The 288,358-nt window shown below is 44.3% G+C and overlaps 2 protein-coding genes and 1 pseudogene across 2 annotated transcripts; 1 reads left to right on the forward strand and 2 right to left on the reverse strand.

The window, feature by feature from the left end:
• Positions 1–9,612: 9,612 nt before the first annotated feature.
• LOC121283332 (growth arrest-specific protein 2) lies at positions 9,613–222,667 on the reverse strand. The gene is made up of 8 exons (XM_041197796.1): positions 222,596–222,667; positions 222,011–222,175; positions 179,696–179,817; positions 141,910–142,051; positions 130,301–130,364; positions 110,087–110,231; positions 70,362–70,469; positions 9,613–10,869 (listed from the first exon to the last, which is right to left on the reverse strand). The coding sequence occupies exons 2-8, from the start codon at positions 222,150–222,152 to the stop codon at positions 10,621–10,623; spliced, it is 972 nt and encodes a 323-aa protein (XP_041053730.1). The 5' UTR covers positions 222,153–222,175; positions 222,596–222,667; the 3' UTR covers positions 9,613–10,620.
• LOC121283717 lies at positions 133,220–133,435 on the reverse strand (annotated as a pseudogene).
• Positions 222,668–258,473: 35,806 nt separating the features above from the next.
• On the forward strand, positions 258,474–261,516 carry fancf (FA complementation group F). The gene has a single exon (XM_041196814.1). It carries the CDS (start codon positions 258,510–258,512, stop codon positions 259,545–259,547), a length of 1,038 nt encoding a protein of 345 aa, XP_041052748.1. The 5' UTR covers positions 258,474–258,509; the 3' UTR covers positions 259,548–261,516.
• Positions 261,517–288,358: the final 26,842 nt, after the last annotated feature.

A 288,358-nucleotide genomic window follows, 5' to 3' on the forward strand; every position in this document is an offset into this window, starting at 1 on the left:
GTCAGGCTGTTGCTTGACTATTCTGTGAGACAGCTCTCCCAATTTTGGTACTTGCCCAAGTGATGGAATGATTAAAATCAGGGGAGTGCAAGATGCCAGAACTAGAGGAGAGTAAGGACCACCGATTGTTATGGGACTGGAGTAATTTACAGCGATGGGGAAGAGCGAGGCTAAGGAGAGGTTTGTAGAGAGCATGAGAATTTAAAATAGAAACGTTGCTGGACCAAGAGCCAAAATAGGTCATCAAGTACAGAGTGTGATCGGTTAAACAGGACAGGCAGCAGAGTTTTGCATATTTTAAAATACAAGGATATGGTTAATGTGAAGTTCTTCCAACTTCTCTTACTTGCACTAATTTACCAGAATTGCTTGCAATGTGTAGTGTTGTGATTATATATGCTGACAATGATCATTTTTGAAGACTTGCACCCAAGCTATAATGTGCCTTTTTTCTTGCATATAGAATATTCTTTTAACGTATTCATGTTGATTTTTGTTGCCACATCAGCTAAGTTAATATTCAACAGTTAAACTGAAAGGGAGACATTTATGTAGATGCAGTTTGACAGGCCCGCCACATGAGGGCAATATTTACATTGTGACATTGTGGTTTTCAACTAGAATTAATACTTCGCTCCGTTATGCATTTTCAAAGCACACATGAAACATGTACCAAGGAAACATTTTATTAGTGTTCTAAAATAAAGCATTTCAGCAACATGAGGGAAAAAGTTGTCCAGTCATATTCCCTGTGAAGTAGTTGGAACTTCTTAACCTCTGTATTAACATGTTACATCATTTGAATTGCAAAAACATAATCCATGTTCTCTCATCATGACATAACACCTGACTTTAACAAAGCTAAGCATTCCTTCTCTTTCTGAACCCCTTCCCCCATAACAAGGCTACATTGGGCCTATAAAGTCTGCCCAGCATCCAAGTTCCTTTATTTCTTTCACACCACTAATGCATAAAAATAAAATTCCTTAAATGCAATTTGATGAGTACTTAGACGTTAATCTGCCAATCTATGACAGCTAATACTTTAAGGTACTTGCATAATTGTCCTCTCAGCAAATGATTAGAGTAGAAGTTGACTCGCACAATACTCTTGTTACTTGCTGAATGGAAATGACAGCATATGGTTAGAGCACTGTCCATTTATTTTCATTTAATAACTATCTGGAATTTATAGTAAAATAAGACACAATAACTTTAGATTTCTATTCAAAGTGTTGTCTGCAATTCAGAAAGTATCTAAATTTCCTCATGAACATACAAAAGATCTGTTGAACGTTAACAAATTTAGAATAATCTCTTGAAAGATTATGGTGCTTTTAAAGATGCAAGGGACATAATTCTTATAATGTCCTGAAAAATAGTATGTCAAGATACTTCAGATCCTTACAGTAGCAACTCATTAAGTCATAGAATATTAAAGCATAGAAAGGGGTGGTGTGGCTGGTCCTTTCAGCCACTGATTCTAATTGCACTCTCCTTATTACCCATACTAGTTTTAATATCTTTCAAGCAATGGATTGTCTTTCTAAGAATTTATGGATTGCTTAAAGAAGTTTGTTTAGTAAAGCATTGGCAAAGATTGTGCAAGCTTACGGGGATAAGGCAAGGGAGTGGGACCAGGCAGAATGCTCTTTCAGAGAACCACTGCAGAATCGATGGGTCGAATGACTCCTTCTGCACTGTAAAGATTCTGTGATTCCTAACTAGCTTCCCTTTTAATTTTTTTTGTTATCTTGAATTTGTGCCCCCTCATATCTTGGCCAGTGAAAATAATCTATCACTATTTAATCTATTAATTGCTTGTACAATCTTTTATAACAGAGTGCCCAAAACTGTCTACAATTTTCCAAAGCTACAATACCTTCTTGCTTTTCTCAAAAGCAAGCATTTTTTTAGGCCTCTAAATAATAAAAAATATCCTCATGTTTATTATTTCACTGCATATTATAGACTTATAGATTACCAACAGCTGAAGTAAGAGTAACTGGTCAAAATTTTCTGGTGTATTACTGTATTTTAAAGAAGGGAGTCAGGTCTTCCATCCTCCAGTCCTTTGGTTTTGTGGTTAGTAATCCAGCATTTACTTCTGATGCTGGATAACCCCTTTATTGTTGAGGGAGGGCTACATAAGGAAACTGTTATTACACAGTGATAATACATACCAAAGTCTATCTAACACCAGGAATTTTCAGGCATAAACTCAGCATGTCAAGGTGTTGTCACCTGTCATGTAGGCCTCTTTGGCATGATAAATGTAACTACGATTGTCAGTGTTTAGTGCATTGCTATTACCTATCTTACTGCTTACATTTTACAATACTATTTGAACATTACTATTTAGATAGGTTTGCCTTAAAATGTTATAGACACCTCTTTTATAAGAAGTACTGCATAGTACTTAGCAAAGTTTAAAATTATAGCCAATATCTGACCTTTGTATTTATAGAAAATATGGCACAGCTCTGTACAGATTATTGCACAGCAGAATATTGACACTTTCAAACAAAGGACAACAGGTGAGAAATTGCATAGGAGCATTATGTACAATGCAGATGCATAGCAAAGATCGAAAGCTTTAAAACAAACCTGCTTAGGCATATAAGAATCTGTTATACGAACTGAGGGATTATCATTATGAAGATGATTAAATTCGACCAGCAGTTCATGGCTGGATGTTGGTTAGGGCTATGTTATGACTTATTACCTGACAATAAAGGCACAACATGGAATGCAGAGAAAGCATTTATAGTTTAAACCCTTTAAACAAATGAACATAGGCATTTAAACACCTTTAATGTCTTTCTACTTTTGGGAATGCATTTGCGACAGGACAGGGCAATACAAAGCATAATGAATTATGAATACTGAATTATGCGAGGTGCCAGATTCTCCACACCAACCCTGCCCAGTTATAGCCAGTTCTGTGCTGTGGTGATAGATCTGCTGAGAACTTATATGAATGTCTTAATTGGATACCTTTTTTAAAAATTGCAAAACAGTGCATTTATATAAAACAGCATATAGAAAGGAGTCAGGAGTGAATCTGACCTATCTTTCATATCTATCCATTGTACGTTGGGGAAAAACAAACCAAAATCAGAATTAATTGATAATTAGCAAGTTTTCACTGATTTTACTTTCATTTTTATCCTGTGCTTTAGTTGGACAAAATAAAAATTTTTTGTTTAAAAATAAAATGACCATATCCCCTGTGTCAATGAATGAAATTGTCATTTGTTTCTTCTGTGTTCTGAGTGAATACTTGCACCATCCAAAAAATCATTGTAACCTGTGGGAAAAGTTCCTGAAGTGTTCTTCTACTCCCTCCAGGTACTCCTTTCCCAGTGTATTAGTATTTTAGATGATGAACACAGTGTTCAAGAGCTGTTGCTACTCAAAGCGCACTATAAAAACAAATTACCACTTCAAATTAATTATGTTTAGTCTACTTTCTCAAATTAAAATTTAAATACTTACTCGCCACAACATTTGAATAAAAATGTTGCTATAAAATTTTGAAATGGTCTTCAACAGTACCAGCAGCAGTTTGGTGTTTGGGATTATACTGTCTAATTCTAAAGTTGAACAGTGTGCTATGTAAGCAATTTCGCTAAGGTAGAATAAATTATTTTATCTCAGCTACAATTTCTTGTTGCTTGTTATGATTTTTAGCTCACCGCAGCCTAGTCCTTATCCTCGAATAACATTATATTAGCCTGCAGTTGTGCGGTATCTGTCAAGTCTATTTGACAGGACATTTTCCAGTCTTCTATTCCTTATACACGGTAGCTGGGAATTCACAGTTGATTATAGATACATATTCGTAGCTATTCACTATCAAACACAATCATTCAAATGGTTCAGAGAAAAATGGCTCTTTTGTCTTTCTCTTCCATGGTGAAGTCATGCTTACTCCACTTATTCCTGTCATTAAAAACGAACTTAAAATGTTTTGTTTGCCATTATAGATTTTTGTGAATTTAGATAATTTTGAGTAAACAAAAGCAAGGTACACTGCTGCCACGTGGAGAGATCTGTGGACTCCACAATCGTAGAGCAACTCCAGATTGGAGCAAAGTACCTTTTAAAGTGATTTATTTCCACAGTTGCTGCCTGATCTGTTGAATGTTTTCCAGTATTTTCAGATTTTTGTTTCTTATTTTCAGCATCTGCAGTATTTTATTTCTAATTTGTTTTGGGTTGTGGCAATAAACATAGTCTGGGAAGGTGTGGGGGAAGGGGGTGGGGGTGGGTAATGCATGTAATCCTGTGAATAAATCAAAGACTTTTAACCTAATTACATTGCATTTTTACATTTTAAATATCAAAGAAATTGCATTTTGGTTTCATGTGTGTTACATTGTTGGACAGGGGCTTGTGAAGGGGTTATAATCACAGTAACCTGTGAAACGAAAACATTTTATAATTGGATTAATTACATTCTGCATGATGCAGCTGATGCATGCAATTTAAATGAAATTAAACCTCTGAGGGCTAAAGAGATAATGTATTAATAGCTGCTCAGCCAGCAGCATTGGTTGTCTGCACTATGTTCATGACACCTGCTGCATAACATTGACTTATTTGGGAATTGAGCTTATTGATGAGGGAAATATTGATAAACTTTTATTTTAAAAGGTTAGAAATAGTTCTGCATCTAATGATTTGCTGCTATTCCTGCACCGTTATAATTGGAACGTTTAAATATATATCTGTGTAAGAGTAAGAGAAGCCTCCCTTGTTCTTAAGTTCAATACATGGGGCAGAATTTTACCCCTGACATGCAGGCTCGGCGGGGGTGGTGGGGAAACTGACCGCTGCCTGCAATTGGCAGCGCACCGCGATTTTACGCGGGCGGGCCAATTAAGGCCTGGCTAGCGTGAGACGTGGCCTTTCAATGAGCGCGATGGGGCAGGCAGGAGCTTAAGGTCCATCGAGTCCAATGGTGACCCGGCAGCCGTTTCAAACGCCGCCTCAGTAGCCCCTGGAAGGCTGCCACCGAAGGACACAGAAGTCGACGGCATAGATGCCGCAGCAGGTGGACATAGCAGGCAGGAGGGCAAGTCGGCAGGGCAGTCGGCACTGCGTTTTTCGGACCTCGGTGCCCTCCTGGAAGAGGTGGCAGCCAGGAGAGAAACCCCTGTCCCCAGGGATCAGAGGAGGAGCCCCCCCCCACACCTCCCCATCTCACCAAAAAGGCCTGAGAGGAGGTGGCATCCAGGGTTAGCAGCCACGACATGGTGAGGTGCACATGGGTCCAGTGCCGGAAGTGCTTTAATGACCTCCCACAATCGGGGAGTACCATGTTGGCATAGGTCACTTTGCAGAACAGGTAATAGCTGCCCAACCCCCCCACCGTATACCTCAGCTGTGTTACAGTGTGAGCGGCAAATGTCAATGAGGCAGCAGCTGGCCAAGGGAGCGTGCCCTGGCTACTTGGACTGAGTGCCTTGCGGCTCCACGGTCATGAATGGGCTGAGCCCTATGAGGTGTTCCTCAGGTGGGATGGGCCAGGCTATATTGGCGCTGCAGGTAGAGGGTACACTAATCAATGCTCCTCTAGCCTTTCAGGAGAAAGCATCCCATAACAACGCAAAGAGGTCACGGACTGGCAGGGAACCCCCACACCACCTGATCCTCAGTAGATACGGGTAGGAGGCCCTGGAGCTGAAGAGGCGCCATGCACCTCGGTCAAGTGGCCGGGGTGAGGTTGGGGTGCCAGAGGGAGGTAAGAGTGCAGTGCACTGAGGTGAGAATGTGCCTTTTTGCAACCATTGCAGTGTAGTCTGTATATTGATGTGAGCCTCGAACCTGGAATGTGCATTGATAATGGAAAGACGAGGGCACCATGATGCAGATCTCTGTCTCATCAGGGTGCAGGCATGCACAGTGACACTGTAATGAGTTAAACTAATGACATGTTCTTCTTCTCCCTTTTAGGCTCACCAGCAGCCCCTCGTTGTGAGAAGCCTAAAGGCCCACCCCGATCCCTGAGGACCAACATGCTGCCCATGCACCAGCATTACACCTTCTCTGTCAAGTAGGCACCAGCACAGATACCAGCACCCTGGTGGGCACAAGATCGGCACCTAGTATCTCGGTGCAAATTGGTGAGGGCACTTCACACTCGCTTGAGGTTCAAGCGGAGGCAGAGAGTCCAGGGCTCCAGCAGTCAGAGGACTGCTGGGGAACAGGACAATGCTCAGTTGATGGCTGATAATGGGCCTCTGGAGTGTTCCCTGAGGCAGCAGCTGTAGAATGTCCAGCAGGGTGTGCGGGAGGATGTGGCAGAGATACATAAGGCTTTGCGTGCCAAGGTATCTGTTGTGGAGGAGTCTGTGCGGAGCGTAAGCACTGCGCTGACCCTCATGGCCGAGTGCAATGCCTCCTCCATGGGGAGAGTGGCGACTCTCATGGAGAGGTTCCTCCTGGGACTCAATCAGGGGTTCCTGGGGATGCGCTCGGACCTGCAACCTTTCACACCGGCAATGACCTCAGCTGGTCAGTGTCAGTGTGGGAGATGCATTGGGCACCCAGTATCCCAGCTAGGTGACCGTCCATCAAAGGTGAGCAGGGAGGTCCAGAGCAACCTGACGGTGCACGAGCTGCCTGTTTTCTCTGTGGGCTCCTCTGAGGGTGCTCTGGATGATGGCGGCAGCTTCTCCGCCCCTCTGCCAGTGACCGTGGCATCTGATAGGCTGCGGTGACTGGGGAAATGCCACTCGTGGCACTGGCCACTCCCTCCCATGTGCCAGAGGATGCACGCCAAGGTCATCCAAGGGCAAAATGATAGCAGAATGAGCAGGCTGTCTCCAATGCCGGCGCCAGCGAGGGGGAGCACCAAATAGGGCACTCGCAAGCAAAAACTTAAAACACCTTAAGCACAACGTGGCCTGATCACGGGTGATATTTGTTTCCCCCATTTTTGTTTTTTTTAATGGTGTAATGTAAAACACCGGTGAATGTTATTTTCTGCTATGTTTGTCACTTAGAAGTAAATGAGATTTTTTTTTTTTGCAATTGACCTCTGGATGTTTCATTTGCTCTGTAGGTGCGGGGTAAGCCATATTATGATGGACATGTGACTCCTTACACTGTATGCCACTGCAATAAAGTTTGTGTTGTTGACCAAGGAACTGGCCCTGTCAGGGATTGAATAAAGAGCCTGCAGCCCTGGCATGTGGTGATGGTTGTTATTTGGTAGGCTAGCTGAAGGAGTGTTGGATCAAAGCTTCCCGGGTGTCCCTGCCACATTACTAGATTCATCGTCTGTTGCCTGTGCAGCTGCGTCAAGATCTTCTTCCTCCACTGCGTCTCCCCTTTCCAGTGCCAGATTGTGTAGAGACTACACCTGGTGTATTACGTGCAGTTTTGGTCTCCTTACCTAAGAAAGGATATACTTGCCATAGAGGGAGTGCAGCGAAGGTTCACTAGGCTGATACCGGGGATGGCAAGACTGTCGTATGAGGAGAGATTGGGTTGACTGGGCCTGTATTCACTGGAGTTTAGAAGAATGAGGGGGGATCTGATTGAAACATATAAAATTCTAACTGGGCTAGACAGACTGAATACAGGGAGGATGATTCCCCTGGCTGGGGAGTCTAGAACCAGGGGCCACAGTCTCTGGATACGGGGCAGGCCATTTAGGACTGAGTTGAGGAAAACTTTCTTCACTCAGGGTGGTCAACCTGTGGAATTCCCTCCCACAAAAGGCTGTGGAAGCCGGGTCACTGAGTATATTCAAGAAAGAAATTGATAAATTTTTGGATATTAGGAGCATGAAGGGGTATGGAGAGAAAGCAGGAATATGGCGCTGAGATAGAGGATCAGCCATGATCATTTGAATGGTGGAGCAGGCTTGAAAGGCTGAATGACCTACTCCTGCTCCTAGTTTCTATGTTTCTAGAGCACAGCATACAACCGCTATCAGTGACACACAATCTTGGGAGTATTGCAGTGCACCCCCTGAACGGTTGAAGTATTGGAAGTGCATCTTGAGCAGATCCGTGGTTCTCTATCACCGCCCTTGTGGAGGCGTGGCTCCTATTGTACCACCACTTGGCCTCTGTTCTTGGGTGGCGGAGAGGTGTCATGGGCCACCTCTTCAACGGATAGCCCTGGTCACCCAGCAGCCATCCATCCAGTCGGGCTGGAGCATTGAAGAGCCTCAGCACCTGGGAGTGTCTCAGGATGTAAGTGTCATGGGAGCTGCCAGGGTACCTTGCACAGATTTGCCGAATCTGCATCCTGTGGTCACACACTATCTGCATCTTCAGGAAGTGGAATCCCTTCCTGTTGTTGAAGGCTCCTGGATCATCCACTGGTGCCTTGATGGCCATATGTGTGCAGTCGATTGCACTCTGGATACAGGTGAACCCCCAGCAATCACTGCAAAGTCTCTGGCTCATTCTGCCTGACTGACCTCGTCCATGAACGAAAGTCAATGCACGCCTGAACAGAGTGTCTGTTACCAGTTTGACGCAACTGTGGACAGCTCTGCACAGAGCCCCCACGAAGTCCTGGAAAGAGCCGGAGAAATAGACATTTAGGGCCACTGGTAGGGTGTGTCCACCCACGCACTCAGAGCTGATCTCAGGACCGATCCTTTGACAGACGGAGGTCACCGTCTCCCTTGGGAGAAGGAGCCTCCTTCAGCATTGCACCTCAGACACGTTGAGCTGTATTTCTGCCTATAAACCCTGGCAGCAGGATAATGGCATCTTCTGTGGCCCTGCGCCCCTTGTGCCTGCGCCTCTCCTCCCACAGGTCATTCCCCTGGAAACTAAATAAGGACACCTGGCCTCCTCCCCATTCTGGTCCTCTCTTCCTCCTCAGGAGGTGCCTCCAGCAGAGAGCACAATCCTCTTTACCAGGGTAATGGAAGGCTGTCTGATACCTGGTAGACCCTGTGCGGTGAATCCTCCGGGGACCTGGAAGACAACACTGAGTCCTGAACTGAAGCCTCTAAATGCTCTGAAAGCAGCGCTGAAGTGAAATGAAGCTGTTCTGTTCACAGAAGCAAGCAGCAGCAAGTGATATCCAAAACTATTCTCTATTCGCTTTGTGAAGCCCATTGACCCCCTCTTATCCCGCCCGTGGATGAGGTTTTGCAAGTTGTGGCCTGCCCGTTTTGCCCGTGCGACGGCCTGAAAATCGCATGGGCCACATAAAGCTGGAGACAATTGGTCTCTCAAGGGCCTTTACTGGCCAGTTAATTCATGGTGGGTGCGCCTCTGTCTTCATCGTGTGCACATTGATGTCGGGACGCTCGTCTGACATCAACATGCTTTATTTCACACACGGGCGTATCGGGTGTGTGCCCACATGCCCATGGTGCATTAGATCAAATGTGTCTTTGCAGGTGCATGTGTTTGGAGCAAGAGATTTGATACTCTAGCAGCAAATCTGAGCAGTGATTACAGGCCCAAGGGTTTATATTTTTTCTGTTTGGTGTAGCTACAGGAAATGGAAAAAGCAGAGGCTCATTGAGCAATAATTCAATATTTGGAATCCTGAACAGGGGAAAATATTGCAGCTTTTGTTTCTACTCTCCCCTGGCTTCATAGTTGTGGTAATTTTTTTTAAAAAATCTGTAGAAATAATTATTTAGATTGACAGCTATGCAACAATTGTGGCATTGATTTGAGAATGTTTGTTCAAGTAAATTCTGGTAAAAATATGAGCTACCAAAAAACACTTAGAGCCAACTGTTAATTGTTCTAATTGGTTACAAATGGTTCCTTCTGCATTGCTGTTGTTTGCAAAGCAGCATGATGTTAGGAGAAATAGGAATGATTCTGTAGTGCACAGAATTTTATGATTTCACTATTGAATTGATGGGAAGGAGAGGAAACCTGATCTAGGTGTTATGGTAATGTTAAAACCACCAGACAGCCTGATATAATCAAATTGTGCCAAGCATCAAGTTCAGCTACTTGGCGGAAAAGGTCAGTCAACTGAGTTTAGAATGCTCAAAATTGGGAGGCAGTCCAAACTCAAATGGTATAATCATATGGATGACAGAACATAGTGTAGTTCAGTCTCCTTGGTACTTTGTAAATATTCATACCACTATACGTCAACAATTTGCACTGTATTTAGTCCTTCCTGTTTGGTATATTGTCACTGTTGCACCAACAATATTATTTTTAACACTCGGCCACTGAACAGCAAGAATACAAGAGAAGCAGAATGTGGGAGAGCCAAGCAATGTGGAGAACATGGAGCACATCTGTAACCAAAATAGGCACTGCTACAATGTTACCAGCTTCCAATCAAGGAATTTTCCTAAAGTGAGACTTAAATAGGTGAAGCTATATGCTAATTTGTGAGCATTACTATCCCAATCACTTTCTTTAAAGTCTACTTACGGCACTGCCATTACCTCTTTCCTCAGTCTGGTAATAGCCTACAGTTTTTTTCTGGCCCCTTTTTGGATTCACTAAGACTTGCACAAAAATCCCAAAGATCCTAGTGTGATTGAATTAGGTTATGATTGGCCAGCTTCGTTTGAAAAGGTTGAAGTAGTTACTTTTTGGTATATTGGATCGCTACTCAAAATAATAGAGTGAGCACAGTTACATAGTAAATACTGTGCAATCACTTTGTTCCCCAGTTACCACCATTATTACTTGCACTTTCTCGTCTACTTCTGTAATGGGCAGCTACCACAAGGTAACTATCAGGGCTCAGGTCTTTGATAGTCCTGGACTTGCTAGGGACTGGTGAAGTCTTGCCATCCACTCTGGAAATCTGCAGCATCCGGCAGGGGTCATGCTTCAGCAGGTAGCCTTCAAATGTCTCCCATCCCCCTCCTACACGCACCATCACATGTTTGTTGTGCAGCATCTGCAATGCAGAATAATTGTTTAGCAAAATCAATGGAAGGTTATAGAATGGGTTGTACAACAGAAGAGAATTCAATAACGATTAAAAAGCCGTGACGAATTTCTGTTTAGATGTGGAAGAATGAGACACAAACATAATGAACATATTAAGAATAAAAACACAAATATCCTTGCTAATTTTGCCACAGCAATCAACACTATGGTGATGATTTGACATTTTATTGTCAGCTGCTATATACACTCAAAAGCTATTAGCTGTATTTATTGATTTCATATTACAGTCCCAATAGGGCATGCCAATGTAGCTGTTACAAGGAAGTTAAAGCAAAATGAACTGCCAATACCAGTTCTCAAATATAAGAAATATTTAATTTCTATTAGTGGTATATCCAATTAAACTTGTCCAAGATCGCTACAAAGCAATTGTTAACTTGTCAAATTAAATGTTTTTTTTAAATTCCACACAACTTGGCCATCCAATATTAGATAATATTGCAGAATTTTAATATTGCTTAGTCCTTTTAAATACCCAGTGTTCAGCCTTTCTTAGATAACGAAATAAAATAAGCAGAAAATTACATAATGTCATAAGCTTTTGGGAACCCCATGGATTTTCTGTAAATGTTATGCATTTTACCAGAAACAGCTAAAGAAATAAAAGGAAATGTTTTGAGTATTATTTAATGATACATTGAGAGTAGACCTGATCTATGTCTTAATAGCCTATCAATGCATATATATTTAATGTCTGATGCATTAAATCTAGAAGGCAGCACAACACCTTTTTAAAAAGTTAAAATTTATATGTGCAAGCTAAAATTCTTAATTGAAGCTAAACTAAAATTATGAAAGATTTAAAAATAGTCAAAAAACAAAGTCTGTGCATTTAGAAATTTTATTTTCAGCAGGCTTAAGTGAGGGACCGAACTGGACTTCAACTTTCAACACAACTATTCCACAAATAATTCATCTTTAATCTGATCAAATCAATTGCACATACATTCTAGTGAAGTGTCCACAATATTCACCATCATTGGATCTCAATTCAACAATTTCTGAAGTGACTGCCGCTCCACTTGATTTTGGCAATTTAACTTGAACTCCATTAACCAAATGTACTCCTTTAATATCGTCCTTTCCAAGTTAACCTAATCCAATGATATGAGTATGGAAACTATCTCGAGGACAATGGACCAGTCTCCTAAAGTGATTTTAAAAGCAGTACTATATCATGAGATATATTTGTTATTTTCATACATAAAATAATAAACTAAGCTGTGGAAATCAATAGGAACTTCATATAAAAGAAACAATGAAGAATCAGAGTATATTGAAATGAAACTCTATTTTCAAAGTTCAACCTCCAGAGTGAGTATTTGAGCATAAAATAATTGGTGGACCAGATTAACTGAAATATTCTCCATAAACCCACACAGAGTTATGCCACTCGTTTGATTATGCATTAGCTTTAGAAGCCATCAGGTTCAGAAAATTGATGCACATGGGCTATTGCAAATTGTTATTGGATATTCTGTAGAAAGATTCAAGTGTCAATAGGTCACAAATCTATCTCTCAGTACAGCTGGCACTTACTACAAATTATTACTTATATTTGGGTTACTTTCAGAGGAAAGTGCTGTTATCAGCATGTTAATTATGCAAAATAATACTCATCTTTATGTAATGTGTATTTAACTACTGTGGTTTAAAAACATTTGACTAATTTTCCTGAACTGATTAATATTAATCAACTAATGGACTAATCCCAGTCAATGAAAGAATTTTCGTTTGAAGAAGCAAGGTTAGTTCAGTATTGAAAGGGTAGTGAAAATTAATTAGGAGTAGTTTGTTTAAGTAGATGAGTTATATTTGGTGTTTTCATACATAGGTAAAATAATAAATCAAGGCCATTCATTTATGACTTTCAACGAATAATAGTTGTAGAATTCAATCCCTCAAATATCAAAGTAAAATCTTGCAAAAACACAAAATTATAAACACCCTATTTTTGAAAGGGATAGGCATCTTTAAGAAGCCTCCTTCTCCCAGTAAAACCAGTGTATATACCATCATTAATTTTTTTTGTGGACAAAGTACATGCTTGGGATAGAGTTAGAAAACATTAAATTTGCTTTGGAACCAATTTATATCAGGTAATTTTTATATCTCTAACAAGCCTTGTGTTCCTGTCAGTGCAATCTCTTAAATGTTTATCAGTGTCTTTCCCACAAAACATACACAATGTTTCTTGTGCACTGATCTTCATGGTCAAATTGACAATCTATAATGATGGGGAAAAAAAATCTATGACAGTGAAGATTCTCAAATTCCCAGCTGTCTTTTATCACATAGCTCCATTCCTGCAAACTCTTGCCTTTGCTTTTATATTGCCTTCCTCTATCCCCATGATTTTTTTAATATTCATTCATGGGATGTGGGCCTCACAGTCTAGGCCAGCATTTATTGCCCGTCCCTTATTGTCCTTGAGAAGATGGTGGTGAGCTGCCTTCTTGAACAGCTGCAGTCCATGTGGTGTAAGTACACCCACATGCTGTTAAGGAAGGAGTTCCAGGATTTTGACCCAGCGACAGTGAAGGAATGGTGATATATTTCCAAGTCACCATGGTGAGTGGCCTGGAGGGGAACTTTCAGGTTGTGGTGTTCCCATCTGTCTGTTGCACTTGCCCTTCTAGATGATAGTTGTCGTGGGTTTAGAAGGTGGTGTCAAAGGAGCCTTGGTGAATTCCTGCAGTGCATTTTGTAGATGGTACACACTGCTGCCACTGAGAGTCAGTGGTGGAGGGAGTGAATGCTGAAGATTGTGGATTGGGTGCCAATCAAGTGGACTGATGGTGTTGAAGCTCCTTGAGTGTTGTTAGAGCTGCACTTGTTCAGGCAAGTGGAGAGTATTTCATCACAGCCATGACTTGGGCCTTGTAGATGGTGGACAGGCTTTGGGGAGCCAGGAAGTGAGTTACTCGCTGCATGATTCCTAGTCTCTGACCTTCCTTGTAGCCACAGTATTTATATGGCTAGTCCAGTTCAGTTCCTGGTCAGTAGTAACCCCAGGATGTTGATAGTGGGGGATTCAGCGATGGTAATGCCATTGAATGTCATGAAGTGATGGTTAGATTGTCTCTTGTTGGAGATGGTCATTACCTGGCACTTGTGTGGCACGAATGTTATGTGCCACTTGTCAGCCCAAGCCTGGATATTGTCCAGATCTTTTTGCATTTGGACATGGATTACTTCAGTATCTGAGCAGTCGCGAATGGTGCTAACAATGTGCAATTATCAGCGAACATCTCCACTTCTAAGCTTATAATGGAAGCTGATGAAGCAGCTGAAAATGGTTGGGCCTAGGACACTACCTTGAGCTCTGCAGTGATGTCTTGGAACTGAGATGATTGACCTCCAACTGCCACAATCATCTTCCTTTATGCTCAATATGACTCCAACCAGCAGAGAGTTTTCCTCCTGATTCCCACTGACTCCAGTTTTGCTAGGGTGCCCTGATGCCATCCTCGGTTAAATGCAGCCTTGATGTCAAGAGTGGTTACTCCCACCTCACAATTCCATGCTTCCTATCAGTGACCTAATCCCTGAAATCTCCAGTTTCTGTCTTGACACTTGTTCTGTCTCTTCTTGTTGCCTGCTGTACCCTTGTGATTTCGTAATTTTGTTCTGACAATTACCTAGTTCTTTCTCTAACTCTTTGTTCTGTCACTGCTTTGTAATCTCCTGGGCCAGGTAATATTCATGAATGCATGCAAGTTGTTGCCATTACTATAACAATTATTCTCTTTTAACTGCCAATAAAATACATTCAAATTTTTAATTAAAATCACTGAGTATTTGGCATTCTTCCTTGGCATTAGCTATACCCCCATTCGGTATCATTTGCAAATTTTGCTATTACTTATTTTGAATGCAGGTCATTATTGCCATCCTCATCTAGCCATAGTCCCAAAGGACCACAGGAATCTCTGCCTTAGAGTCAATTTTTGGCAACTCATAGCTTGAGGGGAGCCACTCCACAAGTACGGGGCAAGGCAAGGAGGCAAAGCCTCCATTAAATACCACAGCCAGTAGGGGGATTGAAACCACTCTGGTGTTATTCTGCATCACACTCTAGCCACTTAGCTAACTGAGCTAATCGACCCCCTCCCCAGATCATTAATGTAAATAAGGAATGATAGTGGTCCGAGCATTGATCTCTGTAGCAAACTGCTTTCTATCTTTCTCCACTCCTTTACTCTACTCTCTGCTTTCTATTTTGAAAGCTAATTCGCTATCCATTCAGTTATTGGTTCCCTCACACTACATGCCCTAATCTTTGTCATGAGCCTACTGTGTGGTACCTTATCAATGGCTTTTTGAGCATCTAAGTATATGACATCTATTACATTACACATATCAACTCTGTTACCTCTTCAGAGAACTCTTATCAGGTTCATTAAACATGACCTAGTCTTTCAGAATCCCTGCCTTTTTTGTTTTCTTTTGTGTCTCAATGCACTTCTATCACTTATTTTGATATAGACTTCCACTACCTTTTCCATCACAGATGTTCAGCTAACAGGTCTATAGTTCCCAAGTTTTGTACCATTTTTTAAAATATATGAACAATATTAGTTGTTCACCAGTCCATTGACACTACTTCCCTTTCTATGGAACTCTGGTATATATAAACTAGTACTTCTGCTATCTCCTCAGTGTCCTTGAGCATGCATGAGTGTACAGCATCTGGACCTGGGGTTTTATCCTTTAATATAGTTTGCTAATTGGTTTCTCCCTTTCTATGCCAGCTGCATTAAAGATCTTTTTTAAGTTCATCCACTTGTGAAGTTTCATTTCCTTTAGCAAAAACTGAGGTGAAGTAGTTATTCAATATCTCAATCGTTTCTCTCCTATCTGTGCAGTAACCGTCAATGATTCTATGATTGCAGGGTGCAGCAGTGATGCTTTTCTTGTTGGACTTCTTACGTATTGAGTGAGAGGGGACACCTGTATATAGTATAAAAACTCAATTCCCTTTACCTCATCGCTACTTCTTCCAGCCGCTTTATTTGGGCGTAGTTGAAATCACCCAGATTTTTTTTCTCTATCCACTAGGCAACATATATATTTGCATACATATTTTTCTTCCTCCAATTCCCTTCCGCAATTTGGTCAATAGTATACCCCCATTATGGTGATGAATCCCTTCCTAACTTTTAATTCAATTCATATGGATTCAATTCTACTGCTAATCACATCTTTTTTTCCCTATTGCCATTGTTACCTTTAACTAGTAAAATAATCTATCCCTCCTTCTCTTTCCTTCTTAAATGTGTTATATGCAGCATTATTTAGTTACCAATCCTTCTCTGTGTAGCCATGATTCAGTCATCTGTAGTATATCTGGATTCTCTCTACAAATAATTGTCTCTGGTTCATCCATTTTGTTCTGAATGGTGTGTACATTGCTGTATTGATAGTTGAAATTGTCTTCATTTATTATTCCTCTTTCTGGTTTTGGTTATTTTAAATTTATGCTCTATGACTTCATCAAGTCTTTGGACATTATGTCATCCTCATTTCTTTCTTTAGTTTGTCTTTTACTTGCTTTTCCTAATTCTGTTATTGTTAGGTTTCTGTCAGTCCCTAGTCCCTGCTCCCCGCCCCCCTCCACCACCCCCCTCCCCACCCCATGTTATAAAATCTTATGCAGCCCTGGTTCTCATGTTTCACTAGAATCTTGGTCCCAGCTTGCTTCAGGTGTAGCCTGTCCCAACCATACACATCTTTCCTGTATCAGTTGGAGGCAGTGAACCAGGTTCTCCAAGTGCAATGTGGAAGACGACATCTTCTGTCAGATATGACTGAGTTAGCTCTCATGCCTAGAATTTCTATTTTCGTCTATGAAAATGGTAGTGGTCCAAAATCATGCTTTACAGTGGATTCCCTAATTGCTAAATTTATCCTGTAGAATTTATTTTTAAAAAGTTTCTTTTAAAGTAGTCAAGAAATCAAAATATAAATGTGCCTTCTTTTCATATGTTACTCCCCTTCCCAGACTCCCCTTCCCATATTTGACCAGCCCAGATATTATAACTCCATCAGCGACTCTGCATACATTAATAAATTCAAACATGTTTTGCACTCATCAATGAGTATTTTTTAGCTGTTATCATTTCTGTAAATTATCTTCCATTTTATGGCTTGGTAAGGAGATAGCAAACTCTGTTTTGAACCTAGCTATTTTAAAATCATTTGAAAGGAAAACAGAAAATATTGTTTTGTTTTAATACAGGGCTAAGATTTCAAATAAATAAATTATTAAAAGAAAGCCTGGTGTATTTAAGTAAAATGCCCATTTCAATTATGATCATGTGTGTTTCCAATCTCGAGAGATTTATTGTCATGGAAACAAAACATCGTCCTGTATATCATTATGAAGATTAACATTACCACAGCCTCCAGGTAACAAATAAAAATTCATTTCTTTCGTTCTGAACCATAAGGAACTCAAGACTGTAAAAATGACTTAATAATCAGTTATAGACCTGGATCAATTTAAAAGCACTATAAATATAGCATACTGCACTCAACTCAGGAAAATTGATTAGAGTGGGTAAATTTGTAAAATACCGTTATTTTGATTCTTTATCAATGATTTTTTTAAGGCATAAAAATCTTGCTGTGCTGCAATATTAGATGATACTAGTGTTGCATGGAGTTGTTGCCATGACAACACATTAAAATGATGCTTGTATTTTATTCTTTACAGCCCCAGTAGGCCTTGGGTTCTGAGAGATGGTGGGTCAGCCATCACTTTCTTTGACTGCATGTCCTCCAGCTCAATTTCCCCACACTAAATCATTTATTGTGATGGCATGAAGCCAGTATTAATATAATTTGCTTTATAATACCATTAATGATAATGACCCAGCAAATGTTAGTGTGACTATTTACTATATGTTTTTTTGTCAACGACAAAAGAGCTATGTATTTCTAACTATAGGGAGTTCTTCAGTGATAAATGGAGTATGCCAAAGTCATGTTAACCACAGTTTTGATCTAAGAATATTTTGCTTGCATATATTTTTCTTCATCTCATGTGCACGAGGGTAGCAGCTGAAAACTCTTGGTGATGTGGTTTTTAATCTGCAGGCTGCTTAATATTTCATGGCTGCTGAACTGTGAAGGAGCACTATTTCAGCGAATATTTGCATTGCTATAGTAATTTAATGTAGGAAACACTGCATGGTACTTCACATGCAGTATAAATGTATTTTTAAATTACACAGAAACTCGCCAGAAATAGGGTTTGTCCAGTTAGTTGTGACTAAAGAATGATGGGGCCTTGTGTACTCAGGGTCACTTGAATCACCAGCAATTTATCGTTTTGTTTCAAATTATAGCATAACAGTAACCTGATGGCATAAAAAAAAACCAACCTGCGCACAATAGGATATATTTTTTAAACCTTTGATATCAAGAAACTTGTAGGAATTGCATTCAGTAATTATTTTCTCTGCATTCCCTACACACTCTGTCATTCAGTTAATTATTTCATAGGTTTTCACTAATATCCTTGGGTATCAGAGGCCCAGGATTAATACCTCGAGGATGATGCCAGGGGCATTATCTTCTTAAAATAATCAGAAGTAGCAGTTAGTGAAAATATAATGTGATTAGTAGAAGGATATATCAATTTTCAAAGTTGAGTTTGTGAAACAAACTAAAAATATTGAAACTAAATTCATCAGAATATATAGCAACTTTAAAACTAAAATTTACTGGTCATTGTTGTGCACATGAAAGTTTGATTGTGATCCACTGAGATACTACATGGCATGCAGTGCTTGTGAAGCACTTGTCACTAACAGATATGGAGTCAATGCTATAGATAATCTCACTTTACTATCTTTCCTGTTTTACTGTTTTCGGTTTCCATTCTGTGACATTCAAACTGTCTCGTGCTTAACATTTATGAATATTTTTTTACTATCCCTTCAAATTCCCTTCCTAACAGCACTGAGGACGTACCTGCACCAGATGGACTGGAGTGGTTTAGAATGTAGCTCACCACCAGCTCCTCAAGTGCAATTAGGGATGGGAAACAAATGCTGGCCTTACCAACAACATGCACATTCCGTGATTGAATAAAAATAAATATCTGTTCAGTAAGCTACAATATCGTTGCATGATATGAAAAGTCCTAATGTGGAAATGTGTGTGGTGGCTGGCCGCTTTAGTCCACACTAATCATTGCACCATTACTGCATAGGTCAGGAGAGTTGCTTAAACTAGTACTGAAATTCTATTTTGGGAAAACACAATCTTCAAATTATACATATGTCAGAGTTCAGTATTAACTCCTGCTGCTATTCTACAACTACAAGCAGGGGGCTCAGGGAGCTTAGTGTATCCAAGAAAATTTCCAGAGGAACATATCAGCTGAAATTTTCCGCCAGGTTGGAGTGGGCGTCATGCAGACGTGAATGGGCAATATGGCAAGAAGGCTAAAAATCGATTTTACGCTGTCGCGAAACCAGTTTGCGATCGTCCGCTCCACCTGTCAATGGTGGGCTGCCTTTCTCGCCATCTAACATCAGGGGCAGAATTTTGCTGTCGGCGAGCAGGGGGCAGGGCCCACTCACCGATGCGGGATGATGTCGGGCGGAACCTCCGACGTCACCCTGTCCCATTTAAATTTTCAGGAAGGCGGGGGCGCAGCAAAATCAGCTGTGAGCCCGCCAACCTGTCAATGGCCACTTGAGGCCACTGACAGGATCATTTAACCAATTAAAGGACCTGCCTGTCGAACCTTAAGGTTGGCCAGGAGCCCCCAGTGGCAAATAGAGAAAACGTGAAACCTCATCCAGCGGCGGGATGAGGTTTCACGCATGGTTTTAAAAATTGTAATAAAGTTGTTCTGTAATTTATGAACATGTCCCAACTCATGTGACATTGTCACATGAGGGGACATGTAAGGGATTTTTCTTTTCTCTATTTTAAATAGTTTTAAAAGTCGAAGCAATCTCCCTGAGGCTGCACTTAGCCTCAGGTAGATGTGCGCTTTTTCGTGTGCACGTGCAAAAGAGCACACTCTCGATTTAAGGGATTCCCCCCCGCCCCCACCCCCCGGCATCTGCACAGGGAACGTATAGCGCTTCCCATCGGATGTCACGCTGGGCGGGCCTTAATTGGCCTGCCCACATAAAATGGCGGTGCAGCCCGCTTCGCTGGAGGCGATTGGTTCGGGCCCACCCGCCTGACAGGCAGAAAATTCTGCCCCAGGAACCTAATTTCAATGTATTTGCATCTCATCTTGCCTGGTTGCTGGAATCATTCCACCCCCCCCAACCCCCACCCCCCCACCCCACTGCCCCCCATGCACACCAACGTATTTCACAACTGAATATAAGTTACTTTTATCTGGCGAGCTGCATTTTTTTCGGGGCTTTGAGACTTATTTGCCTACCTTGCTTCAGGCAGCACTCGTGGTCATCAGTGCCAGGCTTCATAGGCAGCACCATATCACTTTTTGGGGGGGCTCACAGGCAGGTCTCTACTTATGAGACCAGCTGTAAGGTGGGGGTGGCCTTTCAATGGCTGTAGGCCAAGGGCTTGCTTGGGGAAAGGGGAGAAGTGGCCTCAGGGAAGAGAAGAGGCTGCAGGGCTAGGGCATTACTGGGGAAGGGTGTGCGTGGGGGCACATGTTGATCTGTGCAAGTGGCCTCAAGAGGGTTAAGGCTGGGGAGGCAGTTTCCAGAGGATCTGAGGCCAGATGGAGATGTGAGTGTGTGTGAGAGAGAGAGTGAGTGGTGATGTCCCTTGAGCTGGCAGTCACTGAGATGCCAGTGAATGTGTGATAGACTTGTGAGTGTGTTAGTTTAAAGTGATGAGATGGCTCCTTATCCTAATGGCACAGATGAGAACAATCATCCTCTTTCTGCACTGGACAACAAACCTCTTCTGTGCAGCAATGGCGCTAACCACCACTGCCACCGCCTCCCAAGCCAGAGTGGTGACACTGATGGGCCTCCTGCGGCTAGAGTGGGTGTAGAAAAGATTGTGGCGGCCCTCCACAGTGACCAAAAAGGCGTTTCAGGGACACGTAAGTAAAACAGTGGGCTGCAATCTTCTTGCCTTTCAGGGCCGTGTTTTCTGTATAGCAGTCCTGGGCTGCAAGCATAGAGAACCATGCGAGCGGCTGCAGTTCAAATATGGCGCCCAGTGTGAGGAAGTACGAGGTGATGGTGTGGCAGGCGAATCAGAGGAAGCCTGCCAGCGAAATGGCGTGTTTCCTGTGACTGCATAAATAGTAAGGCGGGAAGAGGATGATATGGTGTGAAAACCTGCCATTGTAGCCAATGGGTAAAACTTTGTTTTACATGCCCGCTACCTCACTTAGTGCAATTCTGGGACTATTCTGCCCATCGTATTTGGTGCCTCTCGCTACCATTTTTTTTTACTAAAGAGAGAAAAGTGTGGATTAATCACTCCACAATTCAGGTTTAAGAATAATTGCTGTAGGTTTTATGGTACCTGGATGTCAGACCCATTGTCACAAAATAAATAAATGGTTACATTATAAAAGAGTTAAGCATAGTGATCTATGGGCAATCATCATGTTTGGATAGCTTCCAACTATTCCAGTAGAAAAACCCAAATGAGGACTACCAATTTATTTCCATCAAATGGATCAGAGACATAGCAAATATATAGTTAAAACAATGCTAGCCAGTAAGTCTGCTTTCTACCTTCCTCTATATATTGTAATGGAACCCAAAGATAATGTGCAGAATCTTACGCTCGGCGTGTGGGCGTGTGCCCGATATACCCGAGTGTAAAATGATGTGCGATTACGTCGGGCATGCATCCTGACATCATCACGCACTCACACAATATTTCATTCAGTGGGCGCACACCAGAGTTGGCTGTGTGCCTGTTGATAAGTTAAAGGCCTATTAAGGCCATTAACAAGCTAATTAAATTAGCCCCTGGTGGCATTCCGTAGGGATCGTTCCCTCCAGAACACCCTGGTCCACTCCTCCATCTCCCCCTACTCCTCAACCCCCTCCTATGGCACCTCCCCATACCCATGCAAAAGATGTAACACCTGCCCCTTCACTTCCTCTCTCCTCACCGTCCAAGGGCCCAAACACTCCTTTCAAGTGAAGCAGCATTTCACTTGCATTTCATCCAACTTAGTCTTCTGCATTCGCTGCTCCCAATGCGGTCTCCTCTATATTGGAGAGACCAAATGCAGACTTGGTGACTGCTTTGAAGAACACCTGTGGTCTGTCTGCAAGAATGACCCAAACCTCCCTGTCACTTGCTATTTTAACACTCTACCCTGCTCTCTTGCCCACATGTCTGTCCTTGGCCTGCTGCATTGTTCCAGTGAAGCCCAACACAAACTGGAGGAACAGCACCTCACCTTCCGACTAGGCACTTTACAGCCTTCCGGACTGAATATTGAATTCAACAACTTTGGATCTTGAACTCCCTCCTCCATCCCCAACCCCTTTCCATTTCTTCTCCCTTCCTTTTGTTTTTTCCAATAATTTATATAGATTTTTCTTTTCCCACCTATTTCCATTATTTTTAAATCTTTTATGCCCTGCTAGTCTTTCCACCCCACCCCCACTAGAGCTGTACCTTGAGTGCCCTACCATCCATTCTTAATTAGCACATTCGTTTAGATAATATCACAACCTTCAACACCTATTTGTTCTTTTGTCTGTGACATCTTGTGATTATCTGCTCCTATCACTGCTTGCTTGTCCCTACAACCACACCACCCCCCCCCACCACTTCTCTCCCCCCGCCCCTCCTTAAACCAGCTTATATTTCACCCCTCTCCTAATATTCACTCAGTTCTGTTGAAGGGTCATGAGGACTCAAAACGTCAACTCTTTTCTTCTCCGCCGATGCTGCCAGACCTGCTGAGTTTTTCCAGGTAATTCTGTTTTTGTTTTGGATTTCCAGAATCCGCAGTGTTTTAGTTTTAAATTAAATTCAAATTTTTGCTGCCAGTCCAATCTTTTCGTGGGCAGGCAGAAAGGCCAAGCGGCCTTTACGTTTTTTAGGAAACCTCGTCCACGAGCGGGATGAGGTTTCCTAAAGCAAAGAAAAATTGAATAAAAACTTTATTTTGGTATTAAAAACAGGGACACATGAGATGGGACATGTTTTATTAAATTTTTACTGACTTTATTAATTTTATTAAAAAGCGCTGCAATCTTCGCGAGGCAGCTCCGTGCCTCAGGGAGATTGAAGCACTCTTTCGCGTGCATGTGCGAAATACACGCTAGGCCCGGCTCTCATTCCTCCCCCCGCCCGCACAGGTAGTGCTCAGGGCTGCAGCTGGCAATCCACGCAGTGTGGGCCTTAATTGGCCCATCCGCATGAAATCGCGGAGCAGAGCCGACCGCAAGCAGTGGTCAACTGCCCCTGCCGAGCACCCCCGCCAAGGGCAAAATCCTGCCCAATGGCATGACTCAACTCATAGTACAAAGGAAAATAAAAAGGAAGACTTGCATTTATATAGCACTTTTCATGATCACCGAACAGCTTGATTTTTTTACAGCCAATGAAGTACTTTTGAAATATAGTCACTGTTGCAATGTATGAAACACAACAGCCAATTTCCGCACAACGTAGCGCATTGAGAATTACATTGTGCATTTTGTCCACTTAAGGTTACTTAAAGGAATCCATGGGAAGAATTCTCCCATCTGCGAGCAAGGGCGGGCCCTGCTCACCGACGCGTAAATTGATGCGGGATGACACTGGGTGGAACTCCCAACGTCACCCCGCATCATTTCCATTTTCAGGTCGGCAGAGGCACAGCCGTGTCAGCTACGCACCTGCCAACCTACTGAGGCCATTGAGAAGCTAATTAAAATCATTAATGGACCTGCCTGTCCGACCTTAAGGTCGGTGGGCAGGCCGGGAGCCCTGGCAGGCTTCAGAAAAAGCATGAAACCTCATCCACGGGCGGGATGAGGTTTCATGAGGGTATTTAAGTTTTTAATAAAGGTTTCAAAAAAAGCTATGGACATGTCCCAAATCATGTGACAGTGTCACATGAGGAGACACGTCAGGAAATTTTTCTATCACTCGTATTACAATTTTTAATTCAGAGCCGATCTCCCTGAGGCAGCACTTAGCCCAGCTGAGGGAATCGCCCCCCCCGCCCCCCCCCGCCCCCCCCGCCCCCCCACACATAGCGCTTCCTGGCGGACGTCACGCTGGGCGGGTCTTAATTGGCTCGCCTATGTGAAACGGTGGCGTGCCTGCTCCTGCACCTCCCCCCCTTCAATGGGGGAAAATTTTTCCCTATATTTTAATAGCGTCTGCAATTCTGATTCTGAATGCATCTTGTCCAATCTTAATGTTTCTCCCCAAGAACTTCACAAACAGCAATGTGATAATGACCCGATTGTTTTTTATTGTGATGTTGATTGAAGGAGAAATATTGGTCAGGATACTGGGGAGAATTCCCCTGCTCTTCTTTGAAATAGTGCCATGAATCTTTCATGTTTACCAGGCTGAGTTTAACATCTTATATAAAAGACAGCACCTCCAGCAATCGCTCAGTAGTTTATTGGGCTGGTAACTTAATTTTTGTACTCAAGTCCAGGAGGAGAACTGAACCTGAAATCTTCTGCATGAGAAGCAAGAGCGCTAGCAACTAAGCTACAGCAAAAATTAACAACCTGAACAATTCATGCAACTGTTATTTCAGATGTTCCAGCCAGAGAGAGAGGCAAACCTATGGGAGGAACTCAAAAAGCCTGAGGACTGAGGCCTAGAGCATTTACCTTCGGGACAGAGGCAGAGACAAGCAGGAGAGCCCAGAGCTTGAAAAGAAAAGTGAATAGTGACATCACAGGTGAGTATTGCTGGTTAGGGACTGAGTCTAAACAACTGGAGTGTAAAAAACCATTAAAAAATAAATGTCAGTAACAATTAAGTAGCTGGCGAGTTTTATCTTTCATTCTTGAGCAAGGTTTATTACTGCTAGTAAGGGTGTAAGGTTTATCAGTATAAGTTAGGTTTATTAATATTACTAAGTTTTATTAGTATTGGTAAAGCTTTATTAGTATTGGTAAGATTTGTTACCAGTAGTGAGGTTTATCTTCAGTAACAAGGTTATCAGTTAATAAAGAGAGAAATGGCAAGGTTGCTCCAACCTTGAGAGTGCACATCCTGTGCGATGTGGGAACTCCAGTATGTTTCCCATATCCTGGATAACCATTTGTGCAGGAAGTATTGTCAGTTGCAGCAGCTTGAACTCCGGGTTTTGGAACTTGAGCAGCAACTGCTGTCACTGCGATGCATCTGAGAGGTTGAGATTACATGGATAGCACATTTATGGATATGGTCATCCTGCAGTGTAGGAATATGCAGGGAGAGAGGGGATATGTGACCACCAGATAGTCGAAAAGAAACAGGCAGGTAATGCAAGAGTCCCCTGAGTGCACCCAACTCTCGACCCAGAATTCAGTTCTGATTACTGATGAGAGTGATCAGTTCATCTGGGAGTGCAGCCAGAGCCAAGTCCATAGCACTGCGGTGGCTGAACTGTACAGAGGGATGCAAGAAAGACTGGGAGAGCCATAGGGATAGGTTACTCGACAGTTAGGGGACTAGACAGACATTTCTGTGGCTGCAGACATGAATCCAGGATGGTGTGTTGCCTACAGCAAAAACAAAAATACATGGAAAAACTCAGCAAGTCTGACAGTATCTGCAGAGAGAGATACAGTTGACGTTTCGATTCCGTATGACCCTCCATCAGAACTAAGACATAAAGAAATGTGATGAAATATAAGCTGATAGAAGGGGGTGGGACAGGAGAGCTCAATAGGGGGCCAGTGATAGGTGGAGGCCAAGAAGAGACTGCCAAAGTTGTCATAGACAAAAGGACAAAGGGGTGTTGACTTCCTGGTGCCAGGTCAAGAATGTCACTGACCGGCTGCAGAGCATCCTGAGGGGAAAGGGTGAACAACCAGCAGTCGCGTTCCACATTGGTGCAAACAACATAGAAAGAGGGATGTAGTCTTGCAGTTAGAATTTATGGTAGTAGGTAGGGAATTAAGCAGCACCTCAAAAGTAGTAATCTATGGATTACTCCCAGTACCACGTGCTAGTAAGCATAAAAATAGAATGTTAGAGCAGATGAATGAATGACTGGAGAGATGGTGCAGACGAGGGAGGGCTTGAGATTCCTGGGACATTGGGAAGGCTCTGGGCATGGTGGGACCTGTACAAGCAGACAATTTGCACCTCAACAGGGCGGGGACAAATATATTTGTGGTGAGGTTTGCTTCTGCTGTTGGACAGGGTTTAAACTAGTTTGGCAGGAGGATGGGAACCGGATGGTGAATTCAGATCGGACAAAATCAGAAATGGAAATGGAAGGCAGAAGGATAATGAATGAGTCTAGAAGGCAGAGGAAGAGGGTTAGAAAAATTTTTAAAAAGAGTTTGGCAGTGCTCAAGGGTATATACTTCAGTACGGCAAATAAAGCAGACGAGCTGAGGGCATAGATTGAAATGTGGCAGTATACTATCATAGCTATTACAGAACCATGTCTTAAAGAGGGTCAGGAATGGCAGCTCAACAATCCTGGTTGCAGGATTTTAAGACGAGATAGAGAGGGGCATAAAAAAGGAGGTTGGGGCTGACAATTTTTGTCAAAGAAACAATTACAGCTTTGAGGAGGGTTATATGTTAGAAGGATCATTAAATGAGACCATATGGATTGAGCTAAGGAACAAAAAGGGGTGGTCACAGTACTGGGAATGTAATATAGACCTCCAAACAGTCAGAGGGAGATAGAAGAGCAAATATGTAGACAAGTCTCTGAGAAGTGCAAAGACAATAGGTCAGTAAAAGTAGGCGATTTTAATTACCCCAATATTAATTGGGATGGTTTTCATATGACAGGGATGGAGGGAACAGAATTCTTGAGGTGCATTCAGGAGAACTTTTTTGGCCAGTATGTTGCAAGTGCAACAAGAGAGGGTGCTGTTCTGGACTGTGAAATGAAGGTTACCAGGTGGAAGAAGTGACAGTGGGAGAACATTTTAGTGGTAGTGTTCATAATTCAGTTAGTTTTAACATAATTAAGGAAAAGGACAGAAGTTAAAGTTCTAAATTGGGGTAAGACCAATTTTACTAAGCTGAGGAGTGATTCAGCAAAGGTGAACTGGAAACAGCCACTAGGAAGTAAATCAATGTCAGAGCAGTGGGAGACATTCAAAGGGAAGATTCAAGCAGTTCGGAGTAAACATGTTCCCACAAAGCAAAACAGTGGGATGGCCAAATCTAGAGCCCCCTGGATGTCAAGGAGCATACAGACTAAGATAAGGCAGAAAAGGAAAACTTTCGTCAGAAGCCGAGAACTCAATGCTACAGAAAGCCAAGAGGTGTATAAAAAATGCAGGGGTGAAATCAAAAAGGAAATTAGGAAAGCAAAGAGATGGCATGAACGAATATTGGCAAGTAAAATCAAGGAGAACCCAAAGATGTTTTATCAATACATTAAGATAAGAGAATAATTAAGGAAACAGTAGGGCCCATAAAAGACCAAAAAGGTACTCCATGTATTGAGGTGGAAGATGTGGGTATGGTTCTTAATGAATACTTCGTGTTTGTCTTCAGTAAAGAGGGAGACAATACAGTACTCCTCCTCCTGTAATTAAGGAGGAGTGTGGAATATTGGATGTGATAAACATAGGGAGAGAGGAAGTTTTAAGGTGATTAGCATCCTTGAAAGTGGATTAATCACCAGGGCTGGATGAAATGTGCCCAGGCTATTAAAAGAAGCCAGGGAGGAAATAGCAGATCCTCTGACCATAATTTTTGAATCTTCACTGGATGCAGGTGCGGTACCAGAGGATTGGAGAACTGCTATCATTGTACCTTCGTTTAAAAATGGAGTACAAAATAGAATGGATAATTACAGGCCAGGAAGTCCTGCCTCATATTAATTAAAGAGCTATCAACCCAAAAATTAAAGTGGTGTGAGTCGCCCAAGCGGAAGCAAGCTTGTTCCCAAGCTTGAGTGCAGGAAGCCTGCCTTCAGTGTGTAATACAAGCTGATGTGTTTACATAAATATGAATAATCTGATGAGCTGAAGTGAAATGCGATAATAATAAAAGATCAGTCATTCTAGAGCTGCCAAACTTCCAGCAGTTTAAGAACTGCTACATACCCTAAAATAAAGATAAAAGCAAATATGACAAGTGTTTAATGAGAGGCAGAGAATGGGGAGGAAATCCCTGTGTTTATTTTGTCTGTGAACGGACAGGGTGGCTGTGGCTGTGGGGAAATCTCCCTTTTGGGTAATGCTTTTTATGTGCACAAGAGTTTTTATTTTTGCGTGTATTATGTCTTGAGTTTGTGTCCTTGCAAGGTTCCTTTTTTAGTATATGGGATTTCACTTTTTTATGAGGCCTTGCATTCTTGTGTAACAAAAGCAGAGACTGTCAATTAATGTCTAAAGCTAGCTATAGGTTTGCACTATCCAATCTCAGTGACTTCCAAAAGCAAGCTTCTTACAATCAGCAAGAAAATTTCCACTCTTGTCCAACAACCTAGACTAGAATAGAATTCAGCCCTCACAGGAGAAAACAGTATGTGTGCACTTCTCCAAATGTGTTACCCAGCCACCATTTACACCACATTTTAAACCTGCATTATTTTCCCTCTAGGAAAGAACAGAACGGAAGACCCTGTTTATAATACAACCCAAATTGGACAATAATGATTTTGTTTATCTTGTTCTCAAATTTGCATTCTTATTATTCATTGCCAATATTTTTAATTTAATAGGAAATAGGTTCCTAGAAGGTTATGGTTTATGCTGAATGAGCACTTTATTTCAAACTAAGAGTTATGTGCTGTCACATGCAGAAGGGAAAAAGATTAAGCAATAACTCCATTGCTGAAGTATGATACAATGTAAGATTCATTAACCTGCTGGAGGAAAATCCATTAAAAAAAACCTTACAGGTCACTGTTCTGCCAGGGGACCAATCCCTTGGCTTCTGAATGATGAAATGATTGTATCTGTTGGCGATACTTTTTTTCAATCAAGTCACTCGCAATGAAACACTGGCAATTTTCAATAACTTCAGAGAAGAGTTAAAGAATAGGTGTTGCTTAAAAAAAGTGAGGTACAAAGAAGTATTGTCCATAGCAAGCAATTACTTTTTCCAAAACAACAATAATTATTTAATATTTTACTTTATTACAGAAAGCTAATCTTTAAAAAATCCTTGTTGGTGACTGGCAAAGTTAACTTTTTTTCCCAATTGTCAAACTGATCACATTCAGTAAGTATGAAAATGGTAAAAGAAAAATCTGCTTTAAATTATATGTTTAATAAGATGTTAATTAAATTCCAGTTAAAATACTTCAAATCCATGCACTGTTTCAGGTAAAAAAAAAATTGAGGAACGTTATGGGCAAAGAAGCAGCTGCCAGATTTCTCATAATTTCCAAAAGCTACACACAGCACAGCAGCCAAGCCTAGTGGCCAACAAACCCGTACCAGGAGCTGAGTAGGTTGTAAATACAGTACAGGCTGGATTTTCAGAGTTGAGGAGACTCTGTGGAGCTTTAAAAATAGCAGCCAGGACCCAATTCCAGGGTTCCTGCCCCCATTCCCTGTACCCCAACCTTTCGTCAACACAGGATAAGGGTGGGGGCTGATGTGGGGCATGAGACTGCACCCTGCACTCCCAACCTGGCTGGCTCCATTTTGTGGGGATAGGCATCTCCTAGCCCTCCGCAATATTTGTGGAGTCAGGCTAGTTTTTCAGTGAGTTGTGGTCCACAGCCCTTCAGGGGTGTCTTGAACCATAGTCTGGATGAGGGAATCTTTTGAAAGGTAAGTTCAAAAGGTCTTACCCATGGCCTTTGTATCAACCTATTACTCTCCACCCAATCCCAATGGCCACTCGTAACCTCCATGCCAGCTTATGCCTCTCCACCCACCCCCAATGGCCACTCATACCCTCCATGTCAACCTAAAGCATTTCAATCCCCATTTACCCAGTTTACATTTTGTACAGAACCAATGAACCCTATGATAACAAAGTCATAGGTGGAAAAGATTTTTAAAAAGTTATTCATTCATAACTTTCTTATTAAAAGCTGCTTTTACTCCAAGCCTATAAAATTGTCGATCAACCAGCCCTTTAAAGCATCAAAAGCAGAAAATGGAAAAACTTGAACCTCTTTATCTTGTGCAAATAAACATTCAGCAATTGAGAAATAAATCTTAAAGAGAAAGCTATCAATCAAGCAAAGCGCAGACATGATGGGCTGAATGGCCTCCTTCTGAGCTGTAGGTGCAGCTGTTTCAACATACTAATGGATGTCTGGGCTCTCAGCCAAGAATGCATAACGAGGCCCACAATGAGTAATGTGGCAGTTTTTCAAGCTATCTGCCCCTTGACAAATTTTTCAACACATTACAGCTAAGCGGTTTTGGATATATAGTACTTGCAGTCTCTTTTGCTGATTCCACAACTAGGCAATGTCTTTTCCTCAGAAACGAAGTTCTGGACAAAGGGGCAAAGGCCTAATTTCATCCTAACCTGGATTAATTACTGTGGATGAAGCAGATGAAGAAGAAGAAATGTCTGGAAACCAGATTCCTGAAAATAAATCTGAAACCAAGAACCAAACTTGAGAAAGAGCTAAGCCAGAAGCAACAAAGGCAGAGACAATGCAGGAGGTCAAGGAACAAGAGCCTGTTCCAGGTGATGCACCAAAGAAGGTGGTGGCGACGACTGAGATGAAATCTAAATGTTCATGTCAACCCAAGCCCGAATCCTAACTCAAGCCCCCAGCCCAGCCCAAGACCGAACCCCAGCCTCAGCCCGGACCCCAGCCTCAGCCCGGACCCCAGCTTCAGCCCGAACACCAGCCTCAGATTGGATCCCAGCCTCAGCCCGGACCCCAGCCTCAGATTGGATCCCAGCGTCAGCCCGAACACCAGCCTCAGCCCAGACCCCAGCCTCAGATTGGATCCCAGCCTCAGCCCAGACCCCAGCCTCAGCCCGAATCCCAGCCTCAGATTGGATCCCAGCCTCAGCCCAGACCCCAGCCTCAGCCCAGACCCCAGCCTCAGATTGGATCCCAGCCTCAGATTGGATCCCAGCCTCAGCCCGGAGCCCAGCCTGAGCCCGAATCCCAGCCTTAGCCTGAACACCAGCCTCAGCCCAGATCCCAGCCTCAGCCCGATCACCAGCCTCAGCCCGAATCCCAGCCTCAGATTGGATCCCAGCCTCAGCCCAGACCCCAGTCTCAGCCCAGACCCCAGCCTCAGCCTGAACCCAAGCCTCAGACCGGACCCGAGCCTCAGACCAAGGCAGCTATGAAGGATGACCGATGGAGGCAGATTCAGAGGCAAGCCAGGTGCAGCTGAAGCCCCTGCACTGGAGCCCAGTAAAGCTCACCCTGTTGCAGACTCAAAACAAGAGGCAGCAGGAACCTTCGTTTTCTGTTGTCTCGTGATTTCTTGAGGTTTCTCTTGGGGGTGTTTTAGAGCTGGATGAGGCAGGAGGGATCAAAGTATTGGGCATGTGCTTGGTGTTGTTATTGGTATAAGGCAAAATCAGGACAATTAATTACATAAGAGAAATTCACCACGTAGCAAGTATGGCAAGGCTTATTGCCCACATGCAACAAGACCTGGAAAACATTAAGGTTTGAGTTGAGAAATTACAAGTAACATTTGCGGCACACAAGTGTTAGACAATGACCATCTTCAACAAGGGAGAATTTAACTGTCTCCCCCTAACATTCAACAGCCTAACCATCACTGAATCTCCCAGCATCAACATCCTTGAGATTATCATTGACCAGAAACTTAACTGGACCAGCCACATGAATGCTGTGGCTAAAAGTGCAGATCAGAGGCTGGAAATTCTGCAGTGAGTAATTCGTTTCCTGAGTTCCCCAAAGCCTGTCTATCATATACAAGGCACAAGTCAGGAGAGTAATGGATGCCCAAATAAACACAGCTCCAACAACGCTCAGGAAGTTCGACACCATTCAAGACAAAGAAGACTGCTTGATCGGCACCACCTTAAACATTGACTCCCTCTACCACTAGTGCATCATGATAGCAGTGTGTACCAACTAAAAGATGCACTGTAGCAATTCACCTCTTCAATTGCACCTTCCAAACCTGCAACTTCTACCTCCTAAAAGGAAAAGAGCAATAGATGCACGGCGACACCGCTACCTCCATGCCACACACCATCCTGACTTGGAACTATATCACCGTTCCTTCACTGTTGCTGTGTCAAAATCCTGGAATGCTGTCCTTAACTTCAGTGTGGGTGCACCTAAATCACATTAGCTACAGCATTCAAGAAGGCAGCTTAGAGATGGGCAACTCGTACTAGCCAAAATTCAAATCCTATGAACAAATAATTTTTTAAAATTCTCAAAATAGCATAGAAAGCGATGATTTAGCCCATTGTGCATGTGTCAGCTCCTTAGTAAAGCTATCCAATAGGAAGGTAGGAGCAGGAGTCCCACTGCCCTGTTCTTATACCGTACTCCTATTGATTTTTACTCTTCAAGTATTCATCTGATTCCCCATTGGAAGTTACTATTGAATCTATTTCCTCTATCCAAATGTTTCTTTAGTTCCTAATGATTAGGTATTTACAGGAATTCCTCCTGGGCGGTGAGAGGATGGGCAAACAGATTGAGGGGAAAATACACATGCAAATGAGAGAAAGTAAGATGAAAGTCATAAGAGAAGTCACTGACATGGGAAGAGGAGTAGTTGGAGAGCACATAGGTTAGAATAGAAAAAAAAGATGCAAAGAGAAATGAATAAACTCCAAAGAAAGGAGTGAGAACTATTCTCACAAAAACTTTCTCAAATGTATTTCGCTGCAACAAATGAGTACTGAAATTTAAAATCAAACAGTATCAGTGCAAAATGTACATACAGAAGTGAAGAATAAAATCATAATCTACAGTGAGGGATGAATTAATAAAAGATAGATCAATAGAAATGAATCCTTTATGTCTAGACAGTTCAGCTGAGTCTAATGACAAAAATAGATCTTTGAAATAAACTCCAAATTCAATGGGCAAATTTAAACTTTCACCATGTATTGGTCGTTTGTGACAGTAGAAATATAGTTAGAATCAATAATTAGCTCCCTGAGAGCTACATTAGCATGTCTGACTTGTGTTGACTCTTTATTACAAATATTGAGTAGGCAGTTTATTCTTAATAATTTTACAAAGCCCAGATATGTATTAATATTGTTCCTCTAAAAATTACTTTAACTTGTTCCTTTGTTGATACTGGCATTTGGCATAGCTTTGATATCACTGCTGAATTGCACCACTCCCCCCACCCCTCCACCCTAACCCCACAACTATCAACATGCTAGGAGTTACTATTGATCAGAAACTGAATAGGACTAGTCATATAAATACTTTGGCTACAAGAGTAGGTCAGAGTATAGGAATTCTGTGGAGAGAAACCCACCTCCTGGCTCCCCAAAGTTTGTCCACCACAAGACACAAGTCAGGAGCGTGATGGAATACTCTCCACTTCCCTGGATAAGTGCAGTTACATAGAAACAAAACTAGGAGCAGGGATAGACCATTCGTCCCTTCGAGCCTGCTCCACCATTCAATTTGATCATGGCTGGTCCTCTATTTCAACACCATATTCCCGCTTACTCTCCATACGCTTGATTCCCCTAATATCCAAATATTTATCAATTTCTTTCTTGAGTGACCCAGCTTCCACAGCCTTCTGTGGGAGAGAATTCCACAGGTTGACCACCCTCTGAGTGAAGAAATCTTTCCTCATCTCAGTCCTAAATGACCTGCCCCGTATCCTGAGACTGTGGCCCCTGGTTCTAGATTACTCAACCAGGGAAATATCCTCCTTGTATCCAGTCTGTGTGGCCCTGTTAGAATTTTATACTTTTCAATCGGATCCCATCTCATTCTTCTAAACTCTGGTGAATACAGACCCAGTTGAACAAATCTCTCATCATACAACAGTCTTGCTATCCCTGGTATCAGCCTAGTGAACCTTTGCTGCACTCCCTCTGTGGCAAATATATCCTTTCTTAGGTAGGGAGACCAAAATTGCATGCAATACTCCAGGTGTGGTCTCACCAAGGCCCTGTATAACTGCAGTAAGATATCCCTACTTCTGAACGCAAATCCTCTTGCAATGAAGGCCAACATACCATTTGTCTTCCTAACTGCTTGCTGCAGCTGCCTACTTACTTTAATTGACTGGTGTACAAGGACATCCAGATCCCTCAGTACATCCACATTTCCCAATATATCACCACTTAAATAATACTCTGCCTTTCTGTTTTTTATACCGAAGCATATAACTTCACATTTATCCATGTAATATAGCATCTGCCATGTTTGCCCACACATACAATTTGCCTAAATTGCCCTGAAGCCTCCTTGCATCCTCCTCACAACTCAACCCTGCCCAGTTTTGTGTTGTACACAAACTTGGAAATATTGCATTTGGCTCCCTCACCCAAGTCATTTATATATATCGTGAATAACTGAAACCCAAGCACTGATCCCTGCGGTACACCATTAGTCACCTGGAAAAAGACCCATTTATTCCCACTCTCTGTTTCCGGTCTATCAACCAATTCTCAATCCTTGCAAGTATATTACCCCAATCCCATGTGCTTTAATTTTGCCCACTAGCCTCTTATGTGAGACCTTATCAAAAGCCTACTTGAAATCCAAATACACCACATTCACTGGTTCTCCCTTATCTATTCTACTAGTTACATCCTCAAAAAACTCCAATAGATTAGCTGAGCATGACTTCCCTTTCATTAACCCATGTTGACTTTGTCTAATCCCGCTAATGCGTTCCAAGTGTTCTGTTACCATGTCTTTTATAATAGACTCTAGTATTTTCCCCACGACTGATGTTAGACTAACTGGTCTGTAATTCACATTTTTTCTCTCCCTCTTTCTTTAAATAGCAGAGTTACATTTGCCACCCTTTAATCTGTAGGAACCACTCCAGAGTCCATAGCATTTTGGAAGATGACCACCAATGTATCCAATATTTCCAGGGCTATTTCCTTTAGTACACTGGGGTGTAGGTATCAGGCCCTGGGGATTTTCAGCCTTTAACCCCATGAATTTCTCTAGCCATCATTTTATTTCTACTAATATTGATTTTCTTCAACTCCTTCCTCTCAATAGACCCTTGGTTCCCTAACATTTCTGGGAAATTATTTATGTCTTCTTTTGTGAAGACAGAACCAAAATATGTGTTCAATTCTTCTGCCATTTCTTTGTTCCCCATTATAATTTCCCCCGTTTCTGACTGTAAGGGATCTACGTTTGTCTTCGCTAATCTTTTTCTCTTCACATATTTATAGAAGCTTTTACAGTCAGTTATGTTCCTTGCAAGTTTACTCTCATACTCCATTTTCCTCTTTTTGATTAATCTTTTTGTCCATCTTTGCTGAATTCTAAACTGCTCCAAATCCTCAGGCTTGCTACTTTTGCTGGCAATTTTATATGTCTCCTCTTTGGATCTAATACTATCTTAATTTCCTTCATAAGCCATGGTTGAGCCACCTTTCCTGTTATACTTTTGCACCAGACAGGAATGAATAATTGTTGAATTCATGCATACGTTCCTTAAATAATAGCCATTGCCTATTCACTGTCAACCCTTTTAGTAAGGTCCCCCAATCCATCATCACCAAATTGTGCCTCATACCCTCGTAGTTTTCTTTATTTAGATTCAGGACCCTAGTTTCGGATTCAACTTCTTTACTCTCCATCCTAATAAACAATTCTATCATTTTATGGTCGCACTTCCCCAAGGGACTCCGAAAAACAAGATTGTTAATTAATCCTTTCTTATTGCACAATACCCAGTCTAGGATAGCCTGCTATCCAGTTGGTTCTTCAACACATTGGTCTAAAAAATCATCACGTACACAATCCAGGGAATCTTCCTCAACAGTATTATTGCTAGTTTGGTTTGTCCAATCTATATGTAGATTAAAGTCACCCACAATTACTGTTGTACCCTTATTGCATGCGTCTCTTAATTTCCTGCTTAATGCCTTCCCTTACATCTCCATTACTGTTTGGGGGCCGATAGACAACATCCACCAATGTTTTCTGCCCCTTGCTGTTTCTTATCTCCACATCATGATTTTCCGAGCCAATATCCTTCCTCGCTATTAGATTGATTTCCTCCTTTACTAACAGTGCTACCCCAGCTCCTTTCCTTATTTGTCTGTCCTTCCTAAATATTGAATACCTAAGGATGTTCAGTTCCCATCCTTGGTCACCCTGTAGCTATATCTCCATAACTGCAACTATATCATAACCGTTTGTATCTATTTGTACTGTTAATTCATCTACATAATTGCGAAAGCTCTACCCATTAATATACAATGCCTTTAGACTTGACCTTTTAACCTTGTTAGTCATCTTAGCTTTATTTTACACTATGATCCCATTTGTTTTTCGCCCTTGTTTTTCCTGCCCTCCACTTTTGCTTCTTCCTTTTCTGTCTTTTGTTTCTATCCTTGTTTCCCCCTCCTCTGTTTCCCCCTCCTCTGTCTCCCTGCTCAGGTTCCGATCACCCTGCCATTCTAGTTTAAACCTTCCCCAACTGCACTAGCAAACACTCACCCCGAGGACATTGGTCCCGGTCCTGCCCAGATGCAACCAGTCCTGTAAGTACTGGTCCCACCTTCCCCAGAACCGATCCCAATGTCCCAGGAATCTGAATCCCTTCCCCTATACACCATTTCTTCAACTGCATATTCATCTGATATATCCCATGGTTTCTACTCTCGCTAGCAGGTGACACTTGTAGTAATACTGAGATTACCACCTTAGATGTCCTACTTTTTAATTTATGTCCTAAATTCATTGTAGGACCTCATCTCTTTTTTTACCTATGTCGTTGGTACCAATATGTACCATGCCCACTGGCTGTTCACCCTCCTCCTTCAGAATGTTCTGCAGCCTCTCCAAGACATCCTTGACCCTGGCACCAGGGAGGCAACATAGCATCCTGCAGTCTCTTTTGCAGCCACAGAAACACCTGTCTGTTCCCCTTACTATTGAACCCCCTATCACTATAGCCCTGTCACTCTTCTTCCTCCCATCTTGTGCAGCAGAGCTATTTGTGGTGCCTTGGACTTAGCTCCTGCTGCTTTCCCTTGAGAAGTCATCTCCCCCAACAGTATCCAGAACGTTATATCTGTTAGAAAGGGGGACAGCCATAGGGGACTCCTGTACTGCCTGCCTTCCTTTACTCTGCCTGGTGGTCACCCATCCCGCTTCTGCCTGTTCAGTCTTTGCCTGTGGTGTGACCACCTTACTGAATGTGCTGTCCATGATAATCTCAGCATCTCAGATGCTTCGCAGTGAATCCACCCAAAGCTCAAGCTCTGAAATGCGGTTAGCCAGTAGCTGTAGCTGGACACACTTCCTGCACACATGGTCGCCAGGGAGACTGGAAGTGTCCATGACTTCCCACATAGCGCAGGAGGAGCACATCACGGGTGCAAGCTCTGCTGCCATGACTTCCCTTTAAATTAAGCTTGTTAGTTACTCCCTGTAAAGAATACTAATTACACTAGGGGCCTTATTCCAAACACTCCTACTACAGTCCAAAGTCCTCATGTTATTTTGTCTAAGCTAATGGACTACAGCAGTTTAATTAGTAGACAAAGTAGAAATATTCACCTGACCCTAATTACCAATCAGCTGCTTCCCCTGCATCATGTCAATTTTTGAAGTCCTCGATGTCCTCACGCCGCTTTCAGCCTCGAATCCAGCTCGTGCTCTTTTTAAATCTCCGCTCTGACTCTCAGCTCCCATTCTTTTTAAATCTGTGCTCTGACTTACAGCTTCGGCTACTTTTAAATCTCACTAAGGCTGCTGCTCCTCTTGCATTACCTCCCAGTCCCACTCTGGGGGGGCCACCAGTTATTTTACCTGCTCCCTCCTCTTGCGCTGTTTTAAATGCTCCCTCCTCTTGCACTGTTTTATTCACTCTGCTGCTCTCATGCTGTTTTATCTGCTCCCTCCTCTCTCACTGTTTTATCTGCTCTGCCACTCTTGCGCTGTTTTATCTGCTCCCTCCTCTCGCACAATCTCGTGGAATCTTATGCACAAACTGATTATTGTGTGATCTACATAACAAAACTGGCTACATTTTAACGCAAGATGTTGTATACAAAGTGTCTTATTTCTTTTTTTAATGATGCACACAGGCCATCGACATTGTAGCTGAGCTAACTTTATTAATAACACATTTTCCTAACATGTACACATATTTGCAGTATCTGAACTTTATCAAGACTGGCTCCATCATATGCTATCTGACCTTCAACCCTCAGGTCAGGTGACCTCATATATATAGTACTGAGTACCATATAGTATCTAATACTGGAGTCCACAACTACAATCAGCTATTATCATGACATAAAATACTCTAAAGTTTTCTGGCACTGTGATGAGGAAAGTGTTCCTTTCTAACGTAAAATAGGAATAGCCTTATCAATAGCACACATTCAAAGATAAAGGGTGGAATTTTACAGCCTCTCCCGCCGGCAGGATTTTCTGGTCCTGCTGAAGTTAATGGATGTTTGATTGCTGCATTTTATGCACACCCCCCCCCCACCCCACTGCAATGTGGCCGTAAAATTCCAACCAAAGTATGCAAATGACATTGAAAAAGACAATGGGCAGAATTTTCTGTGCCTACTGGTGTTGGGCGTGTTCAGTGGTGTGAGCAGACAATATGGTGAGAAGGCCAAAAATCGGTTTCACGACATCGTAAAACCAGTTTGCAATCGTCTGCACACCCATCAATGGCGAGCCGTTTCTCCTACCATCGGATGTCAGGAACCACATTGTAATACATCTGCATATCATTATAAGGCCAACCCACTGGAATTATCCCCTCACGCTGGATCATCCAACCATGTCAGCGGGAAAACATGCCAGTGGAGAACACGTCTTGACAAGTGTGATGTGCAGAATTCGGGACTTACCCCAGGGCCTTGCTCAAATCACAAACATTGAGGAGCAAAAAATGCTGGAGCCCAACAGCAATGGGATCCTGGAGGAACATCCATGGCATGCTGAGTGGATTCTCATGGATATGGCTTCATCGTGAAGTAGATCATGAAAGGTGGAAAGTTTCAGGGGGGAGGAAGGAGTCAGGAGAGGGGAAGGAGTAAGGCTGACAGAAGAAGTAAGGGTCTGAAGAGTCAGGAAGGGGAAAGGACTAAGCGGGGGAAGTCTGGTTGGTGGGGAGGGTGGAAGATCTAAGGCGGGGGGGGGGGGGCGGCAATCTGGGGAGTGGGGAGGAGCAGGAGTTCTGACAGGGGGAAGGAGTTTCAAGGTGGAAGCAGTTACAAGGAGGGAAGGAGTCTGGAGGAGGGAAGGAGTCCGGTGGGGGGCGGGGGGTGGGATGTGGTGGTGGTGGCAGGGACGTCCAGGTGAATGTGCAAGGGAGGGCTCTGATGAGTCCATGATTTCTTCATAGGGAGTGAACTGAGGGTGGGTGTGGTACGGGAGAATGGTGAGAATGACCGAGGGCAGAGTGAGGCAGTAGGGTGGGAGGGTGAGAGTTCGACTTTATTGGCATAAGAGATGGCGAGGGTAGTTGGTGGGGTCTTGGAGACAGACACAGACCCTAGAGATGGGAAGGAGGAGGTCGGCGAGCTGAATTGGATGGGGGTGGAATTTTCAGTAAGGAAGGGAGCACGCACGTTTACCTGGACATCCCCGAAAGAAATGGTTGTGGCTGGTAGGTCATGGAGGGAGGTAGAAGGGGATGCCAAGAGGGTCGACAGTAGTGGGGGAAAGGAAATGGGTGTCTGGGGGAGGGGAAAGGACCGGAGAGTGAAAGAAAAACTGTAGCACTATCATAAACTGTTAGTGGTTTGGGGGGAGAGGGGGGGGGTGGGGGGGTGGAGAATGCAGTGGGGGGGACTCACCAAGCCTGGCAATGAAGCTGAAAGACACCATTACATATTATTCAGTGAAAGTGAATATATTTCCGGATTGTAAAGTGATTAAATGTGTTCACCCATGCAACCAAGTGTGATCAGAATTTCTTAACTTTTGAATGCCTTAGACTTCTAGTTGCTGCTCTGACATTGCAGGGTGGAGACAGCCTGTGCTTTGGCTGGCCTCTGATGCCTTCGGCGAGGGTCCTCTGGAGAGCCGAGGCCTTAGAGGTGTCCTCCTATGGGCCAGCTGCTCCCTCTACGGTGAGAGAGGACGAGGTTGAGGGGGTCACAGGCAAAGGGGACTCAGAGGGAGCAAGACAGCCTCTGAGATTCCTGAATGGATGACCCGGGGCATCCAGCTGCCACCCCTCCTCCCTTCAGGTGCCCAAGGGCCATGGCCTGACTCCTTGAGGGGAAGGAGCACCTGCGGGGAGGTCGGGGCGCCCCGTTTCCCCCTCACGTCACCAGTGCAGGAACTCACCCATGGCTATTGCAATGGAGTGCAGGTCTGCACACATCTCCGCATTCTTCTGGACCAGGGTCTCCATGCCACCTGCCACCCTCCCCATGGAGACTTCCATATGCACACATTTGCACCACTTCATCAGAGATCAGGCGGACGCACTCCTCTGACTCGTGTGCCAGTCTGTTGAGGGCTTCCAACAGCTCTGTGTTATGCTCTCTTGTCTTCTGCTGACTCTCCAGGATGATTTGGAAGGCCAAAGCTAGAGGCTCTTCTCACTCGGACTGGACAGATGCCTCTTCCCCAGCAGTCTGGGGAGCTCGGCTGAACCTGCCTCCTCCTGCAGATGTGTGTCTGTGCGGTAACCACCAGATTGTGAACCTGAGCCTGGTTAGATCTAGGTCCCACTGAGATGTGTGTCTCTGCGCTGGTGGAGGGTGTGGGTAAGCACTGTGACGGGTCTTCGAGACTGTTTATTTCCAGCTCTTCAATGGAGGAGGAGTTCTCTTGGCTGGAGGTGAGGACGTGAATGGAACTGAGGGACTGGCTGGCTGAGGGAGTCAGTCGTTTGGCAGAGCTCCCTGCAAACCAAAGTAGAGATAAGTAGTGCATGGTAACACAGTAAAAAGCAGGAGAGAGAGAGCACTCACATTTGCGTTGAAAGAGGGATGATGTGGTGCAGGATCCTCACCAGGGTGTTCACCACCAACCTCACCGTCACCATAGGCATGGTCCACATCCTCACCAGTCAGCACAATGGCACGCTCCTTAAAATGAGTGAGGGGCCTAATGTGGGCTGCTCCACCCCCAGCCTGGGGCTTCTCCCTGCTGTTGTCAGCAGGCATCTCCTGCATGAAAACAGATGGAGAGAGTGGGCAGAATTTTCTGTGCCCGCTGGTGTCGGGCGTGTTTGGCAGCATGAGTGGACAATATGGCGAGAAGGCCAAGAATTGGTTTCACAACATGTGAAACCTGTTTGCAATCATTCGCTCTGCCTGTCAATGGCGGGCCACATTCCCACCATCGGATGTCGGAAAACTCATTGTAATACTTCTGCATATCATTATAAGCCCAGCCTGCTGGATTCATCCCCCATGCTGCATCGTGTGAAGAATCAAGCCAACACGTTTCACAACAGCATATATAAGACCTGCTTTTCACAGGCTGCGTTTCACTCAAGACTTAAAGGTTTGTTTGCCTACCTACCTTGGGCAGCATTCGCAATCATCAGCACCTGAGTTCGCTGGCAACACCTCATCGCTTTTAGGGGGGCTCACGGGCAAGTCTCTAACTCCCAGGCCAACCATAAGGCGTGGGTGGATTTTCAATGGCTGCAGGGCTAGGGCTCGCTTGGGGGAGGGAGAGAAGTGGCCTCAGACAAGGGAAGAGGCTGTAGGGTGATGGCAGTGCTGGGGAAGGAGGGTGTCCCAGGGAGCACATGTTGATCTGTGGCCTCAAGATGGTGAGGGCTGAGAAGCCAGTGTCCAGAGGAGATGAGGCCTGTTGGACATGTGAGGGTATGTGTGCGAGAATGGGTGGTGATGTCCTTTGAGCTGGCAGTGAGTGAGATGCCAGTGAACGTGTGATGGACTTGAGTGTGCGAGTTTAGAGTGATAAGATGGTTGCCTTACCATGCCGGCATGGATGAAGTCATAAATCCTCTATCTGCATTGGATGGTCAACGTCTTATGTGCAGCATTTGCCAATACCGCTGACATCCCCTACCAAGCTGAAGTGGTAATGTTGCTGCCCCTCTTGTGGTCAGAGCGGGTATAGAGGACATCACAACGGGCCTTCACAGTGTCCAAAAGGCACTCGATGGATGCATAACTAAACTTGGGGGCTGCAATCTTCTTGCCTTTCAGAGTGTGTTTCCTGAGAATGAATAATTAATATGGCGGGAGTGGGATGATATGGCATTGCTGCTGGTGGGTGAAACGTCATTTTTGCCACCCACTACTGCATTTAGTGCAAATCTGGGAAGATTCCACCCAGTGTAAGCAGGATACATGGCACATCATGGAATGTTAGTGTGGTGAGCGTGAAGTGTGAGATCCCTGCGGATGTGTGATGGGTTTGTGAGTGTGTCAGTTGAGATTGATGAGAAAAGTGACTTACCCTGGCGGAATGGATGAGACCATTTATCCTATTGTGACACTGGGTGGCTGTCCTCTTTTACAAGGCATTGGCGCTGACCACTGCTGCTGCCGCCTCCCGTGCTGGATTAGTGTTGCTGCTGCCCATCCTGTGGCCAGAGCAAGGGTAGAAAACATCACGGCAGGCCTCCACGGCATCCAAAAGTTGCTCGAGGGACGCAACATTAAACCTTGGGGCTGCAGTCTTCTTGCCTTTCGGGGCCACGTCTTCTGTGCAGCAGTCCTGGCCTGGAAGCACTGAGAGGTCTGTGCATGGCTGCACTTTAAATATGGTGCCCGGCATGGTGAATCGGCGGGTTATGGTGTGATGGGTGAATGAGAGCACACCCGCCATCGAAACAGTGCATTTCCTGGGAAATTCCTTTACTGGCATCATGAATATCGACAAAAGTTTGGGATTCTCTATTCCAGCCTAAGTACCCTTTTAACTTAATTACTGCCATACAACTTCACTGGTACTGAAAACTAACTTTTATAAGTATTGTTGGGTGTGTAAAACAAAATTAATGACTGTTTTTCATTTACTTTTTGTCTCTTTTATCTCTCTCTTAATCCAATATTTCTTTCCCTGTCTTTATTATACATTGTGCCTGATTTAACCATTCTAACTTATTCTTCCCGGTTCACATTCTGCACTGCTCATTAATGATTCTTCAATCTAATTGGTTAAGGAGCTGTTTTGACCACAGTCACTGTTAATTGCTGCACAAACCAGCAGTAAAACTTGGCTTATGGGCCACAACCTTTTTTTTTTGTATTTTGTTAATGAGAAGAAGATATACCCATCTCAGCAGTAAGAGGTCCAGCAACACTTTTGTGTTTTTTAAAATTAAAAGTAAAAGTTCTAATCACAAAACAAAATAAAAGAGTAATTAAAAACACAAGATTACAGTTATACAATTAAAGTTAGTCTTACAAAACATTCCCCCAAAACTCTCTACTTTTTCATGTTTCCATCCTGTCTTTGCTTTTGGGTCAATAAAAACATAATATCCTCACTACTATTTACCTATGGACTCCTGCAAGACGCAAATATTTTCCTTTGCACCTCTGATTCCCCATTGAAATTCAAACAATCTCTCAACTTATCTAAAAATGCTAATTTTAGATTTAACCTATTTACTTTGGTACTGCAAATTTAACACCTTTAACAATGTCATGAGCAGAATCTTGACCTTGTTGGGTGGGCTCAGCAGGGGCAGTTGGGAAGCCAACCGCCACCTGCAATCGGGGCCAGAAGGTGATTTCACTTTGGTGGGCCAATTAAGGCCCTCCCAGCGTGAAACACAAGTGGCAGCACTCAGCGCTGCCTGCGTGGGCGGGGGGAGGAGTGTGAGCAAGGCGAGTACGCACTTCATAATCTCCCTGAGGCACAGGACTGCCTCAAGGAGATGAAGAGTTATTAAAAAAATAAAGAAAATAAAATATAATGAAACATGACCCCTCATGTGATTCTGTCACATGAGCAAGGACATGTTATTAATTAAGTTTTAAAATTTTTATATTATTTTTTATTTTTATTTGCTTTAGGAAACCTATCCCACCTGTGGATGAGACTTCCTAAAAAGTTCAAAGGCCGCTTGGCCTTTTCACCTGCCCGCCAACCGTAAGGTTGAATGGGCAGCAAAAAATTCAACTTAATTGATAATTTAATGGCCTTAGCAGGCCTTTCAATTGTTGGCGGGCAAGTTGCCAACTCCGGCGCATGCCTGCCAAACGAAATATCGGGCGACTGTGTGTTGACGTTGGGCCAATCAACGCGCGTAATTTTATGCTCGGGCAGGCCAGGTGTGCGCCTACCTGCCAAGCTAAAAATTTTGCTCCATGTTCCCAACATTCAGACAGCCTGACTCCTATCAATCTCTTGCCCAGCTTAATTAAATCTCTCACACACATACGCCCAGCTTTCTTTACAGTATAACACAATATTCCCCAAAATATAAAAAAAGAACATCCATTCTCATACTACGCAGTTGCTTTCCCTGTTCACACAGGTCCCGGATGTCTTGTAAAGATCACTGATTAGTTGGATGTTTAGCTGATGGAAGTTTGCTATACAAAAGCCTATAGAAAGCCTATGGCCAAGTGCAAGTCTATGAACTGACAATGATGTGGCCCATTATACTTTGGCTCCGAATGCACTCACCATTTCTGGCATAAAATCAGCATACATGGGAAAGCAGATTTTGCCACATCTAAATACCATTTTATTCAATTCCAATACAATGATCATTTGGAGATGAAGATGGGACTGCCAGGAAGAAGGAGAAGAGGAAGGCCTATAAGACCAGATGAAAAGCTGCGGTGGTGAGAGATTTAGATGCAGCAGGATTGGAAGAGGAATGGGTGACTGACAGAAGGAGATGGAGAATAATGATCACTTAACATCTGTAACTTTTTAAATGATACTAATTCAATCCATAATATGCTTGAACATTACCGTGTATTTAATAATTACATGTGCTACTTAGTATCTCTTCATTAATTATGACATTACCTGAAATAGGTTTAGACTATCTTGATCATGTTTGTGTACCAAACAGATATGGAAAATGATCATTATCAATATTGCTACTGCTTCTTCCCCTACACTGATCAAGGACTGGACAACTATTTCTGTGCTTCCATGTTTCATTTGGTTTGACAGGAGAAGGACTGGAAACATAAAATTATACAATCCATCTTGGTAGTCAAGGATACATCTATCACTGATTCACTTAGCTGCACATGTATATACATAAGAATCAGTCTATAAAGGTCAAAAATAAAATGAAAATTCATTGACTTGAGGGGTTGTGTTTCACCTTGTGTTTCAGTTCCCTTTTCCTTGTCCTAATCAGAGTCTGCACTTGGTATAAATTATTATAAGAACATTTTAATATTGTAGGATATAATATGAACACAATGGAAAATATCAATGCCTTTATGAATCACAGGATCACAGAATTGTTAGTGTAGAAGGAGGCCATTTAGCCCATTGTGTCTGCACTGGCTCTCTGAGCTTTCAAGGGAATAGCAATGTCTATACTTTTCTATACTAAGTCAATACTAAGCTGCTCCTAAATATGATGTTGAAGGATAACTTCAAACAAGAACACTGGGTAAAATATGGTTGAATGCTGCATCTCAACTTTCTTAGAAAGAAAAATTATCCATCTAAAATTCTAGTTTAAGAATTGCACAGATGAGCAGTGTTCAATATTGTAAGGACTTAGAAAATAACTGAGAGCACTCAACTCTCCCTGATAATGATCAGAATAATATTTGTGGGCTAGGTCCTCTCCAAGTGAGGTGGACACATGTGGCAAGCAATTAGTATTAAGAGTTGAGAAAAAAAACAAGAAAATATTTTCTTTTAAAAAGCTATCAGATATCATTATTTCATTGGAATAGGGCAGCCACAGTTTTATGTACAAGTTGTAAGTTATTTGGCTGCAATTTATTAAATCTAATAAACTTTATCTTGATTATTTGGGATTGACAATCTTTTCTTTAGCTCTGGCATCAAAGATAGGTTTAAAGGATAATTCAGCTGGGAAGCATTGTAATTGGTATGATGTTCAATGCTATCAACTGATGTTTAGTCTAGTCACCATTTTCCATCAGTAATGTATCCCAGACCTAAAGTTAACTGAAGGGCAATTGGAACTGAATGATACAGCATAGAAAGAAGCCATTTGATTTCTTGCGCCTGTGCTTGTTCTTTGAAATAGCTACCCAATTAGTCCCAACCCCTTCTCACAGCTTCAAATGTAACTGGTGTAACACAAATGTAACTCAGCAATGAAGAGTATTTATATTCTTTTCATTTTTCAGTCTGTTTTCTAAATGGGCCATTAAAGGAAAGGACATTTATCACAAAGGAACATAGTCTCCTCTCACCTTGGAGAAAGCTTTCCTGTCATTCTAGGGTAAGCAATTGTCAACTGAGCCTCAAAGGCAATAACAATAACATTTAACAAAGCAGGTGCTATTAAAATAACCTTGGAGAGTTAGAAACATAGAATAATGCAGCACAGGAGGAAACTATTTGGCCCATCGTTCCTCTGCCGATTCTTTGAAAGAATTATCCAATTGGTCCCAATCCCCTGCTCCCCCACGCCCAACCACTTCTGCCACCCCCCCCACTCCCCCCCAATTTCTCTTTCACCATAGCTCTGTAATGTTTTTGTCTTGACTGGAAATATATTGTATTCTAAATATGGTCACCTTGGACATTTTTAAAATGGCCTTAGAAGTTTAGCTCATCATTTCTGCTAACTTACTTGCAATTCAAGTTACATTTCATAAGTTAGCCTAGGAGGAGGAATCCTGCTGTTCCTGGAGATACAGAAAAAAATTTCCTGCCCCTTCTTTTGAGCAGTTTCCAGTGATCACTTATAGTTCGCTTGGTAGCGCACTCCATAACTGGTAATAAGGCAGATCATCGGCAGCACCAATTCTATCACATGCACCTGAACTTTGCATTGCTATCCTACAATTTGTGTAGGACACTAATTGTGTATTAAAAAGCCCAATACTTGTATTAGGCAGGTGCTCTGGGGGAATTAAAGTCATCCAAACATATGATGTTTGGTGTAATTCACAATTCTGACACGGAATTCGGAAGCTGAATTCAATGTTACACAGGAAAATAAGTACTTGTGAGTTGAATTTCTCCCTCATTGTGTTTGTGAGGAAATTCAGAGGTCACAGTAATACACTCAGATTTTAATGACACCAAATACGACTACAACATTATTAAATTAGATGTAGATCTAAGGGGTAGCAGAGCCTTTATGAAAATCAATAGGTTTACTATTTATATTAACTAGAACAGACTTACAATTTTAAATACTCAAAGTAGTTTACATTTAAATTAGGAATATCAATTGTCATTTTCTAAACCGTAGACCTATAGATTAACCACTGCTGGGTTCATTTGGTCAAAGCAGCATAATAGCACAATATATGATGTCCAAAGCATGAGCTACTATGTGAGGAAATGTTGAAAAGCTCACTGCAGCCCCATTTCTCCTGGGTATCTTCCTTATCTGTCCTCCATGCAGCAGTATTGTTCTGTTGATACACTGAATATATTGAAACAGATCAGCTAAGACATGAACTGATTAAGTGCTCTTGTTTCTTCACCTGCTACATTTTCTCACATGCTCTATCTATCTGACCCGCGTGAAATCATTCTGAGTGCAATTTCACAAATCCTAAATTGTGCTGAGTTTTGAATATTTATTTATGCATTACAAGTGTAGGTTAGACCTAGCTCATGTTGTCTTAATCAATTATTTTATGAAAAGAAAAATTGGAATTCCTAGGCTTTTCACATCATCCTCACTCGCTGATCCCAGACTGAGCCTCAGTATTGTTGCCATAGCAATGGTCTTACACGATTTACTCTTGACAATTGTGTTAACCAGGAAATATGACTGGTGTGAAAATCAAATGCTAGGAACATGATACAAGACAATCTACCATAATACCACAGCTCTGATCTTACCACTACAATGAGATTTACTTCATTAAGCCCATTGCTGTTGAAAGGATTTTGAGATGCAATCACAAGGTCAAGGTGTAGCATTTTTCAAAATGTTACTATTTGTCAAAGCTTTTGTGTATCATGATTGCCAATAAAGATTAAAAGACCATGTGCATTAATATTGTAAATAAAATGTATGGAATAAGGTATTTTATGTTTCAGGAATCTCAGTATTAAGATCTTATAGCCTATTCCAAATGTAACCCCTTTTTGCAATTCATTCTTCTTAACAAAGCAACTTTTGTAACTAGAAACCAATTAGAAAATAAGCAATGAAGTGCTGTTTCTTCTGTTTTTAAAAAAAATCACTCAGTTGGATGTGTCATAGATTTTTGTAAATTATTTTGAAACAATATCCTTGAAAAATTGCAAGATACTCTAAACTGGATCTTCAGCATGGAAAGCGACCAAAACATTCTGAGGACAATTTAAGTAAGAACAAGAAAACTAATCAAGACACTGATCAGATTAATTATTGAATATCAATTCTATAATCCAACAAAGCTGATACCTCAGAGACTGGAATTTAGTTAATTTCTGATGGATTCGAATCATTCAGAATTAAGATGTGCTTCTGACAATACGTATTTTTCAGTTTAACACATTGCTCTGAAAATAGGTGTGAGAATCCTGGCAGCCTCTCAAGGCAAAATCTGACAGGCTAGAATTGGATAACCTGTATTCTGAAAGGTTTGCATTTAATTCTAAATTTATCGAACAAATAAGATCATTGTTGTTATCCAGTAGGTGTAATTGGCCATTTCTTTGGCCAGGGAACTGTTATTTCATAGAAGGGAAAATTAATATTCCCAGAATTAATGATTAATAGCAACATGTCAGCATTCCAGAATTAGCTTTTAAGTTTAAGATTATATCAGAAGCCCTGCTTCCTTAGGATAAATCTAAAGTTTAATCAGGTTAACTGAGTTTCAATCATTATGTATATCTTATAATATTTATGAGAACACACATTAAGTCCATAATGCATGAAATTTCTAAGTACTGGGGACAGAAGCAAATTAAATGTACCGTGTAGTGAGCTTTGTTTTGACTCAACTATATAAATGGTTAATTAGTAATCAAATCAGAATTGATAACTTCTAATATAAGTAATATGTATAATCAACTGTCCCAGAGCAACCTGTCATTCAAGCTGACTGAGTGAGTTTTGACATGTCTTGGCTGGGCCTCTGTGTTAACTCCATCCTAACAGGAGCAGATGTCGATTTAGACAAGAGTGAACTCTTAGAATCATGCCTACTTTTTTCTACTCATGATCATCATTGATGGAGACTCGGAGATGTGTAAAAGAGAACAATACTGCCAGAAAGACAAATGACAGAGGAATAAATATGGCAAAAATATGCATTTGGAATGACTCAAATATTTTTACTTATCTTCACAGAGTTTTTGCATATTGTCACAAGGCTATGCCCCTTTATTTTTTGAAAATATGATGTGTTGACTTTCAATAGACTGGAAATTTTGCAATTTGAACTGAGACAGAGCAAACAGCTTAAAAATGCAAGGCCACATTCCAAGCTAGTGAGAAACAAACAAATCACCCTCAAGGGAGTGTGAAGAGATATAATCCAGACACCTATCGAAACTCCTAACCATCTAAGGAAGAGACACGAAAAATGCAACATACTGGATATTGAAACAATGGCTGCCATTGACAGACACATCCAAAACCTCTTGGAAATACACAATGAGAAAAGTATTTCAAGGTAAGGCTGCCCAGCCACTTGAGAGATTGCAAGTGACATAGGGGTATCAAGAAAGTCTTCGGCAGAGGAAATAGTGCTGAAGGCTACTCTTTCTCCCTCTTTCTGTTTTGGAAAAATTATGTCGCCTGGTTCGAAACGCCAACTCTACCAGAAACCTACCAACAAACTGAGATCTCGTAATAATTGCAATATCTTCTACATCTGACCACATCCAAGAAACCAGCTAACCCAAATCGGCTGCAGTGTTTTAAAATCTATGCATCAAAGACAATCAAAGACAATCAAAGGACACTTAACCAGAGGGTCGAATGTTTGACACCGGATTTTTATTATTTTTCTCATGTTTAGCGGTTGATAAATTTACTCTTTCTTTGACCAAAGAAAACCTTGGCCGGGATTTTCCACTCTTGCCCACCACCAGGATTGTCCAGTCCCATTGAAAGACAATGGGCTTTAGGCTGGGCCGTTGTATCTCCCACGACGGGGCCGGAAAATCCCAGCCCTTGTTTGGTTGGCTCCTTATTGCTCACAGCTTAAATAGTTAAATGCATTCTGATTTGGAAAAGGCACGTCCTTGTGAAGAAGAAACTTAAACCTTTATTGTGGCCAACCAAGAAAGTTGAATAGAGGGGAGCCAATTCATGCCTTCTACCTGATCGTAACAAATTGTAACAAGAAAACATAGAAAATAAAAATAATACTTTATCTGACTTAAGGGCAGAGAGTTTTAACCCTGAAAAATGGGCTGCTTTGGATCAGCTGGAAGCTAAAGTATTAAAAATGTGACTCATGACCCCAAATCATCTCCAACACACCCACTTTTAGTTTTAACAAAAATGGCATGGAGCAGGCAGGAAATTGGTTCCCAGGAGGCAGGTTGACATTTCAAATATTATAATGAAGCTGAAAGCTTAATTTTTATTCACCATTCTGAATCTAAATCTGGATGGCTGGGATTCTTGAACCTCAGGAAACCCGTCAACTAAGTCTAGGTGAAGAGTATCAGATCCAGAAGGTAAACATCTTTCCACTTACTTGCTGCATTCAATAAGCGTGACTGGAAAACACCACCCTCCTGCAATTGGACATCATCCCACCCCTCAACAACCCCACCCCACAACCCTTCCAAGCTCTCAACGACCCTCCCCACGAGGCTTTCGACTGGTCCCAGAGGCCTCTGGCCTTCCCATCTCCTCTGCAGATCTCCAATATTCTGTGCATACCTGCCCCCACCCCAGAAGCTTCTGCTCCCCAAAACTGTCCTGCCTCCTCCACCAAGACTTCCAACTCCTCCATCCCAGACAAGTGCTTTGAGGATTCATATGCCAACAGTCAGAGCTAATCAATCCCCACAGCCAATGGATCATATTTAAGCTCTGTAGTCCTGCCATATAGTTGTGGATGGTGGTGGACAATTAAACAACTCACCGGAGGAGGAGGCCAAACAAATATCCCCAACCTCAATGATGGAGGAGCTCAGCACATCAGTCCAAAAGAAAAGGACTGATTTTCAAAGGATTTTCAGGCAGCTGTGCCATCTCAGCCTCCTCCGAAGGTCCCCAGCATCACAGACATCCATTTTCTGCCAATTCAATTCAAGATATCAAGATATCAAGAAACAGCTGAAGGCAATGGATACTGCAAAGGCTCGTGGCCCTGATAATATTCCAGCAATACACTGAATATACTGGAGATCTAGCCTCGCCCATAGCCAAGCTGATCCAGTACAGCTACAACACTGGCATCTACCCGACAAAGTGGAAAATTGCCCAGGTATGTCCTGTACATAAAAAGGAGGAAAAATTCTACCCAGCTAATTACTACCCCATCAGTAAAGTGATGGAAAGTGTTGTCAACAGTGCTATCAAGCGGCACTTACTCAACAATAACCTGCTCACTGACACTCAGTTTGGATTCTGCCAGGGCCGCTCAGCTACTGACCTCATTACAGCCTTAGTCCAAACATAGCCAGAAGAGCTGAACTGCCGAGGTGAGGTGAGAGTGACTGCGCTTGACATCAAGGCCACATTTCACCAAGTAGAGCATCAAGGAAACCTAGCAAAACTGGAGTCAATGGGAATCAGGGGGAAAGCTGGTTGGAGTCATACATAGCACAAAGGAAGATGGCTGTAGTTGCTGGAGGTCAATTATCTCAGTCATGGGACATCTCTGCAAGAGCTCCTCAGGGTGGTGTCCTAAGCCCAGCCATCTTCAGCTGTTTCATCAATAACATTTCCTCCATCATAAGGTCCGAAATGGGGATATTGTGAACGATTGCATAACACTCAGCACCATTTATGACTCCTCAGATGCTAAAGCAATCCGTGTCCATATGTAGCAAGACCTGGACAATAGTCAGGCATGGGCTGATAAGTGACAAGAAACATTTACACCACACAAGTGCCAGACAATGACCATGTCCAACAAGAAAGAATCTAACCATTTCCCCTTGACATTCAATGGCATTACCATCACTGAATCCCCCACTATCAACATCCTGGGATTACCATTGATAAGAAACTGAACTGGACTAGTCATATAAATACTGTGACCACAAAAGCAGTTAAAGGCTGGGAATTCTGCAGAGAGTAACTCACCTACTAATTCCCCAAAGTTTGTCCACCATCTACAAGACACAAGTCAGGAGCGCGATGGAATAATTTTCACTTGCCTGGATGAGTGCAACTCCAACAACACTCAAGAAGCTTGACACCATCCAGAAAAAAGCAGTCACTTGATTGGCACCCCATCCACCACCTTCAACATTCACTGCCTCCACCACCAATGTATAGTGGCAGCAGTGTGTACCATCTATAAGATGCACTGCAGCAACTCACCAAGGCTCCTTCAACAGCACCTTCCAAACCCACAACCTCTGCCACCTAGACGGACAAGGGCAGTAAATGTATAATAGCACCACCACCTGCAAATTCCCCTCCAAGTCACGCACCATCCTGACTTGAAACTATATTGCCGTTCCTTCACTGTCGCTGGGTTAAAATCCTGGAACTCCCTTCCTAACAACTCTGTGGGTGTTCCCACAACACAAGAACGACAGCAGTTCAAAAAGGCAGCTCACCACCACCTTCTCACAGGCAATTGGGGATGAGCAATAAATGCTGGTCTACCCAGCGACGCTCACATCCCATGAACAAATTTTAAAAATGCTACAGTGTAATTTTCAGGTCTACATTCCTGGTAAGTAACATTAATTCACAAAATACAGACATGGATGACATCTTACGATACTTAACCATTTAAAATTATGAAAGGGTTTTGCAAGATACATAGAACAAAGGATTTGAATTTTTGCTTCCGCTGGGACCATGAGCAGAAGGGGGTCAACGTTAGTAATAGCAGCACCAGCCGCAGTACCAATTGCCTGGCTCCATCCTGCCCCTGGGCTATTTTTGTGGAGGTGGGATGGGGGGAGGGCAGCAGGGCCACCACCTGCACGCCAATTGGTCTTGTTCAGGTCCTATCATGGGAAAGGGATTTTCCAGTCAGCCTCCAGGTTCCTGGAGGCAGCAACAATCATTTTAGCTGCAATGGCCTCACAGTAGCAGACTGGGAAGTGTGGGGAGCTGGCTGGGCTCCAGCAGGCTTAGAGGCTTTGCCTGCTCAGAAGGAAAAAACTGTTTGGACCAGTACTCTTATTTCCCAGATTTTACTGGTGTTCCATTTTAAAGTATACAAGTATTCTTATTTCCCGGTTTGTACTGTTTTTTCCTTCTGAGTGCTTGCCTGGGGACAGCAGCAGTAGCTATAGGCTGCAATGTAAGGGTGCTCCCACACCTCCACACTGGTACCCTAGCTTCAAAAGCTATTTTTTGTTCAAACTTTAAAAAAATTGGAGAGGGCACCTCCATTTTGCAGCAAATTTTGTCACTTACCTACCAGTTCATCCTGCTGCTGCTTTCAAGCTGTGAGGTCACTGATTGACCCCCGCAGCCCCCCACACCCCCCCCCCCCCCCCCCCCCAGCCCCCAGCAGCAAGAGCATGCCTGCTGTCCTTAATTGGATGGCCAGCCCACTTTCTGGCCATTAGCTGCACCAGGCAAAATCATATTGAGTGACTGTTTTCCACACGGTAGGGGCTTCTGACTCCCATTTGACCCTAACGGTAGGGTTCAGAATCCCACAGGAAAAATCCTGCTCTCAGAATTTTTCTCGTAGTTGAGGGAGCTAGAACCAGGGACAATAGCTACAACTGTAAATGCAAGAGATTTGGAACAATGGACAAGAGAATTTCTTTACACAGAGAGTCAAGAACCTAATTCGCCTCCCGGTTACTGGTTAAGGCAGAAACTGTACAAGCCCTGATTTGTAACTGGGGTCAAAAATCATACCGGTGGAGGCCGAGGCAGGAGGTATAATGTTTGACATTAGCACCATAAGGCACTGGAGATTTTAACTCACAGGTTTCACTGGCTGTGGCTGACTGCTTTCCCAACTGAAAGCATCAGGAATTGATAGCAGGAACACAATGTTGGGTGGCAAGAGGCCACTGCCATGGATCAAAATCACAGCCCTAATCATTCAGGTAAGGAGCTGCAAGTGAGTTTGGGAGGATTGCATGGTCAGGTGAGAGGGGAGAGGTAATTGAGTGGAAGCTGGCAGGGGAGGTCTAAACTTTACTTGTGGGACCACAAGGAAAATAAGAAAAAAATATAAAGACTTCCCTTTATGGACCTTTTCTAGCCCCGAACTCCTGTTCCTACTAGGACAGCACTGGGATATTCTGCTAGGGTAGCCACAATTGCTATGCACTCAAGCATGTTAATATAGCTATCAGAGCCCAATCTGAATATTTAAAGATGAACTGGCTAGTTTCCAGCAGTTGTCTTTCACGTGTACTCAGAAGAATAGCTTAAAACTGTAGGATGCAGTATCTATGGGGAATGGTGACAAGTTAGTTTCAAAGGCGATTTTAACCATCTGCCCAGTTTCTCCAGGGTTAAATTTGCTCCTTATGCCATCATTAAAGGTTAAATTGGACAGGTGCAGGAGGAAAGCAAAGAGATATAGGGAATTGGGGCGACGGGTCGCCATTGCTTCTTTTGCCAATCATCATAAATCAGTGACCTCTGGTTCCCAATCCTTCCGCCGAGGGCAACAGTTTCTCCTTATCTACTCTGTCCAGACCCCTCATGATTTTGAACATGTCATATGCAGCAAGACCTGGACAGCATTCAGGGTTGGACTGATAAGTGGCTAGTAACATTCATGCCACACAAGTGCCAAACAATGACTATCTCCAACACAAGGAAATCTGACCATCTCCCCTTGATATTCAATGGCATTCTCATCACTGAGACCCCCACCATCAACATCCTGGGGGTGACCATGGGCCAGAAACTGAACTGGACTGGCCATGTAAATACTGTGGCTACAAGAACAGGTTACAGGTTAGGAATCTTACGGTGAGTAATGCACCTCTGACTCCCTGAAGCCTGTCCACCACCTACAAGGTATAACTCAGGAGTGTGATGGAACACTCTCCACTTGCCAGAATGACTGTAGATCCAACAATGCGCAAGCAGCTTGACACCAACTAGGACAAAGAAGCATGCTTGATTAGTACCACATCCCCCACATTCACTTCCTCCACCACCAATGTGCAGTAGCAGCAGTGTGTACCATCTACAAAATGCACTGCAACAACTCACCAAGGCTCCTTCGACAGCACCTGCCAAATTCGTGATCTCCACCACCCAGAAGGATGAGGGCAGCAGATGCATGGGAACGCTTCCACCTGCAAGTTCTTCATAACTTCCTTGCTTTTGTACTCTATGCTCATTTTTATAAAGCCCAGGATCCTGTATGCTTTATTAACTGCTTTTTCAACATGCCCTGCCATCTTCAATGATTTGTACACATATATCTCCAGGTCCCTCTGCTCCTGCACCCCCTTTAGAATTGTACTCTTTATGTTATATTGCTTTTCTTGTTAAACATAAATGACCAATTGTAAGTACAAATAGATGTAGAGAGTACAATTCTGAAGCTTGTGTATGATGCAAAACTTGGGAATATAGCACCTGGTGAGCAAAGTCTTCAACAGGACAAACTGGTGAAATAGTGGGTGCAAGTTAATGCAGTTAAATGTGAAATGATGAACTTTGGGAGAAACAACATGGAGAGGCAGTATGATGAACTTGTCATCAACTTGTGTATTGTATCCAATTCTGGGCACCACACTTTAGGAAAGATGTGAAGGCATTAGTGAGGGTGCAGAATTTGGGGATGAGGAACTTCAGTTACATGGATTGATTGGAGAAGCTAGGGCCATTTTTCTTGGTGAAGAAATATGATAGAAGTTTTTTCTTTATTCTTTCACAGTGTGTGGACATCGCTGGCTAGGCCACTCCTAATTGCCCCTGAGAAGACGATGGTGAACTGCTTTCTTCAACCACTGCAGTCCATGTGGTATAACTACACCCACAGTGCTTTTAGGAAGGGAGTTCCAGGATTTTGACCCAGCAATAGTGAAGGAACTGTTGTTCCAAGTCAGTTTGGTGTGTGGCTATTTTTAGGGGGTGCATTTCCACAAATTTTTTAAGGCGGCAAGGAATATTAATAAGGCAGTTCAAGTGTGTGGGGTTCTTGGTTTTCTAAATATGGCATTGAATACAAAAACAAGTAAGTTATTCTAAACCATTGCAAGTCTCTGGTTAGGCCTCAGCTGAAGTATGTATACAATTTTTGACACTCTGCTTTTAAGAATTATGTCAAAGATGCTTAGAAAGGATACAGAGGAGTTTTAACAGGCTGACACTAGGGATGAAGGAGTTCATTAACATGGAGAGATTGGAGAATGTGCGATTGTTCATCTTAGAGCAGAGAAGGTTAAGGGGAGATCTAATAGATACATCCAAAATTCGGAGGAATTTTGATAAAGCAAGGAGGAAGAAACCGTGGACAGAATTTTTCTGATGGCAGGGTTCCGGCCCCAGGAGAAGTCAGTGAGAAATGCATTCTTGCCGATCAGGGATGCCCCGCAACTTCAATGAGTGTTAATTGGCTGGAGGCAGGCTCTCCGCCCCTCATTCAGATGGAGTCCCAACTCAGAGAGCTGCTGGCCGATCTGATTAGCCAGCAGCTCTGTAGTCTCAGCAGCACCACCAGAGTGGTGGCGGCCAATGGGTCTACACCAGTCAAAATGTTGGAGTCCCAGGATGGAGGCTGCGGGGTCTCACAGCAGGAGGAGAAGGGAGGCTTAAGGGGGTGGGGGAGCTGGATGGAGGATTGTGCTTTGAAAGCCAGAAGGGGAAGGAGCACCTTTGGCCCAGACTTTGGAGGGGGCTGCCGATTTTGAAAGGGGCCAGCAATGGAGGCGCCCCCCCCACCCCTAACCTCACCTGAAGCCAAAGCAGGATAACCTGCCAGGCTTCCCTCTATCCCTGAGCCCATCGCAATGGCATCAAAATTGATGCCGTGGTGGGTAGCAACTCTTAAGTGGCCATTAATTGGCCACTTAAGGGCCTCAATTGGAGCGAGGGTGTGCTGGCCACTCTCGGCCTCACCCGTCCCTTGTAAAATTGTGCACAGTTTGGAAAGGCCGCCTGGTGAAATTTACGGGTCCCCCACTGCCTGCAAATCTGCTGGCAGGAGCTGTAAAACTTTGCCCTTGTTTCTTTGGGCAAGTGGGTTGATAAGCAGAGGTCATAAATTTAAAATAACTGTCAAAGGAATTAGAGGAGAAATGAGAGGGCATTTTTTTCACACAGAGGGTTGCTATTTGGAAGGGTGGTACAATCTGATTCCATAGGAACTTTTAAAAGGCAATTAGGTATGTACTTGAAGAGAACTAATTCACAGAGTTGTGGGGATTAAATTAGATAGTTCTTTTAAAGTACAATGAGCTGATTAGTCTCCTCCTGTGCTGTAAGGTTGTATGATTTTATTTTTCTTATATTGCCTTCTGCCAATTACTAGTTAACAAAGATGATAAATGATGTGGAGACGATGTGGAGTACAAATCTGTAGCTTGACTAGGAAAGCAGATGTCTTGTTCTAGTGTAAGTCATGAAGCATCTTGTTTTTGATACTGAATTATTATGACTCCACATTTGAACAGATTTCATTCATTGTATAAAGTACATAAAGTTATAGAAAGTCAGAAACAATCTGTGATTTTGTCAATGGCTACTAATAATCAACGTGGATAGAGTAAATTAAAGTTAATTAATGAATTTCACAGGTTCTCCCTCACTTCAAGGACCCTGTGTAATAAATGTGCCCTATGAAAAATGTGCAGTCTACAAATGAGCTACTAGTCGGCACAGAGTGACAAAGGTTAAATGTTAAGAAGGAATACTCTCCACTTATCTGGATGGGACCAGTTGTAACAACACTCAAGAAGCTTGACACCATCTTGGACAAAGTAATCCACCTGACTGACAATACCACCCATCAACCTAAGCATTCACTCCCTCCACAGTGTGCTGCAGTTACATTTTGTAGTCTATTGGATGCACTTCAGCAGGTTGCCAAAGCTTCTTCAGCAGCACCTTCCAAACCTGTGATTTTTACCACCAAGGAAGACTTGAGCAGCATGTGCATGGGAACACCATTGCCTCCAATTTGCCCTCCAAATCAAACATTATCCTGATTTCAACATATATTACCGTTTCTTCATTGATACTGAGTGAAAATCCTGGAACTCACGACCTAACAGCACTGTGGGAGTAACTCACTACAAATACTGCACCAGTTCATGGAGGTGGTCCAACACCACGTTCTGAAGGAAATTAGGAATGAAAACAAATTGTGACCTTGTGAACAATCCTGAAAATGAATATTAAAAACTGGGGTAGAACCCAAAACTGGAAATGCAGTTTTGCAGAGATGAATCTCTAAATTCCTATTTTTCTGAAATGTCTCTGAATTTCATATTCAAGCCATAATCTACAACTTCTGTGCATTGGGCAGTCAACAATACATAAACCATTACTATGGATAAATTTAATTCAACTTGGAAAGAAACAAAATCAGATTAAAGCAATCTGAGAAATTCAGAAATAGCTAATGTATTTTTATTTTTATTGAAATAATATAGTATCAAAACAATTAGTCAATTCTTTTATGACTTATCCAAGTGTTGGCAGCTGTCTTCAGAAGGACAATGAAACATTATTTGTCTGGGGCTCCAAACTGGACTTCGTAACAAGAAAAACAGTTTTAGCAAAGTTATGCTATATCAGAGTGAATGTTACATACATTAACTTTTGATAGTTTTACCATTCCTTTAAGCACCCTGTTGGTCTTTGCACTGCTGACTCATCATGAGTCATGTCTGTGTTATCCCAGACACTAAACGAATCTGGAAACCAAGATTAAAAGATGTTGCTATCTTATTAAATAAGTTGAAAATGCTTCAATCCCTTCTGTTTTAAATTATGAACAGGGTGTTTAGGTTTGATATTGATATGATCAAGATTGGCAGAATTGTGCTACTTCCCACAGGGAAAAGTTTTTTTTTGCATTTAGCTGGATTTCGGTTGTTGCCAGGTTATTAAATCATCAGGTTCTTCTTACTGTCAAAATTAATGACAAATTCAGCTGCTTCTTATGGATCAGTACTTGTAAAACTAATAGAAACAATTAATCTGATTCAAATTTACCAGAATGCAACCCATCATATCTTAACATTTCTACAACGTTGCAGAAAGTTTCAATTTTTTTTTAACTTTAATTAATTTCATTGTGAATGTGTACTCCAAAAAACCACAAAGGATGCAGCTAAGAACTGGATGTCTTGGCTCTTCCTCTTCTTGTCTCCACCCAACTCAAAGTGCTTGCACCTCTTGATGGCCAACATTCTCTTTGATTGACAACTGGGATCCACACACTCTAGTCTCAGCACAATGTTCTTTGTGGTCTCAGCCTTTTTCCGAAATATAGGCTTTGTCTGTCCACTGTAACCACTCTGCTTTCTGTCAAAACACCTCTTACTCTGTGCATATAAGGAATCCTTTCCCTTCTTGTACTGGGTAACCTTGTGGGGCTGGTGCCTATGACATTTCTTGCAGTATCCTCCAGGTCTTTTGTACATTGACCATCTTGTCGACCCAGCAATGAGTGCATTGTCTTGCATCGGCCAGGAAATGAACCTGGGCCTCTTGTGTGGCAGGTGAGAACTCTACCACTGTACAAATCAGTTTTATTTACTAAACTGCTAATTAAGGAGAATGCAAGTTAGGATCAACTGTGACCAATTAGTGTTGCTGAAATTCAGATCTGTAGAACCATAGAACCATAGAAAAGTTACAGTACAGAAGGAGGCCATTCGGCCCATCTTGTCCATGCCAGCCCAAGGTCACCCAGCACCCTTTCTAATTCCACCTTCCTGCACCCGGCCCATAGCCCTGCAACTTACAGCACTTTAGGTGCAGATCCAGGTACTTTTTAAAAGAGTTTAAAGTTTCTGCCTCTACCACCAACTTGGGCAGCGAATTCCAGGCACCCACTATCCTCTGCTTAAAAAAGTTCTTCCTCATGTCCCCCCTACACCTTCTGCTACTTATCTTGAATCAAAGTCCCCTGGTTCCAGAATTCTCCATCATGGGAAACACAACATTCTTGTAAACCTCCTCTGCACTGTCTCCAGAGCTATTACGTCCTTTCTGTAAGGTGGTGGCCAGAACTGCACACAATACTCCAGCTGTGGCCTCACCAGTGTTTTATACAATTCCAATATTATATCCTTACTTTTATATTCTATATCTCTGCCAGTGAAGGAGAGCATTCCATAAGCCTTCTTTACCACCTTGTCTACTTGAACTGCTGCCTTCAGGGACCTGTGTACTTGTATGCCAAGATCTCTCACTTCATCTACCCCTCTTAGTATATTCCCATTTATTTTGTAATCCCTGTAACTGTTGAGCTCCCTAAATTTATGACCTCACACTTCCCTATGTTAAAATCCATCTGCCACTTTACCGTCCACTCCACCAACTCATCTATATCGTTCTGGAGATTATGGCTATCCTCTACACTATCCACTACTCGGCCAATCTTTGTGTCATCTGCAAATTTCCCAATCGTGCCCCCCACGTTCACGTCTAAATCGTTAATATCTAACACAAACAGCAAGGGTCCCAACACCGAGCCCTGTAGATCACCTCTTGAGACAACTTTCCATTTGCAAGGGCATCTATCGACCATTACCCTTTGTTTCCTGTTACAAAGCCAACCTTTTATCCAGTTTGCCACATTACCCTGAATCCCATGGGTTTTTACTTTCCTGACCAATCTGCCATGTGGGACCTTGTCAAATGCCTTGCTAAAATCCATGTACGCAACATCCACTGCACTATCTTCATCAACCTTTCTTGTCACTTCCTCAAAGAATTCAATCAAATTTGTGAGGCAAGACCTTCCTTTAACAAATCCATGCTGACCATCCCTGACTAGTCCATGCCTTTCCACATGACAGTTAATCCTATCTCTCAGGATTGATTCTGCTAATTTGCTCACCACAGATGTAAGACTAACTGGCCTATAATTGTTTGGCATTTCCTTTGATCCCTTTTTTAAACAATGGAACTACATTTGCATTTCTCCAGTCCTCTGGTAACTCCCCTGTATCTAGTGAAGATTGGAAAATCATCCTCAGAGTGTCTGCTATCTCCTCCCTGACTTCCTTCAGCAGCCTCGGAAACAATCCATCTGGCCCTGGTAACCTATCAACTTTCAAGGATTGCAACCCTTCGAGTACTTCCTCTCTCTTTATAACTATCCCATCCAATATCTCACAGTGTTCCTCCTGAACTACGATATCTACATCCTCGCTTTCCTTTGTAAACATGGAGACAAAATATTCATTCAAAACCCTTCCCACAGCCTCTGCATTTACACACACGTTTCCATCTTCATCTCTGATAGGTCCCACTTTTTCCTTAACTAACCTTTTAGCATTAATGTATTGGTAAAACATCCTTGGGTTATCTTTAACTTTACTTGCAAATCTTTTTTCATGCCCTCTCTTTGATTTCCTTATTTCCTTTTTTACTTCGTCCCTGCACTTCCTATATTTGTCAAGGCTATCTGAAGTGCTTAGTTCTTTGTGCCTATTGTACACTTTCTTTTTCTGTTTGATCTTCTCCTGTATTCCTCTAGACAACCAGGGAGGTCTAGGTTTGGCAGTACCACTCTTATTTTTGTAGAGGACATGTCTACTTTGTGCAATTTACATGTTTAGTTTAAAACAAAAAATACATTAAAAATATATACCGTCATGTGTATTCAAAGCTGGCCACTGGTTGCTATGAAGATAGTTTGAATAATTACATTTGCTAGTATTTTACTTAAAGGTCTTTCCTTCTTGCACATTTGCAAGAAGTGTAACAAAATCAAATGAAAAACTAATTGATGTGCGAATATTAAAAAAAAATATTAATGCTTGCCTCTTCTGTTTGAAGCCAATGACAGAGATTTTCAATCCCCAAGGGAACGTCAAACTAAAAATTTACGTAACGTAATGCTTTTCTGTCAAAAAAAAAATGTTAATGATTTTTTTGGATACCTGTCTCATCATGTGCAGATAGGCATCTAAGCCTCTTTCAGTCTTTTCTCAATCTTGGTGAGGTTTATGTCAGCATCATCATCTACTTTTGGGGTCTTTTTTATACCACTACCTAACCTACTGTGACAATATTACTGCATTTGAAAAAAAGGTCTCAATCTTAACTCCTGTCAATGGCCAGTAAAGTGTTGGGAGAGGGGGTAAAATATAAAATAAATCTAGAACAACCCGCTTTCAAGCCATCGTACTGTCCTGGCCAAAAATATTGCAGCCTAAATTGGATAGTCCTGAAAAGGGCTACAGGGTTGCGATGTGTGATTACCCTGTGTTTATTCAATATAATGCAGGCAGCATGTCATCTTCATGCTGCTTGATCATTGCAATGATTGCTGCATGCAGTCAGCACCAGCTACATTGTTCATTAGCTGCATGCATCAGCAGGGAGCCCAAAATCTTTAACTTCTAATCTGCATTGCTTAAAACTACCCTCTGAAAGAGAAAAATACATTGTGGTGCTGGAGGTGCTGAGATCAATCAGAATAGTGTTGTTCAACAAACAATAATGGCTGATCATGCACCAAGGTTTTCTGACACTGCGCTGGAGGACTTGGTGGACAAGGTGGAAAGGATCAGGAGAGATATCCAGCAATCCTGGGGGACAGCAGAGGCCAAGAGTCCTTTCAGACAAAAGGCATTCGTAGTAAATGAAGAGATGAATGAAAATGGAGATAAATGTCAAAAGTTTAGCTGAGGAACTGGATGCAAGCCACAAGAAGCTTCATGACCTTATGCGAGTTATCAAGATCAGTAAATGCTTTTCAGAAGCCTATTCCTACCAACTATATCACTAACCTCACACACTGATCAATGCAACACATCCAATTCACTCAGCAATCAACCCCTTTCAATCAAGACTCACACCTAATATTCATACGTTTCGCTTCACCTACACACACTTAGCACTGTTGCAAGTGCCACCCACATCTCACAACTTGCACACATGGCCAGTTATTCAACCATGCTAGATATATCATCTAAACATATTGCACAATGCTCAGTGACACACTTCCCCTCTCTTGCAGAAGAAGATGGCAAATAACCGGAGGGAGGAGCACCTAAAAGGAGGGGAGAGGAATGCCTCGAGGATCTAACCCTCATGGAGGATATGGTATTGACCATAATGAAAAAGGACACTAATGAGGCCATGACCAGTGGCATGGTTAGATCTATTGAGATAGAGGATCATATTCTATGGCTGAGCAGGCATGAAGGGCCAAATGACCCATTCCTGCCAAGGACTTAATCGAGGTGGAAGTAGGAAGGCACCACCCACCGCCCTCCTACCTGATTAAACATCACCCCGGACACCAAACTCACCATGGGGGAGGGCACAAGATTCCGTCTTTATTATGTGGATGTTGCACATTGTGCATGGGTTATTAACTGGGCTCATGAGTCATTTAGTCAATGTATAGCCCTTGTTGCCAAGTAGCCACCCTCTGGATTGCTGTGGTGGTTGAGTTACAGTTGGCTCAGTGAACTAAAGCAGAATGATTGCTGCCTATATACTGGATATGAATCTGCATGATGTATTCCCATGCTCATGCAGCAGCTGCACATTTAGGCATTGAATTCCTTTTGGTTACGATACATGGTAAATTTGACATATGACACCAGCTAAGCAACGTGCATGCAGTCAATAAATAAAATGAAGTTATCTTTGAACAGGGAGCCTCAGCAACTGCCACTCTCCACCCCCACCACCTTGCACACCACCCCCCACTCCCAGCCACCTGACAGCTTATGCAAGTAGTGAGATGTTGCTAATATCTCCAGCATTAGCCGGGCAGGGACCTGTCATGAAAGTATAACTTTCATAATATTTTTCTGGTTTATTGTGAAGTAGGTTTATGGGGGTAAGTATAATTGTGTCTGCCTGTGTGATTTAATTACATTTGGAGTCAAGTAGACTGCAAGGTTAAATCATCAAAAAAGCTAGGTGCTTGACATGCTAATGAGTAAACATGGATGCTGGTCTAGCATGTAAGGTGTGAAGACAATTTGCATTTTTAGATAAACGAAGGGAGATTTGGATTTCAAAGGGATCTCAGTCTGTTTACGACTAGCCAGATAAGCAAGGCTAAGGAATGTGTTTATTTTTCCCAAAGATTGCTGACAATATGTAGTGACAACCTGAAAGTTTTTTACTATGAGGGAGAAACAGTTTCAAAGACATACAGAACAATAGAATTTACATATTAGAAAGAGAGAAGCATATATAAAGGAGAATGATAGGTGATGTGTGAGGACAAGGCCATGTAAGGCCTAACAGAAGTATGTGAAATAGCCTTAATGAAGCCTCCAACATCTGTGCATAAGTCTGCTATGCAAAAAAAACTGAAGCTGGAGAAGAGCCATTTGGAATTCCACTGTCCAGGGTATGGTATTAACTTGCTGAGTTTGTTTTAAATCTAAAATCTATTTCTGAACCATTGCCTTAAAAGGAGTGCAACTGGGACTCGGGTTAATTCAGAATTTTAGGAGTTATTATAGTAGTGATTGTAGTCTTATGTATGTGCTTGAAATGTTTTATTTTGTTACTAAATATTTCAATATAATTTTTAAAAATCTGTAAAGGTCTTGATGGACCTATTACTTCTGAATTCAGTACATGCATCTCATAATAAATACAAATTGCAAAACCGTTGTGATAGTGCAACCAAGTCTCCCTTATCAATTTGGTCTACCTGGCACACATCATCTGCCATGTGATAACAGGCCAAGCACACAAAAGTTCATACTCATGGGGCGGAATCATCCCAGATTTGCACAAAGTACGGGAGCGGGCAGAAAAAAGAATGTTTTACCCGTCGGCTGTAACGGCGGCTTTTAACATGGTATCGTCCCAATCCCACCTCATTAGCCATACATTCTCAGGAAACACGCCGGGTCCCTGGCAGGGCATTCTCTTATTCGCCCACCCCACCATCACAACAAGCCTTCAGTAAACCAGGCACTACACTTAAAGGCTGCAACTACAAAGAGATAGTACTCTTCAAAGGATAGGAAGCTGCTGCAAAGTCAAGGCTGCCAAAGGGAGGAAATGTGCTGCCCCAGATTCAGTGATGCCACCTTGAGCACCTACTGGAGATGCCCACCGTGAAGTCCTCTACCCCCTCACTCTGGGCAAAGGCCAGCAAGCAAGGTCACCAATCCAGCATGGGAGGTGGTAGCAGCGATGGTCAGCGCCAGTGCCCTGGAAAAGAGGAAAGCCACCCAGTGCCAAAAGAGGATGAATTGTTCTCATCCATTCCACCAGGGTAACTCACTCTACTCATGACTCTCAACTCACACAGTCACAAACCTATCACAAATCCAGAGGGATCTCACCCACAGTAGCAACACCACTAGCTCTGACATACACCCTCATATCTCCATCAGGCTCAAATCCTCTCAAGTCCATGTCCTCATCCTGTCCATGGCTCTGCTCACTACACAAGCATTCCATGCAGTGCCAAGAGTTCTGCACTCTCTACACTCTTTCCATCTGTTTTCATGCAAGACAACAGGAGGGAGAGGACCCAAACAGAGGTTTGAGTGGCCAACATTAGGCACCGCACTCACTTTGAGAAGCGCGCCATTGCACTGGCTGGTGAGGACGTGGACCATGCCTGTGGCGATGGTGAAGTCAGGGGCTAGCATCCATGTGAATGCACCACGTCACTGCTCTCACAACACAACTGTAAGTGCTCTCTCTCCTGCATTTGACTCTGCTGCCATGCATTAATTATCTCTATTTTGGTTCACAGGGAGCTCTGCCAAACGACTGACATCCTCAGCTAGCCAGTCCCTCAGCTCCATCCATGTACTCACCTCCAGCCAAGAGGACGCCTCCTCCATTGAAGAGTTGGTAATAAGCAGGCTGGAAGATCTGTCACAGCGCTTACCCACACACTCCACCAGCGCAGAGACACATAACTTGGTGGGACCTAGATCCAGAGCAGGTTCAGGTTCACAAGCTGGCCCACAGGAGGACAGCCAAAGCAAGCCGGGACCCTAAAAGCCTCGGCTCTCCAGAGGGCGCATACTGAAGTCATCAGAAGCAAGAGGGCCAACCATTGCACAGGCTGTCTCCGCCCCTCCTGCAGATGTCAGGGCAGCACCCAAAAGTGTTAGACCAAGAAATGCTAAGAAATTCTGATCACAAATGGTTGCATGGATGAACACATTTTGTCACTTTATAATGTGAAAATACATTCACTTTCACTGAATAATGTGTAATGGTGCCCCTCAGCTTCATTGACAGGCTTTGCGAGTCCTTCCACTGCATCCCCCCGCAACCCCCCACTAGCAGTTCAGCTTTATGCACCAGCCCACAAGTGATTCTGCAGGGAGAAGTGTGTGTGTGTGGCAGGGCCTTTTGGAGCCTCGTGCAAACATTCTCCCATGCATGCGGATCAATGTTCTGAGCATTTTCAGTGCTGCCTTCTGGGGTTCTCTTTCAGTTGTCCATCTGAGCTGATTTGCATCTCTGCCCAGCCACTGATCAAACTCCCATGCATCACCTGTTCCCAGCCAACAATGGGTTTCCTTTCACTTTCGGTTTTAAAAGGTGCTGGTAAAATTTGTTTTCAGCTCCCCCGTCCTTTCTCCTCCTCCAGTCACCCATTTCCTTTCCCCCATCATTGTCGACACCCCTGACATCACCTTCCACCTCCCCACCATCTATCAGCCACAACCCTTTTCTTTCGGATTTGTCCAGGTGAAGGTGCATGTTCCCTACCTTCCTGACAATCCCACCCCATCCACATTGACCTCCCCAACCTCCTCCTTCCCACCCCCAGGGTCTGTGTCTGCCTCCAAGTCCCCAACATCAAGTTTTATCGTCCCTTCTGCCGCTACCATGGCACCCTCACTCTCCCACCCTACCGGCTCACTCTGCCCTCTCTCATTCTCACCATTCCCTCCCACCTTGCCCCCCCCTCATTTCGCTGCCCAGGAGTCAGCCATCGACTCTACTTACCTCTCTCTTGCATGTTCACTTGGACATCTCCCTCTTACTCCTTCCTCCCCCTGGACTCCTTTCCTCCTGCAGACTGCTTCTCCCCTCCAGATTCCTTCCCCCTTTCAAACTCCTTTCCCCTCTGGACTCCTTCCTCCCCCTGGACTCCTTCCCCCCCGGAACTACTTCCTCCACCCGAAATCCTGCCCCTCTCCATCGTGTTGTGTGGCACAACCACCATGCTAAATGGGATAGATTTCGAACAGATCTAGCAACTCAAGATAGGGCAACCATCAGCATCCACAGAAATATATACAACCACAATCTGTAACCATCAAGCCAGGGGATCAATCCTGATTCAGTGAAGAGTGCAGGAGGGCATGCCAGGAGTAGCACCAGGCATACCTAAAAATGAGATGTCAATCTGGTGAAGCTAAAACACAGGACTACTTGCATGTCAAACAGCAGAAGTAGCATGCAATAGGCAGCGCTAATTGATCCCAAACTAACAGATCAGATAAAGCTCTGCAGTCCTGCCACATCCAGTCATGAACGGTGGTGGACAATTAAACAACTAACTGGAGGAGGAGGCTCCAAACATATCCCCATCCTCAATGATGGGGAAGCCCAGCACATCAGTGCTAAAGGAAAGGTTGAATCATTTGCAGCCATCTTCAGCCAGAATTGCTGAGTGGATGATCCATCTTGGCCTCCTCCTGAGGTCCCCAGCATTACAAATGGCAGTCTTCAGCCAATTCATGATATCAAGAAATGACTGAAAGCCTGGATACTGCAAAGGCTATAGGTCCTGAGAACATTGCGCCAATAGTAATGAAGACTTATGCTCCAGAACTAGCCACGCCCCTAGCCAAGCTGTTCTAGTACAGCCACAACACTGGTGTCTAACCAGTAGTGTGGAAAACTGCCCAGGTATGTCCTCTCCACAAAAAGCAGAACAAATCCACCCCAGCCAATTACCACCCCATCAGTCTACTTTTGACCATCAGCAAAGTGATGGAAGGTATCATTGACAGTGCTATCAAGCAGCACTTACTCAGCAATAACCTGCTCACTCATGCTCAAATTGCATTCTGCCAGGGCCACTCAGCTTTTGACCTCACTGTAGCCTTGCTCCAAAGATGAGCAAAAGAGCTGAACTCAAGAGGTGAGGTAAGGGTTGATATCATGGTAGCATTTGACTGAGTGTGGCATCAAGGAGCCCTATCAAAACTGAAGTCAATGGGAATCAGGGGGAAAACTCTCCGCTGGTTGGAGTCATACCTACCACAAAGGAAGATAGTTGTGGTTGTTAGAGGTCAATCAATCATCTCAGTCCTGGGACATCACTGCAGGAGTTCCTCAAGATAGTGTCCTAGGCCCAACCATTCTCAGCTGTTTCATCAATGACTTTCCCTCCGTCAAAGGTCAGAAATGGGGATGTTCACTGATAATTGCACATTGCTCCGCACCATTCACAACTCCTCAGATACTGAAGCAGTCTGTGTCCATAGGCATTAAGACCTGGACAATATTCAGGCAAGTAACATTCAGGCCCCATAAGTGCCAGGCAATGACCATCTCCAACAAGAGAGAATCTAATCATCTCCCCTTGACATTCAATGGTATTATCATTGCTGAGCCCCCACTTTCAACATGCTGGGGGTTCCCGTTGAACAGAAACTGAACTGGACCAGCCATATAAATACTGTGGATACAAGAGCTGGTCAGAGGCTGGGAATTCTGTAGAGAGTAACTCACCTCCTGACTCTTGTCTGTCCACCATCTATAATGCACCAAGTTAGGAGTGTGATGCCTGGCTGAATACAGTTCCAACAACACGCTAGAAGCTTGACAACACCTAAGAATATGCAGCCCACTTAATTAGTATCCCATCCGCCACCTTAAACATTCACTCCCTCCATCACTGATGCACAGTGGCAGCAGTGTGTACCATCTACAAGATGCACTGCAGCAACTCACCAAGGTTCCTTCGCCAGCACCTTCCAAACACCTGACTTCTACTGCCGAGAAGGACAAGAGCAGCAGATGCATGGGAGCACCACCACCTGCAAGTTCCCCTCCAAGTGACACACTATCCTGACTTGGAACTATATCACCACTCCTTCAAAAACCTGGAATTCCCTTCCTACAGTACTATGGGTGCTACACCACATTGTCTGCAGCAGTTCAAGAAGGCAGCACTCCATCACCTTCTCAACAGCAATTAAGGATTGGCAATAAATGCTAACCTAGCCAGCGACGCCCGTATCCCATAAATCATTATAAGGGAAAAGGTGAGTGTGGAAGAAAAAGGGGAGAGGGTTCTTAGTAGATGATTTTCAGGACAATTTCTATTTCAGACACCTACAATGTACATCAAGCACTCCCAGATTATGTATTGCATTGTCAGATGGAAAGTAAAATTCTCTGTAATCAAAGCAAAATTTTAAAACCCAACTTCAGAAGAACACATCTTATTGCATCCTTCACTATTTTACAAATCTATTATCCAGTGACTTTATTAAGTAAGATAGAAAACTAAGGGCAGTTTGCACTAAGAACTGATTTGAAAATGGCAATAGTTATTTCATACATAGTCCTTGACAACCAACAAAGAAGATTTGAATCCTTCAAGCCTGGGATGAATCAGAACCAAGATCCCAGAGGTAAAAAATCAGTACCAAACATATTGCATCAACCAGTCCTTTGCATTGTTCTATTTTAATACGTAAGTCCTCATTAGACCATATAATAGGCAATTTGTAAAACAGAGTTTATGCTGCTACAATGTAAAACATTTCCCTTTCATGTTCAGAGGTTCGATAGATTGTCAAACTAGTGTAGCAAATATTTAGCCCTAAGTGCAACTCATCTATATTTGATGTACAATTAATTCTGGCCATCATTCTTTGCAAACTGAAAATACATTGCTTTCCTTTACACCTTCTGTCTTTACCTCACAAATACATACCAAGATATTACAGTAAATGTACGAAAATCTTTCAAAATCTTTTACCCGAATGAATAGGATCTTTTCTCCAACACGATATCGTCCTTGGGAGAGGCGTTCCACAGAAAACTTATTTGGACATTTGCAGGGAGGGTCTTCTGAAATTTGTTTCACCTAACAAGGAACATAGAAAATGTTAAAATTCATATCTTAAAGAGTAGAAATCTTAATAAGGAGGCAATAACTGCTCCAATAATGAATCATAAAGAAACCCAAGTATCTTCTTGTCCCCGACAAATAAATATATTAGAAAACTGTTCCTGAATATTCTATTACAAATATCAGTAATTGGCCTGTAATTCACTGATCAATGTTTAGTCCTTATTTAGCATTTCCATCCTCTGCCCCCTCCCAAATACATACAGCCTGCTGGTTCTTTTAAAGTTGCAAAATATTAATCAGATCTTGACTGTTGCTTTATTTATCTTCTTGAGAATTCTGAGATAAAACATACCTGGCCCAAGTACCCTGAGATATATGGAGTGATTCTAATTATCTATAATTAACAAATTGCAAACAAAATTCCATTCCCAAGAATCACATGTTTCAAACATATACATTCCTGTACTAGTTACAGAGGTAAAACAGATTCTCCCAATTTGGTTAGAAAGGAATTTCACCAGAAAAAGATCTGAGTTTATGCATACCACATGTTCTACTGATGCTTTTTTAAAATGAGGTTTCTTGACCAGTTTGATTGTTGTCACCCAACACTCGTAAATTTGTGTATCTCATAGAAAGTCACACAACAGCAAACAAACAAATAAATATTGGTCAGTTTTTTTTCCCCCAAAATTTAGTTCAGGACTCTGACCAGCCAAAGAGCTTCCACCCCTTCCTGCCTGAGATCAACTAACACAATGCAAACCATATGAAGCATTTAACCACTGACCAACTGAGGATCTTGATTCTGGCCATTTTACAAGGAAAAGCCTGCAAGTTATCTGTCATATTGGAGTCATTTTCAAGAGGTTGCCAGCATTCCAATCCAATTGTTTTTTTAAGGGATTTTAGCATCCAATACTAATCTCAAAGTAAACTTTCTGCACATGCCAACTATTTTGCAGTATTTTTTTTATTTTATTGCACTATATATGTTGACTGATCCTGAACTATGAGCTAATTTCAAACATTCCAACATCAGCATGAAGCTCTGGATTTTGACATCCAATTTGATTTCAGACTAAGCAATATGGATGCAAATGAATTTTGAGCCTGTAAGTCGATAAAAGAGGAAGCAATGCATTCCAAAAATCACACAGCTCAGTCATCAATTTCTGGTATTTGATTCTGTCACATAATTAAGCATTTAATTGTAAAGCAATGTTGAGTTACATCATCTAATTTTCCAGTTCTAGTGGGAAGTGAATAATCCAACCAGTACAAGATAATTTTGCAAGCCACATGCTAAAATCAGACAATTAGGTGACAACTTAGCTCCTGGAGAATTAGTCATTCTTCATTGGTTTTGTGTACAAGGTTTCAAAAGCATTTATGCAATTTGTAGGCCTTTGGTATATGGTTGTTTTTTGCTTGTGCCAGGAAGATAAAAGATTTCCATAAAATGAACCCTAGCTCTTGAAGTACATGCAGATACGAGCATACGGACATGAAGCAGAAATAGGCCATTCAGCCCCTTGAGCCTGCACCACCATTTAATAAGATCATGGCTGATTTGATAGTAACCTCAAATCTGCATCCTGCCTACACCTGATAACCTGTCAACCCCTTGCTTACCAAGAATCTATCCGCTTCTGCGTTAAAAATATTCAAAGACTCTGCTTCCACCACCTTTTCAGGAAGAGAGTTCCAAAGACTGATGACCCTCTGAGAGAAAAAAAATCATCTCATCTGTTTTAAATGAGTGACCCCTTATTTTTAAACAGTGACCCTTAGTTTTAGATTCTCCCACAAAGGGAAACATCCTCTCCACAACCACGTTGTCAAGACCCCTCAGGATCTTATACTTTTCAATCAAGTCACCTCTTACTCTTCTAAACTCCAGCGGATACAAGCCTAGCCTGTCCAACCTTTCCTCATAAGAAAACCAGTCCATTCCAGGTATTCATCTGGTCCAACACATTTACATCCTTCCTTAAATAAAGTGACCAATACTATACACAGTACTCCAGATGTGGTCTCACCAGTGCGCTTATAACTGAAGCATAAACTCTCTACTTTTGTATTCAATTCCCCTCGCAATAAACGATAACATTCTATTAGTTTTCCTAATTACTTGCTGTACCTGCATACTAGCCTTTTGGCATTCAAGCACTAAGACACCCAGATCGCTCTTCAACTCAGAGCTCTACAATCTCTCAGCATTTAGATAATATGCTTCTCTTTTATTCTTCCTATCAAAACAATAGCAGAGGAGTCTCGGACTTTCCAATTGTCAAACAGGTTTGAGGTGCTCACAGCCTGTGTGGATGAAAGCGGTCTACAAGGTGGATGAGCTGGCTGGCCATGGCACTGTGGTACAGGAAGCTGTTCAAGCAGGTGGAGCAAAAAGGAATGTAGTGGCAGTAGGGGATGGTATAGTGAGGAGGTTTGACACTGTTCTCTGCAGCAAAGAGCAAAAGTCCGGATGGCTATGTTGCCTGCCTGGTGCCAGGGTTCAGGACATCTGCTCAGAGCTGGAGAGGAACTTGCAATGGGAGGGGGAAGATCCAGTTGTCGTGGTCCATGTAGGTACCAATGACATGAGTGATAATTTCTGAATTATTACCTGAACCACGTGCAATTTGGCATAGTGCAAATAAGATTAGGGAGATGAATGTGTGGCTCAAAGACTAGTGTGGGAGAAGTGGGTTCTGGTTTGTGGGGCACTGGCATCAGTACTGGGGAAAGCGGGAGCTGTACCGTTGGGATGGTTTACATCTGAATGGTGAGTGTCCTCGCAAATCGCATAACTAGGAAAGTAAAGAGGGCTTTGAACTAAACAAGAGGGGTGAGGGATCAAGCTTATGCAGAAGTAGCAATTCAAGGTGTAGAGTCAAGACAGGAGAGCAAAATAGTAAATGAGAAATGAGGGTAAGAGAAAGGCAGGAAGGGACAGAGAGAAAAAGCCTAAGAATTCATAAACAGTCAAGTCTAAACGTTACAAAGGTAACAAAAAGACAAAACTGAAGACTGTCTATCTGAATGCACGTAGCATTCATAACAAAGTAAATGAATTGATGGCCCAGATTGAAGTAAATAAATATGACCTGATAGCAATTATGGAGAATTGGCTGCAGGATGACAAAGTCTGGGTCCTTAATATTGAAGGGTACATGCCATTCAAGAAGAATAGAAAGCTGGGTAAAGGTGGAGGAGTAGCACTGTTAATCAAAGAGGGCATTGGTGCAATAGTTAGAGATGACTTTGCTTCAGGAGATCAGGATATAGAATTGGTTTGGGTGGAGATGAGGAATAGTAGGGGAAAAAAGTCATTTGTATGAGTGGTCTACAAGCCCCCTAACAGTAGCCGCAGTATAGAACAAAGCATTCAAAAGAAAATATTGTGTGCTTGTGATAAAGGGATGGCAATAACCATGGGTGATTTTAATCTACACATAAACTGGAAAAATCAAATTGGCAGTAGTAACCTGGATGAGGAGTTCTTAGAATGGTTTCGAGATAGTTTCTTAGAGCAGCATCTTCTGGAACCAACCAGAGAGGATGTTATATTAGACTCAAAGAATACTCAAAACTTTACTCTGTCTTTCTCTGCACAGATGTTGTCAGACCAGCTGAGTTTTTCCAGCATGACTTGGTATTGTGTAACATGACAGGATTAATTAATGACCTCAGAGTAAAGGCACCCATAGGCAATATGATTGAGTTTTATATCCAGTTTGAAAGGGAGGAGAGTGCATCTAAGACTAGTATCTAAAACCTAAATAAGGGCAACTATGTGAGGATGAAAGCTGAGCTAGCTGAAATTAACTGGGAAACTAGGCTAGAGGATAGAACAATAGAGAAGCAGTGTCAGACATTTAAGGGGATATTTCAGAGTATTCAGAATAAGTACATTCCTACTATAAAGAAAAATTCTAAGGAGAGGACTGTGATTTACTGAAGAAGTTAAGGAAAGCATCAAAGTTAAGGAAAAAGTATACAACTCTGCAAAGATGAGTGGCAGGACAAATGATTGGACAGAATATAAGGAATGGCAGAGAATAACTGAAAGGTTAATAACTGAAAGGAAAAGGAATTAAAGTATGACAGGAAGCTAGTTAGGAATGTAAAAATGGATAGCAAGAGCTTCTACAGGTACTTAAAAAGGTAAAGAGTAAGTAAAGTGAGTGTTGGTCCTCTAGAGAGTGTCAGTGGGGAGTTAGTAGTAGATAGTAAGGGAATGGCAGAAGAGATGAATAAATATTTTGTGTCTGTATTCACTAAAGAGGATTCAAAAAACATTCCAATAATAGCTGCAAATCAGGATGAGCAGGGAGAAAGGAACTTGGTGAAATTGAAATCACCAGGGAAACAGTACTGAGCAAACTGATGGAGCTGTGAGCTGGCAAGTCTCTGGGTCCTGATGGACTGCATCCTAGGGTCTTAAAAGAGGTGGCTAATGCGCTGGTATTAATTTTCTAAAATTCGCTAGATTCTGGAAAGGTTCCATCAGATTAGGAAGTAGCAAATATAACCCTCTATTCAAGAAGGGAGTGAAGCAGAAAACAAGAAACTATAGGCTAGTTAGTTTGACATCTGTTGTGGGGAAGGTATTAGAATTGATCATTAAGGAGGATATAGCTAGGCACTTAGAAGAGCTCAAGGCAACTGGGAAGAGTAAGTATGGTTTTGTGAAAGGAAAATCATGTTTAAGCAATTTATTGGAGCTTTTTGAAAGAGTAACATGTGCAGTGGATAAAGGGGAGCCTGTAGACATACTTGGATTTCTAGAAGGCATTTGATAAGGTGCCACATCAAAGATTATTATGGAAAATAAAAGCGCATGATGTAGGGGGTGACATATTAGCATGGGTAGAAGATTGGCAAGCTGGCAGAAAACAGAGAGTATGCATAAATGTGTCTTTTTCAGAATGGCAGGGTGTGACCAGTGGAATCCCACAGGGGTCTGTACTGGGGCCTCAACTTTTCACGATTTACATCAATGACTTAGATGAGGAAAGTGAAGACACGGTAGCTATATTTGCAGATGGCACAAAGATAGGTCGGAAATAATGTTGTGAAGAAGAGATGCAGAGGTTGCAGATGGAGACAGATATGTTGAGTGAGTGGGCAAAGGTCCAGCAAATGGAGTTTAATGTGGGAAAATGTGAAGTTGTTCCCTTTGGCAGGAAGAACAAAAGAGTAGTGTGACTTAAATGGAGAACGGCTGCATAATTCTGAGGTGCAGAGGGATGTGAGGTTTTCTAGTACATGAGTCACAAAAAGTTAGTATGCAGGTACAGCAAGTAATTAAGAAGGCTAATGGAATGCTATCCTTTATTACAACAGGGACTGAACATACAAGTAAGGATGTTATGTTTCAGTTATACAAGGCATTGGTGAATACTGTGTGCAGTTTTGGTCTCCTTATTTAAGGAAGGATGTAAATGCATTGGAAGTGGTTGAAAGGATGTTTATTAGATTGATACCTGGAATGAGTGGGTTTTCTTATGAGGAAAGTTGGACAGACTGGGCTTGTTTCCACTGGAGTATAGAAGAGTGAGGGATGATTTGACTGAAGTATACAAGATCCTGAACGGCCTTGACAAGGTGGACATCGAAAGGATGTTTCCTCTTGTGGGTGAATCCAGAACTAGGGGGCACTGTTTTAAAATTAGGGGTTGCCGTTTTAGGACAAAGATGAGGAGGAAATATTTCTCTCAGAGAGTTGTGCGACTTTAGAACTCTGTGCCTCAGAAGGTGGTAGAAGCGGGATCATTGAATATTTTTAAAGCAGAAGTAGATAGATTCTTGTTAGACAAGGGAATCAAAGGTTATCGGGGTTAGATGGGAATGTGGAAATCGAAACACAAGATGATCAGCCATGATCTTATTGAATGGCAGAGTGGGCTCGAGGGGCCAAATGGTCAACTTCTGTTCCTATTTCTTATGTTCTCATGTTCTTAAATTGACAATTTCCCACATTATACTCCATTTGCCAGATCTTTGCCCACTCACTTAACCTATCTATATCTTTTTGCCTTATGTCCTCTTCATAACTTACATTCCTACCTAGCTTTGTGTCATCAGCAAATTTGGCAAATCCACCCCTTATCCAAGTTATTTATATAAATTGTAAACTATTGAGGTCGCAGCACTGATCCCTGTGGCACATCACTTGTTACATCTTGCCAACCTGAAAAAGGCCCATCTCTGCCTATTCTCTGCTTCCTATTAGCCAGCGAATCTTCGATCCATGCTAATATGTTACCCGCTATAACATGAGCTTTCATTTTCCACAATAACCTTTGATGTGGCACTTTATCAAATGCCTTCTGGAAATCTAAGTACAATACATCCACCTGTTCCCCTTGATCCACAGCACATATTATTTCCTCAAAGAACTCCAAGAAGTTGGTTAAACATGATTTCCTTTTCACAAAACCATGTTAACTCTGCCCAATTACCTTGAATTTAACCAAGTGCCCTGCAATAGCTTATTTGATAATAGTTTCTAACATTTTCCCTATGTCAGATGTTAGCTATCTGGCCTGTAGTTTCCCGCTTTCTGTCTCCCTTCCTTTTTGAATAATGGAGTTACATTTGCTATCTTCCAACTTAATAGGACCTTCCCCGAATCTCCATTTCTCTGGCGATTGAAATTTTGCTGAGTTCCTCCCTCCCTTCCACTTCCTGATTTATAGCTGCTTCTGGGATATAGTGGAGACTGATGCAAAATACCTTTTCAATTCACCGGCCACTTTCTTGTTTTCCATTATCAATTCTCCAGACTCACTTTCTAAAGGATCAATGCTCACTTTGTTAACTCGTTTATTTTTAAAATATTTATAGAAGCCCTTACAATCTGTTTTTCTATTTCTGGCTAGCTCTCCCTCATTCTCTAATTCATCGCCCCTTATTAATCCTTTAGTCATCCTTTGCTGTTGCTTATATTGTCCAATCTTCTGGCCTTCCACCTTTCTTTGCACAATTATATGCTTTTTCTTTAAGTTTGATATTATCTTTAACCTTTCTAGTTAACCAAGGATGGTGTGTCCGTCCCTTGCATTTTTTCCTAATTGTTGGAATGTATCTATTCTGTGTATTCTGAAATATCCCCTTAAGTGTTTGCCACTGCATCTCTATTGAGCTATCCCTTAACCTTTTAGCCAGCTCTGCTTTCATGCCCTCATAATTGTCCTTATTTAAGTTTGAAAACATAAGGCAGAATCATCCCAGGTTTACACTAAGTACAGTAGCAGGTGGGTAAAACAATGTTTTACCCACCATCTGCAATGACGGCTTTTTACACCGTATCATCCCAAACCCACCGCATTAATTATGCATTCCCAGGAAACACGCCGTTTCCATGACGGGTGGGCTCTCATTTATCTGCCATGCCATCACCTCACCGTTTCATTACACTGGGTGCCGTATTTAAAGTACAGTGTGCGCACACCTCTCAGTGCTTCCAGCCCAACACCGCTGCAAAGAAGACATAGTCCTGAAAGGCAAAAAGACTGCAGCCCTCAGGTTCAATGATGCGTCCCTCAAGCGCCTTGTGGACACAATGGAGGCTCGCTGTCATGTCCCCTACCCAACTCTGACCGCAGGGGCAACAACCTCATTAATCTGGCTTGGGGAGGCGGTAGGAGTGTTGGTCAGTGCCAGCGCCCTGTATGAGAGGACAGCCATCCAGTGCCACAAGAGGATGAATGATCTCTTCGGTTCCACCAAAGTAAATCACTCTTCTTGTCACTGTCAACTCACACACTCACAAACACATCACACATCATAGGGCCCTCAATCACTGCCAGTTCAAGGGGTATCACCATTCGCTCTCTCAGGCACACCTTCATTGTCCTCATCCCGTCCATGGGACCACTCACCACCCAAACTTGCCAGGCATACTTATCATATGGCCTGGCAGGCATCCTGCTTACACTCTCTCCATCTCTATTTATGCAGGACATGCTGGAACACAAGAGGAAGAGGTCGGTTACTGGTGGAGGAATGGCTGAAATCTAGGTCCTCACCGACTTTGAAACAGAGTCAGCCAGGTGGCCGGCAAAGTTCTGAAGAGGAATTTGAAGGCACCCTCCATGAAGTCCTGTCACAGCTTTCACCTACACCCTCCACCAGTGCAGAGACACACGCCTCATTGGGACCTAGCCTTAGAGTAGCCTCGGGATCACAAGCTGGTGAGCACATCACACTTTCTGATCCACAGGCGGTGGCAGGGACTACCCAGGGTTCCAGCACTTGGAGGACTGCTGGAGGCCTGAAATTTGCTGAGTCCGAGTCAAATGATGAGCCTCTGGACTTGGCCATGTCACAGTTGCTGCAGCTGCAAAAGCAAGCTCGGGAACATCAGGAAGATCTGTCTGCTGTACTCCCCTGATTCTAGGCGCAATGGAGGAGTCCAGCTGCTTTCACTCTAAGGTGGTAGTGCCAGCATGCCAACGCACTGAGGTCAACACTGGCAGATGGCGGCTGCCATGGAAACCTTAGTCCAGGACATTGGTCCTGTACTGCTCCGTGGATTTAACTCCATCGCTGACGCCACAGTTGGCCTCCAACAGTGTGTATGCAAGAGGGGTGTGGGGCAGCTTGATCTCACACCAGCTGCCCCTTCTCCTCAAGGAGTCAGCCAGGGGCCATTGAGCACCCACGAGGAGGATCAGCAAGTGCACACCCCGGGGACATCCAGAATTACAGGATCACAGAATCACACAGTGCAGAAGAGGCCCTTCGGCCCATCGAGTCTGCACCGACATGTGGAAAACACCTAACCTACCTACCTAAGCCCACTTACCAGCACTTGGCCCACATCCACTCAGATGGCCCATCCAAATACCCTCTCCCTGTGATCCCAGTAGCTCCAGGTCCACAGTTTGAGGAGGGTGCCACTTCCACACAGCAGGTCCCCAAAAGCAGGCCATGGCCCTCCAGGTCTCGGTCCTCCAAAGGACGCCCATCAAGGTCATCATAGACAGGGCGTAGCAGTTAGCAAGCTGCCTCCACCTCCGCTGTGGATGTCCAGGGAGCATCAAGACGTAGCGGCAGGATTAGGAAGTTTAAGAAGATGTGGTTGCACAGCCAGGACATGGGTGTTAATCGCTTGTACATAATGTTCACTATGGTCAATAAACTCCCAAGAATGTCTCCCTGCCTATGGTTCCTTGTTCTGATGAGCAGTGTTCAGGTCACTCAGATGTGAAAGTTTTCTGCACAAGATAAAGGCAAGTGTCTCAGTCCAGGGCCTCTTCCCTGTGCTTTGTGCAGTCTTCAGATGAAAGTGATGGTCTGGCCTCACAGTCTCTGGACACATTATTGATGCCTGAACCTCAGTGGTGCTTGTCACTGCTGCCAGAATATCGTGTGCAGGCATCTGTCATGAAAGTATAATAATCTTCATAATATTATTGTGATTTATTGTAAAAGTAGGTTAACAGTGGGGTTTGGGTAGTTTCTGTGTGTGTGTGTGTGTGTGTGGAGACAGCTGGTCTGGAGGCTTTGACTCATCAAAAGAAGCTAGGTTTGAAATGCTAACTACATAAACATGGCTGAAGTCTTAGAATGTAAGGTGAGCAGAATTTGCATTTTTGATAAATCAGGGCAGTTTAAATTTTAAAGGGATGATAGGATGTTTATACCTAGCCAGAGAAGCTAGACCAAGCAGTGTGTTTATTTTTCCCAAAGGTTACTGACAATACTAGCATCATGAAAAGATTTATATTATGAGAAAGATAAAGTTCCAAAGACATATGGAAGCAATGGAATTAACATTAAAAGGGAGAAACATGTATAATGGAGAATGCGGATATGTGTTAGAGAAGGCATTGTAAGATCTACCAGGAGTGTGAAAAGCCTCCAGTGTTTGTGTATTAAGCCTGCTGTCCTCAGAACCTGAAGCTGGGAAAATCAATTTTGAATGCTACTGTCCAGGGTATTGTGTTAACTTCCTGGCATCTGTTTAAAATCTATTTTTTTTAACCATTGCCTTAACAGAGGTGTAACTGGGATTCAGATTAATTAGGGGTTTTAGCAGTTATTATAAGAGTCAGTTGCAGACCTATGTATGTGCTTTTATTTTGTTAATAAATGTTTAATTTAGTTTTTTTAAAAAATCTCTTAAGTATTGGTGGATTTCTTATCCCTGAATTCAGGGCACACATATCAAAATAAATACAAATTGCAAAAATGTTATGATAGTGTAATCAAGCTTCCCATGTGGATTTGATCCATGTGGCACATATCATCTGCCATGTCATAACAGCATCAGAGAGTTCTGTCATTCTCTCAGTGTGGTCTCAGCATCTTTAAGGTGGGGCTAGCCTCCATCTCTTCAGCATCTGTGACGAGTGGTGATGTGTTCCTGAAGGGCTCAGGTGCTGAAGGCCAACAAACGGTCAGATGATTTTAAAGTTTCTTGGCTGCATGTATGACCTTGATCACAGAGCACAAGCAAACTGCCCTCGGCCAGAGAGGAGTCAGACTTTCTCAGAGGGTGTGTGAAGATCTATGGAGTGTCCTCACTGTATGTTGTCATCATCACCATGCAATTGAGCGACTATTAGGGCCTCCATTGTGTCTCCATGACAGGAGCATTATCACAGAGGGTAGGTGCGCTGCCATAAGCCAGACTGGAGTCAACCGTGGCACAGTGAGGATCTTTGGCGTCTCCTCAATGCATGCCATCATCATCCTCCATAAATCTAGCAGCTGCACCGAGTGCACCTGCCTTGTCAGGCCCTTGTGTGAGGGCCTCATCACCGTCATCATCGCCTTTGAAGACCTCACCCTCATCACCATCGACGTCCTCCTCATTGGAGGAGACCTCCAGCTCCTGCAACTCTTCTTCAGCCAGCTCCTGCCCCGTTGGAATGCAAGGTTGTAAAGGGTGCAGCAGGCAACGTCGATGCATGGCACCCTTTGTGGACTATATTGCAGCACTCCACCAGACTGGTCCAGGCACCAGAAACTCATTTTCAGCATCCCAATTGTTTGCTCCCCTAGGTTGCGACTTGAAGCATGAGCCTCATTATACCTTCGCTCTGCTGCAGTCTGAGACTGCTGCACAGGTGTAATCAACCACATCCTCTACTTGTCCCTGAGCAGCCATCCCTGCAGCCTCTATGGACCGTGGAAGATGTCAGGGATGTGCGGCCGACTGAGAATGTAGGAGTCATGGGCACTCTCTGGAAACTGTGCACAGATATGTAGGATGGATTTGTGGTGGTCGCACACCAGCTGCACATTCAGTGAATGGAATTCCTTGCGAATAGTTGACTGTGTGTTGCGATGGAGATCTCAGCGCCACTTGAGTGCAGTCGATTGCACTCTGCACCTATAGGAAACCTGAGATCTGGGTAGATCTAATTGCTCTTCATCCTGGCTCTCCTGGTCTAGGGCAAAATGCACAAAGTTGTGTGCCCTCGCGAAGATGGCATCCGTGACCTCATGGATGCATTTGTGGCTGGAGACTTGTGATATCCCAGAGTTCATCTGTGAAGCCCTGAAATGAACCACTGCATTGAAATTGAGCGCCGCTGTCACTTTCACAGCCACTGGCAGTGGATGCCCTCCACGTCCATGTGGTGCCATATCCTGCAGTAGCTGGCATATGTGACCAATCAGTTCCCTAGACATGCGCAGTCTTCGGCGACACTGGTTCTCGGTCACCTGCAGGAATGAAAGGTGGCGTCTGTAGACCCTGGGTCTAGCTAGGCACCAACCAGCACCGACTCGCTGTGGCTCTTTGCCGGAATGTGTGAGTGCCCCATCTGCCTCTTCATCCAGAGGATGCTGCTCCCCCGTCTGCGCAGCCAAATGCCTCAGTCGCTCTCTTCTCTGTCATCTTCGCTCTCTAGCATACAGCTAGTTCACCAGGCTTCATGATGTACTCATGTACTGATGTACTCCTCCTGCAGGATGAAAGAAAGATGCGTGGGTTAGCATGGGTGTACGAAGAACCTATCTTGGTTAAGTCTGGAGACCCTTTAATGCATCCTGGAGAGTGCTGGCCACCACTTGGATGGCCAGAGATTAGTGTGATGCATGGCTGCCTGAAACACCACTTTCCTCTGCCCTACGTCACCAGACTAATTGACGGCAGCTTGGCCCATTGAACTGCATGCTGTGTTCTCAGTTCAGGCACAGGCATTCTCCTAACCCGTGCTGCAAAGCTGCACTGCTAGCTTGAACCATGAGGGGAGACTGGTCCAAACCAGGGTGATGAAATTGCAAGGGGCCGTGAGTGCCTGCATCAGTGATAGCTCCATGGCCAGCTTTAGCAAGGAAATTGTACAACATGCCCAGTCATCCAACTGCTCTGCAGACCCCTAAAACCCTCATTAGTTTGCAGTCTGCACCCAAGGGATGGAAATCTCTGGATTCCTTGGTGGCACTTGTATGCCTCTGTGTTGCTTGAATGGGCAGATAAGCTAGAGGCCTGACTCCAATCATATCAATGTGGCTGCACCTGAAATGTCTCAGCTGCAGAGGGATGGTCACTTTATACAAGGTGTCCCTAATGCATGGGCACATCCTTGCCCACCACCCCACATGTGCTTGTGCATTACCTTCAACTGCAGGGCAGCCTTTGTCTGTCTCTCCCAGAGTCGCCTCAGCCGCAGAGCAGCCTTTGCCGCCCCAACCCCCCCAAAGTTGCCTTAACTGCAGGGCATCCTTTGCCCCCCTGGCTAAAGTCACCTCAACATCAGGGCAACCTTTGACCCTCTCCCAAAGTAACCTTAAATGCAGGGCAGCTTTTGCCCACCCCCAATGTGCCTCAACCTTGAAGTTCAACAGGCATCCCTCGTGAGTGCCCCACAATCTTACTGTGCACTCACCTCCAAGTTCTTCTCGAAGTGCAGCCTGCCGAGCGCACGTCTTTTATATGCTGTTGCAAAATACACCAGTATCATCCAGTAGGTGGGTGGGGGGGGAGGAGTCCAGTGAGCTAGTCTTATAATGATATGTAGATGTATTACAATGAGGTTCCCAAAGTATAATGGTGGGAAAAGCAGGCCGCCATTGACGGGTGGAGCAGGCGATCACAAACTGGTTTGATGTTGTGAAACTGATTTTTGGCCTTCTAGCCAAATTGTCCGCTCACGCCACCGAGCATGCCCGATGCCAGCGGGCATGAACGATTCCACTCATAGTCTCGGACCCACTCCTCTCTCTCTCAAACTGAATGTAAAATTCAATCATATTATGGTCATGTGTAAATCAAATACCGGAGGCTGAAAAAGAATAGAAGATAAAAAAAAGCACCTCCTCCTCCCTGCCCTTCAATGGACTCAAATCAAATACTGGAGGCTGAAAAAGAGTAGAAGAAAAAAAGCACCTCTTCCTCGCGCTTCAGTGGACTCCCCACTGAACACACTTTAATTCTCTGAGTAAACCTTACCCAAAGTACTTCTTTCCTCCTTTGCACTGATTTCCCACTTTGAACCAAATTCCCAAATATACTCACATGGTCTCTATCTCACTCAGGCCGAAGTCTCCCTCACCCATTGTGCACCTCAACCGTGCGCCTCTTGCTCATGGGGTGCTTTAAAAATCCCTTTCTCTCCAGAGCTGTGATGAGTCATTCTCTAGCTTAGTCCACATAAACACAAAAATACACCGGAACCAATGAAGTTTTGTCTGACACTAAGGTTCAGGTATTAACAGGGGCAGGTTACATAGGTGGGAGAGGGGGGCATAATTTTGGATGGACAACTGGTTCCCCCATATGTGGTCAAGTTTTAACTCAATAGGGCACATCTTTCGACCCTGACAGGTTTCCTTCTAGAAGTCAACCTGATTTATTGGCTTAGCTTCCAGACAGTGGGAGCATGCCACCGGCCCAGGGAGGTCTGATCCATGATCCTGGGTGGGGGGAGGAGAAAATGATCAGTGGGGCAGGGGGTGGTGGGGGGAAGGTCCGATTCCCAATCCTGGTGAGGGTGTTCCATCCTGGAATGTGTCTCATCCCTGATTGCAGGGGGTGGTTTCAACCCCCAAACTCGGGGGGCCTTTGTATAAGCGGTCTGCTGGGGTAGGTGTGGTGTTCAGGGCAGGGAGGGGTGGTGGTGGTGGCAGGAGGGGAACACTTCTGCTCCTCCTGGCCAAAATGCAGTGCTGTAAGGGCACTTACCTTCACCCCAAAGCAGCCCTCATCTTACCTCAGCTAGCAGTTTTCCCAAAGAAACCCAGCTGACTACTATGAAATCTGCAAAGCTGGATAAGTCAGAGGCTGCCAGCCTCATTAAAATATTTAAGTGGATAACCCACTTCCTGAGAACAGGTCAGCTGCCTGTCCCTTGTCCAGCTGCCATTAAATCTGGAAGTGGGCAGGTTTTTAAAATCTTAACATCTAATTTGAATCCAGCTCACCCATATGTGTGTGCTAAAAATCCTGCCAAAGTTTTGACCAGGAACTAGTTCCCTTTGACATATACCTGTGGAAGGGAATGGTGCAAAAATATTCCACAAAGCATGCACAGGTCACATGCACACAGCTTAAAGCTCACGTGCATGGTATAGGCCTAAGGTTACTAGTTTAATGGATAGCTCTTTCTGAGTCATGTTATATTGCAAAGGGAATCTGCGTGACCCCTATATGATGTGACCCCTGAATTCTTATTTCAATGAACTCCATTCACATTCCCACTTTGTTCTACTTTTTTGATATTTCACGCTAAATTTACTGCATTGTCAGTCAAAAATTCAGAGTTTCAATTACTTTAACGGCTTGAACATCGTGCCTGACATTTCCCCAATCATTCCTGACACTTCCCTAATTTTTAAACCTTCGATAAACAATTTTATGTCAAATTTGTATATTAAATGTCAAAGCAGTAAAATCAGGTACCGTAAACATTTCCACTCAGCAAATAATATTTTCTTGCTTTTCATCATAGTTTTAATTTTTAAAAAGTCTAGACAAGTAATATTTGTTCAGTGAACAGGAAATAAAAAGCATGTGACCTAGCATGTGATAGTTAAACTGAAGGCATTTCATTCATAGCCTACCTGGAGAATTCTCATGGTGCTAGCAACTATATGATACCTGAACTGTGTCAATTTTCCAATTTTATTTTAAAAACAAAAGAATGAAAGAGGTTGAAAGACAGACCAAAATATTTTGTCAACTATTCACCTAGCAATAGTCCATATTAGTTATAAGTGTAAGTTCATTTGTCATTCAGATAAATTTCTCTTTCTGTCTGGTTGGTAGTTAATGCTGTATAGAATTCCTCTATTCTGTTTAAGCCAAGTCAAAAGATTATAGAACTTGAATATTACAGAAAAGAGAGTCATGTTGACAATGTTTTTCATCTTGCACTCATCGGGAACAATTGCAAGATTATCAAATTTCAAACAATCACAACAATTTATACTACAGGAGAAAAGGGTGATGTTTGGTTGGCAAGCTGATTCTGATCAACCGAGGCATTTTCATGGAGAAAGCACAGGGAACAAAGGGTCCCCGTGCTTCTGGGTAATTCAAAAAAGGCGCAAGACTTGAATATATTCCTTATGTTTGCAAAGAACAGGTCCCTGCGCATGAATGTATGCCACTTCTAGCAAGTGTAAATGAGCTGCATTATGAGCTCAACTGATTATCTTAAATTACTTGTTAGTGTAGCTATTAGTGCATGTTGTTCAGCAAGTGCTGTGGGCTGGTTGAGTATGGTCTGTAATCTGCCTATTATGAACAGCCATAAAAATATATTGTTTGACTTTATTAGCCAATTGTTGGGATGTACAGCTTATGTATCTGGCATTGCACCGGCACTGAAATTCATATATGACATTGCTCAATTGTGTGGTTGGCAGGACACCTTTTTGGACTGACAGTAGCATCCTATTAGTGGAAGATACCATTCACATCACCACTGCTGCTCAAAGGCTTTTTTGTGCGCGTTTCAGTGGAAGCTTATTTAGAGTCAGGTATCTGAGCCAGCATGATAGCATCCAAAGGGAAGCTGGAGCCTCTGCAAACTGGGTAAGTAACAACTGGCTAGAATTTACGGGAGAAGGCATACTGCTCGCCCCTCTCACATCCCCCATGAAGGAAAGTCAGTTCCAAACTGATTGGTTTTCATTAAGGCCACCCCACAGCAATAACACACTGGGGGTGGCTTAACAGGCTGAGGGTCGGGCTTCCAACCCTCAGTAGGAGGTCCCATCCTCGAGAGCTGCTGGCTAATCTGATTGGTTGGTGGCTCTAGCAGACCCAGCAATGCCAGAACTCAGTAGTGGGTGTTACTGGGGCTGTAAGGAGGCCCAGGGTCAAAGAGGCATGGCCATTGGACACAGGTAAGTCTGGGGCTTTGGACAGGGAGGGATCAGGGAGCATAGGGAGGGAAAGGGGGGTGGGGGGGGGTGAGTTTTGAAGACCAGGTGTGGAGAAACAAAGGTGGGGGAGGGCGCAATTTAAGTGCATACAGAACCCCTTGTGTGGTGTGCCCCCTCCTTCCTTCCCGCCTTTTCAACAAAGTTATTTAAAAAATGATCTTCTCGCTCTAGCCCGCTTGCCATTGCCCAGGTTTTTATGGCAGTGGTGGAGGACTGGGGCCCTTACCTGGGAAATCATTGGCCACTTAAGGCCTTCAATGGACCTAAGAGTGGGTGGGTCTGTGGACGCAGGACCCACAGCCACATATTACAGGGAATGGGGAAGGGGTGGGTGGGAAGGCAGTAAGCTAGCCATCTGATATATTTTATGTGCCCCCCCACCACCGAAAATAAGCCCAGCAGGGGGACATAAAATCCAGCCCGTGTCTTTTCAACCAATAAGACCATATAGTCCTTAATGAGACATGCAAAGTCTAAACAATGAAGTATAGATCAGAATATTTTATTCAAAGTAAAATTATGAACAGAATGTGAAATAAATAAAGGAAAAATGGGATTGAAAGAGAATGAGAAAGTGTGATAAAAGAGGCAGAAAATAGAAGTAAAACAAAGTGCTTTATTTTTTTTAAACTCTCCAATAATAATGAAATCTGAAGAAATGAAACTTTACACTTGTAAAAGCCAATTTTTCATACTTAAAAAGGTTGTTTGGTAGTAGTGAAGACTAACCACACTGTTAAAAATTCACTTGCACTTGAATGGGAAAGCCCTAACTTTTATGCTGTATTTGATGGCTAATTAATGGGTAAGTACAACAACTTAATGTCCTTACATATATTTGAAAGTTGAGTCTACCAGTGGTGTAGTGAAGCACATGGAGGAACAGGGCATGTTGGACAGAAACTTCTGGATTTCCAGGTTTTACTATGCATGTGCGGACACCAGATGCTGCTGTCTGATTTAAGCATTCCTGGCCTCACCAGTTATTCTTACTGCAAAATGTGGAGAAATATCTCAGATTGCAACAGGTGGTTCTCTGGTTAAGATGGTTAATATGCTTTAATGCTATTGAATCCTTCTGATTTTTTTTCATTTTAACTGCTTCATTATCAAAGAAAGGTTACTAAGTTTCAAAGGATCCTCAGTGATGGTATTATTTGGTTCATTCTGTAAAATGAGCAATTTGGAGAATTCAGTGCACTAGAAGGTAAAGACAGCTCAAAAATACTCACAGAGGCAGGGTATTGTGTTCCTTATCCTTTAGTTGATGTGCCAAATATAATCTTTAGTCATTAACTGGCAGCAATATCAAATGAATCAGAATTTGTGGATTCGTGAGAAATTGTATGACCTGAGTTTATAATCTGGGTTGACATTCGAGAGCAGTTTTGAGGTAATGTTTCATTGTTGGAGATGCCATCCTTCCTTCATGAAACATTAAGCCACAACCTTATCTGTACATGTATTCAGATGGTTGCGGTGGCTGTTTAGCAACCCATGATGCTATTCAAAGAAAAGCAAGGGGCTCCATCAGTTTCCTGTATAACATTCCTTGCTCCAAATATCATAAGTAAAAATATATTAATTGGATATTAATGTTATTGCTGTTGATGGATTTTGCTGCATGCAGAACTGCTGCCAAATTTGCTTATGTTACTGAGCTTCCAAATAAATCTTTATACATGGAAGACTAAAGTCATTTCTAAGAAATCTGGAAGAGTTCAAAGAGAGAAGTGTTGGTAAAATATATTAACGGGTTAACATGTTTGATTCCAGTGAGACAGGTGGTCAAGGGTATTTGAATTCACAAGCTGCTTTTAAAGAATTGACAAAAGTGAGCGCTGCCTTTCATGCTTGTCGCAGGCAGCCAGCTGAAATTTTCAAGAACCTCATCCATGGACTGCTCAGGGGTGAGCAGCATTGCTAGTGTCAGTAATGGGGAGTTTGGTACATGGTTTGCTGCTGGAGACTTATTGGTACTTGGCAGCTTCATCTCTGTTCGTGGCTTCTAGCTTAGCATTTCCAGGCTTCATTTAAGGACTCCTTGGTGCCTCCAAAGCCACAGAGGATTCAGACCATGTGGACCCTTCCAGGTATCAGACTTCTGTTACCCTGGTATTGGGGATTGTGTTCTCCGTTGGGGGCACCTTCTCCTCTGAGGAAGAGAGGGGCAGAAGGGAGAGGAGGCCAGTGACCCAATGCCGATTCCAGGGGAGCCACCTTTGGGAGAAGGGGCACAAGCACAAGGGGCGCAGGGCCAGGTGGAAGTCCAAGGCGGAAGGGGCCACCGAAGATGCCATTATCCTGCTGCCAGGGCTCACAGGCGCTGAAGCAGCTACCACAATATGTCTGAGGCGCAATGCCAAAGGGGGCTCCGCCTCTTAAGACAGACAATGACCTCCATTTGTTAGATAATTGGGTCTGAGATTAGCTCCGACTATGTGGGTAGACACCCTACACCACTGGCTCTGAAGGCCACAGCGGCCCTCAAATTCTATGCCTCCGAGTCTCCCAATCAGGTGTCCATTGCTGCATCAAGCTGGTGACAGAAGCTCTGTTCAGATGGATGCTGACCTTTATTCTTTACTGTGCGGATAAGGCCAGCACGGCTGAGAAAGCAAGAGGCTTTGCAGCGATTGCTGGGTTCTCCCATGTGCAGGGTGCAATAGACTGCACACATGTGGCCATCAAGATGCCAGAAGGTGAGCTGGGTGCCTTCATCAATAGGAAGGGATTCCAGTCCATGAACGTGCAGATAGCGTGTGACCACAGGATGCAGATTCTGCAAGTCTGTGCAAGGTACCCTGGCAGCTCCCATGACACTTCTATCCTGAGACGCTCCCAGGTGCCCAAGCTCTTCAGTGTTCCAGCCCGACTGGATGGATGGCTGCTGGGTGAGAAGGGCTATCCCTTGAAGAGGTGGCTCATGGCACCTCTCCGCCACCCAAGAACAGAACCAGAGCAGCGGTGTAACAGGAGCTATGCCTCCACAAGGGCAGTCATAGAGATGACCATAGGTCATCTGATGCCTGGACTGTTCAGGGTTGCACTACAATACCTGCCAGAGTGGGTGTCACTGACAGTGATTGCATGCTGCGCGCTCCACAATCTGACAATGGCAAGGGGGGACCCATGGGAGGGAGACGATTTTGATGCAGCTGCAGAGGCCATAGATGATGAGTCCATTAGTGAGTCAGAAGAGAAGCAGAGTAAGGAGAATGCTGAAGGCATGGAGGAATACCTTGGTAACCTCCATGGAGGCAGGGGCAGCAGGGATGCCTTGATCCAATGCTCGTTCAGCTAGGCTAACAAAGATCAGCTTCAACCACATGCCAGGGCTGCCACCTTCATCCCGGATTCTTAAATGACCCTTTCCTTTGAACCCAAAGTCCACTCAGTGCCTGTGCAATAAAGTTTAGAGCCACTCACGTCCTGGATTACAAACTGGCGTACCCTGCACCAAGAAAATAAAAAGGTGAAGCATACTCAGGCCATTATGACAAAAACAAAATTGATCTCATTTTGACAATCCAAAAAAATTTACATAATCTCTGGTCTTCATTCCCAGGCCAGTAAAGGTGAACCAAGCATAAATAAACAGAAAATCACCTATGAACTATCACTCTTGTGCTCATGGTGCTTTGAACTTACGTTTCTGAGCGCTATGTCTTTATGGCCCCTCCCAACCCTCTCAGTGGCACCAGCATTGGAGACAGCCTGCTGACTTGTTGGCCTTGATGACTTGGCGGTCGTCCTCTGGCCAGCGGAGCCTGTGCTGGCCCAGCCTGGGAGGGAGGGGCCATTGCCACCCCTGGCATCTCTCCAGTCATTGAAGCTTCATCAGATGCGACCATCACTGGCGGAGGGGCGGAGGAGCTGCTGCCATCATCCAGAATGCCCTGAGAGGAACCCGCAGAGGCGACAAGCAGCTCACGTGCCAACGTGAGTTCACTCTGGACCTCTCTGCTCATCATTGATGGACAGGCACCTAGCTGGGGTACTGGGTGCCTCATCCATCTCCCACACTGACACTGATCACCTGAGGTCAGTGCCTGGGTGAGGGCTTGCAGGTCTGAGAGCAACCCCAGGAACCCCTCATTCTGTCCCTGAAGCTGTCTCTTCTTGAGAGTCGTCACTCTCAATGGAGGAGGCAGCATGCTCAGCCGTGAGGGTCAACACAGTACTCACACTCTGCGTGGACTCCTCCACAATGCAGGGCATGGCACGCATACCCTCATGGATCTCCGCCGGATCCTCCCGCACATCTCTCTGGACAGCCAGCATCTGCCACCTAATGGATGACTCCAGAGGCTTATCAACTGCCTTCGACTGAGCATCGTCCTCGTCCCCAGCAGTCCTCTGACTGCTGGCATCATGGGCACTTTCTGCCTCTGCCTACACTTCAAGCAAATGTGAAATGCCCTCACCAATCTGCACTGACATTCAAGCTGCCAATCTGGACTCATAGATGGTCCATCGTGTCCGTGCCAGTCAACAATGATCTGACAACACTAATCCCATTTTCCAGCACTTGGCCCATAGCCCTGGAGGCTCTGGCAATGCGAATGAATATCTAAATACCTTTAAATTTATGAGAGCTTCTGACTCAACCACCCTTTCAGGCAATGAATTCCAGGCACACATCACCCTCTGGGTGAAAAAATTTCTCCTCAACACCCCTTTTAGCCTTCTACCTCTTAACTTAAATATATACTCCTCTAGGGGCTCTGCCGTATTTAGCCCTCGGTATCTGCCATAAGCTTCTCTTTTTTCCTTAATCCTAACCTTTATGTCTCTTGACATTCAAGGTTCTCCAGACCTGGTCCCCCCTTTGTCTTTACGGGAACATATTTGCCCTGTACCCTTGCTATTTCCTCCTCGAATGCCTCCCACTGCTCTCACACAGTTTTATCTGCAAGTAGCTACTCCCAGTCTACTTGGGCCAAATCGTATCTCATCTTAGTAAAATTAGCTTTTCCCCAGTATAGGGCCAGGATTTCCCCAGGGCGATTAGTAGGTGGAGCTCGGTCGCCGAGGGGAAAATGACGCGGGATGACACCGGGAGGAATCCCCGACATCATCCCGGTCCATATTTTTAGGAAGGCGGGCAGACAGCAAAATCATCTGTCTGCCCGCCGACCTGTCAATGGCTAATTGAGGCTATTGATAGGCTACTTAAAGTAATTAAAGACCTGCCCGTCCAACCTTAAGGCTGGCGGGCAGGCCAGGAGCCCGAGCGGGCTCCAGATTATTGATGAAACTTCATCCACTAGCGGGATGAAGTTTCATTTCCGTATTTTAAAAAATTAATTAACAGCACTTTGTCTCAGGGAGAAGTGCGCTCTATCGCGCACATGTGCAAAAGAGTGCACTTTGACATCTGGGGATTCCCTCCCCCGCCACACAGGAAGCGCATAGCGCTTCCCGTCGGGGATGCCACTGGGCGGGCCTTAATTGGCCTGCCCACGCAAAACGGTGGAGGGCCCTGTTTCAGTGGCGGGGTTGGCTGCCCGCCCACCACCGGGGACCCGCCCACCATCCAAGGGCAAAATTTTGCCCGAGAACTTTTATTCCCAGCCCAACTTTATCCTTTTTCATAACTATCCTAAATCTAACTGAGTTATGATCACTTTCTCCTACTGATACCCCATCTACTTGCCCGGACTCATTTCCAAATATTAGGTCCAGAAATGCCCCCTCCCTTGTTGGACTTTCTATGTACAAGCTAAAAAAGTTCTCCTGGATGCAACTTAAGAATTTTGCTCCCTCCCTACCTTGTACACTAAAACTATCCCAGTTAATACTTGAGTTAAAATCCCGCACTATTACTGCCTTATTATTCTTACACTTCTCTGAAATTTGATTACATATTTGATCCTCTCTCTCCTGACTGTTTGGGGACCTATAGTACACACCCAACAGTGTGTTTTCCCCTTTTGTGTTTTTCACTTCTACCCATATGGCCTCATTTGATGATCCTTCCAGGATATCATCCCTCCTCACTGCTACAATTAATTCCTTGATCAATATTGCGCCCCGCCACCACACCTCCTTTTCTATCCCCCTCTCTATCTCATCTGAATACCCTATAAACAGGAATGCTGAGCTGCCAATCCTGCCCTTCTTTTAGCTTTTAGCCAAGTCTCGGCCATTGCTATAATATCATACGCCCACGTGCCTAACTGTGCCTTCAGCTCGTCTGTCTTATTCCTCAAGCTCCTTGCGTTAAAATACATTCCATTTGGCCTTGCTAAACTCACTTCTTTCTTATCCAGCCTATATTTGCTCTGCCTTCCATACTCACATACTAGCATTTTAACTTCTAATTCCATCTCAGCTTCTCTCCCCTCTGAACTACTTTTCAGGATCCACTTCCCCTGCCAATTTAGTTTAAATCCGCCCCAACAACATTAGCAAACTTCCCCGTGAGGATGTTGGTCCCATTTCTGTTCAGATGGAACCCGTCCAACTAGTACAGGTCTCACCTCCCCAGAAACAGTCCCAATGCCCCAGGAATCTAAAGCCCTCTCTCCTACACCGTCTCTCCAGCCACGCATTTATCTGCTCTATCCTTCTGTTCGTATACTCACTGCTGCGTGGCACCGGGATTAATCTGGAGATTACTACCTTTGAAGTCCTGCTTTTCAATTTCCTACCTAACTCCCTAAAGTCTATTTGCGGGACCTCATTTCTCTTTCTTCCTATGTCATTGGTCCCAACATGGACCACGACCTCCAGCTGAACACCCTCCCCCTTCAGAATGCCCTGCAGCCATTCTATGACATCCTTGACCCTGGCACCCGGGAGGCGACATACCATCCTGGAGTCATGTCTACGGCTGCAGAAGCGCCTGTCTAGTCCCCTCACTAACGAATCCTCTACCACTACTGTCCTTCCACACGTCTTCCTCCCTGCCTGAACAGCTGGACCACTCACAGTGCCATGGCCTTGGCTCTGGTTGGCCTCTACAGAAGAACCATCACTCTCACCATTTTCCAAGGCTGAAAAATGGTTTGCGGGCGAGATGCACTCAGGGGATTCCCTCACTATTTGCCTGGTCCCCTTCTTCTGTCTGGCTGTTACCCATTCTCTCTCTGCTTGCACTTCCTTAAGCTACAAGGTGACCATGTCCTGAAACATGCTCTGCACAAACCTTCCAGCCTCATGAATGCACCGTAGTGCCCCCAGACGCCACTCAAGCTCCAAAACCCAGAGCTCGGGTTGCTCTAGTTGGAGGCATCTCCTATACGCATGGTCATCCAGACTGCCAGGAGCGTCTAGGGTTTCCCACATAGCACAGGATGTGCAAATCACAGGACTGAGCTCCCCGGTCATATCTTAACTAAATAGAATATGGACCATTGCTCTTATTTTACCCTTACTCCTACTTGAATGTAGACGAGATGCTAAATCCTCTAGATAGACTAGGTTCTCTAGGCACTGCTGACTGTCTGACCCAGGGTCCTCCTCTCGCACTCTCCTCTAGGTGCTGCTGACTGCCCATCCCATGGTTCTCCACTTGTACTCTTCTCTAATGCCCACCAAGCTGCTAGTATCTGCGCTGGTGCGTGCTTCAGAGAGCAGGTGTGGCGCAGGCGCAAGTGAAGCCCAGTGGTCCGCCGGTGTCAGAGGTGGCACTTCGGGGTCCACAGAGCGATTGTGAGCAGGCAAACCTAAAAGGAAGAACAAGAACATGTCATTAGCTAAAGTCACCACACTGTCACTGTGCATGTTAGGCATCCTGGTGAGACAATAGAGACCTGCGTTATGGTGCCATCATCTTTCAATTATCAATGTGGACTCCAGGTTCGAGGCTCCCACCAATGAAGAGACTACACTAGAAAGGTTACACAATCCAAAACTCTCACCTCTGTGCACTGTGCCCTTACCTTAATCTGGCATCCCTGCCTCTCCACGCCTGGTTTCATGGGGAGCCCGAGGGTGTCCTGCTCAAACTTGCTGTGCAGCAGGAGGTTGGGCGGGCCTTCGCCGGTACATGCCCCCTCTGCTTGGTTATGGCTCATCTTCTCCTGAAAGGACAGAGGAGCATTGATTAGTCCACTCTCTACCTGGAGTGCCATTGCAGCCTGGCCAACCCCAGCTGAGGAGCACCTTGCAAGGCATATCCAAGTCATGGTCCATGAGCCACAACGCACTCACTCCAAGCAGCCAGGGTTCACGCCTTTGGCCAGCTCCGGTGTCATTCACAGTTGGCACTCAGACTCTAACACCCCTGAGGTCCATGGGGAATGGCCACACCTTAACACTTCTGCATACTGACCCATGCCAACATGGTACTCATCCTTCCTGAGCAGAGCAGGTCTTTGAACCTCTTCCACCACTGCCCCCATGTGCGCCGCACCACGTCGTGGCTGCTCATCAGCACGGCCAATGCCTCCCATGCCCTCAGTGGTCTCCTCCTCCCATCTCTGGGGACAAGGGTGTCCCTCCTGGCAGCCACTTCCTCCAGCAGGACAGCGAGGCACTCAGCCAAAAAGCGGGGCGGCTGAGTGCCCACCCGGCCTGCTCCGTCTCCAGCCGCGCTCGACTCCATCACTTGAGATTGCTAACGCACAATAGACATTCTTCTGTGGCAACTTTCCAGGGGCTGCTCGCAGGCGGCTGACTGTTTCCCAGCTGCTCCTGGGCCTGCCCACCATGTCCGCCCGATGACCTCAAAATCCTGCCCCATGATTTTTTTTTTAAAAATGGAGAGAATGTGCTGTTAGAATTAGAATTTGGGTATTGGTAGAGCTAGAACAGGACTTTTAAATAGCCACATAGGTCGGATCCTTCTAGAATTGTTCATTTCCTAAGCAGACATCCTACCATGCAACTTTTTTAGTTTACGGATGTTTACTTTTTAGTCTACAACTTCAGCAAGACAACTGCAACTTTGTCAAGCCTCTCAGGTGGTCCAGCATTCAGGAAATTAGTTGCAGCGAGATTTTGGGTCAGTGTTGGAAAGATGTCTGTCAGTCACATATGGCCTGTCAGATGAGAAGTTGGATTGTAATTTTTCAATGTTCCTTTGGCCTAATCTGTCATTTTTCATCAAATTTTCCAGTGACAAATCACAACTTCATTGTTGATTGCTAAGAGTTAATGTTCAGAGACAATGAGATATGTACTTTACCGTGCTCCTCTTCCCATCAACATCCCCAACCCTGCCTCCGCTACCATCATTTCAGTTTAAAAGGTTTCATAATTCTCCTTGCACCTTTCATCCCTAAGAAGTTTGAAAATTTTCCTATCTCAACATATGTAAAAGTTTTTCCAGTCGTTGTAAGTGAAACACATGGTTTTACTAATGCCTTTTTCTCTGGAGCTAAGAAACCTCAACTATTAGGTTAGTAAAAGGAACAGAATGTTAGCCTCCTTAGCAGCTGGAAACTCTATATAAAACATTGGTGAAATTCTGAAGTACAATGGTGTAAAAAAGACACTGGAATTTTTTTATTATTAAATCTCAATGTAGACATAACAAAATATCCGTTACATGTGAGATGGCAAATCGAATATAGCTGATGAGGTGTTGGTAACTGACAATTTAATAGTAGCAAATTAAGTTACAAAACTTTCTATTTTAATCCAAAAAGTAATCTCAGACTCAGTATTCCAAAGGAGTGACCATATTCTCTTCCCTCTGGCTCCTACCAGCCTTGAAACTAATAGCAAGATTTTCAAAATTACTGTAATCCTAAAACTGAGTAGCACCCCTTCCCCCTCCCAAAGGTATCAACTCCTCGATGGAACACAGTACCATGGTAATTGGTTGCTTAAACATACTTCATCATTATTTGTGAATAGTCCTTGACAATGAGTGTCAACAGGCAACTTAACAGCCTCAGAGCTGCGTCTATCTTGTTCTGATCTGACATTCATGCATGCACGCTTCAAGCAGAGATTGCTGGATAGCATTCAGGAGAAGAAACCTATGGGAGAATTTTCTCCCCATTGGGGGAGGGGGTTGGGCAGGAGCGGGTGTGAAGCTGATCGCCACCTGTGATCGGCTGCACGCCACCATTTTACGAGGGTGGGCCAATTAATGGGGTGGGGGTGGGGGGAGTAGGCTGAGTCAGGGCATGCGCTCTTTCGCACATGCACGTGAAAGAGCGCAGAAATCTCCCTGAGGCACAGAGCTGCCTCAGGGAGATCAATTTGATATGTAAAAATGTAATTAAAGGGAAAAAAAGTTAAGACATGTCAACTTAAGACATGAATTTTTTTGAAAAATTTTATAAAAGCTGAGGTTTCCTGTTAAATGCAAAGGCCGCCCGAGCTCTCCGCCTGGGCAGCTCAGTTAATTTTTTCAGTTGGAATTTAAATGGCCTTAATAGGCTTTTGACAGTTCGGCGGGTGTGCAGCCGACTCTGGTGCTCGCTCATCCAACTCAAGATCTGAATGGCACACACGGTGACATTAGGACGCACGCCCGGCATCACCGCATGTCATTTTACGTGTGGGGGATTGGGCCCCGCCCCCACTTGCCAACCCGAAGATTTTGGCCATAAGGTTCAGAAGGGATGTGAAAAAGCAAATACAAGAGGCAAAGAAGGATTGTGAAAAAACACTGGCAGCTAACATAAAAGGAAATCCCAAAGTATTCTATAAGCACATCACTAATAAAAGGGAGGGAAAAGGAGGAGTAGAGCCGATTGGGGACCAAAAAGGGGATTTACACAGAGGCAAGGCATGGCTGAGGTGTTAAATGTATACTCTGCATCTGTCTTTACCTACAAAGTAGATGCTGCCCAGGCCATGGTGACAGAGGAAGAAACTCAGTCACTAGAGGGGCTCAAAATTGATAAGGAGGAGGAATTGGATAAGTTGTTGGTACTTAAAGTTGATAAGGCAACAGGACTGGACAAGATGCATCCAAAGATATTACAGGAAGTGGGAGTCCAAATTGCAGAGGCACTGGCAATAATCTTTCAATGTTCCTTGCATTGTGGGGAGGGGCCGGAATACTGGAGAATTGCAAACATTACATCCTCGTTCAAAAAAAGTTGTAAAGATTGGCCCTGCAATTACAGACCAGTCAGTTTAACTTCAGTGGTGGGGAAACTTCTAGAAACAAATATCCAGGATAGAATTAATAGTCACATGGTAAAATGTGAATTGATTCGGAAGAGTCAGCATGGGTTTGTTAAAGGATAAGTATGCCTCACTAACCTGCAGGAGTTTTTTGAAGAGGTAACAGAGATGGTTGATGAGGGCAAGGCCATTGATGTGGTGTATATGGACCTTCAAAAGGCGTTCGATACAGTGCCACACAACAGACTTGTGAGAAAAGTTATAAGTCATGGAATAAAAAGGACAGTAGCAATGTGGATACAAAATTGGCTGAGGGATAGGAAACAGAGATTAAAAGTTAATGGGTACTTTTTGGGCTGGAAGGTTCGTAATGGAGTTCCCCAGAGGTCGGTATCGGAATCCTTGTTCTTCCTGATATATATAAATAATCTAGATCTTGGTGTGCAGGGGACAGTTTCAAAGTTCGCAGATGACACAAAACTTGGGAGAATTGTAAACTGAGGAGGACAATGTAGAACTTCAAAAGGACATTGACACAGTGGTGGAGTGGGCAGATAGGTGGCAGATGAAGTTCAATGTGGAGAAATGTGAGGTACAAAGAACATGGAGAGACAGTATAAAATAAAGGATACTATTCTAAAGGGTGTGCAGGAAGAGAGAGACCTGGGTCTATAAGTAAATAAATCATTAAAGGTGGCAGGATAGGTAGAGAGAGCTATTTCTAAAGCATACAATATTCTAGGCTTCATTCATAGGGGTATAGAGTACAAGATCAGGGAGGTTATGATTAACTTATAAAAGACACTGGTCAGACTTAAGCTGGAGTATTCTGTACAATTCTGGGCGCCACATTATAGGAAGGATGTTAACACATTGGAGAGAGTGCAGAAGAGGTTTATGAGAATGGTTCCAGGGATGAGACACTTCAGTTATGAGAAAAGATTGGAGAAGTTGGGACTGTTTTCCTTGATGAGGAGAAGGCTGAGAGGAGACTTGATAGAAGTTTTCAAAATCACGAGGAGTCTAGACAGAGTAGATAGGGAGAAACTATTCCCACTCATAAACTGATCGAGAACCAGAGGGCACAGTTTTAAAGTGCTTTGCAAAAGAAGTAAATACGAGGTGAGAAAAAACTTTTTCACACAGCGAGTAATTAGGGTTTGGAATAAACTGCCTGGAAATGTGGTGAAGGCAACTGAGGCAATCAAGAGGGCATTGGATAATTATTTAAATAGAAACAATGTGCAGGGCTACAGGGAAAAGGCACTAAGTTAAAATGCTCAGAGAGCCAGTGCAGACGTGATGGGCCAAATGGCTTCCTTCTACACCGTAACAATTCTGTGATTCTGTGACATCCATCCATATTGTTCTTCAAAGCTCCAACGGCCATATTTCTCTGCGCTTTTACAAAGCTGTACACTGAAATAGACCCATACTGTTTCATTGACTTGTTCCAACCATTTCCTCTCCTCAGTAGCAGGACAGTTCTAAGGCTGACCCACAACCCTATAAGTGCTGCTAATTCTCCATAATTCACAGTGAGCCCAGTGCATGTCCAGCATGTCATACGATTGAAAGCAGGACTGCTGCAATGTCATGCAAATAAGCTGGACTTGTTTTATAGTGTGAGGTTATTTTACAGTCCTGAAGCTGTGTGTAGTCCCTAAACATCAGATATCCAACCACAATCAAGGACCACGTTATTTGTCTTTATGAGAATGGCCAAAGTTGAAAAAGAAAAAGTACATAGATGGAATGGTGGCTTCTCTTTGAGTTGTATTTGAGGCATGTTGTTGCATGTCTTAGGGTACTTTGTCTATTAAAGAAATTTCCCATTCTGACTGCACTGGCATTCTTTACTTTGATAAATAGGGAAGCAAAAACAACAAGGGAGGAGAGTGCATACCTCTGCCACGCTGTGTTAACTCAACATTATTAAAGGTCCCATCTCACTGAGGAGGCTTCAGGCCAATCCACATCCAACAACCTAGGTTGAAACCTCAGCTCACATGTGACAAATTCCACCACAGCAGCTGAGACAATCCTCAACATTCTAAAGCAATCAACAACATTCTAAATAAAACAACTTACAATATTCTAAAAAAAACATTTTGCCCTATCTCCCAATGTTAATAGATGCTTTAAAAAATTCCAGGATCTGAATCCAGATCTGCATTCTTGCCAAAAATTAACAAGTTCTTTTTTGGGCCACATCCTATCTATATACAAATTTTCATTGAAATCCATTTATTAGTTTTTGAGATATTTTGTTTACAGATGAACAGACTAATAAACAGGGGTGAAAGCATTACGGTGAGCTCAGTTGAGTGGACAGCTGGTTTGTGATGCAGAGTGACGCCAGCAGCATGGGTTCAATTCCTGTACTGGCTGAGGTCATCCATGAAGGCTCTGCCTTCTCAATCTCGCATGAGGTGTGGTGACCCTCAGGCTAAGCTCACCAACAGTTGTCTCTCTCTCTAATGAGAGAGCAGCCTATGATCTTCTAGGACCACAGCATCTTTCTTCCTCTTCCACCCATCTTTGGTGGTGGAGATAATAATTAAAATATATAGCTATGATACATTTATTTTAACACAGAAATCTACCTTCTTTAAATTAATTTGTTGGATATGGGCATCACTGCCAGGGGTGGCATGTATTGCCCTTCCCTCGATCTAAGAAAGATATTCCCTACATGGAGCCCTTCTTTTTACAATTGTTTCTCACAAATGAGTGGCTTACGAGGTCACCATAAAAAGCAGATGAGAGTAACTGCATTAGTGTGGGACTGGAGCCACATATAGGCCAAACTGGTAAGAATAGTAGGTTTCTTTCCCAAAGAACAATTGTGAGTCAGTTACAACAATAACACAATTTCACGGTGTGGTGATATCACTTTTATTTTGTTTTTAAACTTTATTCATATTCTCAAACTGTCATATGTAATAACGACTTGACTGAAGAAGTAATGAGTTGCATATTTAAGTTTGCAGATGACGCTAAGGAGACATATTCAGTAGTGTGGATGGGAGTAGGAAGTTGCAAAGAGACAGAGGCAGATTAAGTGAATGATCAAAACTATTGCAGATGGAGTTCAACCTGGGAAAATGAGATTATTTATTTTAGATTTGGGAATAGAGAAATTGTTGTAGAGGTACAGAGATTTGGTATCCATGTACATATATCACTAAAAGCAAGTAAAAAAAAGCAATGAAAATGATGGGGTTCAAAAATGAGGAAGATTTGCTTCAATTGTACAGAGTCTTGCTCAGGCAACATCTGGAGTGCTGCATACAGTTTTTTGGCACCAAACCTCAGGAAAGCGTATTGGTCATGGATGGGGTACGGTGCAGATTCATCAGAATAATATCGGGGTGGGTTTTACAGGAGGACGGATTACCTGCTCCTCCGACCTAAAGTCAATTGGAACTTCGCTGACGTGAAATCTGGCTGCCTCACAGTAATAATATAGTGGGGGCAGCCTTAATTAGTGCAGAATGGGACTTCTGCCCCTAAAGGACAGGACGTCCTGCTCTACAGAGCTGTCAGCCAATCTGACTGGCCGGCAGCTCTGTAGTCCCAGCAGTACCAGAAGACAGTAGTCACTGCTAGGACTATAATCAGTCCTCACGAAGAAGTGAAGAAGTCTCCCAGACTTCAGGGAAGTCTGGGGATTTTAGCTGGGCATGGCTGGCACGCCCAAGCAAGGGGAGGAAGGGGCTGTGAGTTGGGTTAGAGAGGCCAGGGGAGGTACAAAATGGAGTACCATCTTGGTGTGGGTAACCCCAATGGGCACCGGGGACGCCCTAAAGGAGATATACCCCATTTCCTGCCCAACAGCAGCCTGCAATGTCAATGTTGCCTTCTTCTGCTTTTTCCTGCAGACCAAAAAACTGCAGCGGAGGTGGAATGAGGCCCTTAAGTGGCAGCTAATTGTCCACTTAAGAGCCTCAATAGACCTAAGGGTGGGCAGGCTGCCTGACGTCTTAGATGCCCCCTGTAATATGGGGGAGGGGTCTTGGGTGGGCAGGAAGGTGGTGGGCTGGCCACCTACTTTATTTTATGTGCACCCCCCCACCCTGCCACTTTGAAATACGCTGGCAGACAGCCGTAAAATACACCCCTGAGGTCTTAAAGTGTTAAATTATGAGAATAGGTTGTATAACTGTGGCTTGCATTCCCAATGAGTTTAGAAAATTGAGGATGAACTAACCTGGGGGCAGGATTTTACATCCCACGGGCGGGCGCGTGCTCCCGAACCGATTGGGTGTAAAATAGTGTGCGATGACGTTGGGCGAGCATCCCGACATGATGTCTTGCACTCGCACGATATTCCGGTCGGCAGGCGCGGGGGTGGGATGAGGTTTTTACAATTAAATAAAAAATAAATATAAATTTTTGGGCTGAATTTTTATTCTGCTTATGTTATTGTGAGTTACTCCCATGTCGGGACAAATTTTTCTGATTTAAAAAATCTTTACTTTTGATTTTAAAACTGTTCAGCTCCCTGAGGCAGCTCCGTGCCTTCAGGGAGCTTTCAGTGTGCACTCCCCCATGCATGCGCAGACTTTTGTGCTTGCACTCCTCCCGCCCCCCCCCACAACAGCGCTAAGCCTGTCAGAGTGCCTTTCACGCTGGCTGGCCGTTAATTGGCCGTATCCCATCCGCTCCCAGGCCCACCTGCCACGACTGCCTGACAACCCAAAAATCCTGCCCTAGGTGTTTCAAATGATTGTTTCTCTTTATTGATTATATCTCCCCTGGTGGAGGAGTCCAAACTATGTAAGCATAATTTTAAAATTAGAGCTAGGCCAATTAAGAACAAAATTAAAACTCTTTTTTTTTATACAAACAGTAGTGAAAATCTAGAACTCACTCTTCCAAAAGACTGATGATGTTGGATCAATTGAAATCAAGACTGAGCTCAATAGATTTTGTTAGGTAAGGGTATCAAGGGATAAGTGGAGGTCTTGTGGCACAGTGCCAGAAGCTCTGGGTTCAAGATCCACTCCAGGATTATATGGCACGGAAAGTGTGTTCATAATGTGGCTAAACAGGTTGACTATCAGCCTGTAAATCCTTCCAATATGCCTGACTGCAGATGGTAAGAGTTGGAGAGTTTCTTGGTCAGCCATACTGCAGAAGGCAATGGCAAATCATTACAGTACAAAATCATGGACCAATCCAATGCAAGTCCGTGGTCCTTCCTAGGGCATGGTAGCTACAGGAGGAGAATCAAGGGATATGAATTATAGGGCCAGGATTTTTATCTTGTCGGGTGGGTACAGCAGGCAGGCCTGGGGGCAGTCACAAAGCCGACCGCAGCCTGCGATCGGGCCCCGACACTGATCTCACGCTGGCTGGCCAATTAACGACCAGCCAGCATGAAATGCGCTTTGCAGCACTCAGTGCTACTGGGGTGAGCGTGGGAGGAGGAGGAGCGGGGAAGTGCGCGCATGCACGTGAGTGCGTGCATTGAAAGCTCCCTGAGGCACAGAGCTGGCTTAGGGAGCTGAAAATTTATAACATTAAAAATAAAAAAGTTAGCAATGTTAAAAACATGTCCCCTCACATGACTCTGTGACATCAGCAGAGACGTGTTATGAATGAATTTTAAAAATGTTTATTTAATTTTTAATTGCTGTTGGAAACCTCAACCTGCCTGCGGATGAGGTTTCCTAAAAAATCCAAAGGTCGCTTGGCTTTTTCACCTGCCCATGAACCGTAAGGTTGGATCAGCAGCGATACATTTCATTCAATTGTTACTTTAATGGCCTTAATAGGTCTGTTAATCGTCAGTGGGAAAGATGCCGACTCCCGTGCAGGCACCGTCGACCGAAATATCGCGCAAGTGCACGGTGATGTCAGGACGCTCACCCAACGTTATCAAGCGTCATTTTACACTCGAGCAGGTCAGGCACGCACCTGCCCAGTCAGCGCAAATTTCTGCCCTAGATGTGTTAATGACATTAAGGTACAGAACAAACTGAATGACAGATAAGGCCTAAAGGCCCTATTCCTGTTCCTGGATTCCATTGTTTGGTTGGAATTTACGTTCTCTGGATTACCAATCCAGTAATTTTCTGAGTACCTCCAATCTGAAGTGTTCAATTTCCAAGTTAAACCAGCTTGAATCAGATACACACCTGAGATTCTAACAGCGACCATTTTGTTAGTGGTAATAACTTCCAGGCTTTAGTGATCCATTTTATTCCAGGAATAAAACATTTGGATTCACTTTCTTTTCTGAGAACATCAACAAGAACCTAATTATAGATAACAAGCTCCAGTACTTATTGCTGATTTATCTGAACCAGACTTGGTGTAAGTACTTACAGGTAAAACTTATTAAAATTCTGAATCCAAATGCCAAACTTCAAAAGATTTCAGAAATTAGTTTCTGGCTTCACTGAGGTCTGAACTTGGTGCAACTGAAGGATTCAGGTTTGAAACCTGGAGATAACATTAGCAGGATTTTGTCCAGACAACTTATGGGATCAGAGCTGAAAGTGAAGACCTAAAGGCAGTTTTCACTGCAGATACAATTTCCAAACATCTGGATTCATGCTAATCTTTATAATTGAAGGACATTTTTATATAGAATCGGGAAGTTGGAGATTAATTCTTTACAGAAAATACTGGAAAAAGACAGCAATTCAGAAATTTGCACCATGCCTATTTTTCAGATGAAAACTGGCACTAAAGGAAGTTCTACTTCAATTGTGCAGAGTCTTGCAGTACATGTGTACTCAATCCATGATGGAAGTGCATTGTACACATTATTGGTTAAGGTGTCATGTACTCAATCAGGGAAGGTACCTGAAACTGTTGTTAGGCCCATTTCTTATGAAAATCTGTATCCTAACTTCTGTTTCAGGCCCGTTTCTGAAAATGCTTTGTGACTAACACAGCATGTGCTGTGCATACTGTGGTCAGTTGCGTCAGGTGCACAGCAGTCAAAACAGCAGTCTCCAAAGGGTACTATTGAAAGCTACCAACATCATCCCTGTACATATCAATTCACAATGGCTCCCAGTTAAGCAATGCCTTGAATTTAAGATTATCATAACAGTTTTCAAACCCATCCAGGGCCTCACCCCTTACTAACTCTGACATTTCCTCCAGCTCTATAACCCTGCAATTTTGTCCTCTTCAGCATCCCCAATTTTAATCGCACCATGATTGGTGATTGTGCAAATTATGTTTGGCCAACTTGATTGAGCTTTTTGATAGAGAGGGCTGTTGAGGGTTATGCAGTTGACGTGGTTTATATGGACTTCCAAAACATGTTCTACAAGGTACCACTTAATAGACTTGCCAGTAATATTGAAGTCCACAGAATGGAAGGGACAGTGGTAGCATGGATACAAAGTTGGCTAAGTGAAGGAAACAGAGAGTAGAGGTGAATGGTTGTTTTTCAGATTGGAGGACAACTCAGCGAACACCACCTCATTTTTCGATTAGGCACTTTACAGTATTGAACATTGAGTTCAACCAATTCAGACCATCATCTCTGCCCCCACACTACCCACCCATTTTGTTTCCTTTTCCTGGCAGGTTTCAGTGTTAACTTTGTTTTTCTCATTTTTGCTTTCGGACAGCAGTTGTTCATTGTTCTGCCATTCACATCTACTCTGGATCCATCTTTTTTTCTTTACTTATCCTATTATCAGCCCCATTTGGCTTTTCCCATCAACTCTTTTGTAACTTAATTTCTCCAGTCTTCTGCCCTATCAGAGACCTTCTCTTTAGATTTTTTTTCCCAGCTTCCCCCATTTTACCTCCTTAAAAGCTGTAAAATTTCTAAACTTTCCCAGTTCTGATGAAAGGTCACAACCTGAAATGTTAATTCTGTTTCTCTCTCCACAGATGCTACCAGGCCTGCTGAATATTTTCAGCATTTCCTGTTTGATCTCATATTTCAAGCATCTGTAGTATTTTGCTTTTGTATCCAGAGCTAGGTACACTGCTTTGCTTTATCTATAGTAATGACCTAGACTTGGGAGAGGAGGGTAGAATTTCAAAATTTGGAGATGTTCAAAGTAATGAGGGGTCTAGACAGGGTAGATAGAGAGTTCTTCCCATTAGTGAAAGGTTGAGAAGCAAAGGACAGAGATTTAAGGTGAATGGCAAAAGAACCAAAGATAACATGAGGAAAAACCTATTTACGCAGTGAGCGTTTAGGATCTAGAATGTATCTGCCTGAGAGAGTGGTGGAGACAGATTCAAATGCAGCTTTCAAAAGGGAATTAGATAAGCAGCTGAAGGCAAAAAATTTGAAGAGCTACGGTGAAAGACTGGTGGGATAGGTGGGTAGGACTGGCTAAATTACTATTGCAGAAAGTGACATGTACACAACAGGCTGAATGGCAGCCTCCTGTCTCCTCCTGACTTCACATAATACACATTACAACTGTGGGCTATTGACAATGACCACTCACACCCCTCACTGATTTCCTTCCATCTTCTCCCGACTTATCTTCTACCCTTGGCTGGTATCCCAGCAGCCAATCTCACTCCCTTACCCCTACTGACAAGCTGCTTTCAGGGCTACAAATAAAACTCACGATATGGCAATGCCGGAGGACCATTTCCCCATGGTCCTGCCACTGGCCTCTTTACCTGTGCGCAGCATGCATTGCACATGGATCACATCCAAATCAGGACATAATCCACATGCAGCATGGCTAGCACTATCTGTAAAGAGAAATCAAAATAGAAAAGGTTCATTGGATTGGAAAAATGGTAATATAATGCCCTTATTCAAAAAGGGGGAAGCAGAAAGTAGGAAACTATAGACCAGTTAGTTTAACATCTGTTGTTGGGAAATTGTTGAATCCATTATTAAGGAAGTAGTAATGGGGCATTTGGAAAGCGAAAATGCAATCCATCAGAGTCAGCATAGAGTTATGAAGAGTAAACTGTGTTTGACTAATTTGCTAGAGTTCTTTGAAGATGTGACAAGCAAAGTGGACAATGGGGATCCTGTAGATACAGTATATCTGGACTTCCAGAAGGCCTTTGATAAGGTGCTGCACAAAAGATTAATACACTAGATAAGATCACATGGAGTTAGGGGTAATATATTAGCTGGGATAGAGGAGATCTAATTGAGGTATATAAGATGCTAAAGGGGATATACAAAGTAGACGTGGAGCAGATGTTTCCCCTTGTGGGGCATTCTAGAACGAGAGGCCATTGTTTTAGGCTAAGGGGTGATAGATTTAAATCAGAGATGAGGAGCAATTACTTTTCTCAAAGGATCATGAATCTGAGGAATTCATTACCTCACAGTGCAGTAAATGTCAGGACGCTGAATAAATTTAAGGAGGAGATAGAAAGATTTTTAATTAGTAATGGGTTGAAAGGTTATGGGGAGAGGGCGAGAAATTGGAGTTGAGGCCGAAATGAGATCAGCCATGATCGTAATGAATGGCAGGGCAGGTTCGAGGGGCTGAATTGCCTACTCCTGCTCCTGGTTCTTATGTTCTAAAACGCTGGAAACCACCTATCAGCTCAGGCAGTACCCTAGAAACAGAAACAAGAGTTAATGTTTCAGGTAAATGACCTTTCATCAGATTTCCAACCATCCTCACCTGTTGAGTGTTTTTTTAGCATTTTCTGTTTTTCACAAAGAACTTAAAGTACAATAACAGGCCATTCAGCCCAATTGGTTGATGCCACAAGCTTCTTCCCACTCTACTTCATCTAAGCCAATCATCATATCCTTCTTTTCCTTTCTCCTTCCTTAATCTAGCTTTCCCTTAAATACATTCACCAAGACTCCTTAGGTAGCACCTTCCAAACCCACAACCACTACCATCTAGAAGATCAAAGGCAGCAGATAGATGGGAACACCACCACCTGGAAATTCTAAGTCACTTACCACCCTGACTTGGAAATATATCGCCGTTCCTTCACTGTCACTGGGTCAAAATCCTGAAGCTCCCTAACGGCACTGTGATTGCACCTACACTAGATGGACTGCAGCGGTTCAAGAAGGCAGCTCACCACCACCTTCTCAAGGGCAACCAGGGATGAGCAATAAATGCTGGCCCAGCCAGCAAAGTCCACATCCCATGAATGAACTAAAAAAAGACATGGAATGCATTTTCTTCCAGATTTTCAGCATCTGTATTATTTGCTCCTGTAAAGAAAAGACGGCTTAATACTTCAGAGGTGAATCCTTCATCGGAAATAAAAACAGAAAATGCAGGAAATACTCAGCAGCTCAGGCAGCATCTGTGAAAGAAACAGAGTTAACATTTCAGGTCAATGACCGTTCATCAAAATGAAGGAAAGAGAAATGTAATCGGTTTTGAGCAAATGAAGGGCAGGGAGGGGAAGGAAGAAAAAAAGAAAGCTCTGTGGTAGGGTGGAAACAGGAAATATTAAATGACAAAGAGTTTCATGTTATAAAAACCAAAGGGAGTGGTAAGGGGTATAGTAAAGGATCAAAAGATGTGTCCATTATCATGAGCAGCAAATACAGTTTACTATTGCTGGTTCACTTGGAAGGAGTGTTTAGGGCCTTGGACAGTGAGAAGGGAAGAGGTAAAAGGGCATCTCCTGTGCTCGCGTGGGAAGGTGCTTAAGGTAATGGAGGGATTGTTGGCCTTCAATGCAAGGGGAATGGAGTATACTAGTAGGAAAGTCTTGCTACAACTGTACAAGGCATTTGCGAGACCGCATCTAGAATACTGAGCACAGTTTTGTTCTCTTTACTTAAGGAGCAATATAGTAGCATTGGATTCCTCTGATCTGATTCCTGGAATGAAGGGGTTGTCTTATGAGAAAAGGTTCAGCAGGTTGGGCCCATACTCATTGGAGTTTAGAAGAATAAGCAGTGTTTTTAATTGAAACATCTGGGAAGGCTTGACAAGGTAGATGTTGAGAGAGGATGTTTCCCCTTATGGGGGAATCTAGAACTAAGGGGCACAGTTTAAAAATAAGGGTCTCCCATTTAAGACAAAGATGAGGAATTTCTTCTCTCAGAGGGTTGTCAGTCTTTGGAATTCTCTTCCACAGAGAGCAGTGGAAATGGGTCATTGAATATATTCAAGTTTGAGTTAGACAGATTTTTGACTGACATAGGAGTCAAGGATTATGGAGGACTGACAGGAAAATGGAATCCAGGCCACAATTAGATGAGACATGATCTTATTGATGGCGGAGCAGCTCAATGAACTGACTGCCTAATCCTGCTCCTATTTCTTGTGATCTCATGTGTTAAGAGTTACTTCATCAGAACTTTGTTTCTGCATTTTAGGTTTTTTCTTCAGATATCCAGCATTTGCAGTTGTTTTTTAATCTCCTTGGCCACAGATGCTCTCAGTTTTATCAATCCAAAAGCAGTCTCAAGAAACATAAAGACTTGCATGTATAAAGATCTGGGAAGTCCATCTCTAGTTAGCTGGCATTAGGTTGAGCTTTAAATCAATATATGTTGTGGTCTTGGATAGCGCATCCATATTCAAGCCCAACTCTAGGACCAGAATTTTATGCACTCCCACCATTGGTTTTTAGGCAGGGGAGAACATGAAATTGAAGCAATGGGATTCCCTCCAGGTTCCCGCCCGCCGTGACCACACAGCGATATTATGCTGGGGCGGGTAATGCCTCAGAAGGGAAGGCCTCCCTTGCCTCAGCTGAGGCTCTTAAGTGGCCAATTAGAAGCCCCCTTAAGGTCTGGTGGCCTCTAGACCAACTCCCCCCCCAGCCTCTCCCCCAAGGTCCCGATCGCTTCCCTCCCCCACCACAACCCCTACCTTCAGGCCTTCCCTGCCCCCCACCCCCGTGCCCCACCCCCACCTCCCACTATACCTGGGATCCTGTCAACTTACCTGGACCTCCAGTTCCTGGACTTAATCTCTGACGTCTTGAACTTCCTCTTCTGCCCACTGCAGCGCTGTTGCTGCAGGGATTGGAAAGCTGCTGTCCAATCAGATTGGCCGGCAGCTCTCTAATTGGGGCTTTCACCCAGATGAGGGGTGTACACCTCACTTCCAGCCAATTCATGCTCATTGGAACATAAATTGGCTGTGGGGCAGTTGGCATCTCCACCGACTCTTCAGATGGTGAGAAACAAGATCCCGCCATCCAAAAAATTCAAGCCTCGAGCTTGCAGAATGAATATTGAAACCAGAGAGGATGTCAATTATAGTTTGAATTAAACTAGGGAAGATATTTCTGCCTAATTGTTACTTTGGTTGATACTTTTGCTTTGTTTTACTTACTGCATCATCCAGCAACTTTCCTGCACTCTTCTTTCCAGGAGATTTAGTTGGAGATGGAGATGGAGATGTAGCAGGTGCTGAATGGGACTCTTCCTGTTCTATTTCTTTTTCTAATTTGACCAATCCTGATGGTTCTACTCCAAACCTGGATTTCAAAGGAAAGCAGTTCAGATGTCATGTATTGTTAAATGAATCGATATGCACAAACCCAAACTTTCATTCCCAAGAAAGCTAGCTCAATCTTGATTTGATTATGTGGATTGGTGTAAGTTGTCTGTGTTAAAGTGTACAATTTTAATTTAATTGTTTCCATTCATGTACAATGCTTGGCAAAATTAGCATTACCTTTTGAAACATCAATGATATTGACATGAAAGACATTACAAGGGATGGAAGCAATTATACAAAAATGTGCATGCTGGGGAAAAAAATATAGTTCACATATTTTAATCCTCATTGCCAGATTAGTGATGTTTGCACCAAAGTTGTTTCAAGTCATAAATTCAGGGCGCATCCTACACTACACCATATATAACAATATAGCAGTGATTACATCAAACTGCAGCACAGAAAAAATTCAAATCACACTATAGTTTGGGGCTGATAATGAGCTATTTGGCAGCTATAGCCTTAGCTATATGCTTGATATTATTAAGCTCTGAGGTGAGATTTCTACTCAGCATTGTGTTTAATAATGCACTTTGGAAAATCTGCTCTGCTTTAGGCTTATTAGTGCCACTGAAAAGATGAAATAACAATATATAGCTCAATATATTCTGCACAGGGGCCAGTTAGCTCAGTTGACTAGATGGCAAGCATGTGGTTCAGAATCACACCAACAGCACGGATTTGTTTCCCGCTCTGACTGATGTAGACTTGGGACCTGTCTCCTCGTTCTACACCTGAAAGTGGAAGGCAGTGGCAAACCACCACTGACAGAAATAAACTACCAAGAAAATGGTTCAAGATGAAGCATTAGCAGACAAGGAGCCAAGGACCTGCCTTCAGGCAGAGCACAGGTGAATAAATGAATGCTCAGCACCCACATTAAATATTTGCTGCGCTGCCGAAGGTGGCTCTCTGGTAGGTCCTGGGAGAGGAGGGAACTGAGTGATTAAACTGGAGTGGGATGATCCTGATATGGAGGTAGGTAATTATGAGGGAGGGCTGCTATCAGGAGCTGGAGGGCAGGGGGAGGGTATATGCTCAGGAAGAAGAGCTGAACAGGGGCCAGCAACTGTCTTTAGCACTACAGTGGGGCCAGAGGGGAGCATTCCTGCTCCAAGTAGCTCTTCAATTAGGTGTATTTTTTTTAAGAAAAACTTACCTTTTGCATGGAAAGCTGCAGCAGGCTCCTTAAGGTCTGTTGGTTATGTAGTATATAGACCCCGTTTTCCTGTTTGGTGTCTGAAAATTGAATACTGTGCCAATGAATTCCTCGGCCAGTCTGTTTTTGCTGAGTTTTGAGAATGATGGGAGAAACACCTGCCATCCCCTTTGGTATGCCACTATAACAATTTAAATATTAAACCTAAATTCTGCTGGATTATAGGAAAATCTTTAGTGGAATAAATCTAGCAATTTTTAATTCATGTGAATGCAATGCCATTAGTTGTTGAATGGATGTAACGGACCTGAAAAAAATATTCATTGTTTGTATAATATTAGGAAACAATTTATTGCACCCCCTGTTCAGCATTTCTCCAGTTTGAATAAATGATTATTCAACCCATTTCTGAAGTGAACTTTAACATGTGTCTGATGACTCACTCCATTACTGATTGCAAACAAAAATGGGCTTTGACACGTGGCGCTGACTCAACTATTTCAATACTTTTACTACTTTTACAGCAGCTGAAGTTTAGAACAGATTTTTTTATCCATTACAATGGAAGTATCAGGACAGCACAGCAGATTGGTACTTCATGCATTGAGCTCGGCAATTCCTTGTTGCTTAATTTCCAATTTCAGCCATGCCTCTAGGTAGAGTGGTACCAGGCTTTCCAGAAAAAATGGCAATAAAAAATGAGGAGATAAGACATGCTCTTAAAAGTTATCTGCTATGTTGTGCTGCCACCTTCATTATCTTTTACTCTCTTTCAGGTCAGGGAGAATAAATGGACATTGGTTGTTGATTTATGCCACATTATAATAATTGTAAATACCACTTATCATCACTGAATGTGTGAATAACATTGTCTGGTATTCTGTAAAGAAAATAAGAATTAGGAGCAGGAGTAGGTCATTCGGTCCCTGGAGTCTGTTCTATTTAACAAGATTGTGGTTGATCTGATTGTGGCCTTGACTCTACTTTCCTACCTGCCCCCAATAACCCTTGACTCCCTTGTCAATCAAAATTCTGACTAGCTTGAATAGATTTAATACCTCCAGAGCTCTCTGTGGAAGAAAATTCCATAACACTACAGCCGTCTGAGAGAAGGAATTCCTCCTTATCTCCGTCTTAAATCAGAGACCCCTTATTTTGAAACTATCCCCGAATTACATCTTCTAGGGATGAGGACATGGTGGGTTTGTCTCAGTCAGTAAACCCTAATATACTTTTGTTTTTGTATTTAATATGTGGTGGAACCACAGCTTGCAGTATATGAAATAGATTTTTTATAGCTGCATCCTACATAGGATCGATTCTCCACCCACCCCTGCCCTGATGGGTCCAAATCAGATACAGTCACTCAAATGCTTGCTGCCCTACCTGACATCAATCCACCCACATTTATTGATTCAGGTCATTACCCCAAGCCCAATGCTTAGCCCAAGGTTTGGAAGTCCACAGATCTGGAGCCCCATGCAGATCTTTAATGTCTCATACTTAATATGACCTTTCTTGTTTACAATATAGCTGATACAATAAATTATTCTGAATGTACTATTGGGATTTTTTAATACATGAGAATCAATAATTGAAAATATTGTCTTAATTCTACAGATTTCAGGTTAAAGTTTGTTTTGAAGATGACTTCACTAACAAAATGACAGTAAAATAATCCACTTATTACTAGATCTGTTATAAAAACACAAAGACTAAAAGCATTAATTCAGTTTTAAATGTCAATATCTTTTTAATTCAATGTGGAAATATGCTGTTTTACATTAATTTAATATGCTTCACTATTTTTATATTTTCTTTTTGAATATGCATGCACAAAATTCATGCAAATTGATGCATAAAACCTGAACCTGCACAGACTAGAGGTATAAAGAAACAATAAAAATCAAAAAAGACCCAACAAAGTAAAAAAAGGCAAAAATTTAGTTAGATCTATGTTACCATTTTTCTATTGATACATAAATTAAATACATGTATTTTATTTTATATTTATTATGTATAAAAATCATGCATTCTACCAGAGACACTAGGCAATTTTCCATGTATTTGATTTAGAAACACTGGATTTTCATCTTGCGGCTCTCAATAGTTTTTATTTTAGGTAAAGGTTTTTAAAAATGATCTTCAGGTAAAAAGGTCGCCAACCCCTGACTTAGCCCATAGAGGGGAGGTGCATTGTAAACCTAACCTAGGAAAGATTGAGGAATGGAAATAGGGAAGAGGGCAGCTAGGCTCTAAGGTTTCTATCATTGCACTGGAGGTCTTGTGGAGAATGTGGAAAGGAGGAGAGATGCCTCGTTTCTGCAGGAGGAAGGGGCCTTCCAGGGATATAGTCAAAATGCAGTAGAAGATAGCTGTGAAGATCAGTGCCAGGAGTCAAGTACTGAGGTACTGGATGTAGCGCCACAAGAAGTTCAATAACTTCACATGACTGCTCAAGGTCAATGAATGCATCTTCAAATGCCATATCCTACCAACTGCACCATTAGCCTCAGCCAATGCTCAATTCACTATAGCCCCATTACTCATCTCCCAACAATCTGCGTTAATCAGGACTCATAACTAACATTCAAATTCTTCACTTCACTCTCACACACTTCCCACTGCTGCAAGCCTCACATCCACATCTTACAGCTTGCACATACTACCAGGTATTCAACGATGACAACCATATCACCTAAACAGATTGCACAACAGTCATAACACACTTCCCTCCCTCTTGCAGGAAAAGGTGGTACACAACCAGAGGCAGCAGGTGCAAACCAGAAGGTAATAGGCACACTTGTGTGTCCAAACTCCCACGGTATTGCTGAGACTAAACCAGTGTGGTGGTGGAAACAATTGAAGATGATAGCATATTCAAACTTAGTCCTCCTTCTCACATTCCAGTTCCCCTTCATTCCACACTCTCTTCAGATTTACATGTTCTAGGAAGCATGTACCTCTTATTTTCCTTCACTCCCTGGACCACAACATTATCTTTGTGTCTTTTTTCTTTTCGATACCCAGGAGGTGCAACTGTGCCAAGCAGTGGAGAAAAGCCAAGAAGAAGGTAATGATGCAGTGCCATCACCTAAAATCACACTCCCAGCAACCAAGTTAGATCCTGACACAACAACCAACTTAGATCCTGATATAACATGTATCTTAGAGGGTAACTTAGAGGTAGAACTGGGCATGTTGAGACACTGGGCACGGTTGGGCTGCAGTCAGGCAGGAAATGTGATAGGGCAGATGCCCACTCACAGAAGGCAAAGTCACGTACGGGTTCTGTTAAGGGTGAGATAGATGAGAACCTTGCTGAGGCAGCCTACAGAAGAACATCGATGACTACGCACAATGAAATGCTTGGTACATAGGCAAGTCTGCCAGAAAGCTTGCAGTATATGCCAAAGAGCATTGTGGAGTCTAGCACCAATTTGGTACAGAGATTGGACAAGGAAGTTGTGGTCAGGTTGTCTGCACATTTGTAGACCAAACATTGATGCAGCATCTGTGGCCAATGTCCCAGCTTCCAATGGAACGAAAGCAGCAATTGCCCATGTCTGTGTGCTGCATTGGAAGCTAAGACTACTATCATGCAAGCTCAGGCTGCTATCCTCATGGCTGTGGATTGCTACATGTATCACAACAGGCTACCAGTCTTTCCTCCAACAGATTACTAGTATTGTTGAGGCACCGCTCCAGGAAGTGGCTCCAGGAAGTGGCACTGGCTTCATGGAGCACAAACTTGATGTCCCCTCCAAGGATGTCAGCACTCATCCGCCCATCCCTGCCAGTCTGCCAGTGCCTTTGCTGTTGTCTGTCAGCCAGCCAGTCCAAACATCCAACACCCATACTGGGATGTTGCAGTCCTTGGCTGGGTCCTCTAGGCCCAGAGCTGCTCAAGGTCGTTCTCAAAGGCTATCCAGGCAAGTGGGCAGTATTCCATCATACTCTTGACTTGTGTTTAGACGGTGGACAGGCTTTGGGGAGCCAGGAGGCGAATTACTCACCACTGGATTCCTAGCCTCTGACCTGCTCTTGTAGCCACAATATTTATATGGCTAGTTCAGTTCGGTTTCTGGGCAATGATAACCCCCAGGATGTTGACAGTGGGGATTCAGCAATGGTATTGCCATTGAATGTCAAGGAGCAATGGTTAGATTCTCTCTTGTTGAGATGGTCATTGTCTAGCACTTGTGTGGCATAAACGTTACTTGCCACTTGTCGGTCCAAGCCTGGATATTGGACTTGGACTTTGACTGCTTCAGTATCTGAGGAATCGAGAATGGTGCTGAACATTGTGCAATTGTCAGCGAACGTCCCTACTTCTGACCTTATGATGGAAGGAAGGTCATTGATGATGCAGCTGAAGATGGTTGGGCCTAGGACACTACTCTGAGGGACTCCTGCAGTGATGTCCTGGAACTGAGATGACTGAGTTGACTCCAACAACTACAACCATCTTCCATTGTGCTAAGTATGACCCCAACCAGCAGAGAATTTTCCCCCGATTCCCAGGACATACCTGGGCAATTTTCCATATTGCCGGGTAGATGTCAGTGTTGTAGCTGTAGTCTTCAGTACTAATGCTGGAATATTGTCAGAGCTCATAGCCTTTGCAGAATCCAGTGCCTTCAGCCATTTTTTGTTATCGCGTGGAGTGAATTGAATTGGCTGAAGACTGGCATTTGTGATGCTGGGGATCTCTGGAGGAGGCCGAGATGGATCACTCACTCGGTACTTCTGGCTGAAGATTGTTGCGAATGCTTCAGCCTTATCTTTTGCACTGATGTGCTTGGCCCATCCATCATTTAGGATGGGAATATTTGTGGTGTATCCTTCTCCAGTGAGTTATTTAATTGTCCACCACCATTCATGGCTGGATGTGGCAAGACTGCAGAACTTAGATTTGATCCGTTTATTGTGGAATCGCTTAGCTCTGTCAGCTGCTTATGCTGTTTGGCACGCAGGTAGTCCTGTGTTGTAGCTTCACCAGGTTGACACCTCATTTTTAATATGCTTGGTGCTACTCCTGGCATGCTCTCTTGCACTCTTCATTGAACCAGGGTTGAACCCCTGGCTTGGTGATAATGGTAGAGCAGGTGATATGCCAGACCATGATGTTACAGATTGTGGTTGAGTACAATTCTGCTGCTGCTGATGGCTCACAGCACCTCATGGATGCCCAGTCTTACGCTGCTGGATCTGTTCAAAATCTATCCCATTTAGCACAGTGGTGTTGCCATATAAACATGATGGAAGGTATCCTCAATGTGAAGACAATACTTCTTCTGCACAAGGACTATGGTCACTCCGGCTGATACTGTCATGGACAGATGCATCTGTGACAGGAAAATTGGCAAGGATGAGGTCAAGTATGTTTTTCCCTCTTGTTGGTCCCCTCACCACCTCCAGCAGACCTAGTCTCGCAGCTATGTCCTTTAGGACTCGGCCAGCTTTGTCTATAGTGGTGCTACTGAGCCACTCTTGGTGATGGACATTGAAGTCTCCCACCCAGAGTACATTCTGAGTTCTTGCCTCCCTCAGTGCTTCCTCCAAGTGGTGTTCAACATGGAGAAGTACTGAATCATCAGCTGAGGGGAGGTGGTACGTGGTAACCAGCAGGAAGCTTCCTTGCCCATGTTTGACCTTATGGCATGAGACTTCATGGGGTCCGGAGTCAATGCTGAGGTCTTCCAGGGCAACACCCTCCCAACTGTAAATCATTGTGCCGCCACCACTGCTGTGTCTGTCCTGCCGGTGAGACAGAACATACCCAGGGATGGTGATGGTGGTGTCTGGGGCATGATCTGTTAGTTTGATTCCATGTAGTCAAGTGAAAGTCACCGTAGACCCAGAGGACCATAGGCTACTCTCTCATTAGAAAGAGATGACTGGTGGTGAGTTTAACCTGAGGCTCACCCCACCTCAGGTGAGGGATAAGGTTGAGAAGGCGAGGCCTTCATGGGCGACCTCAGCTGGTATGGGAACTGAACTGGCACTGTCGGCGTCACTTTATATCACAAACCAGCCGTCCAGCCAGTATAATATATCAGGCTCAAAAACAAAAATACCTGGAAAAACTCATCAGGTCTGGCAGCATCTGCGGATAGGAGCACAGTTAACATTTCGAGTCCGAATGACCTTTCAACAGAACTAAGTAAAAATAGAAGAGAGGTGAAATATAAGCTGGTTTAAGGTGGGGGGGGGGGTGGTGGTAGTGAGACAAGAAGAGCTGGATAGAGGGCCAGTAATAGGTGGAAATAACCAAAAGATGTCACAGACTAAAGGACAAAGAGGTGTTGAAGGTGGTGATATTATCTAAAGGAATGTGCTAATTAAGGGTAGAAAGCAGGACGAGCAAGGTACAGATAGCTTGTCCTGCTTACTACCCTTAATTAGCACATTCCTTTAGATAATATCACCACCTTCAACACCTCTTTGTCCTTTTGTCTGCGACATCTTTTGGTTATCTCCACCTATCACTGGCCCTCTATCCAGCTCTTCCTGTCCCACCCAGCCACACCCCCACACCCCCACCAACCCCCCTACCCCCCCACCCCTTAAACCAGTTTATACTTCACCTCTCTTCTATTTTTATTTAGTTCTGTTGAAAGGTCATTCGGACTCGAAATGTTAACTGTGTTCCTATCCGCAGATGCTGCCAGACCTGCTGAGTTTTTCCAGGTATTTTTGTTTTTATTTTGGATTTCCAGCATCCGCAGTTTTTTGCATTTTATTATAATATGTCAAGCTGTTGCTTGACTAGTCTGTGAGAGCTCTCTCAATGTTGGCATAAACCCCCAGACATTAGCAAGGAGGACTTTGCAGAGACGACAAGGCTGAGGTTGCCATTGTTTTTTATGGTGCCTAGGTCAATGCCAGGTGGCTGTCCAGTTTCATTCTTTTATATTGACTTTTTAGTGGTTTTATACAACTGAATGACCTGATAGGCCATTTCAGAGGTCATTAAGAGCCAACCACATTGCTGCGGGTCTGGAGTCACATGTAAGTCAGACCCGGTAAGGACGGCAGGTTTCCTTCCCTAAAGCTCATTAGTGAACCAGATGGGTTTTTGCAACAATCAACAATAGTTTTTTTGGTCATCATTAGACTTTTAATTGCAGATTTTTATTGAATTCAAATTCCACCATCTGCTGTTGTGACTCAAATGCACCTGGCACAGCAGAATGACACAGACCGAAGGTGATATGGACCTCTGGCAGGACATCTCACTGCCTGTGGTCACACAGCAGCTGGATTTTGAGGGAGCGAAATCCATTTCAGTTTTGGTATAAGGCCGATTTGACCTGCAGTGCCCACAAAGACATGGGGTGCAATCAATGGCACCTTTCACAATGGAGAAGCCTACAATCCTAGCAAAGTCACTTGCTCAGTCTGTTTGCTTGTCTCTGGCACGGCACAATGAAATGTAGTTAGCTCTCTTTGAATAGAGAGCCTCAGTGACCTCCATTATGCAACAGTGGGTGGCAAACTGCAAGACGATGTAAATGTCTCCAGTTCCAGCCTGGAAGTGGCCAGATGCTGAGAAGTTCATCACCACAGTTACCTCACAGGCACTGGCAATGCGGTCTTTACCCTGCTCTGAGGCTGCTGCGTTATGGGTGGAGCAGGTAGAAGATTTCAGTGGGGATGGCCTTATTGAAGCACAGATTTCTCACACACTGTTTCTTGCAGAGATTCAGTTGGACGATTGCTCCCTGAACACCATGGGAACATATGGCCTCCTGATAGACCTTCTATCTCACCTCCTGTTCCCTCTTGCATCAGCTTGTCCTGCTCTGCTTTACTTCTGTTCATCCTCCCTGTCATGCTGTATTCTATGGGGAATGCCAATTACTGCACCATATATGGGAGTAGCTGGTTTGTGCAGAAAAGCTTAGAAGTCTGCAAAACATTCTTCTGTACCTACCACACCACTCCCTGTAGACTTTTGTGTTTGAAGCAACTACAGAAACTACCAGACATTCACATAAGCAAAGGCCAGAAGAAATCAACCAACAGCTAACTTGTGAATAATTGATGATCTCTTTTAATATTGTTTGCAGGGATCCTTCTTGCTGGTGAACGCATGTTCAGCTGTGTGAGGTTAAGAGAGGGCATTGGCCAGAGCACTGAGCCCCAAAATGAGACTGCACACAGATTGACCTCACAATCTGCACATTTCCATTGATTGCATGCTAATGAGTGCACCAAAATGCCATATGGCACGATTTGTTTCCAAACGCCCGTGGTCAGCAAGTGTGCCTGTGCATTACATAAGCCATTTTGAAGCTCTAAGGACACTCACAGCACTCACAGATGCTAATGACCCCCCTCCCCCCACCCCCCTTTCTCACCCTTGCTCCATAAGTCAGGCTCAACTGTGGAATTGTCAGGTTTACTCAGTTCCCTCTTAGCCGAACAGCTCAATACAATGAATATTTTTGTTTCTTTTGCTTGTTCTTCTTAAATCCATTTCCTCTGTCTCCACCAAACAATAAATGCGAGAAGCTCATGGATCTCTTTGTCAATAAGATTGAGAGCATACAATCAGCTGCCTCTGGGGTTTCTCTTCCTTCCACTAGGTCAAACTTCCTCTAAAATTCTCTCTTGCCCTAGCCCTGGACTCACCTTTTCCTAATTTCTCTCCTATCACACCTCAGGCCCTCTGAATTTCATTTTGTCCAGCAGATTCACCTCCTGTTCCCTCAGTCCTATTTCCACTAAACTGCTGACCACCCAATTATCCTTCCTGACCCCCATTTTAGCTGATATTGTTAACGGTTTTCTTTTTATTGTCCCCCTCTCTTTTAAATCCTCCATTATCACCCATCTCCTCAAAAAAACAGCCCTTGAACTTATCATCAATGCAAACTATTGCCCCATCGCCAACAATCCGTTCTATGCCACAGCCTTTGAATGTGCTGTCACCTCCCAAATCCATGCCCATCTTTCCCAAAACTCCATGCATGATTTCCTCCAATCAGATGTCCACCCCTACCACATTACCAAAATGGCTCTTATCAAAGTTAATAATGACATCCTCTGTGACTGCAACAAAATAAGCTACCCCCCTCGTCCTCCATCGCCTCTCCATGGTAGTTCAGCCAAGTGGGACTCTGCTCGCCTGGTTCCATTCTTATATATGTAATCATAGTCAGAATATCACTTACGATGGCTTCATCTTCTGCTCTAACATTGTTGTCCCTGGTGTCCCCCAAGGCTCTATCCTTGGCATCTCCTATTTCTCATATACATGCTGGCCCTTGGCAATAGCATCCTAACGCTGATGGCATCCAGTTTCACATCGCCACCATCTTTCTTGCCCCCCCCCCCCCCGCCCCCACAACCTTTGCTAAATTATCAGATTGTTTGTCTGAGATCCAATAGTAGATGAGCAAAAATTTCCTCCAATCGAGTATTTGGAAGACCCTGCCACAAACTCTATTCCTTAGCTACTGATTTCAATCCCTCTCCATGACAAATGTCTGAGGCTGAACTAGACTGTTCGCAACCTTGCTGTCATATTTGATCCTGAGATGAGTTTACAACCACGTATCTGCGCTATCACTCAGATTGCCTATTTTCATCTCTGTAACATCACTGACTCTGCACCTGCCTCAGCTCATCTGATGACGAAACCCTCAGCCATGGCTTTGTGGCTCTAGACTTGACTATTCCAATGCATTCCTGGCTGGTGTCCCACATTCTACACTCCGTAAACTTGAAGTCATTCAGAACTCTGCTGCCCATGTTCTTACCAACATCAAGTCCCATTCACCCATTATCCCAGTGCTTGCTGATCTACTTTGGCTGCCGACCAAAGACATAATTTGAAAATTCTCATCATTGTTTCAAAACTTCAACATGGCTTTGTCTCTCCCTAGCTCTTTAATCTCCTCCAGCCCCACAATCCTCCAAGTATCTGTACTGATTTAATTCTGGCCTCTTCAGCTTCCCCAATTTTAATTGTGCCACCACTGGTGGCTGTGCCTAGGCCCTAAGTTCTAAATTTCCCTCCCTAAAGCTCTTCATCTCTCTACTTCTTTTTCCTCCTTTATGATGCTGCTTCAAACCTATTTGTTTGACCAAGCATTTGGCCATCTGTCCTAAATATTGCTTTATGTGGCCTGGTGTTAAACTTTGCTATAAAATGCTCCTAAGGGATACAAGGATGTGCTTTTTAAAGATACGATTTCTAATTTTTCTTTCTCAGGCAGGATTTAAAGAAAGAACTAGAACCCTCTAGAGACAATGACAAAAAGTTTTGCATTCCACCAAGTGGAATGAAAAGCAGACACTCAACTCCCTGGGAAGCGTGAAAGACCCCAACCCCTAATGGCTTCACACCATCCTGAAACTTTGCAAATGTTTCTGAGATGAGACATCAAAATGCAATTACTTGTTATGAAATAATAGTTGCAGCAGACGTGAACTAATGGAATTTCTCTGCAATATACAGCCAGCAAGGTACTTTAAGGACTGCTTACCAAGCAGAGAGAGAGCAAAAGATGATACTGTACTGAACATAAGCTGTTGCAGCTTTTGTCCTCTCTGCCTCTCTCTCTCTCTCTCTCAGAAGTGTTGTGGTCCAGTTTGCAAAGTAAACATCCTGAGAAGAGAAATCTACTGCGAACCAAGACATTTTGGGAATAAAATGTAGAAATCTGCTCTCCATATAACTACACCCAAGAAGACAAGTGAACAAACAGCCCCAACGTGGAATCACCAAGCTGAGACCAGCTAACCATATATTGCTCTGTTTTGTTTTTCATGAACTGTAAAAGTCCTGTAAGCCTACCCTCTTATTCTGCCATCTGTACTGGTGTATGTGTGGGTCCAGTACACATTCTGTATGTTACGTATGAATGGTGGTTTCGATTTTTTTTTCAGGACATTCTTTCAATAAACTTGTCTTGGGCTCGAACTTTACCCTTGGCAGGCAGGCACAATTAGTGGGCCCGCGACCGGTCGGGAAACAAGCCCCCGCCTGCGCTGGGTCCCTGACTGCAATTTCATGCTGACTGGCCAATTAATAAGGACCATCCAGCAGGAAACACGTCTTCCCAATGGTCAGGAAGGGGTGGGCGGGGGCCTACCGGCCACGGCTCCAATGGCCATCCGGCAGCAGGTTTAAAAATGGCACAGGCAGCTCCTTGAAGGCTGCCAAGGAAGAACATATCTTCTGCATTGTGAACACTGGCATCAAGTGTGGCTGGGAGATGCCAAATGGGAGGGCAGGTCAGGTGGGCACTCAGCACAACACCCCCCAGGTTTTCAGATGAGTGCCTCACCATCCTCCTGGAGGAGGTAGCTGCCAGGAGGAACACCCTTGTCCCCAGAGATGGAAGGAGGAGGCCACCGCACCTAACAAAAATAGCTTGGGAGGAGGTGGCAGCGCAGGTCAGCAGTCACAACATTGCGCGGCGCACATAGGTGCGATGCCGGAAAAGGTTTAACAACTGGCTGCACTCGGGAATGATGAGTACTTTGTTGGCATGGAACAGTGAGGAGAAGTGTTAAGGTCTGGCCATCCTCCCGTGGAGCTCAGGGGTGTTAGAATCTGAGTGCCAACTGTCAATGACACTGGAGCTGGCCAAGGGGGTGAGCCTGGCTGCTTGGACTGAGTGCCATGCAGCTCGAGAGCCATGACTCGGATGTGCCCTGCAAGGCGTTCCTCAGTGGGATTGGCCAGGCTGCAATGGCGCTGTAGGTTAGAGACTGGACTAATCCATGCTCCTCTGTCCTTTCAGGAGGAGACAACACATAATAACAATGAAAGGTCACGGACAGGCAGAAGCCCCCCAAATCTCCTAATCCTATCCAGATTCGAGCAGGATGCCTCCAATGCAAGGCACCAGAGCCTTCAGGCTGCCTCCAATGCCGGTGCCAGCGAGAGCGGGGCAGCAAGTTGTAGCACTTGCAAACATAAGTTTAAGACACCATGAGCACAAGAGGAGCTGGTCACGGGTGATCTTCTGTTGTGTATTGTTTTGTTTATGTTTTCTGGTCTGGGGATTAAGACTAAAGAATGAGATGTTAATTTTTTTGGATTGTCAAAATGAAATAAATATTGTTTTTGTCCTCATGGTCTGAGTATGCTTCACCTTTGTACTTTTTTGGTGCAGGGTATGCCAGTATGTAATGCTGAATGTGAGTGGCTCTAAACTTTATTGCACAGGCACTTGTGTGGACTTTAGGTTCAAATGGAAGGATAATTTCAGACATCTGGGATGGATACGGCAGCCCTGACATGACGTGGAAGCAGATCTTTGGCAGCCTAGCAGAAGGAATCCTTGATATCCCTGTATCCCTGAAGGATACAGAAGTCTGCCCCCACACCCTCAGCATTCTCCTCACCATGCACCTCTTCTGATTCACTACTGGATACATCCTCTGTGGCCTGTGGTGCTGCATCAACATCTTCTTCCTCCAGTGTGTCCCCCCCTTGCCAGAGCCGGATTGCGGAGAGCGCAGCATGCAACCACTATCAGTGACACCTGCTCTGGGGGGTGTTGTAGTGCTCCCCCTGAACAGTCCAGGCGTCGGAAGCACATCTTCAGAAGATCTATGGTCCTCTCTATTACCGCACTTGTGGAGGCAAGACTCCTATAATAACACTCTTCTGCCTCTGTTCTTAGGTGGCGGAGAGGCCAACTTTTCAACACATAGCCCTTGTCACCCAGCAGCCATCCATCCAGTCGGGCTGGAGCACTGAATAGCTTCAGCATCTGGGAGTGTCTGAGGATATAAGTGTCATGGGAGCTGCCAGGGTACCATGCACAGGATTCCAGAATCTGCGTCCTGTGGTCACACACTATCTGAATGTTCACGGAGTGGAATCCCTTCCTGTTGATGAAGGCATCCGGCTGACCCGCTGGTGCCTTGATGGCCACATGTGTGCAGTCGATTGCATCATGGATGCGGAGGAACCCAACAATCACTGCAAACCCTCTGGCTTGCTCAGCCTCGCTGGCCTCATTCTTACGGAAATGAATAAATGTCATTACCAGCCTGAACAGAGCTTCTGTCACCAGCGTGATGCATCTTTAGGCAGCCGATTGGGACACTCCACAAAGATCCCCCACTGACCCCTGGAAAAAGCCAGAGGCATAGAAGTTGAGGGCCACTGTGACCTCCAGAGCCACTGGCATGGGGTTTCCACCCACACAGTTGGAGGTGATCTCAGGCCCAATCATCTGACAAATGGAGGTCACGGTCTCCCTGGAGAGGCGGAGCCTCCTTTGGCATTGCACCGCGGTCATATTGAGGTAGCTGCATTGCCACCTGTAAACCCTGGCAGCAGGATAGTGGCGTCTTCGGTGACCCTTTCCGCCTTGGACTACTGGCTGGCCCTGCACCCCTTGTGTCTATGCCCCTCCTCCTACAGGTCGCTCCCCTGGAAGCTGATTGGGACAACTGGCCTCCTCTCCTTTCTGCCCCTCTCTACCTCCCCAGAGAAGGTGCCACCAGTGGAGACCACAATTCCCATTACCAAGGTAATGGAAGGCTGTCTGATATCTGGAAGGGCCCATATGGTCAAAAGCCTCCAGGGGCCTTGGAGACACCAATGAGTCCTAAAATGAAGCCTAGAAATGCTGAGAATGAAGCTCAGAACTGAGATGAAGCTGTTAAGTTCAAATAAGCAACCAGCAGCAAATTATCTCCTAGATTCCTCACTATTCACACTGGCAACACGGCTGAACTTTTTTATCCCGCCCTTGGATGAGATTTTGCAAAATGTGGGCTGCCCACCTGCCTGTTTTGCCCATGCGATGAGTGCGAAATCACATGGGCAACATAAAATCGGGTTCAGTTGGGTTTTTAATGGCCTTAAGTGGCCTCTTTATTGATGGTGGGCACAACGCCAACTCCTACATGCGCCCGCTGACCTGAAGATTGCGCACACACGGGATGACGTCAGGACGCTCATCCAATGACTTCTTGTGCTACTTTACGCTCGATCGGGTCGGGTGCACACCCGCCCGCAAGGCTTAAAATTCTGCCCTTGGTCTTTGTTTAATCTAAAAAAAACCTGTCTAACTAATTCTTCACAGCCTAAAAGCATAAATAGTGGGACTCTTACAGAATTGGCAAAGCACAGCCTCTCTAAATTCACAGAAAAACCGTTACGATCAAACTTGGAATGGGAGAATAGGGGAGTCAGTTCACCCCTCCTCACGTGGCTGTAACACTTGGGAATTTTTATTACATTACAGGTGCTATATAAACACATCATTTCTTATGTTTCTTTTGACATACATGCCATGCTACAAGTGTTATATATTACCAATCCTCAATTGTCAATGCTTGTGTAGGCACATACAAAAAAAATGATGTGCAGCAGAGAGAAGGAAAGAAATGTGATTGACAATTGCAATTAATTCATCTGTGCATTAGTTAACTGACTTCCCATTGCACTGCCTCTGACTTGATTCAAGCGTAAAATCTATTTAAGAATTGGTTTTATTTTAAACTAGACACTGTCTGAAGCACAGGATTCACCACTTCAAACTGTCAGTCAAAGGTTGAATACAAGCAGATGTTTGGTGTTCTTTAACTTCAGATTGTGAATATAAACTGATTCTTAGATTTTCTATCAACTTATCTATAATATGAAAGCTGCACTAACAGATAGAACTCAAAGAACTCAAAGAAGAAAAAGCAACTCTCAATAACATTTCACATTTGGGCTCAGATAGAAAGTAGACCTTTAAAAATTAGAGTAAGCTGGGGATGCGTTAACATTCACAGAATATAAAAGACAGGTTTCAGAGATTCTCGTCATAGTTATTGATTCACATCATAGGTATGTACAGCAGCAGTTAGGAAATAAAAAAAAGTTTGGATCATTGTAAATGGTAGCTAAGGTACCAAGTAAATAGGGATAAAACAGTAACTGGTTCAAATTGTATTGATCCAAATGAATTTCATTCCTGCATAAATGAAATTCTAGCTACAAACTGATTGCTTTTTTTGGCTAATAACTCACGTAGTCTGTTTAATGAAAAGTCAGCCAGCATCACTGTGACTACATACACTGAATATATCCTTTTCCTGTATGTCTGGAGGGGCTGACATGTTGTAAATCTTCTTATTCTCACTGGACCTTTTCCTATACCTGGCTTCACACTCACTCACTACACAAACAGTCTGCTTCCGTGCAAGAGCCTGCTTAATCTTCCTCTTTTTGACTTAATTAATCTAGTAATTTTTAATAGTTCCTTGTGCAGCAAATCGAACCAAATAATTGATAATAAAGCAAGATTTGCATATCTTTCAATTCTTGTTAGCCATAATCATTGAATACAGAATAGATATTTCCTCACTGGCCAAGGAAAGGCATGGTGAGGATGTTATGGGACCATTTAAAAAAAGTCTGAATGTACTATTATTAACCAAATGGAACTTTGTGTAACAAGCATTTTTTTTTTGTTTAGGACGTGCTAAAATTCAGTGGTCCTGACAATGTAATAATGAAAACAAAACTATCAACATCCCTATATATAAGATAAAAGAAAAATACTGCAGATGAATCTGTAAATCTGAAACAAAAACAGAAAATGCTGGAAAACTCAGCAGGTCTAACAACATCTGTGGAGAGAAAAACAGAGTTAACGTTTTGAGTCCGTATGACTGTTCTTCAGAACACAAAACTATCAACATCCCTATACCGTTAAGGAAGATTAAATAAATGCATTGCATTACAAAGAATTGTAAGGTCGTTTGGAGAATGCAACCCGCAAGGAGCATGGTAGACCCAAACAAAATGAATACTTATTTCCTTCTGCAACCACCTAGAAGCCTCCATATTGTTCACCTCAGGACTCCACTCCTTAAAGCTAGGTTTCCTGAATTCCTGCAACTAGCTAAGCTGAACAATTTACAATATTCTAAAAAAAGAAATCAGGATTCAGATCCTAGAATCTTTTAAGGGATCCATTAACATCGGAAGATCAGGCCAATTGATTTTTTTTTAGAATGTTGTAAGTTGCTTTATTTAGAATGTTATTGATTGCTTTAGAATGTTGTGCGTTGTCTCAGCTGCCGTGATAGAATTTTTCATAACTGCCATTGCTGTACGTGGGCATGGGCATTTCATTATTTGAGGAATTGTGTGTCAAAAAGAATACTATGCAATTATCCACAGCATCCCCCAATTGTGATAACCTACCTTGGCTTCTGGCCAAGAAGTGTCTTGATTTTGAAATTCTCATCATCATATTCAAATCTCTCAATGGCTTTGCCCCTCCTGACCTCTATAATCTTCATTAGCCCCACAACCCTGCGAGATATCTACTTTCATCTAATTCTGGCCTCTTGAATATCCCAGATTCTTGAGTATCCCAGGTGTGAGCAGAGTTTTCAGAGCAGGTTGTTGGATGTGAATTAGCCTGACACCTCCTCAATGAGATGGAAGCTCTTCATAAAAAGATTTCTTTTTCAGCTTTATAGTTACATAGCATCAACTAAGCAGGGAAAAATCTCAAAGAAAAGCTGGGTGATTGTAATAACATTGTTAATTAGAATGTTGTTAATTGTTTTAGAATGTTGTGGATTGTCTCAGTTGCTGTGGCGGAATTTATCATAGCTGACATTGCTGTATGCGGGCATGAACATTTCATTATTTGAGGAATTGTGAGTCAGAAGGAACAGTATACAATCGTCCACAACAATCCCCAAATAACACAGCATTGACACACGTGCACGCCACTGAGCGCCCTCTTCACTTGTTATCTATGCTTCAGTTGGGAGGTTGTCACTGAGTTGTGCCATTTATTGGTCCCTCACCTACAGACTAACGTAACACAGAGACAAATGTGCCCATTATGGTGAAGTCATCACCACAATGAACTTTTACGCTATAGGTTTCTTTCAAACCACCAGTGGAGGCATTTGCCAGATCTGTTGGATGTCAAAACACTGTTGCATTAAACCAGTCACTGCCACCATGTTTACTGTTCTTCTTTATTTTTCCTCCTGCACTTAGTGGCACATGAGGCAGACAAAGCACATAAGTCTGTTTCCATAGCTACTTTCTGAAACAGGTCACTAGCCTGTTGCCAGAGGCTATAGCTTGAGGGGCATCACTCTGCATCAAGCATGGCTAACCATGAGACTGTTCCATTCTTACTCCCTGCCACAGGGTATTGTAAGGATTTACAGGGTTATAGTCAACCTGTTTGGCCATGTTATGAATGCGTGCTCCGTGGCCATCGGGTTCTGGAGTGGGCCTCAAGCCTGGAGCTTCTGGCTCAGAATAGGGACGCTACACACTGCGCCACAAAATACGTTTACCAGGGAGTACAAATTTATTACCTTTCCCCTGGAAAGAACAATTGAGAGGGCACAGTTGATAGCAACAAGGAACCTAACAACAACCTTTCCACACATACCATTGTTACCCTAGGGTTCATTAGTTCTGTACAGGGTGTTTATTGAGTGAATAAGCATATAAGTGACATGAGTTGGTATGAAGAGTAAAAGGGGCCATGGGGGGTTGGGTGGGGAATATGAGTTGGCATGGACAGAGCACGTGGGCATGGGCAAGAACTTTTGAAGCTATCTTTCTGAATCCAGACAATAGTTCACAACATCTCGGAGGGGCTGTGCACTACTAGTCATGTAGAAGCTGGTCCGACTTATGAAAGTTGCAGGGAGCTAGGAGATTCCTACCCTGCAACAGAGCAGGCCAGATGGGGAGTGCAGGGTGCGGGCTCACTACGCCTTAACCTGTGAAATTCGGGGTCCCAGGAATGGCAGTGGGAATCCTGGAATCTGGTCCCACCTACCATTTTTAAAGGTCCACAAAGTCTCCACGACTCTGCAAGAATCAGTCCTGTTAACTGTTTCTCACTCCACAGATGTTGTCTGACCTGCTGCATATTTCCAGAAATATTTATTGTCAGTTCCCCTGCATGTACAGGTATCATGAACGTTCTACCTCTATTGCAATATAAAGTTATCTTAGCCTTTGGTGAATTTTCTAATATCATTGTGGGAGCACCATCACCACAAGAACTGCAGCAGTTTAAGAAGGTGTCCTGCCACCATTTTTGCACAGTAAATATGGTCTTACCTGTATCCCTACATCCAGCCATAGACAAAAAAGAAACATCTCCATGTTAATCATTGTCATTAGACTATATTTATATAATTAGAGTAAGAGTTTTCAAGCTGTGCTGAAAATCATACAAGAACAATGATGAATTCATGTAAAGAGAGCAGCTAAGTTCAAAGGCCGGATGAATATGGGAATCAAACTTGGACCCTCTGTCTGTGACTCTAGTGCCCTAACATTATGAAAAAGTAACAACAAATTTTTAGATATCTGAGGCAATACAACTCCTTTCAAGCACAAATAATCTTCAGTTACTAAATCATATTGATGATTAATTTTACTTGGAGGTCAAAATGCCTCTAGATGGAATATAGCATCTGCTGAATGGATGAATAAAATGCATTCACTCTTGAAGTCACTCTTCACAGTTTATTTGTATGAGTGCACCCATAACTTAACAGGTTATTGTACATATTTGAATTTAAGCCAAAACCTTTGTGAGCTTCCAACTAAAATATATCCTTAACCTGTAGCAAGGAAAATAATCCTTGCTGTTTTCTCTCGCCCTGTGGTCAGCAAAATCAATGAATCTTTGTGGTGCTGATAGTAAGTAAGCCATAACATCGCAATCTAGAGTACTGTTTAAAGAACTGCCCACAAGATGTTGATAAATACAATCTTGAAAATCTCTTTGCACTATTTACTGGCCTGGCAGGGATGGCAACAAATGTCGGCAGCAAGCACTGGGTCGAGTGGTTAATGAAGTGAAAATGATCCTGTTTCTATTTATTAGAAGAAAAGGGAAAAGTAATCCTACCTGGAAGCTATTCTTCCCAGTTCCAGCAAACAAAGGCATACTTCTCTAGGCTGTTTATGAAGGACTGTAAACATAAAGCACGAAGAACAATTAGTGATTTAATATCAACTATTAATCAATACTTCTAAAAGCGAAATTACTTATAATATTTATACCTTAGTTAATGATAGTATTTTCCACTTTATAACTTTTGTAATCATTTCTTTTTAACTCATGTTTAGGCCACAAATTTATTTTAATTTTTGACTGCTGGCTTCGTTATGAAAATGTCTATTTATCTAAATAATTATGGCTGAATTTTTCCCACGTCGGGCGGGCTCAGTGGGGGCGGGTGGGGGCGGTCACGGAGCCGACTGCTGCCCGCGTTCGGCTCTACTCTGCCATTTGAAGCTGGGGGGCCAAATAAGGCCCACCCAGCATAAGGTGAGAGCGGTAGCACCACCTGTGTGGGCAGGAGGAGGAGGAAGAGTCGGGGCCAGCACTCTTCCGTGCATGCACATGCAAGAGCGCTTCAATCTCCCCGAGGCATGGAGCTGAAGCACTTTTGAAATAAATAAATAAATGGATTAAAAGTTTGTCACATGAGATGGGACATGTTTTCATATTTCAGAAATCTTTTTTATTTAATTCATGAAAGCTTTAGGAAACCTCATCCCGCTTGTGGATGAGGTTTCCTAAAAAACGTAAAGGCCGCTTGGACCATAAGGACCATATCGGGCCCACCCCCGCATGCCAACTGAAAATTCCCGGCCGATGTTGTCTTTGGAGCAATTTGCATAATTGTAATTTACACACTTTTAAGAACGATAAAAAAATTATGGCTTTAATCTGTTTTCTCATGTAAGTCTATTGCATATGAAGACATTAATACCACACACCAAAACAGAATAATTGTTATCAAACTAAAATGATAAAATATAGTGCAATGGTTTGTTCATCCTTCAAGATCACAAAACTGAGTTCTAGTAGGAAACAACAGTCATGTCGTTTCACCACCCAAAAATTTACCCTGGTTTCTATGTCAATATTGTCAACCATTACATGCGATTGAAATTTCCTAAGAATCTTATTTGAGCCTGAGGAAAGCGTGGAACTTACACATATTTCTCCTTCAAATCACTCTTCAAGTATGGAAATTAATGTTAATTTATTCACTCACAGTAAATGGGCATTGTTGTTAAGGCCAGCATTTATTGCCCATCTCTATTTGCCCTTAAGGAGGTGATGGTGAGCCGCCTTCCTGAACTGTTGCAGTCATTGCGATGAAGGTTCTCCCACAGTGCTGTTATGTGGGGAGTTCTGAGATTTTGACCCAATGGCATTGTGCTGGTGACTTACCTGAGTCTGATATCCATGCTGTCTTCTGTGTGGGGGCAAAGCCTGCTACTGATTTCTGGCACTGCTGGGATAGTAGAGCTGTTGGCCATCTCGAAGGCAGGACATCCTTTCATTAAGGGACGGAAGTCCCACACTGAGCCTGTTAAGGCCGCTGCAACATATTATCGCTGACTATTCTAATGGGGTGCAATAAGCCCTCCCGTAAAATTCACCCCAATGTTTCAGGTCAATGACCTTTCATCAGAACACAGTATTTCCTGCATGTTCGTTTAATTCCCATTTTTGTCCTTATGATGGAGGAAATGTCATTGATGAAACAGCTGAAGATGATTGGGTTGAGGACATTGCTTTGAGAAACTCCTTTGCGATGGCCTGGGGCTTAGAACACACACAACCAACTACCCTTGTGTAGGTAAGGCTTCAGCCAGGATTTCCCTTGGTTTCCTTTCACTTCAGTTTTACTAGGGCTCCTTGATACCACATGCAGTCAAATGCGGCCTTTATTACAAGAGCTGTCACTTTCACCTCATCCCAGTTCCTTTGATGATGTTTGTACCAAGGCTGAAATTAAATTGGGAGACTGAGCGGTCCCGCTAAAAGCCCAACTGAGAATCACAGAGCAGATTATTGGTAAGTGCTTCTTGATAGCACAGTCAGTGACATTTTCCAAGAAGTCATGAACCCATCTTTTATGCAAATTAGGGACAGCATGGTGAAGAAAATACAACGTGGAAAGTTTTTCAATATTTACTGTAACTCATTCTGATGCCATAAAAAACATTAATTGATACAGACTATAGAATGTAGGGAGAAATTTAAAACATCACTTAAAAAAAATCAGAAATATGATTTTGGGTCTTGTTTGCCTGAATATTGAGTGTAGGTTTGCAGTCCATTCAGAAATGACTTTCAGTTATGTTAATAATAGTGGTATGAATTGGCACAAAAGATGAAGGAAGCTTGACTGTAGCATAAAAACTGGCATAAGTCCCCTACAAACAATTTTTGTGCTGAAAATTGCCATATTGTTATGCTTATGCTGCTATTCCAGTGCAAGTTTCCCAATTTTTTTTGTCCAAGACTATAGACGACATTGTCCATGCCCGTTGGCGTCAGGTGTGTTCTGTGGCATGAGCAGACAATATGGTGAGAAGGCCAAAAATCAGTTTCACAACATCGTGAAACCGGTTTGCGATCGTCCTCTTCGCCCACCAATGACGGGCTACATTTCACGCCATCAGACATAGGGAACTTCATTTTAATACATCTGCACATCATTATAAGCCCAGCCTGCCGGAATTGTCTCCCTCCCCATTGGATCATCCGCCCACATCAGCATGATTGCACACCGACATGTTTCACAACAGCAACAAAAGGTGTACACTTGGTGGGCTGCACTTTGAGGGGAACACGGAGGCGAATACACAGTGCGGATCGCTCGCCAGAGTCACATGTTCCACTTCAAGGTGGAGGCACGTTGCAGGGGGCAAGGGATGCCCTGCGCTTGAGGTGCATTGTGTGGGCGTGGGTGGCAAGGGCTGCCCTACATTGTAGTATTTAAACCATACAGATTTTGATAAGCGTGTCCACAAGCAGCAAAGTCCTGATGGCAACAACAGCCTGGAATAACAGGTTGTTCACATCAGAACAGAGGGGCTATATCGTGCAGGTATATTACTTTAATATGCTAATGACTCAAACACCTTTGAGTGTACAACCATAAGTTGATGAATGAATGAATAAGGTGCATTGGGAGAGGGGGGGCAAGTGCTTCCCTACAGTTGAAGGTAGCACACAAACTCGTGCGTGTTGAAGGGGGGTTGGCGGGTGAGGGAAGCAGCCACGCATTAGGGAAACCTTGTAGAAAGTGACCATTCCTCTGCAGCTGAGACAGGTACAGCCACAATGATATGATTGGAGGTGGGCCTCTAGCTTCTCTGCCCACTCAAGCAACACAGAGGTATCAAACTGCCACCAAGTGCTCCTGAGCTTTTCACCCCTCGGGCATACGCTGCAAACTATTGAGTGTTTTAGTGAACTGCAGAACAGTTGGATGACTGGGCACATTGTACAATCTCCTCGCCAAAGCTGGCCATGGAGCAGTTGCTGCTGGGGGCGCTCACAGCTTTGTGCAATGTCATCATTCCAGTTTGGACCAGTCTCCCCCATGGTTCAAGCTAACAGTGCAACCTTGCAGTGTGGGTTAGGAGAATGCCTGTGCCTGAGCTGAGAGCACAGCATGCAGTCCAATGGGCAAAACGGCCACCAATCGGTCGGATGGAGTGGGGCGGAGGTGGGGAGGTAGTTTCATTCAGCCATGCAGCGCACTAAACTCTAGCCATCCAAGTGGTGGCCAGCACTCTCCAGGATGTGTTAAGGGGCCTTCAGACTTAACCAAGATAGGTTCTTTATACACCCATGCTAACCCACAAGTCTTTGTTTTCCATCCTGCAAGAGGAGTGCAACAGGATCATGGAGCCTGGTGACCTAGCTCCAAGGCTCTGGCTTACAGAGAGCGAAGACAACTGAGAAGAGAACGACTGGGGTGCCTAGCTGAGCTGAGGGTGGAGCAGCAGGCTCTGGAAGAAGGGGCGGCTGGGGCTTCTGCACACACCACCAAAGAACCACAACGAGCCATCGCTGATCGACACCTAGCTAGACCCAGGGTCTATAGACAGCGTCTTTCATTCATGCAGATGACTGAGAACCGGTGTCGCCGAAGACTACACATGTCTAGGGAACTGGTCAGTTACATCTGCCAGCTACTGCAGGATTTGGCACAAAGGGACATAGAGGGTGCCACTGCCAGTGGCTGTGAAAGTGACTGCGGAGCTCAATTTCTATGCCAGTGGTTCCTTTCAGCGCTCAACAGGTGAACTCTGTGGGATATCACAAGCCCCCAACCACAAATGCATCCATGAAGTCTCAGATGCCATCTTCATGAGGGCACACAACTTTGTGCATTTAGCCCTGGACCAGGACAGCCAGGATGCAAGAGTGAAAAGTGAATGGATTAGCCCAGATCTCAGGTTTCCCACAGATGCAGGGTGCCATCGACTGCACTCACGTGACACTCAGATCGCTGTTGCAACACCCAGTCAACTATGTCAACCGCAAGGGATTCCATTCACTGAATGGGCAGCTGGTGGCGACCACCACAAATGCATTCTGTAGGTCTGAGCACAGTTTCCAGGGAGTTGTGCATGACTCCTACACTCTCAGTCAGTCCCAGATCCCTGACATCTTCCAGGGTCCACAGAAGCTGCAGGGATGCCTCCTCAGGGACAAGAGCTACCTTGGTGCCTCCAGATTCCTCTTCAGAGGTTTCTTTGGGGATTGATTGGAGGCCTGAGTCATGGGCTCCATCGGCTGTTTCCCAGATGTGCCTGAGAAGGCAAGAGGAGATAATTAGTGCATTACAGTGGCCTGTGAAACAGGACACATCAGTCACAGCATGGTTAATTGGTGGATGTTGCACTGCTGGACCTTCATTTGATAGAGCACCGCTAACCTCACCGTCAGCAGAGGAACAGTCCAGATCCTCACCAACCAGCTAGATGGCTCTGTTTTCAAAGTCCATGATGACCTTGATTTCAGGCATTCCTCCACCGGTCTGCGACCTCTCCGTCTTGTTGTGTGCCAGCTTGTCCTGCATGAATAAAGATGGAGAGAGTGTAAGCAGGACACCCACCAGGCCAGATGATAAGTATAATTGGGATATGTGGGTGGAGTGGTCCCATGGATGGGATGAGGGCAATGAAGATGTGTGTGAGAGAGTGAATGGTGATGTCCCTTGAACTGGCAGTGAGTCAGAGCCCTGTGGATGTGTGATGGGTTTGTGAGAGTGTGAGTTGAGAGTGATAAGCAGAGCGACATACCCTGTCGGAACAAAGGCAATCATTCATCCTCATGCAGCACTGGGCGGCTGCCCTCTTTTGAAGGGCATTGGTGCTGACCACTGCTGCCACCGCCTCCCAAGCCGGATTAGTGAGGTTGCTGCCCATCCTGAGGCCAGAGCAAGGTAGAGGACATTACAGCGAGCCTCCACTGCAACCAAAAGGCACGTCATTGAACCTGGGGGCTGCAGTCTTTCTGCCTTTTAGGGCCATGGCTCCTTTACAGCAGACATGGGCAGGAAGCACTGAGATGTGTGCCTGGGGCTAGACTTTAAATATGGCACCCAGTGTGCTGAAGCAGCAAGGTGAGATAGCTAAAGTGAACTGGAAAACCAGGTTCGAGGATACATCATTAGAGAAGCAGTGGCTGACACTTAAGGGGGGATTTCAGAGTATTCGGAATAAGTACATTCCTATTATAACAAAACATTCTAAAAGGAGGACCCACCGTCCGTGTTTAAATAAGGAAGTTAAGGAAAGCATTAAACTTAAGGAAAAAACATACAACTCCACAAAGAATGGCAGATGATTGGTCAGAATATAAAGAATAGCAGAGAATGAGTGAAAGGTTAACCAAGAGAAAGGAATTAGAGTATGAGAGAAAGATAGCTAGAAATGAAAAAAATGGATAGCAAGAGTTTCTACAGGTATTTAGAAAGGAAAAAAGTAAATTGAGTGTTGGTCCTCTAGAGAGTGTCAGTGAGGAGTTAATAGTAGATAATAAGGAAATGACAAAAGAAATTAATAAATATTTTGCTTCTGTGTTCACTGTAGAGGATACAAAAAATATTCCAGTAATAGCTGCAAATCAGGAGGTGAAAGGGCGAGAGGAATTTGGGGGAGAATTTTCTCCCCATCTGGGGAGTTTGGTCAGGAGCGGGCGCAGGCAGGCATGCAGCCGATCACTGAGCAGCTGAACGCTCCCTGTGAAGACAGGGGGAGTAGGCTGAGTCGGTGCCTGTGTTCTTTTGTGCATGTGCGCGAAAGAGCGCAGAAATCTCCCTGAGGCACAGAGCTGCCTCAGGGAGATTAGTTTGATTTTAAACATTTAAATAAAGGAAAAAAAATATTTAAGACATGTGCCCTCATGTGACAGCTTCACATGAGCTGGGACACGTCTATGAATGTTATTAAAAATTTTTATTAAAGTTTAAAAACCTTCATGAAACCTCATCCTGCCCATGGATGAGGTTTCATGATAAATGCGAAGGCCACCTGGGCTCTTCACCTGCCCGCCAACCTTAAGGGATGGCCAGCTATGTTAGTTATTTTAATTGGAATTTAACAGGCCTTTGACAGCTTGACGGGTGTGCAGCCGACTCTGGCATGCGCCCACCGAATTGAAGATCTGAATTACGCGCGGTGACGTCGGGACACACACCCGATTTCACCCCGCGCCATCTTACACATCGGCGAGCGGGGCCCGTCCTCGCTCACTGACCCGAAGATTCTGGCCTTGGTGAAATTGAAATCACCAGGGAAAGGGTACTGAGCAACTTGATGGAGCTGCAGGCTGGCATGTCTCCGGGTCCCGATGGAGTACATCCTAGGCTCTTAAAAGAGGTAGCTAATGAGGTAGTCAATGCGCTGATGTTAATTTTCCAAAATTCGCTAGATTCTGGAAAGGTTCCATCAGACTGGAAAGTAGCAAAAAATAACCCATCTATTCAAGAAGGGAGGGAGGCAGAAAATAGGAAATTATAGGCTAACTTTTTACAATTTACATCAATGACTTAAATGAGGGGAGTGAAGACATGGTAATTAAATTTGCAGATGACACAAAGATAGGTATGAAAGTATGTTGTGAAGAGAACATGAGGAGGTTGCAGATGGATATAGATAGGTTGATTGAGTGGGCAAAAATCTGGCAAATGGAGTTTAATGTGGGAAAATGTGAAGTTGTTCACTTTGGCAGGAAGAACAAAAAAGCTGAGTATTACTTAAATGGAGTACAGCTGCGTAATTCTGAGGTACAGAGGGGGAAAGGTGTTCTCATACATGAGTCACAAAAAGTTAGCATGCAGGTACAGCAAGTAATTAAGAAGGCTAATAGAATGCTACCCTTTATTACAAGAGGGATTGAACACAAAAGTAACGATGTTATGCTTCAGTTATACAGGGCATCACACCTCGAATACTGTGTGCGGTTTTGATCTCCTTATTTAAGGAAGGATGTAAATGCATTGGAGGTGGTTCAAAGGAAGTTTACTAGATTGATACCTGGAATGAGTGGGTTGTCTTATGAGGAAAGGTTGGACAGACTGGGCTGGTTTCCAAAGGAGTTTAAAAGAGTGAGGGGTGATTTGATTAAAGTATACAAGATCCTGAACAGCCTTGACAAGTTGGACGTCAAAAGGATGTTTCCTCTTGTGGGTCAGTCCAGAACTAGTGGGCACTGCTTTAAAATTAGGGGTCGCCCTTTAAGGACAGAAATGAGGAGAATTTTTTTCTCTCAGAGGATTGTGCAACTTTGGAACTCTCTGCCTCAGAAGGTGGTGGAGATGGGGTCATTGAATATTTTTAAGGCGGAGGTAGATAGATTCTTGTTAGACAAGGGAATCAAAGGTTATAGGGGATAGATAGGAATGTGGAAATCGAAACACAAGAAGATCAGCCATGACCTTATTGAATGGTGGAGCAGGCTTGAGAGGCCGAACAGACTATTCTTGTTCCTATTTCTTATGTTCTTAGGCGAGCTTGCCTAAACACACCATGGAAATGGTGTGTTTCCCAGGAATGCATAATTAATGCAGCAGGTTTGGGATGATAGGCCATGAAAAGCCACCATTGCAGCTGGCGGGTAAAGCATTGTTTTACCTGCCCACTGCTGCACTTAGTGCAAATTTGGGATGATTCTGCCATATGTAGTTTCTCATTATGTATCCTAACTGAGGGAAATCGGTATAAATCCACCTTATCCTTGCTGAGATAGCCAGCTCTCCAACTAGAAAGTATATGAAGGAGCATATAAATTACTAAAGGTGTGGTGTTCTCCCAGGATATAAAATTGTTAATGTCAAGGATTTGTAAAAAGTTTGGAGGAATTCAACTACAGGTAAATGGAAAATTGGACAGAAATCACTTTCTTTAAAATGTTATTTACAGCTTAAACAATTCTCTACCTGCTATTGATATCCAAAAACTATTTAATCTTTGACAAGATATTAGTTCTTTAGCAAATGTTAACTTTTACAGGCGTTTCTTGTTACATGTATATCCCTTAAGTGCACTATATAACATAATAATGTCATGGGTTTATATTTAGTTTTGTACTACACCTTTAATTTGATTCAATTCAGAAGAATGCTTTACATGAAAAGAAAACACCAACAATGAAATATAAGCCAGATTCTGCACTTTTACAGTTTTCAGACCAGCAACAGTTGCTAAAAATGAGGCTGCAGCCACTTTATTCTGAACTGATGTTAAGCAGCCACTGCCACTATTGCTCAATTATGGTATTATCAGTTCCAAAAGCTCAGAGATGAATTCAGTCTGCAGCAAGGCAGATTTTCAGCTCTGTATTTGGATGTCAATTATTGCAGCTATGGGGCAGAGAGTAGAACAAGTCTCCAGATGTTGGACTTCACCAAGTCTCCTTCAACAGCATCTTCCAACCCCACAACCACTACCATTTGAAGAAAAACGGCAGCAAATAGATGGGAGCACCAGCACCTTGACATTCCTCTCCAAGTTACTCACCATTCTGATTAGGAAATATATCGCTGTTCCTTCACTGTCACTGGGTCAAAATCCTGGAACTCCCTTCCTAACAGCACTGTGGGTGTAACTACACCACATGGACTGCAGTGGTTCAAGAAGGCAGCTCACCACCACCTTCTCAAGGGCAACTAGAGATGGACAATAAATGCTGGCCCAGCCAGCGAAGTCCACATCCCATGAACGAATAAAAGAAAACAAGTGTTCTTGTTTGGGCAAACCTTCGCTAAACAAAAGGGCTGTCACAACACAAAACTGTATTAACATCAATGTATTTAAACTACCTAGTTATCAGAAGCTGACAAAATCTGTCGCTGTCTGAATGGAAAAGAGACACGGCTGTTTTGCTTTGAACTACAAACCAGTTTTCATTCTGTGGCTGCTAAAGTCCCAAAAATTTGCCAAGCACTCTAACGTTTAACTCATCAGCTATGCTGGGCCAGTCGGCGGTGGTGGCGGTGGTCCCTTGGAATTGAGGATGTCCGTCAGGCTTGGTGAGACTTCAGATGACAGAGGAGCCCAATTCTGGATCCATACGTTCTTCCAGTTGGGGCACGTTGTTGCGCAGGGGAGTGGAAATCACAGTCCTGGGTTGGCTTCCTTCTCTTCCCTCTGCTGTTGCCGGGCCAGTAATGTCCTCTTGGGTAAGCTTAGTTAGGACTAATGTCCTTACATTGGTTAAACCTGGTGTTAACTCAATTAGCCTGTGCCCGAAAACAGAAACCCAAATATTGTGAGAATTTAGTCCTTCGCCACATCTAAATAATCACAAGCTGTTGGTGCCTGCCACACCTCTAGGCAGGTCGCTCAACTGTATAAGCAAATCTCAGGCCACCAGCATCAGTAAAGTCTCAGGAGCAGAGAACCATGGGAATGGGTATGGGGGATGACCAATGGAAAGTTGAATAGAATGAGGTGTTCATTTGCTCGTCCTGGCTCTGTGTCTTCTTTAAAATTACTTTACTTGCTGGCAATCGCTGGCTTGGCTGCATCCACACCTAGAAAACCTGAGTGGAACAGTACTAATGCATACTTTGCTCAGGCCAAACTAACTTTCCTAACATAGAAATTAGACCCTTTATTAGCAATAGTAAAGAGCCTAATTCTGTTTTAGGCAGCCATATGAAAAATAACCAAACACAATTTCCAATCAGACGCTTTTCAGATGTCCTTAGGACGCAGAATGTTAGTCCCTGATATTGGACCTCAGTGTGCCTATTTTGCACTTGTTTCAGAACGGATTCAATTGTTCACTGAATTATATAACCAGCTGAGTTCATTCTAAGAGACAAATGACCTTGAGAAATGTGTTGAAAGCACTCCTCAAGAAACATAATTATAACAAGCTCACAGAATTTTGGTTTAGTTTGAGAATTTATTTAATGAATACATGCAATATGATTTTGTGTTTTCTAATTCTATTTTAAAATATTTAACGATTGTGCTGAAATTCCTTGCTTGATCTAAACAAATGCGTCAGTGAAACACTGCAATGGTCTTTAATCTCCCAAACCCTGAGGCTAGGAGGACAAAAAAACAGCCAGTCTTCCTGCTTCTGATAGATATCCAGATTACTCTGATATTATCCAGAACAAACTTGTACATTTTAAAACATGAAAATGTGTTTCAGTGTTCAAGGACTTTAATACAAGTTTTATTATTTATAATTGGTTTTGGAATTGTTTCTAAGTTAGCAACAAGTGAGGAGTTTAATCTCTTTAACCAATTCGTGAAAGGCCACTCAAAACAAATAACTGATATTAAAACACTGCAAGGTCTTGAAATGACATAGGTGAAGAGGTGACTTAAGTTCACCTTTACTATCCAATCAATTAGGATCTTTTAAGTTAACCTGTGAACCCTGTAAGATTTTTGTTTGTGGGGTTTTAGAGGCTCAGCCAACACACAAATTCTTTTCACATGCATTAATGGAAAACAAAATGATAATGAATGTTATATTATACACAGTAACTGGGAGAAGGCAGTGGTTGATGAACAAAATCAGTATGTAAGATCAGTTAAAAGACACAAATTACAACACTGATCACAATATTATGGTATAATACAGAGCATTCCAACACCAACTGAGGTGAAACCTTTATAAGAGTCCCTGCTTCAGATCTTCTTTGTCTCGCAATGAAGAAGACTCCTTCCATTGGTGGTATTTCCTAAAAAAGGCAATATTTGAGCCAAAAGTGTCAAAGTGCAGATAGTCATCTTTGAGACTATTTCTCTTGAGATTACTGACAGCTTTATTTTGCATTAGAGTATGTCAGAGAAAACACAGTGATAAGTATGTCAAGCTGTCAGCTGGAAACAATAGAGCAAAACAGTTCCATTAACAAATAGAAAGGGCATATCAGTTACATGAAAGATAAGCACTGCGGTCAGTTTTTGTCAAGTGACCTTTTATCTTTTTGAGAAAAGAGGTCTTTCAGTTGCACAAAGGCTTATTTATTCTCCAGACAGTACAGATAATGCATTCATCAAACTAAATAGGACTTTTGAAATAAAACTCAGTGCACCAATGCAGGTCATAGAAAATACTCAACATATTGTGTAATGTATCACAATAAAACCTTCAAGATATCCTATATTGCAGCTAATTATGATTATATTATGTATATTATGATTATAACATAATTAACTACATACCCAAACCTTCAGACTCAAAAAGGCAAGTATCATCCACCCCGACTTCTCTGCACCAGGCTAGAAAGTTGGCAGTATTATCACGGGCAAAGAAAGAACCCGAAGGGGCATTGGCTTTGCAAGGAATCTTCTTTACAAGTAGATGCTATGAAATTAAAACATAGTATTAATCCATTAGAGAGTATAGCTCAAGCTAATTAAGTATATGGCCAATTGTATATTTATCCATCTAGTACATATTACAAGTTTGCATCTGCATGCACTGCTTGTCTGCACCACTTGAGTCCTATTGTCACATTGTTGTTGCACTTTTGTTTCAACTGATCTGGGTCTTAAGTCAGCGTTTATTAAGAGCTTGTCTTCAAAAATTCATTGCTCTGATGGGCCAATGGCTTGTCCTGAATTCCGACAATTCTCAGAAAAGTTTTTGTGAAAATCAACTACCATTTTATTCCTCATTAATTCTAATTTATAATGCCCAAAATAGGGGCTTAAACAAAATAAAAATAATACACATTTCACAATAACATAATTAAATTTATACATTGGATTGTACTTTGTGTAATTTAATCCCTTCATTAAACCTTTCACTTGAAGATCTCAGCCACTCTAAGTGCATGGACTTGGAGTTGAGATTTGAACTCACACCTGTGACTCTGTGAGCTGAATTTTGATTACGCAATCTAATTTTCCACCATGTATCAGTAGCATTCAATCAGCCATAGTCAAGCAACATGTTTCTTCAGTACCTTCAATTTTATGATCGGTATTTTATTTTCAAATAACTTTGAAAAATAAGAGAGCAAATTTCAATTGTTTATATGAGGTAAAATTTATACCAAATGTCTTTGGAAGCTGTGCCTGCTGAGGAAGTGAAAAAAATTACGACATGTACATTACACATCTGAGTTTGCTTGTTCATATTGTATGATCTTCAAAATATATATTAAGACAGAGGTCCATTTATCCCAAGCTGTAACCCCCCTTTACCTGAAGAGTGCATTTGGTCTTACCTCTCTCTTTGCACGAGAGATTAATTGTAGTATCGTAAGTATCCTACATTTACACACATTTCCTGTTAATGTTTTACATTATACATTGTTTTGTTCACATATATAATGGAAACTTGTCACACTATATTTATATTCTTCCTCCAGCAGCACCAGTGGAAGGAAAGTATAATTACAACATGAAAAGTTTCCATAAGCAGCTTCTATGATATATGAGAACAAAGCAACTTGTAATTTAAATATAATAATAAGAATGTATGACCTTCAAATGGGAATTTTTGTGCAATCCCCAGCTTCCCAACTCCCTTTATCCGAAGATTGTACTAGATTGTGAGATCCAGGTGCCTCAGAGGACATGCAGGTAAAGCAGCTGTTATCATGTTATGACTGAATAAATCCTTAAATAAATTATATAACAATAAAGACCATTCAACATCTTTCTTAATAATGTGCAGGCTGGAATTTTACGGCCCCAGCGGGGATGGGCCGTAAAATGCAGCAAGTCATTCTAAACTTTGGCGGGACTGTAAAATTCCATCCGCAAAGTGTACAAATGTCACAGGTCTGCCTAAAATGGAGCACACCAACAGTAGTTCCAAGGGGCCAGAATTAATACTCCTTTGCCAGTGGGTTTGAAGCATGTCAAATCCAAACAGGCAGCCTGCCCACTGCCTATCCACCTGCCTCTGCCCCCACTGCAATTTTACCAGCGGCAGGAGTGACATCAAGATTTAAACATTAATACTCAGTAAAGGGTCTCATCCTGCTGCTGCCAGGGGTTAGCAGCAGCGGGAGAGGTTCACGCCAAGCGGTAAGCCTGGCAGGTTTCCCTGCATGGCGTCCCTAATCAATGGACCCTTGTGCCCATCAGAGATCCCCCTCACCATTGTCCCAAGGTGTTACCCCTCCAGGTTCCCCTCCCGTCATGGCCTCTCAAACCACAGCCTCCCCCAACACTCCTTATTGCTGTCTGCCAGCATGGCCCCATGAGAACCACAAAAACTTATCAAGTCCCGAGCCAGCACTGAATGCCTTCTCAAAGTGCTATACTGTCATTGGCCACCACTCCTGGAGGCTGCTGGTACTGGAAAGCTGCCATTCTTCTACTAGACAGGTTCCTCCCCCTAACATTTTAGTCATGGGAGATACGGGAACCACGGCACCCCATTAAATACATCCTATGGTGTGTGTAAAGAACTAAGCTACAGATAACTTGATACTGCTGGCATTAGTCAATGGCTTTTGCAAGAAATTGTGCCACTTATATAGTACAGAACGTGGACACTTGGATGTTAAGTACAAGTTAGTTTCACAAAGAATTCTGCCAAAAAAGACATATTAACCAAAATAAGCATCACAACGTTAACAAAATTTGGAGAACTGTAAATCTGGAAACTGTCCACAATTTAGTAGCTGCTAATATCATATGCAAAGATCTAAGGGAGAACTTTCTCCTGTTAGCTAAAAGTCTTTCAAATTTAAATATTGTTTCATCTAACCACAACTTTTTGCCTTGTCTCATCCACTACTTTCGATTTTGGTTCTCTTTATTGGCCTCGAATGTACTCAGTACTTCAAAAAGCTAACTTAGTATAAAGGTAACCATGTACGTGGCTTAAAATATTACATTATTTGTTAAAAGCGATAGAACAGAAGAATAATTTTATTTGCAATTGTCAATCAGTGTAGGAGAGGAGCGGATAAACACACATTTGTTATAAACTAAATGCTTTCATGACTACTACATAATTTCGAGAATCAAAGAAATACAGAAATTTAAGTTGGAATTTGTAAGTCTAAACTTGTTTAAAACCTTTCAGATATTGGGATATTTTATGGACAATTTTAAGGCGTTACATTTTATTGCTCGTGAACAAATAAATTTGTTTGTGGATGTGTGCACTTTCTTATTTGAGTCAAGTTAAAAAGTCTAGCAGCAAGCTTTCGCATTAAAAATACAGAAAGTTACTTTATTTCTCAAACACACTTGCCCTGAAGGCTAAACAAAAGCTTGATAACTCACTCACATGACTTACCCAAACGATCACACACAAGAAACTAGATGCAATTGAAGGTAAAACAGTAATTATAAAATTTGGAATTTAGCTCAATCTCTATTCTATTGCGGGCCCGAGGTTTCTTGGTGAAGTTGATGCTTTCTGAAAGCGAAGATCATGGCTAGAATTTTACCCTTGTCGGGTGGGCTCGGCGGGAACGAGCGGAGGTGGTCGGGAAGCCGACCCCTGCCCGCGATCAGCTCTGCGCCGCAATTTTATGCGGGCGGGCCAATTAAGGGCCCACCCGGTGTAAGTCACAACAGCGGCAACAGCAAGAAGGGGCGGGCGGGAGCATGAGCTCAACGTCCACCGGGTCAAATGGCGACCCAGTAGCCGATTCAAAAGCAGTCGTGGCAGCCATTCAAAGGCTGCCAATTAAGCACTTGCACCTCGTGATGGAGATCGTAACGGGTGAACACGGCAGGTGGGAGGGCAGGTCGGCAGGGCAGTCAGCCCCGCAGTTTTCTGATGAGTATCTCGCTGCCCTCCTGGAGGAGGTGGCAGCACGGAGAGAGATCCTTGTTCCCAGGGACGGAGGAGGAGGCCCCCCGACCTCATCAAAAATGCCTGGGAAGAGGAGGTGGCATCCAGGATGAGTTCCCATGATGTGGTGAGATGCACACGGGTGCAGTGCCGTTAGCGCTTCATGATCTCCTGCGATTGGGAAGGATGAACACCATGTTGGCATGGGTTATTTAGCACAGCAATTAGGAGCTGCCCACCTTGCACCCCGCCTCCCCCCGCCCACCGACCCCCGACCCCCTTGGACCTCAGAGGTCCTAGAGTGTGAGTGGCAAATGTCAATGAGGCAGCATCTGGGCAAGGGGGTGAGCCCTTGGAATGAGTGTCTTCTGGCTCCAGGGTCACGAATTGGCTGAGCCTTGAGAGGTATTCCTCAGGCAGGGTTGGCCAGGCTGCAATGGCTAATCAATGCTCCTCTGTCCCTTCAGGAGAAGACATCCCATAACAATGCTGAGAGGTTGCAGACTGGCGGTGGAGCACCCCACCTACTCATCCTAACTCGATATGAGCAGGAGGCCCTGGAGCTGGAGAGGTGACATGCGCCTAGGTCAACCGGCCGCGTGTGAGGTTGGGGTGCCACAGCGAGGTAAGAGTGCAGTGCACTGATGTCAGAATGTCTGTCATTGCAACCATTCCACTGTTGTCTCTATACTGATGTATGCCTCGAACATGCAATCTCCATTGATAATGGAAAGACGAGGGCACTCTGTTCCGGGTGCCAGGCATTCACAGCAACAGTGAAATGGCTTCAACTAATGGCATCTCCTGGTTCTTTCTTTCAGACTCACCAGCAGCCCATTGAGGCGAGGAGCCTGAAGGTCCACCACTGACCCCAAGAGACAACAGCCATCACAACGCACCTGCACCACACTCTTTCAGCCACGCAGGCACCAGCGTAGATACCAGCAACTCGGTGGGTGTTACGTTGGCGGCCAGTATCTCAGTGCACATTGGTGAGGGCATTTCACACTCACTTGAGGTGCTGTCGGAAGCAGAGAGTGCCCAGGGCGCCGGCAGTTGGCAGACTGCTGGGGACCAGGAACATGCTCAGCCGGTGGCTGATGATGTGCCTTTGGAGTCATCCCTGAGGCAGTAGATGCTGGAAGTTCAGCAGGGTGTGCGGGAGGATCTGGCAGAGAAACATGAGGAAATGCATGCCATGCTCTGCGTTGTGGAGGAGTCCATGCAGAGCGTGAGCAATGTAATGACCCTCATGGCCAACTGCACTGCCTCCTCCAAGGAGACAGTGGCAACTCTCATGGAGATGCTCCTCCAGGAGCTGAATCAGGGAATGCTGGGGATGCGCTTGGACCTGCAAGCCCTCACACCAGCAATGACCTCAGGTGGTCACTGTCAATGTGGGAGATGGATTGGGCACCCAGTTTCCCAGCTAGGTGCCCATCCATCAATGGTGAGCAGGGAAGTCCAAAGTGACTTCGCGTTGGCGCAAGAGCTGCCTGTCATCTCTGCAGGCTCCTCTCTGGGCGCTCCAGATGATGGCAGCAGCTCCTCCGCCCCTCTGCCAGTGACAGCGGCATCCAATAAGGCTGCAGCGACTGGAGAGATGCCAACCGTGGCACTGACCGCTCCCTCCCACGGGCCGGAGGACGACTGCCAAGGTCATCAAGGCCAACAGGACAGCAGAGTGAGCAGGCTGTCTCCAATGCCAGTGCCAGCGAGGGGGAAGTACCTAGGCATAGCACCCACAAGTGAAAACTTAAAGCACAACATGGGCTTATCACTGGTGATATTTTTTTCTCCCACTTTTACGTTAAATGTTAATTGATGTGATGGATTTCAATTTCAATTGCATTATATATGCCAGACACCACATCATTAAATGTGTTTCTGCTCAACAAGCCTCTGGGTGCTTCATTAGTTCTGCAGGTGCAAGGTAACCCATGATGTTATGAGTGAATTGTTTGTCACTGAACTTTATTGAAGTGGCACATAGTGCATATTGTTCACCAAGCAAATGTTCCTGTCAGGTATTGAGTATGGAGCCTGCAGCCATGGCATGTGATGGTGGTTCTTATTTGGTAGGCCAGTTGAAGGAGCATTGGATCAAAGCATCCTGGGTATCCCTGCCTCCCTGGAGATTGTCCAGGTCAGCATCTATCCCCATAGCGTTCTCCTGACCATGCTCGTCCTCGGACTCACTACTGGACTCATCGTCTGTTGCCAGAGCAGCTGCATCAACGTCTTCTTCCTCCACTGTGTCCCCCCTTTCCAGTGCCAAATTGTGTAGAGTGCAGCATGCAACCACTAACAGTGACACACAATCTGGGGGGGTAATGGAGTGCACAGGCATTGGAGCGAATGGTCCAGGCATCGGAAACACATCTTGACAAGCCTATGGCTGTCTCTACCACCACCCTTGTGGAGGCATGGCTCCCATTGTACCACAGCTCAGCCTCTGTTCTTGGATGGCGGAGAGGTGTCATGAGCCACCTTTTGAGAGGATAGCCCTTGTCACCTATCAGCCATTTATCCACCGAAGAGCCTCCGCACCTGGGAGTGTCTCAGGATGTAAGCGTCATGGGAGCTGCCTGGGTACCTTGCACAGACTTGCTGAATCTGTATCCTATGGTCACACACTAACTGCTGCACGTTCATGGAGTGGGAGCCCTTCCTGTTGTCGAAGGCACCGGGCTCACCCAATGGTGCCTTGATGGCCACATGCGTGCAGTCGATTGAACCCTGGATGCGGAGGAACCCAGCAATCGCTGCAAAGCCTCTGGCTCGCTCTGCCTGGATGGCCTCGTCTGGGTGCTAGTGAATTAAAGTCAGTGCACACCTGAACAGTATGTCTGTCACCAGCTTGACACAACTGTGGACAGTTGATTGGGAGAATCCACAAAGATCATCCACCGACCCCTGGAAAGAGCCAGAGGCATAGAAGTTGAAGGCCACGATGACCCTCAATGCCACTGGCATGGGGTGTCTACCCACAAAGTAGAAGCTGGTCTCAGGGCCGATCATCTGACAGATGGAGGTCACTGTCTCCCTTGAGAGACGGAGCCTCCTTTGGCATTGCACCTCAGACATATTGAGGTAGCTACATCGCCGCCTGTATACCCTGGCCACAGGAAAGTGGCATCTTCTGCGGCCCCTTCCACCTTGGATTTCCTATTGGCCCTGCGCCCCTTGTGCCTGTGCTTCTCCTCCCCCTGGAGGCTGAATAAGGACACCTGGCCTCCTCCCTCTTTGGCCCTCTCTTCCTCCTCAGAGGAGGTGCCTCCAGTGGAGACCACAATCCCCATTCCCAGGGTAAGGGAAGGCTGTCTGATACCTGGAAGGACCCAAGTGGTATGACTCCTCTGGAGTCCTGAACTGAAGCTTCTTATTTCTGTCAATCCAGCTCTGAAGCGAAATGAAGATGTCCTGTTCACACAAGCAAGCAGCAGCAATTTATAAGCTAAAGTACAAACAACTCGCATTAGCAAGCCCACTCACCCCTTTTATCCAGCCCGAAGATGAGGTTTTTGAAAATATGGCCTACCCACCTGCCTGTTGTGCCTGTGCGACGCCCTGAAAATTGCACGGGCTATGTTAACTCTGAGACAATTGATGTCTCAAAGGCCTTGACCGGCCCGTAAATTAATAGCAGGCACGCCTCCGTTTTCATCGCGCGCCTGCCTAGCAAAATATCATAAGGGTGCGCAGTGACATTGGGACGCATGCCCAACATCATCGCGTGTCATATTACACTCAGGTGTGTGGGGCGTGCGCCCACATGCCGAACATAAAATTCTGGCCTTTGACAAATAGGGATTTCTCTGTGGTTGTGAAGGCTCTTGTAGTGGATCTGCCAGAGGTTGTTTTCACAGATAGATTGGAAGATTGAACAGGTTAGAGGAGAGAGTCCTTCTTCCTCATGAAAGGGATTGCAGGTATGTACTTGGCTGCTTAGCTGACTGCAGGTGGAGGATCTTTGCCGGACTCTCTCTCTCTCTGAAGGATGTCAATGTTGAAGTCTCTGAAAATGTTTTTTTCTCTAAAGTCAGTTTGAACTTCTGTTATGATCCATTAGCAGGGAACAAAGATGGTTGCTGGAACATTTAATCTCATATCAGTGTCAAGTCGAGGTCCAAATAAGGTATTGTGATCATCCTATTAAGCATTTAGATTCTTCTCCCACCTATGGTTTCAGTAGCCTTTTGTATTTGAGAAGACAAATCCACATTTTTTACAATGAACGTGTTGGTGGGGTTTTGTTTATCTCTTGGTCTGACAAACATTGAGTCAATATCAGAGAGAGGGCTCTTTGTCCTCTCTGGAAACAAGATAATGAGCTGTATTTAATGTGCCTCCACCTAATGTGTTTCAGGCAGGAGGCATGTAAAATAGGGCGGGTGCCACTCCACCACCTTCCTGCCCAACCCCAAGCTCAGCCCCAAGATACATGGGAGGGATGGGCGGGTGGCAAAATAAGAAGCTCACCCACCATGTTCAAATAAGTAATCAAGTGCCAAAACTGACCTTGATAATATGCCGTCCAAACCATAACGCATTTGGTGTGGGCAGTTGGGCAGGAGCAATTGGATTGACTGGCAGCTCCAGAGGGTGGGACACCCTCCCCAGTGAGGGGTGGAAATCCCACTTGATCCTCATTAACCAGCCCACAACGCTCGTCTACAGGGCAGGTCAGTAAAAGCACCCGGTAGACATTGGAAGCCATCTTGAATTTCAGTCTTTTAAAGTGTAGCTTTTAAAAACATAGGGCAGAACTTTCCTTCTGGAGACTAGGTGCAGTGGTGGGCGGAAAAGTCCGCGTAAACCTCCTGGCCAGCGGCACAGACTTTCACACAAGATCTTCCGCTTTTCAGCTTATTAATTATGTATTAGCGAGAAGCTGGTTAAATCTGGTGGCGGCGCAGGCAGGGATACGTCCACAATCCTGTAATCTCATGAGGTCGACAGTCCGGGCACCATATTTAAACAGCAACCACTCACACATTCACTAAATACAGGCGAGGTGTGAGCGGAAGGTCTAAATTAGCATGGTGCCTAAAATAAATAAATCCCCAGTTCCACAATTCAGCGAGGCCTTCCTGGGGAAATTCCTCCAGGCTTTCCAGGAAAGGCTGAAGGTCCTCTTTCCTCAGGATGAGAGCTTGAGTTCCACCCATCAGACCACGTTGGCCTGGGAGGAGCTTGCCAGTGATGTCAGCACCCTTGGGCCACAAAAAAGGACCACCCTGCAGTGCCAAAAAAGGATGAATGATCTGATCCGCTCCACCAGGGTAAGTGAACCTTCTCCTCACTCCAAACTCACACTCTCGTAAGGGCGTCAGGCAGTCTGAGGGTTAGAATCCACATGGATGTCACACACCACCAGCAGATGGGACATCAGCACTGACTGTCTGCCAGCCACGTTAAGATTCCCATCTCATATAGATCCTGCACAAACTGTGTCCTCACACATTATTAGGGAGGGCTCAGCACCCATAGGAGGCCTGCATGCTTCTGAACTGCTCTTTAATCCGTAGTGTTCACAGTCAATCCAACTGCCTTTATGCAGGACAAGATTTCCCACAATAAAAGGGACAGATTGAAGACCGGAGTGGGAACCCCGGAGTTGTGCACCCTCTCCCAGTACGATGAACAGGCTGCAGAGCTGGCTGGAGAGGAAAGAGATTGTTCCTGTGCAGAAGGCGAGGTCAGCATCTCCAACAAGCCGTCTGGTAAGCATCAGCCATTTGCAGGCAAGGGCATCAAGCAGTCTGAGGGCTAGAATCCACATGGATGTCACACATTACCAGCAGATGGGACATCAGCATTGATTCCCATCTCAAGAAGATCCTGCACAAACTGTGTCCTATTGTGTATGGGCCTGCCTAGTCAATCACTAATTATCTCTTTTCTCTATTCCAGCCTCTAGCAAGAAGAGGTGATGGACATCCTCCAGAGCATTTAGCCCCAGCCTCCAGCCTACCTCAGATCAGGAAGCAGACCAACTGTCTGATGAAGATTAGGGTGCATTAACCTGCACCCTCCACCAGCGCAAAAACACACACCTGTGTGGGACCTAGTTCTAGAATAGTCTCGGCTTCACAATCTGGTGATTACCTCACCGATACGACAGAGGCAGTGGCAACCGAGGTCTCTGACACTCAGAGGACAGCCGGAGACCAGGCCCCGAAAGAGCGCAAGTCTGATGACGATCCTCTGCAATTGGCCCTAAGACAGCCTTGTGCTAATGATTGTAATAATTATGCCCTGTAAAGTATGACCATTAGAATCAGAATATTGAGGCTTATAGTGCACATGTAGCTTCTGTCCAACAGCCGTGGCCTTGATTGTTTAATCATCCTTCCCTTTTCACATGCCTCTGTCAGTAACAGATGGCCAATCGGGCCAACTCAAAGGTAGCCCCAAAACTTAATGGATTCTCACATGAATGCACACCATTAGAGAAGAAGCAATGCTTCAATGGGCATTTGACCCTCAAAATCAGAACTCATGTGAACCTTGTTCTCCATGACTTGAGCAGATAATTAATAGGGTGCCCCTTCAACCGGCCCAAATTGGTAGTCGTGAACTCCTCCCACAAATCTTGAGACCCCTACATATTGTTTTCTCAACTGTGTTTTTCCAACTGCATCATTACTTGGTAAAGGTGAAGATGGTGCTCCTGACCTTTGTGAGTGCGGCCAACATCTTCCAACCTACCTGTCATCCACCAAGTTCCTGCCATCCTCCTCCACAGTCTCCTAATTTCCAATCCTACTGTTACTATTCAGGCTCCCCATTTTCCCCCATCATTGACCCATCACCCTGTACGTGGCAATTCCTGTTTTACCCCCATTCCCTTCAATGTTGATGTCCCCATGCCTCTGTTGCTCAAGGCCACGTACACCCTTACTTTCAGAGACCCACCCCATGAGACCATCCAACACCACCCATGACTTTTGCTGACTTACCAAATCCAGATGCCTCTCCTGAATGTAACTGTGCCCTTTGCTTCCCAACACTTATGACTCTAGGACCAAATGCCTTAGTTGACTGACAACGCCCTACGCACCATTCTGTGCGCGACTGTCGCTGTCCAGAGAGGCCTTCTCCGCTGAAGACTGGGACCAAGACATGCGTGTCATGCAAAGCCCTCTAACATGGCTCCACACAGCCCCAGGACAGTCTGTTCAATCTTCCCCTGATAGCATGGCTTCAGCCCCAAGACAGTCTGTTCAATATGCCCCCGGCAATGTAGCCTCAGCCTCAGGACAGACTGTTCAATCTTCCCACCACCGACAGCATGGCCTCAGCCCCAGGACATTCAATATGTCCCAACAGTGTGACCTCAGCCCCAGGACAGTCTCTAATTCCTCTTTGTAATTCCTCCTTATAAGTCTTGTCCCAGGACAGTCTTTCACTACTCTGTTCCTTGACCACCCCAACCCGCCACTCCTGCCTCCATTGTCTCTTTTCCCTCCTAGGTTCCAACACCATTCCCAGTAATACCTCTGTTGTCCTTTTTCCCTCCATGTTCCATCACCCACTAAGCCTTGCCTCAGTCTTACCTCTTCTCACCCATGTTCCACCACCCACCCCTCCCCATTGTGCCTCCCATGCCCAGTCTTGAAACAAGCACCTGAAATCCTGCAGCAACGCTCTTAAAGGTAGACGAAAGCAACATCTATGTGCCTTGAAGTCTATGACGAACTGAAGCTCACTAAGTGCACGTCACTTATGTACAGTCGGGAAACAGACTTTTCTATTTATCCACTGGCAGCTTAATTTGGAGGGGGAAGTTAATGAGCCTTTTAATGGACATTCAAAAGATAGAAATGAATGAAAATGTTCTCAACATAGATGAGCGGGAAACTCAATCTGCCTTTCGCCTGCCATCAAAGTTGGAAGAATAAAATTCCAAATGAATTTCCCATCGGCAGGAAATTGACTTTTGCCATCACTCCACATTTTGAGCCCCCACTCACCACGATTTCCACCATTGAAGGGAGTGGAAAATTCCACCCATAGTTTCTCAAAGAGTCAGAATATTGTCACACCAGAACAGCTGTGACTATATTCATACACCAAATGCCACTGGAACAGAGATGGAATAGAAAAATCTTTTGATTTTCCATTAGAACTGTGAAATCTGTAAAATCTAAAGGATAGGATTTTTAGGTCAGCGGGTGGGTGCGTGCCTGACCTGCTCGGATACGAAATTGGGCGAGATGATGTCAGGCGAGCATCCCAACATCATCCAGCACTTCTGCGATATTTCAATCGGCAGGCCGCTTCCGGCTTTTACGCGCACCTGGCGACGATTAAGGGGCAAATTAAGGTAATTTAAGCACTAAGATAAAAGCAAAAAACTGCAGATGCTGGAAATCCAAAACAAAAACAAAAATACCTGGAAAAATTCAGCGGGTCTGGCAGCATCTGCCGAGAGGAACACAGTTAACGTTGCGAGTCTGAATGACCCTTCAACAGACCTAAGTAAAAATAGAAGAGAGGTGAAATATAAGCTGGTTTAAGGCGGGGGGGGACAAGAAGAGCTGGATAGAGGGCCAGTGATAGGTGGAGATAACCAAAAGATGTCACAAAGGGACAAAGAGATGTTGAAGGTGGTGATATTATCTAAAGGATAAAAGTGGTGATATTCTCTGACGTGTCCTCCTTCTTCCTTAACCGAGGTTTTCGACCCACGGTGGTTGACAGGGCCCTCAGTCGTGTCCGGCCCATCTCCCACGCATCCGCCCTCATACCTTCTTCTCCCTCCCAGAAACATGATAGGGTCCCCCTTGTCCTCAGTTATCACCCCACCAGTCTCCGCATTCAAAGGATCATCCTCCGCCATTTCCGCCAAGTCCAGCATGATGCCACCACCAAACACATTTTCCCTTCACCCCCCCTGGCGGTATTCCACAGGGATCGTTCCCTCTGGGACACCCTGGTCCACTCCTCCATCACCCTCCCACTGCACCTTCCCATGCAACTGCAGAAGGTGTAACACCTGCCCCTTTACTTCCCCTCTCCTCACCGTCCAGGGGCCCAAACACTCCTTTCAAGTGAAGCAGCATTTCACTTGCAATTCCCTCAACTTAGTCTACTTCATTCGTTGCTCCCAGTGCGGTTTCCTCTACATTGAAGAGACCAAACGCAGGGTGACGGCTTTGCAGAACACCTTCAGTCTGTCCGCAAGCATTACCCAGAGCTCCCTGTCGCTTGCCATTTCAACACTCCACCCTGCTCTCCTGCCCATATGTCCATCCTTGGTTTGCTGCATTGTTCTAGTGAAGCTCAACGCAAACAGGAGGAACAGCACCTCACTTCCGACTAGGCACTTTACAGCCTTCTGGACTGCATATTGAGTCAACAATTTTAGATCATGAATTCTCTCCTCCATCCCCATCCCCTTTCCAATTTTCCCCCTACTTTTTGTTTTTTCCAATAATTTATATAGATTTTTCTCTTCCCACCTACTTTCATTATTTTTAAGTGTACTTCCATCCATTGTTTTATCTCTACCTTTTAGCCTATTTCGATCCCTTCCCCCCACCCCACCCCCACTAGGGCTATCTGTACTTTGCTCGTCCTGCTTTCTACCCTTAATTAGCACATTCCTTTAGATAATATCACCACCTTCAACATCTCTTTGTCCCTTTGTCTGTGACATCTTTTGGTTATCTCCACCTATCACTGGCCCGCTATCCAGCTCTTCTTGTCCCACCAACTCCCCCCTACTTAAACCAGCTTATATTTCACCTCTCTTCTATTTTTACTTAATTCTGTTGAAGGGTCATTCGGACTCGAAACGTTAACTGTGCTCCTCTCCGTGGATGCTGCCAGACCTGCTGAGTTTTTCCAGGTATTTTTGTTTTTGTTAAGGTAATTTAAGGTTCAATTGTCTCTGATCTTTCATGGTCCATCCAACCTTACAGTTAGTGAACGGGCGAATCGGCCGGCAGACTTTGCATTTTTCATGAAACCTCATCCAAGGGTGGGATGAGGTTTCTGTTATTAAATGAAAGAAAAAGAAAAATCTGCAGGCAGGATTTTTATCATGTATATGTTCAGGTGACTGATTATGATGCTTGCACATTTTATTCCTGATTTTAAAAACTTTATTTAATGCTTTTCATGTCTTCCACTCCCTGAGACAGCTGTCTGCCTTCGGGAGCTTTCTGTCAGCGCATGCCCGCCCTGACATCAGCGCCCATCTCTTTCCACCCCCACCCCAGCAGCGTTCCACACTGGCTGGATGGTAATTGGCCAGCCAGCATGAAATCGCGGTTGGGGACCGATCGTTGTTGGCGGTCCATTCCCCGGCCAATCCCGCCGATCGTGCCCATCCATCTACCTATAAGTTCTTCCCAAAGAGTAATCAAGTGATGTTCTGTAGCCATAGAATCTTTGTAGGACGGTTATTTTCACTTCTTTGTTTGATCTAAACAGATTCTATTGCTTTGTTAACATTTTGGGTTCTTGAATGATTCATGCTGTTGTTATCTTATGATTTTTATATTGAATTCAAGTGCTCACATTAATTCTGCACAATATTCCTAGTAAAAGTGGCTGAATCACTTTCCAAATTAATGAGGTAGACGGTCACTGAAGTAAACAATGTTGGCTCCAGATTAGCAACTGAAACCAGCACTGCATTTGAAACTGTTCTTTTTATCAACATTATAAAACTATGGCCCAGAATTTGAGGTCGTAATGATGGCAAAACTGTCATTACAATTGTGAAACTGACAGCAATTTGGGGCATCCACACATGCACAGTTAAATGTGGAGATTGCTGTAGAGATTCCCACTCTTCCACAGGGTGTATTGTTGAAGTCCTCATAGGTGGAAACATTAGAAATTGCTTGATTTGACATAAATGTCTACATTTTATGCTATTTGTCTCATGGTAAAAACCCTTGAAAAAGTTAAGTCTTGTTGAATAAGGTGTAACTGGGTTACTAACAGCATACTAAGTCATAATTACTGCTGAAGAATTTCACCAGTCCTGAAAAACCTAGGCCAGAAATTTACACTCCTCTGCTGGCGGGCTTGTAGGTGGGGGGGGGGGGGGGGGGGGGGGGGGGGGGGTAGCGTGAAATTGAAGGGATGAGATTCCCTCCAGGTTCCTGCTCGCCCCGGCCATACAGCGATTTTACATAGAAGCGGGCAAGGCCTCGGACGGGAAGCCCACCCATGCCCCAATTGAGGCCGTTAAATGGCCAATTATTGGCCACTTAAGGGCCGTTTCCCACCTAGCCTCAATTTTTAGGCTGGCGGGAGGATTGAGCTTCTGTGGGGAAGGCCCGAAAAGGAACAGAGTTACAACTCTGGTGGGAAAAGGGGTGTGGCACCTCCATCAGAAGCCCCCTCTGAAGTCGGGAGCCTACCCCCTTAAAGTCCAGTGGCCTCTGGACTTTCCTCCCCTCTGGCCTCTTCCCCGAGAGCCCGAGAGCCCCTTCGTATCCCCCAGGCCTTCTCTTCCCTCCTCGCTCTTGACCCCTTGAACTTACCTGGGCCTCCGGTGCCCGGACTTAGGCTCCAACATCCTCTTGTATTTCTTCTTCTGTCCACTGCAGCGCTGTTGATGCAGGGACTAGAGAGCTGCCAGCCAATCAGATTGGCCAGCAGCTCTCTAAGGTGGGACTTCCTCTTGAGTGAAGGGCACAAGTTCTGCCTGCAGCCACTTAATGCTCATTCGAACGTGAAATGACTGCAGGGCACTCAGAATTTGCATGGATATGTTCCCTGCCAACTCTTCAGATGGCATGAAGTGAGACCCCTTCATTCAAAAAATTCAGGACCTACTTTATGAGTGTGGTTTTCTCTATCATGATAAGAACATTGCATAGATCATTAAATAATATTCTTTTTAGAAATTTTGTGAAATTTCAACCACTATCATATTCACATGTGTATGTCTCAATCTTTACTTTAATCTCTACAAAATGGTTAAAAAATGAAGGATAATCAGTACTTTTCACTTACTAGTTTACCCTCTGTGGGAATTCTTTAATGTGATTGGCTGCTTAGCCTGCTTGATGACATCACTGTTGCAGATTCCCTATGGCTAATGCTGGAATTAAATTAACATTGAGAAAAGTGAAATCTATGCCACAGAGATTGCTAGATCTTTGTTGGCAGCTTTTTTTCAGATCGGTAGCGAACACCTTCACTTCACAGCTGACCTCAAAATCTGGGCCTTTGTGCTTCCCAGCGCAAGATCAATCACATAGTCAGAGGGTGGTACAGGTAAATGAATGAAATATGTTAAATAAAAACAGAAAGTGCTGGTAAAACTCAACAGGTCTGGCAGCATCTGTGGAGAGAGAAACAGAGCCCAGTATAACTCTGCTTCAGAACTCAGAATGAAATATGTGGATGGGTGAGGTTGAGCCACAAACACTGATTTTTTTGAAATTTTAAGCATTTACAGGGGGAATGTTCTGTGGAGATTAAGCCACCTCTTCAGATTTCCATGGCTCTTCTAAAGTTATGATGGAGGCATGGGAGAATCTCTGCTGAAATTTACCTCCCACACTTCTAAATAACATTGACTGTTGTGAATCTGCCTGAGATAGCATTGTTTAATGTCGCAAGCGCATTATGTTAACTACAAACACAGACACACATGCATGTAAAAAGTTGATCAAATCTTTTAAAAAACACTCATACTCTGAAACAAGATGTAATCTGGCTGGAATGCAGTAATATAACAGAGTTTTAACCTTTCACTTAGCATAATCTCACACTATTCCATATTTTTTAAGTGTCACTGTTGGCTTTACAAACTATTTGGAACAAATGATTGTGATTAGTGGGGAGTTTACAAATGCCAGCTTTGAGTATTCAGCTTTGATGCTGCCATGTTGGTGTCTAGTATAAGCAGGATAATCTTGACTAATGATAAATGGGAATGCTAAGCAATGAAGAATGATTTATTTCTGCACAAATGATTGAAGCAAAAGGACAGTAGAGTCATTTAAGATCTCAGGGGTTGGTTGTCCCTGTCCTTTTGTGAGTTGCCCAGGCTCATGTAAGGATCCCATGCTCAGAGCTATGAGTCATGGCCAATGGCAGAAACAGCAAGTTTTCAGTGATAATGGCAGAAGAGCTAGAACCTCAAGGGACAATGGCTGATTACAGGCAGGGGATCCTTCAGGAGGAAAACTTGTGTTTCCCTTAAGCACACATGCATACATGAGGAGGCAACAAGAAACTACCTCATGAATTCTTTTCCCAAGAATATTGCTCATTGAAGTTGAAAATGGGAGGCTCTTATAAGCAACTGAAAAGGAAATGCAAGACCAGAAAGCATGGAGAAATAAGCACAGAGGACCTGCTCTTGGGCAGATCATCACTACAATTGGAGCAAGCCCTCTCAGGTTAAATACAGCATGAAACCATAGGGTAAATTCAGGGCACCCAGTGGGGAATCAGACACAAAAGCAACATGGCTTAGATATAATACATAACATTGAGCACTGAATTTATTGTTAAAGTCAAGATCAGGTTAATTTCAGTACAGATGTTCGATGTGTGTCCGAAAATGAAAGATTATTACAGGGTCAGATGATTTGTTAGCAAGGTCTGGTAAAGTGTAGCCCTTTTCAATGGCACACAAATATGTTTAAAAGGTTCAGCAGTTGTAAAGTATTTCTAAGGTTTGAAAGCAGAGGATTATGCAATGACACCCGTGATGATGTAATGGCATCATCCCAGTCATTGATCAATTATGCTAGACCAAGTAAAAATGATTATCAGCATGCAAGTAAACTTTTCAAATATTTCTTTGATAAACTTTGTTGTGGTATATATTCACAGCAACAGCTGCTAACATTTCAGTTGGACTTTAAGGAATCTAATTGGTCTAAACTTCCCCAATACAATGACATTTGCTTACTAGTATACATAGTGATCAGGGTCTAGATTCTATTTTTATTGACACGAAAAGACCATGGTCAGTGACATGAGGTTGATATTAACCAATCCTCCTCCCCCTCCCCAGCCACCACCACAACAGGCTGCAGAAGGTCATGGTGGAAGGTGGGGTTAAAAATGAAAAATTGCAAGATGAAAACTAATCTGCTACATATCATGTGCACTTTGTGTTCCACTCGAGATGCAAGTCACTTCATAATAATATTTAAATCAGGTTTCCACAGTGAAGTTGGAAACCTGATTTAATTTGAATGCTGACTGGTCAGGTTTCCCAAGGTTTGAGAACCCCAATAAGAAAATGGAAATGGAAGCAGCCGGATCAAACAGCTATGTGTATCTCTAGCACTGCTTGTGGGACAGGAGGAGTTTAGAAGAATGAGAGGTGACCCTATTAAAACATAGAAGATTCTTAGGGGGCTTGACAAGGTAGATGCTAAGAGGTTGGCCAGAATTTTCCGGCTGACATGCGGATGGCATAGCCCGCATGTCAGCGCGTAAAATGACACATGCTGATGTCGCGCGAGCGGGCCAATGTCAGCGCGCACAATCGCGATATTTCGGTGGGCGGGTGTGATCAGTTCACCCGCCATTAATTGAAGGGCTCGTTAAGCCCCTTAACTTGCCAATTGTGTACGATTTTGAGGGGCCTGTGTGAACTTTGGGTCAGTGCACGGGCCCAACGGGAAGGCGGGTAGGAGAATATTTAAGAAAACTTTTGCAATGTCGGGATATGTGGACTCAGAGGGGTTGTTCATGTTTTTAACGAAGTTATAATTGATGAAAGTGTTTAAAACATACCTGTGTGATTGTGAGTAGTTCTCATCGATGTCCAAGAGCTTTTTGTGTAAAGTGAAAGCACTCTGCAGACAGCATTCTTTTTCTGCCTTGCAGCTTTCCGGAGGCCTCCATTTAGCCTGGGGCAATGGGTTCTGACCTCTCCAGTGGAGGCAGCTCCCCTGAGGAGGAAGGGAGGGATAGAATCAGGAGGAAGCTAGGACTGGACAATCAGCGTCCAAGGGAGGAACCTTTGGGTGTCCAGGTGCAGGTACAAGGGGCACAGGGCCAAGAGGTTGTCCAAGATGCAAGTGGCCGCAGACGACGCCACTATCCTGCTGCCAGGGTATACAGGCAGCGAAGCAGCTACCTCAATATGACTGAGGTGCAGTGCTGAAGGAGGCTCCGACTCTCAAGGGAGGCAGTCAACTATATCTGTCAGGTAATTGATCCTAAGATCTCCCCTAACTGTGTGGGTGGACACCCCATGCCAGCGGCTCTGAAGCTTACAGTTGCGCTCCACTTCTATGCCTTTGGCTCCTTCCAGGGCTCAGTGGGTGATCTTTGGGGTGTCTCCCAATCAGCTGTCCACACTTGTGTTAAGCAGGAAGCACAGGGCAATGATGAGGGTCAAAAAGACAACCCGCTTTTACACCACGGAGGCAGGGACACCCAGGACAATTTAATTCAAAGAACCTTCAGCTAGCTCCACACACATAGATCAGCAAGAGCAGCATTGCCTGAAACTTCCACATGTAGCACTTAGGTGCTATCTCTTCCACCTGATCAGCTGCAAATAAGGCCTTAGTACAGAAACATCAATGTCCACTCTAACACTCATGATAATTATGTGAAAATGGAAAAAGCACCACAATGAAAAGACGCTCAGCCATGGTGATAAAGGTGGACTTTATTCTGTCCACAATCAAAGCCCACATGATTATTCAACAATGTTACAAAAAGGGGTCCCTATTCTAAGGTCAACACAAAATCACCAGTGACATACCTGGGGAGTGTTTAAGGTGCCTTATGTTTCTGTTTCCAGGTGCTATGTCTAGGTGCCGCCCCATCACTTGGAGTGGCTTGTGAGGCAGCCTGCTGACTCTGCTGTCCTATTGACCTAGATGACCTTGGCGGGTGTCCTGTGGCCCGTGGAGCCTGTGATGGCCCTGCCTGAGAGGGAGCGGCCAGCTCCTGAACTGGCACCTCCCCAGTTGTCACAGCCTCAACGGGAGCAATGTTGACTGGCAGAGGGGTGGAGGAGCTGCTGTCCTCATCTGGAGCACAACGAGAGTAGCTTGCAATGACGGCAGGCAGCTGCTGCGTCGACGTGTGGTCCAAATCTACCTCCCTGCGCACCGCAGAAGCATGGGCACCGAGTGCCGGTGCTTGACGTCCACAACATCTCCCACAATAGTAAACACCATATGTGGCCAGTACTGCTGTGAGGGCTTGCAGGTCAGAGCATAACCCAATCATATTTTGATCTATTTGATGGAAGCCCCTCTCTATGAGAGTCACCAATCTCTCATGGGAGGAATCCTGATGCTCTGCCCTGAGGGCGGATTCTTTGCATGCACTCTGTCTAGACTCCTCCGTCTCAGAGAGCAACCGAACCATTCTCTCATGCAACACTGCCAGATGCAAACAGGCTTCCTGCCACCTTTCCTGCAGCTGCTGCAATGGGGACAACTCCAGAGGCACGTCATCAGTGCTGGACTTAGCATATGCCTCGTCCCCAGCACCCCTTCGGCTGCTGGAGCCATTGGCACTCTCTGCCCCTACCATATCCTCCAGCGATCGTGATGTGCCCTCTCCACTGTGACAAGGGACACTAGCCGACGGTAAAGTCCCCCCTGAGGTGTGTGTATCTGTGCTGGTGCCTGGCTGGCGGAAATGATGTGCCGCAAGTTGCACATGTTGCCCCTCAGGTGTGGGTGGAGGGGGGCTGCATTGAGGATGTGTGGGTCGCTCTGGTGATGATGCTGAAATTAACAACAAGGACAGTGCATCAGTTAGCGTACATTCACTTCAACCTTTCATCCCTTTCCCTCCCAGCCTCATATGTAGCTCACTCTTAAAGACCCTTAAAAGAAGAACTTTGGTGAGGTCCAAAAGGATGGGCCGGAAGCATTAAACACCACAGGCTGGTTAGATGACCTCATGAATGGCACATGGCTTGTAAAGAGCCAGAGGAGTGGGGAGAGTGCAGAGGTATCTGATGTGGATGCATTGTTGCCTGGATAGTTGCGCGGCTGAGGAAACATTTCAAACAGTTGTGTCATTTTCCGCTGAACTCAGGAGATTAAGAGGTCATATTATTGCCCTTCATTCTGTAAGGAGGGCTATAGACCGGCTGGCCAGAAGGCAACATTTCCCCTTGGCACAGGGATGAGTAACATGGTGGCATTCATCTAAGTTGAGTGCCATGAGATTCACAGGTGAGGTGCTGAGGACCTTCTGGACAGAGTAATGTGGGGCGCACTGGCTGAAAGGGTGCAAGAGGTCTCAAACCCCCAAAAATGAAATAAGACCTTGGGTGTGCAGCAGCAATCCAATGGCATGTGAGACCATGGTGATAGTGGTCACAAATGGGATAAGGTGACTTTGGAAGGTGGTGGAGAGGCTATTCCTCAAGGGGACAAGGGTCCCTCCTGAATGACCCAGACATCAGAATGCCTCAGTCAGTGAATGAGCATTGTTGCAGCATTAACGATTGCAGCAACCATCAGTGGTTTGGATGGTGGGCACACAGAGTTGATAGGACTGTGGACCTCAAATACCTGCCCGCTGGACCCCAGCCTCGCCGCCCCCAGCTGCCCTGGCCTCCTGCCTCCAGCCCAGCTCCATGGCCTGCTTCTTGAATGGGGTGAGGCACTGGAGGAGGCCGCGCCCACCACCAGTCCTCATGCGCTCCCAGGCATTGTGGTTACGTTTTGCCTGCAAAACAGATAAGAGGATTTATTGGGGCAGGTCGCTCATGTACTCTCCACACACATGCCGCACCCCAACCACAGTGGGCCATCTGAGGCCTCCAGCAGCTCCTGTCCACACTACTACTGATGTGTCCCCAGAAGATAGTATGGTTGGTCCCAAACTCCTCCCCCAACGATCCCCTTGGAGACATTCGGCGTCCATCACTTTGAGTAGCACATGAGTCCTAGCACCCATGGAAAGGAGGATCAAATAGGTGCAGCGCCGATGCCAGCAGATGGGACTTGCCCAAAAACCTTGAGGCACCCCTTGGACCATGTCAATATGACATGTGTTGGAGTTCTGAGTATGTGTCTACCTGCAGCTTGCCCCCAAACTACTCAAATGCCACAGAAACCAACATATGCTGCGCAGAAAGCCCTTCTTCTCCTCAACCACTGAGGCTGATGTAAGCATTGTACCCATTTGCCCATCCAGCGTGCGACGGATGCCCTATGCAGTAGCAGCAGCCATACATGGTGGGGGTGGGGATGGGGGGGTGGGGGGGGGGGGTGGGTGGTGGTTGGCAAAGGCTAAGGCTGCATTCTGCCTTAAATAGCCCAGACAGACATGGTACTCACCCATCCGGAGCACAGGTAATCATTGAATCATTTTCAGTGCTGTGTGCCAGTGCATCTGACGTCATTATGGGCACTTACAGCCTCACCCACCTCCTTCCACGCCTGGCTGATAACATGGGGGACCCTCCTCCTCCCATTCTCAGGATACAGAACATCACGTCGCTGGCCCACCTCTCCCAGGAGGACAGCAAGGCATGTGTCCGAGAATCTGGGTGCACAGTGGCCCCCTGCTGGCCTTCCCTGTAGCCTGCCCCCTCCTCCTCCACCTCCTCCTCCTCCTCTGACCTCCTTGGAGCATTTCTATCTCTCTGAGTGGCCAAGGTGCACTGCTTCAAGCAGGCTGCCTGGCCACTCTTAAACAGGTTGCTGGCCTCCCCATTGGAACCGGCAGTCTGAGGCTGCCCGCCCCAGCGAACTATTTTCCCGTTCTCCATGGGAGTTGCAAAGCCGCGGTGCGGGCCTTAATTGGCCCGCCCGCGGAAAATGGCGGCAGGGTCCATTTTGCCAGCGGCAATCAGCTGCCCGCCCAACTGACGAATGTAAAATTATGCCCGTTGTTTCCCTTTGTGGGACAGTCTCGGACCAGAGGGTGTAATCTCAGAGTAAGGGATCGCCCATTTAAGACAGAGATAAGGAGGAATTTCTTCTCTCAGAGTGTAGTGAATCTGTGGAATTCTTTGCCGCAGAGAGCTGTAGAGGCTGGCTCATTATGTATATTCAAGGCTGAGATAGACAGATTTTTAGTCAGTAAGGGAATCAAGTATTATGGGGAAAAGACAGGAAAACGGAGTTGAGGATTATCAGATCGGCCATGACCTCATTAAATGGCAGAGCAGACTCGATGGCTACTTCTGCTCCTAAGCCTTATGGTATTATTGGATATTTTTATTACTGGAGTTACAGAAAAATTGTCGTAATATTTTCAAAAATAAAATGTTGGATCTTTTCATGTTTTAAAGTGTGTGCTACATGCATACTTGATTACAATTTTGGAAAAACTATCTTGAACCTTATACATTGTTGTATTGTATGGTACATTGCAACTTGCATTTTTTTTTATTCATTCATGGGATGTGGGCATTGTAGCTTGTTCAGAGGGCACTTAAGAGCCAACCACATTGCCGTAGGTCTGGAGTCACATGTAGGACAGCAGATTTCCTTCCCTAAAGGGCATTAGTGAACCAGATGGATTTTGATCACAATCAGCAATGGTCAGATTTTTATTGCATTCAAGTGGGATTACCTTGAGCCCTGGAATACCAGTCCAGAGACAATACCACCACCTCCCCATCAATAAACAGGTAATTTTCAGTTGTCATCCTGGTATTATAATAAATAAGATTTTGATAATCAGTGATACTCGAAATCTGGTTAGCAGATAGACAAGTAAGTTAAAAATCACCCCATCAATTCTAGTATTCGTGCCTTACCAAAATCAGGTTGCTATAAGTTAAAATCTAGATGAATTATTTTTTCACTGGGAAGATTCTCCTGCTAGGACAAATTATTATCTGCTCCAACCTCACTGCTTAATACATGAGCTGAAATATGGTCAGCCTGATTCTTCCATGTAGCTTGCTCCTGGCTGAATGATACCATTCATGAACACTTTCATCTAAGTAAGTTGTGGGAAGAAAATACAACACAGGAGGATAAGCATGCAATTCAATAATCAATGGGTCGGAAGTACAAGTCCATCAAATTATTTTTTCCTTGTGTTCAAGCTATTAAAATGAAACACTATTTGCAGCTAAATATATATTTATGTTAAATTATTAAAATGAATTTTAAGTGTGCAAACAGTTAAGGATTAGCCCGTTTACTTATATGCAATTTTATATTTGTTATAAAGCAGAGAAAAAGTTGGAGGGATTGACACTTGCCTTTGTGCCATCCAAGCAGCATTTCCTCCCAATAGCAAAGATGAAATGGGCCAACCAATCTGCACAATTGGCCTCACGACTTAGCTTAAATATTACCATTCCAATGTGCAATAACCGTCACATGCCAGGAAAACCAACATACAAATTACATTAGTATCCAACTTTGTACAAATATGCACCTCTGTTGGGAAAAGGCAAATTGACGCTATTATGTTTTCAATTGCCTGGAGATCAGAGTTAAATTTCACTACCCCAGGTAAGAAAATGAGATTGCCAGATGGTAAATGCAAACTGAGAAAGTAATGTCTTCACCACATGGAGGTTATTGCCTGCCTTGGAAGAGTACAGTTAAAAGCAAAATACATAGGTGGCTGAACACTGGCTACAAAAATTGTTGGTAGATTATCAACACATACTGCTATGAAACAGCACTGTGGTGTAATGTGTCAAAGCTTTAACACTGTCACAGAGTACCAGAGCATAGGCTTAAATCAGTCATTCCTCACTTAACATGTTTCTAATTTCTACTGTGTCACTTGGGAGAGGCAAAAAGCAGAGACAGGAGTTTCCCAAAACAAAGAAAAGAAAGTCGGAGAAAGAATCAAGTGCTTTGACACATTTTACAGAAGCCAACACAGGAGATGTAGAAATATAGAATGGCCGCAGCATAGAAGGAAGCCATTTGCCATGTCATATTCAATGCCGGTATGTTTTGCTGAGGTCTTGAGTTACATCATCTGCCTACTTCCTGTGTGAAATGCTACATCTTATAGGAAGACTGAAAATGTGAAAGCAAACACAATACACCTAATGTATTCGAAAAAAAATGGCATGCTAAGTGAAAACACAATAAACGAAAATCACTTTCCCAAAAGAAACCATGTAGTAAGGGTGGGTTGCTGACCTGTAATTATTACATGAAAAAGGTATCTGGCTGACTTATTGTAACTGGCCCAAAAATCCTCTTTCAACACAATACTTTTACTAATCCACTACTCTTAATAACTTCCTACTCTTAGTAACTAACTACTCTTTTCTACTTACCTCCCACTTGCCGCTTCCCACTCGCCACTTCCTTCTCCCAACACCCCTTGCTCACTAATATAAAAGCAAAATACTGCTGATTCTGGAAATCTAAAACAAAAACACAAAGTGCTGGAAAAACTCAGCAGGTCTAACAGCATCTGTGGAGAGAAAAATAGGGTTTTGAGTCTGCATGACTGTCCTTCAGAGCTAAAGAGAAGTAAAAATGTGATGAAATTTATACTGTTTAAGGTAGGTGGAGCAGGTGAAGCTGGATAAAAGGTCAGCGATAGCTGGGGGCAAAGGAGAGATTGCCAAAGATGTCATGAACGAAAGGACAAAGGGTTGTTGATGGTAGTGGTACTGGCTAAAGGAGGTGCTGATGGTGGCATTAATGTCAGAAAGCAGAATATGAAAATAGCAGGGCAAGGGTAAGCAATCTGGAAAGAACAATATGAACATGTGATAGATGGCCCTTGTGGGGGTGGGGTAGGGGGAGGAGGCGGTGGTGGGAAAAAAATTGAAAATAGGATAAAAGGTGGGGATAAAACAATGAATAAAAATGAAAAAAAAAATAAGTGGATAAAAAATAAAAATGAAAAATGAAAAAACATAAAAGTTAAAAACCGAAAATGAATACTGACAAAAGGGGATAAAAAAGGGGTAAAGATGGAGGAGACAATTCATGGTCTGAAGTTGTTGAACTCAAAGTTAAGTCCGGAAAGCGGAACTCTTCTTCCGCCACCTTCGTCTCCATGCTCACTTCTTTGGCAGGAGCCCTTCCCGCATTCAACAGATTCTTTCACCCGCCTCCAGTATTCTCCCTCCACCTGGATCCCTCCCTCTAGCCTCTTACTTGCACTTGATCTTTTCATTGAGAACTGTCGTGACATCGGCTGTCTCAATTTCTGTGCTCCTCTCACTCACTCTAACCTGTCTCCTTCTGAACTTGCTGCACTCCATTCTCTCAGATCCAACCCTGATTTTATTATCAAACTGGCTGACAAGGGTGGTGCTGTTTTGTCTGGCGTACTGATCTCTATGTTGCAGAGGCTGAGCACCAACTCTCAAACACTTCCTCCTTCCTCCCCCGGGCCATGACCCCACCACTGAACACTAAACCATTGTTTCCAAGGCTGTCACTGACTTCATCTCCGCTAGAGATCTTCCCTCCACAGCTTCCAACCTCATAGTCTCCCAACCCTGGACAGCCCGCTTCTACCTCCTCCCCAAAATCCACAAACAGGATTGTCCCGGTAGACTGATCTTGTCAGCCTGTTCCTGCCCCACGGAATTCATTTCTTCCTATCCTGACTCCATTCTCCCTCCCCTTGTCCAGTTTCTTCCCACCTACATCTGCAATTCCTCTGATGCTCTACATCGTATCAACAATTTTCAGTTCCCTGACCCTAACTGCCTCCCCTTCACCATGGATGTCCAATCCCTCTACACCTCCATCCCCCACTAGGATGGTCTGAGGGCTCTCCGCTTCTTCCTTGAACAGAGGCCCGAACAATCCTCATGCACCACCACTCTCCTCCGTCTGGCTGAACTTGTTCTCTCGCTGAACAATTTCCCCTTAAACTTGTCTCACTTACTCCAAATAAAGGGTGTGGCTATGGGTACCTGCATGGACCTCAGTTATGCCTGTCCCTTTATAGGGTATGTTGAACATTCCTTGTTCCATTCCTACTCAGGTCCCCACCCACAACTCTTCCGTCAGTACATCAATGACTGTTTCAGTGCAGCTTCATGCTCTCGTCTGGACCTGGAAAAATTAATCAATTTTGCTTCAAATTTCCACCACTCTGTCACCTTCACATGGTGCATCTCCGACACTTCCCTTCCCTTCCTTGACCTCTCTGTCTCAATTTCTGGTGATAGACTGTCCACCAATATTCATTACAAGGCTGTCAATTCCCACAGCGACCTTGACTACAGCTCCTCACACCCTGCTTCCTGTAAGAACTCCATCCCATTTTCTCAGTTCCTTCACCTCCATTGCATCTGTTCCAATGATACCACTTTCCAAAACATTTCTGACATGGCTTCCTTCATCCTTAACTGAGGTTTCCCACCCACTGAGGTTGACTGGGCCCTCAACCGTGTCCAACCCACCTCCCGCGGCTCTGCCCTCACATCTTCCTCTTCCTTCCAGAAACATGATAGGGTCCTCCTTGTCCTCACTTTTCACCCCACCATCCTTCGCATTCAAAGGATCATCCTCCGCAATTTCCGCCAACTCCTGCATGATGCCATACCAAACACATCACCACTTCACCCCTCCCTGTCGGCATTCCGTAGGGACCGTTCCCTCCGGGACACCCTGGTCTACTCCTCTAACACCCCCAACACCTCATCCCCTCCCACGGCACCTTTCCATGCAATCAGAGAAGATGCAACATCTTTACCTCCTCCCTCCTCACCATCCAAGGGCCCAAACACTCCTTTCAGATGAAGCAGTGCTTCACTTGCATCTCTTTCAATTTGGTCTACTGCATTCGCTGCTCCCAATGCGGTCTCCTCTACATTGAAGAGATCAAATGCAGACTGGGTGACTGCTTTGCGGAACACCTTCGGTCTGTCCGCAAGCATGATCCAGGCCTTCTTGTACCTTGTCATTTCAACACACCATCCTGCTCCCAAGCCCACATGTCCATCCTTGGTCTGCTACAATGTTCCAGTGAAATCCAACGTACTGGAGGAACAGCACCTCATCTTCCGATTAGGTGCTTTACAGCCTTCCAAACTTAACGTTGAGTTCAACAAGTTCATACCATGAACTCTCCCCTTTTTTCAATATTCAAGGGCCATCTGTCACTTGTTCAAGTTGTTCTTTCCAGAGTGCTTACCCTTGTCCTGCTATTATCACATTCTGATTTCTGACCATAATGCCACCATCAGCACCTCCTTTAGCTAGTATCACTACCATTACCACCCCTTTGTCCTTTTGTTCATAACATCTTTGGCAATCACTGCTTGCTCCCTCCTGCTTTGCACTTCCCAATCCCAACCAGCTCGCTCCTTGCCATTCGTCACCTGGCTCACCACCTCATTTTCTCCCTCACGCTGACCACCCCTCTCCTAACCCCCTTATTCCCTCCCACTTGCACCTCCCCTTGCCACCTCCTTCGCTCCCTCCCACTTGCTACCCCTCCCCCAATCCCCTTGCTACATCACTCTTGCAGCCACACTCCCGAGTCCTCTCTCACAACGAAGGCTTGGCAGAGGGGTGGCGATCAAGGTAGTGAACGGGAAGCAGTGAGCAGGTTGAGAGAGGGAAGCAGCGAGCAAGAAGCACCCATGGGGCCGGAAGAAGAAGCAGTGAGTAGGAGGGTGTGAGCAGGTCGGGAGACGGAGGTGGGAAGCAGCAAGGTGTCAGGAGGAGGAAGCAGCGAGCAGGAGGGAATGAGAAGGTCAGGAGAGAGAAGTGGCGAGTGGGAGTGAGGAACAGGGGTGGGAATGTATGAGCAGGATGGAAAGGAAGGCTGCAAGTGGGAGGCAGGAGGAAGTCAGGAGAAGGAACATACGAACATATGTACATACAAACATATGAATTAGGTGCAGGAGTAGGTCACTTGGCCCCTCAAGCCTGCTCCGCCTTTCGATAAGATCCTGGTTGATCTGAATGTAATGTCAATCCCACATTCCTGCCAACCCCCAATAACCTTTCAGGGGGTTAGCAGGAATGTGGGATTAAGGTTAGCTCTTCCTTAAAAATATTCAAAGACTCTGCTTCCACTGCCTTTTGAGGAAGAGAGATCCAAAGACTCACAACCCTCTGAGAGCAAAAATTTGTCCCCATCTCTGTCATAAGTGAGCGATCCCTTATTTTTAAACAGTGACCCCTGGTTCTAGATTCTCCCACAAGAGGAAACATCTTCTCCACATCCACCCTGTCAAGGCCCCTCAGGATCTTAAACGTTTCAATTAAGTCGCCTCCTACTCTTTTAAATTCCAGTGGATACAAGCCTAACCTGTCCAGCCTTTCCTCATAAGACAACCCACCCATTCCTTGTATTAGTCTAGTAAACCTTCTCCGAATTGCTTCTAATGCATTTACATCTTTCTTTAAATAAGGAGACCAGTACTGTATACAATACTCCAATATCCTGTACAACTGAAGCATAACCTCGGTACTTTTATGATCAATTCCCCCTCACAATAAATGATAACATTCGATAAGCTTTCTTATTTATCTGCTGTACCTGCATAGTACCCTTTTGTGATTCATGCACTGGGACACCCAGATCTCTCTAAATCTCAGAGCTCTGCAATCTCTCACCATTTAGATAATAAGCTTCTTTTTTATTCTTCCTGCCAAAATGAACAATTTCACATTTGCCTACATTATGCTCCATTTACCAGATCTTTGCCCACTCACTTAACCTATCTATGTCCCTTTTTAGCCTCCTTACGTCCTCTTCACAATTTACTTTCCTACCTATCTTTGTGTCATCAGCAAATTTAGTAACCATTCCTTCAGTCCCTTCTTCCAAGTCATTTAAACAAATTATAAAAAGTTGAGGCCCCAGCACTGAGCCCTCTGGCACACCACTCATCACATCCTGCCAACCAGGAAAGGACCCATTTATCCCAGCTCTCTGCTTCCTGTTAGCTAGCCAAACTTCTATCCATGCCAATATGTTACCCCCTACACCATGAGCTTTTATTTTATGCAATGTGGCACTTTATTAAATGCCTTCTGAAAATCTAAGTACAGTACATCCACCAGTTCCCCTTTATCCACAGCACATGTGACTGCTTCAAAGAACTCCAGTAGACTGGTTAAATATGATTCCCCTTTTACAAAACCATGTTGACTCTTCCTGATTGCCTTGAATGTTTCTAAGTGCCCTACTATAGCATCTTTAATAATAGCTTCTAACATTTTCACTATGACAGATGTTAGGCTAACTGGCGTATAGTTTCCTGGTTTCTGTCTATGCCCCTTTTTGAATAAAGGGGCATGTTTGCTATTTTCCAATCTAATAGAACCTTCCCCGAATCTAAGGAATTTTGGAAAATTAAACCCAGTGCATCAACTATCTCACTAGCCACTTCTTTCAAGATCTTATGGTGGAGTCCGGCAGGACCTGAGGTTTTGTCAGCCCACAGCCCCAACAATTTGCTCAATACCACTTCCCTGGTGATTGTAATTTTCCCAAGCTCCTCCCTCCCTTCCATTTCCTGATTCACAGCTACTTCCGGGATGTTACTTGTGTCCTCTATAGTGAAGACTGAAGCAAAATACCTGTTTAGTTTATCCTCTATCTCCCTACTTTCCATTATCAATTCCCCAGATAGGAAGAGATGAAGCAGGAGGAAGTCGGGGGAAGAAAGCAGCAAGCAGGAGATAGTGAGAGGGTCAGGAGAGGCAGTGAACGAGACAGCGGTGTGTTTAAAAAGAATATACCAAGCATGCACAGTTACAACAAAGTTCTTGGTGTATGCTCAGTAACTGCACTAAAATAAAATGGAGGCTGCACTATTCAGGTATGTTCCATTATTTGCAAATCATGCTAAAATGACAACACGCTATTATAATGTGCTTTAAATGGGAGATGCCAGTATTGCATTAACAGTAACATTCTTTTCATTGCATTTTCTTCTTAATACAATAATGCAAGTCCACAGGAACTGGACATTTGCCAGAATTTTAAAATGGCAAATGTCAGGACCGATAATGCACCCCACCACCACATCACCAGTACTGACAAACAGATTATTTCAGTCATGCCATGAGGCAATAACTTGGATCGCTGGGAATCTTTTCTGTACGTGTTTATATTTGACATCATTTAACTGACATTTGGCCAGGTAGAAATGAAAGAAGACAAGCATTTCTTTTTGCGTTCTATCCCAGGGAAGGTGTCCATTTTCAAATTATTGCCATACGTAAGAATCTTGCTCATTTAATGTTATCAAGAATATTATGTTAGTAGTTAATTATTCTATTAGTTTATGCTGACTATTACTGAACACGTTCGTTCAGATGTTCATTGGGGTGTGGAAATATAATACAGAACTATGAAAATATATAAATGAAACTACACTAGACTGTCAAAGTATTCCTTGAAGCATTCAATCTGATCTTAATAACTCTACTGGCTAACAATTCTATTAAGCCCGTTAGTGGGTCTAGGGATCACAATGCTCAATTACCCTGCACCCAGTGAAAGTAAGGTAGACAACATGCAAACTTTGTGCTACCTGCTCAACACCACGAGTGTAGCATGCAGTCTATAGCAAAACATGCTGCTGATGTTGCATGCTCAGCAGGGTTCCAGGTGTATGCATAGCAAGCACGAGGTACAGCTAGCCTGCATTTCTTAAAGGTAGCCTGCATCTCTTAAAGGAGGAGCATTCAGGCTACAGCAGTTTGTGGAACTGTATATGGAAATCTTTCGAAGAAGGAATAATAAGCAGCAAGCCAAACCATACCAGAAAATATTGGCATCATTTGCATTCAATAGCATTCAACAAGCATCATTTGTGATCATTTGCACTCAAAGGTGATCACTTAGCAATCATTTGAAATGTCAAGTAGCAATCAAATTACTTAATTAGTTATCAATTGACATCAACAATGCTCAAGCAAACACATTTGCAATCATTTAACAACCTTCAAAGTGCTCAAAAGCATTCAACTGACATCAAAAGCAATTGTTCATTAGAAAAAATTCTAAGTTCTAGTGATCACAACAAAATTTGCATAAGTTGCAACATCAGTTGACATTAACAATATTATGTCAAAGATTTTTCAAAATACCAGTTGATGCAGTTTGTTATGCATGCATTCTGTTGACTGCATCATCCAAAACCCACTGAGACACACTGCAATTTCCAGATTTTGGCACAAATGAGATTACTGGACATTGCAGGGCATTGTGGCCCTCAATGGCAGATAATGTCTCAGCATCCACCGCTATTAGGAAAGGAAAGTCCGTTGTAAAACGAATAAAGAATGTGAGGCCAAGACCAGGACAACGTGGATCCCAGACCAAGGAAGGGGAAGGGGGGAGAACATGGGCCCAAGGACCGGGTGCGGGGGGGAGGTGGTGGGTGGCTGAACGCAAGACCAAGGCCTGGGAGAATGCAGGCCCAAGGCTCTGGGGAGAATGCGAGTCCGCGGCTAGAGGGGGCAAGAACACAGGTCCAAGGCCTGGTGGAGAATGCAGGACTGAGACTGTGGAGAACATGGTCCGAAGGCTGGGGTGAAGGTGCAGGGCTGAGGCCGGGAAGAATGCGGGTCTGAGGCCAGAAGATAGCAAGAACATAGTTCCAAGGTCGGGGAGATAATACAGGCCGAGGAGAATGCGAGTCTGAGGCTGGGGAGAGAGCACGGTAGCGCAGAGGTTCAGAGGTAGGACCGAGGCCAGGAATATTATGATATAACGCTGGTCCGAGGCTGGGGGGCAGGGGGGGATGCAAACAGGGTTCCAAGGCCAAGGAGAGAGCCTGGGTCCGAGGCCAGGGAGCAAACGTGGGTCCGAGATCAAGGGAGAACACAGGTACAATGCTGGGAGGAGAACACAGGACCAAGGCCGGGGACAGAACACCTGCCGGAGGCCAGGGGGAGAGTGGGTTCAAAGCTGGAAAGACAATACAAGTCCTGATCCATGGAGAGAACACAGGTCTGAGGCCAGGGAGAAAGCGAGGTCTGGAGAGAATGTGTGTTTGAGGCCAGAGGGAGAATGCAGGTTCGAGGCTGGGGAGGGAACATAGGTTCAAGGCCGGGGAGAGAGAGCAGGTCCAAAGTCAGGGAGGAGAACGGGGTCCAAAGCTGGGGAGAGCATGGGTCCAAGGTCAGAGAGTGAGCGTGTCACAGGTTGGTCCAAAGTTAGAGAGAGAGAGCAGGTCCCAGGCTGGGGAGAGTATACGGATCCAAGGCCAGGAAGAGAGCCAGAAAGCCAGGGAGAGAAGGCAAATCCAAGGCAGGTGAGAGAACGCGGGTCTGAGGTTGGGGGGTATGGGGGCCAGAATACAGGACCAAGGCTGGGGAGAACGCAGATCCAAGGCTGTGGAGAGAGCACGAGATCATAGCAGGTTAGGGAGCACAGGAACAAGAGCAGGAATATAACGTGGGTCCGAGGCTGGTGGGGAAAACAGAGTTCTGAGGTTGGGTGGGAGAATACGGTCCAAGGCAGGGCGGAGAATGCAGGACCAGGGCCAGAGGGGAGAGCAAGTCCACAAAGGCTTCAATTCAAGATAGTGATTAGAGCCAGGGTGTTGGTGGGGTGGAAGCTCTCCCACATTCAGGCAAGGTGGAGAAATCCCAGATGGTGGAGGGTGGTGAAGCAGAAGGAGATGAATGAGTTTATTGGGGCTGAGTGGGGAAGGAAGACATGAGTGAGTGAGTGGGAGCTGATTGGGAAGGGAGAGCATGAGTGAGTGAAAGAGGGCTGAGTGGGGAAGGAAGGCATGAGTGAGTGAGTGGGAGCTGAGTATGAAGGGAAGAAGTGAGTGACTGGGGGCAGATTGGAGAGAGAAGGCATGAGTGAGTGAGTGAGTAGGGAAGGTGTGAGTGAATGAGTGGTGGCTGAGTGCAGAGGGAAGGCGTAAGTGAGTCAGTGGGGGCTGAGTGTGGGGGGAAGGTGTGACTGAGTGAGTAGGGGCTGAGTGGGTAGGGCATGGGTGAGTATATGGGGTGGCTCCAATAATGACTATTGATGCCTAATTTTCATTTTTGATGCCAATGATCTTGATGCCTAATGATTGTATTGCGTTTGATAGGGAAGAGAGGACTTCCAGGTTCACTGATGCAAACCTTGTCCAGGAGATTGAAAGGGGGACAGTGTCGATGCTTCCACAGAGGGCCAGGGGACCATCCAGGCATATGTAATGAAGGGAATGAGAGCAGATAGCCACAGAAGTCAATTCATGGAGCCTGGCTCCAAGGGCCTGGCTGCAGTGCCAGAAGTTCAAAGAACTCACAGGAGTGATCAAGGTCAGTGATTCTCAAATACCATATCCTAATCACTCTCTCATTCACTGCTCAATGAGCTACACCCCTCTTCACACAATCAACAATTGGGTCTCATGCCTAACATTCAGATGCTCCACATTATCTTCACAATTACTAATGCTGCCAGCCTCACATCCACACTCCATAATTTCCAAGTAATTCCAGCTTTATTACAACACACTCACTGACACTTTTCCCTCTCTTGCAGGACAAAGTCACACATAAGAAAAGAAAATAGCCAAGAATCAGCAAGGGAAAAATATGCCTGCTTCTCCTGAGCTCTCTGCAGGAGATGGTGCTGCAAATTATTGAGTTGGCAATTACTGACTGAGGCTGAGAACAGGGTTTTCTGGCATTATGCACCTTCTCAAATCTATCCTCACCCTTATCCTGCTATCTGGCATGAAGGACAAGTCACAGCTGGTGTGACCATAGGCCTCTTGCTTTCGACCCAACCCTGCTTCCTCCATCCCAACGCCCCTGTTTTACATTTCTGCTTTCATGTACCGCCTGACAGTGCAGCCTGACAGTTCAGCCTCAATATGAAGGCCCGAGCAAAAGCAGACAATTGATGAAGAAGCACACCAGTTCAGATACTGGCACATAGGGGAAAGATCAGTACATGGTCAGACTCTGGGCACAAGTCAACTGGGTCCAGGCCAGGGGGAAAAGATAGTACCAGTGCGAGGTCCCCAGGAGGCAAGATCACAGATGATTTCTGCTGCACAGGGCTCAGATGAGGACTTTGATGAGCAGTGAGCTGGAGAATGCTGATGGGCATGTGTACGAGATGGTAAACAGCCTGTCTTCACTGCCAAGAATCATGAAAAAGTCCAGCGTTTACTTGACACAGGGCTTCATGCAGATCTTGAAACCCATGTTTTACAGAGTGGAAGTGGTGTCCAACTCCATAATAATACATGTGGAACAAGCCGTGACTCAATGTCTCGTTGCTGATTTCTCAACTTCCATTGCATCACAGGACAGAATTTAATGCAGTGACAAGCATCTCATCCACCAGTTGGAGAATCGGTAGGAGTCCTGCATCGCTCTTCTCTGGGAGGCCCAATGCTATTCCGAGATAATCAAGCACTTACCTGGGCAGCGTCGGGCCTTCCATCAAATTAAGCCCCAGTGGGGTGGAAATTCCGTCCCTGAGAGCTACTGATCAGAGGTCGCTACTCTCCAGTACTAGCAGCACTACCAGGAGCGATGCCCACTGCCGGTACTACAGTGGGACCTACCATGAGGATCACCAGTGGATCCCCATATAGAAGTGATGTGGGCGGGATGGGGCCACGGGAAGGGGGTGGCATGTGAGGGGTGGCAGGGGTTGGAAACAAGGGCAGGGACAGGCTTCCTGCAAGGCCACCTCATCCCAATGTCAGATCCCTAGATCAGGCACAGAGTGCCTGTGAATGAAGGACCCTCCACCCCCCCTGGTAGGCCACTGACAAACCCAACTAGGTTCACCAGGTGGTCTCCTCGGATGCCACGTTCCCTGCCTACCACTGATTTAGTATTAGTGGTGGCAGGATGAGGCCAAAATTGGCCTCCGGGCAGGAAGGAGGGACATGATGGAGGGAGGTAGGAGGGCACACCCTCCTATCCGATCACACAGGCCTGGTCTGGAGAATTGTGGGGTAGCAGTGACGCAGGAAAGAAATTTTAAAGGAGCCAGAGTCTGAGTTGCAGATCGTGAAGGACCTGCCCAGAGAAAAAGGGGTCCCAGGTGCCTTCTTCCTTCCTTCTCCTCCTCTTATCCTCATCTTGAGGTCCCCATCAAAGGCCTGGTGGCAAAACTGCACACTCATGAGAGCCAAGTTGTGGAGGATGATGCAGACCACTATGAGTTTGGAGACATGCTCTGCAGGGCTACCTCCAAGTGTTCCAGACAGTGGAATCATTGTTCCGGAGCTCCACTGGTTTGCTCCATGATATTCCTGGGCAGATGGCTCTCATTGTATGCACTTTCTCCACATGTGATCAAGTAATGGAGGGGAGTCATGTGTAGAGTGGGTGGCCTTTGTCACCAAGCAGCCAGCCTCTGGTTTATTATGATGACTCAGATATGGTAGGAATGGCTGACCAATGCATGACCAAAGCGGTGTGACTCCTGCCAATACAGTGGGCATTAATCAACACGATGTTCTGTACACAGTCACACACTAACTGATATTAAGGGGCTGGTACCCCTTGTAATTGCAGTACATCTGCCTGTTATTATGTGGCACCCGCACAGACACACAAATGTGGTCAATGCCTCCCTTCAACACTGGGACTTCTGCTACGTTGGAAAAGCCATTTGGCTGTTCTTCCTGCTCCTCTCTGGTTAAACAGAAGGCACAGTTCCTACCTCAGTCTCAGTCAGGAGCAATGTCTGGGGTGGTCATAACTCATCAAGGAGGTAGTCACTGAATGATAGTTCCCTCTCCTGGTATGCAGGGCCTTTGTTACTGCCCTGATGTAGCAAAGAACTGTGATAAGTTGGTAATGTCACTGTCTCCCACCTGGAAGGATGCGCTTGCAAAGAGATTTAGGGTAATGACAATCTTCATGGCCACTGGAATAGCCATCCTCACCCTGCTATACGGCTGCAGTTCTGGTGTTCTGGTTGGAGGAAGTAGCATCGTTCAGTGACTACCTCCTTGATGAGTTATGACCACCCCAAACATTGCTCCTGACTGAGACTGAGGTAGGAACTGTGCTCCATGAAGGCCCTAGGTAAGTATGGTCTTCTATTGAGCACCCTCTTCCACTTTCCTGTGTGCACACCTTCCCCTCTCTGCTAGCTATGCTCTATCTCTCTGCCTTTTCAAGTGCGAAGGGGAACAAGTTGCATTGATTTAGGAGTAGAAAGAGAAAGGTGTACGGCACATGAATTTGCAAATTGTACCTGCAAGTGTCTAAATTGCCAGGAATTCCAAATCCAATACCAAATCAAAAACCACATTAAAATTTGGTATTGTTTATTCTGGATTCTCAAAAGTAAGAGAACTTGCACCCAACATAGCTCCCATTAGTAATAACAAGCTTCCTGTTGACAGGCCTTCAAACTCTTCAGGGCTCCTTGGAAAAGTCAAGCACCATTCCTCTCTGCCTCCAACAACTTTTCAAAACTCTTCCAACACAGAACACGTATTTCCACTCACTCTGCAGCTACAAAAGGTCAAACGCACCTCATTTGAAAGTCCCATGGTGATTCTTTTAAATAACACTAATGGGGCAGGTCTGTCATGCAGCTGAGAGTGTTTAAGAGAAGTCCAAAATGGCAGCTCGGGCACCATATCAGCATCAGTTGCTGAGTAGTATCACAACCCTTCTATTCTGTTTCCAGCACATGCATGGCACACCCATGCTTACAAACATTGTGTGCCATGGTGGCCATGTCAGGAGTGGTCAGGAGCGACTCGGAAACCATTTTATAATCTCCGGTCTTCCATAGTACCGGCATCTTTGCAGCCTTTCTGTATTGGCAGATTTCTCTGGATGGAATATACATAAAATTTGTGTGATTGGTATAAGAATAGTTTTGATAAAGCATTTTGACATCAATTGCCAGCTTGATGTATAGCAATGTATTTCAAAGGCACCATTTGCAATAACCAATTATCTTATGTCCTTAAATCTCACTCATACTGGAAAATCAGGAAGGAACTACTGGTCCCCATAAATGGTTCTGCAAGTGCTCCTATTTTTGAGAATCCAGAATAAGCAGAAGCAAACTTTACTGTGATCTTAATGCATTGGATTTGGAATTCCAGGCAGATGACACACATGTATATTACATTCTTGTTTTTTTTTGTAATAATTATTTACTAATTAAAATTCTCCACAAAGCATTTCAAATGCTTACAAATATCAATAGTAGTTTTGGGTGTGGATGTCTTATTTCCACAATGATGTATAGCTGAAACTTCATAGAAGTCCAGGTTTAAAAAAAGTTACCTGGAAACACGTTCCCAGATTAACATTATGATAATGATAATGATGAAAATCATCATAATTTCATTTTTGTATGGTTGAAGGTTAAACATTAATAAGATGTCACCATCATTTGTAGTACAGTACTGACTATGAACTCTGGTATCAGGCTTACCTTGGAAGCTTTGTTTTCACTATTGTTTTCTTTGAACTTTTCTTGTAATGTTTGTGCCAGCTGACAGAGAAGTGCTCCATTATCCAGCTTTTCCATAAAGCTTTCCGCAGTGATCTCCTTCCCTAGATATAAGCAAAGTCAAGATAAAACATGACGACTGCTGTTCTGTTACATTCCAGTGGTCTTGTTATTTACATCATTGCAATAACACCTATGTGCTTGCTAAATCTTATTTCAAACTTAAATATCCCAAACTTATTTTTAATCTTGCATAACTGTTTTGCTAAGTTTTCTACCATTTGCAATGTCACAATGTGCATCCATATGATAATAAAAATCATAAACAAAATGTACACTTCTAAAATAACAATTGAAAATCAATATCCACTTATACAAATTTCAAAAGAGCTGAAATTTACATCATACAATGCCACCCCTATCACAAGTCTGCCCTGTAATGATACAGGGCTTTTTAATCCAGTGTTCTTTTCGATTGATATTTGTAGGTTATTGAAATTTTTGTGTATGTTTGCTTAATGATAACCATATTTTCTTACAATCTTTATCATCATATAGAATTTCCTTTCATGCTACTTTTCAAAATACTTTGATTAAGTTAAACATAATCTCCTTACCACACATGACCTCCATGCAGAGGAACATTCAACATTTAAGATAAAAGCAAAATATTGTGGATGCTGAAAATCTGAAATAAGAACAGAAAATTCTGGAAAAACTCAGTAGGTCTGGCAGCATCTGTGGAGAGGGAAACAGAGTTAACAGGTGGAATCGTCCCAGATTTGCACCAAGTGCAGTAGCAGGTGGGTAAAACGACAATAGCGGCTTCTCAGGCCATATCATCCCAAAGCGCCGCATTAATTATGCATTCCCAGGAAACACATCATTTCCCTGGCGGGTGAGCTCTCATTCGCCCGTGACGCCATTACCTCATTGCTTCATCACACGGGGTGCCACATTTAAAGTGCAGCTGCGCGCACATCTCTCAGTGCTTCCAGTCCATGACTGCTGCATGGAAGACAGGGTGACCCCAAAAAGCAAAAAGACTGCAGCCTCCCCATTTCAGTGACACATCCCTTGAGCGCCTTCTGAATGCCGGGGAGGACTGCCATGATGTCCTCTACCCCTGCTCTGGCCACAGGATGGACAGCGGCATCATTAAGCCAGCTTGGGAGGCGGTGGCAGTGGTGGTCAGCACCAATGCCCTGCAAAAGAGGGCAGCCACCCCGTGCCACTACAGGGTGAATGGTCTCATCCGTTCTGCCAAGGTAACTCACTCTTCTCATCACTCACAACTCACACACTGACAAACCCATTACATATCCACAGGGATCTCACACATCAAGGGACAACCCCGCTAACTCTCACACACACCCTCAAATCTCCATCAGGCTCATACCCTCTCGAGGTTGCGTCCTCATCCTGTCCATGGCTCTACTCACCACACAAACATTCCACGCAGTGCCATGTGTCCTGCTCACACTCTTTTCATCTGTTTCCACGCAGGAGAAGCCTGCTCTCGTCAGCAGGGAAAGGTCCCAGACTGGGGATGGAGTGGTCCACATTAGGCCACTTGCTCACTTTGAGAAGTGTGCCATCGCATAGACTGGTGAGGACATACGGTGTTGGTGAGGTCAGTGGCGAACACCCTCGTGAGGATCCTGGACCATATCATCCTTCTCTCAACACAAATGTGAGTGCTCTCTCTCCTGCGTTTGACTCTGCTGACATGCAGTAATTATCTCTACTTCGGATCACAGGGAGGTCTGCCAAGCGACCGACACCCTCGGCCAACCAGTCCCTCAGCTCCATTCAGGTCCTCATCTCCAGCCAAGAGGACACCTCGTCCATTGAAGAGCTGGAAATAAGCAGCCTGGAAAACTCATCACAGCGCTTGCACATAACCTGCACAAGCGCAGAGACACACACCTCGGTTGTACCTAGATCTACAACAGGCTCGGGTTCACAATCTGGTGGTGGCCACACGGACAGATGTCTATAGTAGGAAGAGGCAGGTTTGGCTGAGCTCCGGGACACTTGGGGGACTGTTGGGGAAGAGGCATCTGTCAGATCCAAGTCAGGTGTCAAGCCTCTGGATTTGGCCTTCCAACTGGTCCTGGAGAGTCAGCAGAAGGCGTGGAAACATCACGCAGAGCTGTTGGAAACCCTCAACGGAGCGGCACGTGAGTCAGAGGAGCGCATCCGCCTGCTCTCTGATGAAGTGGTGCCCACATGGCGTGTATGGAGATCCCCATTGTTGGAATGCAGACACCATGGAGACCCTGGTCCAGCAGAATGCAGAGGTGTGTGCAGGCCTGCACTCCATCATGGGAGCCATGGGTGAGTTCCTGTAGTGGCAACACAAGAGGAAAACGGAGCACTTCGATATCCCTCCAGGTGCTCCTTCCACTCAAGGAGTCAGGCCAGGGTTTCCGGGCACCTGAAGGGAGGAGGAGTGCCAGCTGGACACCCGGAGTCATCCACTCAGGAATCTGAGAGGCTGTCCTCTCCCTTCGAGTCCCCTTTGCCTGTGAGCCTCTCAACCTCGTCTTCTATCACTGCATAGGGAGCAGCTGACCAACGAGTGATTCTAGAGGGAGAAGTACATGTATGTGTGTGACCGGGCCTCTCGGAGATTCATGCAAGCACTTTTCCACGCAAGTGGATCCTTCATGTATCACACTCACCTCAATCTCCTGAGCATTTTCAATGCTGCCTGATAGGGTTTGCTTTCAGTTGTCCATCTGAACTGACCTGCGTCTTTGCCCAACCAATGATTATACTCCACCGCAGCACCTGATCTCGCCCACCACGATTGTCATTTCACTTTCCACTTAGACAGCATGGTCTTGATTCGGTTTATCGTGCGCTCCCCTTCTTTTCCCCTGCCCCAGTCACCCAGTTCCTTTCCCCCATCACGGTTGAGCCCCTGCTATCACCTTCCACCTCCCCTCCATGACCTACCAGCCACAACTCTTTTCCTTCGGGGATGTCCAGGTGAACGTGCACGTTCCCTTCCTTCCCAAAAATCCTACCCCCATTCACATTCACCTCCCCGACCTCCTCCTTTCCGCCCCCAGGGTCCATGTCTGCCTCTGAATCCCCACCAACCACCCTCACAATCCCTTCTCCAGCCTCCATCAAACACCTACCCTCCCACCTCACTCTGCCCTTGGTCATTCTCACCATTCCCTCATTCCACACCCTCTCTCAGTTCTCTCCCCAGGAGGCAGTCATGGACTCATCAGAGCCCTCCCTTGCACATTCACCTGGATATTCCCCCCTCTGGACCCTTTCCCCCTTTGGAAATTCTTCCCTCCCTGCACCCTGTACTCCCGCCCCCCTTTAGCCTTCCCACTCCTAACTCCACCCCTGCTCAGTCCTTTCCTGTTCCTGACTCCTTCAGACACCCTTACTTTTTCTGCCACCTATAGTCCTTTCCCCTTTCCGACTCCTCCATCCACTCTTACTTCTTCCTCCAGCCTTACTCCCTCCCCTCTTCGCACCCCTTCCTCCCCTCGGATTCTCTCCCATTTCCACACTCCTTCTTCCCCCTGGACTCCCTTCCCTCTCCATACTCCTTCCCTCCTCCAAACTCCTTCCCTTACACCTTCCACCCCCGCCCCACTCTTACACCTATCTCCTCAGTTGCCCTCTTCTCCACTGTTAATGCCTCCACCCCCAATACTCCTTCCCAATCTCCTCCTTTCCTGACACCTTCATTCCCCCGCTCCCAACCTCACCCCATCCTGACACCTTCATTCCCCCCTCCCAACCTCACCCCATCCTGACACCTTCATTCCGCCCCCCCCCAACCTCACCCCATCCTGACACCTCTTGCACCCCCAGTCAATCCTAGGCCTTCCTTTCCAACGCTCCTGTACATCTTTCTCTCCCAAACACAGCTGGACCTTCCTCTCCACCCTCTCGACCATCATCCATTGTGAGAAGACCCTCAACGATGACTTTCCAACTTCCATGGGCTGCTTCGCAACAAAGCCATGTCCATGGGAATCCACCCAGCATGCCATGGGCGTTTCTTCAATGTGCCATTGCTGTCAGCCTCCAGCATCTTATGCTCCTCGGATGTCCATGATGTGAGCAAGGCCCTGGCATTAAGTCCCGACTTCTGCACGTCACACTTGTCACGATGTGTTCAGCACCGGCATGTACCATGCCAACATGGATGAACGATCCAGCTGAGGGGGAAAGATTCCAGCGGGCTGGATTTATACTGATATGCAGATATATTACGGTGAGGTTCCCGATGTCTGATGGTGGGAAATGTGGCCCGCCATCGACGAGCTGATTGGACGATCACAAACTGCTTTCACGACGTGATGAAACAGGTTACTGGCCTTCCTGCAATATTATCCGCTCACACTGCCAAGCACACCCGACGCCAGTGGGTATAGAAAGTCCCGCTCAACATTTCAAGTCCATCTGACTCTTCTTCAGATTTTCTGTTTTTATTCAGCCTTTGAAGCCTTCCTGAGGCTTGGCTAACTGATTACAATTATTTCCCACTCACCAATCCCTCCCCTCCCCCACACACACCCCATTGAGGTTATTCTTTCTGGTTTCACATTTCATCAGACCCTTCTCCTAAATTACTGTTGTGAAGGTGTAGCTGTCATCACCAACCCATCTTAGCTTATCCCCCAATTCGGCTGGTTCTTTCTCAGCCTAGGTTCAGTAGCCGCTCCTCTATTGTTTTCTTATTCATTATACAGAACAACCAACATTGGAAAGAGGAATTAAAGTGCTTCATAGATCTGAGCATGAAATGGACACCAGGCAAAAGGAATAAGAATTGTTAGAAATAGAGTTACAATGCAGGGCCAAAAGAACAGTGGATGTGGGCATCACTGGCTAAGCCAACATTTATTGCCCATCCTTGATTGCCCTTGAGAAGGTGGTGTTGAGCTGCCTTTAACCATTGCAGTCCATGTTGTGTAGGTACACTCACAGCGCTGTTAGGGAGGGAGTTCCAGGATTTTGACCCAGCAGCCTGGAAGGAATAGCAATATATTTTCAAGTCAGGATGGTGAGTGGCTTGGAGGGGAACTTCCAGTTGGTGGTGTTCTCATGTGTCTGCTGCTCTTGTCCTTCTAGATGGTAGTGGTCGTAGGTTTGGAAGATACTGCCTAAGGAGCCTTGGTGAGTTCCTGCAGTGCATCTTATAGATGGTGCACACTGCTGCCACTGTGCGTTGGTGGTGGAGGGAGTGAATGTTTGTGAATGGAATGCCGATTAAGCGGGCTGCTTTGTCCTGAATGGTGTCAAGCTTCTCGAATGTTGTTGGAGCTGCACTCATCCAGGTAAGTGGAGAGTATTCTATCACACTCCTGACTTGTACCTTGTACATGGCAGACAGGCTTTGGGGAGTCAGGAGGTGAGTTACTCACTGCAGGATTCCTAGCTTCTGATCTGCTCTTGTAGCCCCACTATTTATATGGTAGTCCAGTTCAATTTCTGGTCAATGGTAACCTCTAGAATGTTGATAGTGGGGGATTCAGCGATGGTAATGTCATTGAATGTCAAGGAAAGATGGTTTTATTCTCTCCTGTTGGAGATAGTCATTTTCTGGTACTTGTGTGGCACAAATGTTACTTGTCACTTGTCAGTCCAAGCCTGGATATTGTCCAGGTCTTGCTGCATTTGGACATAGACAGCTTTGGTATCTGAGGAGTCGCAGTTGGTGCTGAATATTGTGCAATCATCAGGGAACATTCCCACTTCTGATCTTATGATGGAAGGAAGGTCATTGATGAAGCACCTGAAGATGGTTGGACCTAGGACACTACCCTGAGGAATTCCTGCAGTGATGTCTTGGAGCTGAGATGATTGACCTCCAACAACCAGAACCATCTTCCTTTGTGCTAGGTATGAGTCCAACCAGCAGAGAATTTTCCCCCTGATTCGCATAGACTCCAGTTTTGCTGGGGCTCCTTGATAACACACTTGGTCAAATGCTGCCTTGATGTTAACGGCAGTCACTCTCACCTCACCTCTGGAGTCCAACTCTTTTGTCCATGTTTGAACCAAGGCTATAATGAAGTCAGGAGCTGAGTGACCTTGGCAGAACTCAAACTGCACATCAGTGAGCAGGTTATTGCTAGGCAAGTGCTGCTTTATAGCACTGTTGATGACCCCTTCCATCACTTTACTGATGATCAAGAGTATACTGATGTGTATTATTGGTTGTTCATACAGCCACTACAACTCTAGAAACCCCTCCCAAAATCTCTTTGCCTTACATCCACTCTACCAGCCTACAGAAGCTTTCTGAACACTTATTTCTTCTGTTCTTTTGGCCCTGCATTATAAATCTATTTCTAACAATTCTTATTCCTTTGCCTGGTGTCCATTTCATGCTCAGATCTATGAAGCACTCTAATACCTCTTTCCAATGTTGGTTGTTCTGTATAATTGCAAGCTGTTATTCTAATTCTTCAATTACTCGTGGGAGAGTGTAAAAATACATTCTGAATGATTGAATGCTGTGTTTTCAGACTGAAATGAGGACATGAGACTTTACAACATTATCACAAGACACTGACACATGAAGCAGGCATTCAGCAAAGGGTTCCTACATAATTAAAAAATTGCGGTTGTTTTTTTCCTATCAAAAGGGATTAAGTACATTTGGTTTGAAATAGTATGCAGCTTTTCACAAAGGTTCGTATATTTGCAGTTGTATTGATCCACCATAAAGAATAACAGAAAGAACACTTGGGGCAGAATTTTCCATCTGGCAGTGGGGAGGTTGTGGGGGGAGGGGGGTTGGCAGGAAGGCAGATGGAGCAGGAGTGGGCGGGCATGGATGTGATCACCACCTGTGATCGAGTCTGCGCCGCCATTTTACGCAGGCGAGCCAATTAAGGCCCGCCCAGCGTATTTCCCAACTCCCGAGGATAGCGGGAGTGTGTGGGCGTGCACAGACCACTGGATCCAATGGCAACCCGGCGGTCTGTTTAAAAGAAGGCCTGGCAGCCTTTTGTAGGTTACTCACAATGGCCAGTGCTAGGCCGCAGCAGAGGGGTTCTGATGAGCAGGCCAGGCTGGAGAGTGCCCTCCACTTTTCCGATGACTGCCTTGTTGTCCTCCTCGAGGAGGTGGCAGCACGGCAGGAGATGTTGGTGCCCCAGGGAGGAGGAGGCCCCCCCACATGATGAAACGTACCTGGGAGGAGGTGGCGGAGGTGACGTGGTGCAGCGTACCTGGATCCAATGCCGCAAGCGCTTCAACGAATTGTTGCACTCTGGCAGGTTGAGCACCATGTTGGCACTGGGCATTTAACCCAGCAGGTCGGCTTACCCCCTGTGGCTCCCCTCCCCCACCCCCCCAAAGTCTCAGTGTCTTGACTACATTGAATCATTGACGGCATTTTTCCTTTGCTGGGTGGGCAAGCAGATAGCGCCCATGCTGAGGTCAGCCTGAGTGGGTCATGAGGAGTTGAGTTTTCCCCCTCAGCATGTGTTGATCTGAGTCCCACATGACCGGTTTGGGGGCAGCCTGGAGGAGCTGCACCTAGGTGCAGAACTCCAGGACATGTCCTAGTCAGGGTGATGAGATGGTGGAAGGGAAGCTTCAAGGTGGCATGGCAACGAACCATCTGCTGCCCTCTATGCTGCACATGCTTGCATCTCCTTGCTATGGGACGAAATACCTTGTGGTTCCTAATGTGATGTAGGCAGCATGTGTCCAAGGGGGCAGTGGAGGGGTGGGGAGCAGGACTAGCATTTTTGTCTGAGTGATCGGCTGCAGCGGGGTGAAGAGGCACTGGGGGCCTGATAGGTCCCACTCTGGTTGGGGTCTGCCGTGTGTGAACAGAGTCCATGTGCAATTTGCCCTAACCAATGCTCTTCTCTCTTTATCAGGAGAAGAATGCACAGAACACAGCATATGAGGACTGGAGGAGGCCAGGAACAGCTCTCCATACTAAGGCGCTTCGAGCAGGAGGCCCTTGAACTGGAGAGATGACAGGCACCCAGGTCGACTGGTGTCGGTGAGCCTGGGGTGCCACGGCCAGGTATTTATGCGCAACGGTGAGGTCACTGTCCTCCCAAAGGCCATAGTAATGATGATTGTTAAATTAGTTATTGTTGCAACATTGCTGGACCATTGGTTATGCAAGGTTGAGCGCATAATGAGCCAGGGAGACAGGGGTGAACTTTGTCAGTGTCTGCACGCTAACTGATCCGCAGTCCTTGTTCTTCCTTTCAGCATCTTCAGAGCACGGCCGGGAGGAAGAGCAGCAAATGCCCACTCTCACACCTGAAGGGCCCAAAGTCTCACCAGCATCACACCATTTCTGCGAGGCAGGCACCAACTAGCACCTTGATGGGAATTAGAACAACGGCTAGTGTCCCAGGGCACATTGGTGATGGCACTTCACACTTGCTGGAGGTGCTGGCAGAGACAGAGAGTGCCCATGGCGCCAGCAGTCAGAGGACTGCAGGGGACCAGGCCCATTGCATCATCAATCAGTGCCTGATGATGTGCTGCTGGAGTAGTCTGCGGTGCAGCAGGTGCAGGAAATGTGGCCGGGTGTGTGGAAGCATCTGGGGGTGATGCATGAAACTATGCTTGGGATGGTCTCCATGATGGAGGAGTCCATGCGGACGCTTACTGAAGTAATGAGCCACATGTCTGAGCGCCAAGTGTCCACCATGGAGAGAGTGGCGACTCTCGTGGAGACCCACCAGGGTTTCCTGGAGATGCACTCTGACCAGCAAGCCCTCACACCGGCAATGACCTCAGCTGGTCACTGCTAGTGTGGGAGATGGTGTGGGCATCAAGCTTCCCAGCTAGTTGCCCATCCATCCATGGTGAGCAGGGAGGTCCGAAGCAACCTTACATCGGTGCAGCTGCTGCCTGTCGTCTCTGCGGGCACCTTTCAGGGTGCTCCAAATGAGGGTGGCAGCTCCTGCACCCCTCTCCTAGTGACCGTATCATCCAGTAAGGCTGCGACGGCTGGGGAGATGCCAGCTGCGGAACAGGCAGCTCCCTCCCAGAGGAGGGGCCAGAGGACAACCGCCAAGATCATCAAGGCCAACAGGGTAGCAGAGTCTGCAGGCTGGCTCCAAGCGATGGGGCAGCACCAAGATGTAGTACCCATAATCGAAAGCATAAGGCACCTGAGGCACACCACGGGTTTTTCACTGGTGCTTTTGTGTTGGCCTGAGATCAGGTCCTTATTATTTCTTTTTGATCATTAACACTGTTGTTTTCTCTTTGTGATGTTATTTTGCTTCACACATTAAGTACAGATGTGTGACCATGGCTGAGGGTGCCTCGTTTCTTCTGCATATGTATGGTTGACAAAAGTGTGATAGTGATTTGTTGAACATTCAGCTTTATTTACAAGGCCCTTAGTTAGTGCTGCTGACCAGGCAGATTTTGCACTTAGGTGTCGAGTATCAAGGCGGCAGCCTAGACTTGTCCTGGTGATCCATCTGTGCTGTGCTAGCTGAAGGTTCATTGGGTTAAGGTCTCCCTCGAGTAGTCCCGGGTCAGCGTATACCCCCTCAGCATTTCCCTGTGCCTGCTCATCCTCGGAATCACTGCTGGACTCATTATGTGCAGCTGTAGCCACTGCATCGACGGCTTCAACGTCCACAGTGGTCCCCCCTTTCCAGCACAAGATTGTGGAGAGCACAGGATGCAACCACTATCAACGAGACACAATCTGAGGGGTACTGCAGTGCGTCCCCTGAGCGGTCCAAGCACCGGAAGCGCATCTTGAGAAGACCAATGTCTCTCTCCACCACAGTCCTTGTGGAGGCGTGGCTCCTATTGCAACGCTGCTCAGCATCTGTTCTTGGATGGCGGAGAGGCATCACAAGCCACCTTCTGAGGGGATAGCCCTTGTCACCCAGCATCCATCCATCCAGCCGAGCCAGAGCACTGAAGAGTCCCGGCACCTGGGACAGTCTGAGGATGTAGGCATCATGGGAGCTGCCTGGGTACCTTGCACAGACTTGTAGAATCAGCAACCTGTGATCACACACTAACTGCATGTTCATGGAGTGGGAGCCCTTCCTGTTGACAAAGGCACTGGGCTCACCTGCTGCCACCTTAATGGTCATGTGTACAGTCTATTGCACCCTGAACGCAGGGGAAGCCAGCAATCACCGTGAACCTCTGGCTCGCTGTGTCTGGCTTGCCTGGTCCCAATGAAAGTGGATGAAGGTCAATGCATGCCTGAGCAGAGGGTCTGTTACCTGCTTGACACAAGTGTGGACAGCTGATTGGGAGACACCGCAAAGATCACCCACCGAGCCCTGGAAAGAGGCAGAGGAATAGAAGTTGAGGACAGCTGTGACCTTCGGAGCCACTGGCATGGGGTGTCCATCCACACAGTTAGGGGATATCTCAGATCCAATCATCTGACAGATATAGTTGATTGTCTCCCCTGAGAGACAGGGCCTCCTTCGGCACAACACCTCAGACATATTGAGGTAACTGCTTAATTGCCTTGTATACCCTGGCAGCAGGATAGTGGCGTCCTCTGCGGCCCCTTCCGCCTTGGACTACCTCTTGGCCTTGCACCCCTTGTGCCTGCGCCTGTTGTCCCAAAGGTGGCTCCCCTGGAGGCTGATTGTGCACCCCTGGTCACCTCCCCCTTCTAGCCCTCCCTTCCTCCTCAGAGGAGTTGCCTCCAGTGGACAGATCAGTTCTCATACCCAGGCTAAGGGAAGGCTTCCTGAAACCTGAATGGCGGCGGATGATCCTTTGAATGTGGAGGCTGGTGGGGTGATAAGTGAGGACAAGGGGGACCCTATCATGTTTCTGGGAGGGAGGAGAAGCCGTGAGGGCGGATGCGCGGGAGATGGGCCTGACACAGTTGAGAGGCTGTCAACTACCGTGGGTGGAAAACCTCGGTTAAGGAAGAAGGAGAACATGTCAGAGGAACTGTTTTTGAAAGTAGCATCATCAGAACAGATGCGACGGAGGCGAAGGAACTGAGAGAATGGGATGGAGTCCTTACAGGAAGCGGGGTGTGAGGAGCTATAGTTGAGGTAACTGTGGGTGTCGGTAGGCTTGTAATGGATACTGGTGGACAGAGAGGTCAAGGAAGGGAAGTGTCAGAGAAGTGTCCTCAAAAACAGTTCCTCTGACATGTTCTCCTTCTTCCTTAACCGAGGTTTTCCACCCACGGTAGTTGACAGCGCCCTCAACCATGTCCGGCCCATCTCCCATGCATCCGCCCTCACGCCTTCTCCTCCCTCCCAGAAACATGATAGGGTCCCCCTTGTCCTCACTTATCACCCCACCAGCCTCCGCATTCAAAGGATCATCCTCCGCCATTTCCGCCAACTCCAGCATGATGCCACCACCAAACACATCTTCCCTTCACCCCTCCCCCGGTCCACTCCTCCATCACCCCCTACTCCTCAACCCCCTCCCACGGCACCTCCCCATGCAAACGCAGAAGATGCAACACCTGCCCCTTCACTTCCTCTCTCCTCACCGTCCAAGGGCCCAAAAATTCCTTTCAAGTGAAGCAGCATTTCACTTGCACTTCCCTCAATTTAGTCTACTGCATTTGTTGCTCCCAATGCAGTCTCCTCTACATTGGAGAGATCAAACACAGACTGGGTGACCGCTTTGCAGAACACCTTCGGTCTGTCCTCAAGCATGACCCTGACCTCCCTGTCGTTTGCCATTTCAACACTCCACCCTGCTCTCTTGCCCACATGTCTGTCCTTGGCTTGCTGCATTGTTCCACTGAAGCTCAACGCAAACTGTGGGAACAGCACCTCATCTTCCGACTAGGCACTTTGAGGCCTTCTGGACTGAATATTGAGTTCAACAATTTTAGATCTTGAACTCTCTCCACCATCCCCACCCCCTTCCTGTTTCTTCCTCCTTTTTGTTTTTTCCAATAACTTATATAGATTTTTCTTTTCCCACCTATTTCTATTATTTTTAAATGTATTTGCACCCATTGTTTATTTCTATCTTTTAGTATTCCCCCACCCCCACTAGAGCTATCTGTACCTTATCTGACCTACTCTTAATTAGCACATTCCTTTAGATAATATCACCACCTTCAACACCTCTTTGTTTTTTTGTCTGTGACAGCTTTTGGTTATCTCCACCCAACCACCCCCCCCACCGCTTAAACCAGCTTATATTTCACCCCTTTCCTATTTTTACTTAGTTCTGTTGAAGGGTTATGAGGACTCGAAAGGTCAACTGTGCTCTTCTCCGCCGATGCTGCCAGACCTGCTGAGTTTTTCCAGGTATTTCTGTTTCTGTTTTTGTTTTGGATTTCCAGCATCCGCAGTTTATTGTTTTTATTGACATTATCCTAGTTTATCTGCCAACTCAAGCAACAGAGAGGCATCAAAATTCCACCATGTTCTTCAGAGCTCCCCTGCGCCCCCCACCTCCCCACCCCCCGGCTGGCACAGACTGCAAGTTCATGAGCACTTTAGTGGACTGCAAAGCAGTTGAACTGCACACGTAGTGCAATCTCTTCACTAAAGCTGGCCATGTAGCTGCCACTGCTGGAGGCGCTCACAGCCCCCTGCAATGTCTGCATCCAGGTTTGGACCAGGCCTCCCCATGGTTCAAGCTAACAGAGCAGCGATAATGCACACTAATCTCTGGCCAGCACTCTACAGGGGAGTGTTAAGGGGCTGTCACACTTAACCAGGATAGGTTCTTAGTACACCCATGCTAACAATGTGTCTCTCTCTCTCTATCATCCTGCAGGAGGAGTACATCAGGATCATGGAGCCTGGTGAACCAGCTGTATGCATGATGGCCTACAAAGCGCGATGAAGATGGAGCGACTGAGGCTCCTGGCTGCACAGAGGCAGGAGCAGCAACCCCAAGAAGAAGGGGCGGCGCCTTGTGACGCCCAGGGTCTGTAGACGCCGCTTTTCATTCGTGCAGATGACCAAGAACCAGTGTCGCCAAAGACTGCAAATGTCTAGGGAACTGGTTGCTCACATCTGCTGCTTACTGCAGGATTTAGCGCCATGGGGACACGGAGGACATCCACTGCCAGTGGCTGTGAAAGTGACCACAGAACTCAATTTCTGTGCCAATGGCTTCTCTCAGGGCTCCACAGGTGAACTCTGTGGAATCTCTCAAGCCTCCACCCACAAATGCATCCATGAGGTCATGGTTGCCATCTTTGCGAGGGCACACAACTTTGTGCATTTCGCCTGGGACCAGAACAGCCAGGACGCAACTGCGATTGGATTCGCCCAGATCTCGGGTTTCCCACAGGTGCAGGGTGCGATTGACTGCACTCATGTGACGCTCAGATTTCTGTCGCAACACACAGTAGACTACATCAACCTCAAGGGCTTCCATTCTCTGAATGTGCAGCTGGTGTGCGACCACCAGAAACACATCCTGCAGATGTGCGCATGGTTTCCAGGAAGTGTGCACGAAGCCTACATCCTCAGTCAGTCATAAATCTCTGGTTCCAGTGCCAGACACCTGAGAAGTCCTTGCTGCCGCCTGCTGTGGATCAGACAGTGCGATGTGCTCACCAAATTGTGATCCCAAGGCTATTCTAAAGCTGTGCCGTGTCCCACCGAGGTGTGTGTCTCTGCGCTGGTGGAAGGTGTGGGTGAGCGCTGTGACGGGACTTCAGGGAAGGTGCCCCCAGGTTCCTCTTCAAAGGTTTCTTCGGGGCTTGATTGGAGGCCCTGGGTCATGGACTCTGTTCGCTACTTGGCAGATGTGCCTGCGAAAGCAAGGAGAGATAATTAGATCATAGCAGTGGCCTGTGAAAGATGACATATCACTGCATGGTTGTCTCTTGGATGTTGCACTCCTGGATCCTCACTTGGTAGAGCACTGCCGACTTCACCGTCAGCACAGATTGGTCCAGATCCTCGCCGGCCAGCTGATTGGCTCTGTTTTCAAAGCCCGTGAGGACCCTGATTACGGGCAATCCACCACCAGTCTGTGACCTCTCTCTCGTTGTGTGCCAGCTTGTCCTGCATGGATAGTGATGGAGAAAGTGTAAGCAGACGCCTGGCGGGCCAGATGGTAAATGTGCCTGGCCTGTGCAGATGCTGAGTGGTCCCATGGATAGGATGAGGATAATGAAGGTGAACGTGAGAGACCGAATGGTGACATCCCTTGAACTGGCAGTGAGTGAGGGCCCTGTGTATGTGTGCTGGGTTTGTGAGTGTGTGCATTGTGTTATGAGACAGCCTTTCGGTAAAGCTAAGTTATTTAAAAATCCCAGAGGGAAACTTTAAACAACTGTCACAACCTATATTTTTAAGTGGTATGTTTGAGATGCAACTCTAAATTTAGGAATCAGGCCATCAGTTCCTGAGAGATTTTATATTAGACTGAAGGAAACATTTCATTAATTTTCACAAATTAAATATATACAAATGGCTATAAATTATTATAATAACTTTTAACAAATTCCCAAACTAATCTCCATTAAGGAAATAGCAACCCATAGATTTTTAAGCAGACACCAGGCAAAGAATTTTCACCTTACAAATTCAAAATGATGTTCCTTTCACATTGATTCCTTGCAGACACAGTGGTAGGCTTACAGGTTTTGATGTTACATTGCCTCTGCTCTGCACACACAAAACTGCTGAAGTTATAGTTAGCACAGCTCATTGAAAATAAACTCTTATTGTATTACCAGCCTCTTCCAATAATAAAACCCCTTTCATAATACCAATTTTATTAGTAATATAAACATATTGCTTGGTCTCGGCTAGCTAGGTGCCAAATTTCACCCCACTTCTTGAATGCTCTATTCAAAAAATGCAAATGTACTCTACCTCTCTTATATCTCAAAACTAATACACATCAAAGCACCCAGACTAGCTTTAATACAATTAGGAAACACCCACAGATTAAACCTCTATTTTAAAAGAAACATATTTTCCAATAATATTATATACATTAATAATTTCACGACAATTGAGAGCAATGAAAAGAATGACTTACCCTGGCGGAACAGAAGAGATCATTCATCCTCTTGCGGCACTAGGTAGCTGTCCTCTTCTGAAGGGCATTGGTGCTGACCACCGTTGCCACCACCTCCCAAACCAGATTGGTCACATTGCTGCCCATCCTGCGGCCAGAGCGGGGGTACAGGACATCCCAGCGGGCCGCCACTGTATCCAGCAGTTGCTCAAGGGACCTGTCATTAAACCAGGGGGCTGCAGTCTTCTTGTCTTTGAGACCCATGTCTCTCAGGCAGCAGTGGTGAGCTGTAAGCGATGAGCGCTGTGCTTGCGGCTAGCCTTTAAACGTGGTGCCCGGCATGATGCAACAGCAAGGTGATAGCGGGCTGGCGAATGAGGAGCCCGCCCACCATGGTAACAGTGGTGTGTTTCGTGGGAGTGCATAAATAATGAGGCAGGCTCGGGATGATACGATGTGAAAACCCACCATCGCCATCGGCAGGCCCATCCGCTACCGCATTTAGTGCAAATTTGGGAAAGGTCCATCCTAGGTGGACCTAAAAAGGAAGTGCAGATCCAGTACACTGCAAGATTTAATACATATCAAATAGCAAAATCTACATCTACAGTCTACAGAAATTTCGATTCGCTCCACCTGACTGCAAGAAATGGCTGAATATTCTGGTACAGGAAAGGCAACGGGCCCATATGGTCCAGTTATACTTCTGAACACCTGTGCTCCAGGGCTAGCCATAATTCTAGCCAAGCTACTCTAGTAACTCTTTCGAATACAAACCTGTTTCCATCTGTTTCAGATGAAGTTACATTGTTTCATAGTTTGCCATTGTGAGATATGAACTCTTGATACTCTTTTGAGTAAACCTGTTTCCATCTGTTTCAGATGAAGTTACATTGTTTCATAGTTTGCCATTGTGAGATTTGAACTCTTGATCTTGGGGTTACAAACCCAGTACCATTACCACTTGGCTATTTAGGCCAAGCCTATGTCCAGGAAGCGTGTGTAACTCTTTTGAGTACAAACATGTTTCCATCTGTTCCTATTCAGATGAAGTTACATTGTTTCCCATTGTGAGATTTGAACTCTTGATTTTGGGGTTACAAACCCAGTACCATAACCACTTGGCTATTTAGGCCAAGCAAAGATTGTAATTAATGCACCAGAAAATGGCTTTTGTTTTTATTGTTTTTCATAGTTTGCCATTGTGAGATTTGAACTCTTGATCTTGGGGTTACAAACCCAGTACCATAACCACTTGGCTATTTAGGCCAAGCCCTCAAGCTACTCTAGTACTGCTACAAATATTGGCATCTACTTGAAAATTACCCAGGTTATGCTCAGTCTGAAAAAAAAGGACAAATCCAGCCCACCTGGTCCAATCTGCTAACTTCTAATCATCATCATCAGCAAAGTCATGGAAGTTGTCAACAATGCTATCAAATGGCGCTTACCAACAACCCAATTAGCTGTTTACCAATTATCAGTTTAGGTACCTCCAGGCTTATTTGGTTCCAGACGTCATTAAAAGCCTTATCCAAACAAGGGCACAAAACTTGAAATCCAGGTGAGAAGATGCTGGCTGCTCTTGGCATCTTGGTGATTTGGGCTATCAACAGCAGCAGAATTGTATTCAACCACAATCTGTGGCCTCATGGCCTGGCATAACCCTCAGTCTACCATTACCATCTAGCTGGCAGACCATGATTCAATGCAGAGGCTAGGAGAGAATACAAGGAGCTACACCAATATACCTAAAAATGAGGTTATAATGTGGCAAAACTACATACAGAACTACATGCATGCTAAACAGTGGAAGGTGGAAGGTAGAAGCAACAGGCTACAGACAGAGCTAAGAAATCTCACAACCAGTGGATCAGATCAAAGTTCTGCAGCCCTGCCATATTTTTTCATGTAACCTCCTTGGGATGTGGGTGACACTGTAAGGCCAACATTCATTGCCTATTCCTAATTGCCCTTGAACTGAGTGCTCAGCTGGGCCATTTCAGAGGGCAGTTAAGAGTAAACCACATTACAGTCGATCTGGAATCACGTGTAGGCCAGGCTGGGTAAGGACACTAGTGTACCAGTTGGGTTTTTATAATTTTTTTTATTCATTCAGGAGATATAGGCTTCACTGGCTGGGCCAGTATTTACAGCCCATCCCTAGTTGCCCTTGAGAAGGTGGTGGTGAGCTGCATTCTTGAACTGCTGCAGTCCATGTAGTAGAGGTACACCCACAGTGCTGTTAGGAAGGGAGTTCCAGGATTTTGACCCAGCAACAGTGAAGAAATGGCGATATATTTCCAAGTCAGGATGGTGAGTGACTTGGAGGGGAACTTCCAGCTGGTGGTGTTCCCATCTATCTGCTGCCCTTGTCCTTCTAGGTGGTAATGATCATGGGTTTGAAAGGTGCTGTCTAAGGAGCCTTAGTGAATTCCTGCAGTGCATCTTGTAGGTGGTACACACTGCTGCTACTGTGCATCGATGGTGAAGGGAGTGGACATTTGTGGATGTGGTGCCAATCAAGCTTTGTCCTAGACAGTGCCCAGCTTCTTCAGTGTTGTAGGAGCTGCACTCATCCAGGCAAGTGGGGAGTATTCCATCACGTTCCTGACTTGCACCTTATAGATGGCAGACAGGCTATGGGGAGCCAGGAGGTGAGTTATTCGTCACACAATTCCTAGCCTCTGACCTGTTCTTGTAACCACAGTATTTATATGGCTACTCCAGTTCAGCTTCTGGTCAATGACAACCACCAGGATGTTGACAGTGGGGGATTCAGTGATGGTAATGCCATTGAACATCAAGTGGCGATGGTTGGATTCTCTCTTGTTGGAGATGGTCATTGCCTGACACTTGTGTGGCGCGAATGTTACTTGCCACTTGTCAGACCAAGCCTGGATATTGTCCAGGTCTTGCTGCATTTGGACATGGACTGCTTCAGTATCTCAGGAGTCGTGAATGGTGTTGAACGTTATGCAATCATCAGCGAACATCCCCATTTCTGACCTTATGATGGAAGGAAGGTCATTGATGAAGCAGCTGACAATGGTTGGGCCTAGGACACTACCCTGAGGGACTCCTGCAGTGATGTCCTGGAGCTGAGATGACTGACCTCCAACAACCACAACCATCTTCCTTTGTGCTAGGTATGACTCCAACCAACAGAGAGTTTTCCCCCTGATTCCCATTGACTCAGTTATGCTAGGGTTCCTTGATGCCACACTCTGTCAAATGCTGCCTTGCTGTCAAGGGCAGTCACTCTCCCCTCACCTTGGGAGTTCACCTCTTCTGTCCATGCTTGAACCAAGGCTGTAACGAGGTCAGGAGTAAGAATTTAAGAACTTAAGAATTAGGAACAGGTGTAGACCATTTGGCCCCTCAATAAGATCATGGATGATCTGCTTGTGTTTCGAATTCCACATTCCCATCTACCCCGATAACCTTTGATTCCCTTACCTAACAAGAGTCTATCTACCTCTGCCTTAAAAATATTCAATGACCCCACCTCCACCACCTTCTGAGGGAGTGAGTTCCAAAATACACAAAAAATTTAAAACAATGGCCTCTAGTTCTGGACTCACCCACAACAATCCAAGGCTTATTTGGCAGCACCTTCCAAACCCATGATCTCTACCAACCTGAAGAACAAGGGCAGCAGACACATGGGAACACCACCACCTGCAAGTCCCCCTCCAAGTCACACATCATCCTGACTCGGAACTATATTGCCCTTCCTTCACTGTCACTGGGTTAAAATCATGAAACTCCCTCCCTAACAGCACTGTTTGGTGTACCTTTATCACATGGGCTGCAATAGCTCAAGAAGTAGCAGTTCACCACCACCTTCTCAGGGCCAATTAGGGATGGGCAATAAATGTTCACCTTGTAAGCAATGCTCACATCCCATGAACAAATTAAAAATAATGCTAGATTTTCTTCTGATAGCCTATGAGTGAACAGAATTATTCATTATACAATCTAAAGAAAAATTACCATAGCATTTATCCTCATTCAGTTGCTCATTCCTAATGGCCTACATAGTAGATAAATTTGTGGCTTTTGTTACTAAAAGGTTGTCACACTAACATACAGGAAATGCAAGTAAGCATTACATTAATATCACAATGTCCAAACTGACCACAACCATTCTTTTGTAAAACTGGTATCTAATAATTACGTTTAGGTGATTTCACTTGCCTTTTGCAAAGCTTTATTGTCCCTATGTTGATACAGAAATCAAGAGCACCCCAGCACAGTGCTTCATTGTCCATCTAGAAGAAATTACCTTATATATTTAGAATGATACCTCTTAAACTGCTTAGAAATATAAAATCACATGAGTAGCAACAATTAGTTTCAAAAAATTTTTTGACTTTAACTGGATATAGTTTCCTTAGGAAAAAAAGAATGGAAAACCAGATGATGTGGCTTTATGTTTTTGGACTTTGCTGAAAATCAAAACTTAATTGATTTCCTATAGTTGTGAAAAATCTACCCTGAGACTACACAGCAAGAATAAAAATTCTCATCCTGAATAAGTGCATTCCACATTGCACATTTTTGGATTCTCTTTCAGGATGAATGCCAGTATAAACACTGCCGAGAAATGGAGGTAATAAATTTTAACATTTGGGCTTATTAAAATATCGTTCATATTAAAAGGAGTTTATCTATAACTATTTAATTCTCTTTGCTTGTTCTATAATTTATAAATAATTTCAAGACACCTCTTCTATCTTTAAATTTATTGCCTTTAGTTACTTTATAATGCACTAAAGTTCTATTTATTTATCTATGTTTAACTGACCAGCTGGCTTGCTGCCTATCCCATCTGCAGCCAATGAAAAATTTATAAAGTGTCAACTTTCAGCTGCCTGCATTTCATTCCTGCTAAAGGTAATATCATTCTTTACAAAAATGCATGCTACCATCAAACAGGACAAAACAATAGCCAGTTCAATTTAAAAACAAACAACTGGATATGCATTCAAGTATTATTAACTTGAACGTAATTCATTACATTACTTTGGCAGTGATATTGCTTAAAACGATTTACGATAGCCTTTCGAATAAAGAATAAAATAATTGGGACAATAATTTTTTTTTGCCTTAGTTACAGCTGTTCCCCAGTTACGAGGCCCTTCCTCCTCTTAAGTGAAAGCCTTTCATTCTCAGCTGTATTTAGTTTCCTCAGATATTCAATGAATTGTGATCCATTTCCAGTTTCTGAGAGGACTGGTTAAACACAAGACTTAAATATTTTCATTCAGTGGAGGTTATGGAGTGTGTAGATCTTGGATGCAAAGCCATTTCCTCTTCACATCTCAAAGGTTTGGTTAAAAAATGTGTCCAAATACAAATATATGTATTTACAATATCCACTAAATTCTCTCTAACAGTTTCTTTTGAATTATAATTTGAGAGGTGTTAAAATGTGAGGCATGTCAAAGAATTTTATATGGTTTCTGTGATAACAACAAGCACTGTAATGCATATCAAATGGAACAGTGGGAAGCTATTTGCATTATAAATTGCATTGAAAACCTGGGGTGTTAGCACTCTGGCCTTTTATTTTCCCCAAGTGACGGGATAAAAGTCTCCGCTCCCTCCTGGTTATCAGGGTCCTTTGCAAAATGAGTCTGAATAATTTAAACTCACTTCTGAGTTTTCATGGGCCTTGATCACAAATTGCTCACAATTTGGCACTGAATTCGCAATCTGTTAGAGAGAGTACAGGATGCCTACTGTGGGAAATGAAGTGAGAACTCTTCAAAGCATTAAGCAGAGTTGAAGCTACATTTAACATGAAAGTGCTCAATGTTGGCAATGGGAAAACGTACCAAGTGCTTATACAAATATCCGTCACCTTGATGAGTATAAAATTCAGTAAAATAAATTATTTGCAAAAATATGGATTCCACATTCAGAATCTCCAAGGTTAAATGGAAAGTTAAGATTTTGTAAGTTCTTTCAAGCTAATTTAGAAGAAATTTCCACTAAACCACTAGGTACTTAGGCACATATCCATCATTAAAGCAAGTAAGTATTTGAATATATATCAGCACTAGACTGCCTGGGACTTAAACAAAATTGGCTATAGACTAAGAATGATTATTTTTTAAAAATAGGATTCAAATTGTAATGAAGACTGGAAGTTACACAAAAAACAGCTAAAATTAACAAGCGAATATTTTAGAAGGTAGGAGAGGGCAGGTTGTGATTGACAGCACAAGGAATCCAAAGAAATATTTCAGCTCCTTACATAGATAATAGGAGTGTAACAGTTTAACACTCCATCACTTAAGTTATTATAAAGAGACACAGAAAATGCTTCTACAATAATATTAGAAAATTTCCTAAAGTTATCAAACTATGTGGCCAGGTGACTAAGATAGGGAAAACTGATAGCATTTAGAAAAGATCTCAACAAATTAAGTTATGGATGCTATCAGTTAATGTGATGCTGTTATCAGCGAGTCTAATCAATTACTGGGATTTATCTCAATGATGCTTAGTCATAAATTGAAACAATTTATTTTAGACTAGATAGAAGGTCTATTCTTATTGATTGAAAATCATTGAAGTCAAAATAATGGATAATTTGAAGTTGAGCTTTGAGCTAAATTTCCTGGTGCCTTCACCACGGGTTCCCCTGTAGCAGTTTTGGCAAGCCAGCCAAAAGTCCATTAACTTTGGCGGGACCGAAAGATCCCACCAGCGGGAAGGGCCGGAAAATCCCGGCTTAAATCACTGAGAACTCTCAAATCTACCAACACTGGAATGCCTGTGACTCACTACATGGTGGCCAGTAATGCATGCAGTACTAGTAATATCATTGTTCTTTGGGCATTGCATGCATTTCTGGTGAACAGCACACTAAGGGCAGGTTATATGGACAGATAATGGGCAGAATTTTGCACTTGGTGGGTGGAGGGTGGGGGAGGGCGGTCGGGAAGTCAACCCCTCCGCGATTGGCACCAGACCATGATTTCACGCTGGCAGGCCAATTAAGGCCCGTTCAGCATGAAATGCGAGTGGCAGCGCTAAGCGCTAAGCACTGCCTAAGCGGATGGGGGGAGGAGGGCGAACGGGTCAAGTGTGAACTTCGTGCATGCGTGCAAGTAAGCGCTGCATAATCTCCCTGAGGCATGGAGCTGCCTCAGGGAGATGGAGCGTTTTTAAAAAAGACAATGAAGAAAACAAAAATGTAATAAAACATGTTCCATCATGTGACTCTGTCACATGAGCAGGGATATATTTTTAATTAAATTTTAAAACTTTTATTTTATTATTAATAGTTTTTGGAAACCTCACCCCGCCCGTGGACGAGGTTTTCAAAAACATGCAAAGGCCACTTGGCTTTTTCACCTGCCTGCCATGGATGGACAAAAAAAAAATAATTTGATTGACTATTTAATGGCCTTATCAGACCTTTTAATTTTCAGCGGCCACGCCCCCGCCAAGCGAACTATCGCATGACTACACGTTGACATCGGCACGGTCGGCTGACTTCAACAAGGGTCATTTTATGCTCAAGCGGGTTGGGCATGTGCCCGACTGCCCACCGAGCGAAAATTTCTGCTCAATGTTTTGAGAGGGTGGTCTATTGCTGCTATGGCAATGCATTTATGCCTTGGTCCACCAAATATGGCACCAAGAACACTGCTAACATAAGATGGCTGCACGTCTACAGGCTTTGGATTAGACACACACCTTCCCTCAGATTCCTCATTCCAACATATTTTCCTTTTCTATCTGTTTGGATGTGTAATAAGTGACAATAATTGCAGACCTGGGGGTGAGGGCAGCTGGGATGAGCAGTGAGGAAGAGGGATAAATGCTGCAAGGACCTTGGAATAACCATGTTGTACATGTGGTTTGCAGCTTCATCAAGCAATTCTGTGACTCTGAATAGGCGTAGATCGGCAGTTCCTTTATATATTCCCCAAACTGTATAGTCTGCTTGGCATACATTTACCACCAAGCTTTAATTGTAGTTGGGCTCTGTGACTGATGTTATGTTGCAGCAGGTAGTATTTGCCAGGTTGACCAAATCCACAAGGGAAACTTGGCCATGTTATCACAACAGTTTTGCAATTTGTATTTATTACGAGAAGGTTTGTGTACTGAAGTCAGAAGTAATGAGTCCACTACTACCTGATATTTTAAAGATTAAATTAAAATATTTATTAATGAAAGAAGAGCAAATTTAAACACACATAATATTACAGTTACACAGTTATAACAGTTCCCAAAATTTCTACTTAACCAGACTCCCAATTACACACCCACTTTAAGGCAACAGTCCAAATAGATTCCAAATTTATAAAGTCATCCAGCAATTTTGCTACAAGCACCCACTGGACAATGGAGTTACAAAGACTTTTAACACAACTTTGGTTACTAGAACAACAAACTTCTGCAGGGTAGCTAGAGGCTTTTTCTCAAGTCTGTTTCACACAGTCACCTTTCAAGGTTCTCACACGGCCACACCTTCCATCCTTCTTTAAATATATTTCTCCCTTTTTGATCTGTAAATCCCATTGTTTCAACTTGTCTTTAGAAGTTACTTTTCCTAGAATATATCAATGTTTATGTTCTCATTATGACCAGCACTTTTGGAAAAATCAACATAATCACTTTGCCTTATTTATCTTGTCAGTTATAAAAAAAGTCTTATTGTGTCCCTTTGAAAATCTATCAGCTTTCCCGCTTATCTAAAAATGCTAATTTCATCCATACCATATCTGTTGACCTCACTCCAGCTTTACTCATCTTCATTTCAAATGCCTGTTTTACACATCACAGCTTTGATAATTTAAATCTTGCAGTCTAATTGTCTCTAGTTTAATTAAATTAGCCACACACACACAAAAGAGTGCTTTAAAATATCCCACAAAATATTAGGAAAATATGATAGTTTATTGACACTGATACTTCCCTCTCCTGATACACACTAAAATGCTTATACGCAAGTTCACAAATTTAAAGAAAGCAGCCACATGTTCTTAAAATCAAATTAAAAATGGCACAACCTCACAAGCCAACCATTAACCACATGCCTGCACAAGTATCTACAGCTGGCCTCCAACTAATGACCCAGAACCCATGACCTCCTGAATCAAAAGCAAGAAGGCTACCAGTTATCCAAGTGACACTACATATAACCATGGTGTCATGCAACTAATATTCTGATGTATTCTTCCTTGGTTCCTGCAGGCATTTTACATGATCCAGCAAGAAGGCATGGAGGCCTTAAAGAAACAAAGATTTTACAACACATTGCATCACTTAGACCACCTGCCACAAACAGCAGGACAGATACAATTAGCCTCTGGGATATTTCTAGGGTCCATCTATCTATCCTGCCCAAATCAGTGAGCACAAGCAAGAAGAAGCACATGATAGTAGTAGTGGAAAACTTGCTGGCCAGAGAGCCAGGTCGTATCTTTCAGCAATTGTAGGGCCTAGAGATTTATATATCACATGCCCAGCTTATTAAAAAAATTGCTTTTCATGCACAGTTGTCTACTGGTATCATTTCAGTTTGCTCAGAGCACTTTACAACAATTGACCATGAGTGTGCAGGAGTCACCAGATGCATCTGCAGAGTCATGGAAAAGGCTCCTCAGCACTGTATTGCACTGTGCAGTGTATACCGACTACAATGGGCACCTGTATTAGAGTCTGGTAGAGGAGGTCCTGTCCAATTGAAGTACATCTCATCATTGTTCAGAATGCTATGATAGAAGCCTTCTAGCTTAACATGCAATATGTTTTTCTTATTCATTTACAGGATGTTGATGCCATTGTCAACATTTATCATCCACCACTATTTGTCCTTGAGATACAACTGAGTAGTTTGCTAGGTCATTTCAGAGGGCAGTTAAGATGTAGGGCTGGGCTCGTACATAGGCCTGTCCAGGTATGAACAGATTTCTTTCCCTTAAGGACATTAGTGAACCAGGTGGGTTTTTGACAATACAGTAGTTTTACGGTCACCTGCCACTGGTACTATAAAACCTTGAACTCCAAAATGCAACATGGTCTCTTATATTTCTTCAACATACAGGTAGACCAGAGGTAGAACACCATGGGCAGAATTTTCCAGTTGATGTGAAGGGATGGGCCCCGCACATCCGCACGTAAAATGATGCACGGTGATGTCGGGCGAGCGTCCCAACGTCACCGCGCGTCATCACGATATTTCACCGGCCAGGCACGTGATGATGTCTGATGCGCACCCGCCATTAATTAACGGGCCACTTAATACCCTTCACTCACCAATCGACTCTGACTTTTTTGGCGTCTGTGCAATCTTCGGGTCAGGGCACAAGTGCAATGGGCAAACAGGTAGGACTCATTTGTATTAACCTCATCCATGGACAGGATAAGAGGGCTCACTGGGGTCACAAGTGTGCACAGTCAAGTATTTATTTTTGAAAGCTCTTGAATCTTGCCTGCGTGATCTGCAGTACTTCAAAACGCATACCAGCTGCTTGGTCTGGACTCTTAACCTTCAGGTCAGCACTCTGCAGTGAGTAATCTTTTCTGGGCCTACAGGTTTCAGGAAGCCTTCCCTTAGACTGGGAATGGCAACTGAACTGTCCACTGCAGGCAGCTCCTGAGGAGGAAGGGAGGGCTAGAAGAAGGAGGAGGCCAGGAGTGCACATTCAGCCTCCAGGGGAGCCACCTTTGGGAGGACAGGCACAGGCACAAGGGGCGCAGGGCCAAGAGATAGTCCAAGGCGGAAGGGGCCGCAGAAGACGCCACTATCTGCTGCCAGGGTATACAGGCGGCAAAGCAGCTGCCTCAATATGTCTGAGGCTCAGTGCCAATGTAGGCTCCGTCTCTCAAGGGAAACAGTCAACTATATCTGTCAAATGATAGGGCCTGAGGTCTCCGCTAACTGTGTGCGTGGACCCTCCATGCCAGCGACTCTGAAGGTCACAGCTGCCCTCAACGTCTATGCCTCTGGCTCCTTCCAGGGCTCAGTGGGTGATCTTTGGTGTGTCTCCCAATCAGCTGTCCACACTTGTGTCAAACACGTTACAGGCGTGTTCAGGCGTGCATTGACCTTCATCCACTTTCGTTGGGACCAGGCAAGCCAGAGGCTTCACTGCGATTGCTGGCTTCCCCCACGTCCAGGGTGCAATAGACTGTACACATGTGACCATCAAGGCGCCAGCAGGTGAGCCCAGTGCCTTCGTCAACAGGAAGGGCTTCCACTCCATGAACGTGCAGATAGTGTGTGATCATAGGATGCTGATTCTTCAAGTCTGTGCAAGATACCGAGGCAGCTTCCACAACGCCTACTTCCTCAGGTACCGGGGCTCTTCAGTGCTCTGGCCCAGCTTGATGGATGGCTGCTGGATGACAAGGGCTATCTCCTCAGAAGGTGGCCTCTCCACCATCCAAGAACAGAAGCTGAGCAGCGGTACAATAGGAGCTCCCCCGCCCCCCCTCCCGCCACAAGGGCAGTGGTGGAGAGAAACATCGGTCCTCTCAAGATGCGCTTCCGATGCCTGGACTGCTCAGGGGGCACACCAGATCGTGTCTTGGTGATAGTGATTGCATGCTGCGCTTTCCACAATCTTGCGCTGGAAAGGGGGGACACAGTGGATGATGAAGACATCAACGCAGTGGCTGCGGCTGCACACAATGAGTCCAGCAGTGAGTCCAAGGATGAGCATGCACAGGGAAATGCTGAGGGGGTAGAGGCTGACCCGGGCATACTCCAGGGACGCAGGGACACCCAGGAATCTTTAATCCAATGAACCTTCAGCTAGCACACCACAGATGGACCACCAGGACGAGCCTGGGCTGTAGGCTCAATACTCGACACATAAGAGCAAAATCTGCCATGTTAGGAGCAGTAACTAAGGGCCTTGTAAATAAAGCTGAATGTTCAACAAATCACTCATTACAGTTTTGGAAACCATACACATGCAAAAGAAAAGAGGCACCCTCAGCCATGGTGACACATCTGAATTTAATATGTCAAGCAAACCAACTTATTCCAAAAAAAAAGACAAAAGTGTTACAATTCGAAACAAATCATAAGGACCTCAGCTTGGGCCAACACAAAAGCACCAGTGAAAAACCCGTGGTGTGCCTAAGGTGCCTTATGTTTTTGTTTCCAGGCGCCATGTCTTGGCGATGTCCCATTGCTCGCAGTGGCATCTGAGACAGCCTGCTGACTCTGCTGTCCTGTTGGCCTCAATGGCCTTGGCAGTCGTCCTTTGGCCCATGGAGTCTGTGCTGGCCCTGCCTGGGAGGGAACTGCCAGTTCCACAACTGGCATCTGACCAGTCGTCGCAGCCTCACCAGATGCTATGGTCACTGGGAGAGGGGCGGAGGAGCTACCGCCCTCATCTAGAGTGCTCTGAGAGGTATCGGCAGGAACGCCAGGCAGCTTCTGCACCAATAGCAAGGAGGCGCAAGCACATGGAGTGCAGAGTGCAGCAGATGACTCATTGCCACGCCACCTTGAAGCTCTCCTCCCAACATGTCATCACCCTGATTTGGACATGTCCTAGAATTCAAACATACTGCCTAGGTGCAGCTCCTCCAGGTTGCCCGCAAATCAGTCATGAAGGACTCAGTATAACACAGGCTGCTGGGGCAAAACACATCTCTTCATCACCCTCTCAGGCTGACCTCAGTATGGGCAACATCTGCTGGCCCACCCAGCAAAGGACAAGTGCTGCCAATGATTCAATGTAGTCACTACACTCAGACTTGGGGCAGGGTGGTGGTGGGGGGAGGGGGTGGGGGAGTGGGCAGCAGTGTGGTAAGCCAACCTACTGGGTTAAATGACCAATGCCAACATGGTACTCACCCTGCACCCTGCCAGAGCGCAACAAGTCATTGAAGCGCTTGCGACACTGGATCCAGGTTCCCCGCACCATGTCACGGGAGCACACCACCTCCACCTCCTCCCAGGCATGTTTCATCATGTGGGGGGGCCTCCTCCTCCCATCCTGGGGAGCCAGCATCTACCACCATGCTGCCACCTCCTCGAGGAGGGCAGCAAAGCAATCATCCAAAAAACAGGGGCACACTGGCCCCCCACCCTACCCTCCAGCCTGGCCTGCTCTGCTGGCCTACCCTCCAGACTGGCCTGCTCACCAGAAGCCCTCCAGTGAGCCCTTCCATTTGCCATTGTGAGCAGCCTTGCAAAGGCTGCCAGCGCTTCATTTAAACAGACCGCCAGGTCGCCATTGGACCCAGTAGTCATTGCACTCCCACCGCTGCCCGCCCACTCCCACTTTGCTCGGGAGTCGCGCATTACGTTGGGTGGGCCTTAATTGGCCCGCCCACGTAAAATGGCAGCACGGACCCAATTGCGGGCGTTGATTGGTTCCACGCTTGCCCACGCCAGCTGCTCCCACTCCACAACCCCCACCTCCCACCCCACCAACCAGAAAATTCAGCCCCATTACACAGGGCTTCCCCAACTTTTTTGTTGCCCAGATGTCTGCTGTCACATACGTGATGCGGGAATATCCAAAAACAGGTGCATAGCTGAGAAAGGCATGGTTGAAGCTGTCACCTCTCAAGCTGATAACCCACCTACACCCACTTTCAAATGGCAGTGGATACACCAGGAAGTAGGCAGAATGAATCACTGCAGCAACAGATATGACAGAACCAAGATACTTCATAAAGAAGCATAAGATGATGCAGGGTTGTCTGAATCTCATACTGTTTACACTGACACCCAGCAGCCAGCCACCACACTTAAAAGGTCACAGAATTTTAAAGCACATTAGGAAACCATCTGTTCCAGTTCTCTGGATTGTCTTAATCTAGGAATTTGAGCCCTAAACATTTTTGAAAGAATATACAACCCACCAAGACTGTTCCTTCTAATTAATCAACAGGTAGAATTGCTAACTGTTATGTTGAACAGAATGGTAAACATTTTGAATGGAATTGCAGAGTGACCAGGGCAATTCTTCTTCCTCCATGTATTATTTCCAATATTATCAACTTTCTCAAGCTTATTTAATCTGAAACAAAAGGATAAAAATGACTAGAGAGTAAAATCTCTGAGAACAGACAACTTTGCAAAATTTACCTGACCCCTAAATCTGATTCAAATCAAATAACAACTTAATTTAAAAGGTTATCTTAGTCAGTTCTGGCCAGCCCACTTTATAGATAAGGGTCCCATGGTCATAACACGCATGAAAATAACGGCTCGTAATTCCTCAGGTTATCATCCTGGTCTGGATCACGATTGATGGTGCCCACCCATATTAATCCAGCCAGAGTCTGCTGGGCCACCAGGAGGACACCTCAGTTAGATGGGACATGCAGATGCAAATGTCACTTAAAGTGCATCTTTGGAATCCATCTCCTTATGTTTAAAGGAGGAAATACTTTGCCTGGAGGGAATCCGATGGAAGTTCATTGGACTGATTCCTGCCAAATCTGTCCTGTGAGGAGATATCGAGTAGCTTTGGCATATTCCCTGGAGTTTAGAAGAATGAGAGGCAAACTAATTGAAAAATATAAAATTCTTAATAGACTTGACAGGGTAGATGCTAAGAAAATGTTTCCCTGGTTGGGAAATCTAGAACCCCGGTCACAATTTCAGAATAAGGGGTCAGCCATTTAGGACTGAGCGAGGGGAAATTTCTTCACTCAAGGAGTTGTGAATCTTTGAAATTCTATACCATAGAGAGCCGTGGATGATCAGTCATTAGATATATTCAAGGCAGGATAAAGTAGATTTTTGTGTACTAAGGGAATTAAGGGACATGGGACTAGTATGGGAAAGTAGAGGAAGAAGAACAGCCATGACTTTGCTGAATTGCAGAGCAGGTTCGAAGGGCCAAAGGGGTCAGCTCTAGTTTCTCCATTTTCTTATGTTCTTATGTCAATTGGGAACTTTGCACCCAACCACTCATGATTGGAAGAGAGAAATTGCACAGACATGCACACCTTACAACTATCCCAAAACGGGTTATTATCTCTTCAGCCCTGAGCAAGCGGGCCCACCACGACGTTTTTTAATTATGCTGGTATTCAGGCCAAAAGGAAACACGTCAGTGTTGCACCACTCACAGCCTACCACGTCACTATTGATACCCTGAATCCTTTTGGAGCCAGGAGCAGGAACTCAGTGTTGGAATCGGTTATCCTGACCATTTACCCAGCTGGCATTTGTCTTTTAAGGTACAGGTGGAGGTTTCACGTCTTAACATGCAACCAGGAAATCACCTCCACCAAAAAAACAATACCTGTCACAACTGAACCTCCACTATTTTGAGAAGTTGTAAGTCTCCCACCAGGTTTATAGTGGGATACTGGGCAAAACACAAAAGGTATTTCCTACAGTAAAAGGCAATTTGCAGAAAGCACAATGTAATATAACATAATATAATATTTGTGGAAATGTAAAGCATCACTGAAGAGGGAAAAGCAGGTTCTAATATATTGTGTATGTATCCTTCAGTAGGACCTGAAATTTCTGGTTTTATTTTGAATCATTTTTTTTCTCAGAACTTACGCAGATGATTTTACACTGGATTTAGTCAAATCACCTATGCAGAAAAGGGTGTAAAGTACATTGTTTTAAGCTTTCTGAAAAATGTGCTTGAGCTGGCAAATGGCACAGGCTTACCTGCAACGGCAGCTCAGCAGGGTCAGCCACAACAATCTTTCCAATAGAAGCTCTTATTCCTTATTTGAATAGACCACTCGCAAGAGATAAGCTTGCCCAGAGAGCTTGGCCAATAGCATTCATTTCAAGCAGCCTAAGCTGTTACCATGGGCTTTCTAGCTGCCGCTGGAACCAGTAATCAGAAGACTTATATGGAGGGCCAGCAAATATTTTGAAATTTGACTACATAATCTTCAGCCTACTCCAGAACCCTGCAATCTGCTGGGAGAGTCTATTGCACCAGTTGTCTTCAGGTAGCCCCTACCCTGGGATGTCCAATGAGTGGATCCACGGCAAAATGAGAGGGGAAATCAAAAGCACCTTTCTCATATTAAAGGCAGGATTTTCCCCTTAATGCACTAAGTGTGGTGGTGGGTGTGAAAATCGGTGTTTTACGTGCCAGCCACAATGGCGGGTTTTCGCACCGCATCGTCCATTTCCTGCCGCATTAAATATGCCTGCATGGGAAACAAGACAGATCGCTGGCGAGTGTCCTTTGATTTGCCCGCCTCACTGTGAGCTCATCGCTTCCTCATTATGGGCGCCATATTTAAAGTACAGCCGCACACAGCGTTCTCAATGTCTTCAGCTCAGGACTGCTCCACTGTATACAATGGCCCTGAAAGCCAAGAAGATGGCAGCACCCTAATTCAGTAACGCCTCACTGGAACACCTTTTAGTCAAGGCCCACCATGATATTCTCTACATCCATTCTGTCTGCAGGATGTCCAGCATGCTCATCAATCTGGCTTGGGAGGCGGTGGCAGTCAGTACCAACGCTGCATGCACAGAAGAGGTCAGGTATCGGGTGCAAAAAGAGGATGAATGATCTCATCCATGCTTCCAGGGTAAGTCAACCATCTGATCACTCTCAATGCACAGACTCACAAACCCACCTCACAGTCACTGGCTTCTCACTCGCTGCTAGCTCAAGGGATATCACCATTCACTCTCAGGCCCTCTCACATCCCCATCTGGGCTCATCTCCTCTGAAGATTGTGTCCTCATCCTGTCCATGGCTCCCTTCACCACCCACACATGCCAGGCATCTTTATCATCTGTGCTGGCATGCGTCTTGCTCACGCTCTCTCCACCTTTCTTTATGCAGGACAAGATTGAATACAATCACAGAGAGAGGTCCCAGGCCTGGGGTTGAGTGCCAGAACTCAAGGTCCTCTCTCAGTTCTAAAACCAAACTGGCCGGAGAGGACATGGACCGTGCCTCAGCGACAGTGAGGTCGGCGGCAAACGCCCATCTGAGTATCTTGCACAGGCTTATCCCTCAGACAACCACATGGTGAGTGCATTGTCCTGTTTTAGAGTCACCTGCAATGCCTTAATTATCTCCACTTTATTTTACAGGAACCTCAGCCAAAAGCGCCTGATAGTCTCAACCAGCCAGGCCCTTAGCTCGAGCCCCGATGACACCTCGGATGAGGATCCTAAGGACACCACAGTAAAAGACCCATCACAGCATTCACCAACATCCTCCACCAGCGCAGAGACGCACATGACAGTGGGACCTAGTTCTAGAGTAGGCTAGGGGTCACAATCTGGTGAGGACATTGGCACTCGGACAAATCTGTTCAGTTTGAGTCAGATTACAAGCCTCTGGACTTGGTCCTAAGTCAGTTGGTGGAGCCACAGCAATAATCACGGGAACATCCGGAAGAGATGTCAGCTGCATTCCTAAGATTGCAATGGACAATGGAGGAGTCTGTCCGCATTTAGACTGAGATGATAGCGCCAGCATGCCAATGCACTGAGGTCAGGATGGCGACCAACATAGAGACCTTGGTCCAGGACATTGGTCCTACATTGATGCAGGAGCTGCACCCCATTGCTGTAGCCCCTGGTGGCATTCATCAGTGGCCATGCGAATGGGGAGCAGGGCACCTTGATCTCAGTCCAGCTGCCCCTTCTCCTCAAGGACTCAGCCAGGGGCCCTCGAACACCCATAGGGAGGAGGACCAGCAGATGGCACCCCAGGGCCATCCACCCAGGTGACTCCAAGAGTGTCCAGCCGATCCCAATTCTCTCTTCTTGTGACCCCATCACCTCCAGCTCCACAGGCCAAGAAGGTCCACTGTCCCACAGCAGGACACCCACAAACGTCATCACAAACAACAGGGGGTAGCAGTCAGCATGCTGCCTCCACCTGGTGGATGCTGGGGATGCACCCAAATGTAGCGGTAGGGTTAGGAAAGTTAGAAAAATTTAGGAGTACAACGGTGGCATGGGTGTTCACAAAATGAACATAATGTTCATAAATGTAAATATAATCACACCAATTTCACATCTCTTACGTATGCCTCCTTTTTATGATGAACTGTGTTGAAGTCAATCAGGTGTGATACCATGGTATCTCCCCCCATTTATCATAGGCATCGCTATCATGGGTCTCTCGTCTATGTACTGTGCTACCATTTCACCATAGTGTGTGCCCCTTTTTCAGATCATTCTTGACACTAGTGATGCCTCGAACTTAATGTGCTTGTGGAAGGAACCTCGTTCACATGCTTTGCAGGATCATATCATGTTTATTCTTGGCTCTGTAAGATTGAGGCAGAGGTGTTCTCCTATCTTGTCTTTCTTCTTGAAAGGTGAAGGCATGGTGTGCAAGGAGAGATGTGTTTCCGCATGGAAAAGCGTCATATATCATGCATCTCCATGTGCTCTCTGTTATCCAGCAGGATTTTCATGCTACAAGGCCTTACTAAAAGCTTGTGTGTGCTCCTGTCTGCTAACCACGTTTCCGACTTTCCAAGTGTACATCTGCTAAGCTCACCAATAAGTGGGAGCACCTCGCCACCTCAACATGCCAAAGCTCTGGTCCCTCAGTCACATTATTTCCCTAGTGCTTGAACCTACAATCTTGATCGTTTCTCAACTTGTACTTGTCTGTATTGCAGCCACAAGGTTCTCGTCACAAGGTTGATATGCAGCACTGTGCATCCCATCAACTAAGCACTCACCAAGATGTGTGATGCTAATTACAAATGATGATTTTTGGTAGTCAACAAAGCCTTTGAGCATTCTCTGAAAGCACACACTGTAGCTTTAGACAATGTTGAGCGGAGCAATGGTATAGGAGTGCGGATGTACTGAAGCTGAAGTCTGCTCTTTATTAATAACGACTCATCACCTTGATGGCCTCATGGTTTCTAAGCATTTTGGAGTTTGCGAGGGCACAATGTATGTCTTAAAGACAAGGGATTTTAATGTCTGGCATGCAGGCGGTTGAACGTCGTCATCTTCAGGTGGTCCACATGCATAGTAAGGTGAGGATAAAAGTGGGCCAGCATCCCTAACTGAGAGTGCCAGATGTTAATGTGAGAGAAGAAGGTAACACACAGGATTGAGTCATCTCTGAATAGATACATACCTGTGGAACATCCTCGGCTGCCTTGGCCTAAGTGTCATCTATCAATTTTGCCATCAAGTTTACACAGAATGCATTGTCCCATTGCTAGAGATAGATCTCTTTGAGGAGCTTTGTCAGATTGAAGGCGTACATCTAGGAGTCCCCTGAGGATAATAGAACAGCTCCTGGCTCTTATAGGTTGCCATTGTGACTGGGATGTGGAGAGATGCTTGAAGGGTCAGTGCCTTCTGACATCTGATGCCAGGACTCCCTGTTCCAATTAGTACCGCATCTCAATAAGGACACATATTCCCGAGGTTTCATCATCCTTCAAAGGATCGGGACAATGTGAGCCTGATGTGTAACTATTTACTCTCATATGAAGTGCATGGTTGAAATGAGAGGAATAGCAATGCTGATGGCAATGTTGGCCCACGGTGGAGACCAACAATGCTCATGCCGTTACCCAAGCATTGATGGAGCAGACCATAGACATCTTAAAGATGCAATTCCGATGCCTGGACAGATCTGGCAGAGTTCCAAGAGGGTACTAACTGCAACTCGTCATCCTCCTTGTGGAATCTGACAGCTATGAGGGTGTCACGCACATGCCTGCCTTGTCTGATTCATGCTATGGGCTCTTCCCCTGCAGCCTCGGCTTCTTCGGACTCAATGCCATTATCGCCTTCGATGTGCTCCTCATTGGAGGAGACGTGCAGCTCCTCCTTGTCGGCATCTTCTCCCCACCTTTGCAGTACCAGGTTGTGCAGAGCGCAGCAAGCCACGATGATCAGTAAGACCCTCTGGGGAGTGCACTGGAGGGTTCTTCTAGATCTGTCCAGGCATTGGGATTGCATCTTTAAGATACCTATGGTCTGCTCCATCAATGCTCGGGTAACGGCATGAGCATTGTTGTAACTTCTCTCTGCAGGATTCTGTGGCTGCCACTTGGGATGGAAGGACAATCTTCCTGATGTTCTCTCTGCGGCATCAATGAGAAACAGACATGAGTTAGCATCAGCCTGCAAATGTCCTTTTTCTGTCAATGATTCATTAGTGAATATGGGTTCAAGGGCTTTGTTCCAGTGTCGGAAACTAATTGCCCCAAAAATCCAGGCCAGTGCAGGTATGCCTTTCATCTCCCACTCCCCCCACCCCTCCAGGCTCTTTACATGACTGGCTGCTATGAGAATGCTTTGGCATCACCACATCCTTTGTGGGGGGGTACCACTTGTCACCGAGGGGCCAACCCTGGATCCTGTGTGGTCTCTTGAAGATGTCCGGAATCTGCAATTTACTCAAGCTGTAAGAGTCATTGACGCTTCCTGGATATCTTGCGCAAACATACATAAGTTTCTTATAGCCACAGGCCAGCTGAACACTGAGCGAGTGGATACCTTTCCTATTTATGTGTTGGAGTGCCTGTGTAGCCAAATGAGTGCAGCCAATAGCACCCTGTACCTGTGGGAATCCAGAAATCTCTGGAAAGCCTGCTGCTCTGGCATACTGGCTGTTTGATGTCTATCAAAGTTGACGTAATTGTGGGCCTTAGCAAAAATGGTGCCTGTCACCTCATGTGAGCATTTGTGAGTGAATGCCTGAGAGTTCCTGCAAAGTCTCCAGTAGAGTCCTGGAAGGAGTCACTCATGTTCAGTGCAGCGACTATTCTCACAGCCAGTGGCAGTGGATTCCTTCCCAGTCCCCATGGCAACAACTCCCACAGAATGTGGCAAATTTGAGTCACCAGATATCTGGACAGGCGGAGGGGTCAGTGGCACTGTCTCTCACTCATCTGCAGATAAGACATACGAATTCTGTGCACGCAATGGTCTTGTGAGGTGCCTATACATGGTGCTTCTGCATCTGGAGTAGGCCCTGCTGCCCCTGGTCTTGAGGGTTTCACTCCTCCCTTTGGTGAGCCTGGTGCCTCCATTCCAATTTTCTTCTTCTTCTCTCTTGCCTGTGTGTGACTATGAAGGCAGCAATAAATCCAGGCTCCATCTTTCTGATGGTCTCTCTGCAGCATCAAGGAGAAACAGACATGAGTCAGCACCAGCCTGCAAATCCTTTTTCTGTCAATGACTCATTAGTAAATGTGGGTTCGAGTGCTTTGTTCCAGTGTCGGAAACTAATCGCCCCAAAAATCCAGGCAATGCAGGTGCGCCTCACCCCCCAACTACCCCTCCCCACTGCCACCAGCACCCCCCCCCCACCCCCCCGCCGACCCGTCCAGCCTCTTTACATGACTGGCTGCTTTGCTTTGGCTAGGTGCTTGGATGTGCTGCTTTCAGTCCAGGCGCTTGGATCCTCATTCACTGCACTCTAATGCCACACTCTTTGGGATACACAAGGGAAGAGGTTAAGTCAAGAACTAAATTTTTTGAGGGGGACCTGAAGATTCTCTTCTTCGACAAGCGTCACTATTGTAGCTTGTGCTGAAGCTTGTCCAGTTGCCCAATTGCTCTGGAGTGCATTACTGCTCTGGGGAATCTCCATGCTGTGAACAAAGGGTTAATACCAGGAGATTGATTAGTGCCACTTTGCAGGATTAGTCTTGAATGAAAGCACATCATAGCTTCACTATCCTGATTCCCTGCATTGTCATTGAAAGGCTCCTAACATGTCTCAGCTGTGCATCTCTCCTCATTTAGGAATGCACAGTTCAGTTGGATGTCCCTTTAATCGGCCCCCAAGTGCATGTATCTGCTCTCCAATTGGCCCTCAGAGCCCTCACTAGCAGAGCTTCTCCTCCTTTCAATACTGCGCCATTGCTGCAGATTGGAAGATGGTGGTGCTGCGGTCTCACCACCAGACCAGCTTTGACCCTCCCTGTTTGAGTGTGGAAATCCTTCCCATCATCCTGCAGGAGTTTAATGTTCAGGTTTCGCTCCCTCCAAGACCTCTCAATCCTACTCCTGTATTCTTTGATCCCATCATGATTGTGGTCGATATCCCTTTGTTACCCCCGGAACATGATGAGGTAGATGAGACTCTGTCCTGTGTAGACCTCACCCCTCCCCAACCTGAGGACACTTGCACAATCTGCCATATACATGCCCTTCTGACACCCTCGAATGTCCCCACAATATCTTTTCCCCATCTAAAGGCTACAGATGCCTCCCCTGACTGAGTGTGCCATCTGCGGCCCAGTGTGATGCCAGAAGCCACAAATGCGTGTGATGTTACAATACCCCGTGTGCAATAGCCTGGGCATGACTGAGGCTGGACTGACATACTGACATGCCCTTCCCCTGCCTGAACTGGGACAAGGACAGTCTTGGCAAGCTCAACATGGAAGTTCTTCTTCATTCAGTGATCCTCCTATTCTGGCGCAAAGTCACTTATGTCAATCTGTAACCGACTCTCTCCCCACCCTGGCGCTGAGGATACTTCCCCACCGGATCCCACCCTCCACCCCGAGTCATGTGTCTGAATGCAACCTTCCCCAGTCTTACCCCCAGTGGAGGCCTTGGCCTTCAGCCCCTTTCCTTTCTTCAGGCCAGTTTGCCCCCTTCCCCAGTGGAGGCCTTGCCCTGCAGCTCTTTCCCCCTCCTCAAGCTAGTTTACCCCCTTCCCCAGTGGGGGCCTTGCCCTGCAGCCCCTTCCCTTCCCTCAGGCCAGTTTCCCCCCTTCCCCTGTGGAGGCCTTGCCCTAGAGCCCCTTCCATTGCCTCAGGCCAGTTTCCCCCCTTTCTCAGTGGAGGCTTTGCCCTGCAGCACATTAAAAGCAAACCCTGCCTTACCGCTGCATCTGGCACCCCCCTGAAAGCAATGTGGTGCTGCCGGCAAAGCCTAAATGAAGAAGCACTTCCATGTTGAGCTTGCCAAGACTGTCCTTGTCCCAGTCCAGGCAGGGGGAGGGCATGCTGAGTGTGACTTGCCATGAGCGCTGCGCCATGCAAGATAGGCAAAGGAACCTCGAAGTCACATAAACATAAGAACAAGGAGCAGGAGTAGGCCATTCGGCCCATCGAGTCTACTCCACCATTTAAGAAGGTCATGGCTGATTTGATAATAAACTCAAATCTGCATCCCACCTACCTCCAATAACCTATCACCCCCTTGCTTACCAATAATCTATCCACTTCTCCCTCAAAAATATTCAAAGGCTCTGCTTCCACCACTTTTTCAGGAAGAGAGTTCCAAAGACTCACGAACCTTTGAGAGGAAAATGTTGTCTCATCTCCTTTTTAAATGGGTGACCCCTTATTTTTAAATAGTGACCCCTAGTTCTACATTCTCCCACAAGAGGAAACATCCTCTCCACATCCACCCTGTCAATACCCCTCAGGATCTTATATGCTTCAAGCAAGTCACCTCTAATTCTTCTAAACGCCAGCAGATGCAAGCCTAGTCTGGCCAATCTTTCTTCATAAGATTACCCACCCATTCCAGGTATTAGTTTGGTAAATCTTCTCTGATCTGCTTCCAACGCATTTACATCCTTCCTTGAATAAGATGACCAATACTGTACACAGTACTCCAGATGTGGTCTCACTAGTGATCTGTATAACTGAAGCATAATCTCCCTACTTTCGTACTCAATTCCCCTCGCATAAATGATAACATTCTATTAGCTTTCCTAATTACTTGCTGTACTTGCATACTAACCTTTTGTGATTCATGCACTAAGACTCCCAGGTCCCTCTGCATCTCAGAGCTCTGCAATCTCTCACCATATAGATAATACGCTTCTCTTTTATTCTTCCTGCCAAAATGGACAATTTCACATTTTCCCACATTGTACTCCACTTGCCAGATCTTTGCCCACTCATTTAACCTATCTATATCTTTTTGTAACCTCCTTATGCTCTCTTCACAACTTTCTTTCTTATGTATCTTTGTGTCATCAGCAAATTTGGCAACCATCCCATCAAACCCTTCATCCAAATTATTTACATAAATTGTAAACAGCTGAGGTCCCAACAGTGATCCCTGTGATACACCACTCATTACATTTTGCCAACCTGAAAAAGACCCATTTATGCCCACTCTCTGCTTGCTGTTAGCCAACCAATCTTCTATCAATGTCAATATGTTACTGGCTATACCATGAGCTTTTATTTTTTGCAATAACCTTTGATGTGGCACTTTATCAAATGCATTCTGGAAATCTAAGTACAATACATCCACTGGTTCCCCTTTATCCACAGCACATGTTACTTGCCCAAAGAACTCTAATAAGTTGACAATGTTGACTCTGCCTGATTACCTTGAACTTATCTAAGTGCCCTGCTATAGCTTCTTTATTAATAGCTTCTAACATTTTCCCTATGACAGATGTTAAGTCACGAGTGAAGTGCAGGTTGCCAGGTGCATTTCACTTATATATGTTGTAAAACACGTCAGTTTAATTGGACACCGACCCCTGCCCTCTTGATCCAGTTTGGGGGAATGATTCCAGCGAGTAGCCCTTATAATGAGATGCAAATGCATTATGCATTAAAATGTCTTTCCCGATGTTCTGTGGCAGGAAACATGGCCAGCCATTGATGGCTGCAGCAGACGATCCTGGACTGCTTTTACGATGGTGGTAAACTAATTTTCCTGATCTCACAGAGCCAGAAAATCCTGCCCTATAATATCAATGCTGGGCCTGAACATACTAAAGTTGCAAAATTTAAGAATAATGGAAATCCCAGGAAATCCTGGGGAGCCTGAAGGCAGAAAACTCATGTAACAGGGCTTTACTAGTTTCTAATCTTCACTTGTCATGGGGAGTGCCAATTTCCCAGGCGCAGGTGTTATGATCCATTTAGGAATGGTTAACATTTAAAAAGAAATACGAAAGCCTCTTTTTAACAAACAGGACTATACCACAAGATTTCAAACAAAACAAATTTTATTGTATATAAAAGATTTAAACTAAACAAGCACTATTAACTTAATAATATGGTTTATAACTATATATGTTATTCACCCAGGCTTACTTCCTATGTTCCCTAAGAATTCTCTTATAAGACACATCAATCTTAAAAGTTATTTACTTCTGTAAGGACAACCCATAAGTATGCCAGAGCCCTCTGGAGAATTCTCCTCAGCTCCAGCTATTGTCATAGATAAAACTTTCATTGACCCTCTCCTGACTGTCTCAGCCCCTTGTTCTGGTTACTTTTCCAATACTTCCAAACTATTCTGCTGGTTACTTTATTTTGCAATAAGGCACTGTGAAGCCCACTGCAGATTCTCCCACTAGATTCAATCTAGATAATCTTCCAGTTTCTGATCCCTTACAAGATTCAAATTGAGATTAAGCCTCACCCACCTTCCACAAAGTCAATGATGAAGTTAGTGTTTTATTCCACTTACAGTGCAGGTCTGTCTAACTGTCATTTATTTTGGTTAACTTCTTTCAATGAGTTGCAAACCACATGAGGTCCAAACTACAACTAAAAGCTCCTCCAATCAAACACTGAGATAAACTGAAACCAGAGAGCCTTCCTAAGATCCACCCATCTCCGTGATGAAGCAGCCTGCTCTGGGCTATCCCTTATTTATAACGTTTTTTTAAAATCTGATAAAGTAAATGGGTTTTATGGCCTTTCAGGGTTTACTAAATGTTTTTAAGATAATTTAGCTTTAACTCCTAAAACAAAAATGTCTCTCTGGACTGCACTTCTTTGTAAGTAGTGTAGACATCATGTCTCCAGTTCTCCAGCTAAGTAAATTCACCTACCGTTTTAAACTCCTGCCTTCTGACTTTATTAAACAACCATGGATGACCTTATGAACTGCCATTTCCTTAGGTGTTTTGCAAACACTAAAACCCAATACTTTAATTGCCCTACCTTTATAACAATAATCTTCCCAGAACTAAACATTACCCCTAAAATATTAACATGAATCATGAATGGAATATTCACAACACAGTGAAGAGAAAAATCTACTCTATAGTCTTTCCCACTCATTGGCCAGGATTTTGCCCTCGTCCGGTGGGTTTGGCGGAGGGAGTGGGAGCGGTTGGGAAGCCAACCGCAATTTCACGCTGGCGGGCCAATTAAGGCCCACCCAGCGAAATGTGCGCTGCAGAGCTCAGCGTGCCTATGTGGCGGGGGAAAGGAGGATGAGCGTGCAAGTTCACACGGGTGTGTGCAGGAAAAGCTCTGTGAAGCACAGGGCTGCCTCAGGGAGATGAAGATTTTGAAAAATAAAAAAGGAATTTAAAAATGTTAAAAACATGTCCCCTGATGTGACTCTCATGAGCAGGGACATGTTAGAAATTAGTTTGAAATTTTTTTATTTTTTTAATGACAGATCGAAACCTCATCCTGCCAGTGGATAAGGTTTCGCAAAAAATCCAAAGGTCGCTTGGCCTTTTCACCTGCCCACCAACCATAAGGTTGGACAGGCAGTGAAAAGTTTAATTCAATGAAATCCTTAATAGCCTTAATAGGCTTGTTAATTGTCAGTGGGTGTGCTGACAACTCCCACGCGCACTCACTGACCAAAATATCATGTGAGTGCGCTCGCCTGACATCATCGCACGTCATTTTACACTCGTTCGGGTGCCTGCCCACCTAATGAGCAGAAAATTCTGGCCATTAGGTTAATAAGTCCTCCTATGATTAAACTAAGACCCTTAAAAAACACGCCTGGTAAACTTAAGAAAATTAATACAAGCCAATGAGTCATATTATGTTAGGGTAATAATGACTGGTGCATGGTTCTTTCCTCAAGATGAAACAACATTGCCTAAAGGTTCAGCAACTTGCAATACTAACTATACTGTAAACATTAATAAAATAGATCTACCATGGCATTCCTCATAAGTAATCAAGGACTTGGGTGCACAATTGATATCAATTCTTCAAGTCAAAAAGACTCAATAACTTTATTAATAATACGTATGACTCATAGATGTACCAAAATTGAACTCCACAAATAATTGAACAAGATGCATAATCTGGTTCAACAAAACTTTCAAACTACAAGGTTCTGTTCTTATCTTTAAAGGCTCAGGCTTGCAACCAAAATAATTCTACAAAAGTAAATTGAAAGTTCAAACTAATTATTTTATATATGTACACTTAGAATTAAGGAAGTAACTATGTATTGAAAAACTGGAAGGGTGTAAAGATTCAAACAACACCAAGATTCCTGTAAAAACAGCACTGATTTATTGGACAGGCTAGATGAACCATCAACCATCATAGATTTTCTCCTGTGCAATATTTTTGTATGTGTACATTCTGCTTCAGATACTGTTTTAGGAGGAATCTGCTCAATGGCAGAACTACTTCCAAAGCCCTTGGGCAAGCTTAAAATAGTTCTCATTTTCAATTATTCAAATCAAGTACCAAGCATTAAAATTGTAATCTTACCTAGTAAATTTGTCAACCATAGAGCCAAGTCTTCTTTCATTGGTAATAAACTAGCTTCATGCCTGCTTGCCAACCACTGACTGTATTGGTGCACATCGGACAGGCTTGGCCCAGGCTCCTTAGAACTGAATGTGCTGTACATCTTTTCTTATCCACTTGTAATATCTAACAGAAAGAAAGATAAACAGTCTGTCATGATATAGAAGGAATAACAACAGGTGATGATACACTATGCACAAACTTAATTTTTGTTCAGAAGTATATTAGTGTTTATGTCTCAGAAGTTGAAATTAATGCATAAATAACGAATCTGTACACATTGATTCAAACTCAGAATAACACAAATTATTATTGATTGAAGTCATCGCAAAGGATCATACATTTTACTTCAAGAATCAAAAAGATTTACTTCAAAATTAAAAATATATATTTTTCATTAAGTATAAAACATTTTTAAGTATTTTAAATTTTACCGTGTTCCCAAACTACTGCAGTACTTGACTACAAATGGCACTACACAATGTTGCTTGCTAAAGAAACTTCCAATTATACACTTTTTCTTGTTTCAGAAAGTCCTTTTTGTACCTGAATGTGAGCTGACATCTCAAGTTCCAAGCAGCATTATCAACAACAGTGACCTGGTTTAGTACAGTTTACAGTACGCCTAATGGCACGCAGCAGTCTGTTCCTTTTTCACCAGGACTGTAAGGCATAATCACTCCCCTCTAAACGAACAGTGGGTTTTCACATAAGCCTGCACAGTAGAGCATTCATTGCATCTTCTCGTCAAAGAGCAGTGTTACAATGTTTTGCCTCATCCGTAATTTAAGCTATCAAACTGATATTTATAAAAGGGTTGTATGTGAAAGAAGCAAGTAATCATAGAAGCATCTGCAATTTCTTCAGCACATTTTTCAATAATTAGTCGATTACAGACAGTAAAAATCGTCTTACGTAAACAAAATGCGCCTAAGTTAAACTTCTCCGGTGTAACTTAGGTGGTGACTATAAGATACTGTTGACAGTGAAATCACTGCTTTATTATAATTGACTGCAAACTTTGGAGAACTCGATTAGCAAATGAATATAAAATCTTTTGAGGCTTTTGCTTTCCAGTTATCCTTCATAATCACATCAACGCCGTTGGATGAACTGAAGTTGAGGTTTCTCGCAAAATCTAAAGCTCTTCGGACAATTCTGTATTAATACATTCAAATAAATAGCTCTAAACATGTAAATGATTCACATAGCGGTATAAAAAAGCGACTTTGGATACATTGGATACCTCGTACGTTTTGATTTACTTGGAGCTAAAATGATATTTTAATTGTTTCAAATCGTATGTTCAGACTACGATCAGCCTAATAATGTGCCAAAACGACGTTTTTTTAGCTCTCAATATCGTTGTTTATTACTATTAGTGTCGTGGAAGCTCATAGTTGCAGACTAATCACTGCATTGCTCCTCACCCACTACAAGCGGTTCCGTTCTGTAGATTTCACTCAGTTTCTTCTGCAATGCAACACTCTGCGGATCGACCCTGCTCGTACGTACATGTAGATCAAACAGCACTTCCACAATAGGTCTCCTTGCATGACGGATTCTTCAGTTCGTTAAGTGTGCATCTTAGTTTGAAGCATCCTAGTAGTGCTGACTAGAAGACGAACACCACATTTCCTACACATTCACATCGTCCTGTCAAACGAGAACGGAAGTCAATGGCTACAAATACCTTTCTACCACCAAACACTGACAACGATTGACCCCTGAAATGCGTATAGATTTCAGCATCTGGCAAAATTAGATTGTTCGAACATTAATTTCGTGAATCTTGATGGTGGACAAATGTAAAATAATTTTATCGTGTGAATTGCATGCCATTGAGTTTTGTAATAACTGACAATTAGTTTGGAAATGAACAAAAAGTCTATTAATAATCCAGCTATCGCTGTCTGAAGATCTAGTTTCAATTTTGTGCTGACTCATTTTATCTTACTCGAGTTTGTTTTCTTTTATAAACATATTTTTTCCTGAAAGTCAACTAGCTGGCACAGAATTAACAGTTATTCTTTTGTAACAATAGATCAAATAACTGACAATGTATTTACAACCTCGTGTCTGTGTTACATTGCTACCTGCCACGTCCAGTGATTCAGATAGGCATGAAAGTGCCTTTGGTATCATTTGGAGGGCAGGCAGTCGTGGCCAACATTCTTCCCTCACCAATAATGCAAAAAACAAATTAGTGCATCCTTGTTTATGGGATCATCTTGCATACAAAATTACTGCTGCTTCTTGACATAAGAATATTCCCAACGCTTCAAAGTAGTTGATTGGATATAGAGTGCTTCAGCTGTCACAAAATTCTAGTTTAATCATTTATTTTTTGTTTTCATTGAATCTGCAATATTTGTTCATGTTATTTAGATTTAAGAAATGAATTTCACTAATCCAACCAACATTCCTTCATACTTTTTCCCATGTGACATCACACTATATTGACAAATGTAATTAAGTAGCATTAAGAATGCCAACAGCTTTCTGAGAGTAGGCTGGGTTTTCCTCAGCAGTCATACACTCTTTTTTGTGCAGGGGCTATTATTGATGCAAAGAACCCCATTTAAAGGACACATAACTCCATCAGGGTAGGTTTCTTTTATTCATTCATGGGATGTGGGCGTCACTGGCTAGGCCAGCATTTATTGCCCAGCCCTAATTGCCTTTGAGAAGGTGTGGGTGAGCTGCCTTTTTGAGCTGTTGCTGTCCATGTAGTACTCCCACTATACTGTTATGGAGGGAGTTCCAGGATTTTGACCCAGCGACAGTGAATGAATGGTAATATATTTCCAAATCAGGATAGTGAGTGGCTTGGAGAGGAACATACAGGTTATGGTGTTCCCATGTGTCTGCTGCCTTTGTCCCTCTAGATGGTAGTGCTCGTGGGTTTCAAAGGTGCAGTCTAAGGAGCCTTGGTGAGCTCCTGCAGTGTATCTTGTGGATGGGGCGCCATTCAAGTGGGCTGCTTTGTCCTGGATGGTGACAAGCTTCTTGAGTGTTGTTGGAGCTGCACTCATCCAGGCAAGTGGAGAGTATTCCATCACACTCCTCACTTGTGCCTTGTAGATGGCTGACAGGCTTTGGGGAGTCAGGAGGTGAGTTACTCACCACAGGATTCCTATCTTCTGAACCTGCTCTTGTAGCCATAATATTTATATGTCTAGTCCAGTTCAGTTTCTGGTCAATGGTAACCCCCAGGATGTTGATAGTGGGGGATTCAGTGATGGTAATGCCATTGAACATCATAGGGCGATGGTTAGGTTCTCTCTTATTGGCTGATGGTCATTTCCTGGCACTTGTGTGGCACAAATGTTACTTGCCATTTGTCAGCCCAAGCCTGGATATTGTCCAGGTCTTGCTGCATTTGGACATGGACTGCTTCAGTATCTGAGGAGTCGCGAGTGGTGCTGGACATTGTGCAATCATCAGTGAACATCCCTACTTCTGACCTCATGATGGGAGGAAGGTCATTGATGAAGCAGCTGAAGGTGATTGGACCTAGGACAAGACTTTGAGGAACTCCGGCAGCAATGTCCTGGAACTGAGATGATTGACCTCCAACAACCACAACCAGTAGAGTTTTCCCCTTGATTCTCATTGACTCCAGTTTTGCTAGGACTCGTTGATTCCACACCTGGATAAATGCTGCCTTAATGTGAAGGGCAGTCACTCTCACATCAGCTCTGGAGTTCAGCGCTTTTGTCCATGTTTGTAATGAGGTCAGAAGCTGAGTGACCCTGGCAAAGCCCAAACTGAGTGTCAATGAGCAGGTTATTGCTAAGCAAGTGCCGCTTGATAACTCTGTTGATGACCTCTTCCATCACTTTATTGATAATTCAGAGTAGGTTGATGGGGCGGTAATCGGCCAGGGTGGATTTGTCCTGCTTTTTTTATACAGGTCATACCTGGGCAATTTTCTACATTGCTGGATAGATGCCAGTGCTGTTACTGTACTGGAACAACTTGGCTAGGGGCGCAGCAAGTTCTGGAGCACAGCTCTTCAGTATTATTGCCGGAATATTGTCAGGGCCCATAGCCTTTGCAGTATCCAGTGCCTTCAGCTGTTTCTTGATATCACATGGAGTGAATTGAATTGGCTGAAGACAATCTGTGATGCTGGGGACCTCCAGAGGAGGCTGAGATTGATCATCCAGTCGACACTTCTGGCTGATGATTGTTGTGAATGCTTCAGCCTTATCTTTGCACTGATATGCTGGGCTCCTCCATCATTGAGGGTGGGGTATTTGTAGAGCATCCGCCTCCAGTGAGTTGTTTAATTGTCCATCACCATTCACGACTGGATGTATCAGGACTGCAGAGCTTAGATCTGATCTGTTGGTTGTGGAATTGCTTAGCTCTGTCTATCACTTGCTGCTTATGCTGTTTGGCACGCAATTGGTCTTGTGTTGTAGCTTCATCAAGTTGACACCACATTTATAGGTATGCCTGGTGCTGCTCCTGGCATGCCCTCCTGCACTGTCCATTGAACCAGGATTGATCCCCTGGCTTGGTAATGGTAGAGTGGGGGATTTACCGGGCTATAGGTTGCAGACTGTGGTTGAGTACAATACTGCTGCTGCTGATGATGGCCCACAGCGCCTAAAGGTCGCCCAGTCATGAGTTGCTAGATATGCTCGAAGTCTATCCCATCTATCCCATTTAGCATGGTGGTAGTGCCATACAACACACTGCATGTACCTTCATTGTGAAGACGAGGCTTTGTCTACACAAGTGGTTACTCCTACCAATACTGTTACGGACAGATGCATCTGTGGCAGGCAGATTGGTGTGGATGAGTTCAAGTATGTTTTTCCCTCTTGTTGATTCTCTCACCACTTGGCACAGACAGTCTAGCAGCTATGCCCTTTAGGGCTCTGCCAGCTCAGTCAGTAGTGGTGCTATCGAGCCACTCTTGGTGATGGACATTGAAGTCACCCACCCAGAGTACATTCTGTGCCTTTGCCTGGCCCTTGCCACCATCAGTGCTTCCTGCAAGTGGTGTTCAACATGAAGGAGTACAGATTCATCAGCTGAGGGGGAAAGGGGCTCGACGGAGCAATAATATCAGGTATTCAGCAGGAGGTTTCCTTGCCCATGTTTGATCTGATGTTATGAGACTTCATGTTGCCCGGAGTCGAGGTAACTCCCTCCCGAATGGGTCTGTCCTACCGGTGGACAGCACATACCCAGGGACGGTGATCATTGTACCTGGGACATTGTCTGTTAGGTATGATTCCGTGACAATGACTATGTCAGGCTGTTGCTTAACTAGTCTGTGTGTCAGCTCACAGTAGCCCCCAAATGTTAGTAAGAAGGATTTTGCACAGCCGACAGGGTTTGCCATTGTCATTTCTGGTTCCTAAAACCATCTGGTTCCAATCTCTTTAGGCTTTGATTCAACCAAGTGGCTTACTAGGCCATTTCAGAGTCAACTATATTGCCGTGGTTGAGTACATGTGGACCAGACCAGGTAAGGACGGCAGATTTCCTTCCCTAAAGGGCCAGATGGGTTTTTAGGACAATGGTTTCATGGTCATTAATAGACTTTAATTCCGGATTTCAATTGAATTCAAATTCCAACATCTGCCATGGTGGGATTCAAACCTGTGTCCCCAGGACATTACCTTGGGTCTCTGGATTACTAGTCTAGCAACAATACGACTACACCACCGCCTCCCCATCATTTTCTGATGTACTTGTAAACCCTCAAATGGGAATTGGTCTGTTGTTGGCAGGACAAAAGTTTAGTTTTATTTCATGGTTTGCATGGCTCAAAATGATTAGGTAGTACAGGAAATAGACAGAAGCAACATGGATCACGAATCATGTAACCCATCCATGATTCACTGGGAACAGCTATTAACATTCTTCACTGAATTAATACTTGATTAAAAATTATGATTTTGAAAGTTTTGAGAGAGCAAGTAAGGAACAAGCTATGGTGGTGGTACCACTGAACTAATAATCCAGAGGCCCAGACAAATGCTCTGGGGACGTAGGTTCAAATTCCAACACAGCAACTGGTGGAATTTAAATTCACCAGTGCCTTGATCCAACACCCATTCAGTTACGCGACCAAAGATCTGCTTCCACCTCATGCCATGGCTGCCACCTCTATCCTGGATGTCTGAAATGATCCTTTCATTTGCACCCAAAGTCCACTCAATGCCCATGCAATAAATTATCAAGCGACTCACATCCAGCATTACATACTGGCATACCCTGCACAAGAAGGAAAAAAGGTGAAGCATACTCAAGCCATCAGAACCAAAGCAAATTTAATGTTGTTGTCACATTGAAAGCATAATGACATTACCATTACTGGTGTTGATGTCCACACCAGCAGACATATAAACCAAACATAAATGAACAGAAAATCATCCTTGAACTGTCCCTCTTGTGCTTATGGTGCCTTTAACTTATGTTTGCGAGTGCTACAGCTTGGAGCCCCCCCGCCCGCCCCCTCGCTGGCACCGGCAATGGAGACAGCCTGCTGATTTTGCTGTCTTGTTGACCTTAATGACCTTGGTGGTCGTCCTCTGACCCATGCAACCTGTGCTGGCCCCACCTGGGAAGGAGCGGCCAGTGCCATGGCTGGCATCTTCCCAGTCATCGCAGCCTCATCAGATGCGACGGTCACTGGTGGAGGGGCAGAGGAGCTGCTACCATCATCCAGAGCACCATGAGAGGAGCCCACAGGGATGACGAGCATGTTGAGCACCAACATAAGGTCACTCTGACCTCCCTGCTCACCAATGATGGACGGGCATCTAGCTGGGATACTGGGTGCCTAATCCATCTCCCACACTGGTAGTGACCACATGAGGTCATTGCCTGTGTGAGGGTTTGCAGGTCCGAGCGCAACCCCAGGAACCCATCATTCTGTCCCTGGAAATGCCTCTCCATGAGAGTCGCCATTCTTTCAATGGAGGAGGCAGTGCGCTCGGCCATGAGGGTCAACACAGTGCTCATGCTCCGCATGGACTCCTCCACGACGGAGACTACAGCACACAAACCCTCATGGATCTCCACCAGATCCTCCCCATCGTCCTGTTGGACATCCAGCATCTGCCATCTTATGGACAATTCCAGAGGCTCATCATCTGCCTTTGACTGAGCATTGTCCTGGTCTCCAGGAGTCCTCTGACTGCCAGCGCCTTGGGCACTCTTGGCATCCACCTGCACCTCAAGTGAGTGTGAACTGCCCTTACCAATGTGCACTGACATTCTAGCCGCCAATCTAATGCCCATTGAGGTGCTGGCATCTGCACTTGTGATTGGATCAGAGAGCAGGTGTGACACAAGTGCAAATGAAGCCCGGTGGTCCTCCGGAGACAGGAGTAGGTCTTTGGGGTCCAGAGAGCAGGTGCACGCCGGTGAATCTAAAAGGGGGAACAAGGGCATGTCATTAGTTGAAGTTATCACATTGTTATTGTGCATGCCAGGCACCCTGGTGAGACAATGGAGATCTGCATCACGGTGCCATCGTCCTTCTAGGGCGACTGCAGGTTTGAGGCTCCCATCAATGAAGAGACTTCAATAGAACGGTTGCACAATCTGAAACTCTCACCTCTTTGCACTGCACTCTTACCTTCGTTTGGCACCGCCACCTCTCCACGCCCGGTTGCATGTGGAGTGTACATCTCTCCAGCTCAAGGGCATCCTGCTCAAACCTGGTCAGCAGCAGCAGGTTGGGCAAACCTCCAGCTGTATGTGACCTCTCTGCTTGGTTATGGCTTGTCTTCTTCTGAAAGGACAGGGGAGCATTGATTAATCCACTCTCCACCTGCAACGCCATTGCAGCCAGGCCAACCCCACCTGACGAACACCTCGCAGGGCACATCTGAGTGGTGGCCCTCGAGCCGCAAGGCACTCAGTCCAAGGAGCCAGGGCTCACCCCCTTGGCCAGCTCCGGTGTCACTGGCAGTTGACACTCAGACTCTTGCATCCCTGAGGTCCATGCGGGGACAGCTACGCCTTAACACTTCTGCACATTGACCCATACCCGCATGGTGCTCACCCTTCCTGAGCTCAGCAGGTCATTGAACCTCTTCCGGCACTGCACCCACGTGTGTCGCACCGCGTCAAGGCTGCTAACCAGTGCTGCCGCTTCCTCCCATGCCCTCTTTGTGAGATGCGGTGGTCTCCTCCTTCCATCTCTAGGACAAGGGTGTCCCTCCTAGCAGTCACCTCCACCAGGAGGACCACGAGGCACTCATCTGAAAAGCGGAGGGCCAAATACCAACCTAACCTGCCTTCCCGCCTGGCGTCTCCAGTGGCACTCGATTCTATCACTTTGCTAATGGAGAATCGACATTCTTCCGTGGCAGCCTGTCAGGGGCTGTCTGGGCCACTTTAAAACCAGCTGCTGGGTCATCATTGGACCAGTGGCTGACAGGCCCCCACCCCCATTCAGCCCGTATTGACCAGTGAGGTGCTGTGTTTCACGCTGGGCGGGCCTTAAGTGGCCCGCCAGTGTGAAAGCACGGTCAAGGGCCGATCACGGATTGCGGCCCACTTCTGGGCCAATCGTGCCCACCCGCTGAACTCAAAATTCTGCCCCTGCTCACCAAACTCCACTGCTCCCCATCATGCCCACGCACTGCTCCGTGCCCCGACTCAAATCCTTAAGCTGGCCAAACTCTACCCACCCAATACCGCAGTCTTACCTCACTCCATTGGGCCTTCTTCAGGGAATTGTTTTCAGTCCCAGCTGCACTCACTACTGAGCTCTCGACTCTGCTGGGACTGCTGGAGCTGCCGGCCAGTCAAATTGGCTGGCAGCTCCTGAGGTCGGGACCTCCTTCTCAGTCAAAGGCGGGAGTCCCACTGTTAGCCAATTCAGCCCGCACGCATCGTATTATGACTGTGAGATGGGCTTGCACAGAGCCAGAAATAAAAACAAAAAACTGCGGATGCTGGAAATCCAAAACAAAAACAGAATTACCTGGAAAAACTCAGCAGGTCTGGCAGCATCGGCGGAGAAGAAAAGAGTTGACGTTTCGAGTCTTCAAGACTTCATGAGTCATGAAGACTCGAAACGTCAACTCTTTTCTTCTCCGCCGATGCTGCCAGACCTGCTGAGTTTTTCCAGGTAATTCTGTTTTTGTTTTGCACAGAGCCAGTCTGTTTCCAGTCGACTTTCCTTCCAGGATAGCAAGCAACTTCTGGGAGGGGACAAGGGTGAACCATCCGCCACCTCCCCAGCACCACATCACCCTCCCACACCCTTCTAAAATGCAGCCCAAGAAGAATTTTTTACATACAGAGGGCTGTTCAAATCTGCAATAGACTATAAGAAAAGTTAGGGGATTCAGATTCCATAGGAACTTTCAAAAGGAAATTGGGCATGTACTTGAGGAGAACTAATTTGCAAGGTTATGGGAAATAAAAACTGGGTTGTGATACTAAATTAGACAACATTTTCAAAGAGCTGACACACATGCAAAGGGCAGAATTTTTCTCTTGTTGGTGGGCGCACGTCCGACCCGAATGAGCATAAAATGACACGCGATGACATTGGACGAGTGTCTCACACTAGCGCAATATTTCAGTTGCCTGCCAACAATTAAGCAGCCTATTAAGGCCCTTAATCAATTCAGTAGAATTTTTCGCTGCCTGTCCAACCTGGCGGGCGGGCGAAAAGCGGCCTTTGCAGTTTTGGTGAAACTTCATCCACAGGCGGGATGAGGTTTCAACCAGTGATTAAAAAAAAACTTTTTACACTCCAATTTAACATATCCCTGCTCATGTGACAGAGTCACATGAGCGGGGACATGTTTTCATGATTTCAAACATTTTTATTTTTACTGTTAAAAATCTTCAGCTCTGTGTCTCAGGGAGCTTTTACTGCATGCACCCACATGCATGCACAAACTTCAGCACTCATGCTTCTCCCGGACCCACCCTGGCACACGTTTCACGCTGGATAGCCGTTAATTAACCAGCCAGCATGAAATCATGGTTGGGGCCCGATGGTGGGCTGGGCCCACCTGCTGCGCCCGCCCGACGAGGGCAAAATTCTGTCCAATGGGCCAAATAGCGCCCTTCTGTGCTGTAAGATTCTATGATTCTATGGTTAAATAGTTGAAAGATAGATTTAAAAGAAGTATTAATAGCTGGTTCTGCTGGTGACGATAAGGGATGAAGTGGAATTTAGGCAGTTGAAATGGTGAAGAAGGAGATGATGAGGTGGGGGGTACAGGGGTGGGAAGGGAGGCATAGTTTTAAAAAATAAAATCTGGCCTAGTGTTTTGGATAATGTAGTTGGGTAGCAAAGTTTAGTATTTTGTTGCTTGATCTCTGAGTCCTGGGTTGGAATCTAGTACAAGCTGCTAAGGTGGAAACCCCCTCTCACCTCTTTGTTGGCTATAAGTATCCCCAAGTGAAATTTATTTAGACAGTTCAAAGTAACTTCAACTGGCATTAGGCTCAAGAAATAAAACTGATCAAAATGTGTCATATTCAACATGTGGATAGTAGCAAAGTGTAATGGCACAGGAAAGGGAACTTCATTCTGCATCTAACTAGACTCTGACCTATAACTGATAAGGAACGTTCAGTGTTTGCAATAGATGACAAAAGTGTCTCATTATACTGATAGTGACGTGTCTCACCAAGAGTAACTCAACACAAAATAAAATGCAACTGGAGCTGCCTTGTGGATGGAAACAAAATGCCAGAATGAATACATTTGGAACCAGGAGATTAGGTTAAAATATGCTAACATTTTACAAAAGAAAGAATTCTTAAACTAAGTTGCAAAATTGCTCTGAATGGGAGAAAAAGGGGAGTGCGTTAATAAAAGAGCAGTAAACCAACAACAAAGGGAGGGTTGTAATGAAAGGTAATTAGGATGAATTAGAGAAGAAGTCCTTAAAATTGGTAAAACCAGAAGTAAACTTGGAGACAAAACCAACAAACCACAAAACCACACTGGAAATAAATCTGGACAAATGGACAGAAAGGATATCCAAATAAAAACTTTTAAAAGTTATACACTTAATTATAATTATTAATAAAAGTCAAGACAGTATCAACAAATTAAAATGTGTATTGCTGAAAGAAGAGACATGCCGTTGAAGTTTCTCGTCTTGCACTCAGAGAACAAATGCAAGAACAGCAAATTTCAAAGGAAACAACAATTTAGATTGCAAGAGATGAGGAGGGATTTCTTCTCTCAGAGGGTAGTGAATCTGTGGAATTCTTTACAGCAGAGGGCTATAGAGGCTGGGTCATTAAGTATCTTGAAGGCTGAGATAGAGAGATTTTTAATCAGTAAGGGAATCAAAGTTTATGGGGACAAGTGGAATTGAGGATTATCAGGTTAGCCATGATCTCATTGAATGATAGAGCAGATTCAATGGGCGAATGGCCTACTTCTGCTCCTAGGTCTTATAGTCTATGAGAAAAGGGTGTTGATTGATTGGCAGGTGGGCTTCGACTGATGCGGGGACAACTGTTCCCTGGTGCATTTCTCAAGGCAATGCCTTGAGCAATCAGAGTCAAACTGCCTTTTTAGAATTTAAACAAAAAATTGGGAGAATAACTGTTCCCTAGTGCATTCTCCATGGCAATGTTCAACCAATCAAAGTCCACTTGGTAACCAATCAGCACCCTTTCTCATATAAATTGTTGTTCCCTTTCAAACTTGCTATTCTTCTGTCTGCCCTGATGAGTGCAAGACAGAAAGCTTTGACAGCGTATTTCTTTTTTCAGCAATACTCAAGTTTTCAAATACCCAAGAAATTTAAATGTGTAGACTCAAAATTAATGATGATGAGGAACAAAAATATTGACCTTCAAGTTATACATAGAATAAAAAGTGTTCATATTTATGTCACCAGAGTTCTGGTTGAAAACTCAAGATACATCTTAGAATATGAAAGTAAGAGTGTTCAGAGCGGTTACAATGAATGAAGAGTATTGATAACTCTACAAATAAAGGGTAACATTACTAGCTAGGGAAATTTTCATAGTATAAAGTGGTGAAAGTAGCCTAGAAAGGGGACTTTTGGGAGTTGATTTGGGTGGTAATGTATGGAAGTGAGGGATGAAACTAATATTTTAAAAAACATCTATAGACTACTGGGGTCAAACATCAATATTATTGTATGGCCACTTGAGTAAATTAAGGTTTTTCTAATGATGTAATGGGATCAAATGCCTCTGAAAGTTGAGTAAAATATATATTACTGATTAAAGACTGCATCTTAACTCTGTATGTTAAAAGAAGATGAGGAAAAAAACTTCATTATAAAAATAATTTTCTGGCATTAGAAGTCCAATGGAATGTCCTAAAAATCCAGATCTGCACTGCATATAATTATACAACCATTTTTATCCAGGATTTAACTGATATGAACCTCTTTAACTTTTATGGTATGTAAGGGGTTAAAAACAGCTTGGCTTATAAAGGAATGTTCCACTCAATTTTGACATGGCAATTTACAACAATTAGATGGTTTGTCTGAAGGGAAAACAAAGGGAGGGGGCTAAGCCATTCAATTCAAGTATAGACATTCCATTTGAGTTGTTCAAATATGTATTTGGCAGCTTCTTCTGAACAGACAATTATTTAAATTCTCAGTCCTTGATACTGTTTCTAAGATATTTAACAGCCTTAGTGAGCCTGTCTGAATTCAGCCTGCATGTGCAGAGAATAATTGTTAAAAAAGGGGGGGGATCGAGTCATAAGAACATAGCAATAGGATTGGCCATTCAGCCCCTCCAGCCTGCTCCTCTATTCAATCAGATCATAACTCCATTCCATTTACTCACCCTTGCTTCATATCTCTGATTCCCTTACCCAACAAAAATCCATCCATCTCCAGATGTCAAAGCATCCACAAACTTTTGGGAAGGAGAGTTCCAGATTTCTACTATCCATTGTGTGGAAAAGTGCTTCCTGATTTCTCTGTTGCGTGGCCTAGCTTTAATTTTGAGATGATGTCCCTTTGACCTCAATTCCCCCACCAGAGATAAGAGTCTCTTTGTATCTACCCTGTTGAACTTCTTTATCATTTGAAACACAATGATTAGCTCACCATTGAATTTTATAATCTCATGGGAATACAAGCCAAGTTTATGCAACCTCATAATTTAACCCATTATGCTCTGTTATCAATCTGGTAAACCTGTTCTGTACTCCTTAATATATCCTTCCTGAGGTTTGTGTTAGATATTGAATGCAGTACTCAGACAGGGCACACTCAAGGCTCTCTCCTACTGAAGCATGACTACCTCACTTTTGAATTATAACACCTTGAGAAAATGTCCAACAACCTATTAACCTTTATGGTTAATTTTTGTACCTGTGCACTAGCTTTTAATGATTTGTGTACATGAATTCTTAAATCTCTTAGCTCTTTCACAGCTCCTTGTTTCTCATCATTAAGAAAATATTCTGATTTGCCTTTCTCAAATCCAAAGTGCATGACCTCATAACTGCCCACATCAAACTCTAAACGCCTTAGATTTGTGCATCTCTGTCCCTTTGAAACTTTTCCCTTCCATCTGTACTACTTACTATGGCTCCTAACTTAGTTTCATCAGCAAATTTGGATATACAACTTTTTATTCTTTCCTCCTAGTTATTAACGATTTAAATATGGTAAAAAGTTGACCACCAGGACAGATGCCTGAAGAACACCATTTGTCACATCCTGCCAATCAGAGTATGTTGGTGGTCTTATTATCAGATAATGGTTCTATTTAAAGGTGCCAAACAGTAAAATTAAAGTGGCTTACTTTCTTCTGCATATATAAGTCAGTTCTAAAAGGTTTGGGAATGGTGCACCTAGCTTGAAAGGTCAAGTTTAATAGCACTAACTACCTTAGCATAACTATATATGAATAAAAGTGAAATATATGAATAGTTATTCACAGGATTTTTACATTTCAAATAAGTTTATCAAGTGCACCAGTGCTGGGAGAACATTGATATTTAAAGATTTGCAACAAATAGTGTGTCACAATAGGAGCAGAAAATTCTAAAAGCCTTTAGAGGATGCAAAAGGCATCTCAATCTGTAAGCATGTTTCATTTTGCCTGAAGAGGCTGGGGATTAGGAAGTGGCAGGCAAAAACAAAGGGAAAGGAGTCACAAATGCAGGCATGAGTCCGCAAATGATGGATCTGCCAACAGATGATCAGTAGTTTGATGGCGGCTGAGATTGAGGAGATGCTGCATAAAGTGCTTAGGGTTTCTCTGTGCAAGTCCATGGTACAAATAAAAAGATCAGCATTGCAGAATGCCAACAAGGAAGTGCAGTCAATTTTCATGCCATAGCTGATCGTTACTGTTCTTCCATGTGCCAACCTTATAATATATGGTAAACGCAGTGCATCTTTGAAGCAGATGGGGCAGGACTGCTGTAACCTGAGAAGACTGGGCCAATGATGATTGTGTCAGGACTGCAGAAGTGGTCACTGGCGTCCTAATGGATGCAGCCAATGAAGCAATGTTGCCCTTTGGTTAACCAGACAAGATAATTGAATCATAGAAATTAAAGCACAGATAGGTCATTCAGCCTATTGTTCCTGTGTCAGCATTCATTCTTCAACTGGTGCGATCTACTCCAATTGCTGTTTCTTCCCCAAATCTTTTACTATTCTTTTTAAAATACTTACGCATTCAATGTTCTAATTACCCCTGTGAAAAATGGTTCTTCTAATGTTTCTCTTTATTCTAGCAATAACCTCTATGGCCCTTGTTAACAATTCACAAATAAATGGAAACAATCTTTCATTTTTTACCCCCTCAAGTTATTATAGAAACCTGGTAATTGTAGAATTGCTTAAATTATCAGAGATGTAGCCATAACATCATTAACTAATAAACAAACATGAATTCCAAATACGTTACCCATAACAGCTTTCTCTTGACTATGTGCTTTCCTATCAGTTACGGGTTGTATTCTTACATAAAATGAAATTCATTCATAATGATAAAAGTGATTATGTTACAGTTTAGATCCTCTCCCAAGATGCTATGCTCAAGGCAACAAAGCAATTTCTATGAGCAAGCCCATGCCTCCTATGATCTGAAACATAAACCTCATAGGTAAAATGAATGGGTTAGCCTTTTTTCTAGACTAACAATTACCTTTTTCCTGAACTATACATTGGAAAGATGTACAGCAAGCCAAACTACCTCTCTGATATATGACTAAACAAGTCACTGACAGATTACATAGTTCAGGCTAATGTTACATATAGCTTATTACAAGCAAATAACAGACACAGAGCAAATTAAATTAGGAAACTATAAACAGTATACTTAATTTTCTCTAACAATTAAGCCATTTTTAAAACCAAAATAGTAAGTCTTGCAAACATTCAGATTCCTTGTTCAAATTCCCTTAAACTAAGTTTTCTGGCGATGTTTTTACATATGTTCCTCTGGTCTCACAGACGGCTTGGTTGCCAGTAGTTGGCTAGAAATGCAGTTGAGCTAATTGAGTTTAAGTAATAAAAAAGCTGCAATAATTATACATAATGCAGGATGCTACTCACCGTTCAGATCAGATGATTTTTTTTCTCCCTAACAGTTTTTATGAAGAAGCTTAGGATCTTCCCTGAACATTTAGGGCAAACAAGCTTTTAACCAATTATCGTTTTTGAGCAGACAAAATATGAAATGACAGTTTCTTTTACATCGGATATCGGATAGACTTTTGAACCTTTTGAAACTTTTGATGTGTTCCAATCAACTTGTTCCTCAACAATCATTAACAAGTACAGAAACAGAAATACCTGGAAAACTCAGCAGGTCTGGCAGCATCGGCGGAGAAGAGCACAGTTGACTTTTCGAGTCCAATCATTAACAAGTCTCCTTCTCACCATTGTACTTTGACATATGTTAACACTTTTCAAGCCAGAGGTAATTGGCCAATAACTCTGAAATTGATGAGGCACCATCTTTAGATATAAACAAAGACAGCTAATCTCGTTTACACTTCCGTATTAAGCATAGACAGCATGTGTTTATTCACTCACTTCAGATCTCCATGCCAAAAATAAATAGAGAAATAATCAATGGGACATAAAATACTCTAAGTTGACATTTGAGGGCTGATTTCTTAAATCCATGCTGCCAACAGATAAGGCTTAGACTCTTAAAATTACTCCTAGTTTTATTCAGAGCACAAGATAGGAAAGCAAGATGTTCTTAGGAATTGTCTTCTTATTGCTCTTTGAATCAGTGTTGAGAATGTATCCACTTAGACTTAGGAGACCAATTGGCCTATACGCAGTATCTGTCCTGCTCACATGCACCAGGTGCTGGTGACCTGTACTATCCAGCATACAGACCTGTTATGCATAGCACGGTATAATATAATGAGAAATGACTTGTACTATATCGACAGTCTGGGCATCAACCCTGCAGTAAGTTCATTAAGGGACCAAAGATTAATTAGTTCTTTGTATTATAATGCAGTATCAGCACCCGAACTGCGCTGCAGCCACTGAAAGCCAAATGGTAATCGCCAAAGTCAACTATGGAGTCTTTTCTTTCAGTGGTCCACTTGGTTATTGTAAGAATTAGCTATATTTTGATGAGTGATTTGTTCTTATGTGTAGTGCTGGAGTTATGCAAATCATCTTAACACCACATCCCTCTCCCATCTGCACATATCTTGCAAGGGAACTAGAATTGTACAAAGCCTAATTAGCACTAATACATAGCACTAATTAGTATTCCACAGCACATCTCTATGTCTGTGGAAGAAAAGGAGGAGCATCAATAAAGACACACAAGATAGGTGCATTTATACCTTGGGTACTCAGCATAGAACTAACTATAAACCACCACATCCATTTACAGGCCTAGAAATTCATGCGTACATCTAATGAGATCTGTATACTGAGACAACAGTTTGCCAGGGACCAAGACAGAATTGTACTACACTGAAGCTACATCTGAGGCCAGGGAAGCTTTGTCAGTGGGTGTCAGGTTGAGCACTTCCTTTAAACTTTACATGCGCTGTTTGTCTACATTACTTTTATTCACAGGTGGTTGCTTGGGAACCTAGATAATCCACTGTAATACTGGCTCACACATTATGGCCCAGATCTTCCATTCCCCAGGGGATCATACCCTGGAGGTACCACAGAAGATGTGCTGAGGGGCCCCACTCCCACTCCACCCAGAAGTCCTCACATAAAGACTACACGGGAATTGCCCGGGAAGGTTAAACTTCCATTGGGCAATTATCCTGCAACTGGAGCCATCTGAGTCTCCCGTTTTAAATTGGAGACCTTGAATTATTCCAACTCTCTTAGCAGTATAATTACCCAGGAAAAGTTAGAAGGATTAAAACCACTTCTTATGCCTGGGTAACTATGATACTAACCCATCCTAACCCCGCAGACCAAACCCCTAACTATCCCTCCCAACTACCCCCAATCACACAATCTCCTTCCCAAAATCCACCCCCCTCAAAACCTCCTCCCCCCAACCCATCCTACCCACTTACATTCTCTCCTGTCAAAGTGGTTCAGACTGTTAAACTTACGCAGTTTACGGCAACTAGTCCCTTAAAAAAGGGGCATGGCTTCACTATCTCTGACAATGTTGCACTGCACAGAAAAGCTGCACAGGTCAGAAGTCCAGGCAAGAAATGTAAAGCTCCAGACTTGAGTAAGTAAAAAAGAGCGGAGTGGCAAACCGGCAGTGATTGCCACTCCACAGAGGTTCTGGGCCTAAGAGACTAGACTTGGACAGAGAAATAAGGAAACACAACCAGCTACTAAGGTCTTGGTGTAGACCATCAGTATGCTGAAACAAAGACTCCAAACATTAAGCTATTAGAGCAGCTTACTGTAAAACCCAGTAATTATATCACAGATTATTGCAGTCTGCAGTGCCTTGGACAACTTTGGTCTGGAAAAGGTCATTGTAGCATCATGCCCAGTGAAGGCATGTTCTATTCATCACTTTAAATGTGGACAGCACTCAGCATACAATCTTCTGGAATTAAGTTTTCTTTAAAAATGGACACTAACAAGATTATTAAGATGGAATGCCAAGGGTCAGTTGACTTTTGCAATTTCTGCACAGACAAAGGATTAACTCATGTTTGAAAATGCCACTGGAAAATTCTCAAATGCAAACAGGTTTCTCAGGTGCAAAGGGACCATCCTTACAAGCTCAATGCAAGAGATCTAACAAACAATGACTGCCAGGCATGTTGGATCCATGAAGACGGAATATGAAGTAAGGTCTTCCAGTGAGCTAACCGTAGCTGTATGTTAATGGGTTACTAATCATTTCCCGATGGTCTATCAATCACTCTGGTTCCAACCCATTGTGTGGGCAATGGAAGGCCCTGAAACTTGCCATCATGTGTCTGAAACTAGCTTCTGATATGAAGTCCTTTATTATTCCAAGAGATAGAGAGAATCTAGTCAGTCAGTCTACACAGACCACCACTTATGAGTTATCAGCAGCAGAAAAGGCAGTAGACCCACACCTTTTTAAACCTGGAGACTGTTACAGCTAAAATGTCTCCCAGCCTGATTCTTATTCCAAGCCCATCTGTAAAGAAACTTGATCATCTGGTAAGAAGAAACTATAAGTGACTAACTTCATGATTTGCTGAACATCCATCTGTCAGAGGGAATCCAACAAAATCCCTGATGTACGGCTACAATTATTGAAACGACCTTTTGGAGTGAAAATGCCACCTTTGTCAGGCCTAAAACAGCTGTTTTTCCTATTATGAGCTAAACACATGAACTATGAACTAATATTTTGTTTACAACTTTGTAAAAGTGCACTATGCTCTTTAACTGTATCTTTCTCATGTGTGTGCGAGTGACATAGTATTCGGACTTTCAGGTAAATGTGTGAATAAATAATATCTTTATTTAAACCCACAAAAGCTTGTTGCTGTTGTTTAAATTGACACCTCAGGGGCTAAGAAATATACACACCTTCCTTTCCTAAACCACTTTGATTACGGACAGTAACGGAAAGGGTACAAAAGTTTCAGTTCTCTCCCAACCCTGTCCATAACAATAGTGACCACTGAGAAAAATTCAAACAGTGGTAGAAAGGGGCACTGACCAAGGACAAAAATAAATACCTGAAAATCGATGAGGGTTCTTAAGGCAGTATGCAATAAATAACCTCTTGGGTGTTTGTAGCAACCAACGTACAACATTTGTTAGCACATGTATCAATACTCTTGTAAAATAAAACAGAATCCCAACCAAATGTAAAGGGAACAACAATTTATGCTTCATGAGAAGAGTAGTGCTGATTGGTTAGCAAGTGGACTCTGATTGATAGAGGCATTGTCATTGAGAATGCACCAGTTAACTGACAACTGACAGTTAACTGCCAAGTTTTGTTTAAATTCAAACCAGGCAGGTTGATTCTAACTGGTAAAGGCATTACCCTAGGGAATGAACCAGAAAATGGCTGTTGTCTCTTTTGTTGGTTGAAACAGGCACAATGTGTGTAAATGCTCTTTCTATCTGCAAAGAACAGGGCTCTGTGTATTAATATATGTAGCTTCTAGCATGTGCAAGTGAGCCACACAACAAGTTCAACTGATAATCTTAAAATGGTTGTCAGCGTAATTCTTAGCACACTCAATCGCTGAATCACATCTAATGTTGGAAACTGTGTTATGAGTTTTGCAAGCACGGGCTGTTTGGCTACAGTCAGTACCTTGCCTTTTGTGAATAGCCAAAGGGACATGCTGCTTGATACATTCCGCCAGTCTTTGGAATGTACGGCCTTGTTAGCAAATAGTTTAATAAGTTATATTTGTATTTGTGGCTGTTAGGAATGAATTTTAGCATTAAAGTTTGTCTGATTTGTATTTCTGTATCTGTGTGTTAAGAAAGGTCAAATGGAGTTTGTTTCACTTTAAAAAGGTGCTTGCATTTCTAATGATGAGTTTTATGACCCCTAAAGAGACGGTAAACATACAAGGGTAGAAGGATTGAACTGTTGCCTAGCAACAGGAGCCCAGAGAGGCAGGTCCCTCCCTCAGGAGCATACACATTTGAAAAGAAACAGCAGTTGTATTGGAAGCTGTTTGAGTGCAGTTGGTTCTGAAAGTTGCTGCCAGGAGAGACTGGAGCAAAGGGGACAGATAGCCAGTGCTAGCCTAAAGAAAAACTCCCAAAATCCAGGGGAGTGGAAGAGGTGAAAGTCCAAAGAAGACCTTCTAGTCAAAGGAAGGACAGAAACCTGGGAAAAGGTCCTGTTAAGTGAATTTAAGAGTGAGGAGCAGACGAAAAGGCTCCATGCTTCAAATTTAAAGGGACCAAAGCTGCAGAAAGCAGATTTAAAGCAAGAATAGCTTGCAAAGACAAGAAGGTCCAAAGAGATAACTGAAGGTCTGTAACTCTTTGCTATCGGCATGTGGTGCACTGTTGACGGATGAGTTAGAGAGACAGAGTGTGTAGAAGACAGCTTGAATGCATGTGGTGACCCAGGGAAGAGGAATATCAGAAGGAGAGTTTGAAACCCTGGAGGTGAACCCTTGAGAGAATACGTCGGTTTGGGAGAAGATTCCAAGGCGAGGCCTTGGCAAATGGAGATTGGAAGCCTTCGTGTGAAGGACGGAATTCAGTGATACTGGATGGTTCACTGTGTGACAAGCATCTGGGGGGAGTTGAGGAGAGATCCATAACATCTGGTTGAGGTGGCATCTGTCACTTGATTTCAGAGTATGGTGTGTCTGACCACAAGATGCCATAGATTTACATTAACTGGGTACTTACTGTGTACATTAGAAGAGAAGATAGTTTCTGTAACTTGTGTTCTCCTTACAAATCTGTATACATCTGTGAAGGTATAGTTGTGGGTGAAGGAGTATTGTAATATAGTTCATCTTTTCTCATTAAATAAATGTTTTATACCTTTGTTAAAAGTTCATCAGCTGACCCCTGTGCCTCTGTTCAATAGCTACTCTCTACGTATCTAAACAAAAAAATTAAAATTAGGATCTATCAAGCTGGGTTCCACTCTGGGTCTGGGGTCACACTTGTCCAGGGGTAACCTCAGCTGGGATCGTAACAGGCCTACATAACTAGCATCACACCGGCACTGAAATTCATATATCACAGTATTCATTTGTGTGATAGGCAGAATGTCTTTTTGGCATGACAGCAGCATCCTGTTAGTGGCAAACCCCACTCTGTTGCTACTGCAAAGTAGCAGCGTGAACTAGCTGTTGCTCAAATTTTTGAGATACCATACTCTTCCAAAATGTCTTTTGGGCTTGACAGCAGCATCTTGTTAGTGGCGAACACCACTCCTGTCTTCTATTACCATCTACTGCCAGCCTACTTTCACTGGTCAATACACGCATTGGGATTCCTACAGTTCCACACTCCAAAAGATTGGCCTTATTGGCAACCTCGTAAGCCCCAAGCCATTTTCTCAGTGTGCACGCTTGATGCTGAAATAGGACGCCTCAAAGGCATCCTGAAATAGGACACATCACAGCTACCCTGATCACATCATTGCTCGCTGCATATTGCACAAACTCATGAATGGGCCTAAAGCTGCCACTTTTGGGCATGGAAAAAGTGCCTAGTCTACCTCAAAAGGGGTTGGAGAAGCACCTGAGGAGAGAAGATTTGCAGGGCTACAGGTTTTGGTCCACTTATCTAAGGAAAGATATGCTGGCATAGGAGGCAGTCCAGAGAAGGTTTACTAGGTTGATCCCAGGTATGGAGGGATTTTGTTATGAGGAGAGGTTGAGTAGGTTGGGCCTGTACTCATTGGAGTTTAGAAGATTGAGAGGCAATCTTATTGAAACATAAGATTCTTAGGGGGCTTGACATGGTAGATGCTGAGAGGTTGTTTCCCCTTGTGGGAGAGTCTAGCATCAGAAGGCATAATCTCAGAGTAAGGGGTCACCCATTTAAGAACGAGATGAGGAGTAATTTCTTTTCTCAGAGGGTAGTGAATTTTTGGAATTGTTTACCGCAGAGGGCTGCAGAGGCTGGGTCATTAAGTCTATTCAAGGTTGAGATAGACAGATTTTTAATCAGTGAGGAAATCATGGGTTATCGGGAAAAGCAAGAAAGTAGAGTTGAGGATTATCAGATCAGCCATGATCTCACTGAATGGCGGAGCAGACTCAATGGGCCGAATGGCCTACTTCTGCTCCTACGTCTTATGGTCTTATAGAAAGGGCAAGGTACTTGGACCAGCTGAGTTGCTCTTGCAGAGACTCAGCATGGATGTGTTGGACCAGATGGTCTCCTTCTGTGCTGTAACCATTTTATGATTCTATCATCAATACAGATGTTTGCAGTTGTACCATGTTGTGCAGCCTAGAACTAAAATAGAAACAAGGACAATTTTTTTTCTTTTCATCTTTTTATATTAAGAATAATTTGAGTTCAGCCTGTCCTGTTGAACAAGAGGCTCTCATCCTAAATTAAGTGCAGAACTTTCCCCCCGTTGGGGGGGGTTGTGCGGGGGCAGGCGGGCACGAGCCTGATCGGCGCCCCCGATCAGGTCTGCGCCGCCATTTTACGTGGGCGGGCCAATTAAGGGGCACCCAGCGTGACACGGGCCCGGAAGCACTGAGCACTCCCTGTGCAAGCAGTGGGGGGGATTCCCTGAGTCGTGGCCTGAGCTCTTTCGCGCATGCACGCAAAAGAACACAGAAATCTCCTTGAGGCCCAGAGTTGCCTCAGGGAGATTATTTCATGGTTTAAACATTTAAGTAAAGAAATTACAAACTTTAGAAACATGTCCCCTCATGTGACAGTGTCACATGGGCTGGGACATGTCAATAAATTTTTTTTTTTAAATTTTAATGAATTTTTAAACACTTCATGAAACCTCATCCCCATGGGGATGAGGTCCCATGAAAAATGTGAAGGCCACCTGGGCTCTTCGCCTGCCCGCCAACCTTAAGGTTGGACGGGCAGCTCATCTTATTAATTCAATTAGTTTTTAACAGGCCTTAATAGGCCTTTAACAGTTCGGTGGGTGCGCAGCTGACTTAACTGAAAATCTAAATGACGCGCGGTGAAGTTGGGAAGCCCGCCTGACGTCACCGCACATCATTTTATGCATCGGTGAGCGGGGGTCCAAAAAATCTTCCTTTAAGATGCTTCTTGAGATTTGGGAATCTAAATGAGGCAGTATAGAGGTGGATTTAAGAACTGATCAACTATCACTGCCAAATCTTTTATTTTTGTTATTCACTTCAGAGTTATGCCTCTGTGCAGCCATAATTCATGTTTTACTGTCATTATGAGTCAAATTACTGATTATAATAAACCCAGAATTTAAAAAGGCTTTGCTGTACAGAGAGGGGGAGAGGTGGAATTTTAAACCAGTGGGGTGCTAAAGTGTTAAAAATCTGAATTTCATCCCCAGCCTGTCGACTTCAGGTTTTAGAGGGGGAAAGGGGCAACTGACCCATTATCAGAAGACTGGTTGGAGTAAACCCACTCCATCAATTCCCCTGCACTTGGGCAACCCCCATCCCTACCACTTCCAACTTCCTCCTCCAATCTTTCCACCTCCTCCTTGCTTTAGCCTCCGACTTTGCCTCTTGGGTCCAATCTTCCTCGTGGCCCCTTATTACCCTCTGCTCTGGCTTCCAATCTGTCTTAAGCCTTGATCACCCCATGCTCCAGCCTCCAATGGTTCCTGACTCAGATCACTCCTTGCTTTGGCCTCCCCACTTTTCCATGGTTCTACACCCTGATCACTCTCTGCTCTGGCCTCTCCAATAAATGATAGCTCCAGACTCCCAATCCACATCTTTCCCGATCTTCCCCACAACGGGACTGTGATCTTTCTGCCCTTGCTTTGGCCTCCCTGAACTTCCCTGGCTCCAGACTCCAATCTTCACATAGCCTCACACTGTCTCCTCTCCATTCCTCAGTTAACATGTGATTCGAAGGCCTAGTCAGCAAACCTCTCAATCTGGTTGGCTGCAGCTGGGAAATGGAGGTAATCAGGTCCTGCCATTAAATCCTGCTCAACCTCCTAGTTAATATCACGCCTCTTGTTGCTGATCTTTTTAATTGCTCTTTTGTGGCAACAAAAATAAATTTTAAAAATCCATTCCATAACGAAAGTCATTGCATCCAAAGAATTTATATAGATGGTCCACTGTAATTATTTATCAAATAAACAATCCATACAACTTGTTTAGAAATACAAATTTGGAATCAGTTGGCTGACTTTCCTTTCCACTATTTCAGAGTGCAGAGATTGAATAATTAAAGTGCATCTGCTGCTGTTCTGGCTGAGGTCAGCTAACTCAAAGGGATCATTGGGACATTCTAGTCCACGTGGTTCAGCTATTTACTACTTTAACCAGATCTACCATTGGGTAGCTTTCCAATATTATTTTGAAGTATCTGTTCTGTACTAAATTCTTCAATCTTTCAATGTTTAAGAGCTGGGAAATTAAATTGTGGGAAATAAAAAGCACAACCTTTAAATATTCCCTAGCTCAATCTTTCTTAACCTCTCACTTCCTCATTTCCTTCCTCTCATACCAGGTGCAGCTGTGTTTCAAAATCTCAATCCATTGCTCTATTCCACATAAAGCCAGTTGGTTTAATTTCTGCTGCAGACATCAATAGCACTGAAGATTTCTACTTAAAATATTAGCAATTCTTTTGCACCCTATGCTCACTCAATGTGATGCATACTAATTAATGAAGAGCTGAGTGTACATGGCAGGTTCTACCTCACCCCCTCTGCTGGATATTGGAATAGACACAAGCTTAAGTTAAATGTATAGTTTCAAACTTTGACGCATGCTCTTTCACCTTCTTTCAGAAAACAAACATCAACATCTGATAAGAGTTCTGTTCAGACATCTGAAAAAATCATAACAGTTTTGCACATAAAAACTGAACACATCATTTCTAAGATAAGATCTTTTTAATGTCTCAGATTTTCTAGAAATTCTACAGAATTTTAGGTTGATATAAATTATGTTCTCTTTTTATGTTAACACAGAATTGTAGCTTAGGGGCATTTTTTTCAACTAAGAAAGAATAAGACAGGGAAAATGGATACTGCCATAAATGTTGCAATTAACTTTTGAGGAGAAAAACAACCACATATGGCAGCAGGTTGGAATATCTTGGGTATACCAGATCTAGAAAGCATGCCAAATCAAAACTCATTGCTGAGCATTAAAGCTCAAAAGCTGTATACTGGATATATAAACAAACCCTGAAAAACAATCAATTTAGAATAATTCTGTAAAGAGTCAAACAACCTAGTGAACTTAGGTTGTACATTCTCAACAGCATTAATATGAACTGTGCACAGTAGCTTAACTGCAGCTTAACCAATGCATTGTATAAATTCATCATTACTTGTTTACTCTAGTACCCTATGCTCCTAATTATTACACCCAAAACTTCTTTTGGATTTTTATGGGTTTATCTGCCTGCACTTGCACTTTTAGTGATTCTACAAAATTCCCCTACACAGCACTCCTCAGACCAACACACTTCACAGCTCCACTCGTTCTTCTGTCTTGAGGCACCTCCTCACATTCTCATCTAAATAGCCAATACTGACACTCACCTTCATTTTATTGCCATCTTACACCAAGCATAGAATGGTTACAGCTGTCGGGGAACTAAGACCTCACATTCTATATTCTTTATAAACGTATATAGATATCCTCATGGCTAATTTCTAAAATTTTAAAAACTGGACAAAGACCCTTTTAAAATGGCTGAAGCTATGTCTGCCTGTGACCTTCGAACAAAAGAAGCTATCATGGCCGTACCGTAGAAACTTGCACTTCGTTATCTCTGAAGGGGCCCTAACAACCGTCCTGTGTACTGCAAAGACCAAATTCAAAGAGAGCTATAAAAAGACCATCTGCATTCCATAAGTCAGGCCTGGCCAACTGGAAGCTAAATATCTGCTGGGACAAAGAATCCCGCAACCTTCAAGTCTTAATGGTTGGAACATTTAACCATCTTGGAAACCCAGAAGGGGGATACACACCTTTTGTCAAAGACACTGTGAAAAGGTGGGAGTCGTGTGACATGGAATCCTCTAGCTTGTGTAACCAGTAATATTGCCTTGCCATACCATTCTGTTTATGGACGTGTGGTGAGAGGAGAAATCAAGGCTGTTTAAATTAAAACCTCTCCTGTCCCTATCACAGCGCAGGAGACTATTCAGCCTACTGTATCTCTGCTGGCCCTCTGCAGAAGAAGTTCAACTATTGGCACTGCCCTACCTTTTCCCTTTAGCACTACACATTTTTCTTTTTCAGATAATGAATGATCCAATACCCTTCTGAATGCCTCGATTGAACCTGCCTCTGTCACACTCTGAGGCAGCACATTCCAGATCCTAACCACTTGTTATGTAAAAAAGCTTTTCATGTTGTCATTGCTTCTTTTGCCAATTACCTTAAATTTAATTATCTTAAATTTGGTTCTTGATTTTCCACCAATGGGAACAGTTTCTACCCTGTCCAGACCCCTTATGATTTTGAATACCACCATCAAATCTCCTCTCAATCTTCTCTTCTCCAAGGTAAAGTCAGTTTCTCCAATTTATCTACATACTGGAATTCCTCATCACTAGAACCATTCTCATAAATCTTTTCTGAACTCTTGCTAATGCCTTCACATCCTTCCTAAAGCACAGTGCCCAGGACTAGACATGACACTGCAGTTGAGGTTGAATCCATGTTTTATACATGTTTAACATAACTGCTTTTGTACTCCGTTTCCTTATTTATTAAACCATCATAGTCACCCCCCACAAATGTCATCATTCTATCCTCTCCAGACAATCCATTCCTTACACTCATAGCGCAAAGTGCTCCCATGTCTCATCCCTTGCCACACCTCACTCTATCCCACCCTCCCACAATTTGTCTGGAATTCCTCATCATTAGAACCATTCTCATAAATCTTTTCTGAACTCTCTCTAATGCCTTCACATCCTTCCTAAAGCATAGTGCCCAGAACTATAAAAGATACTACAGTTGAGGCTGAACCCATGTTTAACATAGTTGCTTTAGTACTCCGTTTCCCTATTTATTAAACCATCATAGTCACCCTCCACAAATGTCATCATTCCATCTTCTCCAGACAATCCATTCCTTACACTCATAATTCACTGCTTTCCTGTCTGGAGGAAAGGGCGCCATCCTTCAGAGAGAGGCAGAGAACCGGGATTGGCCCTCCTGACAATTCCAGACAAGGCAGAGCTCCACATGCTTCTTACTTCCTCAATGACTGGGTCTGCCACTACAGGTGCAGGTGGGTCAGTGACAGGGATTCTCATGAGTCCCAAAGCCCAGAGGACTTCCACCAGAAGCATCTCAGCTGTAAGAGCAGTGGAATATCCAGCTTGCCTCTAGCTCTGCTGAAGCCACAGGGGTAGCACCACATAGAAATAATGGGAAGCAGAAGACAGAAATGTGTTCATTCCACAAGGCTCATAGGTGTTTATAAGCGTAGATGTTCAAAGAAACGTCACTGTGTTAATATTTTTGAAAATATTAATGAGGCATAAACTTTATTTCAAGTCTTCCTTTTCCAGCCATCTCGATTGTTGCCTCTCACCTGCCAAAAGGCCTCACAGTTGAGGAGAATATTAGGACCATAGAAGACAAGCCAACTTTGTCATTGAGATGGAGGAATTTTTGACTGGCAATTATTTATGGCTCAGAGAGCAGTGGGTTCAGCATTGATGTGCCATACGGCTTCTGTCACAGCTCACTGGGGGTAGTGTGCTGTAATATCAAGCCCCACTGTTCCCCGAACCATGACAAATGTGAAAAAGTCTGATCAAACCACCAAACTGCCCCAATTCTACCTAACTGTTTAATTTAGATTAACAGTATACAAGCATCAGGTTTGTAAACTTAATAAGTAAATAGCTGTTAATTGAACAAACTGTCATTAACCAGTGGCAAAATAAAGAAATATGGACTGCTTCTAACACTATAACTTAAACTCTACCCACTTCTTAAGTCCCTGTACATTCACACACACATGACACATAAGTCACACAAAGCATAGATTTTAAGGGTGGGATAAAACAATTCAATAGCACCAATCTGAAGTACAGGTTTCAATGGGTTGATTTTGATCAATGTCTTCCAAATTCCTTTCAGTTTTTGTTGATAACATGAAGTGGTCTTCCAGCACTTTTAGTATTTAGTTCACTGGTTGAGCACTTGCCTTTCAATGACTCTAACAGTGATTTTCCCCTTTGCCTCTTGACAAGGGTTTTCAGAGAGAGCAGGTTATAGAGATATGAGGAGAAAAAAAAACAGCTAGCCAATATTATGGAATTACTGGAATCTTCCACACACAGGAGAAAGAGGTTTTAGGTTCTGTTCCTTTCAGGCTAGGAGAAAAACCTAGTCATCTGGTCAGGAGCCAATTAAGATGCTGTTGTCAGGCAGCTCCCTTGGTCCAGTACTCCTTTCCAGCACCATCCTGTCTTTCATGACACACTTTGTTCCAGGACTGCAACATTGTAGTTATCTCTCATCCTGTTCCAGTGGACATGTCTCCCAAACTGCAGCCATTGCAATCCCAATGCACAGCCCAACAAAAAATAAAGAGATATGTTCTTTACAACAGTTCAACAGAAATGAAAAGATAAGTTCCTTACACTTCATACAGTCAGGTTACCAGAACTATGCCTTTGCTGTGAGCTCCTTAGGTTCCTTCTCACCCTGTTCCTCCTGCTGTTGCTCATTATCCTCCACTTCCTCCTCCAAGGATGCAACATGGTCCCCATTTTCCTCCTCCTGAAGCTCCCTTCCTCTCCACAGTGGTATGTTGTGCAAGGCACAGCAGACTGTTACCATTCTGGACACCCTGACTGGTATATACTGTAAGGTATCCCCAGATCTTTCCAGCCACCTGAACCACATCTTCAGCAACCCAATGGCTTTCTCTATGACCAGTGGGTCAATAACCAAAGGTCAAAAGATTTAGAGTGGAGATAAAAGGAAATTGTTTTCAATGGGGGGGGGTTGTCAGGATCCAGAATGTTTCTTCTGAAAAGGTGTTGGAAGCTGATTCCATCAATAGTTTTAGTTAATAATTTAAAATTTAAATAATTTAAAGTTAGATAGGTACTTGACAATGAGAAATTTACAAGGTTACAGGTAAAAAGTTGGGGTGGTGGGGGGGAGGGTGTAAACTAAGCATAACTCTTCAGTCAAAGAGCCAACACAGGCTTAACAAGCCAAATGGCCTTTATCAATACTGTAAATTTGCATGATTCTATGAACTATATTATTATCCACTTGCCATCATAATTAATCACTATTCCATTTTCTTCTAAAACTTCTTCATTAATCTACTTTGCTACATTTCTCTTCAAAAACCTTCTCAAAAAGTAGCTCTTTAACCGTACCTTTGGTTACTTCCTCTATTCTTTCTCTAACTTCCAGCTCGGTATCCTTCAATGCCCTTGTAAATTCCATCCTGGAAAAGTTTCCTCTGTGAAAGGCACAAACAAAAGTGCAAATTGTTGTTGTCTAAACAGTGCATCACTCCTTTTGTACTCTGTACAATATAGTGCCATTGTGCTTGGACATATGTACATGTGACAGAGAGAGATAGGATAGAAACGTACAAGAAGATATTGCAGCCTGAACCAATTGAGCCTAAATTGTCCCTTTCAATCAAATTATACAATGGCACTGCACCACACAAGTCAGATAAATATAATTTATGCAAGAACAAAAAATATTTTATTATACAGATTTTAAAAACTTGTTAAATGGTTATTAATTTTATTTTGAAACCATTTTCATGGATTTGAATGGAAATAATGCAAATAAATTATTTTAAAATACTGTATTTAATTTTAAGATCCTATATGATGATTCCTATGTGGAAAGCTTTGCCTACAAATTTTTTTTTGTTCTCAACTTATACTAATCCAAATCTTAATAATAAATGCTGGCTGCCACTATAGGCAGCAGTTTCCCATCAGCGAGCCGGGGGGGGGCGGTGAGTGGAGGCTCACTGACGCATAAGATGATGCGCAGTGATGTCGGGCATGCGTCCTGACATCACCACAGGTCATTTAGATTGTCAGTTCGGCGGGCGCACAGCCGACTCGGCTGTGTGCCTGCTGAACTGTCAAAGGCCTATTAAGGCCTGGTAAAAACTAATTAAAACAATTAAATGAGCTGCCCGTCCAACCTTAAGCTTGGCGAGCAGGCGAAGAGCTCAGGTGGTCTTCAGAAAAAACATGAAACCTCATCCCCGGGCTGGATAAAGTTTCATGAGGGATTTAAAATGTGTATAAAATTTTTAAATAAAAGTAATTGACATGTCCCTGCTCATGTGACAGTGTCACATGAGGGGACATGTCAGAAATATTTTTTCTCCCTTTAATAAAGTTTTTAAACTTGAGCCGAGCTCCCTGAGGCAGCACTTAGCTTCAGGGAGATCTGTGTGCTCTTTCAAGTGCATGCACGAAAAAGCGCACTCCTGGCTCAGGGAATCCCCCCCACCCGCACAGGGAGTGCACAGCGCTTCCGGGCGCGCATCATGCTGGGCGGGCTTTAATTGGCCCGCCCACATAAAATGGCAGCGCGGCCCCAATCAGGGGCACCGATCGGGTTCGCACCCGCCCCACCTGACCCCGCACAACCCTCCACAATGGGGCAATATTTCTGCCCTATGACTATTTAGGTCACTAGTAATTTAACAAAAGAATGGAGTAACATGGCCAATTTTACATTGTTGCAAAGTGATACGAAGCACATTGTAATGTAAAACTGGCAGTATAACTATGGAATCAGGTCCCAGTGTGATTCTGGCACCCAACAGTGTAAACAAGGCTCATATCACTGGAATTGAACGTGCATGGAAAATCACTCTGTTGCAGTGTCAGACCAGATTGAAGATTCTCCTAAACAATCTGTTAGGACTCCAAGAACTTTATAAAGTTAAGCATAATTTCCTTAATGTTTTGAAATAACAGGCAGTCTACACCACACATCAAAACAAGAAATATTTATCGACTTGGAACAGAACATCCACAGAACTATGAATTACAGTTGTACTACACCTTAGCTGCTCCTAGCTGCGCATCACAATGTGCAATTACCAATCACATACTGTTAGTGCATTATAACGGCAACAAAAAAAGATCATATTACTGTGTGGTTTCCAGCCCTATAACTGTATTTTAATATCCTACTGCTATGAACTACAGCTTCATTTATATCTGTATAACATTTGATGGATAATTTTGCATTATAACTGCCAGATTTAGCCAATTTTTATGATTCATCCATGGGATATATGGGTAGCTGGCAAGGGCCAGTGTTTCTTGTCCACACCTAATCCCCAAGGGCAATTAGGGGTGGGCAATAAATGCTGCCCTAGCCAGCAATGCCCATATCCCATGAATTAATAAAAAAAAATTGCTCTCAAAAGGGTGGTAGTAAGGTGCCTTCCAGAACCATTGCAGTCCATATGACTTGTAATTTTTATGATAGAACTAAGTGGCTTGCTGGGCCATTTCAGAAGGCTGTTAAGAGTTAACTATTTGCTGTCATCTGGACTCATATATAGGCTAAGCTGGATAAGGAAGCAGATTTCTTTCTCTAAAGGACTATATGAGTGAACCGGTGGGTTTTTAAAATAACAATCTGGTAGTTTTGTGGCCACTGTTGCTGATGCTAGCAATTTATTCTAGATTTACTTAACTGAATTTAAAGTTGTTAATTGCCATTGTGGATTTGAACTTATTTCACCAGGTTATAAGTATAAGCCCCTGGATTGGAAGCCCAGTAATATAACCATTATGTTACCATACTTTGTTTCATATGGTCAAACTGGGACTTCTGCCTAAGGGTTAAGAACTGCAAGATTCTGCTCTGTGGTGCTGTTGATGCCAGGGCTTCAGAAGCCAGGAACTCCAAAACTGTTAGGCACACTTCTTCTGGCCATTTCTGGCACAGCCTTTACAGGACACCCTGACTGTAAGGACATGAGCAAGGGCATGCCATATGTATGCCAAAAGAATGCAGAGGGGGAATATTGTGATGTTAAGTAGCGTCAAATTCTGATCTGGTGCATGGCCTGCAACCTTGGACCATGCAGGTCCTGTTAACTGCCTCTCTTTAACAATGTCAGCTGAATGTGTGTTCAGCTGCATGAGGGACCCCATACTAGTGCTATTACAAAGGATCACCATAGGACTTACAGGTGATGTGCTTTTTGACTGTCTTTTGCTGCTACAGTTTGTGGAATTACAGTGTTGAGCGCTATTGAAAAAATTGACACAAGTTTCTGAATTCACAAGGAAGCAGTACGAGACTCTGCCAAGGAGGAGTTGGGAAGCCTATCAGAAAAAGCCTGCATTCAGTGACAGGAGCTATAGTTGCAACCACTTGGGCTGCAGCATGACTTGGAGATGGAACACAGGCAGAAGACAGGGGAATCTATATACAGAGGGGGAATGAGGAGGGCTCTCAATAGGCTGTACCTACCAAGGGTCTTCAGAGAAAACTTTTCCTACCTCCATCTCATCCAGAAGCAGTATCTAAGATGTCTACATTTCACCAAGGAAGTGGTGATTTAACTGTGCCATCTCTTACAACCAGAACTGCACTGCAGAGCAGGGCACAGTAGCACTGACAGCTGTCGTCAAGATCACTGAACCCCTCAGTTTCTATGGCTCAGGATCCTTTCAGTCTGCAGCCAGCAACATCACTAACATCTCAGTGTTTGCTATGCATCTCTGTATCAGGGAACTGACAGAAACCCTGTCAAGCATTCTGAAGAGGACTTCATGGGCTCATGTCCCATGAACCTAGTTGATGTGTGGCCAGGCAATGAATATCATGCAAGTGGATACCTACAATTCTTGCAGCACATGCAACATTTCATCCTGCACCAGTCGGCTGGACCCTCCATCTTTGAGCCACCAAGATGAACCAGAGGCTGGCTGCTTAACGACAAGGAGTACCCACTCTACACGTAGTTCAAGATTCTCATCCGCCATCCAGCCATGTGTCGACAATGTGCTACGATGAGAGCTATGTTGCCACCAGAAACAAAGTGGAGCAAACTATCAGTTTTCTGAAACAATGGTTATGCTGCCTAGACCACACACAAGAAGCCTTCCACTACTTGCTGGAGCATTTTTCCAAATTTGTGGCAGTCGCCTGCACTCTGCACAACCTCACTCTCATAAGGACAGAGTCTTACCATCAGGCCTTCACCGAGGACCTCAAGAGGAGGAAGAGGGAGGGGTGAGGAAAAAGGTGAAACGAGGAGACATTGTGACCTCTTTGCTTGGGATAGATTGTTCGTGACTGCTTGCTCTAACTCTGGTTCCTCTGAAATTTCATTTCCATCTCACCATTACTCCACTATCCCCCACTTGATCATCCCTCTGTTATGGACCATCACAACGTTCTCTTGGCCAAAGCCCTGAATTAAAAGATGCTAACCATAACAACTTTATCCAGAATGCTTCCAATAATACATGCAGAACAGAACTTTTCACCCATAAGCACTTTGCTTTTATTTCAGAGAGTTATTTACCCTGTGTATTCTCTTAGTAATTGTCTTGTGGATGCCTTTGGCTGGTCTAGAGCTCTTAGGCAGTGCTACCTTGCTGTCTGCAGCATTGCTGATGGAAGGCTGCTGACTTTCTCTAGGAGAGACTTGGCTTGTTGAAGGGCTTGGCTTCAGACTGCACCACTATGGCATGTGTGATAGCAGTCTGGACTGGCTGGCTGAAAGGCAACAACAAGGGTTCTAACAAAATGGCAGTGGTGGGAGCACAAACACTAAACAGCTTTTTTTTATTCTTTAATGGGATGTGAGCATTGCTGGTAATGTAAGCATTTGTTGCTCATCACTAAATGCCCTTGAAAAGGTAGTTGTGAGCTGCCTTCTTGAACCACTGAAGTCCATGTGAAGTAGGTACACCCACAATGCTGTTAGGAAGTTCCAGGACTTTGACCCAACAACAATGAAGGATCGCAATATAGTTCCAAATCAGGATGGTGTATGCACCATGGAAGGATTGTCACTCACCCAGGCAGTGCCTTAGTAATCCTAATAATCTGCTGTGGCACAGATCACTCGATTGCAGCGAGAACACTGGTATCCACAGCAGCAGTTTGAGCCTGCAGGTCAAGCAGCATCTGTGGAGGGAAACAGAGTTAACATTCGGAGTTCCAAAGAAGAGTTTTATTGGACTCAAAATGTTAACTCTGTTTCTCTCACCACAAGATGCTACCAGACCTGCTGAGTACTTACAGCATTTTCTGTTTTTGTTACCATTTCGGGTTGATGTGTTAAGTCTGTTTCTCTTTCTTCAGGTGCTGCCTGACCTGTTGAGTTTATCCAGCATTTTCTGTTTTGATTGCCAATTAAATCTATTGTAATTATGAGCAATCTGCATTATAATCATAAGCAAGCCGCATTTAGCAAGTGTGAACAAATAGAAAAAAAGCACCCCTGGAGTGCATTATCTCCCTCCACAATGACATTTTAGTTTGATTTAATAAGTTTCACAGAATCACACAGTGCAGAAGAGGCCCTTCGGCCCATCGAGTCAGCATCGACACGTGAGAAACACCTGACCTACCTACCTAAACCCATGTACCAGCACTTGGCTCATAGCCTTGAATGTTATGACGTGCCAAGTGCTCATCCAGGTACTTTTTAAAGGATGTGAGGCAACCCACCTGCACCACCCTCCCAGGCAGTGCATTCCAGACCGTCACCATCCTCTGGGTAAAAAAGGTTTTCCTCACATCCCCCCTAAACCCCCTGCCCCTCACCTTAAACTTATGTTCCTTTGTGACTGACCTTCAACTAAGGGGAACAGCTGCTCCTTATCCACCCTGTCCATGCCCCTCATAATCTTGTACACCTCGATCAGGTCACCCCTCAGTCTTCTCTATTCCAATGAAAACAACCCAAGTCTATCCAACCGCTCTTCATAACTTAAATGTTTCATCCCAGGCAACATCCTGGTGAATCTCCTCTGCATCTCCTCCAGTGCAACCACATCCTTCCTATAATGTGGCGACCAGAACTGCACACAGTACTCCAGCTGTGGCCTCACCAAGGTTCTATACAACTCCAACATGACCTCCTTACTTTTGTCATCTATGGCTCAATTGATGAAGGCAAGTGTCCCATATGCCTTTTTCACCACCCCACTAACATGCCCCTCTGCCTTCAGGGATCTATGGACACACACGCCAAGGTCCCTTTGTTCCTCAAAACTTCCTAGTGTCATGCCATTCATTGAATGTTTCCTTGTCAAATTACTCCTTCCAAAGTGTATCACCTCACACTTTTCAGGGATAAATTCCATCTGCCACTTATCTACCCATTTGACCATCCTGTCTATATCTTCCTGTAGCCCAAGACACTCAACCTCACTGTTAACTACCCAGCCAACTTTGTGTCATCTGCAAACTTACTAATCCAATCCCCCCAGATGGTCATCTATGTCATTTACATAAATGACAAATAATAGGGGACCCAGCACAGATCCCTGTGATATGCCACTGGACACTAGCTTCCAGTCACTAAAGCATCTTCCTTTTGCAGTTTTGCTTTAGTTACAGTGCCCCTTTAAGGGGTGGTTCTTTAGTTTTCATTAGCTAATTAGTTATCTAGTTATAGTGGCAGGCATTAAATACTGGCGCAGCAAAAATAACATAAAGGAAGTCTATGTGCATGTGTGGACCACAGTGGCAAGCTATCAGCGAGGCCATTTTTAATGACAGCACCAAGAGTTGGCCACTCACACACAGAGATTTAGACAAGCTCAGAGTATAAAAAAGGATTTGGACCCTTTAAGGGGCTGTTAAGTATCTAATTGATCGTAAGTTATTTTGGTCATTTTATTGGTATACTCAAGGATATGTCCCTTGAAAATGCTGTTAAATAGTTAGTTTGATTATTGAAGCTCTGAAGAAGAGCTGCTGTGCTTCCAGCTCTGAAGAAGAGTCATACGGACTCAAAACGTTAACTCTGTCTTTCTCTCCACAGATGCTGTCAGACCTGCTGAGTTTTCCCAGCATTTTTTATTTTTGTTTCAGATTTCCAGCATCTGCAGTATTTTGCCTTTACTTTGGTTATTTAGTTCATTTGGTTAGTTTATTGGTATACTCAAAAGAGTATAAAAAGAGTCTTGCCCCTCCAATATGCTGTTAAATGGTTACTTTGATGATTAGTTCAATCGGATATTTTATTGGCATACCCGAAAGATTATTTAAAAACACCCTTGGTCCTGTCAAAATCTCACAACGAACCCAAAGCACCTCAATGGCCCTGTTCTCAATGAATGGTAAGTGACCCCTCCCTGCAGACTGACCCCGGAAGTGATCAGCCCATTGGCCAATCAGCTGGCGGCGCGCGCACGCTGGGGCGGTTTGAACCTGGAGGGAAGTTGACGGCTGCGGCTCGCGGCGAAGGGGAGGATGGAGGCGCTTCTCGAGAACCTGGCTCGCTTCGCCGAGGTGCTGGCGGTGGCGCGGAGCCCGTGGGCCGGAGACTGGGACGAGGCGGAGGTGAGGCGGGCTTTCCAGTGGGCCCGCTACCTGGAGCAGCTGAGCCGGCGCTTGGAAGAGGTGGCGAGCGCGCAGGACGCCCTCCGGCTGCACCTGCTGAGCCGAGGCGCCGGCCCCCGTGGCCACCCGCTGCCGCAGTACCGCCGTCTGCGCTTCGAGGAGCTGGGCCGCGGCGAGGAGATGCTGAGCGAGGCGCTGCTGTGCAACCCGGCCGCCTCGGCCGCCGCCTTTCACCGGGCCGCCGCCTGGTACCGGACGCGGGGAGAAGGCGGCGGGGCGGCCATCCCGGCGTCGCTGGGGCGGGCGGTCAGGGTGAAGGCCGCCGCGGGGGTCCTGCTGTTGCGGGACAGCGGCAGCCGCGTCGACCCCGCCGCCCTGTCAGAGACGCGGGCCCAGATCCTGCGCCAACGGCTCGAGGAGCGCCTGAGGGGCCCGGAGGAGTTACCGGAGCGGCGGGCGGCCTGCGAGGAGGTTCTGCGGCGGGCCGTCTCCGTTGGCGGCGGGGAGCCCGTCTCTTGGCTGCCGCTCGCCGAGCTGTTGGCGGCGTCGGCAGCGACTGGAGGCGGCGAGGCGCAGCCGCTGGCCCTGCGGTGGTTGCTAGGAGACGGCCGCGCGCTACCTGCCTTCTGCCGCGCGCTGCCCTGCTCCCTCTTGACTGCAATCGCCGCCCTGCACCCAGCCTTCGGACGCCGCTACCTGCGCTTCCTGCAGGACTGGGGCTGCAGCCTGCAGTACGACGCCGGTCGGGCAGAGTGGGTGCCACAGGAGGAGTCCCCCGAGCAGGGCTGGCGCGAACTTTTGGAACATTTCACCGCCCTCTTGCAGGGACCGCCACCAGCGAGGGAGCCCACGGAGCGGGCACTGCGCTCTTTGAGAACTATGGATGGCGATTTCGACGTGTGGGGCATCAGCATTTGGACAGATCTGCTCCTGGCATTAAAAATGTAGAACTGTTTCTGGAATCCTTTCAATTTGTACGTCTGCGTTTGCACATTTTAATATATGTGTGTATGTATATCCGAATATTAAGTTGGTGGCTGTTTATGTTTGTGTTAATAGTTTATTTGAAATTGAAACCATTCAAGGTCAACCCAATTTGAAGTTAAAGCAGCATGGGAAGTCTAGGTTCCATCATGCAATTTAGGATTCCTCTCCTAGTTTAACAAGTGCCTGTAGGAAACTGCCTCAGTTGTACATCCTTTATTGTGAACTCTGACCAAGCTACTTTGCTTCCAGATACTTCATTCAAGATGAAAATGCCTTAAGTTATAATTTGCTTATGATATGTTCTTATCGAACATAGTGGTAAGTAAAGCAGTACCAATTCTGGAATGGCTTGTGCATGATTCAGTTGCTAATCGATGCAAATGACCATTGTACAAAACATTCTATAAAGAGCTGAATCTGTTTATTGTTACAGGTCCCAGTACAAATGTCATTCAGCAAGCAATTATCAGCATTTACTTAGCATCCTGCACGCAGATCCATTGAGCTGATGTACTTAATTTTTTCCAGCATTTTTTGTTGGACAAGCTCAGCAGTTCTGACAGCATCTGTAGAGAAAGACAGAGTTAACGTTTTGAGTCCATATGACTCTATTTGGCTTTCATAGTTACATCTTGTAAAAAAAACCAGGCCCTAAGTTAATTTTCCATATAATGCATATATAATTTTCTAACTGAGCATGCAAGCTCTTGAATTTTCATGGTTCAGCAGATGTAATAGTTTTAAAATGTTGGTTAGAAAACACAGACCAATTCTGTACTTTACAAATCCAGAAATGTTGGAATATTAGTCCAGGCAATTTTTAATTTCCAGCTCTTCTGGTCCTTATGTCAGGTCATATATAATATAGTATGGACTTTTCCTGACACATTCTGCATGAGTTTATGCAATACATAGACTTCCAGAGAAGACATATATTACTGATTTAAACATCCATATCTGTGATTTGAAAGGGAGCTTCCCCATTTGATTATGGATAGGTCAACATTTAGTGGTGTCATGTTTAAACTCCTGTTTAGCTTCAGCTACCCACTGTTATAAGTCAATACAAAAGTGTCGTGTAAATACACCCTAAAATTTGTATTGAATCCTAGTCTTTGCTCTTGGGTTTATCCAAAATGTTTGTTGATGTGCACGAGATAAGTTTGATGACCTTTCAACCAATTTGGCTCCTTCAGAACAGAAATAATTCTGTACAAGCTGTTCACACCTTTCAATAAGGTAAACACTGGCTTTACCTGGTGTATCTGAAAGTATTGTTTTCCTGTATCCTATCTGAGGCCTCCTTTTCAGATGCATGTTTTTAAGGTTGCAGAACTCTAGCTCATCAAATATTTCTTTAAGATGTGAGGGATTGCGCTTAGTGTTTTCATCTGCAATATCTGTGACAGAAGGGATCCACTCATTACCCAGTGATTAGATATGTATTCCAAGTTCAAGGCATAAATATAACTTAAGTGTAATCTCTGGGAATTTAAAATTTTGATTGGGAAATCCAAGCCTATACTTCCAAAATTGGGAATCCTCAGGAGCCCTTTAAAATGGTGGGCAGGTCCTGATTCCTGACCCCATACCTGGGCACTGATTTTTCAGGAGTTCCTTTAAGGACTGTAGCTGGTTCCTGTCAAAAGCATACATCATAAGACTTGGCTGAGAGCCCAGACATCCATTACACTTGTTAAAACACCTCTGCTGCAGAGAAAACATTGACAGCTCAGACTGTCTCTGATCTCTGCTATCAATTTTGCAATGTTTGTTTACACAACACTGGTTTCAAAGTTTTGTGCTTTTTGTTGTTGATGCTTTAGAGTGCGGATGATTGACACATTTTTGTCTTCTAAGTGAAATTACATTTTTCATGTAGAATGTTATGAATTAATTACTTTATAAAGATTTTGTTCTACACACCCTATCACCATAGGATTCATTGACCCACTATATACATTGTATAGAACCAAGTGCTGTAGCTTGGCTTGAGGGGCCATAGAGGGTGGATGGAGTCGGGGGTCAGGGGGTGGAAGCATGGGAAGCATTTGAGGGCTGGAGGGCCATTGTCCCAGTTAAAAACACAGTCCCACTGCACCAAGGCAGGCCTTTTAAACTGCCTGCATCCACAACTGACGGCCTCTATAGCCGCCTCCAAACCTCTTCCCAGATCAGTTGGCTCAACTCCAGCCTGCTGCCCTTGTGACACCCCCCTCGCCAATCTCTAATTGCCCTTAAGAAAAACCAGTCCATGTTCCATTTATTTATTACTACCTCACTTTTTAGGTGAAATATCAAATTCCACCTCTAGGTCCCTTCTAGCACGGCTTTTGAAAGTTTATACCACCATGGGATGTGTTTTTATGTTGACTTGCATTTAGCTATATTGAACTTACTGTCACTGACCAATCTAGGTGCAAATCCTGACAAATTTCCTGTAATACCTAATTTGTTTCATCATCTGTAAGTTTTGACCGCCTTACATTGAAACTGATTCCATGTGTGTCTCTACCAGGAATCGAAGTAGGAGCAGACTGCTGGACCTGCACCTGTTTCTAGGCTAAGATTTTTTGTTAGCCTCTTTCCAATCTGTGTCTTTTCCTTAACATGCACAAATATTTAAAGGCACTTCTAATGCGGTATTTTATAACAGGCCTTTTTGAAAACTTGATAGTGCTGCAAGGCTTACATCAGTTAAATTGGGATGTCACATCTGCAAATCTAAGATGGAATATTGAAAAGGGTCAAACTTGTGCCACTACCTCCCTAACAGCACTGGAATGTAGCTCGCCACCTTCCAACCAATTTGGGGTAATTGAGAACAAAAACAGAATTACCTGGAAAAACTCAGCAGGTCTGGCAGCATCGGCGGAGAAGAAAAGAGTTGACGTTTCGAGTCCTCATGACCCTTCAACAGAACTGAGAGTGAATCTGAGGAAAAGGGTGATATATAAGCTGGTTTAAGGTTGGGGGGTGGTATAGTTGTAGGGACAAGCAAGCAGTGATAGCAGATAATCAAAAGAGTCACAGACAAAAGAACACAGGTGTTGATGGTGGTGATATTATCTAAATGAATGTGCTAATTAAGAATGGATGGTAGGGCACTCAATGTACAGCTTTAGTGGGGATGGGGTGGAAAGGCTAGCAGGGCATAAAAGATTTAAAGATAATGGAAATAGGTGGGAAAAGAAAAATCTATATAAATTATTGGAAAAAAACAAGGAAGCAGGAAGAAACAGAAAGGGGGTGCGGATGGAGGAGGAGGGAGTTCAAGATCTGAAGTTGTTGAATTCAATATTCAGTCCGGAAGGCTGTAAAGTGCCTAGTCGGAAGATGAGGTGCAGTTCCTCCAGTTTGCGTTGAGCTTCACTGGAACAATGCAGCAAGCCAAGGACAGACATGTGGGCAAGAGAGCAGGGTAGAGTGTTAAAATGGCAAGTGACAGGGAAGCTTGGGTCATTCTTGCAGACAGACCGCAGGTGTTCTGCAAAGTGGTCACCCAGTTTACGTTTGGTCTCTCCAATGTAGACGAGACCGCATTGGGAGCAACGAATGCAGTAGACTAAGTTGGGGAAAATGCAAGTGAAATGCTGCTTCACTTGAAAGGAGTGTTTGGGCCTTTGAACGGTGAGGAGAGAGGAAGTGAAGGGGCAGGTGCTGCATCTTTTGTGTGGGCATAGGGAGGTGCCGTAGGTGGAGGTTGAGGAGTAGGGGGTGATGGAGGAGTGGACCAGGGTGTCCCGGAGGGAATGATCCCTACGGAACGCCGCCGGGGGAGTGGAGGGAAGATATGTTTGGTGGTGGCATCATGCTGGAAATGGCAGAGGATGATCCTTTGAATGTGGAGGCTGGTGGGGTGATAAGTGAGGACAAGGGGGACCCTATCTTGTTTCTGGGAGGGAGAAGAAGGCATGAGGGCGGATGCGTGGGAGATGGGCAGGACACGGTTGAGGGCCCTGTCAACGACCGTTGGTGGAAAACCTTGGTTAAGGAGGACATGTCAGAGGAACTGTTTTTGAAGGTAGCATCATCAGAACAGATGCGACGGAGGCGAAGGAACTGAAAGAATGGAATGGAGTCCTTACAGGAAGCGGGGTGTGAGGAGCTGTAGTCGAGGTACTGTGGGAGTCAGTAGGCTTGTATTGGATATTGGTGGACAGTCTATCACCAGAGATTGAGACAGAGAGGTCAAGGAAGGGAAGTGTCAGAGATGGACCATGTGAAAATGATGGAGAGGTGGAGATTGGAAGCAAAATTAATCAATCTTTCCAAGTCCCGACGAGAGCATGAAGCAGCACTGAAGTAATCATCGATGTACCGGAGAAAGAGTTGTGGAAGGGGGCCGGAGTAGGACTGGAACAAGGAATGTTCCACATACCCCATAAAGAGACAGGCGTAGCTGGGGCCCATGCAGGTACCTATAGCCACACCTTTTATTTGGAGGAAGTGAGAGGAGTTGAAGGAGAAATTGTTCAGTGTGAGAACAAGTTCAGCCAGACGGAGGAGAGTAATGGTGGATGGGGATTGTTTGGGCCTCTGTTCAAGGAAGAAGCTAAGGGCCCTCAGACCATCCTGGTGGGGGATGAAGGTGTAGAAGGATTGGACGTCCATGGTGAAGAGGAAGCGGTTGGGGCCAGGAACTGGAAATTGTTGATGTGACGTAAGGTGTCAGAGGAATCACGGATGTAGGTGGGAAGGGACTGGACAAGGGGAGAGAGAAGGGAGTCAAGATAACGAGAAATGAGTTCCACGGGGCAGGAGCAAGCTGACACAATCGGTCTACTGGGACAGTTCTGTTTGTGGATTTTGGGTAGGAGGTAGAAGCAGGCCGTCCAAGGTTGGACGACTATCAGGTTAGAAGCTGTGGGAGGAAGATCTCCAGAGGAGGTGAGGTCAGTGACAGTCCTGGAAACAATGGCTTGATGTTCAGTGGTGGGGTCATGGTCCAGGGAGAGGTAGGAGGAAGTGTCTGCAAGTTGACGCTCAGCCTCCGCGAGGTAGAGGTCAGTGCGCCAGACAACAACAGCACCACCCTTGTCAGCAGGTTTGATGACAATGTTGGGGTTGGACCTGAGAGAACAGAGTGCAGTAAGTTCAGAGAGAGACAGATTAGAATGGGTGAGAGGAGCAGAGAAGTTGAGACGACTAATGTCACGCCGACAGTTCTCAATGAAAAAATCAAGAGAAGGTAAGAAGCCAGAGGGAGGGGTCCAGGTGGAGGGAGAATATTGGAGGTGAGTAAAAGGAGCCGTTGAACTGGGAGAGGACTCCTGCCCAAAAAACGAGCACGGAGACGAAGACAGCGGAAGAAGAGTTCAGCATCGTGCCGAGCCCGAAATTCATTGAGATGAGGGCGTAATTGAGGATGGGCAATAAATGCCGGTACCCACATCCCATGAACAAATTTTAAAAATTTTAGCTTTGATGCAACTTAGTTTCACCAATTTGATTTTTTCTGATCTCCTGACTCAAAGTAGGAATTGATTTTTTTTATGCCTCTAAGTGCAACGGAATCAATGCGTCTAAAGCAAGAAGCCATCCGAGTAGATCTTTTTTGTTAAGTCTTTTCTGCAGCCTTTTTATTGCCTAGAATTTACAACACAAACAGCTTTATGGCCCAACTAGCCAATGTTGGTGTTTATGCTCCACACAAGCCACCTCCCATCCTACTGCATCTAACCCTATCAGCCCTACTCTTTTCTCCCTCATGCTCATCTTACATCCCCTTTATGCATCGATGTTTATACTCCCAAAAACTCACAGTTCCACATTCTAGCCACTGTCTTGATGATTTCTCCTGAATTCTTTGTTGGGTTTATTAGTGACTGTCATAGTTAGCTTGTTTTGGATTCCCTCAAGTGGAAATGTTTCCTTTAAGTCTACCCTATCAAATCCTTTCATAATTTAAAGACCTATCAGATCACTAACTCTTGTGTGAAAAGTGCTCCAGTTCGTTCAGCCTTTCCAGGTGGTTACAACTGGTCAGTTCTGTTATCCTATTCGGCACCTTTTACATTGTTTGTTTTAACGAAAACTGTTTCAGTTTTCAGAACTTGGAAGAAGTGCTTTCTGTAGTAATATTTTTTCATTTAGAAACTGTTAATCGAAGCTGTCATTTCTGGTCCTTGATTGGAACATAAGAAATGGGAGCAGGAGTAGGCCATTTGGCACCTCAAGCCTGCCCTGCCATTCAATAAGATCATGGCTGATCTGCCCCAGGCCTCAATTCCTCTTTCGTGCCAGCTCCTCATAGTCCTCAACTCCCTGTTATTTCAAAAATCTATCTACCTCCTCTTTAAATACTTTGAGTGATCTAGCCTCCACACCTCTCTGCTGTAGGCAATTCCAGACATTCACTACCCTCAGAAGAAATTCCTTCGCATCTCCTTTTTAAATGAGTATCCCCTTATTCTGTAACTGTCCCCTAGTTCGAAATTCCTTCAGTAGAAACATCTTAACATCTACCCTGTCAAGACCCCTCAGACTCTTGTACGTTTCAGTAAGATCACCCCTCATTCTTCTACACGCTAACGAATAAAGGCCTAACCTGTTTAGCCATTCTTGGAATGTCAGCCCCTTCATTCCAGCAACCAGCGTAGTGAATCTCTTTTGAACTGCTTTCTTTCTTAAATACGGGGACCAAAACTGTACACTACTCCAGGTGCAGCCTCACCAACAGTTGTAACAAGACTTAACTATTGTTAAACACCAACGCCCTAGCACAATACAGGCCAAAATTCCATCTGCCACCTTAATTACTTGCTACAGCTGCATGCTAACTTTTATTTCATGCACAAGAACACCCAGATCTCTTTGTGCTGCACTTTTTTGGAGTGTCTCCATTTAAATAATCTGCCTTTTGATTCTTCCTACCAAAGTGCATGACCTCAAACTTCCCTACATTAAACTCCATCTGCCAAGGTTTTGCCCATTAACTCAACCTATCTGTATCACCTTGCGGGTTCCTTATGTCATCATCACAACATGCTGTCCCACCTATTTTTGTATTGTCAGCAAATTTGGATACATTACACTCTGCCCCCCTCCTCCAAGTCATTATTTAGATAGATTAAGGGGAAGGTTAGTGAATCTATTTTGCCAGCCCACTTTAGCCAACTCTTTTTCATACCTCTGTAATTGCCCTTTTTTAAGTTGACACTGGTTTGAGACCTGAGTTGCTCACCCTCAAACTGAATTTGAAATTCTACCATGCCCCTAGAGGATCCTTAACTATGATATCTCATTAATCCTACCTCATTACACATTACTAGACCTAAGATAGCCTGTTCCTGAGTAGATTCTGCAATGTACTGCTGTAAGAAACAATCCCTGATGCACGCTACAAATTGGTCTTCGATGTTACCTCTGCCAATCTGATTTGGCCAGTCAATATGCAGATTAAAATGATATCTCATTAATCCTACCTCATTACACATTACTAGATCTAAGATAGCCTGTTCCTGAGTAGATTCTGCAATGTATTGCTGTAAGAAATAATCCCTGATGCACGCTACAAATTGGTCTTCGATGTTACCTCTGCCAATCTGATCTGGCCAGTCAATATGCAGATTAAAATCACCCAAGATAATTGAAGTGCCCTTCTTGCACGACCCCATTATTTCCCGATTTATACTTTGTCCTACAGTGAGGCAGCTCTTCGAGGCCTATAGAAGACTCCCACCAGTGACTTCTTCCCCTTGCTATTCCTTATTTCCACCCAAACTGATTTCATATGATTTATTGCAACTATATCATACTCAACACCACTCTGACGCCTCTCTTTGTTAACAAAGCTACCCCACCTTTTTGCCTATATTTCCAGAACAAATATCCTTGAATAAAAATAAAAAAATAAAAACAAAAAAACTGCGGATGCTGGAAATCCAAAACAAAAACAGAATTACCTGGAAAAACTCAGCAGGTCTGGCAGCATCGGCGGAGAAGAAAAGAGTTGACGTTTCGAGTCCTCATGACCCTTCAACAGAACTTCTGTCGAAGGGTCATGAGGACTCGAAACGTCAGCTCTTTTCTTCTCCGCCGATGCTGCCAGACCTGCTGAGTTTTTCCAAATATCCTTGAATATTGAGTTCCCAGTCTTGGTTACCCTGCAACCACATCTCTGTAATAGTTATCAAGTCATACCCATTTATTTCTATTTGTCCCATCAACTCGTCTATCTTGTTACAAATGCTGCATGCGTTCAGATAAAGAGCCTTAAGACATTTTACCATTATTACTCATTCTGGTTCTATTTTCTGCACTCTTCTGCTTATATTTTCTGCCCCTTCCTGTCACACTTTGATTATCATTCACCTCTTCACTACCCTGCACATCTGCTCTCTTTTTTATTTTTTTAAACTTCCGTTCAAATGAACCCTCCTCCTTGTGTCCCCCCATCCCCGCCAATTAGTTTAAAGTCCTATTCGACAATCCTAGTTATACAATCCACCAGGGCGCTGGTCCCAGCATAGTTCAAATGAAGCCTGTCCCAGCGGAACAGCTCCTTCCCCAGTACTGGTGCCAGTGCCTCATGAATTGGAATCCATTTCTCCCACACCAATTTTTGAGCCAAGCATTTACCTCTCTTATTTATCCTACGCCAATTTGCACATGGCTTAGGTAATAATCCGGAGATTATTACCTTTGTAGTTCTGCTTTTTAATTTAGCCCAAGTTGCTTGTAGCCCCTCAGCAGAATCTCTTTCCTAGTTCTACCTATGTTGTTGGTACCTACGTGGACCACGACAACTGGATCCTTCCCCTTCCACTCCAAGTTCCTCTCCAGCCCAGAAGAGGTGTTCTTAACCTTGGCACCAGGTGGATACACAGTCCGGACTCTCTCTTTGCTGTAGAGGAAAGTATCTACCCTCTTAACTATGCTATCCCCTACTTTTATGACATTTCTCTTTTCTCCTCCCGCCAGCTTGAATGGTGCTCTGTACCATGGTGCTGTGGTCAGTTCACTCATCCTCCCTGCAGCCTGTGCCCTCATCCATGTTGAGAGGAAGAACCTTGTACCTGTTGGACAAGGGCACAGGCTGGGGCTCCTCCAAAGCTAAATTCTGGATCCCCAGACCTGCCTCACTCGCAGTCACACCTGTCCCTAACCACGGTCCAAATTTGATGTAATTAACTTAAGGGGTGTGACTGTGTGTCCAAGTAACTCTGTCCCCCTCCCTGATGTGTTACAGTGTCTGCAGCTTGCACTCCAGCTCCTGAACTCTGAGCTGAAGTTCCTGTAGCGGCCAACACTTGCTACAGATGTGGTCACCATGGATCGCACCGGTGCCCACTAGGTCCCACATACTACATGCAACACATCGCCTGCCCAGCTATCTCATCTATTTAATTATTTTGGATGTTAAATATTTTGTGAATTTCTTAACTGTACTCAGCTGTAATAATGTCTCCTGATTTAAGCCACTTGGCCAATCAAAAGTGACATGGAAGGGACACCTACCTGTTTTCCTGTGACATCACACTTTGGCTCTGACAGGTAGAAACAAGTTGAAATGGCTCTCTGCCGCCAGTTTTTATCTCCCAGCGCTGCTGCCTTTCTCTCACAGGTCCGCTTTCTGTGTGCTCTTCTTGGGTGTCAGTCTGGCTCAAAAATAGCACTCCTGCCACTGAATCAGAGGGTTTTGTGTTTAATTCCCAGTCCAGAAATTATCAACAGCGTTATACAAAGGACATGAGTTCTCCCAGTGATCTGGTCAATATATATGCCTCCTTACAACAACATTAAAATATTATACAGTCATTATCTCTCTGCCATTTGTGGAACCTTAATTTGCACATAGTACTCCAATTGTGGCTGCACTAATACCACACTGCTGCAATTGAATTCTGCATCTTGTTATGGTCTGACAGCATTGATTTAGTTATGGCCAGAATTTAATATAATTTCAGCATTTGAGTTATGATTGATATGTAATAGTGCATGTAATGTATTGAAAGTTTGTTTTGTAGGCGAGCTATATCAAGGGATATTAAATTATGACTAGGGCAAATAATATGAAAGCCTAAATGGTAAGTTTGCGTGCAGTGTGGTTTATTTTTAGATAAACTTTAGCAGAAATGACAAAATGGGAAGGGGGGTAGTTAAAACAATGTCTTCTCGTTTTCCAACCACTTTCCCCACTATGATCTGTGCATTCCTTAAGTTGTCAGTTCTGTTTTGTTGCTGTTTTATTTTGTTTTCATTCGACAAAATGTGATGCTGTAAACCTGAATTTGTTTACGGCATTTTACATCTTCAGAAAATCACAAAGCACCTCATACCCAATGAATTATTTTTGAAGTTTAATCATTTACTATCCAGTTAAATCTGGTAGCCAGTTGATGAATGTAAAAAAATCCTGTAGACAGCCAATGAGAGAAATGTCTTCTTAATTTCTTGTGTTGGTTTAAAAAAAATAAGGCCCCATGAGATTATCCCTGATCTTAAGGTTATTATGTTCTCTAAATAGATAAGGCCTTGGTTTAACTAATCTGAACATGACGCCTCTTACAATGCTGTACTTTTGAAGTGAAGTGTCAGCATAGATTTTTGTGCTGACATCCTGAAATGGAACTTGAATCTACAAAATTCTGACTCTGAAGGAAGATGGTTACCACTGAACTAAACTGCCACACTGCTCCGTTTGCAAAACAATGATACCAAGCCAGATTTTTTTAAAGAGCTTATTAATATAGGCACGGAGCATTATAACTCAAGGTGCAAGATACTGCTTTGAATTACTTACAAATTGGATGAAAAGAAACTAATTTTTCTGGTGCACTATTAGTTATTAGTGGTTAGAATTACTGTATCGAAGCCAAGTTCCTTGTATTTTGTAATTTTAAAAACAATGTTTAGCGTTACTGTATGCTGGAAACCTTTTTGTACTGAATTGGGAAAATATTAGAAATGTGATCACTTTTATTTTGGTGAAATGGAGGGTAATAAAAGGGAAGATCCTATGATAAGATGGAACTCGGGAGGCATTAAATTATTTGAAGACTCCAACTGATGTATATATACATTACAGGATAGCTCAAAAAACAGTACACTCTAAGGATTCAAAACCATTATCCCAACAATACCTGTAACCAATGTCCCTTGCCACTAACTGGCTGCAGGTCACAGGCTGCTCTACATCCTGGTTCTTTGATCATTTTGCATATATTCGAAGTGTTACTATAACAGGCTGAGGACAGTCAGTGTGGGAGCTGGGTGGAGAATTAAAATGACAGGACACCAGAAGCTCGGTCATGCTTGTGGACTAAATAGAGGTGTTCTGCAAAGGAGTTATCCAATTTGTTTGGCCTCCAATGTAGAGGAGACCACACTGAGCACTGAATACAGTATACTAAATTGAAAGTAGTACACTCAAATATTGGTTCACCTGGTAGAAGTGTTTGGGACCTTAGACGGTAAGGAGAAAGGGCAGATGTTGCATCCCCATGTAGGAAAGGCATGAGGTGTTGGGGGTGATTTTTCTCTTATTCATTCATAGGATGTAGGCACTGCTGTGAAGGCCTGCATTTGTTGTCATCCCTAACTGCTCTTTAACTGAATGGCTTGCTAGGCCATTTCAGAGGGCAGTTAAGAATCAACTACATTGCTGTGGGCCTGGAGTGATGTGTAGGCCAGGTAAGGATGGCAGATTTCCCTCCCTATTAGTGAACCAGATGGGTTTTAATGACAATCGATGGTAGTTTCGTGGTCACCGTCACTCAGACTAGTTTTATATTGCGGATTTTAATTACAGTAAACTCCCACTTTTCACGGGGGTTCCATTCCTGAGATTTCGAGGGGTGAAATCACAAATGGTGAACAGTTTATAATGCAACTGAATTAGATACGTTCAAGCAATCCCCAAATTTCACATTTTTACCCTAATGGAGTCAGTAAAAAAAATTTGATTAAAGACAATTTTACTAAAGAAATTTTGTTTTTGTTTTGACAATGTAAAACTTTTCAATTACAGAATACAGTAATACCCTGTAGTATAATTTCCAAATCACAGTACTTTACAGTACAGGTACAATGAAGACAATTTTACTGAAGAAATTGTTTGTCAACACATAACAGGAACAATTTAAAACTTATCAATTACAGAATACAGTACATACCTGTAGTATAATTTAAGAATGGCAGTCCAGGTACCATACCTCAGAGTGGGTGTAGATGGAGTGAGTGACATGGCTGATGTAGGTGTTGATGTGGATTATTTGGAAGAGAAGAACGATGTTATTGTTGACTGCTTTGCCTTTGGTTTTCAATTTTGTAAAGATGTCAGCAATAGCTGTGTCAATCGCTCTACAAAAGGCGATGCTTCTTTCTATGCTTGTATCATGATCTGTTGCCTACTTTTTCAAATCTTCAGCTGACTTTGAGATCAGCCATCCTCTTTGATGTGAACTGAGCCTTTTTAGGCTCCTCTTCCTACTCCTCCTGTTTAGGTTCATTTAACCTTATTAGTTCAGACAATTCTTCTGTAGAGAATTTCACTTGATGAGATTGGAACAGCTCATCCACTTCAACTGTGGTGGTGTCTTCAAATCCCTTCACTTCAGTTTGTTTTGCCAAATCAGCAATCCTGGCCACTTCAGTATCCACACTGGGGAGCACAGAAATCATTCACAGCCTCAGGCAAAACTTTCTACCAGCAGGCATGATTGAATCTCTTACTTTACCCCATGAGCCCTCAATTATGACTATTGCTATGAGGATGTTGAATTGCTTCCAGCAATCATAGACTGGTTGAAGGTTCTGCTTCCAGAAGATGAAAGACGCGGCTGAAACTTTGTCAGGAGTATTAAGCCTTGAATGAGGCAATGACCCCCTGGTCCATTGGTTGGATAAGTGAACATCTGGATGGTTCTTGGTGAGAGTATGTGGATGCCCAAATGCATTATTGAGGGTTAGTAGGAAAAGGCATGTTCTTATCCCTCGCAATAAATGCAGAAAGCAATTGTCAAACCGGATACAATTAATATGGTCAATACAGTTGCTGTAACCCAGGCATTGTTGTTAGCCTTCCATAAGACTGGACGATTATGATTTTTTTTCCTTTTTGAAAGTGCGAGGGTTTTCTGACCTAGAAAACAACAATGGTTCGCATTTAAAGCCAGCCACATTAGCACACAGCAGAAGTGTCAACCTGTCCTTAGCTACTTTAAACCCTTTTTTCTTTTTTTCCTTTTGAAATGTAGGCCCTACTTGGCAGTTTTGTCTGCATTGAAAACCTGTTCTGCCTGCTAGCCTCTCTCCTTGGTGTATTCCTGCAGCATCTTGGGGAAATTCCCCTGCAGCTGCATGGCCAGCTGAATCAGCCTCCCCCATCGACTTAACATTTTGCGGCCCGAAACGCTTTTTAAAGTGATCGAACCATCCTGTGTTGGCTGAGAATTCTTTGGAAATAGGAGAGGCATCTTCTCCACCACCTTCATCGTCAGAAGCACTACCCTCTTTATTTTATGTTCTGGTACAATTCAAGAGCTTTGTTTTGAATGATTGGACCATTAACTGAGGTCTTCCTTTGATGCTGGTGCTCAATCCACAGGGTGAGTAACTTAGAAGAATGGATAAGTGTGGATCTCTCCTGCTTACAAAAGTTATCTTGGCAGTAGGACTACCAGAAAGACTAACACTGGTCCTTTTTTTTTTCTTCAGACTGCCTAATGTACCTGATTGTGGATTTATTCATAAAGTATTCGCTGGCTAGCATGGAAGCACTTGCACCATTTTGCAGTCTATCTAGGATTGACTTTTTATTCAAGTGTCATCACCTTCCTGGGGCATTTTCTGCTTGACTGTGACTCACATTTTTAGTAAAGTGCTGTCCTGTCTTGTAACTGTACTACAACATACTGTTCTACTATAGAATCCTGTAAATCACAGCAACCCACATGCACATGGAGACTGCACATGTGGAGTGAAAGGACTTTTGCAGTGCACTCTTTCTTCGAGGACAAAGTGTTTCTAATGGAATTTTATAAGGTACAGTATGTTCTTAACCTTTGCTCATGTGTGCTGTTAAAATCAGGATTGTTACCTTTTTAACTGTGGATGAATCAGGTTTTGGGGGGCACGAACTGCGTTTTGATACAGTTTTGCCTGGGTAAACAAAATTGCGATGGGAAATGTGGGGGGCACACAGGGTGAGAGCTGACTGTAATTGAACTTAAATTCTACCAGCTGCTGTGGTGGGATTTGAACCCATGGGGAGAACTTTCTCCCCATCGGATGGGTTGGGCAGGAGCAGGCTGGCGGGGGGAAGAGGCTAAGTCAGGCACAGAGCTGCCTCAGGCAGATTAGTTTGATTATCAAAAATTTAAATAAGGAAAAATAATATTTTTAAGATGTCTCCTCATGTGACAGTGTCACATGAGCTGGGACATGTCAATAAACTTTAATAAAAAATTTTATTCAATTTATAAACACTTCATGAAACCTCATCCTGCCTGTGGATGAGGTTTCATGATAAATGCGAAGGCCGCCTGGGCTCTTCACCTGCCCACCAACCTTAAGGTTGGATTGGCAGCTCCGCTAATTATTCTAATTAGTTTTTAAATGGCCTTAATAGGCCTTTGATAGTTCAGTGGGTGCGCAGCTGACTTTGGTGTGTGCCCGCCGAACTGAAAATCGGAATGGCGCGCGGTGATATTGGGGCCCATGCCCGACGTCGGCAAGCAGGGCCCACCCCTGCACATTGACCTGAAGATCCTGGCCCATGTCCCCAGAGTGTTACCCAGGACCTCTGGATTACTAGTCCAGTGGCATTACCACTTTGCCACCATCTCCAACAGTATAGATTGAGTAGTGAACCAGGGAGTAGCAGAATGAACAGTTCTTTCAGGATGCTGAAAGGGGAGGGTAAAATGTTTCGCTGCATAATGCCTGAGGTGGCAGAAACGGAGATGATCCATTGGATACAGAGGCCGGTGGAGTAGAATGAGGACAAGGGAGCCCTATCATTGTTCTGGCAGGAAGGGAAAGATTGAGAGCAGAAAAGCAGGAAATGGGTCACAAACAGTAGAGGCCCTGTCCACTACGGTGGGGGGAATCTTTGAAGTAAAAATGGAGATATGTCAGAAGCAATAGGTTTGAAGGTTGAAACAAAAACAAAAATTGCTGACAAAACTCAGCAGGTCTGACAGCATCTGTGGAGAGGAAGACAGAGTTAACGTTTCGAGTCCGTATAATTCTTCATCAGAACTATAGAAAAATAGAAATGTGGTGAATTATGAGTTGTTTAAGGTGGGGGGGGTGGGACAGGTGGAGCTGGATAGAAGGCCAGTGATAGGTGGAGGCAAAGGAGAGATTGCCAAATATGTCATAAACAAAAGGACAAAGGGGTGTTGATGGTGGTGATACCCAGACCTTTCTGTCACTTGCCATTTCAACACACCACCCTGCTCTCATGCCCACATGTCCATCCTTGACCTCCTGCAATGTTCCAGTGAAGCTCAACGCAAACTGGAGGAACAGCACCTCATCTTCCGATTAGGCACTTTACAGCCTTGAGGAATTAACATTGACTTCAACAACTTCAGATCATGCATTCTCTCCTCCATCCTCAACCCCTTTATGATCCCCTTTTATTCTAATAATTATTATATATATATTCTTTTATATATTTTTTTTCTTTTCCCACCTATTTCTATTATTATTTTTAAAATTTATTTCCAAGCATTGTTTTAACTCCACTTTTTAGCCTATTTCGATCCCTTCCCCCCCACCCCACCCCCACTAGGGCCATCTGTCACTTGCTCATCCTGCTTTCTACCCTTACTGTCACCATTAGCACATCCTTTAGCTAATATCACCACCGTCAATGCCCCTTTGACCTTTTGTTTATGACATCTTTGGCAATCTCTCCTTTGCCTCCACCTATCTCTGGCCTTCTTTCGTGCTCCACCAGTCCCACCCCCCTTAAACAGCTTATATTTCACCACATTTCTATTTCTCTTTAGTTCTGATGAAGAGTCATATGGACTCAAAACGTTAACTCTGTCTTCCTCTCCACAGATGCTCTCAGACCTACTGAGTTTTTCCAGCAATTTTTGTTTTTGTTTCAGATTTCCAGCATCCGCAGTATTTTGCTTTTATCTTAGGTATGAAGGTTGCATCATTAGAACAGATGCAACGGAAAAACCAGCAGGATTGAATGGCATTTACACAGGGTGGGGTAAATATAGTAGAGGTAGCTGTAGAAGGCAGTGGGCTTCTAATGAATCTCTCCATTGGGGAGACAAACACAGATTGGATGACCTGTTTTGCAAACATCTGTTCAGCCTGCAAGCATGACCCTGAGCTGTCGGTGGCATGTCATTTTAATTTTCCACCCTGTCCTTTCACTGACATGTCTGTTCTTGGCCTATTTCATTGTTCTAATGAAGCGTAAAATAAGTTTGAGGAACAGCACCTCTTTTTTAGGAACTTTACAGACTTCCAGAATCAACATTTCAGTTCAAACTTCCTGCTCTCCTATTTTGTTTCCTGTCCTTTACAGCTCTCAGCTTTTATCTTGTTTTTCTCAATTGTTTTCAAATGGCAACTGTTCATTATCCTGCAATTCAAACTTCCTCTGAGCCAAGATTTTTGTTTCTTTACTTGTTCCGTTACTACTCTCCTGGGCCTGCTGCAACCTGCTTGTCATTTAATGTCTTCTGTCCGATCACAGGCTTTCCTTTTGTTCTTTGCACCCTCCCCCATTTCACCTACGTAACAGTGATTGCATTTCTAACTTTTGCAGTACTGATGAAGGGTCATCGACCTGGAATGTTAACTCTGTTTTTCCACAGATTCTGCCAGATCTGCTGTGAACTTCTAGCATCTTCTGTGTTTATTTCAGATTTCCAGCACCTGCAGTATTTTGCTTAATTCATGCCATAAGACATAGGAGCAGAAATTAGGCCATTCGGCCCATCGAGTCTGCTCCGCCATTCAATCATGGCTGATAAGTTTCTCAACCCCATTCTCCCACCTTCTCCCTGTAACCTTTCATCCCCTTACCAATCAAGAACCTATCTATCTCTGTCTTAAATACACTCAATGACCTGGCCTCCACAGCCTTCTGTGGCAATGAATTCCATTGATTCACCACTTTCTGGCTAAAGAAGTTTCTCCTCATCTCTGTTCTAAGAGTTCTTCCCAATACTCTGAGGGTGTGCCCTTGAGTCCTAGTCTCTCCTACTAATGGAAACATCTTCCCCATGTCCACTCTATCCAGGCCTTTCAGTATTCTGTAAGTTTCAATCAGATCACCCCCATCCTTCTAAACTCCATCGAGTATAGATCCAGAGTCCTCAAACGTTCATCATATGTTAAGCCTTTCATTCCTGGGATCATTCTCGTGAACCTCCTCTGGACCGTCTCCAGGACCAGAACATCCTTCCTGAGATACGGGGCTAAAATTGCTCACAATATTCTAAATGTGGTCTAACCAGTGCCTTATAAAGCCTTAGCAGCACATCCCTGCTTTTATATTCTAGTCCTCTCAAAATAAATGCCAACATTGCATTTGCCTTCCTAAGTACCGACTCAACCTGCAAGTTAACTTTAAGAGAATTCTGGACTAGGACTCCCAAGTCCCTTTGCACTCCAGATTTCTGAATTCTCTCCCCATTTGGAAAATAGTCTACGTCTCTATTCTTCCTACCAAAGTGCATGATCTCACACTTCACCACGTTGTATTCCATCTGCCACTTCTTTGCCCATTCTCCTAACCTGTCCAAATCCTTCTGCAGCCTCCCTGCCTCCTCAAAACTACCTGTCCCTCCAGCTATCTTTGTATCATCTGCAAACTTAGCCAAGATGCCCTCAGTTCCTTCATCTAGATCATTAAAGTGAAAAGTTGTGGTCCCAACACTGATCCCTGCGGAACTCCACTAGTCACCAGCCACCATCCTGAGAAGCACCCCCTCATCTCCACTCTCTGCCTCCTGCCAGACAGCCAATCTTCTATCCATGCTAGAATGCCAAAGGTATTGCTTCCATTTCTTACAGCAAAATTGAAACCTGACTACATTTTTAACCCTTATCTAAAGAAAGATATGCTGGCATTGGAGGCAGTCCAGAGAAGGTTCACTAGGTTGATTCTGTGTATGGAGGGATTTTCTTATGAGGAGAGGTTGAGTAGGTTGGGCCTATTTTCATTGGAGTTTAGAATAATGAGAGGTGATCTTATTGAAACAGATAAGATTCTTAGGGGGCTTGACAGGGTAAATGCTGAGGTTGTTTCCCCTTGTGGGAGAGCCTAGGACCATAGGGCATAATCTCAGAATGAAGGATCACCCATTTAAAACAGGGATGAGGAGGAATTACTTCTCTGAGGGTTGTTATCTGTGGAATTCTTTACTGCAGAGGGCTATAGAGGCTGGGCCATTAAGTATATTCAAGGCTGAGATAGACCGATTTTTAATCAGTAAGGAAATGTGGGGTTTTTTGGGAAAAGGCAGGAAGGTGGAGTTGAGGATTATCAGATCAGCCATGATCTCATTGAATGGCAGAGCAGACTCAATAGTCCGAATGGATTACTACTGCTCCTACATTTCATGGTCTTATGGAACACATGCAGCAACCAGTTAATTTTAATTTGACCATAAAATCATTGCAGAATTAACTTTAGAGTCAAAAAGGTAGAACCTTTTTGTTCTATCATCGGTCCATTCCAAAACCGATGCAATGGCTGCTTACATTCATTTTTAAACTGAAGTTTTCTTTGGCTCTATAGTCTAAGTTCAGGGCTGCTGAATTGGTTACAGATGGTCTGGAAAGCAACATTCTCTTCAGTTTGAAAGTTAAGTGAGTCAGTAAACTTCATGCCATCCCTTGTGACATTGCTCTTATTCAATAAAGTTCCAGTCAAGTGTTCAGATCAAAACATTACCAATACAATCCTGCCATCAAATTATTCATTTCTGTCACTTCTGTACTGAAAATGGCATTGATAGGAAATTAATTTAACAAATTGGTAGTGTCATGATTCTCTGGGGATAGTGTGCTGTAATACCAATCACCACTGTTCCTTGAACCGTGACAAATGTGAAAAGTTTGATTAGACCTCGAAATTGCCCAATTCTACCAAACTCTTTAATTTAGGTTAACAGAACATAAGCATCAGGTTTGTAAACTCAACAAGTAAATAACTGTTTATTAAACAAATTTTCTTTAACCAGTGGCAAAAAAAATATGAACTGCTAACTTTTAACTCTATATAACTTAAACTCTACCCCTTCTTAAACCCTATACATAAACACACACACAGAGAAGACATACAAAACATGGGAGAAATTTTCCCTCTCTCGGGGGGGGCAGGGGGAAGTGCAGGAGTGGGCATGCCGCCATTTTAAGTGGGCGGGCCAAATATGGCCCACCCAGCGTGACATCCGCCAGGAAGCGCTATGTGCTCCCTGTGTGGGGGTGGGGGGGGGGTCCCTCAGCCAGGAGTGCGCTCTTTCGTGCATGCACGCAGAAGAACGCACTGATCTTCCTGAAGCTAAGTGCTGCCTCAGGGAGATTGCCTCAGAATTAAAACTTTTAAGACAAATGTTTAAAAAATTTGCCTGATATGTCCCCTCATGTGACACTGTCACATGAGTTGGGACATGTCCATCACTTTAACTCAAACCTTTACTAAATTTTTTGAAACCATCATGAAACTCCATCCCTCCCGTGGATGAGGTTTCATGCTTTTTCTTAAGCCCGCCAGGGCTCCCAGCCTGCCTGCCAACCTTGAGGTTGGACGTGCAGCCCTGTCAATTACCTAAATTGGTTTATTAACAGCTTCAATAGGCTGTTGGCAGGTCAGCGGGTGCACACCTGACTTGATTGCTCCCCTGCCGCTCGCCAACTGGAAGATCCTCTCCACGAAATTTAAGGGTGAGGTAAAACAGTTCAATAGCACCAATTCAGATTACAGGATTAGATGGATTGATTTTGTTTGATGTCTTCCCAAATTCCTTGTAGTTTATTGTTTAATGGCACGAGATGGCCTTCCAACACTTCAGTCTGTAGTTCACTGGTTGAAAACTTGCTTTTCAATGTCTCTACTGGTGATTTTCCCCTTTTTTCCTCTTGACGGGGGTTTTTTCAGAGAGCAGGTTACAGAGATATGAAGAAAAAGCTAACTAGCTAGCCTTGTAGATTTATTGGAATCGTACAAACAGGAGAGAGCGGTTTTAGGTGTGTTCTCTTTGCAGGCTAGGATCTCTCCACCCATTGCTATCTCACACTACCTTGGTTATCTGATCAGGAGCCAGTTAAAATGTTGTTGCTAGGCAGTTCCCCCTAGTTCAGGACTTCTTTCCAGCACCATATTGTCCAACCTGGCACACTCTGTTCCAGGAGATAGCAACGTTGTATATTCCTCATCCTCTTCCAATGAACATGTCTTTCAATTACAGCTATGGTAGTTTTAAAAGCCACAGTGCAAGTTTTAAAACCACAGTCCCACAGAAATCAAGAAAAATAAAGATATGTTCCTTACAGTAGTCACACTATTAACTTTGAAACAGTAGCTGGTACCTCCATGGCTTTTGCCATCACTCTATTTATCCATTCCAATGCTGGTGGACTATCCTGTTAAACTCTAAAATGTTGTATTCTCTGCATACCTAAGCAAATGGCCACATTTTTTCTTTGCCACATCAATCTAGCTCACTTTCATTTCAAGTGCTAAAATGACAATATACAAAACAAATGATAAAGCAATTAAGTAGTATATTCTGTTTCTACAACTAAATAAAATTTATTTTACGTGTACTAGATTGGCATTGATTTATGATAACTTTTCATAATTCATGAAAAAACTTTTTACCTAGACTATTTTAATCTATTTTACTCTAATCTAGATATTACAGTTTCTTTATTTCAAACTACACTACTCTTTTACCTCATATAGCTTTGAATATCTTTGCACATTGTTACCTAGGTAAATTTTAATAATGTTTGGGATAATGAACAAAACATTTCTTTAGATTTCCTTTATGCTAGATCTATCCTGTACCTCCACAGGAATTTACCCCCATTATTCAAAGTGGTAGAGAAAGGCAAATCAAAATATTTTCTTAGTGGTTGGAATTCAAAAGTGATGCTTCATATTTCATTTATTAAAAAAAAATGAAATCAATGGGAATCACAGGGAAAACTTTCCTCTGGTTGGAGTGATGCCTAGTACAAAAGATGGTTATACCTGTTGGCGGCCAGTCATGGTGGACCCAGGGCATCAGTGTAGGAATTCCTCAGGGTAGTATCGTGGGCCCAATCCTCTTCCGCTGCTTCATCAATGACACTGTGATGGAGGAAAAGTCAGAAGTGGGGATTTTTGCTAATGATTGCTGTTTTCAGCACCATTCAGATAATAAAACAGTTTGTGCTGGCATACAGCAAGATCTGGACAACATTCAGGCTTAGGTTGATAAGTGGAAAATTACATTTGTGCCAAACCATTGCCAGACAATAACCATTTCCAACAAGAGAGAATCCAATAATCTCAACATCTGTATTCACACCAAGGCTGGAAAGAGGGGTGGAGCTGAGTGCCTCTGGTGAAACCCAAACTGAACAATGGTGAGCAGATCTGAATATTTTGCTTTTATCTTAATGGTGAGCAGATGATTGCTGAGCTAGTGCCACTTGATAGCACTGCTGACAACACTTTCCATCACTTTGCATGTTGATTATTGACTGTTCAGGTACTAATTGGCCAGATCGGATTTGTCCTGCTTTTTGTCGATAGGACATACCTGAGCAATTTTCCACGTTATAGTGTAGATACCATTGCTGAAACTGTAATGGAACAGCTTTGCTAAGGGTGCAGCTAGTCCTGCAGCACAAGTCTTCAGTACTATACCTGGGATGTGTCAGAGCTCAAACCCTTTGCTGTATCTAGTGTCTTCGGCCATTTCTTAATATCACATGGTGTGAATAGAATTGATCATGAGGCCTCAAGAAAAGGCTGAGATCAATTTGGTACTTGCTCGCCTGGCTCCAGATAACCTCACTGCAAATCACACATTAGACTGATGAAAAGCATCTGTTGCCTAGGAATCAGATAATGCTTCAAGAGATGGTACTGAACAGGAAGCGAATAACAACATTACTAAGATCTGCATGTCCACTGTGCCAGTCAGAAATGATGATAAGTCAGAAATGTGTAGGCAGAACAGCAAAAATAAAATCTCTCAAATGCATTTTCTCAACTGCAGAAATTGGTACCCAAGCTCATCTATCAATGTCTTACATATCCTCCTAAATCAGTTGATGCCTCAAGAAAGAGTCTATAGCTCATAAGGAACACAGCCACAAGTGGATTATCAAAATCTTTCATTCTTTCATCTTGATTTCATACTTCTCTATTAATTTCATATGTGTAACATAAAGTATGTTAAGAAATTATTTGAATTATGTTGACTAGTGTTAATGGGAAGCATTATAAAAGGTGGATAATGCTATGTTTTCCTCAATAGATTTTCAACCTGCCATAAGACCATAAGACATAGGAGCAGAAATTAGGCCATTCGGCCCATCGAGTCTGCTCCGCCATTCAATCATGGCTGATAAGTTTCTCAACCCCATTCTCCCACCTTCTCCCTGTAACCTTTCATCCCCTTACCAATCAAGAACCTATCTATCTCTGTCTTAAATACACTCAATGACCTGGCCTCCACAGCCTTCTGTGGCAATGAATTCCATTGATTCACCACTTTCTGGCTAAAGAAGTTTCTCCTCATCTCTGTTCTAAGAGTTCTTCCCAATACTCTGAGGGTGTGCCCTTGAGTCCTAGTCTCTCCTACTAATGGAAACATCTTCCCCATGTCCACTCTATCCAGGCCTTTCAGTATTCTGTAAATTTCAATCAGATCACCCCCATCCTTCTAAACTCCATCGAGTATAGATCCAGAGTCCTCAAACGTTCATCATATGTTAAGCCTTTCATTCCTGGGATCATTCTCGTGAACCTCCTCTGGACCGTCTCCAGGACCAGAACATCCTTCCTGAGATACGGGGCTAAAATTGCTCACAATATTCTAAATGTGGTCTAACCAGTGCCTTATAAAGCCTTAGCAGCACATCCTGCTTTTATATTCTAGTCCTCTCAAAATAAATGCCAACATTGCATTTGCCTTCCTAAGTACCGACTCAACCTGCAAGTTAACTTTAAGAGAATTCTGGACTAGGACTCCCAAGTCCCTTTGCACTCCAGATTTCTGAATTCTCTCCCCATTTGGAAAATAGTCTACGTCTCTATTCTTCCTACCAAAGTGCATGATCTCACACTTCACCACGTTGTATTCCATCTGCCACTTCTTTGCCCATTCTCCTAACCTGTCCAAATCCTTCTGCAGCCTCCCTGCCTCCTCAAAACTACCTGTCCCTCCAGCTATCTTTGTATCATCTGCAAACTTAGCCAAGATGCCCTCAGTTCCTTCATCTAGATCATTAAAGTGAAAAGTTGTGGTCCCAACACTGATCCCTGCGGAACTCCACTAGTCACCAGCCACCATCCTGAGAAGCACCCCCTCATCTCCACTCTCTGCCTCCTGCCAGACAGCCAATCTTCTATCCATGCTAGAATGCCAAAGGTATTGCTTCCATTTCTTACAGCAAAATTGAAACCTGACTACATTTTTAACCCTTATCTAAAGAAAGATATGCTGGCATTGGAGGCAGTCCAGAGAAGGTTCACTAGGTTGATTCTGTGTATGGAGGGATTTTCTTATGAGGAGAGGTTGAGTAGGTTGGGCCTATTTTCATCCTCTGGACCCTCTCCAGGGCCAGAACATCCTTCCTGAGATATGGGGCCCAAAATTGCTCACAATATTCTAAACGTGGTCTGACCAGAGCCTTATAAAGCCTCAGCAGCACATCTCTGCTTTTATATTCTAGTCCTCTCAAAATAAATGCCAACATTGCATTTGCCTTCCTAACTACTGACTCAACCTGCAAGTTAACTTTAAGAGAATCCTGGACTAGGACTCCCAAGTCCCTTTGCACTCCAGATTTCTGAATTCTCTCCCCATTTAGAAAATAGTCTATGTCTCTATTCTTCCTACCAAAGTGCTTGACCTCACACTTCACCACGTTGTATTCCATCTGCCACTTCTTTGCACATTCTCCTAACCTGTTCAAATCCTTCTGCAGTCTCCCCGGCTCCTCAATACTACCTGTCCCTCCACCTATCTTTGTATCACCTGCAAACTTAGCCAAGATGCCCTCAGTTCCTTCATCTAGATCATTAATGTAAAAAGTGAAAAGTTGTGGTCCCAACACTGACCCCTGCGGAACTCCACTAGTCACCGGCCGCCATCCTGAGAAGGACCCCCTCATCCCTACTCTCTGCCTCCTGCCAGACATCCAATCTTCTATCCATGCCAGTACCTTGCCTCTAACACCATGGGCTCTTATCTTACTGAGCAGCCTCCTGTGCGGCACCTTGTCAAAGACCTTCTGAAAGTCTAAGTAGATAACATCCATTGGCTCTCCTTTGTCCAACCTACTCATTACCTCTTCAAAGAATTCTAACAGATTTGTCAGGCACGACCTCCGCTTGATGAAACCATGCTGACTTTGCCCGATTTTACCATGCACTTCCAAGTATTCTGAAATCTTATCCTTAATACTGGACTCAACCCTTGCCTCACCCTTAATAGTGGCATCTTTCAAATCCCCTAAGTAGGGGTGCAGTATTAATTCATGAGGCACTTTCATCTGCAAATAAAATCTACTAGAGCACTGACTCATAAAGCTGGATTTAATGCTTTCTAACTGGTGGGTTTAAAGGTGCAGAGGTATATTAAATCCAGCAGGCAGCTCACCTGCCACCTACCCACCCATCTCTGTCCCCACTGCATTTATAGGCAGGTGGCCCACCCACCTGTGAGCCTATTAAGGTCTACTAAAGGGTATTATCCTGCCACCAGTGGTAGGAGAGGCTCATGCCAATTGACCATCTCACTTTCCCTGGCCAGAATTTTCCGGCCGACGTGCAGATGGCATAGCCCGCATGTCAGCACGTAAAATGACACGTGCCGACGTCAACGGGCGCCATCGCGAAATTTCAGTGGGTGGACGCAATCAATTCGCCTGCCATTAATTGAAGGGCTCATTAAGCTCCTTAACTTCCCAATTGTGTACAATTTTGACGGGCCTGTGCCAACTTCGGGTCGGCGCACGGGCCCAACAGGAAGGTGGGTTGGAGATTATTTAAGAAAACTTTTCCAATGTCGGGATATGTGGACTCAGAGGGTTTGTTCATGTTTTTCACTAAGTTATAATAGATGAAAATGTTTAAAACATACCTGTGTGATTGTGAGTAGTTCTCATCGATGTCCAAGAGGTTTTTGTGTAAAGTGAAAGCATTCTGCAGACAGCATTCTTTTTTGGCCTTGCAGCTTTCCGGAGGCCTCCATTTAGCCTGGGGCTATGGGTTCTAACGTCTCCAGTGGAGGCAGCTCCCCTGAGGAGGAAGGGAGGGATAGAATCAGGAGGAGGCTAGGACTGGACAATCAGCGTCCATGGGAGGAACCTTTGGGTGTCCAGGCGCAGGCACAAGGGGCGCAGGGCCAAGAGGTTGTGCAAGGGGCAGCAGATGATGCCACTATCCTGCTGCCAGGGTTTACAGGCAGCGAAGCAGCTACCTCAATATGACTGAGGTGCGGTGCCGAAGGAGGCTGACTCTCAAGGGAGACAGTCAACTATATCTGTCAGATGATTGGCCCTGAGATCTCCCCTAACTGTGTGGGTGGACACCCCATGCCAATGGCTCTGAAGCTCACAGTTGCCCTCCACTTCTATGCCACTGGCTCCTTCCAGGGCTCAGTGGGTGATCTGTGCCATGTCTCCCAATCAGCTGTCCACACTTGTTACAGACGCTCTGTTCAGACGGGTATCCACCTTTAACCACTTCTGCTGCGAACACGCAAATCAGGCACAGCGAGCCAGAGGCTTCGCGGCCATTTCTGGCTTCCCCCTTGTCCAGGGTGCTATAGACTGTACACATGTGACCATCAAGGCGCCAGCAGGTGATCCCGGTGCCTTTGTCAATAGGAAGGGCTTCCACTCCATGAACATGCAGATAGTGTGTGATCACAGGATGCAGATTTTACAAGTCTGTGCAAGGTACCCGGGCAGCTCCCACGACGCCTACATCTTCAGACACTCTCAGGTGCCAGGGCTCCTCAGTGCTACTGCTCGGCGAGATGGTTGGCTGCTGGGTGGCAAGGGCTATCCCCTCAGAAGGTGGCTCATGATGCCACTACACCGTCCAAGAACAGAAGCTGAGCAGCAGTACAATAGGAGCCAGGGCACCAGAAGGGCTGTGGTGGAGAGAGCCATCGGTCTTCTCAGGATGTGCTTCCATTGCCTGAGCCGCTCAGGGGGCACACTCCAGTACCCCCCAGATCACGTCTCTCTGATCATTGTAGTCTGCTGCGCCCTGCACAATCTTGTGCTGGAAAGCGGGGATACACTTGACGATGAAGACCTTGACGCCATGGATGAGGCTGCACATGATGAATCCAGCAGTCCCTCAGAGGATGAGGAAGCACAGGGCGATGATGAGGGCCACAACGACGATTCGCTTTTACACCATGGAGGCAGGGACACTCAGGACAATTTAATCCAAAGAACCTTCAGCCAGCTCCACACACATGGATCAGCAGGAACAGCATTGCCTGGAACTTCCACACGTAGCACTTAGGTGCCACATCTTCCACCTTATCAGCTGCAAATAAGGCTTTAGTACAGAAACATCAATCTCCACTCTAACACTCATGATAATTATGTGAAAAAAAAAAGCACCACAATGAAAAGATGCTCAGCCATGGTAACAAAGGTGGACTTTATTCTGTCCACAATTAAAGCCCACATGATGATTCGGCAATGTTACAAAAAGGGGTCCCTATTCTAAGGCCAACACAAAATCACCAGTGACATACCCGGGGAGTGCCTAAGGTGCCTTATGTTTTAGTTTTCGTGTGCTACATCTAGATGCCGCCCCATCGCTCGGAGTGGCTTGAGAGACTGCCTGCTGAATCTGCTGTCCTATTGGCCTAGATGACCTTGGCAGGCGTCCTCTGGCCCATGGAGCCTGTGATGGCCCTGCCTGAGAGGGAGCAGCCAGCTCCTGAACTGGCACCTCCCCAGTTGTCGCAGCCTCAACGGATGCAACGGTCACTGGCAGAGGGGCAGAGGAGCCGTTGCCCTCATCCGGAGCACCATGAGAGGAGCTCACAGCGACGACAGGCAGCTGCTGCGCCGGTGTGAGGTCCATTTCGACCTCCCTGCTCACCGCAGAGGCACGGGCACTGAGTGTCAGCGCTTGGTGTCCACAGCATCTCCCACAATGGAAAACACCACCTGTGGCCAGTACAGCTGCGAGGGCTTGCAGGTCAGAGCGTAACTCAATCATATTTTGATCCATTTGGTGGAAACCCCTCTCTACGAGAGTCGCCAATCTCTCATTGAAGGAATCCTGATGCTCTGCCCTGAGGGTGGATTCTTTGCATGCACTCTGCCTAGACTCCTCCGTCTCAGAGAGCAACTGAACCATTCCCTCATGCAACCCTGCCAGATGTAAACGCACTTCCTTCCACCTTTCCTGCAGCTGCTGCAATGGGGACAACTCCAGAGGCATGTCAGCAGTGCCGAACTCAGGATGTGCCTTGTCCCCTGCAGCCCTCCGACTGTTGGAGCCATCGGCACTCTCTGACCTTACCATCTCCCATAGCGATCGTGATGTGTCCTCTCCACTGTGACCAGGGACACTAGCCAATGGTAAAGTCCCCACCGAGGTGTGTGTATCTGTGCTGGTGCCTGGCTGGCGGAAATGATGTGCTGCAAGTTGCACATGTTGCCTCTCAGGTGTGGGCGGGGGCGGGGGGGGCTGCATTGAGGATGTGTGGGTCGCTCTGGTGGTGATGCTGAAATTAACAACGAGGACAGTGCATCAGTTAGCGTACATTCACTTCAACCTTTCATCCCTTTCCCCTCCACCCTCATAAGTAGCTCACCCTTAAAGACCCTTAAAAGAAGAACTTTGGTGAGGTCCAAAAGGATGGGCCGGAAGCATTAAACACCACAGGCTGGTTAGATGACCTCATGAATGGCACATGGCTTGTAAAGAGCCAGAGGAGTGGGGAGAGTGCAGAGGTATCTGATGTGGATGCATTGTTGCCTGGATAGTTGCGTGGCTGAGGAAACATTTCAAACAGTTGTGTCATTTTCCGCTGAACTCAGGAGATTAAGAGGTCATATTATTGGCCTTCATTCTGTAAGGAGGGCTATAGACCGGCTGGCCAGAAGGCAACATTTCCCCTTGGCACAGGGATGAGTAACATGGTGGCATTCATCTAAGTTGAATGCCATGAGATTCACAGCTGAGGTGCTGAGGACCTTCTGGACAGAGTAGTGTGGGGCGCACTGGCTGAAAGGGTGCAAGAGGTCTCAAACCCCCAAAAATGGACATGTGTTGGAATTCTGAGTATGTGTCTACCAGCCCTCTCTGCAGCTTGCCCCCTAACTACTCAAATGCCCCAGAAACCAACATATGCTGCGCAGAAAGCCCTTATTCTCCTCAACCACTAAGGCTGATGTAAGTATTGCCACCCAGCGTGCGACAGATGCAGTAATGGCAGCCATACGTGGTGGGGGTTGGGGGGGATGGGGGGGTGGGGGTGGGGGGGGGTGCGGCAGCAAAGGCTAAGACTGCATTCTGCCTCAAATAGCCCAGACAGATATGGTACTCACCCATCCGGAGCACAGGTAATCATTGAATC

This window comes from Carcharodon carcharias, chromosome 10 (assembly GCF_017639515.1).
Source record: "Carcharodon carcharias isolate sCarCar2 chromosome 10, sCarCar2.pri, whole genome shotgun sequence".
Classification (NCBI taxonomy): domain Eukaryota; kingdom Metazoa; phylum Chordata; class Chondrichthyes; order Lamniformes; family Lamnidae; genus Carcharodon; species Carcharodon carcharias.

Bases quoted from the DNA above. Each gene is read 5' to 3' on its own strand.
- LOC121283332 (XM_041197796.1), bottom strand. From the start codon at position 222,152: ATGTACAGCACATTCAGTTCTAAGGAGCCTGGGCCAAGCCTGTCCGAT. The intron at 130,365-141,909 runs GTATGTAGTTAA...TTATGTTTACAG, and splicing joins TTTTGAGTCTGAAGGTTTGG to TCCTTCATAAACAGCCTAGA. The intron at 70,470-110,086 runs GTAAGTAAAACA...GTTCCTTGTTAG, and splicing joins GAAAGTTGCTGGATGATGCA to GTGAAACAAATTTCAGAAGA.
- fancf (XM_041196814.1), top strand. From the start codon at position 258,510: ATGGAGGCGCTTCTCGAGAACCTGGCTCGCTTCGCCGAGGTGCTGGCG.